The sequence below is a fragment of the Tetrahymena thermophila genome (genome assembly GCF_000189635.1).
Source record: "Tetrahymena thermophila SB210 genomic scaffold scf_8254395, whole genome shotgun sequence".
In the NCBI taxonomy this organism is placed as follows: domain Eukaryota; phylum Ciliophora; class Oligohymenophorea; order Hymenostomatida; family Tetrahymenidae; genus Tetrahymena; species Tetrahymena thermophila.
In genome coordinates this window covers 1-284691 of record NW_002476178.1, presented here as the reverse complement: position 1 = coordinate 284691, position 284691 = coordinate 1, and the positions used below count along the sequence as shown (strand labels likewise).

The 284691-nt window shown below is 22.9% G+C and overlaps 86 protein-coding genes across 86 annotated transcripts; 45 read left to right on the top strand and 41 right to left on the bottom strand. All coding sequences in view use genetic code 6, as the record gives it.

Moving 5' to 3' along the window:
• Positions 1 to 451: 451 nt before the first annotated feature.
• TTHERM_00456850 (CAMP-dependent kinase, regulatory protein) lies at positions 452 to 2345 on the top strand (the record flags this gene model as incomplete). The annotated part of the gene is made up of 5 exons (XM_001024192.3): positions 452 to 464; positions 682 to 949; positions 1262 to 1661; positions 2017 to 2169; positions 2235 to 2345. 5 exons carry the CDS (start codon positions 452 to 454, stop codon positions 2343 to 2345), a joined length of 945 nt encoding a protein of 314 aa, XP_001024192.2.
• Positions 2346 to 3324: 979 nt separating this feature from the next.
• On the top strand, positions 3325 to 7339 carry TTHERM_00456840 (serine/threonine phosphatase 2C). Its single transcript, XM_001024191.2, has 6 exons — positions 3325 to 3432; positions 3540 to 4733; positions 5059 to 5472; positions 5619 to 5769; positions 5831 to 6054; positions 6109 to 7339. The coding sequence occupies exons 1-6, from the start codon at positions 3396 to 3398 to the stop codon at positions 7053 to 7055; spliced, it is 2967 nt and encodes a 988-aa protein (XP_001024191.2). The 5' UTR covers positions 3325 to 3395; the 3' UTR covers positions 7056 to 7339.
• A 324-nt stretch (positions 7340 to 7663) lies between these two features.
• TTHERM_00456830 (tetratricopeptide repeat protein) lies at positions 7664 to 9854 on the top strand (the record flags this gene model as incomplete). The annotated part of the gene is made up of 6 exons (XM_001024190.3): positions 7664 to 7987; positions 8037 to 8245; positions 8518 to 8831; positions 8897 to 9015; positions 9075 to 9206; positions 9576 to 9854. 6 exons carry the CDS (start codon positions 7664 to 7666, stop codon positions 9852 to 9854), a joined length of 1377 nt encoding a protein of 458 aa, XP_001024190.2.
• Positions 9855 to 11431: 1577 nt separating this feature from the next.
• On the top strand, positions 11432 to 13960 carry TTHERM_00456820 (RNA recognition motif protein; the record flags this gene model as incomplete). The annotated part of the gene is made up of 1 exon (XM_001024189.3): positions 11432 to 13960. One exon carries the CDS (start codon positions 11432 to 11434, stop codon positions 13958 to 13960), a length of 2529 nt encoding a protein of 842 aa, XP_001024189.1.
• A 1013-nt stretch (positions 13961 to 14973) lies between these two features.
• On the bottom strand, positions 14974 to 17173 carry TTHERM_00456810 (hypothetical protein; the record flags this gene model as incomplete). Its single annotated transcript, XM_001024188.2, has 2 exons — positions 14974 to 15653; positions 15715 to 17173. The coding sequence occupies 2 exons, from the start codon at positions 17171 to 17173 to the stop codon at positions 14974 to 14976; spliced, it is 2139 nt and encodes a 712-aa protein (XP_001024188.2).
• Positions 17174 to 18929: 1756 nt separating this feature from the next.
• On the bottom strand, positions 18930 to 20756 carry TTHERM_000456809 (hypothetical protein; the record flags this gene model as incomplete). The annotated part of the gene is made up of 2 exons (XM_012800030.1): positions 18930 to 19655; positions 20589 to 20756. The coding sequence occupies 2 exons, from the start codon at positions 20754 to 20756 to the stop codon at positions 18930 to 18932; spliced, it is 894 nt and encodes a 297-aa protein (XP_012655484.1).
• A 1482-nt stretch (positions 20757 to 22238) lies between these two features.
• TTHERM_00456800 (VMA21-like domain protein) lies at positions 22239 to 23781 on the bottom strand (the record flags this gene model as incomplete). Its single annotated transcript, XM_001024187.4, has 2 exons — positions 23513 to 23781; positions 22239 to 23220 (listed from the first exon to the last, which is right to left on the bottom strand). Exons 1-2 carry the CDS (start codon positions 23701 to 23703, stop codon positions 22239 to 22241), a joined length of 1173 nt encoding a protein of 390 aa, XP_001024187.4. The 5' UTR covers positions 23704 to 23781.
• A 778-nt stretch (positions 23782 to 24559) lies between these two features.
• On the bottom strand, positions 24560 to 25396 carry TTHERM_00456790 (transmembrane protein, putative; the record flags this gene model as incomplete). The annotated part of the gene is made up of 4 exons (XM_001024186.3): positions 24560 to 24634; positions 24888 to 24955; positions 25015 to 25134; positions 25300 to 25396. The coding sequence occupies 4 exons, from the start codon at positions 25394 to 25396 to the stop codon at positions 24560 to 24562; spliced, it is 360 nt and encodes a 119-aa protein (XP_001024186.1).
• Positions 25397 to 26772: 1376 nt separating this feature from the next.
• TTHERM_00456780 (hypothetical protein) lies at positions 26773 to 28599 on the top strand (the record flags this gene model as incomplete). The annotated part of the gene is made up of 1 exon (XM_001024185.2): positions 26773 to 28599. One exon carries the CDS (start codon positions 26773 to 26775, stop codon positions 28597 to 28599), a length of 1827 nt encoding a protein of 608 aa, XP_001024185.2.
• A 372-nt stretch (positions 28600 to 28971) lies between these two features.
• TTHERM_00456779 (transmembrane protein, putative) lies at positions 28972 to 29685 on the top strand (the record flags this gene model as incomplete). Its single annotated transcript, XM_001470593.1, has 1 exon — positions 28972 to 29685. One exon carries the CDS (start codon positions 28972 to 28974, stop codon positions 29683 to 29685), a length of 714 nt encoding a protein of 237 aa, XP_001470643.1.
• Positions 29686 to 30308: 623 nt separating this feature from the next.
• TTHERM_000456778 (transmembrane protein, putative) lies at positions 30309 to 31124 on the top strand (the record flags this gene model as incomplete). Its single annotated transcript, XM_012800029.1, has 2 exons — positions 30309 to 30417; positions 30487 to 31124. The coding sequence occupies 2 exons, from the start codon at positions 30309 to 30311 to the stop codon at positions 31122 to 31124; spliced, it is 747 nt and encodes a 248-aa protein (XP_012655483.1).
• Positions 31125 to 31146: 22 nt separating this feature from the next.
• On the top strand, positions 31147 to 31788 carry TTHERM_000456777 (transmembrane protein, putative; the record flags this gene model as incomplete). Its single annotated transcript, XM_012800028.1, has 1 exon — positions 31147 to 31788. One exon carries the CDS (start codon positions 31147 to 31149, stop codon positions 31786 to 31788), a length of 642 nt encoding a protein of 213 aa, XP_012655482.1.
• Positions 31789 to 33036: 1248 nt separating this feature from the next.
• On the top strand, positions 33037 to 33966 carry TTHERM_00456759 (transmembrane protein, putative; the record flags this gene model as incomplete). The annotated part of the gene is made up of 1 exon (XM_001470592.1): positions 33037 to 33966. One exon carries the CDS (start codon positions 33037 to 33039, stop codon positions 33964 to 33966), a length of 930 nt encoding a protein of 309 aa, XP_001470642.1.
• A 1127-nt stretch (positions 33967 to 35093) lies between these two features.
• Positions 35094 to 40942, top strand: TTHERM_00456750 (DNA topoisomerase IV; the record flags this gene model as incomplete). Its single annotated transcript, XM_001024182.3, has 15 exons — positions 35094 to 35306; positions 35402 to 35673; positions 35735 to 35870; positions 35959 to 36114; positions 36179 to 36253; positions 36309 to 36623; positions 36677 to 36770; positions 36821 to 37574; positions 37635 to 37890; positions 37942 to 38101; positions 38153 to 38277; positions 38343 to 38597; positions 38655 to 39318; positions 39376 to 39870; positions 39924 to 40942. 15 exons carry the CDS (start codon positions 35094 to 35096, stop codon positions 40940 to 40942), a joined length of 4989 nt encoding a protein of 1662 aa, XP_001024182.3.
• A 441-nt stretch (positions 40943 to 41383) lies between these two features.
• On the top strand, positions 41384 to 45204 carry TTHERM_00456740 (kinase domain protein; the record flags this gene model as incomplete). Its single annotated transcript, XM_001024181.2, has 10 exons — positions 41384 to 41449; positions 41528 to 41651; positions 41717 to 41819; positions 41875 to 42049; positions 42112 to 42390; positions 42449 to 42784; positions 42840 to 43253; positions 43324 to 43524; positions 43594 to 44559; positions 44908 to 45204. The coding sequence occupies 10 exons, from the start codon at positions 41384 to 41386 to the stop codon at positions 45202 to 45204; spliced, it is 2961 nt and encodes a 986-aa protein (XP_001024181.2).
• A 1133-nt stretch (positions 45205 to 46337) lies between these two features.
• Positions 46338 to 47645, top strand: TTHERM_00456730 (ankyrin repeat protein; the record flags this gene model as incomplete). Its single annotated transcript, XM_001024180.2, has 1 exon — positions 46338 to 47645. One exon carries the CDS (start codon positions 46338 to 46340, stop codon positions 47643 to 47645), a length of 1308 nt encoding a protein of 435 aa, XP_001024180.2.
• A 937-nt stretch (positions 47646 to 48582) lies between these two features.
• On the bottom strand, positions 48583 to 51475 carry TTHERM_00456720 (hypothetical protein; the record flags this gene model as incomplete). Its single annotated transcript, XM_001024179.3, has 3 exons — positions 48583 to 49200; positions 49251 to 50205; positions 50307 to 51475. 3 exons carry the CDS (start codon positions 51473 to 51475, stop codon positions 48583 to 48585), a joined length of 2742 nt encoding a protein of 913 aa, XP_001024179.3.
• A 729-nt stretch (positions 51476 to 52204) lies between these two features.
• TTHERM_000456719 (transmembrane protein, putative) lies at positions 52205 to 55595 on the bottom strand (the record flags this gene model as incomplete). Its single annotated transcript, XM_012800027.1, has 9 exons — positions 52205 to 52924; positions 52984 to 53265; positions 53583 to 53850; positions 53909 to 53969; positions 54020 to 54188; positions 54244 to 54540; positions 54591 to 54759; positions 54876 to 55433; positions 55534 to 55595. 9 exons carry the CDS (start codon positions 55593 to 55595, stop codon positions 52205 to 52207), a joined length of 2586 nt encoding a protein of 861 aa, XP_012655481.1.
• A 531-nt stretch (positions 55596 to 56126) lies between these two features.
• TTHERM_00456710 (ribosomal RNA large subunit methyltransferase) lies at positions 56127 to 58821 on the top strand (the record flags this gene model as incomplete). The annotated part of the gene is made up of 8 exons (XM_001024178.3): positions 56127 to 56294; positions 56350 to 56634; positions 56824 to 57135; positions 57197 to 57308; positions 57706 to 57836; positions 58029 to 58440; positions 58508 to 58657; positions 58718 to 58821. The coding sequence occupies 8 exons, from the start codon at positions 56127 to 56129 to the stop codon at positions 58819 to 58821; spliced, it is 1674 nt and encodes a 557-aa protein (XP_001024178.3).
• Positions 58822 to 59404: 583 nt separating this feature from the next.
• Positions 59405 to 61189, top strand: TTHERM_000456709 (ankyrin repeat protein; the record flags this gene model as incomplete). The annotated part of the gene is made up of 3 exons (XM_012800026.1): positions 59405 to 60454; positions 60510 to 60881; positions 60938 to 61189. 3 exons carry the CDS (start codon positions 59405 to 59407, stop codon positions 61187 to 61189), a joined length of 1674 nt encoding a protein of 557 aa, XP_012655480.1.
• A 941-nt stretch (positions 61190 to 62130) lies between these two features.
• TTHERM_000456708 (AMP-binding enzyme family protein) lies at positions 62131 to 64387 on the top strand (the record flags this gene model as incomplete). The annotated part of the gene is made up of 3 exons (XM_012800025.1): positions 62131 to 63875; positions 63927 to 64156; positions 64215 to 64387. The coding sequence occupies 3 exons, from the start codon at positions 62131 to 62133 to the stop codon at positions 64385 to 64387; spliced, it is 2148 nt and encodes a 715-aa protein (XP_012655479.1).
• A 959-nt stretch (positions 64388 to 65346) lies between these two features.
• Positions 65347 to 70684, top strand: TTHERM_00456700 (transmembrane protein, putative; the record flags this gene model as incomplete). The annotated part of the gene is made up of 9 exons (XM_001024177.2): positions 65347 to 67091; positions 67144 to 67373; positions 67431 to 67491; positions 68333 to 68415; positions 68481 to 68696; positions 68829 to 69118; positions 69146 to 70173; positions 70226 to 70455; positions 70512 to 70684. The coding sequence occupies 9 exons, from the start codon at positions 65347 to 65349 to the stop codon at positions 70682 to 70684; spliced, it is 4056 nt and encodes a 1351-aa protein (XP_001024177.2).
• Positions 70685 to 73390: 2706 nt separating this feature from the next.
• Positions 73391 to 73795, bottom strand: TTHERM_000455691 (hypothetical protein; the record flags this gene model as incomplete). The annotated part of the gene is made up of 2 exons (XM_012800024.1): positions 73391 to 73645; positions 73709 to 73795. 2 exons carry the CDS (start codon positions 73793 to 73795, stop codon positions 73391 to 73393), a joined length of 342 nt encoding a protein of 113 aa, XP_012655478.1.
• Positions 73796 to 74689: 894 nt separating this feature from the next.
• On the top strand, positions 74690 to 82806 carry TTHERM_000455680 (transmembrane protein, putative; the record flags this gene model as incomplete). The annotated part of the gene is made up of 8 exons (XM_012800023.1): positions 74690 to 76419; positions 76472 to 76701; positions 76759 to 76824; positions 77651 to 78480; positions 78631 to 79342; positions 82204 to 82255; positions 82320 to 82433; positions 82491 to 82806. The coding sequence occupies 7 exons, from the start codon at positions 74690 to 74692 to the stop codon at positions 82390 to 82392; spliced, it is 3693 nt and encodes a 1230-aa protein (XP_012655477.1). The 3' UTR covers positions 82393 to 82433; positions 82491 to 82806.
• TTHERM_00455670 (plant dual-specificity MAP kinase kinase family domain protein) lies at positions 82762 to 85897 on the bottom strand (the record flags this gene model as incomplete). The annotated part of the gene is made up of 8 exons (XM_001024173.2): positions 82762 to 82832; positions 82889 to 83399; positions 83453 to 83797; positions 83880 to 84708; positions 84761 to 84867; positions 85127 to 85233; positions 85290 to 85635; positions 85715 to 85897. 8 exons carry the CDS (start codon positions 85895 to 85897, stop codon positions 82762 to 82764), a joined length of 2499 nt encoding a protein of 832 aa, XP_001024173.2.
• A 475-nt stretch (positions 85898 to 86372) lies between these two features.
• TTHERM_00455660 (hypothetical protein) lies at positions 86373 to 87902 on the top strand (the record flags this gene model as incomplete). Its single annotated transcript, XM_001024172.2, has 1 exon — positions 86373 to 87902. One exon carries the CDS (start codon positions 86373 to 86375, stop codon positions 87900 to 87902), a length of 1530 nt encoding a protein of 509 aa, XP_001024172.2.
• Positions 87903 to 89036: 1134 nt separating this feature from the next.
• On the top strand, positions 89037 to 90902 carry TTHERM_00455650 (elongation factor Tu GTP-binding domain protein; the record flags this gene model as incomplete). The annotated part of the gene is made up of 6 exons (XM_001024171.3): positions 89037 to 89187; positions 89370 to 89802; positions 89956 to 90246; positions 90302 to 90617; positions 90679 to 90771; positions 90834 to 90902. The coding sequence occupies 6 exons, from the start codon at positions 89037 to 89039 to the stop codon at positions 90900 to 90902; spliced, it is 1353 nt and encodes a 450-aa protein (XP_001024171.1).
• A 786-nt stretch (positions 90903 to 91688) lies between these two features.
• On the top strand, positions 91689 to 93102 carry TTHERM_00455640 (hypothetical protein; the record flags this gene model as incomplete). The annotated part of the gene is made up of 2 exons (XM_001024170.2): positions 91689 to 92399; positions 92452 to 93102. 2 exons carry the CDS (start codon positions 91689 to 91691, stop codon positions 93100 to 93102), a joined length of 1362 nt encoding a protein of 453 aa, XP_001024170.2.
• A 325-nt stretch (positions 93103 to 93427) lies between these two features.
• On the top strand, positions 93428 to 94882 carry TTHERM_000455639 (autophagy protein Apg6; the record flags this gene model as incomplete). Its single annotated transcript, XM_012800022.1, has 5 exons — positions 93428 to 93452; positions 93537 to 93587; positions 93641 to 93971; positions 94122 to 94332; positions 94400 to 94882. The coding sequence occupies 5 exons, from the start codon at positions 93428 to 93430 to the stop codon at positions 94880 to 94882; spliced, it is 1101 nt and encodes a 366-aa protein (XP_012655476.1).
• An 896-nt stretch (positions 94883 to 95778) lies between these two features.
• TTHERM_00455630 (endoplasmic reticulum-intermediate compartment protein) lies at positions 95779 to 96900 on the bottom strand (the record flags this gene model as incomplete). The annotated part of the gene is made up of 1 exon (XM_001024169.4): positions 95779 to 96900. Exon 1 carries the CDS (start codon positions 96823 to 96825, stop codon positions 95779 to 95781), a length of 1047 nt encoding a protein of 348 aa, XP_001024169.3. The 5' UTR covers positions 96826 to 96900.
• A 921-nt stretch (positions 96901 to 97821) lies between these two features.
• Positions 97822 to 98817, bottom strand: TTHERM_00455620 (GNAT family acetyltransferase; the record flags this gene model as incomplete). Its single annotated transcript, XM_001024168.2, has 1 exon — positions 97822 to 98817. The coding sequence occupies one exon, from the start codon at positions 98815 to 98817 to the stop codon at positions 97822 to 97824; it is 996 nt and encodes a 331-aa protein (XP_001024168.2).
• Positions 98818 to 99977: 1160 nt separating this feature from the next.
• TTHERM_00455610 (hypothetical protein) lies at positions 99978 to 102850 on the bottom strand (the record flags this gene model as incomplete). Its single annotated transcript, XM_001024167.1, has 2 exons — positions 99978 to 101688; positions 101790 to 102850. The coding sequence occupies 2 exons, from the start codon at positions 102848 to 102850 to the stop codon at positions 99978 to 99980; spliced, it is 2772 nt and encodes a 923-aa protein (XP_001024167.1).
• A 689-nt stretch (positions 102851 to 103539) lies between these two features.
• On the top strand, positions 103540 to 108620 carry TTHERM_00455600 (HMG box protein; the record flags this gene model as incomplete). Its single annotated transcript, XM_001024166.2, has 4 exons — positions 103540 to 106400; positions 106471 to 106524; positions 106606 to 106733; positions 106789 to 108620. Exons 1-4 carry the CDS (start codon positions 103648 to 103650, stop codon positions 108618 to 108620), a joined length of 4767 nt encoding a protein of 1588 aa, XP_001024166.2. The 5' UTR covers positions 103540 to 103647.
• Positions 108621 to 109455: 835 nt separating this feature from the next.
• On the top strand, positions 109456 to 109938 carry TTHERM_000455599 (high mobility group (HMG)-box protein; the record flags this gene model as incomplete). The annotated part of the gene is made up of 1 exon (XM_012800021.1): positions 109456 to 109938. The coding sequence occupies one exon, from the start codon at positions 109456 to 109458 to the stop codon at positions 109936 to 109938; it is 483 nt and encodes a 160-aa protein (XP_012655475.1).
• Positions 109939 to 111429: 1491 nt separating this feature from the next.
• TTHERM_000455598 (Mpv17/pmp22 family protein) lies at positions 111430 to 112233 on the top strand (the record flags this gene model as incomplete). The annotated part of the gene is made up of 3 exons (XM_012800020.1): positions 111430 to 111493; positions 111622 to 112067; positions 112174 to 112233. 3 exons carry the CDS (start codon positions 111430 to 111432, stop codon positions 112231 to 112233), a joined length of 570 nt encoding a protein of 189 aa, XP_012655474.1.
• A 1837-nt stretch (positions 112234 to 114070) lies between these two features.
• On the top strand, positions 114071 to 116184 carry TTHERM_00455580 (calpain family cysteine protease; the record flags this gene model as incomplete). Its single annotated transcript, XM_001024164.2, has 6 exons — positions 114071 to 114409; positions 114551 to 115055; positions 115117 to 115224; positions 115276 to 115642; positions 115693 to 115790; positions 115838 to 116184. 6 exons carry the CDS (start codon positions 114071 to 114073, stop codon positions 116182 to 116184), a joined length of 1764 nt encoding a protein of 587 aa, XP_001024164.2.
• A 469-nt stretch (positions 116185 to 116653) lies between these two features.
• TTHERM_00455570 (C2 domain protein) lies at positions 116654 to 118855 on the top strand (the record flags this gene model as incomplete). The annotated part of the gene is made up of 5 exons (XM_001024163.3): positions 116654 to 116728; positions 116807 to 117244; positions 117351 to 117674; positions 117727 to 118121; positions 118183 to 118855. The coding sequence occupies 5 exons, from the start codon at positions 116654 to 116656 to the stop codon at positions 118853 to 118855; spliced, it is 1905 nt and encodes a 634-aa protein (XP_001024163.2).
• A 1197-nt stretch (positions 118856 to 120052) lies between these two features.
• TTHERM_00455560 (transmembrane protein, putative) lies at positions 120053 to 120337 on the bottom strand (the record flags this gene model as incomplete). The annotated part of the gene is made up of 1 exon (XM_001024162.3): positions 120053 to 120337. One exon carries the CDS (start codon positions 120335 to 120337, stop codon positions 120053 to 120055), a length of 285 nt encoding a protein of 94 aa, XP_001024162.1.
• Positions 120338 to 120982: 645 nt separating this feature from the next.
• On the top strand, positions 120983 to 122667 carry TTHERM_00455550 (hypothetical protein; the record flags this gene model as incomplete). The annotated part of the gene is made up of 5 exons (XM_001024161.3): positions 120983 to 121121; positions 121248 to 121444; positions 121533 to 121716; positions 121802 to 122238; positions 122311 to 122667. 5 exons carry the CDS (start codon positions 120983 to 120985, stop codon positions 122665 to 122667), a joined length of 1314 nt encoding a protein of 437 aa, XP_001024161.2.
• Positions 122668 to 123051: 384 nt separating this feature from the next.
• Positions 123052 to 123859, top strand: TTHERM_000455549 (transmembrane protein, putative; the record flags this gene model as incomplete). The annotated part of the gene is made up of 3 exons (XM_012800019.1): positions 123052 to 123173; positions 123222 to 123308; positions 123370 to 123859. 3 exons carry the CDS (start codon positions 123052 to 123054, stop codon positions 123857 to 123859), a joined length of 699 nt encoding a protein of 232 aa, XP_012655473.1.
• Positions 123860 to 124159: 300 nt separating this feature from the next.
• Positions 124160 to 125799, top strand: TTHERM_00455540 (adenylate kinase; the record flags this gene model as incomplete). Its single annotated transcript, XM_001024160.1, has 3 exons — positions 124160 to 124824; positions 125066 to 125343; positions 125438 to 125799. The coding sequence occupies 3 exons, from the start codon at positions 124160 to 124162 to the stop codon at positions 125797 to 125799; spliced, it is 1305 nt and encodes a 434-aa protein (XP_001024160.1).
• Positions 125800 to 126484: 685 nt separating this feature from the next.
• TTHERM_000455539 (transmembrane protein, putative) lies at positions 126485 to 127021 on the bottom strand (the record flags this gene model as incomplete). The annotated part of the gene is made up of 1 exon (XM_012800018.1): positions 126485 to 127021. The coding sequence occupies one exon, from the start codon at positions 127019 to 127021 to the stop codon at positions 126485 to 126487; it is 537 nt and encodes a 178-aa protein (XP_012655472.1).
• Positions 127022 to 127143: 122 nt separating this feature from the next.
• On the bottom strand, positions 127144 to 127618 carry TTHERM_000455538 (hypothetical protein; the record flags this gene model as incomplete). The annotated part of the gene is made up of 2 exons (XM_012800017.1): positions 127144 to 127274; positions 127516 to 127618. 2 exons carry the CDS (start codon positions 127616 to 127618, stop codon positions 127144 to 127146), a joined length of 234 nt encoding a protein of 77 aa, XP_012655471.1.
• Positions 127619 to 127812: 194 nt separating this feature from the next.
• TTHERM_000455537 (hypothetical protein) lies at positions 127813 to 128399 on the bottom strand (the record flags this gene model as incomplete). Its single annotated transcript, XM_012800016.1, has 2 exons — positions 127813 to 127922; positions 127985 to 128399. The coding sequence occupies 2 exons, from the start codon at positions 128397 to 128399 to the stop codon at positions 127813 to 127815; spliced, it is 525 nt and encodes a 174-aa protein (XP_012655470.1).
• Positions 128400 to 130657: 2258 nt separating this feature from the next.
• On the top strand, positions 130658 to 131617 carry TTHERM_00455520 (Pex2/Pex12 amino terminal region family protein; the record flags this gene model as incomplete). The annotated part of the gene is made up of 1 exon (XM_001024158.1): positions 130658 to 131617. The coding sequence occupies one exon, from the start codon at positions 130658 to 130660 to the stop codon at positions 131615 to 131617; it is 960 nt and encodes a 319-aa protein (XP_001024158.1).
• Positions 131618 to 132640: 1023 nt separating this feature from the next.
• Positions 132641 to 137476, top strand: TTHERM_00455510 (ankyrin repeat protein; the record flags this gene model as incomplete). Its single annotated transcript, XM_001024157.2, has 1 exon — positions 132641 to 137476. One exon carries the CDS (start codon positions 132641 to 132643, stop codon positions 137474 to 137476), a length of 4836 nt encoding a protein of 1611 aa, XP_001024157.2.
• An 879-nt stretch (positions 137477 to 138355) lies between these two features.
• Positions 138356 to 141637, bottom strand: TTHERM_00455500 (JmjC domain protein; the record flags this gene model as incomplete). Its single annotated transcript, XM_001024156.2, has 5 exons — positions 138356 to 138412; positions 138507 to 138773; positions 138856 to 139276; positions 139937 to 140382; positions 140816 to 141637. 5 exons carry the CDS (start codon positions 141635 to 141637, stop codon positions 138356 to 138358), a joined length of 2013 nt encoding a protein of 670 aa, XP_001024156.2.
• Positions 141638 to 142886: 1249 nt separating this feature from the next.
• On the bottom strand, positions 142887 to 143112 carry TTHERM_000455499 (hypothetical protein; the record flags this gene model as incomplete). Its single annotated transcript, XM_012800015.1, has 2 exons — positions 142887 to 143002; positions 143079 to 143112. The coding sequence occupies 2 exons, from the start codon at positions 143110 to 143112 to the stop codon at positions 142887 to 142889; spliced, it is 150 nt and encodes a 49-aa protein (XP_012655469.1).
• A 340-nt stretch (positions 143113 to 143452) lies between these two features.
• On the top strand, positions 143453 to 144558 carry TTHERM_00455490 (haloacid dehalogenase-like hydrolase family protein; the record flags this gene model as incomplete). Its single annotated transcript, XM_001024155.3, has 3 exons — positions 143453 to 143542; positions 143624 to 143782; positions 143932 to 144558. The coding sequence occupies 3 exons, from the start codon at positions 143453 to 143455 to the stop codon at positions 144556 to 144558; spliced, it is 876 nt and encodes a 291-aa protein (XP_001024155.2).
• Positions 144559 to 145195: 637 nt separating this feature from the next.
• TTHERM_00455480 (phage head-tail family protein, putative) lies at positions 145196 to 150640 on the bottom strand (the record flags this gene model as incomplete). The annotated part of the gene is made up of 18 exons (XM_001024154.3): positions 145196 to 145786; positions 145848 to 146269; positions 146327 to 146416; positions 146463 to 146664; positions 146735 to 146909; positions 146987 to 147168; positions 147224 to 147562; positions 147613 to 147762; positions 147878 to 147942; positions 147998 to 148076; positions 148130 to 148204; positions 148258 to 148343; positions 148396 to 148687; positions 148751 to 149476; positions 149527 to 149684; positions 149745 to 149991; positions 150058 to 150399; positions 150500 to 150640. 18 exons carry the CDS (start codon positions 150638 to 150640, stop codon positions 145196 to 145198), a joined length of 4362 nt encoding a protein of 1453 aa, XP_001024154.2.
• A 1375-nt stretch (positions 150641 to 152015) lies between these two features.
• Positions 152016 to 153094, top strand: TTHERM_00455470 (hypothetical protein). Its single transcript, XM_001024153.3, has 2 exons — positions 152016 to 152731; positions 152778 to 153094. Exons 1-2 carry the CDS (start codon positions 152117 to 152119, stop codon positions 153090 to 153092), a joined length of 930 nt encoding a protein of 309 aa, XP_001024153.2. The 5' UTR covers positions 152016 to 152116; the 3' UTR covers positions 153093 to 153094.
• An 835-nt stretch (positions 153095 to 153929) lies between these two features.
• TTHERM_00455460 (zinc finger, C2H2 type family protein) lies at positions 153930 to 154432 on the bottom strand (the record flags this gene model as incomplete). The annotated part of the gene is made up of 3 exons (XM_001024152.1): positions 153930 to 154083; positions 154151 to 154290; positions 154346 to 154432. The coding sequence occupies 3 exons, from the start codon at positions 154430 to 154432 to the stop codon at positions 153930 to 153932; spliced, it is 381 nt and encodes a 126-aa protein (XP_001024152.1).
• A 1158-nt stretch (positions 154433 to 155590) lies between these two features.
• TTHERM_00455450 (transmembrane protein, putative) lies at positions 155591 to 157055 on the top strand (the record flags this gene model as incomplete). The annotated part of the gene is made up of 3 exons (XM_001024151.3): positions 155591 to 155648; positions 155770 to 155878; positions 156065 to 157055. The coding sequence occupies 3 exons, from the start codon at positions 155591 to 155593 to the stop codon at positions 157053 to 157055; spliced, it is 1158 nt and encodes a 385-aa protein (XP_001024151.2).
• A 1151-nt stretch (positions 157056 to 158206) lies between these two features.
• On the bottom strand, positions 158207 to 162279 carry TTHERM_00455440 (transmembrane protein, putative; the record flags this gene model as incomplete). The annotated part of the gene is made up of 5 exons (XM_001024150.3): positions 158207 to 160666; positions 160719 to 161078; positions 161136 to 161374; positions 161445 to 161621; positions 161742 to 162279. 5 exons carry the CDS (start codon positions 162277 to 162279, stop codon positions 158207 to 158209), a joined length of 3774 nt encoding a protein of 1257 aa, XP_001024150.1.
• A 1494-nt stretch (positions 162280 to 163773) lies between these two features.
• TTHERM_00455430 (Serine/Threonine kinase domain protein) lies at positions 163774 to 166295 on the bottom strand (the record flags this gene model as incomplete). Its single annotated transcript, XM_001024149.3, has 8 exons — positions 163774 to 163986; positions 164050 to 164367; positions 164693 to 164793; positions 165242 to 165445; positions 165573 to 165752; positions 165919 to 165973; positions 166041 to 166162; positions 166211 to 166295. 8 exons carry the CDS (start codon positions 166293 to 166295, stop codon positions 163774 to 163776), a joined length of 1278 nt encoding a protein of 425 aa, XP_001024149.3.
• A 2010-nt stretch (positions 166296 to 168305) lies between these two features.
• On the bottom strand, positions 168306 to 176164 carry TTHERM_00455400 (transmembrane protein, putative; the record flags this gene model as incomplete). Its single annotated transcript, XM_001024146.2, has 12 exons — positions 168306 to 169805; positions 169933 to 171390; positions 171441 to 171824; positions 171883 to 172091; positions 172154 to 172299; positions 172351 to 172513; positions 172564 to 173121; positions 173180 to 173512; positions 173663 to 174596; positions 175023 to 175053; positions 175112 to 175853; positions 176005 to 176164. 12 exons carry the CDS (start codon positions 176162 to 176164, stop codon positions 168306 to 168308), a joined length of 6618 nt encoding a protein of 2205 aa, XP_001024146.2.
• Positions 176165 to 177630: 1466 nt separating this feature from the next.
• On the top strand, positions 177631 to 178726 carry TTHERM_00455380 (transmembrane protein, putative; the record flags this gene model as incomplete). Its single annotated transcript, XM_001024144.3, has 2 exons — positions 177631 to 178114; positions 178293 to 178726. 2 exons carry the CDS (start codon positions 177631 to 177633, stop codon positions 178724 to 178726), a joined length of 918 nt encoding a protein of 305 aa, XP_001024144.3.
• A 354-nt stretch (positions 178727 to 179080) lies between these two features.
• On the bottom strand, positions 179081 to 180811 carry TTHERM_00455370 (Serine/Threonine kinase domain protein). The gene is made up of 8 exons (XM_001024143.3): positions 180580 to 180811; positions 180454 to 180508; positions 180271 to 180401; positions 180073 to 180217; positions 179962 to 180022; positions 179787 to 179906; positions 179520 to 179731; positions 179081 to 179472 (listed from the first exon to the last, which is right to left on the bottom strand). The coding sequence occupies exons 1-8, from the start codon at positions 180681 to 180683 to the stop codon at positions 179374 to 179376; spliced, it is 927 nt and encodes a 308-aa protein (XP_001024143.3). The 5' UTR covers positions 180684 to 180811; the 3' UTR covers positions 179081 to 179373.
• Positions 180812 to 181031: 220 nt separating this feature from the next.
• TTHERM_00455360 (DHHC zinc finger protein) lies at positions 181032 to 183170 on the bottom strand (the record flags this gene model as incomplete). The annotated part of the gene is made up of 9 exons (XM_001024142.3): positions 181032 to 181585; positions 181648 to 181748; positions 181803 to 181848; positions 181910 to 181994; positions 182056 to 182253; positions 182368 to 182631; positions 182693 to 182713; positions 182802 to 182893; positions 183059 to 183170. The coding sequence occupies 9 exons, from the start codon at positions 183168 to 183170 to the stop codon at positions 181032 to 181034; spliced, it is 1473 nt and encodes a 490-aa protein (XP_001024142.3).
• Positions 183171 to 183670: 500 nt separating this feature from the next.
• On the bottom strand, positions 183671 to 184629 carry TTHERM_00455350 (transmembrane protein, putative; the record flags this gene model as incomplete). Its single annotated transcript, XM_001024141.2, has 5 exons — positions 183671 to 183728; positions 183787 to 184103; positions 184169 to 184343; positions 184399 to 184510; positions 184575 to 184629. The coding sequence occupies 5 exons, from the start codon at positions 184627 to 184629 to the stop codon at positions 183671 to 183673; spliced, it is 717 nt and encodes a 238-aa protein (XP_001024141.2).
• A 466-nt stretch (positions 184630 to 185095) lies between these two features.
• On the bottom strand, positions 185096 to 186204 carry TTHERM_000455349 (transmembrane protein, putative; the record flags this gene model as incomplete). The annotated part of the gene is made up of 6 exons (XM_012800014.1): positions 185096 to 185211; positions 185333 to 185402; positions 185459 to 185675; positions 185752 to 185853; positions 185913 to 186139; positions 186196 to 186204. The coding sequence occupies 6 exons, from the start codon at positions 186202 to 186204 to the stop codon at positions 185096 to 185098; spliced, it is 741 nt and encodes a 246-aa protein (XP_012655468.1).
• A 784-nt stretch (positions 186205 to 186988) lies between these two features.
• Positions 186989 to 189100, bottom strand: TTHERM_00455340 (hypothetical protein; the record flags this gene model as incomplete). The annotated part of the gene is made up of 3 exons (XM_001024140.3): positions 187232 to 189100; positions 187124 to 187187; positions 186989 to 187071 (listed from the first exon to the last, which is right to left on the bottom strand). The coding sequence occupies exons 1-3, from the start codon at positions 188969 to 188971 to the stop codon at positions 186989 to 186991; spliced, it is 1887 nt and encodes a 628-aa protein (XP_001024140.3). The 5' UTR covers positions 188972 to 189100.
• A 1184-nt stretch (positions 189101 to 190284) lies between these two features.
• Positions 190285 to 192156, top strand: TTHERM_00455330 (Serine/Threonine kinase domain protein; the record flags this gene model as incomplete). The annotated part of the gene is made up of 1 exon (XM_001024139.2): positions 190285 to 192156. The coding sequence occupies one exon, from the start codon at positions 190285 to 190287 to the stop codon at positions 192154 to 192156; it is 1872 nt and encodes a 623-aa protein (XP_001024139.2).
• A 1016-nt stretch (positions 192157 to 193172) lies between these two features.
• Positions 193173 to 195974, top strand: TTHERM_00455320 (transmembrane protein, putative). Its single transcript, XM_001024138.2, has 6 exons — positions 193173 to 193335; positions 193488 to 193739; positions 193806 to 194103; positions 194193 to 194995; positions 195047 to 195592; positions 195657 to 195974. The coding sequence occupies exons 1-6, from the start codon at positions 193246 to 193248 to the stop codon at positions 195855 to 195857; spliced, it is 2190 nt and encodes a 729-aa protein (XP_001024138.2). The 5' UTR covers positions 193173 to 193245; the 3' UTR covers positions 195858 to 195974.
• Positions 195975 to 196644: 670 nt separating this feature from the next.
• On the bottom strand, positions 196645 to 198632 carry TTHERM_00455310 (CAF1 family ribonuclease; the record flags this gene model as incomplete). The annotated part of the gene is made up of 6 exons (XM_001024137.3): positions 196645 to 197040; positions 197140 to 197482; positions 197668 to 197804; positions 197990 to 198022; positions 198361 to 198472; positions 198589 to 198632. The coding sequence occupies 6 exons, from the start codon at positions 198630 to 198632 to the stop codon at positions 196645 to 196647; spliced, it is 1065 nt and encodes a 354-aa protein (XP_001024137.2).
• A 1080-nt stretch (positions 198633 to 199712) lies between these two features.
• Positions 199713 to 202670, bottom strand: TTHERM_00455309 (DNA polymerase kappa protein; the record flags this gene model as incomplete). The annotated part of the gene is made up of 3 exons (XM_001470588.1): positions 199713 to 201803; positions 201859 to 202240; positions 202291 to 202670. 3 exons carry the CDS (start codon positions 202668 to 202670, stop codon positions 199713 to 199715), a joined length of 2853 nt encoding a protein of 950 aa, XP_001470638.1.
• Positions 202671 to 203318: 648 nt separating this feature from the next.
• TTHERM_00455300 (clathrin adapter protein AP-1, mu subunit) lies at positions 203319 to 204902 on the bottom strand (the record flags this gene model as incomplete). The annotated part of the gene is made up of 3 exons (XM_001024136.3): positions 203319 to 203793; positions 203843 to 204251; positions 204467 to 204902. The coding sequence occupies 3 exons, from the start codon at positions 204900 to 204902 to the stop codon at positions 203319 to 203321; spliced, it is 1320 nt and encodes a 439-aa protein (XP_001024136.2).
• A 440-nt stretch (positions 204903 to 205342) lies between these two features.
• Positions 205343 to 207491, bottom strand: TTHERM_00455290 (tetratricopeptide repeat protein; the record flags this gene model as incomplete). The annotated part of the gene is made up of 3 exons (XM_001024135.3): positions 205343 to 205927; positions 205991 to 206446; positions 206502 to 207491. The coding sequence occupies 3 exons, from the start codon at positions 207489 to 207491 to the stop codon at positions 205343 to 205345; spliced, it is 2031 nt and encodes a 676-aa protein (XP_001024135.1).
• Positions 207492 to 207990: 499 nt separating this feature from the next.
• Positions 207991 to 210081, bottom strand: TTHERM_00455280 (outer dynein arm protein; the record flags this gene model as incomplete). Its single annotated transcript, XM_001024134.3, has 10 exons — positions 207991 to 208161; positions 208242 to 208369; positions 208428 to 208539; positions 208599 to 208833; positions 208894 to 209048; positions 209113 to 209259; positions 209327 to 209412; positions 209463 to 209646; positions 209709 to 209862; positions 209951 to 210081. 10 exons carry the CDS (start codon positions 210079 to 210081, stop codon positions 207991 to 207993), a joined length of 1503 nt encoding a protein of 500 aa, XP_001024134.2.
• Positions 210082 to 210612: 531 nt separating this feature from the next.
• Positions 210613 to 218894, bottom strand: TTHERM_00455270 (hypothetical protein; the record flags this gene model as incomplete). Its single annotated transcript, XM_001024133.2, has 13 exons — positions 218501 to 218894; positions 218021 to 218448; positions 217749 to 217964; positions 217561 to 217701; positions 217329 to 217506; positions 217078 to 217271; positions 215955 to 217025; positions 215087 to 215256; positions 212497 to 215026; positions 211902 to 212129; positions 211735 to 211847; positions 211321 to 211687; positions 210613 to 211260 (listed from the first exon to the last, which is right to left on the bottom strand). The coding sequence occupies exons 1-13, from the start codon at positions 218817 to 218819 to the stop codon at positions 210613 to 210615; spliced, it is 6603 nt and encodes a 2200-aa protein (XP_001024133.2). The 5' UTR covers positions 218820 to 218894.
• A 1312-nt stretch (positions 218895 to 220206) lies between these two features.
• Positions 220207 to 226146, top strand: TTHERM_00455260 (hypothetical protein; the record flags this gene model as incomplete). Its single annotated transcript, XM_001024132.3, has 9 exons — positions 220207 to 220726; positions 220922 to 221400; positions 221464 to 221701; positions 221754 to 222860; positions 222920 to 223436; positions 223492 to 223878; positions 223931 to 224220; positions 224319 to 225367; positions 225706 to 226146. The coding sequence occupies 9 exons, from the start codon at positions 220207 to 220209 to the stop codon at positions 226144 to 226146; spliced, it is 5028 nt and encodes a 1675-aa protein (XP_001024132.2).
• Positions 226147 to 227266: 1120 nt separating this feature from the next.
• TTHERM_00455250 (C3HC4 type (RING finger) zinc finger protein) lies at positions 227267 to 229351 on the top strand (the record flags this gene model as incomplete). The annotated part of the gene is made up of 1 exon (XM_001024131.3): positions 227267 to 229351. The coding sequence occupies one exon, from the start codon at positions 227267 to 227269 to the stop codon at positions 229349 to 229351; it is 2085 nt and encodes a 694-aa protein (XP_001024131.1).
• A 1311-nt stretch (positions 229352 to 230662) lies between these two features.
• On the top strand, positions 230663 to 233692 carry TTHERM_00455240 (serine esterase, putative; the record flags this gene model as incomplete). Its single annotated transcript, XM_001024130.3, has 8 exons — positions 230663 to 230797; positions 231027 to 231684; positions 231939 to 232151; positions 232205 to 232623; positions 232682 to 233200; positions 233263 to 233366; positions 233443 to 233538; positions 233590 to 233692. 8 exons carry the CDS (start codon positions 230663 to 230665, stop codon positions 233690 to 233692), a joined length of 2247 nt encoding a protein of 748 aa, XP_001024130.3.
• A 520-nt stretch (positions 233693 to 234212) lies between these two features.
• Positions 234213 to 240516, bottom strand: TTHERM_00455230 (hypothetical protein; the record flags this gene model as incomplete). The annotated part of the gene is made up of 15 exons (XM_001024129.2): positions 234213 to 234390; positions 234459 to 234662; positions 234726 to 234949; positions 235005 to 235685; positions 235742 to 235915; positions 235974 to 236718; positions 236779 to 237046; positions 237106 to 238164; positions 238450 to 238955; positions 239126 to 239343; positions 239404 to 239619; positions 239685 to 239824; positions 239884 to 240016; positions 240122 to 240302; positions 240368 to 240516. 15 exons carry the CDS (start codon positions 240514 to 240516, stop codon positions 234213 to 234215), a joined length of 5076 nt encoding a protein of 1691 aa, XP_001024129.2.
• An 894-nt stretch (positions 240517 to 241410) lies between these two features.
• On the bottom strand, positions 241411 to 248436 carry TTHERM_00455220 (transmembrane protein, putative; the record flags this gene model as incomplete). Its single annotated transcript, XM_001024128.2, has 4 exons — positions 241411 to 243998; positions 244797 to 245910; positions 246670 to 247506; positions 247960 to 248436. 4 exons carry the CDS (start codon positions 248434 to 248436, stop codon positions 241411 to 241413), a joined length of 5016 nt encoding a protein of 1671 aa, XP_001024128.2.
• A 2117-nt stretch (positions 248437 to 250553) lies between these two features.
• On the bottom strand, positions 250554 to 251141 carry TTHERM_00455200 (cytochrome C-type biogenesis protein CcmE; the record flags this gene model as incomplete). Its single annotated transcript, XM_001024126.1, has 1 exon — positions 250554 to 251141. One exon carries the CDS (start codon positions 251139 to 251141, stop codon positions 250554 to 250556), a length of 588 nt encoding a protein of 195 aa, XP_001024126.1.
• A 1426-nt stretch (positions 251142 to 252567) lies between these two features.
• Positions 252568 to 261885, top strand: TTHERM_00455190 (hypothetical protein; the record flags this gene model as incomplete). The annotated part of the gene is made up of 12 exons (XM_001024125.2): positions 252568 to 252738; positions 252849 to 252943; positions 253050 to 257585; positions 257653 to 258291; positions 258366 to 259015; positions 259063 to 259948; positions 260056 to 260188; positions 260253 to 260290; positions 260337 to 261183; positions 261339 to 261458; positions 261517 to 261666; positions 261739 to 261885. The coding sequence occupies 12 exons, from the start codon at positions 252568 to 252570 to the stop codon at positions 261883 to 261885; spliced, it is 8412 nt and encodes a 2803-aa protein (XP_001024125.2).
• Positions 261886 to 262916: 1031 nt separating this feature from the next.
• TTHERM_00455180 (hypothetical protein) lies at positions 262917 to 263945 on the top strand (the record flags this gene model as incomplete). Its single annotated transcript, XM_001024124.1, has 1 exon — positions 262917 to 263945. One exon carries the CDS (start codon positions 262917 to 262919, stop codon positions 263943 to 263945), a length of 1029 nt encoding a protein of 342 aa, XP_001024124.1.
• Positions 263946 to 266118: 2173 nt separating this feature from the next.
• Positions 266119 to 266484, bottom strand: TTHERM_00455170 (hypothetical protein; the record flags this gene model as incomplete). The annotated part of the gene is made up of 1 exon (XM_001024123.1): positions 266119 to 266484. The coding sequence occupies one exon, from the start codon at positions 266482 to 266484 to the stop codon at positions 266119 to 266121; it is 366 nt and encodes a 121-aa protein (XP_001024123.1).
• Positions 266485 to 267552: 1068 nt separating this feature from the next.
• Positions 267553 to 268062, bottom strand: TTHERM_00455160 (tyrosine phosphatase; the record flags this gene model as incomplete). Its single annotated transcript, XM_001024122.3, has 1 exon — positions 267553 to 268062. One exon carries the CDS (start codon positions 268060 to 268062, stop codon positions 267553 to 267555), a length of 510 nt encoding a protein of 169 aa, XP_001024122.1.
• A 1034-nt stretch (positions 268063 to 269096) lies between these two features.
• On the bottom strand, positions 269097 to 269966 carry TTHERM_00455150 (hypothetical protein; the record flags this gene model as incomplete). The annotated part of the gene is made up of 1 exon (XM_001024121.2): positions 269097 to 269966. The coding sequence occupies one exon, from the start codon at positions 269964 to 269966 to the stop codon at positions 269097 to 269099; it is 870 nt and encodes a 289-aa protein (XP_001024121.2).
• A 636-nt stretch (positions 269967 to 270602) lies between these two features.
• Positions 270603 to 273018, top strand: TTHERM_00455140 (DEAD-box ATP-dependent RNA helicase; the record flags this gene model as incomplete). Its single annotated transcript, XM_001024120.3, has 3 exons — positions 270603 to 271439; positions 271498 to 271958; positions 272013 to 273018. 3 exons carry the CDS (start codon positions 270603 to 270605, stop codon positions 273016 to 273018), a joined length of 2304 nt encoding a protein of 767 aa, XP_001024120.1.
• Positions 273019 to 274123: 1105 nt separating this feature from the next.
• Positions 274124 to 274915, top strand: TTHERM_00455130 (GNAT family acetyltransferase; the record flags this gene model as incomplete). The annotated part of the gene is made up of 1 exon (XM_001024119.3): positions 274124 to 274915. The coding sequence occupies one exon, from the start codon at positions 274124 to 274126 to the stop codon at positions 274913 to 274915; it is 792 nt and encodes a 263-aa protein (XP_001024119.2).
• A 2799-nt stretch (positions 274916 to 277714) lies between these two features.
• Positions 277715 to 279064, top strand: TTHERM_00455120 (hypothetical protein; the record flags this gene model as incomplete). The annotated part of the gene is made up of 5 exons (XM_001024118.1): positions 277715 to 277760; positions 277814 to 277902; positions 277965 to 278094; positions 278154 to 278875; positions 278933 to 279064. The coding sequence occupies 5 exons, from the start codon at positions 277715 to 277717 to the stop codon at positions 279062 to 279064; spliced, it is 1119 nt and encodes a 372-aa protein (XP_001024118.1).
• Positions 279065 to 280570: 1506 nt separating this feature from the next.
• On the bottom strand, positions 280571 to 281502 carry TTHERM_00455100 (hypothetical protein; the record flags this gene model as incomplete). The annotated part of the gene is made up of 5 exons (XM_001024116.1): positions 280571 to 280681; positions 280831 to 280929; positions 281041 to 281148; positions 281244 to 281357; positions 281458 to 281502. The coding sequence occupies 5 exons, from the start codon at positions 281500 to 281502 to the stop codon at positions 280571 to 280573; spliced, it is 477 nt and encodes a 158-aa protein (XP_001024116.1).
• A 1389-nt stretch (positions 281503 to 282891) lies between these two features.
• Positions 282892 to 283560, bottom strand: TTHERM_00455090 (hypothetical protein; the record flags this gene model as incomplete). The annotated part of the gene is made up of 1 exon (XM_001024115.3): positions 282892 to 283560. A coding segment is annotated over one exon (669 nt), but the record flags the coding sequence as incomplete, so codon positions are not given.
• Between the last annotated feature and the right edge of the window lie 1131 nt (positions 283561 to 284691).

The window sequence follows — 284691 nt, the reverse complement described above, 5'->3', positions numbered from 1 at the left end:
TTTTAAATTTATTACATTTTTATAAGATTTAAGTAATAAATTTAATATTTACTGGAGCATTAAATTTAAAGATGTCGATGTATGGTAACTCAATTGTAATAGTGGATAGAAATTAGTTAATTTAACTTGAATACAATTCCTATATCAAAATAACTATTAAGAATCGTGAACTATTTATGATATAATACTGAAAATTAATGTCTTGTTCATTAATAGTATTAAGAAAATAATAAGAAAAGCTTTAGAAGAAAGGTAAAGAACATGATAACTATTTAAGAGCTTGCTGATTAAATTGAATGATAATCTTAGTTTTTACTTTAGGAATTTATTTTTAAATAAAATAAAAAATTATATAAAATAAAAAAGTTAACAAAAAATATTAATAAATAAAATACAAAAGAAAATAAACTTTACATAATAAAAGGAGCAATTAACAAGAAGTCAAGTAAAAATGGACAAAAGAAGTATTCAATTTATTAAATATATAAAAAATTACAGCAAATAGCTTTCTTCTAACTTTAAGTTGAGCATAAACTAAAAAATGGCAGAATATAACTAGCTTAGATTGTTGCAGTTTTATTAGATTTAACATAGTTAGGAGGAAGCTTTTCTCCAATTTTTTTCCCTTTTTTTGATTTTAATCTAAGACAATATAAATACAATAATTATAATAATTAAAAGAAAATTCTTTCTCTTCAGACGAAAGTGATGACGAAGTATAAGAAATAGAAGTCCGTAAAGTTAATAAATAAATTCAAAGGGTTAGTGTTTCTGCTGAGGCTTATGGTTTGTTCAATAAAAGAGAAAATTTTCAGCCAAGAGTTATTGCAAAACCTCAAGAAACAGTTGAAAATATCAAAAAACGTCTCTAAGGAGTCTTCATGTTTAGTGCTTTAGAAGAAAACGAAAGAAATATTGTAGTGAATGCGATGGAAGAAGTTCGTTTTAAGTAAACAAATATGAAATACTTTTATTTCTCCAAATATTTTTTTATTATCTATATGATATTCTAATCTCACAAATTTAAATATTCTTCACGAAACCAATTAAAGTATTAAGCAAATAATTACTTATGAAAGAACTATAGCATAAAAATTAAGATTAATCAATGAATGGTTATTTTTACTACTAAAAAAATCAACAAATAGTAGCAATTAAGTACATTAAAGAAGGAACTGCCAAATTTACATTTTTTACATGATAAACGAATAAATCAAAGCTTGATCTGTAAAATAAATTAATGATAAAATTTTAAAAATAGGGCAGGTGATTAAGTTATAAATCAGGGAGAAGAAGGTAACTTGCTTTATGTTGTAGAATCAGGTGAATTAGATTGCTTTAAGAAGTACTTTGATAAACCTGAACCAACTTATCTTAAGACTTACTAACCTGGAGAGTATTTTGGTGAGCTTGCCCTTCTATATAATGCCCCTAGAGCTGCTTCTATTAAGGCTAAGACTGATGTAGTTTTATATGGTCTCGATAGAGAAACTTTTAATCATATAGTGAAGGATGCATCAATGAAAAGAAGAGCTCTTTATGAGGATTTCTTTAAAACTTTTGAATTATTGAAAACAATCGATGATCCTTATGAAAAAACTAAGCTAGCAGATGCAGTAGAAGTTCATGATTTCTAAAAGAATGAAGTTATTGTTTAACAAGTATTTAAATTAAAACACTTCTTTTAATTATAATAAACTTTTAAAAAAATCAAATCTCTAAATAAATCTAGTGTAAATTTAGAAAAAATAGTAGCAAATATTTTTTTTTAATTTGTATCAATCGATTAATCGAAGTGATTCTAAATTAAAATAGAAAGATTTAAGGAATTTTTGATAAAATAATAAAAATATTTTTCTTTATTCAACCATAATTATAATAAAAATATAGACATAATTTAGTAATTTTAGTTTAAAAATGAATGAATGAATTATAAATATATTAATTTGATGATAGTTTATAATTTAAAGACTTACATTTAAAATTAAAATAATTAATTTTTTTTTTTAATTTTAGGGTAGCAATAACACGAATATTTATATAGTTTATTAAGGTGAAGTTGTAGCAAAGTAAAATGATAAAGAATTATTTAAATATGAAAGTGGGCACTATTTTGGTGAAATTCCTGTGCTGACTTAAAAGCCATAACCCTTCTCATTTGTTTCAAATGTAAAATAATAATAGAATTTGTTTGCATCAAATTAAATAAATACATATTTATAATTAATTTAAAGGCTGAAAAAACTAGCGTACTTATTGTTGGAGAAAGAGATTATAGAAATACATTAGTTGTAGTTGAAGATAAGTTAAAAAAAGGACTTGAAAAATATAGTGCCTTCTAATGAAAACTTTACTAAACTTTTATTTGATTAATATTTTTGCATGTATTTGTAAGTAAGTAACTTGACAGAAATTTAAATAAATAATAATAAATAAATAAATTGTTCTAAAAAGATTAAAGCTCTCAATTATTACTTATGAGATTTAATTTAGTATTTAATTTTTATATATATTTATGTAAAACGTCTACTTTTTTCAAAACTTGCTAATAAAATAAATAGTCATCCAACTCCATCTCTTCTTAATTTATAGATATTTTTACAAGTAGAGCATTAACATTTATATTTTTTATTTGTGTTTTGAACATATTTTTGAAAAATTTTAACTTCTTTGCAAATTAGTTAATTAATTTTTTTGCTTATTTTTTGTTTAAAATTATATTTTATTATTCTAATTTCACATTTTTTTTATTAATGTATTAATTTTTATTTATATTAAAAAACATATTTTAATTAAATGTTAAAGAAACTATTCTTGATTAACTGAAATTATTACAACCCTTTTAACAAATAAAAAATTTCTAATACAAATTGAGTAGATTATTTGTTTTAATCATTCTTAGCAAATGTATAAATCCCAAATTAAATATTTCGAGAATTTATAAAACCAGAAAATAAAAATTAAAACAAGATCAGTTTTTCTATTTTTTTTTTTTTTTGAACCTTGTAAAGTTGATTATTAATAGAGGTAAAATGGTTAATGCTAGTAACATGCTAATTTGCTGATAAATTAAATAGAGTAGAATAAATAGCTTTGGTAGATTTCGTTGCAATAATTATTGATTTGAAGAAATAACGAGTTTATATGGCATTTTTTAATGAGAAAATTAATTAATGACTCAAAATCTTAAAAAAGGTGACATAAATAAAAAAGAAATTTAAACACTTTAGTAAATAACTCTATTTAATTATTAACATTCAACTGTAAATTCATATATATACATGCATAAAAATATATATTCATTAAATATACAATCCAAACAAAACAAAACAAAATAGAATCAATAAAAAATAAAATATACTGAATACAAAGTTTTTTGATAAAAAGTAAATAGAATGAGTAATTTTCTTCAATAAAGATAGATGAGCTCAGGTAAATATTTTTTTAACTAATACTTTTTAAAACAAGATGACTAAAATACATCAAACTAAATATTAAATTAAGATTTTATCTTTTACTAAAAATTATTTTATAATTAGGAATTAACTACTCATAACTATAGTCAAAAAAGAAGTTGTAACCAATAACTTAGTCATAATAGTAGCAGTAGCAGTAATAGTAGTTATAGTTGCAAACAAATTTATCAAGCTAATAAATATCTTAAAACTCTTAAGCATATGCTATCCAAACCTAAATTGGCAATTACACAACTGCAAATGGACAAGTTGGTATATTGAGCGCTTCTAATCAATCTACATAAGGAAATTCTCCAGCTTTTCATAACAATTACTACTTTGGAAATATTTTCAACAATAACCAATAAATGTAGCATTAACAGTAATAACAACTTCAAAATAGCAATAAACAGCTATCCAACTCCAGCTCACCAAAATCCTATCTAGGATAAAGTATGAACTCATTCACAAATTCAAGCGGATATATTGAGAGTTAACTAGGTTTGCAAAAGCAGAAATCATAAAATAATGGTCAAACTCATTCGACATAAATGTAGCATTAATATTAATAGCAATAATAATAACAACAATAATAGAACTAACAATCAATGCTTTCAGGCAGTACTCAAAATAATAATCAGTAGCCAAATTAACTGAGCTAGCCACCATTAATATAATAACAAAGTAATAATTAAGGAGATTAGCTCTTCTCTCCTAACTCAATGAAAAATAAAAAACTTTACATTGATACAAATAATAATTTCTACTTTTCATAATAGAATGCTGGATATTTATCAAATTTAAAGCAAGGAGGTGGAATGAATACTTAATCAAGCTAAACATAAAAAGGATTTACCACCATCAGAAAAAATTAGCCCAAACAATAATAGCGCTCACCAACACTTTAGGGTAGTCAATCACCTAATTTAATAAATTAAGGAGGCTATAACATTCTATCAACATCTTCTCCAGCATCTACAACCAATTAAAATACAATGAATTACTTAAACAGTAGTGGCTAATCGAACACTTAAGGATAAGCAGGAAATCACAGCTTAAATTTATCAAATAATTCAATCAATAGTAACAATAGTTAAAATGTTGGTATTCCTTATTCTGATGACACTAGATTCATAAAAAAAACACAACATTTTATAAAGAGTTTAACCTCATAAAACGGTACTTGGAATGGAAATAATCAAGAAGAAATAGAAGATTTAGATGAATCAGTATTAGAAATGATGAAAGAATGTAACTTATACGAACAAGCTCAAAAAGGTATGTGTATTTATTTGTTATCAATATTACAGATTTGGAATTTAAAATATTTTCTTTTTCTAAAATTTTATTTACAATTAAAATCAATCAAATTCAAATTGTTAGTTTAAAATTTTGCATTTAAATCTAAACATTTTTTAAAACGCTGATTAAAAATTAATAATTTAAAAAAGACAAATACTTCATTTAAAATAAATATTTAAATTTACTATCATTCATTCATTCATAATTTCTTCCAAAGAAGCTTAAAATAATTAATTAATTTATGAATCTTCAAATACTAACAATTTCATACATAAAAAATAATTTATATTCATATAATAAGGAATAATTCCTGATGCTGATCCTACGAAATTTTCAATAAAAAGAAATGGAATAGTCTGCTGCTATGCTGCTAAAACACATTAAGGACTAGTAAGAAATTATAATGAGGATAGAGTTTCAATAATTCTAAATATCATGAAACCTTAAAATAGATAAAGCGATGAGCAATGGCCAAAATGTTCCTTTTTCGGAGTTTATGATGGACACGGAGGAGTTAACTGTGCAGATTTCTTGAGAGATCACTTACATTAGTATGTCATCAAAGATTAGAATTTTCCATGGAATCCTAAAGAAGCTATTAAAAATGGTTTTGAATAAGCAGAAATTTAGTTTCTAAAACAAGCTTAATCGTAAATTAACAGAGGGGGATAACTAGATAGATCAGGTAGTTGTGCTTTGGTTGTCTTAATTGTGGGTAACGAATCTTCATTTCTTCACAATCATTAGAGTTTTGATATAATTTATGATTAAACTTTTATTTTAAATAACATTTCATATAAGAGTTATTATAATTTTTTTTCATTTTTTTGTTATTTAAAATAATTTTTATTTAAATAATAGGTGATACATGCTATATTGCAAATGTAGGAGACAGCAGAGCTGTTATGAGCTAAGATGGTGGTAAAAATATATATGCTCTAACTAGAGATCATAAGCCGATGGATGAAGTAGAAAATTTAAGAATACATGAAAATGGAGGAAAAGTTTACCAGTAAAAAAATATTTTCTAATGTGCAAATATTTTAAGAATTGTTAATAATTAATTATAAAAGAACTAAAATTCAATAGATCAGCACTACAGACAGAAAATTAGAAGATCCACAAACAATAGTGGGACCTTATCGTGTACTTCCTGGAAGACTCTCTGTTACTAGAACTTTTGGAGATATTGAAGCAAAGCTGCCACGTTATGGAGGAAATCCTAAAGTGGTTGTATCTACACCTGAAATTAAATCATTTAAAATTCAGCCTAACCATGATTTCATAGTTATGGGATGTAATATCTAAATAATAAATTTTTTTCAAGTTGATTTTAAATTAAAATAAACAGGTGATGGAATTTACGACAAATTAACAAGTCAAGAAATAGGACAAATAGTATGGGATACCACTAAAAATGAAGCTTTAGGAGAAAATATTCACGAGTTTGCTGGTAAATCAGTTGAGAATATAATGAAATTATCTATAGCTAGAAAAACTCTTGATAATATTACAGTAGTTATGATAGGCTTTGATAATATAGAAAAACTTCTCTTTGACAAACATGCTAGTTCTAATGAGGCTTAAATAACTTAGATTACTCAAAATGAATAATCTATTGTTCCCATCCCATCTAACTCTTTAACTGCTAACAATTAATTAGTAAATAAAAATCAGAAAATTTTATAAAATATTTCATCTTCTGTGAATTCAGCATAGAGTCACGGGTAAAATTTTGCATCTCACAACCTAATTTCAAAGAACGATGCAAAACCTTAAACAAGTATAATTGATAAAAAACAATCAAATTTGAGTCCACAGCTTCTTGTCCCATTAGAAAAATAAATAAAGAATGGAAATAGCTTAAATCAAAGCAGTAGCAGCACTGAGTAAACTCCTTTGAGTGAAAAAGATTCCAATTTAGAAAATATAGAATAAAAATCTACTTAACTGAGTTATTAAAGTTTGGTTTCGAGATTGCCATTGAGTAATTAATAAAAAAAGAGAACAGCTGAAAATAGCTAGGAAGAAGTTTAAACAACCAGCCTTAAACAATTAAATAGCATGAGCAAAACAGGGTACGCAACTCGCTCTTCCAAAGTCGGATTGGACAATTAAAATAATTCGTAAGCAGGTGTTTAATTATCTCCCCTTTATAACACTTAACAGTTATCAGTTAAAATAAAGCAACAAAATATTACAAACACATCTCAAGGTAAAATTCAGTAAATAAATGGAATTGTTACTGGCGAAACGAAATTTAGATAAAATTTGGTAAAAAATTTAATAACCAAATGAATGAAACAATATACTAAAATAAACTAAATAAAATGATGAATATAATTTTTTTTCCTATTATCATCTTTGAAAGAAAATTGACCAAAGATAGTCAAAATCAACAAACTAAAACATAAAGTACATATATTTATGCAAAAGCTCTTATTAAAAATATTAAAAAGAAAATCTAATTGTTGGCTATCTTGCTAACACTCCCTTCTAAACAATAATAAAATATACATTTAAAAAATCTATATTTTAAAATAAAAATAATTATATCTTATCATTTAAATAAATTATCACCTTATTTTATAGGTTAATAGAAAATATAAAAGTTTTTAAAATTCTTTTAAAATATGAAAAATTATTATTTTTCTATCTAGTATATAATTTTATATCAGTATTCCTATTCTTAAAATTTACAAATATTTGTTATTCTTTCTTTAAATGATCAAAAAAATATTTAAATTACATATTTTTTTTTATTTGATTTGTATTTTTTAATTAATTTTAAATATAAGATTTTACACTTTTTGTAATTGTTTCAAAATAATCTTTAGTAGAAATTTAATTTGTAGATTAAAAGTGATTTTTTATAGACATTTATTTGTATCTGATTTTAAGCCAATATGAAAAATATGAATGAAGATGAAATTGAGGATTAAAACTCTTTGGATGTTAGTGGATAAAATAGAGATTAACTTTAAAATGTCAATTAAATGCAATATTAAAATAACATGTAGAATATTTAGGATAATTATTAATCAGAGCAACAAAATGCAGATATTGATAAAAGGAAGATGTTTATTTAATAGCAAGTTCAAATGAGAAATAAACCAGCAATAAACCAAATAGAAATGGAGATTAATTAATTAACTGAATAAATTAAATAGAATTCTAGCGATAAAGAAAAAATTGTGGATTTCAGAATAAAGCAACTATCTTTAACAAAAGTAAAATGTTTGTATAAACAAGTGTATTTTATTAATTATTAATTAACAGATTTTAGTTATGATTTATGATAAACCTGAGGAATCTATAGTGAAGGCAAACTACAATTTAGGGGTTGCATATTTGGATTTTAAGTCCTACCAATCTGCTCTTTATCATTTGACTCTAGCTTAATGTCATTAAAATAAACTTGATATTACACTTGGTCAAACTGAAAAATCAAAAAAAATGATGGCAAACATTTTAACTTAATTAGCAAAGTAAATATTTTTTCTTTAATAAAATTCTTATTAAATAAATAATTAAGTTATTTTGTAAAATACCTAATTAAAATGATGCTATGATAAAATTTTTCATTAAGGGATTCTTAATTTTTAAATTTAAATGCTACAAATTTTTCAATATAAAAATTTTTATAAATTCTTTAAAATAATTAATATTTTTAATAACAAAAATATTGAATAAAATAATAAAATAAATATATTATCTTTTTGTGAGTTTATTAAATTTATTTTAATTTTATTGATTTTAGGTGCTTTTTAGAAATTGATAACTTCGAAGATTGCCTTGATTAAGTTGAGTAAGCTCTTTAATATTTTAATGTAGATAGCTTGGATAGTGTTCAAACCTTATACTGCAAATATAAGTGCTACTTGAAAAAGAAAAATTATACGGAAGCCTAGAAAATTATAGATGACATATATTAAATATAGATAAAAAACTAAACCAAATTAGATGAGAAAGCAGAATAGATTGCTATAGCTATGACTAATGTCGAAAAAGCTAAAATATGGTCTTTATAAGACGACTATCAAAATGCTATAGATGATTAGACAAGAGCTATTTGTATAACTTCTTTTAAATATTTTAAAAATTTAATATTAATTAATTTATTTAATTGATTATTATAGAGGCTCTTATTGATTAAGAATATGATGATCCAGATTATGTAGCTGGATTGCTTTTAACTCTGAGCAAATATTAGTAAAAAGCTAGCAAAATTGATGATCAAATAGATTCACTTTAGAAAGTATCTTGATAGATTATTTTTTAAATTGATATTGAATATTACCACTAAAAAAAAATTAGGTTAAATGCATATATATTTAAGTCTATGGATTCAAGGATAAACGACTCATCAAAGTAATGAGACAGCTTTCAATGATTTTACTTTAGAATAATTATTATGAAGAAACTATTAATGAACTCAAAGAAATTAAAGTAATTTCTATCATATATTACTGTATAAAAAAAAAAAGCGTTATTTGTCAACTTAAAGTGAAAAGCTTAGATCTAATTTAAAAAATAAAATTCTTTGAATTTTCAAATAGAAAAAAGTATTTCTCAATAAGAGAGAGAGACACATTGAAAGGATAAAAAGAAATTTATTCCAAGTTTGATCAATAATCTACATTTTTTTGTTTATTAATGAAATATTTTGAATTAGAGGACTAAATTAAATTAACACTTAATTATGAAAATTTATTAATTTAATTAAAAAACACAAAATGATCTTAAATTTATTTATTTTTTAAATGTTTATAAATCTAAAGATGATATATCTAACTTCATTTTTGATTATTTTATAAGAAAGCTGAGTGTGCAGCATTTGGTGAGAAGTCGACAGAAGTAGCCAAAACCTTAAGAATTATTGGAACTGTTTAAATATTATAAAATCGCCAGGAAAAAGAATTTAAAGACGAAATCAAAAGAAACTTCAAAGAAGCTAAAGAAATATTTGAAAACAATAGGCTAAAAGATTTGGCTTATGAAATGGAGCAAAAAATTAAAATGGTTGACGATGGTGAAACAATTAAGAAAAAATAATCATAAAATATTCTAAAATAAAATATAATTGAAAATCAATGATTTAATTGATTAAAAAATACAGTGTAATAAAGATGATGATTTTCAACTAAACCCCTATTTTCCCTTTCAAAACCCCAGAAATATTCTTTTGAAATCAAGTTAATTTTAATTTTTTTGTATAAACATGTAAAATTACAAATAACTGTCAAATAAATATGAAACTCAAATATTTTAAAATTATTGTTTTAATTATTCAATTATAAATTCTAAAATTAATGCAAATAAAAATTCTAGTATTTATATTTGTATAAAAATGAAATCTTAAAGGTTATGCTTGAGTGATAGAAATAAAAATTGATTGCATTAAATTTATGTCCAATTTTTATCTCTTTTGAAACCAACCAAAGCTAGAAAGATAGTCTATCAAATGAGTTTTTTAGTTTTTATGTTCAAGCATGTAAAATATTTGATATAAAGATACGAAAAATTAAATCTTGTTAAAATGGTAAATAAAAATTGAATATTCCTTAATTAATACTCTCTTTCTTTTATTAAAAAGTAAGTGAGTAAAAAATTTAAGAACTTCAATTGCTATTTAAACCAGATTTCATGTTAATTTTATACGCATAGAATAAATTTGTTTTAGGTTAGTAATATTGGCTTAGAAATTAATGGTAATTAAGACTATTTGTGCGAGTTATTTGAATATGAAAAAGTTTAAATTCTATCTCAATCAAGATATCTTATTCAAAATCAAAGATCGTATATGATAAATCAATAAATCATTAATAATAACCTTCACTCAAATAAAAATAATCAGCAAATGATTAATTAAAAAATCGTATATAAGAAATTCAACTCTTTGAAGCAATCAATGAATTAGTAATAATAGGCATTTATACTACTTTATTTTTACTTATCAAATATGAAGATATTAAGAAAAAGAGAGAGGAGAGATGATGAAAAATTGACCTCTTACTTAAGCCAAAAAAAGAAGAATAGAGATAGATGTACTTTATTTAAAAGTAGTAAAAGTGATTTATTAAATAATTTGAATAGAGTTGCTTGTAAAAGAATACAAGATAATTAGCATGCGAATAATATAAACCAATAATAATGATATTTAGATAGCAATTAGCAAAGCAAGCAAATAAACATAAAACAAAGAGGGGAAAATATAATAAAAAAAAAGAAAACTAAAATTTGGATTAGCAAGAAAGCGTATTTATTATTATTTTATTATCAATTATCACTAATTAAGCATAATAATTAATTAGAAAGATCGATTATCTATAGATTTTTTCGTAAAAAGAGCTTTTACTTTACTAATTGTATTTATTAATCATTAAGTAATTAATTTCCTACATCATATACTTCTTTTTAATTTGTTTACAAAGGAATCTAAATTTTGCATAACAAGTTAGAGTGAAAAAATAAGTAAAAACAAAGAAAAATAAAACAAAGCAAGAAGAAGTATTTATTTAGTAGCAAGCTTGTAAGTAAAGAGAAAAAACCCTTAAAATAAAAAATAAAGGAAAGTGTGAGAGAGCCTCTTCTGCTTAATAAAGCTAATATTTTTTGAAATTTGCAGTTTAATAAAAAAGTTTATCATTTTCTCAATAACTTTATTTTTATTAATGGCTAATAATTCCTCTTCTAAATTTGTTTATGTAGAAAGTGATATTGTAACTCCTGACTATAGTGGCAGAAGAAGCTAAAAGACTACAATATCCGATGTTTCAGTAAAAAAGAGAGTTTTACTCGTTTGCGTTTACAATAAAAAGGGCACTCTCATAACTCATGATATTATTTATAGGCTTTTCATGAAATACGGAGAGATATATAAAATCCTTATTTTTGATAAATGTAAAAATTGGAAAATTTTTGTAGAAATGGCCACCCTTGAATAAGCAGAGAAAGCTAGAGATGGTCTTAACAACTATTAATTATTTGACGATGGCTCAAAGATGACAGTTTATTATGCTAAAGTTGATCAAATTGTATTTTAAAATAATAATTCTGGCGGAGTTGACTATCGTGAGTTAAAACAAAGAAAAGTTAATTAAATAAGTAACTTTTAATCAAACGGAGTCATAAATTCTGCCTCTAATTTGTCAAAGTAAGTATTAGGAGGTAGTCCCAACTTTAATCCTCTCTCTGCAGATTAGTTAGCCAAAAAAGCCATTAATTTGAATGGTTCTTAGAGAAATTCTATTTTAAATGGTCTTGGTGATAACCATAATTCTATAGAAAAACACCGTAATAACTCGTTTGACTATAGTGAGCTATATAGAAAATTTGAAAGTGTACCAAATACAAGAGTATCACCTTAACATGGCAGCATTATAGGAGGAAAAAAGAATTCTCTATTTTAGAATATATAGCCAATATAGATTACCCAAGAAAACAAAAACGTTTAAGTAGAGGTTATGAACGACCCTAATATGCAAAACTCAAACAATGATCTTTCAAATTATGAGTTTGATGATGCAAACATGAATTAAATCTAGTAAAATATCTAAAAGATAGATATAAGCAATAGCTAGGATTAATTAGATATAGGTAGTTCAAGAATTGATAACAACAGTCCCTAAAGTGAAAAAGATGTTGATAAGTAAAACTAAAATGGTCCCTTAAATTTTAAGAGTAGCAATGACTACAAATCTGGCAGCAATACCGCAGTTGTAAGTAGCAATAATTTTAACAATGAATGTGGAAGTAATCATCTCATCCTACCTTTTGGAAATCAACCTAATTAAAATTATACAAACAATAACGAGATAGGCAGCTTTTCTTCTACAAGTAACAACAACCCTGAAAATCTAATTGGAAACACTTAACTTGGCTTATTCAACAAAGGTTATAAGTTGGAAGACGAAGATGATTACGAAGCCTAAGAGGATGATTAAAAATCAGATGGAGAATAAATCCATCCAGATAGGATCAAAAATGGCGAAGGGATCGAAAATGTTGGAGGAACGATCTCAAATGATATAGATCCTAGTAGATATATAAATCCTTTATATATACTAGAAAATAAAAAATCTAGAGTAATCTATGTCCGTGGTTTAGAGAAAAAGAATCTAACTACTAAAAAGATATATAATCTCTTCAGTAATTTTGGTAATATTGAATTAATTCTATATTTTACTGAAAAGAAGTATTGTTTGATTCAATTCGAAACCCAAGAAGATGCAACAATTGCAAAAGAGCATTTGGATAACTTGAAGGTGGAATCTAATTAAATGAGAATTTTTTACTCAAACTATGAGACTATCAAAGAAAATCAAGAGGGTGAAAAGTAATGCGAAGTATGGAAAGGTGAGAAAAGCAGCTTCCGCTTCCGTTATGGCAAACAAATATCAATTAATCCTGTTACCAACACACTCCATGTGTCCAACTTGAAGTAGGATACCTGTAAGCAAGAAGTTATCAATGAAAAGTTTTCTTTATATGGGTAAATAGAAGGCTTCCATCCAATTCAAAATTAAAATAAATATATGTGTCATGTTAAATTCTCCACCTCAGAAGAAGCTATAAATGCTCTTTGTAATCTTCATGAAGAAGAGATTCTTGGTCGTAAGATGCACATTTCTTTCACAAGAGCTAGAATTTCTCCTTAATAAACACCTGATGGACCTCTTGCATCTAATAATAGTAATAACAATAATATCAGCAACAATAACAATAATATCAATAACATCAATTATTCTAACTATAGAAGAAACTCTAACTAAAATAATATCAATATGAATAATCCTAATGGAAACTAAAATTTAAATTCTTCCCCTTAAATTTTGAAAAATGGTAATCTTCGAAAAAACTCTATTTAAATGAACAATCTTCAAAAGAACATTACTAACAATGATCCTATTAATGATGTAAAGCAAACTTTAAAAATCTTAAATGATGATGAGGACTATAAAAATAACCATTAGCAAGTAGTCTACCCCTACTAAGCCCATTCTGTTTTATTGCAATAACCACAATATTATTAATAACCGATCACATACATTCAAACTGCTCCTATTGTTTTCTAAGGTTTAAATCAAATGCATCCAAACTAATAAAATTAATTAGGTTATTACGCTTCATATCCTCATTAACAATAACATATGAACAATCCTATTAATATGCAAAGTAAAAACTTTACTTTATTTAAGTGAAAAAAAAATTTACAAACAATAATAAAAATAAACCAACAACAAACTAACAAAATACTTGCATATTATCAGGTTCAATATTCTGCTATTATTTGGCAATTTTTTTTAAATCTAACCTATTCCTAAAATTCTAATTCTTTATCATTTATTTTCTAATTTCTTTCTTGAATATTCACTTATGTAGCTCATGCAAAATAAGACATATATCAATCAGTACAATTCATTTTGAGCCAATTTAAACATATATATATAGAGATACATACACACAAATATATTTATTCTGGTTAACTAAAAATAAGTTAAAGTAAAACACTTACTAACAAAACAAATTAAAACTGCTAAGTAATTAACTATAAATAATTAACTAACAAAAAAAACTAATCTTATTACTTAATTCTTAAGAGTTAATTGCTGTTAAAAACTTTCCTGAATCATATAAAAAAATTAAATCTATTATATAATACTAATAATAATAATCATCATCTATATTTTCTTATTAACTCTCATCTTTGATCTACAATTCTCTTTATAATGTTATTAATAGCATACATAATTCAAGTTATTTTGAAAATTCAAAATTTTAACAAAATAACTCAAATATAAGAGCAAATATTTTAAAAATAGCATAATATATAACTATTAGCTCTAAGCTAATTTGTTAATTAGCCAGTAAATTAATCTTTTCATTGCTATATATCTTATTTTTACAAAATTAGTCTTTATTTTTTTATTCTTTAAAATTATTTTAATTTTTTTTAGTTTTCTTATTTTTTTTGTTAGTTTGCTTGTTTGATATAGCTTATTTTATTTGATAAGAAGGCAAATTAAGATTAATAAAATTCAATTATTTCATTATAATATCAGCAATAAACAAAATCCAACAGCAAAATACTACTATAACCATCTGCATAAAAAAATTTTGCAAATTATATGTAAAATTTATCTTTTTTTAAATATTAAATATATCAATTTATTGTCTGAATAAAGTGAGCTATTTATTTATTGTGCTTTAGCCCTCAATTTTTATACTGAATACTTAATTCTTAATTTGATTCTATTTTCTATAAATTAAAACTATTCTATTAGAGGAAGTTGCTTTGAATATATTTAGTTTTATTAGACTACTTTAAATCTTAATACTGATTCATTAACTTTTTGATTTCGTTTACTAAGCTATTTGTCTGAGTTTTTTTGAAGTTAAGATATTTCGTTAAAAACATTTTCATTTAACTACTTCTACATATTGAAAATAATAATTATTTTGTGGTTAAATTTTTAAATTATTGATATTCCATATTTTTTTAATTATCAAGCTAGTATTTTAATTCTTATGGTTGCAATTAATTCAATATATTTTAACCTTATTTACTTAAAATGTTTTTCACACCTCCTTAGTCATCATATTTATCTAAAATGTCTAAGAGATTCTCCATATCATTGTTTAATTCAAATCCATTCAATTACAAATTTTCTATTTTTTTCATCATATTCTTTTCAGAGCATTCTAAACATTCTTAAAAAAAATATTCTATCCTGTAAAACTATCTTGACTTTTCTAAATATTATTTATACTTTTATTTAATTTCTTCTTTTTATTGTTTAATTTAGCCATTTATAACGTTAATTTCTTGATAATACTACTGATTCAAATCTTCGTTTTCATTCAAAACAATCGTACTTTTGATATCACTTTAATCTTTTATGAATAAGTAATTAAATTTTTATATTTAAAAATGATAAAAATATTATTTTATTACCTATAAAAGAAACAGAATTATCATTTATTCTAAGGGCTTTTTCTTACGTGTTTTGATAAGTATTCATAGAACTTGTGCTCACTTTATTTAGTTTGTAAATTGAATCTTGATCGCATGTAGCTTATTTATAGTATCTACTATTCTTATTTTGCTAAATAAGTTCAGATTTACTCAATTCTTCAAACTTTGATTGGTTAATAAGAGAAGACAAAGATTGATTAATTTAAGATTTATTTTATAATAATCTTTATTTCATTTCCTTTCTTTTATCTCTCAAATATGATAAGTTATTGTATGAGCTTAGAGCGTATTCTCCATTTGGTTTTGGAATTTTAAATACTTTTTCTAAAGTTTCTAATTATTTTTTAGCACTCTTTACAATTGGAGATACATCCATTTCAGTTTTACAAATATTTTTATAGGTATCTACTGCTTGGTTTTATAATACACCATTATTTACTTATAAGAATTTCTTATCCATTTAGACATTTAAATATTTATTAAAATTATTCTCACTATTTATTTTACCATTTTAACTCAAAGTTAAGAAGGTCTTATCATTTTACAATTATTAAGGACTATTAGGTTATTTACTTTAGCTTCTTTACTTTTTTAAAGACCTGTCTAAAATAAATGAGCTTTTAATTTTATTATTTACAGCTTTTGGAGTAATACTAGGAAATATGCAGCCTCCTAGTATAGAATCATTTACACTTAATTTATTTTAAGAAGCATTCGTTGATGTAATAATACTTGAGAGATTCAAATTTTTCTTCTTGCTTGACAAAGAACGATGAAGAATAGATAAAGAATTTTCATTCCCATTTTAAGAATAATTACTCCTACCTCTTCTTAAACTTTTTTCTTATCCTTCATTCTTCAAAAAATATTTTTTAGAATTTAAAATTCTTTCTAAGTTAATTTTAGATATTAACAATTAACTAGCTTTCTTTTTTTTAGATTTTAAATTATCCTATAGCTCGTTTCTATATGTGAGATTATATTTTAATTTATCGTACCAAAGATCTGCTTGCTACTAGTATTTATTTAGCAAGTCCCCAAAATAATCTTAATCTTTTTTCAGATTTATATTCTCATTTAACAGTTTTGCAATTTCAGGATGATTATCATAGAAATCTTATACTATCTAAAGAAAACTCAGATATCTTTGAATCATATCGTTTGTGTTTTTCAAAAATTGATTTGCTTCAAAGGTTGTAAATTTCCAAGATTGCTGCTGTAACTTTATACATTCATTTATTTTAGTATTTATTGAATCTATTTTATTGTTAATTTTTTCTTTATCGTTGATCAATTCTGGAGACAATTCGCATTTATCTACAGGAATTCGCTACTCATCTGTATATTCTTGAGAATGCCAATGAACTTTCTTCTCTTTTAGAATCTCATTATGGCGACTACTCAGAGTAGAAACATTTTTATGCTCTTCTTGCTTCATTAAAATTAATTCTAATTTCTCTCAATTAAATTTGATTAAAGCAAATAATATCAGCATAGCAATCCAAAAAAATTATAATTGAAATATTATTAATTTTTATTCATTAATTTTTACCTACAAATTTACAAAAATTAAAATAAATATTCTCTCAGTGAATTACTTACTATAACTATATTTACTTACATCTAAAGTATTATTATTAGTAGTAATTTTGTTAATACCTTTTATACTCATTAATTAAAATAAATTAAGCTAGGGGGAAAATTTTACTCATTATACTTAAGATTAATGTATCAGTTAATATGAATAATTAACAAGAATATATTAGCAATAATAAAAATTATTAGAATATTGCATTATTTTTCTAATAAATATTACCAAAAATTTCAAATCTAATAGTGAAAATTTTTAAATAAATGAATAAAATAAATTTCTTTGTATTAAAAAATTAAGCAAGTACTTAAATATGTAATATATATTTGTTGGATTATTAAATATTTTAATATACTAATTTAAAAATTAAAGATTAATTTTATTTGTTATGAGTTCTATAGATTCACAAAAATATCAAAAATAAATTAAATTAGAATCAAAACGTTTTATATAATTTTGAAAAGCTTTTTTATTATTCTGCTTTAATTATTATATTTTAGGCATTTAGAAAATTAAAATCTATTTGATTAAATAACCTATTTGATAAAAGTATTAAATAAAATTCTATATAAAAAGAGAATACTGATTGTTACTAATTTGGCTTTAAAATAAACAAACGTAATTTTCTATATCATTTTTAAATTAAAAAAAAGAAGTTATTTGACAAGCGGTACTATTTATGATGTCATATTTTGGGTAAAAAGAGTTTATTTGATCGTAATCTTTGAAAGTTTGATTAAATTTTTATTTATAACTATTTAGATTTTATTTCAAACCCTTTAAATTATTCTCTTTGATTTATAAAATAAAAATAAATAAATAATTGAAAATAATAGAAATTGTGAGCTGACTTGGTATTTAGCTTTGAATTTTTATATCATAATTTCTTATGAATAAATAATAATTAATAATACGAGTTTTTATATATTATATTATTTATAATTTTATATAAAGTAAATATTTATTTTTATTGGATTGGCGAAGTGAGTTTATTAACTAGATACTCTTACTTTCTTAATTAGCTCTTTAAAAGAGAATGATGTTGTAAGTTTATTAGTTATTTATATAGGTCTTGAGTTTGAGTTTTAATTTTGATTGATAGTAAATCGAGCATTTATCAATTTTCTATCAAATTTAGTGAAATGTGTGTAATTGTTAATTTATATTTGATGCTCCATCTTGTATAGTCATCAAATCAAATCAAATCTCATCCAGCTGCTTGTGTATTTATTATTAAGTGAATTATCTTCCTTATTTCAGTTATTTTGCGCTTCTATGCTAAGTAAAATCAATATATTATGAGACTTGACTTCCTTATTTAGAGTAAATTGCATCTAGTTAGTCAAGTTACTTCAACATAAAAATGATGGATGACGAAAGATCAGGAAGAAGAGCTATTAAAGCTTCAAGTGCGTTTTATATAATTTATACACTCACTAAAATCCCTCTGATTAAGTAATTTAATATTCTAATAAGCAAAATATAAGTGAATAAGCTTGAATCAGTTATTTTGCTTAAACATATAAAAACTCTTTGCTTTTAAATCTAAGGTTATTAATTTAGACTTATTTGATAAGTATGATGATGAATTATTTTGAATAACTCAATCACAGCATTCCTACTCCTCTGGAATTCTTTCTAAGCCTCTAAGGCTAGTAATGTATTCAAAGTAATTCACGCAAGCCTTTCTATAGAGATAGTTGACGTTTATTATAAAGTGTTCCATAGAAGGCTTAAGAGTCTCTGGAGCAGCATAGATATTTTCTTGCTAAGAAGCTCTTCTTTTACTGTTGAGTCTTTGATTTGTTTTCTTTCCAGTTTTATGTTATTCATTTACTTAAGCCTAATTTTAGCAACAATTGACTTTTTTTGAACTGGTTGAAAAAGAGTCAGTATCGCATAGAGATAGAGTAATAGTATTTTCATCATCACTATTAATGATGTGGCTATGAGCTGATGAAGGGGTATCATTGTGAAAATGCATGCTAGAAGCTGAGTTTGCTTATTGCAGCTACTCTCTACGAGAAAGCTGAAGTTTTGAGGTACTTGAGTTTTGTTAGAGTTTATGAGTTAAAGAATCAGAAGGTAATATTGCGTAAGAAGGTAACAATCTTCCAGCCGTTTGCTCAGAAAACTGTTAAGAGTGTGAGTGCTTTTCTGCAATTCCTAGCTTTGTTAGAGCTTCTGCCCACTTGTTCATGTTGTCTTAATCATTTAATTTAAGCTAGAAGGACTTTTCGTTCTTATGAATAATCAATTAATTGCTCTCTGAATTAAGTTAGTATTAAACTTCAGGAGTTAGAGATATTTTGGCTTTGGGGTGGCTTGCCTAAAATTTAAGAAGAATAAATGTAAGACTAGTTAATATGAGATAAAGTAGAAGCAAGTATTTGTAATTGATAGTAGGTTAAATGTGGAAAAATTTGAGAGAATATTATTTATATTTTTAAAAATGAGAAATATCAGACACTATTAATGATTACTAGAAGTTAATGTTGTTTTCTTTGTTATTAATTTTCTTGATACCTTAATGATTCGTAAGTAAGTAAGAAAAGGGTGATTAAAAATTAACCTCTGTCCCTTAATAATCTTTAAAAATACGAATATATCAATCAATCAATATGTATGTTGTATATTTTAAAGGGAGTAGAAAAATTCAAAAATATTCATTGCAAAATGATGATAACAATAATAATACTAAAAGGAATATTTGAAGCTTAGATATTAAAAATATGTTTGTTATTAAAGAATGAAATCTCAACCGCTTTTCTTAAGAAACACAAATAAATAAATAAATTTATCGATGAAAGGCATATCAAAAGTTTTATAGAATAAATCAAAAAATTATAAAGTATTTATTTCTATTTCAATAGTTAATAATTTAATAATTTATTTATTTCCAAATCAATCTAAATTCCATCTATTGAATAATATTCTTACTCTATCTTAAATAGTTTCTTCTAAGCAATTTTTCATTTTGTTGTTAATGAATAAATCAAATAATCAGTCAATTATTATTATTATTATAATTACAATAATAATGCTGGGGGATTCATTCATTCATTTATTCTTAATTTAATTCATTTTAGAAGTAAACGTAAAAAGATGAGAGAAAGCAAATATTACTCTCTCAGAAAAATAGAAAGAAAAAAAAATAAATAAAGAAAATAAGAAAGAAAGAAATAAGCTTGCTTATGATTTGAAAATTAATAAAAAAGGAGAAGAAAGGAGCAAAGGAGAAAGGTATTAAAGTTTTGCTTACGCAAATGAAGAGAATAAGGGAGGCATAAAGATGGATTTGGATTGACGATTTTTGGGAAGACAGTGCATTTCTTTTGATTCGGAATTAGGATTTTACTATAGGCTACTCTGCTTAAGAAGCATAGTTAAGCTTATCTAAATCAGTAATCTTTTCCCAAAGAGACTCCATCACTTCCCTTTTATATTTTGCTTTTTGTATTATTAGTAAATTTTAATTATTATAAATTAACAACTGGGAGGATGCATTTATTTTATTAAGAAAAAAAAATTAATTACTAATGTAATTATTATAAATTAATCAATGATAGATGTAATCAATTATTTCTTTCTTTTCAAATTTATCATGTATTTGTTTTTTTGTTCTGCTTTCATATTTGGAAGTGCCTGGTTGCTATTTTATTGATCAAAAATAAGAATTATATTTATTTGTTATAATCAAAATATTAATAAAAATGTAAATTAATTAATGAATCATACAATATGATTTGTACTTTACATTCATTTTTTGAAAATATTAATATTATTTATTTTATGTTTGCACATTAGAATCTAATTAATTATTTTACTTTTTTTTTGTCTTACATTTACGCATAATACAGTCTTTTTACCAAAACTCTTCCTTTTTTAAAGGAGGGCAACACACTCATACCTATAAACAGACAAACAAAAATCAAATTTGATTATCAGACAAGTTAAGCTCGAATATGAGCAAAATTTTATTTCTGTTAAATATAAATTTCTATAAATAAATACAAACTTAGCAAGATGTTCTTAACAACTTTAAAATTAAGAAAAAGTAAATAATAAAATAATAAAATTATAAAGAAGATTTCTATCATTTAAGTGTTTTTTTGCTTTATTATTTTCCTTTAACTTAATAAAATATAATCTTTGTTCACCGATATTCCCCTAGAGCTATATAAAAGATTTATATATAATTTACAATCGTTGATTAAAAAAAATATAATTTAGCTAGATGATACTAAGATTCTAAATATGTGTCAGAAGTTGGGAATAAATTCCAGAAAATCTTCACATTAGATTTTTATATTTTATAATTTATCTTCTATTATTTAATTTCTTTTACACAACAAAAGTAAAAAAAAGCATTTTTAAAACTAATATTTCCTTCTATTTTCCTACTTTAAACTATTACATTTCTTATATATTGTGATATTTACTTACTTTTAAAGTATGCTCTAAAAATAATACATCGCTTAAACTTTTTATTTAATGCTTAATCCTTCATGCTGTTACAATTACTAAAATCTTCTTACTTTTCTTAGTTTTTTTCCTTAATATTTAAGTAAATTATCGGAATTTAAAGGTATAATTTTTGTGCTAAATATGTAGTTATCTGATGTAAAAGTAATTAGAAAGTAAAAAAAATTTAGTAGCAGATTAAAAAAAATTTTGAATTACAAAATAGACGCAAAAAAATATAGCATTACTCGTTTGAGGTTTTATTTTCAAATAAATCTACAATTTAAAATATTTTATCAAGTAATAATTTCAACAAAAAACATGTATTTAGTTTGCTTTAAAACAGCATTTTTTTGCTATTAAAATAAACTAAAACTTAAAATTAGAAAATTTAAAAAATATATCTAATAGTTTAAATAAATTTTATTTCACTGCTTCATAAGTTTATTCATTTTTTCTTCTTATTTGTTACAGGAATAAAAGCATCATCACTTTCAGCAGTTTATACTTTTTCTTTTTAAGTATTCTCTGAGGGTTATTCACTTTCTTCATTATTAACAGGCTTAGGATTTCTTCTGTCCTTAACAACATTCCATTCATCATTTGATGAATCATTAGCTACTTTAACAGCAGTTGCAGCCTTTGCTTAAGTTGAAGTAGGGGCTGCTTATTGAGTGCTTTCCTTCTTTAAGTCAGCCTTTCCTTTTGCTTCCTTTTTAGGTTCAGTTTTGCCTTGTTTTTCCTTACCTTTAGCAGTTTCAGTTGCAGAAGTTTGTTACTTTTCACTTCCCTTTTTAGGGTCTTCTTTCTTTTAAGTTTTATTTTCTTCTTTGCTTTAAGCAACTTTAGCATCTTCTTTCTTTACTGATTTAGGTTCTTCTTTCTTTACTGATTTAGATTCTTCTTCTTTCTTGGAAGCTTTGGGTTGTTCCTTCTTTTAGTTTTTGGTTTCCTCCTTTGCTTATTGCTTGGGTTCTTCTTTCTTTTGATTTTTGGTTTCTTCCTTTTTCACTTCTTGCTTTGGTGCTTCAGATTTTTTCTTAGAATCTTGATTCTCAACAGGTTTTTTTTACTTTCTTACAACTTCTTTGATACCATGCTCTAAAGCTGTCTCTTCGAAGGCTTCAGTAATTTTTTCTTTAGATATTTCTTTCTTTTCCTTTTCAGTAAGCTTTTCATATTCATTTTATTCGTACTTGAAGTTAGTTTCATCAGTGATAGCAATTACACAGTATCCAATCATAAATAAGACAACAACACCAACAGAGATAAAGCCAGAGTACATTTAAGCTTAATTTTTAGTTATTTCAGGAATATTTTCCAAGTAGTTAAAAGTGAAGAAATAGGTAGCAATTGGAGCAATAATCATACCAACAGCGAAGAATAAGAAAGTATTTAAAACCTTTGAGCTATGGAAATAGAGACCGAACCTAATAAAAATAACAAAAATAAATTTAAATCATTTTAAAAAGCTTAAAAAATATTTTGAATAAAAGCTAAATATTTTTTTAACACATTTGAAATATTTATTTTTCAGAATTGTTGAAAATTTCGGATGCAAGCTAGCTATTCTATATAAATATAATATAGAAAGCAGGTAGTTTGATTTTATTTGATTTAAAGTTATAATTAACATAAATATCTAGCTAATTTTATTAATAAGGCAATAAACTCTTAAAAACTCCATTAAATAAGTATGAATAAACTTAATTTGTATTTTACAATTAAACTTTTTGGTTCTATTCTTCATTGGTTTCTTATGTATTACCATTCTCCTTAGGTTGCTTGTTGATCTATTCTTTTTTCTCAACCTTTTGCTAAACTGGAGCTGGAGTAGATTCAACAGTTTTAGTTTTATTACTGTTTTCTTAGACAGTCTCTGCAACTTAATTTTACTTAGTTTTCTTTCCCATTTTTATAGATTGATTGAAATATATCTTTTTATATTAATTTTTTTTAATAAAGAAATTAGGATATTTTTGATAATATAAATTATTTGATTTTTTAATTGTAATTTGAAATAAAATTGTTTAAAAATTACGTATATATATGTTAATATTTAAAACTATTTATTAAGAAACACGTAGGCAGAATTCATACAAAACACTCAAAAATATAAAATATCTTCACATTTCTTTATTTATGGTGGAGGATACATATAGAATCTACTCAATATTAGAAAATAAATATTTTTATTAGAAAAGATATAAATAAAATTATATTTGAAAGTTTTTCATTTTAAACGTTTTTAATTTATTATTTTAATCTCTCTTTAAATTATTCCCTGGCTGAAAACCAAGAAAATTTACTAGATAGGATTTTGCATTAAAATTCAGCTTATCCAATAAAATACAAATATAAGATTTTTATTAATTAGAATTATTGATTTAAAAATATTTATTAGCAACTATTTGTTGAAGAATAAAATAATTAGCTTTATGATTAAATGTTTTAGCTTTAGTTAACTGTATTAATATTTAAACCAACTTTTAAGTTAATTAGTAAGCAACTTTTTTGTATTTGAAAAATAATTTTGAAGTGTAAAAAGTGAAATGAGAGATAATAAAATGAAATAAGAGGATTTAATTTTTGTTATGAAAAGATTTTTAATTTTGAAATGCTTTTTAACAAAATATACTCAAACAGAAATATTATGAATTGCATTTCTTAGAGACAATAAAAAGATATTTTTAAACAATCATATCCTTTATATTTTATATTTTGTTTAGCATTTTTGCTTTTGATAATATATAAATTTAATTTATTTGATCACTCGGATTCTTCTTATTCAGCTAACTTCTTTTTATGAGCTTTTTCCTTAGTCAAAGCAGTTTCTAAGCTTCTCTGTTTATATTTTAAAATAATAATTTAGTTAGTTAAATAATTTTTTATTTATTTAAAATTGATAATTGCTTTTCTGATGAAACAATTTGTGATAAATTTATTTTAATTTAAAATAAAAATTTTTTTATTTTCTATTTAAATCATTGATTGCTTATCATAATATGCTTATTGATTTGATTAAAATTGCCACTTATATAAAAAATTTTGCATTAACTCTTTTAACTAAATATTAAATAATTGCTAAATAGTTTACGTGAGCATTGTTAGCTTGATAGATAGCCAACCAAGGGTCATAGCAGACATGGAACCAAACGAAGGAAGCTGTTTTTATAATTAAAAATAGCTATAAAAAATGTTCTAATATTTTTGCAAATTTTTACTTCCCAAAATGAAGAATTGCCATAAGAAGGGGTAGTATTAAACATTTTCTCTTAAGAAAACCCAGAACTTCTTGACCTTGGGGTCAGCATTAATCTTACCAACAATTTGGGGTTGCTTTCCTTTATTTTATATGTTTAGAAAATAAGCATTATTATTATATTTTTTTGCTTTAATTCTAGAATAAGATGATATTAATCTGCTTAGATTATGAATGCATATGCAAGAAAAGTTATAAATTTTGCTATTGCTATTAGTATGTCATCTATTTATTATAAATTGTATACTCAAGATGGGCTTGGTAACTTGAGAGTAGGGAATAGTCTTGATCCAAGAAGGAGTGTATTCCTTAATGTTGTTGAAAATAAGTTTTCCGTAGACCATTTCTGCTTTCCTAAATTTTTTGAGATATTTGTATTTTTTTCTCTTCTTTTCTTTTTCTTTTAATTTTATTTTTTTCTTTCTTTCTTTTTAATTCAATACGCTATCTATCTTCTTTTTCTTTCAAATTGTTAATTCTTTTAAGTATTCTTTTTGGTATATTTTTAATTTACTTTCACATAAAAAAATGTTAGTATAAACAATGGATTTCATAATTGATTTATCTATCCTCTTATAAAGAAACTAAGGATTCAATCAATATTATTTTTCATTTATTTTTATTTATTTAACATTATCGCCATTTTATTTAGATATTCTTTTAACTCCAAGCCTTAAAGATTTATCTTCAAAACTAAAATTTATTTATTATCACAATTAAAATTTTAATTTTAACAAAGCATCACATTTAATGTAAAACATTATAAAAATATTTTTTTATAAAATTAAATTATTATTTCTTCTAAAATTATGCTAGTTTAACTTTAAATCTTAGCCATCCAATTTCTTTCTAATGATAATACTTGAAACATTTAAGTTAGTTTATAATATAATCAATCATATTTTATTAATTAAAATTGAGCATATTTACCTTAATTGGCCTTAATTAATATAATTATTTTTTAAATTACTTAATCAAAAATGAATTTTAAACTCTTTACCATAAAATCTTATTTCCATAATGTTGTTCAACATTTTATTGTTTTTTTCTAATCTTGAAATACAGCTAAAAAATTTTTATTTAAAACTCAGTAATTGTAAATTTATTATTTAAAAAAAATATAAAAAGCTCTCTTTAACATAAGTTATTTTATGGATATCTCGTAATAAATCGAAAAATATAATTATTTTTTTGTTTTTATTGTCTAATTACAAAATGTAAAATTTGATGTTTAATCTAAATCCATTAAGTTTATGATTAAAATCAACATAAAAATGTAAGCAAAACTTTTTTAGTACTTTCAAATACTCATTTAGCTAAAAAAAGTTAATTTTATTATATAAAAATATTTAAATTGTGTGCTTTGATTGATTTAAATTAAAAATTTTATTTTTAAATAGCTTTTTATACTATTTGTAAATTTTCTAGTTTATATTATTTATTAAAATAATAAATACTAGCTCAAATTAAACTTATAATTACAGAAATTAGTTTGCTACCACACAAATAATATTTTGAATATTTAAGTAAATGTATAAATATATAATATTTAAGAATAATACATTAATACATACATAAATTCATAAGAAATTAAAAAATACAGTTTTTACTTAGTAAATATATATAATAAGTATATAGAGAAAGATTAAGTAACATCAATTTACTATTTTTCTCTAGCAAAAGACATTTATTTATTGATTATATATCTTTTTGATTGCTTATGAGAAAAGATATGTTGAGTCAAATCATTTAGTTATATGATAATGGCCAAAGAAAGATATTTCCATAAACATTGTCATAGGAAAAAGAATAATTTAACCCTTTTTAAGATGATCACATATTAAAACAAGAAGATGATTGTACAAAATCATTTTACATGTATCCAAAACAATTTTAAAATGCTAGAAAAGAAATTTTAAAGACAATCTAACAACCAAGGATTAAATCCTATTCTCTTGATAAAACTGAGTAATAAATTTAATCTTAGAGAGCAATTTATTCTTAAAATAGATAAAATAGAAGGCCATAACTTAAATCTTAAATGTATTAAGTAAATTCTATTAACGATTAATAAAGTAATGATTTTTAAGCATTCAATGGGATTCTAGCCAAAAAAATATAAATTATTCATAATAATAATAATGATAAATCTATTAAAGTAGATTAATCTAATAAAAAAGACTCTCTCATCTCTAAAAGTGCTAAATTAGATGATAATTTTGAGGAGCTAGTTATTGAAGATTATTGCTTAGAAGGGGATTTATAAATTAACTCTGAGTCAAATAATTCTAATAGCAATATAATTGAATAAAAATTAAGTGAGGACCACTAATTAAATATTTTTGAAAACATATTATTGAAGTAAAAGCTGCAGGAAAATAAAATAAGTATTTAAAGTATTGATAACAGTCCTTTTAATAAGGATTACGGATCTATTGATAATTCTAATTAGAAAGAATAATTTTCTAGTTACAGTTAAGCTTATAAAAAAGATCGTATAGTACCTTAACAAGGAAATAGCAATTTTAAATAAATAAAAAGACTTAATTCAAAAAGTCCCTCTCAAAAATGTTTATCAAAAGAGAAAAAAGAATCTTAGTAATTAAAAGATTATGTGAAAAAAGATAATAAAATGGCACTAAATTAAAATGGAAAGTTTTTCAATAAAAACAAAAATGAAATATCTAATCAAAGTTAATGTTAAAAAATAATATAAGAAAGCTAAAAACCAATTAATTACATCGAATATGCTATAAATGAAATGCAAAAATAATAAATGGAAGTTAACTTAGAGCAAGCTACTTTTATTCCAGTTTAAATATTTGAAAAACCTCATCAAAGAAAACAAAAAACAAAATCAGTAAATAAAAATGTGATTAATAATGAAAAAGAGTTTTAAATTAAGCAAGATTAATTTTCAGAAGACTTGAATGAGTCTTTATCAAATGCAGGGAGTCGATTGCTACCAAAAAATAATGAAAATAATCTCTCAAAAGACCATTTCAGTTCAAATGAATTTCACACTATTAGCAAATCTTTACAAAGAAATTCAACTGAGTAGTCTATATTAAGTTTAAAAAATAAATAGGCATTGTTTAAAAAATATTTACCTAAATTGCAAAAGTAGTAATCTAAATATAAATTTGTTAAAATTGTATAGAAATCGTTTGGTGATGATTCACCTGATGTCCATTCAACGTCCATTAACTCTGAAAGGCGTACTCCTAATCACACTACATTTCGTGATTCTCCACCTTAACGTAAAAGATTACCTCAAGAAAAAGAAAACAGTTAAATTTTAAAAGCATCTTCATCGTTCTTTACTTTAAATGAACACGCAAAAAGTCTGAATAAATTAAGCACAATTTGCCTACAAAAAAATTTATTTTGTAAAACAGTAAATGATCAATTATAATAATTTGAAGAGGTCACAAACAGACTTCAAACTTAAAATACATTTCAAAAAGTATATCAATTTGTGCATAATAAAAGAATAGGAGTAAATCATTTAATAGAGTTAACTCATATTTTGTAAAAGCAAAAGTGAGTTAGCTTTTTATATAATTTATCATTTATAAAGAAATTATTTTAAATTAATTTTTTATTTTTATATTTTAAATTATTAATAAAATAACAAAGCTAAATTTAATAATCTATTAAAGCTTATTGATTTAATCTTATAAAATTTAATTTAATGTAAACAAAAATAAAATATGATTGAATACTTAAATAAATTTAAAAAGTTTTTATTAAATAAATAAGAAATTAAAAAGTTTTTTTTGAAAGAATAAAAGTTGAATTTAATAAAATGGAAAATAAAAAATAATTGAATTGAATAATTGAATTAAAAAGATTTAATTATGTAAAATTATTTATTAATTTTAAAATAGAATGAGTAGCAAACACAAACAAATTAAAAATGAAATAAATACTCATCAATTATTTTAATATTAATATTGTTATTGCTTCATTTTTTGAATTTCTTCTTCTATTTCCTATTCAATATCCTTTCTTAAATCTTCTCCAATTAGTTGGCTCATATTTTTAAATTAGTCTCTGTATGCTTCTATGGCAATATTCTGAGCTCTTTAGGCTAACATAACTTTAATAAGAGCCTTTTCTCTCATTTTTAACTCCTATATTTATTTATATTATTTTTTTAACTGTGTAATAAATGACTCTGTATTGCTTTTTTAATATTTCAAAGCTTCAATTTTATCTTCGTCTGAAAGATAACTTTCATATTAGTTATAGAAATTTGCAAATACTTTCTCAATTACTTCCTTTGGATTGCCATACTATGCTGTAGTGTAGTAATAAAATTCTAAGAATTTATATAGTAAATCTATCTGTTGAATAGCAATTAGTTGATTTGGCTGACGGTCTTTATCGATTATTTAGAAGACAAAATAAGTTAAGACATTATTTATAAATGTATTTTCATCTAATCTTGCTATTTTTTGATTAAAGCCAGAGCTACTTTAGTCATACAAATATCTCTCGTTTTGCTTTTATAGTAATTGGAGATATTAATTCATTGGATGGTTGCTGCTGTCTGCAAAGCACATTTCATAATACTACTTCAATTATTCGTTCTTTAGACAATTGTCCTAAAATAGAAATATTTCTATGATATCGTCACCATTTTTTAAAATATGAGCATCTGGAGAAAAATTTTATTATAAGCTATTTAAATAATTTTATAAGTCTATAAAAGGACCCTCTATATCAAGAAGTATACAAGCCAATAGGAAACGAGTTGCTTCTAAATTTTCTTCGAGTTCTATGTATGGATAGAAGCAATAGAAAATAGCATCTTCAGCGGCTTGATAACTATTAGTAATTTAGTAGATCATTGAAATATCTATTACTTTATTATTCAAACTTCCTAATTATGAGAACTCAGAAAAATCTATCTTTCTCATTGATAAGGAGCGCTCTTCACTTAATTTAAATTAAAAACATTAATTAATATTGTTTTAGCCACTGCTATTGACCAAGTTTTTGAATTCCTATCTTTTTTATTAATATTACTATTTCATATTTGGATTTTATGTAAAAATCCATTTTTTATTCGAATAAACCACTTTAAAACTTTACATTGTTCTAAATTACCCTTAATTTAAATTCATACTTTAACCGTTAAATAAATTCTAACCTGTATTGGGAAACATTCCTCCAGCCATTCCCATAGGAGGAGGAATCATACCGCTATTTGGAAAATTATTATTCATATTTCCAGCAATTGGAGGTTGCATGAAATTTTAAGTACCAGAGAAACCATTTACTCCAGGTGAGATATTGTTGGGGTTATTAAGACCAAAATTCATAGGTGGCATCATATTTGGCATCATGTTAGGATTAGGTGGCATCATATTTGGTTACATCATGTTAGGATTAGGTGGCATCATATTTGGCATCATGTTAGGATTAGGTGGCATCATATTTGGCATCATGTTAGGGTTAGGTGGCATCATATTTGGTTGCATCATATTAGGATTTGGTGGCATTATATTAGGTTTCATATTATTTTAATTAAGATTGCCCATATTATTAAAATTTGGATTCATATTATTATTATTATTAGCATTTAAAGGCATATTCATAAAATTTTGCATATTTTAAAAGCTGCTCTATGGGACTCCGTTTCCGTTCATTCTTATGCTCGTTTTGATTTTCTACTTTTTCTTATTTTACTTTTTTTAAGATACAAAAATTAGATTTTTTAATAATTTTCTAATTATTTTTATTAATATAAAAATATCAATAATGTTTTTGATTTCACATTATATCTCTTTCGTTAAATATTCTAATAGCTTCATAATAATTTAGTATAAAATTTTTTTATTTCAATAAAATATCAATATTCTTTTAGAAACATCTTACTTCCCTAATAGAAACTATAAAAAATATAAGAAAGGGAATTAATTTTCCATAAATACTTCTGAAAGCTTTTCCAAAATAATAAAACAAAATTTTTTATATAAAAATTAGAAAAAAAAATTGAATTTTAGTCAAACAAAGTAGCTAGATGGCAAATATTATAATATGAAAAAAAAAAATCCAAATTGATAAAGAATTTTTTCTTGTGTTTATGTAGATATATCATATGGAAAAGAGTTAAAAAAAATGTAAATAACTAAAAAATTTGAATAAATTGATGCTAATCATCATAAACTTTTATGTGATGCTAACTTAAATTAATATTTACAAAGTGTTACAAATATAAAATTTTTCAGGTATACCAAAAGTCTACTATGTTAATATTTAAGAGAATAAAATATCATGGTCATTGATTGGCTTGAATGCTCTTTAGAAGATTTATTAAATTTTTGGAATATAAAATTTATACTCAAAATATCATTAATCTGTCATTCATTCATAACAAAAAATTTATATCCAACAATGTCCTTCTATATAATTTCTTAATTGTTACATTTTAAATATTCATAAAGTGTATTTGATTAATTTTGGTTTTACAAAAATATACCTTTTGAAAGATGAACAACATAGAGACTATACAGAAGTAAAGTCTTAAACAATAACTGCAAGATATGCTTCTAAAAGTGCTTATTTAGGCAGAATAGGGAAGAAGACATAATTTATAAAGCTTGGGATATATGCTTATACATTTTATGACAGGTTCTCTACCTTTAGAAACTTGAAAACTACACATAAGAATGATAATTATAAGAAAATCAAAAAAAAAATCTTAAAATATATGTAAATTAATTGAGTTAAGGATTCCCAAAGAATTTTGTAACTTATCTAAACTATTCTAAATAACTAATCAAAATCCCTATTATGAGTAAATGAGAAAGCTCTTTAATGATTTATTTGAAAGATAAGGTTATGAATTAGATTGCTTGTGTGATTAAAAACGTATAGGAAAAAATTGTTAGAATAATAACTAATGATATATAATTTTGCAGAATTTACTCTAAAATAACCCTTACTTTTTAAGTAAAAGGAAATAAAGTTATATGAATATTTAAAGATTACAATAATGAAGATTGATTTACTATTTTATAGCTATCCTTTTATTTTTTATTAGTAGATATAGTTTAAGTTCATATGCAGGATGATGATGATGGATTGCAAAAGTCTAATTTGAATAATAAATCTAAATAAAATCTATCAGAGCTTTTATAAAATTTTTGTAAAGAAAAACTATTTGTAAGCTATTTTTTATTATGTAGAAATGTCTAACTTTTAGAAATTTATTAATTTCTAATTGATAATAATCAATCTAGATCGATAGAACAAATAAAATTGAACATTTATGAGTCGCTATTTAATTTTTAATTTATCTTTGTTATTTCTCGGTTTTTGGAATTATCTGAATTAATTTTTTCTACCTATCAATTAAATTTGAGCATATTCTAAAAATGAGAAATTATATATAATATTTTAGCTAAAGGAGCTTATCTGATTTTTATATTAAAAGAATTAGTAGCAAAAGTACAGAGAATTGAGAAAATGATAAATAATTATTTTATATTTAAAATAACTTTGGTATATTTCCTTTTATACAAAAAGTCAGACTAATTTAAGTTTTTTTGTTTATCAAAATAAATAAAAAAAATTTTTAATTTTTATTGAAAAAAAGCTGATTTCATAAAGTAGTGATTATTTATATCTATTATAATAAACTAAGAAATATTTTAATATAAAAGATAATTACAAAACAATTTTATTTGAGTATTTATTAAATTTATTTATTTATTTTTTTCACAAAATGTAAAAATGTTTGATTAAATTTTATCATTATTAATAAATACAAAAAGAACATTCAAAATTATTTATAAAATTCGATATGATTTTTTTCTGGAAAAAAATTTACATGAATTCAAGTTTGGCAGATATTAAAAGAATAAAATTTTTTGTCATATTTTTATGATTTAGAAAAGTTAAGAAAGATATTATTCATAAAAATAATTAACACTTAATAGGTAAAGCAAAATATTAAAAAGAATATCTAAAAATGAGTATGTTTGAAAAGGTTTGCATACTTGGATCTCTAGGAGCTGTAGGTTTATTTAGTGTTTACTCTATCTTTGCTCCTTCTAAAAATAAATTGAAAAAGGAAGAAATTTAATAAAAGCGTTAGAAATTAGTAAATGACGATAACATGAGAGTCCTGTATTCAACAATGACTTTCTTCTACTTACAAGGTTTTGAATAGGAAAAACTTTAAAGTTTTCATAATCTGTATGACATTTTACAAATCTCTAAACCTAAGCTAGTTGCCCTTTAACTCAGTGAAAAGGAGTATGAAGAAAAATACCAAGCAATTATCAATCATCCTTAATATCCTGAGTTGATGCGTAAAGTTGATTTCTACTTATAAACTAAGAGCGAAGAAATTAAGAATATGTAAGAATTAGATCTCAAGCATCTTGAAAAGCTATATATCTTTGATTACTGTAAAAAAAATAAATGTTAAGTTCTCTTTTGTGATAAATCACCTTCTGAACTAAGAGCTATGTATTAGGCAAAGCTCTAACTCAGTAAGTTGCACCTTGAAGAAAACAAAGATATTCCATCTTAATTGAAAGAGCTTTATTCAGAAGATTTAAAAAAGTTTGATTCCCAGGCTATTAAGAAGTAAAAATAATCAATTTAAGACATTGAAAAAGAAATTAAAAAAGAAATCTATGAAGACTTCCGTTATAACTTCTTTGTTGATAAAGTCATCTCTGAACTCTAACCCAAAACTTCTTTAATTCCTTCCAACCCATATAAAACTCTTGTTGGATTAGTAGAGCCTGAGGATTTAGAAGGTATAACTAAACTTTGGAAAAATAAATTTAAAACTACATATGGCCATGAAATCTTAGAAGACGAAGAAGCATTAAACAGACGTATGTAAAAATAAAATTAACAACCAAGTAACTTATAAGCCCAAGCATGATATATATATCTAAAAAGTGAGATATTATTTTTAATAGTTTAAGAAATTATAGTATAATTAGAAATAAAGAGTGATAGATATTTGTGCAATTAAATAATTAAAAGCTAAAAGAACAAACAATTATTTTAAAATTGTATTAAAAAGAAAGATATATAAAATTTTAAAAATATATTCATTAATATAATTTTTATCCTTTAGTTAATCTTTATTGTATTTTTATTTGTTGATTTTTAATTTAACTCAATCTTCAAACGAGAATTTTTAAAATTTGATAAAACCTTTTTCTCAACAATAATAACTAACTATTAAAATATGATATATTTAGATTTTATTTTAGACTATTTTCTTAATTTTTTGAATTGAAAAACCTTTAATGTTAAATAAAACATTTTCTTTAAAGATGAATTGACTCATAAAATTATTTTCTTAAAAATAGCAGAAATCCTATCAAAAAGAATAAAAAAAAAACTCAAAAAAATTTGATTATTATTTATTTTATTAATTAATTTATTCTTGGATATTTTTTTTTATTAAATTTAAAATAAAAATTTTCATCAATAGCAAATTTATCACCAAATACTCTTTCAAATTTATAAAATCCTATTTTTATTTGAAAATATTTAAAACTCCTTTTTTTATATTTAAATAAGTATATATACATATTGGATTTAAATATTTTGGAGTGTTTTTGAAATTTAATTTTAATTTATTTAATTTTATTTTAAATATTCAAAATTTGGAATAAAAATAAAATATATTTTATTAAGAAGTTCATTTTTTTTAAAAAGATTAGCTTTAAAATATTTTAGAATAACATCTACTAAATAAAAAAGTTATCAATATGTCATTTTATCTGTGATAACTTATTAGGATATTTGTTTTTTTAAATTCTATTTTTGATTTTTACTGATTTGCCACCAAAATTTTAATTCGAAAATAAATTTTAAAAAATATCAAATTTTTAAATATGCGCAAAAATCATAAAAAATCAAAATCAAATTATTAATAGGATTTAATTATCTTAAAAATAGGAAAAATAAAGCATAAGTATAAAGCTTATAAATAAAAGAAACAGCTCTTATATAAATCTAGCTTTAAATCTATTATAAATAAAAAAGTCAAACAGGATGTCAGTCGAAACAACTTATCAAAAAAAGACACAACTTGAACATATTTTATTGAGACCAGATACTTACGTAGGTTCCAATGAATACCAAGATGAATAAATGTGGGTTCTAGCAGATGACGGATCATCTTTTGAAAACAGACAAATAAAGTATGTCCCAGCTCTTTATAAAATCTTTGATGAAATTCTTGTCAACGCAGCTGATAACTATTAGGTAAATACCAGCTTAAAAAAACATTTTTTTATTTTTTTAAGTCTGATCTGATGATAGATAGAAAACAAACTAACACATTTTAATTTTATAAATAGAGAGATAAGAGAATGAAAAGATTAGATGTAATTATTGATCAAAAGAACAATTGTATTTCAATCCTAAACGACGGAAAAGGAATTCCTGTTTAGATTCATAAAGAATATAATATTTATGTTCCAGAACTTATTTTTGGACATCTTTTGACTTCTTCAAATTATAATGACGAAGAAAAAAAAGTTGTAGGAGGTAGAAATGGTTTTGGTGCAAAGCTTACCAATATATTTTCAACTAAGTTTATTGTAGAATCAGCAGACTCTAAAAACAAAAAGTAAAGTTATTTGTTATAAAAATAAATAGGAGGAGTTTAAATTCAAATTACTTTTAATTAGGAAATTTTAAATGACTTGGACAAAAAACATGTCTGAATAATCTGAACCACAAATATCAAGTTATACCGAAAGCGACTACACAAAAATCACTTTTTACCCTGACTTAAAGAAATTCCACATGAAAGAACTAGAAAAGGTAAAATGTGTTTTTTAATAAGAAATTATCCACTTTTAGCAAAATAAATTAACCTTTTGTTTTAAATAATCTTTCAAATAATTAATAGGATATTGTTGACTTGATGAAAAAAAGAGTATATGATATGGCTGGTGTCATTGGCGGCTCTGTTAAAGTATCATTAAATGGAGAAAGAATTTCAATAAGTTCATTCTCTGATTATTGCGATTTTTATTTAAAGAACCAAGGTGCAGAAGTAATTAAGGTAAATATTATTTATTATATAAGGTGAAGGCATTTAGATAAAATCTATTTCTAACAAACAAAAGGTATCAGATAATAAAGGTACCAATAATTAAAGATGGGAAGTTATAGCAAGTTTATCAGAGGGCTAATTCTAATAAGTAATTAAAAAATAAATGAAAAAAATATCTAATTTTATTTTATTTTTTTTAAAAGGTTTCATTTGTTAATTCAATTTGCACCTCAAAGGGAGGTACTCATGTTAACTACATAACTGACTAAATCACTGAAAAATTGATGGAAACTTTGAAAAAAAAGGAGAAAAGTCTTAACATTAAGTAATTTTAGGTTAAGAGTCATTTATGGATTTTCGTTAATTGCTTGATTGAGAATCCCTCTTTCGATACTTAAACTAAAGAAACACTAACTTTAAGATAATAAAGCTTCGGTTCAACCTGTGAAGTTTCTGAAAAGTTTATCAAAGAACTCTTAAAATCAAATATTATTAATCATATCCTCCTTTAAGCTAGAGTAAACATTTATTTTCAAATTTTTCTTGAATTAATTTACCAATTTATTTCTAGGCTAAAGAGTAAGCAAAGATGGCTAAAACTTTGTCTGCTAAAAAGCAAAGTAGATTATTAGGAGTTCCTAAGCTGGAAGATGCAAACGATGCAGGTAAATTATTAATTAATTCAAATTTATAACTTTTCTAAAAATAAATATAGGTACAAGAAACGCTGAAAGCTGTACACTAATTATAACAGAAGGTGATTCTGCCAAAGCTTTAGCTATGAGTGGTATTGAAGTTGTTGGAAGAGATAAATTTGGTGTCTTCCCATTAAAGGGTAAAATGTTAAATGTAAGAGATTCTACAAGCAAGCAAATTACAGAAAATTTAGAAATCTAAAATATCATCAAGGTAATGGGTATGAAGCTAAATACAAACTATGATAATGTTAAAAGTTTGAGATATGGATCAATTATGATTATGGCTGATTAAGATCACGATGGTTCCCATATCAAAGGTTTATTCATTAACTTTATATAGAATTTTTGGCCCAGCTTGTTCTAAATGGATGGTTTTCTTAAAGAATTTATTACACCAATCGTGAAAGTTAGAAAAGGTAATTAATCAATAAGCTTCTTTAGTATTCAAGACTTTAAAAGATGGAAAAGCACATGCCCAAACTAGCATTTATGGAAAATTAAGTATTACAAAGGTCTTGGTACTTCAACCGATTAAGAAGCCTAAGAATATTTTGGAAATATAAACAAGCATGTCATTAGTTTTAAATACAATGGTAAGGATGATGAAGATGCTATTGATTTGGCTTTTAATAAGAAGAGAGCTGAAGACCGTAAAAAATGGTTAGTTAAATATGACCCAGAAGAAAATGTTGACCACTCATAAAAACATTTGACATACAAAGATTTTGTTAATAAGGAGCTAATTAATTTTTCTAATTCTGATAATGCAAGGTAAATAAATTATTAAACAAATTATCATATTGACTTATAATTTTTTAATTTTAAAAATAGATCTATTCCCAGCCTTTGTGATGGTTTAAAGCCTGGTTAAAGAAAAATTCTTTTTGCATGCTTTAAGAGAAACTTGAAGAATGAAATTAAAGTAGCTTAGTTATCTGGTTATGTAGCTGAACACTCCGCTTATCACCATGGTGAATAATCTTTAGAATCTACCATTGTAGGTATGGCTTAGAGTTTCGTTGGTACAAATAACATCAATTACCTCATGCCTATAGGTCAATTCGGTTCTCGTAACATGGGAGGAAAGGTATTAATTTTATTTTCAAAAACTTTTTCTTAAAGTTATTATAAAATATAGGAAGCTGCATCTGCAAGATATATCCATACTTGCTTAAATAAAATTACTCGTTGTGTTTTCCCTGAGCCAGACGATCATATTCTCTACTACCTTGAAGATGAAGGATAATAGGTAGAACCTATTTATTACCTTCCTATCATCCCTACAGCTCTTTTAAATGGTATTAAAAAAAATAAAATTCAAATTAAATACTAACTCAATTTTATAAAAGGTGCTGATGGTATCGGTACAGGTTGGTCTACTAGTATTCCTTGCTATAACCCAAGAGAATTAGTTGATTCAATTGAAAAAAGAATGATGGGAGTTCCCTTTACTGATTTATTGCCATGGTACAAAGTAAGATAAAAATTTACTAATAAAATTTTCTAAAAAATTGAAAATTATTTATTTACACAAACAAGGGTTTCACTGGTGAAATTTCTAATAACGAAAAATCTTAAATTACTGTTAGTGGAAAGTACCATTTAGTAAATGAAACAACAATAGAAATTACTGAATTACCTATTAAGAAATGGATTAGAGATTATAAGAACTTTTTAGAAGAGAAATTAGAATCTACTAAAGATAAGGATCCCGAAATTGAAGATATTAAGGAATATCATGCTGGTAATAGAGTGCATTTTGTAGTTAAAATGAGCGAAAAGCAAATGGAAAAAGTAATTAATATATGATGAAAAACAAACAAACTAAAAATTAATTTTATTAAATTCAAGGTATAAAGGGAAGGTATTGACAAATACTTCAAATTATAATCAACTATTCCTACTACAAACATGGTTTTATTCAATCATGAAGGAAAACTTACTAGATATGCTAATATTTGCGAAATTATGGAAGAGTTTTATGAAGTTAGATTAAATGCATATAAAAGGAGAAAGGAATATTTGGTCTCTAAAATCGAACGTGATTTAGAAATTCTTTCTAATAAAAAAAGATTCATTTTAGCTGTCATAAATGAATCTATTAGAGTAAGAAACGCTAAGAGAAAAGACTTGATCAAAGAACTAAGCGTCTAAGGTTACGTCTAAATGAAAGATATGCCAAAAATTAAATCAAGTAAGCTTACAAGCTAACTTGAATAAGAATAAAATTAAGATAGTAATGAAGAAAATTTTGAAACTAATCCTAATGAGATTAATGCTAAAGAGTATAACTATCTCCTTAGTTTGCCTATGTGGAGCTTGACTTATGAAAAAGTTGAAGAGATAAAGTAAGAATAAAAAAATAAGTAGGACGAGTTAGACAAGCTTGTTGCTACTGAAGTTATTGATATTTGGAAAGAAGATCTTAAAAACTTCATTGAATGCCTTGATTAAATTGAGGAAGAAGAAGATGAAGAAATGCGTAAAAGAATGAAGAAACAAAGCAACTCTAAAGGTAATTTAAATTTTTAATTCAATATAAATAGTTTTAAAATGCTTTTTAATATGAAAGTTAAATAAGGCAGTACAGCTAGTTCTAAGTTAAAGAAAAAACCAACCAAGAAGAAATAAGATAGTGACGATGATGACGATGATGCCATGGATATAGAGGAAGATGGAGATGGATCAGATTTTGATACAGGCAAGAAAAAATAGAAGAAAAAACCTTCATCAGCTCCTTCTTCATAAGCAGGACCTAAGGGAAAGATCGGTGATTATAAACCTAATTTGTCTTAAGATACAGGAATAAGCAGTAAAACAAATAAAAATAATTAAAATACTCTCGGGTTTATCAAATAGTAAGCTCCAATTACTACTTAAGTTAAGACTCAACCAGAAGTCAAAAAACCAGTAGATCCTTTGCTTGAAACTTTAGAAAAATATACTTTCAAGAAAGAAAATACTTAAACATAAAAAGAAGAAAATAATACATAAAATTCAGTTATATCTTAAATACTTTCATAAAACTATTCTCTATCACTTGAAGAGAGACTTAAATTGAGGGCAGGTAAAAAATTACAAAAAATATTTTATTTTTACATTATTCATAATAAAAAATAGGGGAAAACTCATAAAATTTGACTCAATAAACAAATGGATTTTCCTAATAAGTAAATACATAATAAGACTATAATAACTTGGGCAATAAAGATGAAGAAGAAGAAGATGACCTTCTCTTTAACTTCAAAAAAGAAAAGAAAGAGAAATAATCAACTGATATTTTTGATGAATTAGATGATCTTGATGCACTTTTTAATGAAAAACGCTAAGGAGCAGACCTCGAAAATGAAGAAGAGTAGCTGACCAAAAAAAGAGTTCTGAATGAAGGAGAACCAAAAAGTATAGCTTAAAATAAAAAATAAACAAAAGAAATAAATGATGAAGATCTTGAATATAATTTGTTTAAGGATGAAAAGCCAAAGTAAAAAAAGCCTCCTGCTACTGCTGCTTCAAAATCAAAGAAAGTGATAAATAAAAATGAAGATGATGATGAAGACTTTAATGATGATTTATCAGAAGATGAAAAACCAAAGAAGAAAAGGTCCAATTAAACTTAATCAAAAACCAAAAAATAGAAAAATGAAAGTGAAGATGAAGATTTTAATAGCAAAGAATCTGATGAAAAACCTAAATAAAGAAAATCTAATTCTAACTCATAAAAAGCAAGGAAACCTAAGAAAATGAGTGATGATGAGGGAGAAGAAGATGATGATTTTATCATACCTGATGAGGATTCTGATGAAGAAAAACCTAAGAAGAGAAAGAGTAATGCAACAAAACCTAAAAATAATAAAGAAGATAAAGATAATCAAAAGTCTAAAAAAAATAGAACCGATTCACCAAAACTTAAAATAACAAATTCAGAAGATGAAGATGTTGCTGAATTAAAGCAAAATGAAGTTTTATAAACCAGAACAAGAGGTAAAAGAAACCCAATTCCTCGTAAAATGATCATTGATAATTCTGATGAAGATTTCAGTGAAGAGGAAGAATTTGGAAATAGCAAAAAGAAATCAGTAAATAGTAAAAGCCAAAAAAAATAAAAAGACGATGAATCATCGGATGAATGCTATTTCTGACAAAAAATATTATAATTTAAAAAACAGTTGTATCTTTATATTAAATTTTAAATATTTGTGTGTATCTAACTCTTTAAAATTTATTGTGTCATTTCAATATGTATTTAAAACTTATCATTTGAAGAATGTAACTTATTTATTTTTACATGCATTCATTCAATCAATCAATCACACTCAGCTTTAAATAATTTAAAAAGATATTCCGCAAATTTTAGAATTTAAAGTTGGTAAAAAAAGTTATCAAATTTGCAATATTTCTATTGATTTATATATTTATCAATCAGTCAATGCTGACGATGTAATTTAAAAGATGTGTTGTTTTTTCTAGATTATTTAACTAATTATTAATATTTAAGAAATTTTTAAAAATTTTGAAATTTATTAAAAGTTTAAAATTTGTTAAAAAATAATTAAAAAATTAAAGTAAAAGAAAAAATAAAAATGATAGACAATTAGAATATAGGAAGTGACGACGAATTAGATATTTATGAACCAGGAACTTCAGGCGTATGAAAATATTTTATATAGTTTGTATTGTAATAGGTTAAATAAGATATAGCTTAAATTCTTTCAATTCTAAAATAGGAAATCATTAGCTACTTGAAAAGAAACTTTAATACATTAAATGATTAGGTTTTAGGAGCTAGAAAAAAAGCTATCCTCAACATTTATGAAAAACTATCTGAAAGCTAATTTGCTATTTCTGGAAGTAAAAATTATCTCTTTAGAAACTCAAATCAAGCTAAATTATTTCATTTTTGCAAATATTTAAAGTGGTTTCTCAATAGATCATGGTTAAGTTCAATAAATAATTATTATAATGTTTTTCGGATAGAGCAGAGAAGATTAGAGAATACTCTATCAAAATTATTTCTGAGTAATTTTTATTAATTTTAATTGCTATGTTTTTTAAATAAATGTTTTGAATTCAGATTATTGTCCAAATGTGATGATATGTAACCTTTCTTACCTTATGTGATATCTATTGTTTGTGAGAGAGTTAATTGCCAAGACCTTGAAGGAATTCTCAATGTTCCAGAAGTTATGAGACCTCCCCCAGGTTAGAAGCCCAAAATGCTTATCAAGCTAGTCGAAGAATCTGAAGAGGTAAGAATAATTTTTGATTATTAACTTTTTTCAATATAATAAATAAATTAATTAATAAATAGTTGCGCTAAGAATTGTGTAAATTAATGCATGTGATAGTTACCTGTTCAAATTCAAATATGCTTTATAATCATGTGGATGATATTTGTAATATTTTGAGAGCTCTATCCATGGATCCATGCTCTGAAGTTTAGAAATTAGCATGTAAATGTGTTTCAGAATTCTGTATTAATAATAAGGAACTGCTTCTGCATTTTACAGAAATTTTGGCAAGAGGACTTCTTTTACCTTTGATTAGTAAGAAATCAAAAGTTAGAATTGCTGCTTTGGAAGCTCTTGGAGTAAGTTAAACAATATTAATAGGCAATTAAATAAATTTTATATAATAAAAATAAATAGTCTGTGTTACAGTGTGGAGTATGGAAATACAATGCAAATGTATTTGAAATTTTAGTTGGATTTAGAGATCCTAACTCCGTTCCAATTAAAGATTTTTATGAACCTTCACATAATATAAACTATTTAGCCACTTTTATTACTGATCCAAAAGTTAATGTTAGAGATATGTTTTTAAGGTGTGTTGGAGATTGGGTTTCTAGACTACCTGATAGATATGACCATTTGCCAAGACTGATACCTTATCTTATATCAGGCTTGTTTGATGATTTCGAAGAAATTAGAGAAACATGTTTTGAAGTCTTAGAAGAAGCAGGCTAAGAGGAAGAAAGAGAAAAGGTAAATATAAATTGAATAACGATTATTTATTAATAAATTAAAATGTTAAAATAAGGAAAAAGAATTAAGAGAAGCTAAATAATTCGGTATGGACTCTGATTGGACTTATGGAGGTAAGTTGAAAAACCTACCACTACCTGACCCAATAAAAAAGAGACCTTGTTTAGGTGCTAGAATGCTTGTTAGAGGACAGTATCGTAAGTTTTAGAAGGCATTATTTAATGAGTTAAAGGATAATAATCTTAGTGCACGTATTAGAGCTGCTAATTTAATGAGAATAAGTGTTATTTACTGTGAAGATTATATGACTTAATTTTTAGATGACGTAATAAGATCATTAGTTTGGTAATTAGTTTCTGATAAAGCTGAAGAGAAAGTTATTTGCCAGAAAATATAAGAGAGTTTCTTTTATATTGGAAGGTTCTGTGATTTTAATACCTATTTACCAATTATTAAGAGTGGATTGAGTGTAAAAGATTACTGAATATTTTATAGAATTTGTGTTTCAATTTTTTTAATTAATAAAAATAAACTAATAGGGAGAATTTTATTAAAATGAAGACTATGTAAGATGCAGTTTTGAAGGATTAGCTTAATTGGTAAAAGGTAGCTTAGAAGCAATTCCTAATGGATAAGGAATTGGTAAAAAGATGAAATTAGTAGAAGAAGTTCTTGATATTATAACCGAAAAGTCTATTATTAATTCAATATCAACATTTAATTATGTTCAAGCAGCAAATGTAAATCATTTTAATAAATAAATAAATAAATAAATAGAAATTTGAATTTTATTTTTTAAAATTAATAAGCTTATGGAGGGTTTGATTAGAGGAATATTGAAGTAGGGTAAAAAAGAAGAAGTAGAAATATTATTAAAATAGAGGTATTAAAAGTTAATGACTATTCTAGGAATAATAAGCTACATACAGCTTGTAGATAAAGCTTTTATAGTTACAACCCCTTTGAGCTATTAGATTCTAGATACTATAATTTAAGCAGCTTAAAACAGCGACGTTTTTAAATTACTAAATGATATTTTAGATTATTCTGAAAGCAAATTATAACTTTTTTCAGAAAAAGTAACTTAAGCAGCTGATAATTTAGATTCTTTAAATTTTGGTGATATTACATGGAAAAGTTTAGTAGGTTAGGTGATTTACCACATTTTGTATGAAAATAGCTTTGAAAATGTGGCTAAAATTTATGAGATAATAAATTACCTTGTTAAAAACTCTTAAATTCCTGATTTATGTGATTTTGTATCCAAATTAAATGCTTTATTTATTTAAAAAATTAAGATTTAACTTAAGAACCCTCAATTGAAAATGGAAGGAGGCAATTAACTTAGTTTATTTTATGGAGGTTTATTAGAATCATAAAGTTTAGTTACCAAGTGGATGTAAGATGAAACAGCAAAAATTAAAATTACTCAATAGTTTATTTAGAATTTCTATTTGCTCTACAAGTTCAATATAGAAGGATTATTTGAGTCTGATATTGATAAAATGCTTTAAGACTACTTAGAAAGAGGATCTCTTTAAAATTTAAGTTCTTTGATTGGATCTATCCCTATATTACACAAAAAGTTTTATAAAAAATAAGATATCGACATGACAAAATTGTTATAGTTTATAATAAAAAAAATTCATAATAAAATTCAACCATACCTGAAAGAGTTATATATTGGAGAAGGCGATTAGAAACTATTTGTCGTTCCTTTACTTATAGCCTACACTATCGAGAGACTAGAAAGATTAGGAGATCCTGCTGATTTAGTAATAATAAGCATTTTTTAATCAAAGAAATATTTTTACATTAATTAAAAATAAATTTATTAAATAAATAGCTTTTCAATTCTTATTGGCTAAAATATTATTTTATCTTAGATTTTAATTTAAATTTTCTTGCTGATTTAGTAATAATAAGCATTTTTTAATCAAAGAAATATTTTTACATTAATTAAAAATTAATTTATTAAATAAATAGCTTTTCAATTCTTATTGGCTAAAATATTATTTTATCTTCGATTTTAATTTAAATTTTCTTTAAAAATATATTTAAGAAAAAATTATTTTGTAGATTTTAAAATAAAAAATTAAAATTTTTATTAAAATAATTTTTAGAAACTGGCAGCTATTAATTTTGAAACTTTAGATCTTCTTTTAGAGTATATTCCAACTGTGGCGGACCAACCCTACTTAGGTGATAAGCACATATTTGAAAACTACACTGCTTTTATTTAAAAAATGATTAAATATGCTTTGGATGAAAAAGATGTTGAAATAAAAGCATATTATTTGGCAACATTAAAAAAATTAGTTAACAAGACTACTTTTAATTTTAGAATGGAATACGAATCAGCTATTTCTAACAAGCAGTTTGCAAGAATAGATCTTTTAAAGGTTCTTCAACCAAAATGAGTTCAATTAAAATGAAAAAATAAATTTTTAATTCGAAATAATAAAATTATTTATAAATGTTGTATAGAATAAGTATTTAATTCATTGTAAGTAAATCATAAAAATCAATTTAAATAACATAAATTCCCTAATAAAAATAAATAAGTTAGTAGAGATAAGCTGAATGCAAATAAAAATAGACTCAATAAAAAATTTATTTAAATAAATACAGTGCAAAAAGTAATAAAAAATATTATAAATAATTGGTTTGTTAATTAATTAAAATTTATATAAATTTTTTATAAATTTCTAAAATCTTAATAATCAATAGATATATATATATATTTTTATTCAAATAGAAAATTTTAAACTTTAGTAAATTAAAAAAATTCCATCCTAATTATTTAATAGCTTACTATTTATAATTAATTGAATAAATAAATCATAAGAATAGAAAAAATATATTTAATGTTTCTTGCCTTATTCTAAAAACTATTTTTAGACATTCTGTAAAGTATGATTTTTCTATATAGAGTCAACCTTTTTAAGCTTTTATCTTTTAAAGTGCTGTTTTAATAAATAAACATTAAAATTACTGTTTGATTAAATAGATTAGTTGAATTAGATTTATTAAGTAAAATTGTATGGCGATAATTGATTTTTCATAAGTGAACAATTTAACATAGATGTGATAAATTTTATTTGAAAAGTTTTGTCATAATTAGAATTAGAACTGAGATATTAGATTAATGTACTAAATGCCAATTAATTTAATTTACTTTTTATTAGTGAATTTGTAAAAATAATTAAGGAAATTAATTACTTTTCACTTTTTTATAAAATTAGTTTAATTAAATTAAATACTAACTAATATTTTTTAAAGTAAAAATCAAAAAATCACAATCAGAAAAGTTAGAACTAATAATAACAAACTAGAGTTTATTTATTATTTATAAGTTAAAAACAATTGCTTATAAATAAAATATTTTTATAAAAAATCTCTAATATTTTAAGGCTTTAAGTAATCTATTTGTATTGCAACAAACATTTTGAAATATTGAAGAAGCTCTTAATTGAAGACAAAACTTATTCTAAAAAGAAATATTTCTACTTAGTTTTTAAAAAATTAGCTATTAAGCTTAAAATTATTTATTATGTCTAGAAAATCATCATAAAATGGAACTATTAAAAATCATAGTAGCTATATAAATGATAATAGTAGTCAAACAAAAGAAATCGAAAAAGATACTCCCAAACTTTCTTAGAATTCAAATAAAAATGCTTCAGCCATTGAAAATAATGTTTAGTAAAATTGTAGAGAAGCAGCATCTTCGCTTTTGCAAAATAATTAGGTGTCATTTAATCCTTCTTCCTCGTTGATGATGGGAGATAAATCAAACAATACTAACTCTTTGGATGAAGAAAAAATGATTTTAGAAGTAATTTTATCTGGTTAGTTAAACGATTTAAAGCACTTCAATTGGAAAAATAAAACTTTAAATTATGTTAGACCGTTTGGCCCTACTTCATCAATAGATAAAAAGGTAACACCTCTAATTGTAGCAGTTTACTGTGGAAATATTGATAATGTGAGAGAGCTGTTTAATTAAAAAGCTCCAATAGATGTTAATTACCCATCAAAAAAGTAAAAACTATCTCCTTTAATGGTCGCATGCATTAAGGGACAATTTGAAATTATGCAATACCTAATATAAAAGGGAGCGGATGTTTGTTAAACTAGTGTAGATGGACTTCCTCCGCTTTACTATTGCTTTTCTAGGCTTGAGGAAGATAGCAATTATTTTGAAAATAAAAACCTTTGTATCAAAATGGCTCAATACTTATTAGAAAAAGGAGCAAATGTTAATTAAATTGTTAATGAAGAAAATAAACATACACTACTTATGCAATTTTGTAATATTTAAGATGATCTAGATTACAGAGAAAAGGATATAAACCTATCTATGATTAGATTTTTAGTTTAAAATGGTGCAGATATTTTTATGAAAAATGCTTAAGGCTAAGATTGTTATGACCTGCTTGATAAACATCCATACAAAGAAGAAGTAATTAAGATATTCGAATAATATGAAAATACCATGGTTTCTAATTTCAGAATATCTAATGAAAACGAAAGACCCTCCTAATCTCAATTATTAATATCTTAAGGTAGCCGCTATTAATAAAGCAAATCCAAGAAAAAAAATTCAACTCTAAACACTCCTTAGTCTTCTAGCAGACATCTAAATCTACCTAATATTAGTTAATCACCAAACGGATAATCGTTTAGTAACTAGTGTTAGCATAACTAGTAATAATAATAATAATAATAGGAATTATAAAAATAACTTAAACCTCAAATAGAGAATTAAACTTAATAATATAGATCTAAATATAATTAAAATACAGAAATTGAAGGAGAAGAGACAAAGCACAAAGCATGCTGCCTTCTCTTTTTTTGAAAAGTCTGAAATTCTTATGTAAAATTAAATAAATATCCCTCTACTAAAAAAAAAATATGATCTTTTAGCCAATTAATTTCAAGCTACTTTTAGCAACATTTATTCTTGAACCAAAAGAAACTTTTTTAGCACTTGCTAAAATTAGAATTAATTTAGTTAATAAAAATATTCAAAAATTTATATTATTATTAATTTAATCAATAAAACTAATTATTTTTATATTAAATAAACAATTTACAAATTAAAGAAATATAAAATATTTATATTATTCAAAAAAAGTTAATTCATTTTTTTTGTATAAATTTATTTCATTTTTTATAAATAGTTAAATCATCCAATAATTATTTTTCTGTTTTTATACATGTAATATGCTGTAAAAATTTATTTATTTTTTGATTCATTAAAATAAAAATATAATAATGTTCCGAGATAATTTGATTACTGAGTTTTCTCTACAATTAAAATTGGTTGTAATTATTAATCAATCTTTTTAAATAATTGAATTTGGTAGATATTTATATAATCTATGAACTACATCTAACAAATAAGCACAAAACACAATACTAAATAAAATAATTATAATTTTAAGCAAAAAAATTAAGATTAAAAACAAGGATAATAAAATTCGACAATAAAAATTATAATTCGCATTTCGAAATAAATAAAAAAAATAATGAAAATTAATTGAATAATTTTAAATGGTTTTCTACTCAATATTAAAATAATTTCATTTTTAAAACAAAATACATTTTAGTTTCTAAATAGATTTTTCATTTAAAATTTTATTTGAAATATCCTTTTTTATAATGAGGTTAAACATTTTATATTTTATTGAGTGAAAGAGCAGTAAGAGCATTTAATTTACATTATATAATATACAGTTTACCCATTATATTAAAATAATTTGTAGCATGTTCCAAATTTGTTATTATTTATTTCATTTTTTGGATTTCTTTTTACCTTTCTTTTTCTTTTTCTTTCCTACTTTAAAGAAAGGATTGCTAAATAGTCCTAAACCAGGGTCAGGCATTAAATCAGCATCTACACCTAAGTTACCTTCAGGTACTAATAATGCATTTTTCATGGCTTTGATGGGTACATTAACGTTATACTTTGCTAATCTTTTTTTAACTTCTTCTATTTCATCAACTTACTCTTTTCTTACTACATCAACATTAACCCTTGAAATCACAGCTGAGAATGGTCTATGAAGCTAGTTTCTTCTATCTTTAGAATAAACAGAAAGAGAAGCAGTCTTAATTTCTGGACGCTCATCTTCTAGATCTTTTGACTTTGGAACATTTATAGTTTATCCATAAAGCTTTCTTATTTAAGCAATTTTTTATTTTGAAGCATTATATTCAAGGTCATCAATTTCTTTATCAAATCTAAAATATTTGTCAGTTTTAGCTTTAACTGGATTCGTTTTGGATAAGTCAATAACATTTGTGCTTTTAGGAATATTGACCCTTGATCCCCTATATTCTCCCATCTTTGGGACTCCTGCTAAATTCTCTAAATCATCAAGATACTCCTCTTCCTCTTCTTGATCATCCTTTAAATTGAATCAATTAAACAAAATATCTATTAAATTATAAATTTTACTTCAATTTTTTAAATGGCATCTTCGTTATCCCTTTCTTCGTTTTCATCTTCTTCATCCTCTTCTTCTTCATTTTCATCTCTCTCTTCATCATAATATTCTTCGTGATCATCTCTACCATATTGTTACATTTCTTCTGGTTAAAAACCAAAATCATTTTCGAAATTTAATCCTCCCGGACTTATGTCATCAGCATTAATGTCTTTAAAGAAGTTGTTCTACTTTTTAGGTAAGGTGTTTTTATCAATATCTCTCAATTCCTTTGCAGTATATGGCCTCTTTTTATAGTCACATTTAATGTATTGAGATCCATAAATTGTTGAATCAATTTTTCTGTTAATTTCTTTTTCCAGCCTTCCTTTTGCTAATGACCATTCCTTGATGTAAGTTATTCTTTCTTCATCTTATCTCTTATCATTAACTTCTTTATTTCTATTTTATAACCATTTTTACTCCATTCTCATTTCTCTTACATCGTCACTAGGTTCATAGTAAACATAAGTTGATCTTTACTCAAACTTATTATTTAAATTTCTCACAAATTATTCCTTGCTATTTGTATCAATTGTATAGTTCTTTACATCAGGATTTATATTTACTTCCTTTTTTTCTTTTTCTTTATCTTTTTCTGCAATTACTTGGTCAAGTATTTACTGACCTATATCTTGCACTTTATCTTTTTACCCATCTATAGCAGGTGCCTCAGGTACTCCTTCTACTTATTATTTTGGAGACTGCTCAGACTATTGAGTATTGGCTTATTCTTCCTCTTATTACTTTTTTAGTTCAGCTTCCTCCATAGCTTATTGCTATGAAGGTAAAAATGTGTCTGGTTTAGGGAAAGTCCAGTTAACTTTTAAATATTCTTCATCTTTATTTTTATTATCATTCTCATTTTACACTATGTTTTCCACTAATTTATCTGGTATAAGTTTCTTACGAGTATAATTTTTTATTCTATTTTTAAATTATTTTTGTTAATTTTTATAAAAATAAAATTATTTTTTAAATGAAACTTAAGCTTTTGCTTTTAATTTATAAATAAACAAATAAATAACCTTTCAGCAGGAGGTTCAACATCAGGGATTTAGGTTCTTGCTTTTGTTTTATAATCTTCCAATAACTGTTCAATTTATTATGATGGTTAAAGTGTTGAAGCAGAAAAATCCATCTTGATCTTCTCTCTTTGCTTCTTTTTAAGTTCTTCTTTTTGTCTAAATTCTTCATAGAGTTTTTTGTTAATTTCTATTTCCAAATCATCTTATTCTTCTTACTATATAGTTTCATTGATTCCTTACATTTAGGAGTTTTCTTTTTGTGCTTAGCTAACGCGGTCTTCATCTTCTTCCTTATCTTCTTTAATGAAAGCAGATTCAGGTCTAATAACAGAGCTAATAGGACGAGGAATTTTAGTGTTAAAAGTTACAGCACTTCCTGGACGAATTTTTTTGAAGTTTACAGCACTTTCAGGACGTATAAGATCTATCTTGCTATAATAAGCAGCACTCTCAGGACGGAGACTGGAGTTAAAAGCACTCTCTGGTCTCATAGTACTTTATGTCGAATTAAGTTAAGGTAAAATGCTTTTATCTATACTTCTTAAGACTCCACTTTTTGGTCTTTGCTTATAAGATTAACCTGTTGCACTAAGAATTCTAGATCCTAAAAAGTTAGTTGTCATATTTGTAACAGATGTCATTGCTGAATCAGGACGAGTAAGAACTGCTTTAGCTTATAGCGATTCCATAGTTTAATTGTGTTAAGTTTCTGCTGCTACTTCAAGCTGCTCTAACTAATCTATTGCCCAACTACAAACTTTTTCACAAAATGTCTTTTAAATAATACGATCTCTAGTGAATACAATTTCACGTAGAAGAAGCTGCAATTAGTTATTAAATTTTTGCTTCCATGGTCCATTACGAATTTCTTCATTTGTTTCTTTTGACTGAACAACTTCCTCATTAAATTCTTTAATAATATTAATACAAATATTAAAATGAGGATTCGTTTCTAAAAAGACTGATCTAAATTGGTTAGTCGGTATGGTTATATAATTGAAGCTTTTTTGCCATTAAGTTAGTTTTATTTGTTCTAATAATTTATTTGACTGCTAAATCTTTTCTTCAATAGCTCTTTATCTGTCTCCTCCATAAACAGGAATAGGATTTGAGCCAGATTTAACAGAAAGTGGATTGCTCGAAGTTTAACTTTTTCTATGAATGTTCATAATGTTAAGTAATCTATATCTCTAATAAATTTATAATTGTTATCTTTCCCAAAAATCCTTTTATCAATCAATAAATCAGTAGTAAATGCTTTAAATTTAAGAATTTTAACTAATATTGCGAATTAGATTAGAATTCTCTAAATATTTAGTTTTTGAAAATAATAAATTAATGCCTATAACTATTTATGCTAGTGATTCAAAGAAGAGTGCAACTTATGAACTCTCTTCTTAGCTATATTTTAAAATAATTTTTTCTTATAAGCTAGAAATAGATAACAGAATTTTGCTTTTATCTATCTACCCTTAAGTAAAATAAAACAACTATCAATAATATTTGGTGTTTTTAATTATTTCTTTTGAAATTTAATAGAATTTAATATCATAATTAAAGTGAGTAAATTATAATGATTCAGAAAATTTAAACTTGATGTAATTGATTGTTTGCTTGCTTGTTTTTTTATTAATCAAAATCTGCATTTATATCTTTCATATTATTTTTTAATTATTAAGCAAAAAGGAAGTTTTAATTTTTAGGGTTGATTTCATTTGATTTATAATAAATATTTTTGAAAGTAGCTAAAAAGTATTAAATATCAAATTTAAATTAATTGCTTTAAATTGTATTTTTCTATCACAACTGAAAAAGAGAAAGAGATTCAAATAAAAAATACAAAATGATTAAAATAATATTTTAGTTTTTCAAAAAAAATAATTTTTTCAATTTATTTTTCAATAATTTTTTTGCATTGTTAGATTAATTGCAAAAATTCTCTCTTTAATTGAATTTCTACCAGATCCAGTAAACGATGAAACATTAGTCTGTCCATTAGTGGATTTGCTTTACTGTAATCCCTAAGATTGAGAAACAAGTACTGATTCTCTCTCTTTAATAATTAAAGAGTTAATATCTGATTTATATTATTTAATACAATAATCCATTAGACTTTATTTATAATCCATCTATGAAAAGGGAAAATCTTTTATATTATAGTTTTTTCTTTTACAGTAGCATGCTATTGCTTTATTGAGAAACTTTTCATTATTAATTTTAGCTTCAGGCTTTGATTCTTTGCATAGATAAGCGTTAAATAATATGGCTAAGAAATGAATATCGAAGATAAACTGTTTCATATTTTCTTTGTTAAAATAACTAATCTGAAGTGCATTTTAAGACAAATAAACATTTATTTAGTCCATATATGGTTCTAAATTGAGTCTTTAAATGTCTTTTTAGCTCATAAAAAACACATTTTATCCTTTTTGGATCCAATGGTACTCCCAATATATTATGTATTCAATCATATAATTTATAGCTTCCATAAGCTTACTAAAATAAAATATAATATCATTTTAGCTCATAATTAAAGATAAATTATCCTTGATATTTTCAAGGATGTAAGCAATTTTAATGAATAAAGGTGATGGAGATTTTCCTAATTCCTTATCAGACTTTTAAAAATAAAAACAATTAATATATATTTTAAAATTTAATTATAATATTTATTTACAGGAGCAATATAGACTTTCCTATATTCTGAGAATAGCCTAGGGATGTGCAATAAAATTTTAAATTTAAAGTATGAAAAAACTAAATCGAAGCAAGAGTTGTAAACTAAATTTATTTATTTCTTCCACTAATTTTCCCAAGCATCGTGGTCTAGCTTTATATGAGGTCTAAGCTTAATTGATTCGTATCTTTTAGCAAATTTAGAGAATTACAAGCAAGTATTTATATTTGCACAAGCTGCAAGTAATTAATTTTCTGTAAAATTCGCTACGTTAGAAAGCACCTAGTTAAAAAAAAATTTATAAAACTTTTGAATTTCATTGATAATTATTTTTTTATAAAATTCATTAATCTTTTAAAAATTTTTGGATAATTTTCAAAAACTAAATTTGAAGATAAATTAAAAAAAATAATCAGTTTTATGAAAATTATTTTTTTTTAAATCAATAATTTAAATTTAAAAAGGAATCTATTTAAAATAAAACATATTAAAAATTCAATGTAAATTGATAGAAATTAAATAGCAAAAATTTTCATTAAATGATTTTAATATAGTTATTTAATAAATAATAAATATTAAAATAAATTAAAATGTAATACCTCTTTGAACGAGTTAACATACTCACTTATGAATAATTGGATTTTACTCTCTATCAAGGCAATAAGTTAGGAAGAAAATATTCTTCTAGAGTCAATGTCTACATTTTAAACGACTTTATCGATTAATTGAAAGATTGTATTCCAAAATAAAATAGAATGCCTTGCTCCTTTTAAGTTTGTTTCTAATAAATATTTTTTATATCCACTATCTAAATTGTCTCTAGAAGGATCTTTTACAGGCTTTGCATTAGCTAGAATTTACCTTTTTCTGTTTATTTTTAATGAATAAGACGAAATTATTTATTTTGCAGGAATTTTTTATTTACACTTCGGGTATATCTATTTCAGAAATAAATTAAACTGGTTATAGATCAGGATTTCCGATTTCTTCTTCACAAAAATTTACATTAAGAACAGTAAACATTGAAAATATTTACCAATCATCAACATTTTGCATTCTAGTTAACCTTTATGCATATGCTACAAACATTTCATCCATTTTACATTCTAATTCATCAACGAAGAGCCTTTGAATAATAAAGTTTAAGCTAACGTTTTTATTTTCTTTTTAATAGAGGACATCTGAAATTAGCTTTACATTCTCCACTGAATTTTTTATTTTTAAACTTGGTTTAAAATTTTTTATTAATTATTTTTTTACATATTTCTTCTAACTCGGAGCCCCAAAATATATTTTATTGAATACAACAGAAAAAGACAGAGCAACTTTAATTAATCCAATTACAAATAAAGCTCTTAAAGTAGACATTTTCTTCACTTTTCTTTTAAAGATAAATAAATAAAGCTTAAAAATTAATAATTTTATTATAGTTACTAAAAAGAGAAGACTGAATTCACCATAAACTTACAGGATGAAATTTGCATACTCTTCAGTAATTTAAACTGTATTTTCAGCTTCTAATTTTCCTACCTAAGCAATTTTGCTATTAATCAATTGCTATTAATTTTATATTTTTTTAATATTTTATTTTTTCTAAATTAATTTACTGCTAAATTTCTTTTTTTTATTTCTAAATAGCCTTCCACTGCTCTCTAAGTTTGTTTTGTATCTTTCAAATATTATATTAAATCCTATAATTTTGTTAAAGGGTTTTCAGAAATCAGATCGTTTACTATCGAATCAACAAGAGTCTGATAATGAGTTTCTAAAGTTTTTCTTTATTTTAAAATGTTTTTAAATTAAAAAATTTTTTAACTCAAAAATAGAATGAATTTTGAATTATAAAAGACTAGGTTTTATCAAAAATGATGCTTTGTTTATTGATTAATTACCTTATGTCAAATTAATTTAGATAGAGTGAATATTTTTCTGATTTTTTCATGTTTTGTAAAACTTCTAATGCCTATATTGCTTAATTGTAATTCTTTTCAAAAGTGTTAATGCTAATATTGTCAAGAAATTCATTAATTTATTCAGCCATTTCTTCCTTTTCTTTTTTTAATTTCTACTGATTTTAGAATCTCGAATAATTATCTTCATTATCATCACTAGAGTCTTCGCTTTCTTCTGATTCACTATTTTTGCTTTATTTTTCATCTTTTTCATCTTCACTGTCATCTGAATCACTATATGAATGCTTTTATTCAATTTTTTTCTTCATTACCATTAACTTTCTTTACCTCACTTCATTTACATTCTCAAAAATGTATTTTAAGCTATTTTCGAACTAAGAAAAATTAGATTTAATTTCACCAAATTCTTTAAAAAACTCATCATATTCCCCTTGAAGTGCTATAAAATTTCTATAATTTTCGTAAATAAATTCCTAAAGCTCTTCCTTTTCTAGCTTAAGGAGATTCGATCCTTCAACAAATAAGCTCTGATATAATCTAATTTAATTTATAAAAGATCGTTTTTTATGACTGCTATTTTTAAGCTTTACTTCTTAGAATAATCTATAAAATATTCATAGTAAAGCTAGTTGATTACTTTTTATATGAAAATACCCTATTCTTAATTTAATCTTCAACAGAATTTGTATTGTCTTCCATTTTCAAAGATTATGCTTATTTACTTATTTACACTTCTTATAAAATAACAAATATAAAGATAATGGGATTTATGTTAGTTTTTATTTAAAAAGCAAATAAATATAATATTTTTTGGTAAATAAATACTCTAAAAAATTAAATACGCAGACTATAATTTAATTTATTTTAATATATTTTACATTTTTTGTAAAATTTATTTTTATTGAAAAAACAAATTAAAAAGAAAACATCTTATTCATTTTTAGAAAATAGTGTTTAAAATAGATTTATGAAATTTACAAATATTTTTTGTTTTTTTTAAATCAATTCCTCAAAAGGAATTAATTAAATAATTTAGTTTAAATTTCTACTGGCTACAGATTTACCTCAAATTTGATAAAAATTATAAATTAATAAATCAAAAATCTTGCTTGATCTTAAAATTATCAAAATTTTATAACAATAATAATTAATTATCTAAATCTTAATTAATATAAAATTAGATAGAACTTTTCAAAATTTGTTAAATTAAAGGTATTAAATTAATAGATTATGTTTTGCAGATACTCTGTCTTCTAAATGAAGGATATGATTCCTTCTTTAACATAAAAGACTGTATTCTTTAACTAAAAATAAATTTTTGGCTTCTCCAAGACTAAATCTTCTAAGATGTGGATGCAAGAGCATGTGACTGATGAGTATGTCAAAAAAGCACAAAAAGTATTTAAAGTTATTTATGTGAGAGAGTAATACAAAAATTTAATCATAAATTTAGGACAATTACAGAAGTAGAGCTTCTTATAAATTAATAGAAATTTAGGAAAGATATAAAATCTTTAAGCAAGGATAAAAAGTTCTTGAATTAGGATCAGCTCCAGGCGGTTGGACATAAGTAGCAGTTGAATTCACAAAAAGTAATGAAAAAAAACCTACTGTTTTAGCAATTGATAGAGATTTTATGGATCCAGTTCAAGGCGCAGTATTTTATTAAGGAGATATAAATGATAAAAAGACTCAGGTTTACATTCCTGAATTCTTCAAGCTTGAGCCTGTTGATATTGTATGAAAATTACTTTTGATAAATGAAATATTTTTTCCTTATTTAATAAGAAATGCTAACAGCTAACTAATACTTCTATTTTTGATAGATAAAATTAGTATTTTATATATTATGAGAAGATAAAGGAAATTTCTATTAATTTAATAAATCTTTCATTTCTACCTTTTAAATTATACAATTAATAATAAGGTAATATCTGATATGGCACCTAATTTTAGTGGAGATTTAGATTAGGATCATTTACTCATTTAAGATTTAAACAATATGACCATTGATGTATGTACAAAGAATTTAAAAATAGGAGGAACTGTTGTAATGAAAACCCTAAACGGAACTTTAGAAAAAGATGTTTTTAGGATGTATAAAATTTACTTCAAAGAATTTTTAAGAGTAAAACCAAGAGCTTCAAGGGCTAGGTCTAGTGAATTATATTACCTAGGAAAAGGGTATGGGTTATCAAAAGAGTATGAATAACTTAAGAAAATTGAAGAAAAAAGAGAGGTGATTACATAAAATAGGTTAAATTTAAAAGCTAACAAATATATTTAAATAAATTAAATAGAAAGGCATTCCTATAGATGATGACGATATTCCCGACCTAGGCTTTACTGATTAAGAACTTCTTGAGTAAACTCGTTCAGTGATATTGCAGATGTATGATCAAGGAAAGACTCGTAAGAAATTGAATGAATAAAAATTGAAGAATAAAGAAAATAAAAATGTGCAATAAGATTAATAATAATAAACTGAATAATCAGAATAAAACAAATAAGCTAGTTTTGAAGCAAATAAAAAAGAGATATAAAATGATTAAAGTTAGAATAATAACTTAAACGAAGAAAAAAAAAATGAAAAATAATAAGATATTAAAGACGAAATTATAAAAAAGGAATAAATAAATGAATGAATCAATTTATTATTACAATATAAAAAAGTATTTAAGAATCAATCAATCAAACAAACATCTTCAGCAATTTTTATTTTATATAAATTGTATTTAAAAAATAGATTTTTCCATTTTAAAATTAATTAATTTATTTATATTCATTCATTTTTGATTTAACTATTTAGTTACCGAAGAATAAATTAAGGAATTTAAGGAGATTCCTGGTTTAAATATTGATTGGAATAATTTAAAGCCAAAAACAGAAGAAGAAATTGAAAAACGTAAGGCAACTTATAATAAAGTTAAAAGATACAATGTAATTCATTCATTTTTTTACTTTAATTATTTTTAATCAATCGCATTTAATTGAAATTTAAATACTATCTTGCTTATTCAACTTATTTTTATTAATATCTAATAATTTAAATTTATTGATATTTCTAAAAATTAATTAAATAACTTTAAATCATTGAATTAATATTTAATATATAATTGTATGCTTTAATAGGACTATAGAAAATACTATGGAAGCAAATTGACATTTACAAAAAATAAACCAACTTCTATGGCAGAGTTGGCAACTTAATTGGCAGAAGCACCTACTATTGATATGAAAAAAGCTATGGATTAAGGAATGTTACTTGAAGATTTAAATAAAATTATTAAATAGCAAAATGCTGATCCTATAGAAGATGAAGGACTGTTCTTGAGTGATGAAGAAGAATATGATCCATATGCTGATGACGATGAGAGACTTAAAGTAACAGAGGAATTTAACAGATCTGTTGATTAATATGTTTAAGATTCCAAGGAAGCTGATCCTTACGATGCACAAAATCTTTATAGTCCAGATGATTAGCCAAGAACTTTATAAGATGTTAAAAAGAAATAATTAAATTTGCAAGAAATTTTAGAATACGGTATTTTATTTATTTATTTAACTTTGTATTTGTAAGTATTATTAATTATTTTATTAAAATTAAATAGAAAAACTTAAAGAAGGGAAAAAAGATTATTATGAAAAGTTAGAGAGTGGAGAGGCTGATTTAGAAGAATTAGATTAAGAAGAATTAGAAGAAGCTATTGAAGAATTAGAAGAAGATATTGATGATTAAGAAATGGAGAAAACAAACAGTGGTATTGAAAATTTTATTATTATTAAAAAAATAAATTAATATTTAAACCATATTTAAATAGACCAAGACTTTATTATTACCAGATCAAGAGACAATAAATACCAAGATGATCATCTCAAAGCAGATGATTTGGATGATATTATATTTAACAAAAAGAAGAAATGATTTATTTATATTTATAAATTTATGTTTATAGCTAATTAAATGTATGACGATAAATAAGTAAATAATCTTTAATTTAATTTAATAAGTTTTAATAAAGAATAATTTGAAACTCGTTCAATTTAAAGAGAGATTTAATTAATCAAATAAATGATTGCAATAATAATACAAATTATAAAATCAATACAGTAATTCTATTTTTTGTTGAAAATAATGAAGTCAGCTAATTTGAAATCTGATGATATAAATAACAGAAATAGTTCATTATGTAGAAAAGAAAGTTTTCGATTTATAAAAATGTGAAGCCTTCAATAAATAATTTATTATTGATTAATAATCACTACCTTAATCAAAATTTTAATTTATTAAAAAGTTAGTTAACTATTTATTATTTTAGATAATTAATTAAAATTTAGAAAAAAGCACATTTATCCTTAATTTTTATATAGTACAAGTCTATCTTAGTTATTTATAGATTGATTTATAAATAAATAAATAGTTAACCATTAATTAGCTTGTTTGTTTGCCTAAGTAATTTTACTATACTTGTCTTAAAATCTTTTATTTAGCTTCAATCTACTGAGTTATGATATAAGAAGAAAATTTGATTTAGTTGGATTAAAATATGATTATAAGTGATTTTAAATTAAACACAATGTTATGTTGTTCATAAGAATCAATTAGTTAATCGAAAACATAAAATAATGGAGATATAAGTTAATAGAAATAAAATGATTAAATATTATTTAATCAAACCAGCTTAGGCTAAAGCATTTTAATAAAGGAAGACACTTAGCATGAAAAAAACTAAATGAATAATTTAATTTCCTACAAAAATATGTTAGTAGAAGTAGAAGATGAATAAAATTAGTAAGGCCTATAAATTAACTTATAAAAGGTATTAAGCGAAAATGCAAAATCTACTGATAACGGAAGCGAAAATGATAATCAAAGAGAGTCTCTTATATAAGATGCTCATGATAATAAATAAATAGAGCAAACTAATAACAAAAAATAAGGAAAAAAAATACATTTCAATTTAGAAAATAATTAAATATGCAAATAAAACTATATGATTAAGTCAAACAGTTTAGAATTTAAGTATCAAACTCACAATTAAGAATTATTTATTTGCGACCATCATAATACTTTTGATAATTGCTATGAAATCAAGCAGCAATCTAACAGCGTGAATACTAGTATCTGCTAAAGTCCTCGAAATGGAGATGATTCCCAATAATTTAATAAAGAAGATTCCTCTTTTTCTGATAATGGAGATAACTCTTACTATTAAGCATAAAGCTCTTCAAAAAAAAGCAAATTTCACTCGGAATTTTTTAATTAAGAATTCAGTAATTCAGACAATCAGTTTTTTTCAGATAATAAAGATAATATTCATAACATCTAATAACCCTATTTAAAATAAATAAAATCTTAAGATAATAATTATTTGGGTCATAAATTTGATGATTAATTTGAAGACAAGAGTAAAATTTTAGAAATTTTGCTGTAAAAAAATGGATAAAATTAAGAACCTCTAAATAGAAAATAAATTCAAAAATTGAATAAAGTAAATAAAGCTATTGTTTCAATCTAAAGGCTAGCTAAAACCCACCCTAAAAAAATAAATTCTATTGTAAAAAATTTTTTTTTTTTTTAGAAATAAGTTAATTTCTTTATTTTTATTTTAGTTTCAATTAGAGGATGATTTAAAATCATACAGAAATAGGTCAATGTCTAAGCACTCTCAATCAAATTAATAAAAGAAAAAAGAAACTAATTAAGTCGAAGACAATGAATTAGAAAATGAAACACATAAAGAGCAAGATCATCATTCTTAGAAAAATTATAAGTAGGCATTTGATGAAATAAGAAGAAAAGAAAAAATGAGTTTTTTATGCGAAAGAGGATCAGAAGAAGACATAAAATGTATTAAATAGCTTTTAGAAACTGATCCAAGAAAGTATCTTAGAGACACAAAAGACCCTGAGCACTTTCTGAGTTCAAGAAATGTGAAAGGATTGACTCCTATTTATATAGCCTGCAAAAATGGAAATCTTGAAGTAATTAACTAATTTCAAGTAATACATTCTTTAAGTTATTTTTTTTTTAAAAAAAGGTAGTAAAATTTCTAATTAAATCAAATTGCAACTACATGGTCACAAGTAAAATATAAAAATAATTAGAAGAAACTCCTTTTGAGACCGCTCTTAGATGGAATCATGTAGAAATTTGTAAATTTATGCTAGAAAAATGTATATTTGAAGATAAGTATTTAATTTCGTGCCTTCCTTTATGCTAAAATTAATCAATGAAAACAATTATTGAAAGCAAGATTAAAAAAAAATCTACTGCTTGTAATATTTTCTGATAAATATATAAATAATTAATTATATATCATATTTATTTTATTAAATTTTATGGAAAAACTAACTATCTTTTTATTTCACACATTCATAAGTTTAAAAAATAAAATTAATAAAAAGCAATTTTATTTTTGGCTAAGTAATTATTAGATTATTTATTATTGCTTTAATTACCATAAGCTTATTTAACATAAACATAAATCTTAAGTAAACTCATTATTGAATAATTTATAAAATAAATAATCTTTAATTTTAAGAAATGTGGTGTAATTTAACATATACTGCAATTCCTTATTTAGAGTAGTGAAGTAAACAAGGAGGAATTACAAATTTATAAGATTTTAATTAAAATTGAATTCATACAAAAAATTGTTTTATTTGATAAAAAAAGTAATTAAAACAGTAAACTTATTTAATTACAATCTCTTTTTAATATTTAAATATATTTCTATTTATGTATCAATTATTATTATTAAAGCAATTAATATAATAAATTTATTTATATTGCAAAAATAAATTATGATTACTTTTTAAATAATATATCAAAGAATTTAAATTATTTTGATTCATAAATATTCTATTTTCATTCATTTTTTGAAAAAAGTTTTCAAATTATTAATATCCTTGAAACATATTTAAGCTTACATATTTTTTAATTACTTTATGTAAAACAAAAATGATATTAAAAGACTTAAAAATTTAGTTTAAATAGAAAAAGTACATTTAGTTTAATTAATATTAACAAGTTATGATTTTTATCTTTCATTTAAAATCTAAACATTTTTTTTTTGTCAAAAAGGCTTTTAAATACGCACTTTAAATGTGAATAAAAAAGTAAATTACATAAAATTAAGAGATTATTTTTCGACAAATAAATTCTAAAGTAGTACCTTAATAAATAAAAAGATTGTGAGTGATTAAGTCAATAAATAGGTAGAATAAGATTATGATTTTTAAAAAAATTGATATATTTTCAGAAACATTTCTATTCAACATAGATAAAGATTAAAGAAAGTAAAAGACCATATTAGGAGCATTTTTTTCAATTATAACTATTATAACTTGCATATCTTACTTAGTTTTCTTAATACATGAGTATATAAATAATCAAATTGATCCTAATTATAACTCTTAAGTTTTGATATCACCCACACCTGTTAGCTTAACTTTAACTGAAGATTTGTTTGCATTTAAGTATTAATACTAGAGCATGAGTATTGAGGAGTATTAAGTTTAATAAAATAAAACATATTTGGTTATTATGGTTTATTTTTAATCTGTGAATGGAACCTAAAATTAAGCTTTCCCACTTAATTATTATTAATGTTAAAATGTTAATCTTATAGGATACAACTGCATTGACTTTACTAGTCTATAAGATAAATTTACATTAACTATGGATAATATTAATAATATTTACACTTAAATTTATATAGGAGTATATGGTTGTAATGACATAGATTCATTAAAAACTACTATCCCTGATAACTGTGCAAACTAAGATGATATTGAAAATTTGGTTAATACTGGTAATTCTTATTTGGCGATAAAATATTTTACTTAATAGTACTAAATATAGCAAAAAAATAAATAAACTTACTACAATTCAGTTTTATTATATGCATTAGGAAATTAGGTAATATCTAATCAAATTTCAATTTAGAAATAAATGACTAATTTAAAAGAAGGATTAATATTTCAAACTAGTTCTACTTTTTCTTCTCCTATGTCATTCTCCCAGTAAACTTTAACAATTGATAGAGAGTATTCTATATAAAAGTTATAAATGAGTGGGTATTTGCAAATTGGATTATTAGCAGATATTGAAGTAAAATATATTAGTATCTAATATCCTTCAATAACTTCAATTTTAGCTGAAGTTAATAGCTTGTATTCATTATTTATGATTATTGGTTTACTTTTTAGGAAAAGAGCATAGAAAATATTAAATAAGAAATTATTTTTATTGTTTTTATAGAACTAGTATTAGGACACATATGAGAAAATCCTGCAATATAACAAGTTATTTTAATAAAATTAAGGAATATATTTTTAAAAAGAAGCAAATGATGAGCCTGGTGATGAAAAAGAAGATTTTAAAAATTCATAAAACTACAAAATCCCAATATTTTAGACAAACTTAAATGGCTTTTAATTTTTTAAAGGCTCTAATTAAATTAAATTTGAAGAGCATTTTAAATTAGAAAATAAAGATTAATTATTTTAAGCTCAGCAAGAACAAAATGATTTTTAGTAACAATAGATATCAACGGAATCGAGTTAAATAAAAAAAAAATAACTAAATCAATCTATTATAACAAAATCAAAACAAGATTTTTTTAAAGATTCCCCACTACAAATGCCAAAGATAAAACAAAATTTATAATCAATAAACTAATTAAATTAGCCTTAGCCTTCCTAAGATTAAAAATATCAAGGCTAATCTATTACAAACTCGAAATTAAACTATATAAAAGAATCCCCACTTTAAATTTAAAAGAGAAAAAAAAGTTAATTTACCATAGGATACTTAAATTAGCCTTAGTCTTAGGGTTTGTAATAAAATAAATAACCAAATTAAGATACCCAAATATAAAATAATTAATTAAGTTAATATTACTTTGATAAGCTAAAAGCATTGTAAAATCTAAAATTGTTAAGAAAAGTTAAAAAATTACTATTCAAAAAGGGGTATTTTTACTTTATTTCTTTATTTAATTTATATAATATAATTTTTTTTAGAAATAAAAATAAGTAAGATGATCTTAATTATCAAACTAGAAAAAATCTCGAAGACAAATTTAATTCTGAAATTGATATCTTTAATTTATATAAAGATATCATATTTTTAAAAAAAGCTATTATGATTTTGTTAAGCAAAGATTAACTTGCAGCTTTATAATTGGTTGGGTGCTAAATAGATTCTTATTATTAATAGCAGCAAGAAGTAAAATAAGAATAAAGGATTTAAAGTAATTCTTATATTAGTAAATAAACATATTTTTCTCATTTAATAATTTTAATATTTAGATAGAATTAGAAAGAAAAACTATTACGAGAAGTAACTCTCTATTTTATAATCTTAAGAATTGTAATGCAAACATATAAAAAGTTATTTAGAAAAATGCAATAATAGCATAAATTTAAGTGAAGTAGATTAAAGAATAATTTCTTCAATTATTAGAAATTAAAATTAAAGCTGATTTTTAAAGCTTAAATAGCTAAATATAAACAAATTTTTATAACTAAATATTGTTTAATTAATCATTTAAATTTTATTTTTTATTTTTTTAAAAGAATAATTAAATTATAATTATTGTTTAATTAATTTTTGTAAAATTATTTAATTAATAATAGTTATCTTCTAATAGTAAAATAAATAATTGAAAAATAATAGAAGAATTATGAAAAAAATAAAAAATTAGGAAGAAGAAAAAATTAGATACTTCATTTGATTAATTTAAAAATTCTTAATATATATTTTTTAAATATTAAAAATACCAATTTGACAATAAACTCCAATAAATTTTCAATTTTCATAGTCTAAAATATTATTTTTAGCGAAATTCACACCATGACGACACTACTTTAATGTCTGGTTACAAGAAAAGTTTATTGAAGTAAAAAATAAATTTAGTATATAAAATTAAGAATATGAAGATTTGTTGAAAATAATAAATTACATAGTTTTATCTAATAAATAAAAGAATAAAAAGATTAATTTTAATAAATTGCAAATTAAAATGAATTTAATTTAGAACAAATTAATATTAATAAATTAATTTGAAATTGAATAAGAATAATTAAAATAATAACATATTAATGCAAATATTTAATTAATAAATGATTATATTGTTTATAAATAATTAATTTATTTTTAATTAACAAAATGATAAAATTTTAAATAAATATTAAATGATTAAAAGCTAAGAATAAATAATAAATATAATAAACATTTTAAGATAATGAATTATTATGATAATAATAATAATATTTATAATTATATAATGGTATATATATGTCAATAAAAATAATTATATAAAATTTATTAAAATTAATAGATTATTGTTCCACAAATAAATTCTAAAGTAGAATCTGAATAAATAAAAAGATAACAAGTAACTGAGTAATAAATAAATAAATAAATAGGTAGAATAAAATTATGATTTTTAAAAAAATTGATATTTTTTCAGAAACATTTTTATTCAACATAGGTAATGGTTAAAGAAAATAAAAGACCATATTAGGATCATTTTTTTCAATTATAACTATTACAACTAGCATATCTTACTTAATTTTCTTGATACTTGAGTATTTAAATAATCGAATTGATCCTACTTTTAGTTCTTAAGATTTGGTATCGTCAGATCCTGTTAGCATAAATTTAACTGAAGATTTATTTGCATTTAGGTATGAATACTAGGGCATGAGTATTGAATAGTATTAAGCTTAATAAAATAAAACATATTTGGTTATTAAGGTTTATTTTTTATCTATCAATGGAGCCTAAAATTAAGTTATCCCTCTTAATTTATATTAATGCCAAAATGTTAATCTTGTAGGGTACAACTGCATCGACTTTACTAGTTTATAAGATTAATTTACATTATCTGTGGATAATATTAATAATATTTTCACTTAAATCTCTATAGGAGTATATGGTTGTTATGACATAGACTCATTAAAAACTGATATCCCTGATAACTGTGCAAGCTAAAATGATATTGAAAATTTGATCAATGTTCGTAATTCTTACTTAGCGATAAAATATTTTACTTAATAGTACTAAATATAGCATAAGAGTAAATAAACTAATTTCAAGTAAGTTTCCTTTGCTGCAGTGGGAAATTAAGTATTACTTTATCAAATTTTAATTTAGAAATAAATAACTTAATTTAAAGAAGGATTAGTATTTTAAACAAGTTCTACTTTTTCTGCTCCTTTATCATACACCCAATACAGTGTAGGAATTGATAGATAGTATTCTATATAAAATTTATCAACGAGTGGGTATTTGCAAATTCTATTATCTACAGATACTCAAGTAAAGTATATTAGTATCTAATATCCTTCTATAACTTCAATTTTAGCTCAAGTTAATAGCTTGTTTTCATTTTTTATGGTTTTAGGTATATTTGCTAAGAATATAGCTTAGAAAATATTGAATAAGAAATTATTTTTATTGTTTTTATAGAACTAGTATTAGGACACATATGAGAAAGTGATGCAATATAATAATTTATTTTAATAAAATTATGGAATATATTTTTAAAAAGAAGCAAGTGATGAACCTGGAGACGAAAAAGAAGATTTTAAAAATACATAAAATTATAACATCCCATTATTTTAGACAAAATTAAAAAGCTTTCCATTTTCTAAAAGTCCCAATTAAATCAAATTATAAGAAAATTTAAAATTAGAAAATCAAGACTAACCATTTTAAGCTTTATAAGAGCAAAATGATTTTTAGTAACTATAACTATCAATGGAATCGACTTAAATTAAAAAATCATAATTAAGTAAATCTATTGCAAACTTAAAGTAAGATCTTTGTAAAGATTCCCTACTTCAAACACCAAAGATTTAAAGAAATTCATCATTAATTGACTGCTTAAATTAGCCTTAGTCTCCTTAAGAATTGACCTTATATAAAGGCCAATCTACTATAAACTTGAAATTAAATTATACAAAAGACTGCTCTTTTTAAACATAAAAGAGAAAAAAAAGTTCATTTTTCATAGGATACTTAAATTAACTTTAGCCTAAGGGTTTGTAACAAAATAATTAACCAAATTAAAATAACTAGAGATAAAATAATTAGATTATTTAGTATTATGTTGATAAGCTAAAAGCATTGTAAAATCCAAATTCTTTAAGAATAGTTAAAAAATTACTATTCAAAAAGGGGTAATTTTATTATATTTCTTTATTTAATTTATCAAATATAATTTTTTTTAAGAAATAAAAGTTAGTAAGACGATCTTAATTATGAAACCAGAAAAAAGCTTGAAGACAAATTTAATTCTGAAATTGATATCTTTAAACTATATAAAGATATCATATTTTTAAAAAAAGCTATTATGATTTTACTAAGCAAAGATTAACTTGCAGCTTTATAACTGGTCGGATGCTAAATAGATTCTTGTGATCCATAATAGCAAGATGTAGAATAAGGATAAAGGATTAAAAGTAATTTGTATGTTTGCTAATAAACTTTTTTTATAATTTAATCATATTAATATTTAGATAATGTTAGAAAAAAAAACTATTATGAGGAGTAACTCTCTATTTTATAATCTTAGGAACTGTAATGCAAACATATAAAAAGTTATTTACAAAAATGCAATAATAGCATAAATTTAGGTAAAATCGATTATAGAATAATTTCTTCCGTCATTAGAAATTAAAACTTAAGCTGATTCTTTAGTATTATTAATTTATTATAAATAAATTTTATTTTATATATGATGAATTAACAAATTAAATTTTATTTTTTAAATGAGAATATTTAGATTAATAGTAAATTAATTAATAATAAAGTTCAAAGCTCATATATTTAATGTGATTTTTATGTAAAGGTAGTTGAATTGTCAAATGATTCTTCAATAATTTCTTTATTAATAAAACATTTCTTATTTTTTAAATATAAAGAAATTGATTAAATATACACGCTGAATCAAACTCATAGAGATTTTTCAGAAATTTTATAATAATTTTGATTATTATTTAAAAAATTTGATTACTTAAACTTCTCAAAAAGATTGTTATATTTGATAAAAAAAGTAGTTAAAACAGTATACTTATTTAATTACAATCTCTTTTTAATCTTTAAAAATATTTTAATTGGTATATATCAATTATTATTAAAGTAATTAAAATAATCTATTTATTCCACATTTAAAAAATATTTTCCAAAAATAAATATGCTTGAACAATATATAACTAAAATAACTCTTAAAAAACTTTATCTAAAACAGAAATTAAATTAAAAGAGTTAAAAATTTAGTTTAAATATAAAAAATTCATTGAATTTAATCAATTTTTGATTTTGATTTTTATCTTTCATTTAAAGCCTAAAAATTAAGTTTTTGTTTTATAAAAAAATGTGAATAAAAAAGTAATTATATAGAATTTATTAAAATTTACAGATTGTTTGTTTTCTACAAATAAATTTTAAAGTAGAATCTTAACAAATAAAAAGATAACTAGTAATTGAGTGATTAATAAATAGGTAGAATAAGATTATGATTTTTAAAAAAATTGATATATTTTCAGAAACATTTTTATTCAACATAGGTAATGGTTAAAGAAAATAAAAGACTATTATAGGATCATTTTTTTCAATTATAACTATTACAACTAGCATATCTTACTTAATTTTCTTGATATTTGAGTATTTAAATAATCGAATTGATCCTAATTATAACTCTTAAGTTTAGATATCCCCTGATCCTGTTAGCATAACTTTAACGGAAGATTTATTTGCGTTTAGGTATGAATACTTGAGTATGAGTATTGAATAGTATTAAGCTTAATAAAATAAAACATATTTAGTAATTATGGTTTATTTTAAATATCAGAATGGAACCTAAAGTTAAATAATCCCTCTTAACTTTTATTAATGTTAAAATGTTAATCTTATAGGGTATAACTGCATCGACTTTACTAGTTTATAAGATTAATTTACATTAACTGTGGATAATATTAATAATATTTTCACTTAAATCTCTATAGGAGTATATGGTTGTTATGACATAGACTCATTAAAAACTGATATCCCTGATAACTGTGCAAGCTAAAGTGATATTGAAAATTTGATTAATTTTAGTGACTCTTACTTGTCTATAAAATATTTTACTTAATAGTATGAAATATAGCATAAAAATAAATAAACTAACTACAATTAAATTGCCTTTTATGTAGTAGGAAATTAGGTAATATCATATCAAATTTAAATTTAGAAATAAATTACTCAATTAAAAGAAGGATTAATATTTCAAACAAGTTCTACTTTTTCTTCTCCTTTATCATTCACTCAATACAGTTTAGGAGTTGATAGATAGTATTCTATATAAAATGTATAGACGAGTGGGTATTTGCAAATTCAATTATATACAGATACTCAAATAAAGTATATTAGCATCTAATATCCTTCAATAACTTAAATTTTAGCTCAAGTTAATAGCTTGCTTTCATTTTTTATGATTTTAGGTCTATTGGCTAAGAGTTTAGCATAGAAAATATTGAAAAAGAAATTATTTTTATTGTTTTTATAAAATAAGTATTAAGACACATATGAGAAAATCATGTAATATAACAACTTATTTTAATAAAATCAAGTAGTATATTTTTAAAAAGAAGCAAATGAAGAACCTGGCGATGAAAAAGAAGATTTTTAAAATTAATAAAATAACAACATCCCAACATTTTAGACAAATTTAAAAAATTTTTAATTTTCTAAAAGTTCTAATTAAATCAAATAATCAGAAAATCATAAATTAGAAAATGAAAACTAAACATTTTAAGCTTTATAAGAGGGAAGGGATTTTTAGTAACTATAACTATTAATAGAACCCACTTAAATTAAAAAAAAATAATTAAATAAATCTATGGCAAGCTTAAACTAAGATTTTTTTAAAGATTCCCCACTACAAACGCCAATGATGTAAAGAAATTCATTATTAATTGACTAATTAAATTAGCCTTTGTCTTCTTAAGATTAGACTTTATATCAAGGTCAATCTATTACAAACTCGAAATTAAACTATACAAAAGACTGCTCGTCTTCAACATAAAAGAGAAAAAAAAGTTCATTTTCTATAGGATACTTAAATTAACTTTAGTCTTAGGGCTTGTAATAAAATAATTAACCAAATTAAAATAACCAAAGATAAAACATTTAGTTAACTCAATATTATGTTGATAAGCTAAAAGCATTGCAAAATCCAAATTTGTTAAGAATAGTTAAAAAATTACTATTCAAAAATGGGTAATTTTACTTCATTATTTTATTTAATTTATCAATAATAATTTTTTTTTAGAAAAACAAATTAGTAAGAAGATCTAAACTATTAAACTAGAAAAAAGCTTGAAGACAAATTTAATTCTGAAATTGATATCTTTAAATTATATAAAGATATTATATTTTTAAAAAAAGCTATTATGATTTTGTTAAGCAAAGATTAACTGGCAGCTTTATAATTGGTTGGGTGCTAAATAGATTCTTGTAATCAATAGTAGTAAGACATAGGATAAGAATAAAGGAAAAAAAGTAATTTTATATTTGTAAATAAACATAGTTTATAATTTAATAATATGAATATTTAGATAATGTTAGAAAGAAAAATTATTACGAAGAGTAACTCTCTATTTTATAATCTTAGGAACTTTAATGCAAGCACATTAAAAGCTATTTACAAAAATGCAACAATAGCATAAATTTAGGAGAAGTCGATTATAGAATAATTTCTTCCATCATTAGAAATTAAAATTTAAGTTGATTCTTGTAACTTAAATAGCTAAATATTAACAATTTATTATAACTAAATATTGTTTTTATTTTTGATGAATTAACGAATAAAATTTTATTTATTATTTTTTAAATGAAAATATTAAATTAAAGTAAATTTAATAATTAAATTCAAAGTTCAAATATTTATTGTTTTTTTTTGTAAAAGAAGTTAAATTTTCTCAAGATTCTTCAACAATTTCTTTATGAGTAAAATATTTCTTATTTTTTAAATATTTATTTTATTATTAAATTTTTTTTTAAATATTTTTCTAATTCAGTTAATTCTTCTTTTGTTATTTTATGAGGGCACAAATTTAATATACTTACACATTGATTTTATAAATATTATAATTAAATACATTGTCTAATATTTTATTGTGTGTAAATTATAACTAAATATGAAAGCTATTTGAAGTAATACTTATTATTATTTTTATATTAAAATAAAAGATAATCTAAATTTAAATATACACTAAAAATTATTCTTAGTATCATTTTTTTAATTTATTTTTAACTTCAATTTATTTATATTAACTGAAAATAATAATTTTTGTAATTATTTTTCATCCAAGCTTTTAGGTTACATGAGATTTAAATATTTTTATTTAGTAATTGTTCATAATAATATTGTTATTAATTATTTTTTGCTCCTTATATATTACCAAGGTTTAAAATTTTATCATAATCTTCTCTTGTTTATTCTTTCTTTATAATTATAATGATAATAATTATTTTCAACATGATATTTAAATATTTTTCTTTAGAACCTTCTTTTATATCAATAATATTTTTCACCATATTTTATTACAAAATTAATTTATTATTTAATAATCTTTTTTAGAAATTTCTTCAAAATTATAATGATAATAATTAATTTGTATCCAATATTTTAGATTTTATGATATTTAACAATTCTTCTTTAGAAACTACTTAATAAAGATAATGATAATAATTATTTTTCATCCCAAATTTTATTTTAAATGAAATTTAAATATTTTTTTAGTAATTGTTTTTATATAATTGATTTTTCAAGGAAATTCAAAGTTTCCATGAATTTTTATAATCTTCTTTCTTTAATTCTTAATAATCATAATGATAATAATTATTTTATAAGGCACATATAACGTTCCATAAAATTATCATATTCTTCTTTTTTTATTTTTTAACTTCATAGTTTATATATTTTAATGAATCATATTTTTTTTAATTTATTATTTATTATTTAGAATGAATTAAGAAGATAAATATGAAAAAATATAATAAAAACGTGAAAAGTAATATTAAAAAAATTATCATTAAAAATTGAATATTTTTTTATATTTATATATTAAGTTAAAAATTTACTAAGCTATTACAATAAAAAATAAAATAAGTTTTTTTTTTATTTTAAATTAATGATAAAAATAAATGTAATTATTTAACTCTTTTAAAATAAATATTCTATCAAATTATAAATTGTATAAATAAATTTCTATTGGTAAAGTAAATAATTTTTTATTTGTGAACAAATAATCTAATTATCCTTTATATTGATATGAGTTTAATTATTTATTTTTTAATATATTTATTTATATTCTCCTAATAAATCCTTTTTTTTACTGATTTAGAAGTTTAATTACAATTAGAATGATTGCATTTTTAGTAAATCTATTAATTATCTATCTTTATAAATAATTATTTTAAATATATAATATTATTTTATAATTAAATCTTTATTTATTATTCATGTTTTAATTTATTAACAAAATGTTACATTAAAGATTTTTTAGTTTAATAAAATTTAATTTTTTATTGATTAAAAATTTATAATTATTTCATTATAATTTTTAAATTTTTAAAAAAGTTATAAAGATTATTTAAATAGATAGAGATTGAATCAAGCAAATTATTAAAATTTAACCTGATCTCAACTTTCTATCATTATTTTATAATAATATAAATAAAATTTATAATATTTAATCAGAAAAAACAAAAAAGATGAAGAAATAACTACAAAATAATTTTAAGTTACTGTTAATCTCTCAAGTTTGATAAAATATAAACTTGCCAATTGTTTTATGAAATAAAAATAATTATGCATTAATTTAATTAACATCTATCAAATTTCGAATAATTAAAATATACAATCTAGAATCCATACGAAGATAGCTTTTAATAGAAATTATTGATTTATTTTTTAATGAGATTTATAAAGATTTAATTTAAGAATATTTTAATAAATGAATCTTTGTTATATACTGTAAATTCTTTAATCCACAATGATTTAAAAATTTTTAAAATTTGCAAAGTAGTTTTTATTTTTAATTAAGACTTACTTACTTTTAAAACTTTTTAGAAAATATAGTTTTAATCTAAAAATAACTTTTTTTAGAGTATCTTTTTTTAATTTTAGTTATAATATTTTTTGTTCTTTTTCTTAATTATTTCATCCAATTTCTCTTACAATAATTTAATCATTTATTTATATTTTTAAACTCTTTTCACATTTTAAATATCAATGTCTGTATCTTCAGACTTTTCATTAACTTCAATTCCATCTTATAATTCTTTAATCTTATAATTAATTTATATTTAATTCTATTATTTATTATATTAATTTTATTGAAAATGATCTAAATCAGTTAAGTTTTATTATTGATTTTATGAAGATTATAATTATTTTTTTTAGTTTAATTTACCTACTTTTAAAGCACATTCAATTATTTCTTAAACTATTTTTTATTACTTTTTATGATTAATATTTAAGATTTTTTTAATAACTTAATATTTTCATCATATTTTCTTATAATTATTATTTTCTATGTAAAATCATGATTTTGAGAGCTGAACCATTTTTAGTATTAAAATTAAATATCAGCCCATCTTTTCTATATTCTTCATCTATTATTTAGTATTTATTCTATTCTAAAAATTATCTTCTTTTGTTAATATCATTTAATATTTCATTTAACTAACCAATATAATATTTATTAAATAAAATTTTGTTTCTCTAAAAAATAATTTATATTTTTACTTGATAGTTAATGAATGCTATTTGGTTTTTCATATTACTATTATTTTTATTCTATTTCTTCATTTTTTTACATAATTTCTTCATCATTATTTTTTTCGAAATTAGTGTTTAACCTTTTCTTCAATAAATGAATACCTTCTTTTTTTTTAATTATTATATTATTTAATATTTTTAAATTAAATGTTACTCTTATTATTATATTTTTTATAATCTTTTCAAGGTCTAGTCCTTCTCTTTTTAGTTTTTTAGCTAGATCTAACATTATAAATATCATTTAAAGATAATCTTTTGTTTTTCATGATTTTTATTTCAATCTTAAATTTCTTTTGAGAAATGATTGAATTAAAAAAGTTCTATTTTTGTAAGAAAAACTTTCAAATAAAAAAAATATATATTTATTAAACATATATCAAAAAATTTGATTTCTTGATAAAAAAAGTAATTAAATCAGTATATTTCTTTAATTACAATATCTTTTTAATCATTAAAAAAATTTCTATTGATATATATCAATTATTATTAAAGTAATTAAAATAATCTACTTGTTTGTATTGCTAAGATAATGATTGTTTTTAAATATATCTTAGAGTTTTTAAAATATTTTGATTCATAAAAAAATTTTATTTTCATCCACTTTTTGAAAAATATTTTCCAAATATAAATACGCTTTAACTTTATTTAAGCTAAAATAATTCTTTAATACTTTATCGAATACAAAAATAAAATTAGAAGAGTTAAAAATTTAGTTTAAATACAAAAATTTTATTGATTTAATCAAATGTAAAATATTGTAATTTTTATCTTACATTTAGCATCTTAACAACATGTTTTTGTCTATATCTGTTTAAAAATACTCTAAAAATTTGAATAATTAAAATTAATAGATTGTTTTCCACAAATAAATCCTAAAGTAAAGTATTAATAAATAAAAAGATAGTGAGTCAGTGATTGAGTGAGAGAATAAATAAGTAGAATAAGATTATGATTTTAAAAAAGATTGATATATTTTCAAAACCATTCCTATTCAACATAGGTAATGGTTAACTAAAATAAAAGACCATATTAGGATCATTTTTTTCAATTATAACTATTGTTACTTGCATATCTTATTTAATTTTCTTACTACAATAGTATTTAAATAATGGAATTAATCCTAATTTTAACTCATAAGTTATAGTATCGCCTGAGCCTGTTAGCATAACTTTAACTGAGGATTTGTTAGCATTTAGATATGAACGCAAGAGTATAAATATTGAATAGTATTAAGCTTAATAAAATAAAACATATTTGGTTATTAAAGTTTATTTTTAATTTGTTAATGAAACCTAAAATTAAGTTATCCCTCTTAATTTTTATTAATGTTAAAATGCTAATCTTGTTGGCTACAACTGCATCGATTTTTCTAGTTTATAAGATTAATTAGTATTAACTGCTGATACTAATAATACTGTTTACACTTAACTCTTTTTCGGAGTATATGGTTGTTATGACATAGACACAATCAAAACTACAATCCCTGATAACTGTGCCAGCTAAAATGATATTGAAGACCTGATTAATTCAGATAACACTGCCTTTACTATAAAGTATTTTTCTTAATAGTTCTAAATATAGAACAAAAAAATATAATCTAACTATTACTAAGCAATCTTTAATGGAGTAGGAAATTCGGTAACAACTGAAGATATTTTACTTTAGAAATAAATTACTCAATTAAAAGATGGATTAATATTTCAAACAACTTCTACTTTTTCTTCACTTTTGCCATCAAGCTTAAACACTTCAGCAGTTGATAGAGAGTATTCTATATAAAAATTTTAATAGAGTGGGTATTTGCAAATTCAATTAAGTACAGATGTTCAAGTAAAGTATATTAGCATCTAATATCCTTCAATAACTTAAATTTTAGCTCAAGTTAATAGCTTGTATTCATTTTTTGTGATTTTAGGTCTACTTGCTAAGAATATAGCATAGAAATTATTGAAAAAGAAATTATTTTTATTATTTTTATAGAACTAGTATTAGGAAACATATGAAAAAATCATGCAATATAACAAATTATTTGAATAAAATTAAGGAGTATACTTTTAAAAATAAGCAAATGATGAGCCTGGTGATGAAAAAGAAGATTTTAAAAATTAATAAAATAACAACATCCCAACATTTTAGATAAAATAAAAAGAATTTTAATTTTCTAAAAGTTGCAATTAAATCGAATTATAAGAAAATTTTAAATTAGTAAATGAAGATTACTCATTTTAAACTTTAGAGCGAAGTGATTTTTAGTAACTATAACAATCAATTGAATCGTTATAAATAAAAAAATAATAACCCAATCAATCTATTGTAAACTTAAAGCAAGATTCCCCACTATAAATGCCAAAGATGGAAAAAAATTCTTTATCAATAAAAAAAATTAATTAGCCTTAGCCTTCTAAAGATTAGACTTCATATTAAGGCCAACTAATAACAAACAAGAAATTAAACTATAGAAAAGATTAACCATTTCAAATACATAAGAGAAAAAAAAGTTAATTGACCATAGGATACATAAATGAACCTAAGTCTTAGGGTTTGTAATAAAATAATTTACCAAATTAAAATACCAAAATATTAAATAATTAGTTAACTTAATATTATGTTGATAAGCTAAAAGCATTGTAAAATCCAAATTCTTTAAGAATTATTTAAAAATTGCTATTCAAAATGGGGTATTTTTACTTTAATACTTTATTTAATTTATCAAATATAATTTTCTATTAGAAAAAAAAGTTAGTAAGATGATCTTAACTATTAGACTAGAAAAAAGCTTGAAGACAAATTTAATTCTGAAATCGATATCTTTAATTTATATAAAGACATCATATTTTTAAAAAAAGCTATAATGATTTTGTTAAGCAAAGATTAACTTGCAGCTTTATAATTGGTTGGGTGCTAAATAGATTCTTAAGATCCATAGAAGCAAGATATTAAATAAGAATTAAAGATTCAAAGTAATTTTTATATTATCAAATAAAAATATTTTCTCAATTAATCATATTAATATTTAGGTAACGTTAGAAAGAAAAATTATTATGAGGAGTAACTCTCTATTTTATAATCTTAGGAACTTTAATGTAAACATATAAAAAAATATTTATAAAAATGCAATAATAGTATAGATTTAAGTGAAGTTGATTATAGAATAATTTCTTCAATTATTAGAAATTAAAAGTAAAGCTGATTTTTCTAACTTAAATTTCTAAATATAAACAATTTATTATAACTAAATATTATTTTATATATTATGGATTAACTAACAGTAAATTTATTATGTAATCGTGATATTATATGAAATTAAAAGGTTGAAGTTATTAAAACTATTACTAATTTCTTTATAATCGTTTTTTAATCATTAAATATATTTCTATTGATATATCAATTATTATTAAAGTAATTAAAATAATATATTTGTATTGTGAAGATAATGATTGCAAAAAAAATATATCTTTGAGTATTTAAAATATATTCATTGATAAAAAACATTTAATTTTCATCACATTTTGAAAAAAATTTCCAAATATTAATATGCTTGAATATTTAAATTAAAATAACTCTTAAATAACTTTATCTAAAACAAAAATGAAATTAAAAGAGTAAAAATTTAACTTAAATACAAAAAACTCATTGAATTTAATCAATTTTTATAGATTGTTATTTTTATCTTTCATTTAACATTTAAACATTATGTTTTTGTCTAAAAGGCATTTTTAAATGCTTATATAAATCTGAATAAAAATAAATTATATTGAATTTATTAAAATTAATTAATTGTTTTCCACAAATAAATTCTAAAGTAGAATCTTGATAAATAAAAAGATAGTGAATCAGCAAACAAGTAGAATAAGATTATGATTTTTAAAAAAATTGATATTTTTTCAGAAACATTTTTATTCAACATAGGTAATGGTTAAAAAAAATAAAGCACAATATTAGGATCTTTTTTTTCAATTATAACTATTACAACTTGCATATCTTACTTGGTTTTCTTAATACTAGAGTATATAAATAATCAAATTGATCCTAATTTTAACTCATAAGTTTTGGTATCATCAGAACCTGTTACCATAACTTTAACTGAAGATATGTTTGCATTTAAATATGAATACTAAAGTATGAGTATTGAATAGTATTAAGCTTAATAAAATAAAACATATTTGGTTATTTAGGCTTATTTTTAATTTCATAATGGAACCTAAAGTTAAATTATTCCTCTTAACTTTTATTAATGTTAAAATGTTAATCTTAAAGGGTACAACTGCATAGACTTTACTAGTTTATAAGATTAATTTACATTAACTTTGGATAATATTAATTAAATTTTCAATTAAATAGCTATAGGAGTTTATGGTTGTTATGACATAGACTTATTCAAAACTACTATCCCTGATAACTGTGCAAGCTAAAATGATATTGAAAATTTGATTAATTTTGGGGACTCTTACTTAATAATAAAATATTTTACTCAATAGTACTAAATATAGCAAAAAAATAAATAAACTAACTATTAATAAGCTTTCTTAAATGGAATAGGAAACTAGATATTATTTTGGCAAATTTTAATTTAGAAATAAATTACTCAATTAAAAGAAGGATTAATATTTTAAACAAGTTCTACTTTTTCTTCTCCTTCGTCATTAGCCCAATAATCTTAAGCAGTTGATAGATAGTATTCTATATAAAATTTTTAAATAAGTGGGTATTTGCAAATTCAATTATGTGCAGATGTTCAAGTAAAGTATACTAGCATCTAATATCCTTCAATAACTTAAATTTTAGCTCAAGTAAATAGTTTGTATTCATTTTTTTTGATTTTAGGTCTACTTGCTAAGAATATATCATAAAAAATATTGAAAAAAAAATTATTTTTATTGTTATTATAGAACTAGTATTAGGATACCTATGAGAAAATCATGCAATATAACAACTTATTTTAATAAAATTAAGGAGTATATTTTTAAAAAGAAACAAATGATGAACCTGATGATGAATAAGAAGATTTTAAAAATACATAAAATTACAATATCCCACAATTTTAGACAAAATTAAATAGCTTTTAATTTTGTAATAGTATCAATTAAATCAAATTTTAAGAAAATTTTAAATTAGAAAATGAAGAATAATCATTTTAAACTTTATAAGAGCGAAATGATTTTTAGTAACCATAACTATCAATGGAATCCACTTTAATTAAAAAAAAATAATTAAATCAATCTAACACAAACTCCAAACAAGATTTTTTTAAAGATTCCCCACTATAAATGACAAATATGAAAAAAAATTCATTATCAAAAAATTACTTAAACTAGACTTAGTCTCCTTAAGATTAGACTTCATTTCAAGACCAATTTATGAAAAACTAGAAATTAAATAATATAAAAGACTGCCCAATTCAAATATAAAAGAAAAAAAAAATTCACTTACCATAGGATACTTAAATTAACCTTAGTCTTAGGGTTAGTAATAAAATAATTAACAAAATTAAAATAACCAAAAATAAAATAATTAGTTAATTTAATATTACATTGATAAGCTAAAAGCTTTGTAAAATCCAAATTGGTTAAGAATAGTTAAAAAATTACTATTCAAAAAGGGGTATTTTTACTTTATTACTTTATTTTATTTATCAAATATATTTTTCTTTTAGAAAAAAAAGTTAGTAAGACAATCTTAATTATTAGACTAGAAAAAAGCTTGAAGACAAATTTAATTCTGAAATCAATATCTTTAATTTATATAAAGATATCATATTTTTAAAAAAAGCTATAATGATTTTGTTAAGCAAAGATTAACTTGCAGCTTTATAATTGGTTGGGTGCTAAATAGATTCTTATGATCCATAGAAGCAAGAAATTAAATAAGAATAAAAGATAAAAAGTAATTTTTATATTAGCAAATAAATATATTTTCTTAATTAATCATTATAATATTTAGGTAGCGTTAGAAAGAAAAATTATTATGAGGAGTAACTCTCTATTTTATAATCTTAGGAACTGTAATGCAAACATATAAAAAATTATTTACAAAAATGTAATAATAGCATAAATTTGAGTGAAATCGATTATAGAATAATTTCTTCCATCATTAGAAATTAAAAGTAATGCTGATTTTTCTAACTTAGGTAGCTAAATATTTACAATTTATTATAATTAAATATTGTTTTATATATGATGAGTTAAAGAATTAAATTTATTAATAATAATGTTCAAAGCTCATATTTTTATGATGATTTTTATGTAAATAGTGTACAAGTGATCTGAGAATCATAAAAAAATTTTATTTTCATCATCGTTTTCAAATATAAATATAATTTAACTATATTTAAAAAAAATAAATTTTAAATAACTTTATCTAAAAAAAAAAAATGAAATTAAAAAAAAGAGTTAAAAAGTTAGTTTAAATATACAAAATTCATTGAATTTAATAAATTTTAGTAGATTGTGATTATTATCTTTCATTTAGCATCTAACCAAAAATAATCAATTTTAATAGATTGTGATTATTATCTTTCATTTAACATCTAACCAAAAAGCCCTTAAAAAATGTTATATTAATGTGAATAAAATAAATTATATCTAATTTATTAAAATTAATAGATTGTTTTCCACAAAAAAATTTTAATTAAAGTAGAATCTTAATAATTAAAAGGATAGTGAGTGATTGAATTAGTAAATAGGTAGAATAAGATTATGATTTTTAAAAGAATTGATATATTTTCAGAAGCATTTCTATTCAACATAGATAATGGTTAAAGAAAATAAAATACCATATTAGGATCATTTTTTTCAATTATAACTTTTACAACTTGCATATCTTACTTAGTTTTCTTGATGTTAGAATATTTAAATAATCAAATTGATCCTAATTTTAACTCTTAAGTTTTGGTATCTTCTTAACCTGTTAGCATAACTTTAAGTGAATATTTTTTTGGATTTAGATATGATTACTAGGGTATGAGTATTGAATAGTATTAAGCTTAATAGAATAAAACATATTTGGTTATTAAGGTTTATTTTTTATTAGTGAATGGAACATAAACTTAAGTTATCCCTCTTAACATTTATTAATGTTAAAATGTTAATCTTATTGGGTACAACTGCATCGACTTTACTAGTTTATAACATCAATTTACATTATCTATGGATAATATTAATAATATTTTCACTTCAATCTCTATAGGAGTATATGGTTGTTATGACATAGATTCATTAAAAACTACTATTCCTGATAACTGCGCAAGCTAAAGTGATATTGAAAATTTAATTAATTTTGGCAACTCTAACTTGCATGTAAAATATTTTACTTAATAGTATTAAATATAGCAAAAAAAAATATAAATTGACTACCATAAATCTCTCTTTAGTGGAATAGGAAACCAGGTATTATCTTATCAAATTTTACTTTAGAAATCAATTACTCAATTAAAAGAAGGATTAATATTTCAAACAAGTTCTACTTTTTCTTCTCCTTTGTCATTAACCACATATATTTAAGCAGTTGATAGATATTATTCTATTTAAAATTTATCAAAAAGTGGGTACTTGCAAATTCAACTATTTGCAGATATTCAAGTAAAGTATATTAACATCTAATATCCTTCTATAACTTAAATTTTAGCTCAAGTAAATAGTTTGTATTCATTATTTTTGATTTTAGGTCTACTTGCTAAGAATATATCATAAAAAATATTGAAAAAGAAATTATTTTTATTGTTATTATAGAACTAGTATTAGGATACCTATGAGAAAATCATGCAATATAACAACTTATTTTAATAAAATTAAAGAGTATATTTTTAAAAAGAAGCAAATGATGAACCTGAAGATGAAAAAGAAGATTTTAAAAATACATAAAATTACAATATCCCACAATTTTAGACAAAATTAAATAGCTTTTAACTTTTTAATAATCCTAATTAAATCAAATTTTAAGAAAATTTTAAATTAGAAAATGAAGAATAATCATTTTAAACTTTATAAGAGCGAAATGATTTTTAGTAACTATAATTAACAATGGAATCCACTTTAATTTAAAAAAAATAATTCAATCAATCTGATTCCCCAATACAAACACCAAAGATGAAAAAAAATTAATTAGAAAAAAACTACTTAAATTAGCCTTAGTCTTCTTAAGATTAGACTTCATATCAAGGCAAACTTATGACAAACTCGAAATTAAGTTATACAAAAGATTGCCCACTTTAAATATAAAAGAAAAAAAAAAATTTATTTTCGATAGGATACTTAAATTAACCTTAGTCTTAGGGTTAGTAATAAATTAATTAACAAAATTAAAATAACCAAAGACAAAGTAATTAGTTAATTTAATATTATATTGATAAGCTAAAAGCTTTGTAAAATCCAAATTGGTTAAGAATAGTTAAAAAATTACTATTCAAAAAGGGGTATTTTTTCTTTATTACTTTATTTTATTTATCAAATATAATTTTCTTTTAGAAAAAAAAGTTAGTAAGACGATCTTAATTATTAGACTAGAAAAATGCTTGAAGTAAAATTTAATTCTGAAATAAATATCTTTAATTTATATAAAGATATCATATTTTTAAAAAAAGCTATAATGATTTTGTTAAGCAAAGATTAACTGGCAGCTTTATAATTGGTTGGGTGCTAAATAGATTCTTATGATCCATAGAAGCAAGAAATTAAATAAGAATAAAAGATAAAAAGTAATTTTTATATTAGCAATTAAAAATATTTTCTCAATTAATCAAAATAATATTTAGGTAGTGTTAGAAAGAAAAATTATTATGAGGAGTAACTCTCTATTTTATAATCTTAGGAACTGTAATGCAAACATATAAAAAATTATTTACAAAAATGTAATAATAGCATAAATTTGAGTGAAATCGATTATAGAATAATTTCTTCCATCATTAGAAATAAAAAATAATGCTGATTTTTCTAACTTAGACAGCTAAATATTTACAAATTATTATAATTGAATATTGTTTTATTTATGATGAATTAACGAATTAAATTTATTTATAATAATGTTCAAAGCTCATATATTTATGATGATTTTTATGTAAAGGCTGCAGAATTTTCTAAAGATTCTTCAATAATTTCTTTATTAATAAAATACTTCTTATTTTTTCAACATTAAAAAATTGATTAAGTTTACCTGTTAAGTCAAACTTGTAGAGACTTTCTGACATTTTGTCATCATTTTAATGATTATTTAATTAATCTTTGTAAATACTTAGAATATCATCTAATTAATCATAGTCATCTTCATATTTTTCTTCATCAGATTCGTATAGAAAATGGCAATCAAATTTTTAACTAGTTTTAGATTTATCTTAACCATTTTAATCATCTTCATCCTCTTAATACTCTTCAAAATCATCTTCATACTCTTCAAAATCGTCTTCATAGTACTCTTCAGTATCTTCTGATTTTTAACTATTATGTTTTAAGCTATTACTATTTTTTTCTAATTTAAACTAAAGGTTATTATTATATAAATCATCACATTTATCATTGCTTTTTTCTTAGCTAACTATAATGTTGTTTTTATTTAATTAAAATTTTTGGTCTTCATCTTTATCTGTTTTACTTGCTAAATTAACCAAGTTGTTTTACAAAAATGTCTTACCCGTTAATCCAAGCTTAGATTTTAAAAACACAGAATCCTAAATAAAACATTAAGAAAAATTAAAACAAATTATATTTAAAACTAGTTTACTTATGTCAAAGAAACATTTAAAGAAACACTAGTTTCAGTAAGATTATCATTATTTTAATTTTATCTGCTTCCAAAAATAACAGGATTTTCTGTTGAGTATTCTTAAATATCACAAAAAGCTTACTTCTGATTTTCAATTTACTAAATTGGTTTCTAATTTTCTTGTTAACTATCCAAAATTTTGTCACTCACCAAGAACTTAGAGAGTAATATCGATTCATTTTGAACTAAGTCTAGAGCCATTGAAGGAGTAAATTTTTCACTTTAGTTATCACTATCACTTTCCCTTTCACCTTCACTGCTTGTATAAAATGATGAATTAGTCTCTGAATTTTAGCTCTCATTCTAAAAGTTTCATATTTGAATAGGTTATACAAATAAAATCAAAGAATATTTATTAAAAAAAAAATGAATTAATTTAATTAACTTTTATTTCAGTTGAATAGTTTTATTCACGCTTAGATTTTCCTAAACTGCTTGAATGGTATTCCTATGAATCTTCTGCAATGAAAGACTTTACTGTACTTTCTAATTAGTCTTTTTTGTTTTACTAGCAGCTTACATTACTAATGTTAGATTATACAATTTGCTTTTTATTTGTGTTTTCAAATTAAGATACTGCTATTGACTAAATAGTATTTTCTCCATCCGAATAATTAGTTGCATCTTAGATTGCTTGCATTTATCTTCCTTTTTTATTTGAAGATGTTTGTATCATTTCACTTTTTATAGTGGCATCAGAATCTTTAAAACATTGTGAACTCTTATCTTTTTTAGAGGAATTTTAAGGAGTACTTAATCTTTAGTAACTTTTCATTACTTCAGATTATAAGTTTGATAGTTATTGTTATATTTCTCTCTCCTACTAAGTGATACTAAGTTAATCTCTCTTTTCACTTTCATCCTTAATATATTAAGACTATACATAAGATTACTTTGATTGATTACTAACAATTTTTGATTAGTTAGGTTATTGTTTTTTTGCAGATTCATTGCTCATAAGCTAACTTTAAGCCTAAATTTATGCCTTCACCTATTCTTATTATCTTTATATCTTTTCTTGTAGTTACTTTTCCATTAATGTAATTTCTCCCTAAGAAGCTCCTTTAGATATCAAAATTTGCTTCATATTTTAAATATCATTCACCATTTCTTATTTTTGTTGGACAAATTCTTTCATTAGTTTTTTTATATTCTGGTTATTTAAAATATCTTAAGCAGAAGGCCTTTTCTCAGGTATTTTTTATAGTAAAGACCTAATAATGTTTAATGAGTTACTTAATTTTGTAAATTGAATAATTATTTTACCTTATAAATCCATTTGTCATAAGTGAGTAGTTTTATGGAATTTTAGGTGCTTTTTCTGTTGCAATCTTCATAACTAAGCTCATCAAACTGTTGGATTAAAATGGATGCTTGTTAATATGGAAAAATAAAATCAATATAATAAAATATTATTTCTAGTATCAAAATAGTAATTAAAAAATTTAGAAAATAGGGATGATATTATTTAAATAATAAATAAAGTATTCTATTTTCTTATTTAAATTTGAAAATAGAATAAGCTTTATCTTATTCTTGCAGACGACATGCAGTAAATCAATCAACCAATCTAGATTTATATTAAACTTTTTTTTTAGATACTTTGGTTATATAAATAGTTAGGTTAGTTACCTTCAAAGAGCATAGCTCATAAATCACACAACCGAGTGACCACATATCTGATTTATAGGTATAAGGTTTATTTTAGCAAACTTCTGGTGATAAATAATAAGGAGTTCCTAAAGTTATATTTTACGACAATGAAAAATAAATATTTTGGTTTATCTTTAATTACCAACAAGTGTATTTGCCTTATCCATTGAGTTTTCTAATTACTTAGAAATGCCAAAATCACCAATTTTAACACAATTACTTTTTGTTAAGAAAATGTTGCTTGATTTAATATCCCTATGAATAACTTTTTTGCTATGGATGAAGCTTAAAGCAGAACATATTTATATAAACCATTATAGGATAATGCTTTCTTCAATTTACTCTCCTTTTGCACTTTTTTATTTGATTAATTACGATAAATCGCCATATTCACAATATTCCATAATAATGATAACTTTATTTTTTTCTTTGTAGCTTTCTATAAATTTAACTATATTTGGGTGCTTCATTTCTCTCAATAGTTTAAGCTATAAATATAATTTAGAGTTAGTAAAAAGAAATTAAAATAAATATTTTATTTTTTAAATTATAAATCATAATAAATACTTCTTAGATAGCATTGTTTTAATCTTTCTCACTTAGATTAGTTAATATAACCTTCTTTGATACATACCTTTTTTTATCTGAACGACACTCTACAAGCATTGCAGAACCCTAAGTGCCTCTACCTATTAATTCTATTTCTTTATACTTTTATTCATAATCTGATAATTTAGACTATTTACTCATTTGCTTATATAAATATTATCAGTAATTACTTACTCAACTAAGGTTTAATAATTTATATATAAACTAAATTATTGTATACTAAAGAAAGTCTGATCAATTTTTAAATCTATAAGATATAGATTGACATTGTAAATAAAATTATTTAACATATATTTTAAGAATAATATTTAATTACAAAATATTTACTTAATATAGATGATTAAAATTATTCTTTTTTTACTCTAAATTAATTTGATTTTTTTATCTTTTTTGGTTTTTGTTTAAAAAAATATATTAAAAATGAAAACATTTCAGTAAAATTTTAGTTTCAAGAATTATAAAAAGCATTAATTTAGTTAATTCATTTGGATTTTTCATAATCTAAGATATATTTTAGTATCAATAGAATTATCTCATAGGATTATTAATAATTAATAACTATTTAAGCGTAACTTGTTGAAAATTAATTTTAAATTTATAAAGAATTAATTAGTAAATGTAAAGAAATGGTGACCTACTCACTGCAGTTAAAAAAGAAGCTGGATTTGGTGGGTTTTTTGGTGCAACACCTTCAATTAGCGTTGAAATGCCGAATTAAATAAAATATGAATATTTAGAAATGAAGGACTTTATTGACAATATTGATGAAAAGGTTTCTTTTGCAAAAAATGTTAACTAGGAGAAGCTAAAAAATAAAGTCCTTGTTGATTTAAACAGACTCAATAGAGAAGAAAGAATGGTGCAAAAATTGGAAGAAAAATTAGCAAAATAAGGAATAGAGGTAAACGAGAGTTCTATGATCAAAATGGATTTAGATAATTTATATAGTCTCTAATTATTTTCTGATAGCTTAAAAAATACAAGTGATAGTATTTCATAAAAAATTGAAGCTTGCTAGTAAAGAATAAGCTAATTAAAAGATAAGATCTATGGATAAAAAAATTAATTGCGCTAACTCAATTCAACAATTATGGAAAAACATGCCAAAAAAGAATAGTTAGTGAAAATGATTAGGAAAATTAGAAAATAAAATCCTTAATTCTTTACGTCAATCAACTAAAACCATTTGTCAGGATCAATACCGTTTCACAGTGATTACTCAACAGACGATCATTACCTAACTTCAGTGCCAGAATAGATGATGAATGGGTTTAATGTCAACAATAATAGTATCTCTTCATAGCAGAATCCATCTATTTAGCTACCTTAATTATAAAATAGCAGTTTGGCTAATTCATATTCTTAAAATAATTTAAAATATAAAAAACTTATGTAGAGCTCAAATAGCGTAAGTAATATTAAATATTATAATATCAATATAGCAAATACTGAAGAGGAATTTTAAAAGCTAAATATTTTATAGAAAAGCACATCTACTTAAGCTCTTCCACCTCTTAAGTATGATCCAATCTAAAAGCTTCATAAAGACATAAAAAAAGTAAGAGATATAAATGAAGAAATAAAAAATTACTTTATGAAAAAGTCAAATGGATTTTTAGAAATGAAACGCCTTATAAATGAATGCTTTAATTCACAAAAAAAAAGAATCATGAAATAACACAAAATATCAAACTAAGCTGGGTTGGCAGACTCTATGCTTTTTGAGATTAATAACAATGATATTTTTGCAAAAAATAATGCAATTGCATTATAAAAACAGAACAACATCCTTTCATAAACTCGTCTCTAAGATAGAGAACTAAGAAATGTATTATATGAAACAATAAAACATATAAAAGCAGTAAAAGTTGTTCAAGAGGAAAATTAAAATAATTAAGAAGTAATCTCACAATATTAAGTAACATATTAGTAATTCAGAGAATTTACTCCAGATCAATTACTAATTTTAATGAGTATCAAGCCTGAAGTTTTACAATAATTCCTAACTGTTTTCGATCTGAAGGAAAAAGCCATGAACCTAATGGTTCTTAAAGCCAAGCTAATTTTTAAGAATAAGTTTAACAATATTGCAGATAAACAAACATTAGAACAATCTTAATATTAAATATAAGAATAATAAATTTGATTTTATTTATTTATTCAAGTATTTTTTAAATTATTTATTTTTTTGTTTAAATCAAATCTTTTATTTTTAAAATTACAATTTTAAATAACTTTTGTTTTTTTAAGATAATTATTTTAGAATGTTTTTGTAAATATATTATTTTCAATTTTGTCTTTAAAGTTAATTAATTAAATTTAGGCTAAATAATATTTTAATAATTTAAAAGAATTTCAGGTGAGTAAATTTAATTAAAATTCTAATAATATTTTTAAATATAATTTAATAAATATTTTATGAAATTTTTCTGATATTTTGAATTATTTTGTAAAAATATTATTTTTGTTTTATCTTTAAGGTTAATTGAAATTGGGCTATGAAATATTTTGATAATTAAAGTTAATTTAGGATAGTAAACCTATGATAGATTTTAATGTTCTTTAATAATTTTTAATTTTGGAATGTTTAAAAATAAAGTGTTATTTTTTAATACTTTTATAAATAATTTTATTTATGTAAAAACATTTTTAAATTCTAATATAAATTTAATAAATATTTTATGATAATTGTATTGATATTTTTTTAATTATTTTATCAAAATATACTTTTTATATTTAAAATTAATTTAATATGAATCGACATATTATTTTAATATGAATAATGAATTTTTAATGGTAAACTTATGATAGATTCAATAAATTTTTAATCATTAATAATTTTATAAATATTATTTTAAAATATTTATTTTTAATTTTAAATTAATTTTATTTGTTTAATAAACTTACAAATATTTCAAAAATAAATTAAGAAATAATTTTAAAAAAAGTGTTTTATATATTATAAAAATGCTTTTCAATTTATATTTGGTCTTCGTTTAGGAATGAAATGTTAGAAAGTAGATTAGCAAAAATTCTAATTATGATTAGTAGAGATAAGATTTCATCATAAATATTAGTAGCATTAACTGTGAGCAATATCAATAAAATTTGATAGAATCAAAATTAGAGCAGATTAAAAGCTATTTAACAATATATCTTAAATTTATCTTTGTGTAAATTATTCAAATATTATCCAACTACAAAAAAATTAAACTAAAATTTCTTATTATTAGGAGAAGCTAATTTATATAAATTCTATTTCACAAAACATTAAAAAGATATGGGTAAACACGCTAATAAGCCTAAGCACGGAAACTCTAAGAGACAAACATGTGCTCAAAAACATAAAATTGAAAAGAAAATTAAGGACCACAATAAAAAGATGAAAAAAGAAGCCAAGAAGCTCAAGGCTTTGGGTATCATTAAGAAGAGTAAAAAATTTATTGATATATTATTAATTAGCTCTTTATGGATGAAAATTTGTTAAAGATTTTCTTATCATGTTTATTATGAAGCAAAGCTCATTCTTATGCAAATAAATCATCCAAATTTATTATTAGCATGATGATTTCCATACTTTTCTTTATTTAAAGTTTCTTTAATTTAAATTTAGAGAGTACTCAAAATGTCGATCTTCCTAACTTGTTCCCTTACAAGAAGAATATTTTGGATCAATTAGAAAGAAAGAAAAAAGAAAAGGAATTAGAAAAGCTCTAAAACAAATAAAAAAATGAGGATATTGATATTGAAACTGTCCAAAATAAAGCTTTAATTTATGAAGAACAAGAGTTAAAGAACTTAGCAAAAGAAAACCAAAATGAATATGATGGAGTTCATCTTAATGAAGCTAATGTTATCGTAAAGGAAGGTAAAAAGTATTACAAGGAAATGAAAAAGGTTCTTGAAGCTTCTGATATCCTCCTCGAAGTATTAGATGCTAGAGATCCCGAATCTTGCAGATGTAGAAAAGTTGAAGCTGAAGCTCTTTCTATGAAGGGTAACAAAAAGATCATTCTTGTCTTAAATAAGATCGACTTAGTTCCTGCGTAATAAATGAATAAATTATTATAATCATAATTCTGAAACAATTTCAAATACTTTTGATAATATTTACTAAAATTAGCTTTTAGATTCCTTTATAAACATTTAAATTACTATTGTTAAAAACTAGTTTACTAATTTTTTGTTATTTAAAATAGAGGTAATGCTGAAGCATGGTTGAAAGTTCTCAGAAGAGAATATGCAACAGTCTTATTTAAGGGAAATACTTAAAATCAAAGCAGCAACTTATCTGGTAACAGTATCTTTAAAAAATCAATTACTGAAAGAGAAGATTTAACTAACGAATTGATGAGCAGTAGCAAGTCTGTTGGTGCTGATAAATTACTTGAATTGATTAAGAACTATTCCAAGAATGAAGGAACTAAAACTGCAGTTACTGTAGGTGTTATTGGTTATCCCAATGTTGGAAAATCATCTCTTATTAACTCGTAAGATTAATTTAATTATAAGGTTAGCAAACTCAAGCAAATTTTTTGAAAATAGATTAAAAAGATCCAAAGCTTGTGGTGTAAGCAGCACTGCTGGTTTCACAAAAACTTTATAAGAAGTTAGCATTGATAGCAAAGTTAAAATTATTGATTGTCCCGGTGTAATCTTTGATGACGAAAGCAGCAAAAACTCTACCTTACTTAGAAATATAGTTAAGCCCGATTAAATTGAAGATCCTATAGTCCCTGTTGAAGAAATTCTTAAAAAAGTAAGTAAAAACGATTTGCTTTTATTATACAAGATAGCTGATTTTAAAAATACAACTGAATTCCTCTGCAATTTAGCATTAGCCAAGGGTAAAATAAAAAAGGTAAAGTTTATTTATTGTGAATCAAAATTTATATTAAATTATATAAATATTAAATATATAGGGTGGTGCTCCTAATTTAGATATGGCAGCAAGAATGGTTATTTAAGATTGGAATGCTGGTAAAATAAAATATTTCACAGTTCCTCCAGTTTATGTAATTTATTTAATAGATTCAAAATTATTTATATTAAATTTATATTTATTAAATAAAAATAGAATGATGTTGAAAGTTCTGCTATCAATAATAATAATCTTCAAAGCATTAATGAAATGGATCAAGAATGATTAATAAATAAAAAACAAAAAAGTTATTTTAGGATAATAAGAATAATAATAACCAAACTTTTTAGATAATAAATATTGTTTTAAAAATATAGCAAATAATTGAATATCAAACTTCAGTCAGGTTGATAATTAAATTAGTTAGTTTAACCATTATTAATTTGTATTATATATTACCTTATTTATTTTTACTATTCTATTATAACTTTTTCCAAATATATTATGACAAAAATTAAATTATAAAACTATTTTGAACAACCTAGATAAATTCTTTAAGTCTCTTAAAAAAATTACAAAAAATAACAATTATATAAAAATATATCCTTAAAACCATGATAAAAATATTCTATAAAAGCTAAAACAAAGTAAAAAATTTTTATTTTTAATGAAACGAAAAGAATCAATAAATATTAGCATAATTATTATTTTTAAGTATGAGAAATATTATTACTTTCAATGAATTTATTATTAAAATTTAATAAAATAAAAAAATTAATTATTTTAGAGTTTTTAAAATATTCATTGAAATTGTATTGATAATGAATTATTTTTTAAAAGAATATTTTTTGAAATATTATTTTTTATAGATAGATTTGTTTCAATTAGCTTATTGGTTATTTGTTGATTAGATATTAATAAAATTTTTCACAATCATGCATTATTTCTATATAGGTTGATTACCTTAAATTGATACATAAGTTTTCTACTTAGTTACTTTAAATATAATTTGAGGATTATAATATTGATCAATATAATATAAATACTTTATCAAGTTTTTAATTATTTTAAATGGATAACAAAAAGAAGAAATAAAAGTAAAATAATATAAATTGTGGATTTTATTCTGAAACCTTCAGCATATAAATCTCACATTCATAAGAATAAGTCAAGGAAGCTGTGCTTATTGAGGGAAACCTTGTTAGTGGCCCTTCTATTTTTATTGTTTTCTTTGATAAAAAATTCTACCATATATCGCTTAAGTCGAAATAAATTTTAAGTATTGGAGAAATTGTTGCTGAAAACTCATTTTAAAACTTTAAGTCAGTTATATTAAATAATAAGTAATACATAGGTTTTACTACTCAATATGAACTTCATCTTTTAGATTTAGAATCAAAATAGCTTTTATAAAATAATTTTCGTATTAAAATTCCTGGAAGTAATAATGAACTAAATGATGAACAAAAGTAAAGCTTGATGCAGGATGGATTTATGTATGAAGCATTCAATAAATTAAATATTATAGCCACTTGTGAAGTAATGGGAGTAACAAATTTACCCTCTGATGATAAAAATGTATTTTATTGTTGCATATACAATTTTTATGAGAATGAAAAAACATATATGTTTCATATGGAAACAAAAAGTAAATAAGTTTTGTTTTGTAAATTAAACGATTCGGATACATTTGCAGTTTTTGAAAATCACAGATAATTTTCGAAATAAGAAAATGTTGAATTAGTTTTACACACTTATAATGTATCAAAAAGCAAGATATATGTAAAATATTTTATTTTTTATTAAAATAATTAATAAAATAATGTTTTTTTAGGGTTATAAGAAGATTAAGCTACCTATTAAAGAGGATAGTTGTATACTTTCTGCAAGATATATTGATAAAGAATATAGTTAAATAATAATTATTGGCAATGGTAAATGTGCTCCTTTCCTAAAGGTCTTCTCCCTCTCACAAGATTAGGAGCCAAAAGTGCAGTTATTAACTGATCTGATTCTGAATAGATCCTTTGATCAGCTTATAAGTAAAGTTTTGCTAATAAACGAAAAATACATTTTTTACGAAACAGTATAAGAAGGAGGAGTGTATTTTGAATTTTTAGAGTATAACACAAGAAAGATTAAATATAGAAAGTAAATTCAATATTAAAAAAATAAATACTTAGAAGACAAAGAAAAATAAATGACAAAAGATGAATTTAGCTAAATGTAAAAATATCCAAACGATTAAGTTTATATTTAGAATGTTCAGTGTTATAGTGAAAATATTTTGGTACTTTTGGATGATTAAGATTTTGAAAATTATTATGGATAATTGCCATATCAGCTTTTAATAAATTATCATAAGTATTGTTCATTATAAACTCTTTTGTTATATCTGATGAAAAAAAAGGATTTAATTTTAGATTATAGTGAATACGATATAAAAAATTGCATAGATATGCTTTTAAAAGATGATAATTAGTGATTAACTCAATTGAAATACAAATTAAAACAATAAGAAAATATTTTAATTTATTAGCTTGTTTTAATATTTTTTTATCTTTATTTTTCTTTAAATATTTTCTTTTAAGCTAAAAAAAATTTTTAAAAATTATTATTATATTTTTTAAGGAATATAATTAAGAGAATGTAAAGATATATATATATGTAATTATATCATCAGTTTTTGATAGATATTTGTAGTAATAAAATTTCACAAATTTTTGATAATTTAATTGCTTTGAAACTTAGCTTTAAATTTAGCATTTTAAGATAATTAAGAAATACATTGCAAATTAATAAAGATCAATATGTCTAATAAAATTATTTTAGAAGGTAAGAACATTTAATTTGATACTTTCTATATGAGTATTTGAAATCAAAGTTATGCTAGCTTTATGTATTTTATTTTCAAAATAGAAATAGATGAAAATAGATTTTGCGAAAAATGTAAAGTAGGAGAGAGAAAAGGTATTTTCATTAATGAGTTAATAATAGTAAATCAATAAAAATACAATAAATAGATCTTAATGTGAATCTTTATCTAGTAGATTTTTATCAGTTTCCATTTTATTTGTGCGAGCCTTGCTTGAAAATATAGTTAAAGAATGAATTTTAAGATATAGAAATTATAGGATAAGAAATCACTGAAACTTAAAAAAAGTTATAGCTAGTTGATGAAAATATGATTAGCATTAAAAATAAAATAGAAGAAAATGAGAAACTTATTAATCAAAGCTAGCAGTAGAAATAAAAATTAGAAATAGAAGAACTTAAAATGAAGGAGCAGCAACTGAATTAAGAATTTGAAAAATTGAAAAAAAATGTTCTAGACTTTGAAATAAGGGAATCTAAGTAAGCAAAATATTATGAATTTCAATCTGGTTGTTATAAGCATCAGATCATTTTTATTTTTAGTTTATTCTATCATTTTAGCTATAGTTTTTTTAAAAATTAAGCCTTCATTTTTATATTTATATTGTTATATCTATAAAACAAACATAGGTACTGGGTTGAAGTAAATTCATTTGAAAAGAGATTGTAAACTTTACTAAATAAGAAATAAATTGCTGATAACTTAGAATAATATTATAATGATAAATTAAACAATAAACTCAATAAATACAACACCATAAACTCAGTCTTTTTTATTGAAGTCAGTGAATAAGTTGGACTTATAAATAATTTAATGATAGGGAAAAAGTTGAATGAAGATGTAAGGAAAAATTTAACAATTCATTTTTGTTATATAAATTTAAGGTTTTTATCATTTAATTTAAAAGATAAACTGGGATGAAACTAATGCAGGATTAGGCTAAGTTATTTTACTGTTTCTGTATTTAATGAACAAATTTGGATATCAATCAAGTTACATTAAAGATATATAAGTGTGTGGTAATGAATCTTATATATGCGAAGCAAATAAATCTGAATAACTTTATTTGAGGGGGCCATTTAGCAATAAAGGTGATGAAGCAAAGTTTAACAGAGCTATGAAGATGATTTTAGATGAATTCTCTTTATTCGTTGATTATTTATAGTAAACATACTTGTAAAATATATAGCTACCTTTCAAAATAGATTAATCAAATTCCTCTATCGATGGACTTTTATTAACAACTTAAACTGCAGCTAATGCCTAATACAAGGGTCTTGATAACTGGACATAGGCTTTTAAAAAATTGTTAATAAATTTTAAATTTTTGATCAGCTTTAATGCTCAATATGATAGCAAAAAGGAAATAGAACTACTAGATAGAGAATGAACGATTAACAAAAAAAATATTTCTATGAAATAAATTAAGAAAAATAAAATTACAAAATGTAAAAAAGTATTAAAAAATATATTAATTGAGATATATAGAATAACGAATGATAGATAGATGGCTGCTTTAACAAAATAAATGTTTTAATTTTATATTTTATTTTTAACAGTATTTAATATTTTTTATTGAAATTTATTTTCAAAAAATAATCATTGTCTTTTCTTAAGGTAAGATTATTAAGTTTATATTCTATTTTTGAGTAAATTGCTAATGATAGATGATTTCTTTAACAAAATAAATGTTTTAATTTTATATTTTTTTTAATAGTATTTAATATTTTTTATTGAAATTTATTTTCAAAAAATAAACATTGTCTTTTCATAAAGTACGATTATTAAGTTTATAATCTATTTTTGAGTAAATTGCTAATGATAGATGATTTCTTTAACAAAATAAATGTTTTAATTTTATATTTTTTTTAATAGTATTTAATATTTTTTATTGAAATTTATTTTCAAAAAATAAACATTATCTTTTTAAAGTAAAAATTCATAACTTGATATTTTTGAGTAAATGACTCACTCATTTAGCAACTTATATTTCAATTAAGTAGGAAAAAGCTGTTTTAATGTTAACTAGTAAATTCGAAACCAATAAAAACAAAATATGCAAAGTGTATTTACATATAAAGAAATTTAACTAATCATAAATTAGTCTGTTTGACTTTAAAATGCATTTTTATAGTATTTATTTTGTCGTCTGCTTGTTTTGTATGCTACATTTCAATTGCTTTGTATTGAAAACTACATTAAGCACTTAAATTTCTGCTAAAATCCTAATTAAATCTATATTTTTTATTCTTTTAAATTGTATATTTATGAGTAAGACGGTTTTCTTCAAGAGAGCTTGCCCATTTCAGCCTTTTTAAGGATATGGACAACTGAACGGTGGACAATTGAGTCTATGATACCTGCAACAGTGAAAACACCTCCAATAATAGCACAAACTTGCACCAAGAAGTGGAGGAAGGATTCTCTAGTTTGAGAGAATTAAACTGTAACAGGAGAAAGGTCATAACGGAAGAAGACAGCTGGTAAGTGTTGGGTGGTCATTTCGTTGCTATTAGCGACGAATTAATAAACGTGATATTTACGATTGGACAAATCTTTGTAAGTTGTGGGAACAACATTAATGTAATATTAATGAGTAACACCTACAGTTCTAAGATTTTCAGGCTTAATCTTTTTTGTATGATCAAGAGGTTATAAAATACCTTGCTAGAAAGTTTTTTTGATACGGTTAAGGTCATTTTCTTCACCGAAGGATAAATGATTGATAACATGGGATAAATCAAGAGTGTTGATACGAGCATCTTAGAAGATACGTTGGAGATAATTTCCATAGGCGTGTGAAGAAATGTGGAAATTACCAGGGACCTTATTGACTAACATAAAACCAGAAATTTTGCAACCTTCTCTATCGTTAAAAGCCTTTTTAACACGTTCAAGATCAAGAGAAACGTCACCATGACCATGTCCATGACCGCCGTGTCCGTGATCACCTCCAGTATTTTATTTAATTTTTTCAAGATAAGTTCCGGTGCTAGAAAGACGAGTCTTGACAAGGTCACCTTCAACATTAACGGAGTGGGAACCCATAATATCTTAAACATCAAGAGAAAATATGTCGCATGGGAATTGAGGGAAATCAATATCTAAATTGACACGAATTTTTTGTCCACCTTATGCAACATCAACAAACATCTCACTATTTTCTTCGACAGAGAGATATCCATTGAATTCACTAATGAACAAAATAAGCATAATCAATGTGCTAACTATTGAAACAATAGCTCCAGACAAAGTTGGTTCAGTTAAGTCTGAAGGCAACTTTCTATACATATCAAAACTTTTAAGCTTTGATTGAACACCTCCACCAAACATTTCGCTAGAAGATTAATTATTTATTTTTGTATTTTTAAAAATATCTAAATATTGATAATAATTAAAATTTTAACAATTATTTTAGGATATAACACTATTTTTATTACTTTATTTTTGAAATTACTAATTCAATTAATTATCTTAATAATCAAGTCAAACTCATCGTTGTACATTCAATTGCATTAATCATGCAATATGATCTCTTTATTACTTTCTAAAGACATTCCCACTTAAAAATTTATAGATTTTATATTAAAATAAATTGTCAACATACATTTTATTTATTTTTATTTTAACTTCAGTTTCTTTCTTGCTCATTATTAATTAATTAAAAAATTAATCAATATAGTTATCAAAATATAATCCATCCCTTGTATTTTTCGTTTTATTACGTGGAATTTATTTATTGATTTATTATTTTTCTCCTTAACATGATTTTATTTTTGTTCAAATTAAGCGCATTTAGTGATATTTATTATCTGTCTAAAGTAAATAAATAAATAATTTATTTATTTGTTGCCTCTATGTAAATTTCATAAATAATAATCATTTTTAGCCAAGAATATTCTATCAATTTTAATTATAATTCTCACTAAAAATGGTTTTATAAATTCACTTTAAAATTCTTAAAATAAAAACTACTAAAAATAAATTGTCAACTTTTTTTACTTAAATTGATAAAACCATTTCAAAAAAAAAATAAAAAATTGACTAATTAAAATTGTTTTGTTAATTTTTACTTTAATTTAAAAATAAAAAAGATTAAACTTTTTTAGAATATTTGCATTTTTTTTCAAATAAAACCACAAATTAAATTTAAAAATTTACTTTGAAATTTTAAAATAAGTTAAAAATTTTTAATATAAAAACAAAAAATAAAGTTTAAAGTTTGATGCTTCTAAAAATATTTGTATTTATTTAACAATTATTTTAGTAATAAAATTACAAATATTTAATATTTATTTTAATTTTTAAAATACGAGTTTTAATATTTTATCAGTTAGAAAGTATGATGTAGTGTGAAAGTTGGAGCTTTGAGCTAACTAAAAGATCTATTGATTTTTAGTTATTTCTATCAACTATAAATCTAATACTTTATACTGAAGCTTCAAGTTCAACTTACTCATTTTTTAAATAACTAACTAGATTTTATATTACTTACTATGATTTAATTGAATCCTATAAAGTTTTTTGAGATAGTCTTACGTCTGTGATAATTAAATTATGCCCCTTTTTCCATTCACTATATTCGTATCCAAAAACTATTAAACCAATTATATCTTCTTGTTCTTAATTGTTGTTATTTTACTCTTTTATTAAGACTATTCCTCCTTACTTTATACTTTTGAGAATTGTAGAAATACCATCTGATTTATCAAGATTATCTTTATTGCTTATTGATATTAATTTATTGAAAGAATCAAAAATTTAATTGCATTCACTAGGCTTACCAATACTAAACTTATAAATATCCTAATTTCTTTCGAAGCTAATTTACTCTTTGCTAAAAAAGAAATCAATTTCCACAAAAATTTCATTTGTATCCTTTAGTCCTAACTTATCATAGCATTGCAAAGCACCTTAATTATTTTCGTCAGCATACAATTTGATTTTGTTTTGGCCAGCCCATTTTAATATAAACTCATGCATAACTGTGAAAAACCCTCTTCTCCTAAAAGATTTTTCAGTAAAAACAGAGTTATACCACCATATTTGTTAGTTTGTGTATAAATCTATTTCAGGACATAAGAGAGCAAAAGAAACACTTTACTATACAGGAGTTAATGTTCTTATAATAAAATGAATTCCATATTCAGGATTTTCAAGAATAAACTTAGTTGCAGTTCTTACATTCTCTTCATTCAACTGAACTCCTTCGCTGTCTATTGCTAAATGCTTTTAGAATTCTACAATAGTTTCTACATCTCCATTATGAATTTCTTCGATATAGAACTCTTCATCTTTATTTTTAAAAATAAACTTATCACTCATTTAGTTTTTACTTCTTTTCTATTTTTAAGATATTATCAAAAATCAATTTTGTTCTATTTTTAAAATTTTTAGCTAAAATCTTTCGGGTATTTAATTAGTAATTTCAGAGTCTAATTCTGGAATCTATAGTCGAAGTTACTAGATCTAAAAAGCTAATTTTACACAATATCAAACAACCACTATTAAATTTGTTTCTTATAAATGGATCAGCACTGTTAAGATAAATTATATATTTATTTTAAAAACAGTTAAAGTTTAGCTATTAAAGTTAAAAGCTATGTTTTAGAATAAATTTTAGGATAAAAAATAACATTCTTAATTTAAAAATATAAAATAAATTAAAATTTTATTTTTAGTTTACATTAAGTAATTTATATTTAAAAAATATTTTCTTCCATTAATTAACAATAAATTTTTCCTTAATTTAAAAATTTAAACTATTTCCTTTATTTTATAATTAATTATCTGCTTTTAATTTTTTGAAATAAAATAAAATATTCTTTTAAATCAAAATAATAAATTTAAAAAAAAAAAAAAAACATAATTTTACAATAAAATAACATTTCTTGATATCTTAAACGAACTTCAAATTATTCTTACTCATGAGATTATTATTTTTTTATTTTATTTAAGTAATAAAGTTTTAATTCTTTTAAATTAAAATAATAGATTCTACTATTCATATAGAAATAAAAAATTCTTTGTAAGAGAATAAAACAGTAAAAATTGCTAACAGGACACATACCTACAAGGCAAAAATATTTCCCAATTTAAAAATGTGTCCAGTTTAAGATAGAATTTATAATGATATAAGATAAGTTTGGTACAACAACTTTTTCCAATAATTAATAAGTCCTTGCTTTTACAGGTTTTATAGTACATATATTATTTATATTAAAATAGAATTTTATTTTTTTATATGGAATGAATTCTTTTTAAAATAAAATTACATACTTTGATTTATTTATCTATTTACTCTTTTTTTATTACGAAATAAATATATTTTAATAAAAATAATATTTTATATAATGCTAAGGCAAAACTATTTGAAATTCACATTAGAAATTGAAACTTGTCTTTAAAATAATAGTGTGTTATTATTAAAAATAAATAATATAAATTACAATTGATAAGATTGATAAAAAATTAAAAAATATAACTCAATTATCTTGAGGATTGGTTTAAATGATCTAATTATCAAGGATTTTCATGTGGTATTTTAGCTTATTTCTTGTTTCATTAATTTTTTATAAAGTGTTTTCATCAATTTGTAGGTTTGTATTGCTTTGAACACCTAATGAATTGAAGAACTCACTTCTAGTTTTGAAGTACTTTTAGTATTATTCTTCGATTTCTTTAAGTTTATTATAGTATGTCTTAATTTACTCATTATATTTTTCATTAAATGTGATATTTGCTTCTTTAACATTGTCTAATTCATTTGAAGCTTTAGGGTCTTTTAATTTTTAAGCAATTTCTTAAATTTTTTAATTGATTGACTTATTTTTTTCTTCAATTCTTTTTTTGCTTTCTAACAACTTCTTTTATTTGTTTTCTATGATTTCATAAAATTGGCTTTCTGTTTTTTCCTTTGTATTTTTCAACTCTTCTTTTTTCTTTAATACCTCTTGATATTTAATTTGTATTAACTAAATATTCTATTATAAAACTTCTTCATGCTTGCTTATGTAAGCTGTTACTTACTTTTAAAAGTTATCAAGATCTACTTTATTATCTTAATCAGCAATTTCCTGAAGCTTCACATCATTTTAAGCTAGTTTTTATCCTGATTGGTTATTTTCTTTTGCTTTTTCAGGCTCTACTTATTCTTTAATCATCTTGTGTAAAGTCTCAGATATAAGCTTAGCACTCTTTTAAATTTAAATATAGTTTGACAAGAAGTCTAAAGTTAAGCATTTTAACCTAAAAGGCTATTACTATTGTGAGTGGTGGGAAGGAATAACTGCTAGAAGCATTCTGTCTTTTTCAGATAAGCAATAAAAAGATAAATCTGTTAATTTACATGCATCTAATTTATCCTAGCTATCGATTTGCTGAGAATCAACTAAGACTCTAATTTCACTTCTAGACAATTCTTCATCATTAAATACTTTAGGGTCTGATAAGTTTGTTAAAATCAAATTCTAAATCCACTTAAAGTTAATACAATATATTCTATTCATAAGTTAGAAGCAAACACTGTCAAGTGTTGATGTTTCAATTGCCTTAGAACAGAGTCTAGCACATTAATTTTATTTATATTCATAGATATTCTTTTTAGATTAATTTCCTGTATAGTTGATTAAAGAGCTTAATGGGCATTCAAGATGTGCTTTTTCACCAGATAAAAGACAAAACTAGTAAAAGTCTTGAACAATATGAGTAGGCATGACTGGAAGAGGACTAAAACGTGAAGATACAGTAGAGTAAGTTTTATTACCGATTTGCTTTGTTAAAATAAAGACATGGAGTTAACCCTTTGTTTCCACTTTGTGGAATTTACTATATTTCCTATACATAATTTGATTCTTATTATCTCTAGTAAATCTGTCCATTAACGATTTTGAAAAAACTTAGATGTTAGATTTTGTTCCAAAGCCACTTGATTTAAACTGAGACTGTAAGTTACTGTTATTTTCTAAATTTTCTTAATCATCTTCGTTATTTTATTCTGTAGGAACATATCTTAATTGTATTTAGAAATCATCATTCAGCAAGTCTTGCATGCTGATGCTATTAAAAATAGGAACTTCAAATGAACTGGACTTATCTGTTTGAGTAACTATTTTAGATAATTTGGTAGGTTATTCGCATTCACTTATCAAATCTCTGCTGTCAATTTATTCTACTAAGTCTAAATAAGATTTTAACCTTTTAATTAAATAAAATATTTTTATTTTTTAAAACTCAAAACTCTAATAAACATATTTAAAACTTATATATTATAGAATGAAAGTAGTTTAATTGCTTACACCTATAATTTTTCTTATATTTATTCATGCTGTTCCACCAATTTTAATTCTTGAACAAGATAATCCTTAAGTTCTTCAATTAATTATCTGTTAATTCTCATATCTTTTACTAAAAATGGAGATTGGTAGTAAATTTAACCATCTTCAGTAAGAAAATATACTGACAGAAAATCGAAATCAGAAGGAATTTAGAAATTGGTTTTCGAATAGCTAGTGAAAAAGCTGTTGCCTCCAAATTCGAAATCAACAAACTAAACTTATCCTTTTTCTTAATAATTATACTCTTCGTTTCTACCAAAGCGTGGAAGTTATTAAAGATTAAATTACACCTCCTAGTAAGAAAGACTAGATTGCAGATTATAAACGCAAAAGTACTAATCATCTAAAAGAACAGCCAAATGATGAGGAGATAATTTGTGGAATTTAATGCTTAAAATGCTTGGAGAGTATTTTTATATAAATAATTATACACGGTACATTGTAAAGGCATTTTGATCATCTTTGCTTTGCTTAATAAAATAGGAATTTATAATGTTTTCAATATGGCCAACAAAAATTTATTTTTCAGAATAAATTGCTATTTAGTATTCATCTATATTACTATTTATTATTTAGAGAGATTACTCTCCGATTTTCTTAGACATGCAAAAGACGTTACCAAAGCTTTCGATTGTGTTTTTGGCAGACTATATTTATTAATCTTGTGCATTGAACATGTTGTAACTTTGTAAATTTACAGGTATTCTAGTAGCTAATTTATTTTCGTTATTTTCTAAGAATTGGCCTGCAGTCAAATTAAAAATCCATAAGTATAGTGCAAAGTATTAAACAGAATCGTCATCTTTTTCTATATGATCGTGCATTGAATTTTCTAAAAGCTCCTTCTTTTTACTCTGAATTACCTTTTCATCAAGTGATTCATATTCAAGAACTAAAAAGTAGTCCTTAATAAAAATGCCTGTTTCCTTATTGAGATGCTTCTCTATGCTTTTATTCAATTTGCTAAACTTTTTATCTGACAAGATTTTATTTAGTCTTGATTCTAAAAGGTTATTCTCCATTTAATTCTAGGCTTAAAATAGCAGGTTATGAAAATTCTAAATGTAATTTATTCAATTTGGTTATTTATTTATTTTATTAATGAATTTATTCTTTTTATTTATCTTATTTGCCTTAATAGCTTTCTTTAGAAGACACTAATTTGTATCTTTTTTAAGTAATTCAAAAAGTATGAATTATTAGAATACTAACATTTTTAGAGCTACTAACTAAGTCCTCTAAATTATTTTATGTCTCCTTTAAATAGTAAATTAGCTTAATTTTAAGTTTATAACCATATAAACGACTTAATATCTACTTACAAATTCAGCATGAAAGCAAATCAAACAAATAAACAAAGATAGGTATAGAGATATATATATATATTTTTGATTGATAATTTGATAGCCCATCTATAAATTTCAAAGACTTTAAATTGATTTTTAATTTAAAGTAAATAAAACCATTTTATATTAGAATTTCATTTAAAATTTTAACTTTATTTGAAATATTTTAAATAAATTAAATTATTTTTAAATGAGTAAACAAACAAATAATTAAAAAGACGGATTTATTAACGTTTTAGTTCAAAAAGATTGTGTTTATATCGACCTTTAATTTGAATTGCCAAGATAAATCAAATTCAAAAAAGTAAATAGGCTGAGTATTTATTGTTTTATTAATTGTATAAGCATATTTTACTTATCACTTTCTAATTGATTCTTTTTATAAACAGCATTAAATTTTAATATAAATTCAAATAAGTATCAATAAATAACAAACTACTAAAAAATATTAATTTAGGTTATCAAAAATCAAAATGAGCTAAAGCTCTCGAGGAAAATCTTCTGAAAGGGTTGCAAATACTTCATATCATAGCTCATAGGGTGTTACTAATATCATTGCCAATAACGCTCTTATCAATTATGGAAATGGCAACAGTAGTAGCAATACCTTAAAGGATGCTCGAGAAAGCCAATAAAAGGATTTGATTACAGAAATGAAGAGGCTTAAAAAGAATTTTTAAGAACTTAAAAGCCCTACAATTTAAAAGAAATACTTTGGTGTTACTGGAGGTGTAGGATAATAATAGTAGCATTATCAGTAGCAGTCTTCGTAAGTTTGTATTATAAATGAGAATATTGAATAGGGTAATAATAATAACTAATAGAATAACAACAGTTTTATCTAATAAGACTAATATAATTCTGACCATTTAAAAGTATTCTCTACTTAAAAAGGATATTTTAATGAACCTTAAAGATAAATTTCTTAAACTCGAGTAAAAGCGAATTAATATTAAAGCATAAATCAGTAAAATTCAAGCTTGATTCAACATTCAAAAGGTTAATTAAGTGATTCAAATAGAAATCATTATATCTCACAGGAAGTGGTGGACATTTCAGGTGATTAGGATAACAATTAGAATTATTTAAACTAGTTTGATAAAAGCATTAACTAATCATTCAATCACAATACATCTCTTTATACTAAAACTATAATTAATTAGTAGTAGTAAGGGAGCGAATCGAATAGATCATATAATGGAATTGGAAGCCTGAATAATAGCAGCTTGAATTAGCACGGATACAATGTTTAATAATAATAAAATATACCTAGAGGTTCTCAGAAAGATTATGCAAATTCTCTTTATCAACAACAATAATAGCTATAGTCAAGATAAAATAATTCCCTGAAGCGCATATCAGATAAAATTAACAATATCAAGGATAGGGCAGAAAAGATAGAATAAATTAAACATTTTGAAAAGAAAAATTTACTTTAAAATTAGCAACAGAATGGAGCATTAGTCAACAGCACTTATACATAAGAGTAAAGAGATTCTAAAGAAATTTAAACAGAAGATATCTCAAACATATTTATAGAGAAAAGCATAAATGATGAAAATATTAAGGAAATAGAAAGACTTAGAGGATTGCTTAAAATTTTGGAGCAAGAGCTAGACTCTAAGGAAAAATGCTTTAGAGAATAAGAAAAATAGCTACAATCTTAAATAGATGAGAAACAAAGCAAAATATAGGATTAAAGTGATCAGATTGAAAAGGTGCTTGATGATTTGAATCGCTTATAGAAGGAAAATATTAAAGTAAATAATGCATTAAAGTAAGCTTAAGAGAATTTAGCGTTAAATGGTAAGAATCAAAATAACACCTCTTCACAACACTTACTTCCTTCTGAATTCAAAACTAAATGGGAAAGTTTGGTAACTGATGGAGTGGCAAATACATTTATTAATTTTTTTGAAAACCCTCTAATCCTCACCAACTTGCTTTAAGATTTATTCATAATTATACACGAAATTTCTAAAAATCACATCAAAGAAACAAACTCAAAAGTGATGGATTTGCTTTAACTTGATAAAAAGCATGCAAAAGCATATGAACAAAATCTTTCTAAACTCTATTAAGATTATAATAATGATATTTTTAAAGTAGTTGCTGATATTGAGCATCCAAAAGTTGCTGCTATTGTCTAAAAATTTAAGCAACAAGCTGATAAAATTGTTACTCATTAGTACTTTTCAGAGTTTCAGAATATGAAATCTGATTATATTGATGAGGAAGAGGAAGAGTTAGACCAGGATAAATCCTCTGGTTCAGCTAAGAAAACTTATAAAAAAATAAGTATTTTTAGAGATACCATATTTTTTGAATAAAACTAAGAAGATTTCAAGCAATATTTATAAGAACTTTATGAGTCTAACGAGTTGTTAGAATTCATAGAATAATTTTATCGTTTGTCTATACACATGCATTTGCATGATCCTCCACTTAATTTGCCAATTCAAAACTTTAAAAACAGAGTTTTCGAATACATTCCATATAAAAAAAATAATTATTATTTAATAGACGGCTTTGTATAGCAAAATGCTCCAGCTTTAACAGTCATACCTTCAGTATTAAGGAATAATCAAATATACACGGGAATAAAACCATCTGTTATTTTGCTTACTGAAGATTTTATGAATGAAAGAATTCAATAAAAGATTGATATAATTATACAAAATGAATAAAATTAATATAACAGCAATAATGCTTGCACTTCAAAATCTAATTAATCTGGAGATAAAACTGAAAATTCTAAAACAGATTCGTAAACGAAAAGTAAAGATGATAATCTTGCTTTAAAGTAAGAGAGCCCAAAGTAAATATTAGCTATTGTTAAAGATGACAAAGATATTTAAAACAAAAATGTTGAAATGATTGAAAATAAGAATAAAGAAATTAATAATTCAACAGACAATAGCAAGAATAATTCTGAATTAATTTAAGAAAAATAGTAGCTTCAGAATTATTAAAGAAAAGAAAACTTTAACTCATCAAAATAAAACGAAGAAGAAAGTAGCACAGATAATTACTTAAAAGCTTCATTTGAGAAAAAGAAAACTGATCAACTTGTCAACAGCTACAGCTCTTCATCTAAAGATAATAAAGAAAACTAAGAATAATATATAAACTAGGCTTAAATAAAGATAAAATCTCCTAGTACATAATGTATGAACAATCTAAAAAATATTTCTCAAGTTTCATAAAAATTTGATTCAAGCTCAAAGTAAAATTTTGTTTTTATTTCTTTTTAAGCTATAAGTGCTTTTTATTAAAAATTTATTTATTAATTCTAGAAAATCTGGATATCTAAATTTCGGCTACATTTCAACATCTCCAAAATAAGACCTGTAAATTTAATTTTTAAAATATTGTTTTTTTACTCCTTTTATTTTAATTTGTATAAACATAAATTTATTTTATAATAATAGCCTAAACTTAATCAGTCCAAAAGGTTCTTCTTCCAAAAAAATAAAGATTGAAAACTTAGATTCAATTTAAAATATCCATAAGAATAGCTCAAAACTGCAAGAGGCTTTATCAAATTCTTCTAAAAAAAGTATAGTTTACTTGTTTTTAACTTTTATTTGATGAAAGATTATTTTATTAAATAGAATTAAATTTCGACTCTTTCCATTCTGATAAGAAATTGGGGTTAAATTCAAATAAATCTGGAATCGGCAGTCCTATCATAGAAAATTGCAAAGATGAAATTGTCAAAAACCTATTTTTGACTTCTCGTCACCACTATTCTAGCAACACAAAATAAAGAGATGACTCTTAAAATTCCAATATAAATTTTTCTATCAAAAGTGGATGGTAAATGCTTCAGCAAAGCCAAAATTAATAAGATACAGAGAAAAGATCTATTTTTGATGACCTAACTAATTAGACGATATTCTAAAACAACATATCAGGATAAATATCAAAGCAACAGCCTTAGAAATTTATAAATAGACTTGATAATAGTAACTTTTTGAAGAAAGGTTCTTTTACTAGTAAAAATAAAAGTTCTATAAGTTCTCATATGAATAATACCTATTTAAATAGTATGATTCATAAATAAACTTAAGATTCTGTATAATTGCTCCGTACGTTATAAGCTGATTGCAAAAAGAATCATATTGTAAGTAAGGAAGATTAGTAAGACAGTGAAGAAGTTGAAAATTAGTGTTAATAAAATGATGAAAAAAATACATATAATTCTAAGTCTAAAAACCTTTCGATTATCAAGAAATCGCACAGAGAATCGAATTCCCCAATTTCCAATAAAAATAATAAGAACTCAAATGATTCTAAGCTAAATTTCAGCAATGCAGCTATTAATAATGATTAGGAAAGAAGTAGAATACATTCAAATAATCAATCTTCTTAAAAAATACGTAAACACAATAAGTCAGAAGAGGAAAATAGAATTATTAACTAAAACACTATTTTCAACAAGCATTTCAAAAAAAATTCTGTTTAAAATGAACCTTCAAAGAATTAAAATTTATAATAATAACCATAATAAGCATCTTCTATGAGTTCCAAACCCTACACATTCAATACATTCCTTGAAAACCATAGAAAAAATTTGCAAAAGAATGAAAAAGAATAATCTGTAAATTATCAATAGGACAGCAGTCCAAGGGAGAGGATACAAAGTAAAGGATTAAATATTTCATTTAAAGAGTAGTAAAATAAATAAATGGTTAATTCATCAAGATTATACAAAAAAGATAGCTTTGAATTTAAATCTAACAACAGCAATTAACATTCATTCTCAAGATAAAATCAAGAGCCAAAGTAGAGCGAGAAAAATAAATTTAGTGGTAATGATTTTTATTCTAACTTAAGAAAGTAAATTAATAATCAACAACATTTAGGAGGTATATAAAATGAAAGCTACGAATAATAATCAAAAGAAAATAGCAAAATACCATTAAAGAGTTCAAGGGACATTTCTCCTTCTTAAATTTAATTAAATTGTAGTAAAACTGATAGATTACTAAAGTACTCAGATCAAAATTAAATACCTTATGATACTTCTTCCCACTAACAATTACAAAAGTCATCAAATAGCAGGACAGTAACTATGAAAAGAGCTCTATAAAATATTATCAATAGTTTCTCTAGTGATGATAACGAAGACTAAAATATATAAATGCAAGCCTAAAAGAAACTAAGAGATAGTGATGACACATAAGACGATTCTTTGATCGAAGAGCTTAACTTGTAAAAAAGTGATAATAATTTAAATAGATAAATAAGTGGCTTAAATAAAAACACTATAAAAGGAGAGAGTAATGAGAATAGACCTTTTTCTCATTAATCAGGTTTACATATTTAACCACAGCATAAAAAGAATAAGACATTTGAAAAATTATACAATGATTTAAAATAAAAAAAGCCTTTCTTGCAAAATGCTGTTAAGCCAAGCAAGGAATTATTATATAAAATATGACATAATTTCATCTATTAACATTTATTTATTTTAAATTGGAATTAATTTTTAACTAATTATTTTTGTTTCCTAATTATTTTAAATATTTCTATGTTAAAATAAAAAAAAGTATTCAAAATTCATTTTTTGAAAATAATTTATTTTTGATAGTTAAAGGATTTTAATCATTTTTTATTATGGAGAATTTTAATTTGAATCATTTCTTCAAATTATTAAAATTTTATTTTTACTTGTTTGATATTAATTTTGCAATATCTCATTTAAAATTATTTGCCAATTTGACTTTTATTTATTATTTTTACTTATTATTTTTTAATTTAATATCTGTTGATTTTATTTAAAAAAGTGATTTATGGCAAAATAAATTTATCAAAATTAAACTTTAAAAACAAATTTTAAAAATGTTGATATTAATTAGTGAGGAGAAAAATAAAAAAAATTCAAATTATTATTATTATCTTGTTGTTTTGAATAATAATTAAAAACAAGATATTTCAGAATATACTATTTTTGAAAACTGAGTAATAAAGAAATTTCTATTTTATATTTTTATATAAAAAACTTCTTACTTCTAAATTATTTTTAAAATTTTTAAATGATTATTGACGAAGAAATATTTATTCTAGCATATTTTTCAATTATTTTGTAAAATGTGAGATAAAAAATAATTATTATAAAATTGTTTAAATTTGAAAATGAAATTTGAAATTTTTTACCATTTATTTAGTTTATAAAAGATTATAAAAATTGGCTCTAAAATTTGGTTAATTCAAAAAATAAAAATTTTGAAATATCTTTGAATAAAAATTAATACATAAATAAATACAAATAAATTATGAGCAGAAAAGTAAAATAGAATACAGATACAGACATTTAGAAGCCTTAAGCTCCAAAATCTGCCTTCTTTCACTTCTTAGAAGAAGTAAGTGTGAAGATTAAGCAAAAAGATCCTAAAAGCAAATAGAGTACTATTGCAAAAAAAGCAAAAGAGATGTTTGAAAAACTGACTGATGAAGAAATGTAAAAATATTAGTTGCTAGAAGATAAGGAACTTGAGAAATATAAGAAAGATTATGCAGAGTATAAAAAGAAAAATAAAGAAGATGTTTAAGAGCTACCAAATAAAACCAGAAAAGCTAAAGAAAGCAAAAATGAAAAAAGTAAAAGTAAAAGCAAATCTGAAGATAATTCTACTTCTGATAAACAAGATAAAGAACCTGCTAAAAATGAAAAGGAGCCTGCTAAAAAGACTATCAAAAAATAACCTGCTAAATAGAGTAGCAATCTTACTTTTACAGTTAGATATTGCTAAGGGTGAGGTTTCAGAAAATCTTACAGCTTAGCTAGCAAGGCTATCTCAGATAGATTCCCAAGTGCCTAAGTTGTAGGAGTTCCTCTTAAAGACAAATAAGGTAGGCTAGAAGTAGTCTACTAGAAGTAAGGAGAAAAAGAAGAAATAGAAATATGGAATAACAAAAAAGACATGAAACTAAAGATCACAACCAAAACTATCGATTTATTTGAAAAGGTTCTGGATGAAATTAAAGAATGAAAAATCTTAAAAAAGATTTCAGTATAATTCTTGATTTTAATAAAAATGGTTAAAAAAGCTTGATTTAATGCTTATTAAAAGATAAATGATTAATATTTGAGTAAATTCTAACGAAGCTTAATATTATGAATAAAATAACTTTAATAAGCAATACTCTAACTTTTAAGCTGTTTTTATATTATAAAGCTTATTTTTTTTGTATTATATTAACAAATAAGTTAATTAATTTATTATTTTTATTTTTCAAAAAAATTGATTGGAATGAATAAATATTAAACAATAATATTATTCTTTCAATATTGATATAATTATTTTTTACCAAAATTAAATCTTTAAAAATATTTTTACTATTTATCAAAATTTTTAGTGTAAATATTAGTAGACCAATCAAATAAAATAAAATAGAATAAATTACTTGATATAAAAATTTATTGAGAAATATTTGTAGATTTACTTATATTTTTCTAAAAAAGTCTTTGTTTTAAATAAAAAATAAATGAAATGAAATACAAATAGATTATTATGATACAAGTATACAATAATATTGAAATAGCAGTAAGTTAAAAAGTTTGAAATTAAAAATGTTAAAAATAAAATTGAATAAATTAACCACATTATACTAGATTTCTTTAATTTTGAAATGAAAATATTTTAAAAATAAAAAATGAGGACATTTATCTATATTTATTTAAGTCTTAGTATATCTCTATTGAAATAGAATATTCTAGTAAAACTCCTATTAAGCATATATCTATATCAATACTTAGCCAAAGTGGTTAAAGAGAATTAAATTTAGTAGAAAATACAAGAAATCATCTAAATGAAGGCTGAAATTAAAGGAATATATAAAGTATTTTATCCTTGCGAAAATTAGAGTAAGCGAAAAACTAAAAAAATGACGTATTGAAAATATTTAGTCATACAATTACTGATTACAAAATAATTAAAAAGAGGTAGTTTGTTTGATTAGTAATTAAAAAGATAATTTCTCATAAAATGAACTACTAAGGCAATATTAATTAAATATTAATTTACTTTCAGAAAGTAATGAGCTTCAATATTTATCTATAATATGTGTCTTTTTTAAAGTTTCTATCTGAAATTGCAATTATTCCTGATAAACATTATTAAAACAAAAAAAAGTGAAAATATTGAATTTTAAAGAAAGGCAGCTTGATCTTAAAGTAGCAGCCTCTGATTTTGATAAAAAAACAGAATATATAAAAAACACGAACAATAATAAATATCCTTTTAAAAATGATAAACATATACAAAAACTGTCTTAATAAGTATCCTTACCTCACAAGGATGTTTACTTCAGGTAACTTTATTTTTTATAAAAAAAATTGATATTTTCATATTTTTTTAATACATAGTATTTCTTTTGTACTAATGAAATTGATAAATTTTATTTATTTCAAATAAAATAATCTTTTTGAAATATTTTAGGACTAATTTTGTCAGCTGCTGACTTTACCTACTAAACTTTCTTTGAAAAGAGAGAAACTTACGATTTCAAAAGAATTGGGATAAACTATACAGTTGGATTTATAGCAGCTCCTTGGCTTTTTGTGTGGTTTAATAAAATATAACCATAGACTTTGAAGTTCTTACTTGGTAAACCACTAAATACTCCTATATATGATAAAATGACTAAAAAGATAAGTTATGATAGACTATTTGCAAAAATGCTATTAGACTACTTTATTTGTTTCCCAGTCATGCAATTAATTTACCATGTTAATTTTAACATACTTTACAATAACAACTTAGAATCTATATATAATGCTTTCGAAACAAAAGTTACCTTCTCCTTATAAAATTACCACCAGGCATGGCCAGTAGCTTCTTGCCTAATTCATCTTTTCGTTCCAGCCTACCTCAAAGCAATATGCGTATAATTTTTTTAACACTTTAATTTAAAACCCTAAATCATTTCGCGATTGCGAGCTTTCATTTATTTTCGAAAAAACTTATAATTTTTAACTAAATAAATAAAAGGCAAATATTTCTGGAACAACTTGGAACAATTATGTTAACTATCTTTTTTCTTCTAAATGAAAATTCAATATTTAACTCCTTGATAATACTATTATAAATAATTACTTTCTCCTCTATATTAAATATTTATTTACCCAGTGTATTGCCATGTACATATATTTTAGTATATATATAATTCTTAATTCGAATAGAATAATCAATTAAATTCTCCAGTTTTCTATTTTATTTTTTTTTACTGTTTCACTCTTACTTTATTTATTTCTTAGCTGATATAGATAAGCATAAATTATATATTAGATTGGTATTAATTAAATTAATTCCTTAATTAAAAATACCATAAATTTTCTTCTTATTTCAGGAAATTAAATCTTATTTTAAACTATTTCAAATGTGTAATTGTTCAATTTTTTCACAATACTCTTCAACAAATAGTAATCTGTTTTAAATTATATAAAAAAAAATTTCAATATTATTATTCTTTATTTTAATCAATATTTTATTTCAATCTAATAAAAAATATTAAAGTTTGTTTTATTTTAGTTAAAATGCAATAATTTTAATTTAAAACAATTTTGTGATAATACTTTATGTCTCTTATTCTTTATTAAATGAAATTTATTTCTTTAAAACTACTTATTTATTATTAAGATTAAAAATGAATTTTTACTCTCGATGTCTCTAATAAAGAAGGTAATTCTACTAAAGGACAAAGAATTTCTTAAAATTATGGAAATAAACATAGCTAAAAATATAATCAAACGTTTTGCAAAACTACTAAAAGCAACCTTCAAAATATTTAACAACTAAAATTATTTAAATAGAGATAGATGCTGAGTAAGATGTATCAATAGAAATAGATAGAGATGGGTAAAAAATGATTTTTATATCTGATTATAATTATATTTTACTCTTAAATTTGTTTATTTATTTAATTTTTGTTTTTATTTGTGATTCGCAAAAGATTTTTTTATCTAAAAGGTTTTATTTATTTTATTTTATTTTTTTGACTTTAAGTAAAATGTTAAAAATTATTTTAAAACAAAATAAAACCTATAAAATATAAAATTAATTTTAAATACATCTTTAACGATAATATATTTTAAACATGTTTATAAATTTTAGTAGTCTGTTAATAAATTAAAGTAGAATCGTTATCTTAATTCATAAAAAGTAGATCAAATTATATTGGCGTTATCTATTTTTTAATTTCTAGCTCTTATCATAAATGGGTTCTGGAAATAACAAATTGAAAAATAAATCATAAGAAAAAACATTAACATCATAAAATAATTAAAAATCTAATGGATCAGGATCAATTGAAAATGTTTTCTTAGGGGTGAATCCAGGAAAGCATTACAATGACATAATAAAAAATTTAAGAGTTTAAAATTAAATTAATAGTAACTCGAATATTATGAACAATTTATAGGCTTAGAATTCTTTAAGCGATGCTGATCAAGGAGAATCTAATTTATTTAAGCAGTAGAGAAATATAGAAGAAATAATTTAAATATTGAACAGCGGTAAGCTAGAGTATTTTATTCATTTATTAGAAAATAAAGATCTGGATTTAAATGATTCATTAGATGACAATTAAAATAGTGTAATTCATTTGATTTGTAAATATAACAAGCATAGGCTGCTTAAATACTTGATATTTTATATATCTGAGGTTTCTTATAATTTATTAAGCTAGATTATTTTTCATTCTAAGAATAAAAATGAATAAACAGTATTAGATATTTGTATATAATGTAACTCAATAGATTGCTTAAAGATACTATTTAAAGTAGGAGGATTCTCACTAGATAATAAATATAAAAAATATATTTGCTTAGCTTTGTCATATGACTCTCAAAATTCACATTAGTATTTATTAGAAAAAACAAGAAATGGGATGATTCTAGATTTTAGCTAAATAAATTACTAATATATTAATAGATTTACGATAGATTATTTTAAAGAATTCCTTCTCTTCTAAAGCCATAATATTTCATATAAAGAAATAGATACTTCTTTATTTATTACTTACAAATTTATTGACCCTACTTTTTTACATATCCCATAAAATATTTATGGTGCTAATTTTAATTAAAATTAGCATAAAGAAAAATAAGTTGTATGGCTGCAGCCTGAAGATATTTCCAGATATAACTAAAGTGAAAGCTATTGTTCTTTTAATGACAAAAATAAATTTGTTCTTTTTGAATAAATATCACCATCTAACATTATATAAGTATGTTTTGTTTTTTTTTAAATAAACATTGTTTTTATTTAATGGAGTATTTTTAATATAATTATAAGAGTTATATTAAATTTAATACACCAAAATTTTATTATAAAAAAATGATATTTTATGATTTATTAAAAATATCAGGGTGAATCTATGAATTGTTATTTTTTGGCAGTGCTTTAATCTCTTTGTCTGAATCCACAGTTAATTAAGTCAATATTCGACTTGCAGTAATCAAAACCAGAGATCGGATTGTATTGTTGCAAATTTTATTCTAATGGATATGCTGAGAATGTTATAATTGACGAATATCTTCCTTGCCATAATCATAATAAGAAATTAATTTACTCCAAGTTCTATAAAAACTCTATATGGGTTGCTTTACTAGAAAAAGCATGGGCAAAAATGAATGGAAGCTACTTTGATGCTGAGCAGCTTCTCATAGAAGATGCCATGGAAAATATTTTTCCTTATCCAACGGAAGGATTTTGGATAAAAGACTTTACAAAATAAGATTTACTAAATATCTTGCAGAAGAGTATAAAGAATAATTATATAATAGTAGTTACAACAAAAGTAGATTTGAAAGATGAAAATATTAGCTTAATTTAAAATCATGCTTATTCTTTTCTCTCTCTTTATATCTATAGTAATTTTTTAAATTTGTAATGAATGGATTTATATATTTTCATTTTATTTTTATTTAAAAGAAGGACAAACTATTATAAAACTAAAGAATCCTTGGGGTAAAAATGAGTGGTAAGGAAAATTATAGAAATCAAATACTCAAAAGGTAAAAGAATTAAAATAGGCTTTAGGTAAAGAATAAATTATAATAAATAAAATTAATTATTTTTGTTAATAAAAAGGAAATTATTTTGATGATGAGAAAGATGGTATATTGAACATGACACTTAAGGAATTTCAATAATATTTTGCTTATGTCTGTATTCAATATTTTGAGGCTGGTTATTAATATTCTTCGATAAAAATATAGCTAATGAATAGAAAAGCAAAATATTATAAATTTAAATTGAATTTTAAAACGAAATTATGTTTAAGATTGATACAAACTACTAAAAAAGATTTATCTTGTTAAAAAATTGAATTTAGACTATTTAAAATATCTAATAATGAAGTATCCTAAGTATTTTATAATGGTTAAGACTGTTGGGAATCTAATAGGGTTACTTACGTTCAATCTAAATCTTCTTTTGTTGATTTAGATAAAGGAGAGTAAGCTTTTTACAAAATTTCTATTTAAAATAATTAAATAATTTTTCAAGGTATGTAATTAAAGTAAAAATATATAAAGACGAAAAAATTAAAGATGGGCTTGAAGAAGTAGTACTGTCAAGCTATTCTTCAGTAAACTTAAAGCTTGGTAATTATTATATTAAATTATTTTAATTTTAATTATTTTTTTTAAAGAGTTACTAAATAGAATTCAAGGTAAAGAAATCAATAATAATTTCCTGAAAGATTTTTTCAATAATATAAAACCTATTTAAGTTAGCAGCTATGGTGTTATTTAAGAAGGATGGGATAAATATTATAGATATTTATTAAAAATATAAAATAAAGGGAAGTAATCAATAACTTACTTGAGTAACATATTGTTAAAATCTAATTTAATGATTTCTAATCCAGAAATTTAAATAATAAACAAAACATCATTTAAAGTAGAGTTGCAGCCAAGCTAAATAAAATTGATTAAATTTAAAATAAAAAAACCTATCAAAAAAGCAAAAATTTTAATAAATCACTAATTTTAGTGAAAAATATAGAAAATTATCATATAAAGTTATTAAAAGATTTTATCAAAAATTAAAAAATTTGGTAAAAAAGTAGAAAGTTTTATAAAATTTCATTAAAAATTAAAATTAATATTTTTATTTAAAATGTTTGCTTGTTTAATTTGTATTTTGACTATTAAATCCTTTTTACTTTTTAAACTTATACAATTAAGCATATTCACAATGTTATTTTTTTGTTCTATATTTAATGTATTAAATGCTTAATAAAAATGTTTAATATATTATAAAAATACTAATTTTTAAATATAAATTGCTGATACCATTATAAATAAATAAATAACAGCTAGCAGATTTCTATTTAGTTGGTTATACTTTTTGATAATCAATATTTATTATTATTAATTAATTAATTCTTTATTAAAACGCAAAAAAAAATTTATATAATATTTATCCATCAAAATTATTATTCTAAAAGTAGTCTAACATTTATATGAGTAAAGGTACGTTTAAAATAACTGTTAAAACTGCGAATCTTACAAAACTCAAAGAAGAAGCTAACAAAATAGTAAGTCATATAATTTTCTTTAAGAATAATATCCAATAATTATATTTGAGCTTTAAAATATTTTAAACTTAACAATAGTAACCGTTTGCTTAAATAGTTTTTGGAGAATAAGTCTAAAATACAAAAGTATATGAAGGGGGAGGCTTAAACCCTACATGGAATGAAACTTTTGTTTTTAAAAAAAAAGATGAATATAGACTTGGTATTTACGTATTGAAAAGCGATACGGGAAGCAAAGATGATTTGATAGGTATGCAAGAAGTAGGAATCAATTCATTTATTAAAAAGAAAAGTGTAGTTGATCATCCAGTAGAATTGATGAGCGAAGGAGCTATAATTGGTGAAATATTACTAAATATTGAGTTTATCTAAGAAGCTGGACCTGCTCAGTCGTGGTTAAACACTAATAAGAAAAAAAAGCAATTTAATGTGCATAAAATTTTAATCACAAAAATAAAAGCAAATTTGGAATTTGAGAGTGGTAACTCACCTTCTCTTGCTGATATAAATAACTTGGTAATAAATTATAATTCAAATAAATAAAACCAACTTTCATAATATTCACATTAATGAAAAGATGATAATAATAATAATTTATTCATGTCTTTTAAATATTTATTAGAGCCCAATTTTAAAAATAACTATGGGAAAAAAAACTTGGAGAACAAATCCTTCTATATCATCTGGAAAGAATCTTAAGTGGCCAGAGACTTTTAATTTAGTGATAGAAACCGAATAAGAACTCTCTTTAGAAATAGTTGATGGTGAATAAATTGAAGAAAAAATTGGATCTGCTATCTTAAAATTTAAATAAATTCCCTAAGGATCTACATCTAATAAAATCCCACTCATTTTAGATGGGTAAACAGTTGGAAATCTATATTTTTAAAGCGAATATTAACTACCTGAGGCTCCTCCTACCATTAGCTTAGATGACTCTCTTGCAGTAAATTATAATTTAGATCCACTAAAAAGCTAAATGCTTATAATTTTTTTAGAGTATAGGAAGATTAGCCAGTCCATATATATTTAGACCAGCAAAACTTATTGTTTCTACTATTAGGGTTTATTTAGAAAAAAATCTATAAGTTTAAGATCCTTAAGTTCTGATTCTTTGGGGAAGTTAGATAGAAAAATCGTCTGTATTGACAGATTAAACAACCTCAAAGCCTGAATGGAAAGAGCTAATTGTGTTTAACTAAAGTTCTTTCGATAATAAGATTGAAGTTAAGCTTCTCGATAAAAACATTAAATCAGAAGATGATTTTATAGGGTATGGGTATCTAATACTCGAATCCTCTGTTTCAGAAGGTGGTAAGTTCAGGTCTTAAAAAATAGAGCTTTACAATTATAATGTCTTACAAGGCTAAATGTATATAGACTTTGAATTTAAGTAATTTATTTATTCTTTATTAAAATGTATTTACATTTTTTATTTACTTTTTAATAAAAAGATTAGAAAATTAAGGTAAAGATTCCTCTAAAAATGATCCATTGGATGTTAAAAAGAAGACTAAACCAACAGAGGAGGAAATAAAAAAAAGAGAAATACTTTAAAAAAGAAGAGATCTTATGAAGTAAAGTGTGATGTCTAATGAAAGAAACAAAAGCTTTTTACCTTAATTAGACGATAATAGCAATATATTTAGAATAAAAACTCCTGCAATTAGACACTCCCCTTCACCCCCAAAACCCCCTCAAGCAATAAAAGTTGCTCACTCAATATCTTTACCAAAAATAAACTATAAAATTAATGTTTATGAGTACAATAAACTCTATAAAGATTCTGTATTTGGTTTGGGAATGTCAAATGTTCACAGTGCTTAATCCTTAAGGCATAGTATTCCCTCTTTCTCTATAAGTTAGGCACCAAGGTTTCCAGAAAAGAAGTATGATGGGTTTGATTCATTCAGTTATAATGCTCCTTCTAACTTTAATGGGAAATATTTTGATAATGGTAAATTTACCAAACAAAAATTATTTACTCCAGATTCGAGATATCAAATTTTCCATAAGTCTCCTACTCAAAAACCAGGTGTCTCATTTGGTTTAGGATAAAGATTTTAAACTAAAGTAGATAACTCACCTGGTTATTATTAAGGTCCTTAGCTTCTTAATTATAATTGATTAATAAAATGTGAAAATAATAAATCACATTTTGATTAAAAAGCTTCTTAAATTATAAGTGTTGTTTTAAAAAGCAAAATAATATTAAAAACAAACTGCATTCACCCTAAGTATTTTTATCTTTCCTCTTTATAATTTTTTATAAAAGTAAAGTTGAATAAAAATATTTGTTGATTATGAATTAAACATAAATAAATTAATAAAAACAAACTTTGATTAAATTAATTTTATTTCAATTAATCTATTTTTGAAAATTAAACTATTATCAAATGCTTTTATTCAATTTAAAATTTTATATTAAATAAAATGAATTAAATTCTTATTACATTAGATAAACCATAAATAAATCCTTCTATCTAAAATATTAAATTCATTTTTTAGAGTACAAAAAATGGGTAATAATTTTATTAAATTAAATTTCTTTAACTTTTTATCTTTTTTATTGTGATTTTTTTATTAAGAAATTCAAATAAAATATAAACTTCAATGTTATTTTGTGATTTAAATTATTAATTTAAGAAAAGAAAAATTAAATAAAATATTTGAAATCATTTTTTATTTTGAACATTTAGTATTCTTTGAGTTTTCATTAATTTGAAAATATATTTATATATATAAGTTAGTGGGTTTAAAAGAAGATGATATAATAATTTAAAAATATAAAAATTATCTTACATTTTTCAAAAGTAATGAGAATAATTTTATAAAATTTTATTTTCAATTTAACAATTAGCTAGATTAAACTTTCTTAAATCTAGTTAAAATAAATAAGACTTTTTCATATTTTTATTTATCAAAATATATCTATCTATCTATCAAATAATATGTATATACTATTTTCATTATATATTATATACAAAAATGTTAACTTAAACTAAGTTAGTATTCAGATCAATTTTTTAAGAAAGAAAAACTTACTGCAATCAATATGAATTACATACATCAGGCATAATTAAGGCTTAATTTATTTGCATATTAAATTGTTTAGATTTTTAGTTTAAATTTGCAGGTTTTTCTTAATACTTGAAATCTGCTTTGTTTGGAAAGTTTATTTCTAATTTTATAGAATATTAATCATTTTTGATATATTTCATCAACATTGATTGATTGATAGCACAATAAGTTTTAGCTTTTTATCAAAATAACTCCCTCATATATATTTGAAACCTATAATTTAAACCTTTTTAATTAACATTTTCAATATCTGAGAAGAGGTCTAGTGTTGTTGTTGGTAGAAGTATTGTACCAAGGTTACCACTCAATAGCAGGCTTGAAGTAATGTCTTAACTTTTCATCTCTCTTTCTTGATAATCTTTCAAACTTGCTAGATCTGAAGTAGAATCTCTCAATACGATCTTTGGGATGATAAACAACATCGTAGATAACAGTAGAGAAACCCAAACCGAAAACAAAATAGACAACGAAAGCAGGGGTTGTCTTTAAAATAGTCTTCAAAGGAGTAGGATATGCAGTGTTAACCATTCTAATTAATTACAAATTTTATTTCTTTTTATTATATATTTGATTTTTTATGATTATTTGCAAAGCAACACTTATATATTTGATTCTTTTAATGATTCAGAGAAAATAAACAAATACTTTTTCTCTCTTTATCTCTTTTCCCACTCTTTATTGATTAGGAACAGCTACAAGCACAATCACTATGGGCATAAAATCTATATTTCCATTTAATCAAAAATTTCATAAATATAAAAAATGATTAAAAATTTAATGATAAAATTAAAATATTTTATAATTATAAATTTTTTGATATTTAAGTTAAAAATTGATTATTAGTTTTATTTAATTTTCAGTTTATTTTTGATTTCTATATTGATATTATTATAATCAGACAAATCTTATTTAATTATCTCTTTTTATAGTTGTAAAATTGATATGATTTTCTCATTAGATATTAAAATAATGATTTTATTTAATTGAAAATTACATTTAAATTTTATAAAATTTATGAATTCTGACAATAAATATTTATATAAATCATTTTTATTAAATATTATATATTGCTATTTAAATAATAAATAATTAAAAAATAAAACATTCTTTGCCTAATTGTAGAATTTATTAGCAAGATTGATAAATACCTTCAAAAAAATTAGCAAATAAACAATGCAATCAGTGAAGAATTTAAATTAATCAAATCCTTACATTTAAAAAGCGACTGGAAATAACAAGTCGTCTACTATTTTACCTGCTTTAGAGTAGTCTACTCGAATAACTAACTCTCATAGTATCAAAGGAATAGAGAGTAACTTGACATTAAAAAAATTCATTATTATGAGATATATTTATTTATTTATGAACTAGTCTTTATAATCGTTTTCAAATAAATTAAAAAGATAAATTAAAATATTTTTTTTTAAACTTTAAATAGAAAGAATTCCTAAAAGTGTGCTACATGAATTATAAAATACATAAAATATGACATCACTATCATATTAAGATAGTAATTTTTTCATCACATAGTTTGGTGATAATAGATAAAAAGGGTCTATGCGTAAAACAGTATCTTAAATAGAATCAATTAAAGTATAAAAACCTAAATAAAAAATTGAAGTGATTATGGGCGAAGTAATTTACTTAAAATATTTTTATAGAAGTATAGTATTCACAAAAGAAAAACATTTTTTAGTAACAATTTTTACTATTATTTAAAAAGCTTGGGCAAGCTATTAAAAGGTTAAAAAATTTAAAGTAAGTATAGCCACCAAAGAATAAAATAAAAAGCAGTGAAAGTTCTCTGGATGAGAAGGAAAAGGCAGATGATTTGTTTATGAGTTAAATTGAAAAGACTCTTTAAGATAGAAAAAACTAAAATTCAATAGATACTTATGATTTAAAGAGTAATAAATAAACAATCAAATAACTATCAATCTTTATATTATATCCTTCTATGCAAGTTATATTTTAATATTTTTATATAAATAGGTTAGAGTATGAGCAGGATTTTTTTCAAAAACAGGGCTTAATAAGTTGATGTCATGCAAGAAAATCTGACTGATGGGCTCAACAAATTTAATAAAGTCATGGAAAACGTTAAAGAAAGAGAGAAGAAACTCTTTGATTTGTAAACTCAGCTAAATAAAATTCTAAATGAAGAGGACAGAGTTAAATTCATGAAAGGTTAGGATTCTGGAAGTGCAGGATAGTTGTAGCAAGAAATAGATTATTTTTAAGATAAAATGAATGAGCTACAAATGGAGAGAAACATCCTTAAAAATATGAAGAGTGTAAGAAAGAAAGACTTAGAGGTTATTATGGTTCCATATTATAAAGACAGGGATGTTTTGGCTGACTTAAATTAATTCTTGGAGAAAGAAACTGAGAATTTGGTCAACGATGCTAAATAAATAGATTAAATTCGTGTATTTTATTGCTTATTAATTACATTTTTTAGCTCTTTAAAATGAATTAAATTCCAATTATCTCAAAAATAGACTTGCCTTATTGATCAAGAGCAGTTCAAAAAGCAATTAGAAGTAAAGTCTACCATTCTATTAAGGGATTAAGAGATTCACAAGAAAAATGAGGAAAATCTGGAGAAAGTTATTGAACAAGAAATAGAGTATTCTAAATTTTAGTAAGAATTGAAAATTTAAGAACGTAAAGAAAGGGAAAAGTAGTTGTAAGAACAAAGAAAAAAAGTATACCTAGAGCAGTAAGAGTATAGAGCAAAGCTGGATAATTTGAAGATTCAATTTCAACAAATAGCTTCAAATCTACCTGCTCTAGAGAATCCTAAAGATGTAATACTTAACTTCGAAGAAATAAAGTAAATAATAATTATAATTTGATTAATTGATTGGCAGATAAAAAAATATATGAATAACAAATAAATTAAACTTTTCATACTTTAACTTCTCAAACTTCTCATATTCCTTATTTTATTAATAGAAAATTATATTTTTTAATTTTCAAGAGTTTTAAATTAAGGCTTGAAATTTTCCATTTCTCCTTTAATATGAAAAGTTAGAGTATGTTTGTTTGGATTATATCAAATCTATTAAAAAAATAATTTAAGTTGAACTAAAAATATTTTTAAACAAAACTTTACTTAAAATTAAATAAAAGAGAAACAAACTTTTTTTTGAAGAGGAAGTAAGAATCTTAAATTTAAATAATGAAAGACACTAGAATAGAAATATAAAATATGCAAGAATTATTAAAATAATTAAAAAATGAAAAATGTACTGTTCAAAAAGATGACACACTTTAAGTGGAAATGGATGAAACTACATAAGACAAGTTGGAAAAGTAGATAAACGAATAAATATTCTAGTAAATAAAGGCAAAACAAGATGTAAATATGTTTACATGTATATTTAATTTAGTTTTATTTTTTTAAAAGTAATAAAGGTCAGTTAGATTACTCACAGATATTAAAAAAGGACTATCAGGAATTGTTGAGTAATTTTAGTACAGCCAACTTCAAAAAGTAAATAAAATTGTTTATAGATGATTCAGAGACTTTAAATTTTAAACGATTAACATATTAGATAAATAAGACTAATTTATAATCATTGTCAATTGAAGAGATGTCAACCTAAGTTCAATATATGTTCGAAATACTATTTGATTAATTTTCTAATCTAGATGTAAACGAATAGGAAATATAGACAAAACTTCAATAAAAACGAACATAGATAGCAAAAAGATAAACAACAGCAATAAGTGAAAAAAATCAAAATAATTTTTCTGAAAAGGAATTACTTGATGACGAACAATCTGATTCTTTAAATTGAAATATCATACTATAATCTAATTATATTTGATTAAAATAACAAAAAAAACTAATTTTCAAATCTAAATAGAGTTAATTATTGTATAAAAGTGTGTTTGAGTTTATTAGTCAAATAATTTATTCTAAAATTTATTTATTTATATTTCTTTTTTAATTTAAATTTTATTTATTAGTTAGTCTTTTTTGAATTAAAAGCAATATTTTCTTTCATTTAATAAATGATTTTTATGAAAATATTTTGTTGAAAATATTTAAGTATGTATTCTCAAAATTATTTATGAAAAATAAATTGTATTGTTCATAATCATTTTCTTTGGTTGGAGTTGAGTTTTAACAAAGTTATCATGAATTAATTATTTAGATTATTAATTAATGTTAGAAATTTAATTTAATAAAAATATAGTTTACGTTTCAAAAACATAAATTGAATTTTGTAAAATTTTAGATTTGCTTATTAAAAGTTCGAAACATATATCAAATCAACAGTTGGAATAGCTTTTATAGCAATTATTATTACAATTTAAGCATCTAGTATAACAGCATAAATGGATTAAAATGAAAAAGTGAGCTATGAAAAGCTTATTTAGTAGTATATTGAGGACTAAAAGTTGCCAGATTTGTTTGAATCATATACAAAGTAGTTAATTTTAAACCAACCAGCAGATCCAATCCAATTTTTAATTGATCACATATCTTCTAAACGTAGCTAAAGATTAATATTTTTTACAGGTTCCACTAAAGAAAAAAGAAAAGAAGTAGTTGATTAAATAGCAAATGCATTCAACTATGAAGTCATCAATCTAGAAGATGATGAATAATTGAAATCTAAGAAAAGTGAAATAGTAAATTAAAATGTTAAAACCTTAATCTCTAAGGTTGAAAAACATTTTAGAGGAGTGATTGTAAATGGATACCCTTATGATTTTGAGACAGCAATATTTGCTCAGTAAAATGGAATAATACCAGATAGAATTTTTGTTTTTAACAGCTCGTAAGATGATTTAAAAGCTCACTATAGCTAAGTTTATAAGGATAATCTCGAATTAGTAGAAAGAGCTATCACAAGAGATAGTCTTAATTAAAAGGAAATCAGATAAATGTATAATGGATTCCATGACTACTTCAACGTATCTAATATAACTAAATAAGAATTAACTGAAAACATCAAGTCTATTCTCAAACTAAAAGATAAAAGGATAGTTCCATTAAGGTAAAATTACTAATTTAATGCATTAAATTTATTAAAATAATAATGCAAAGTATTTAAATTTACATTCAAAGATAAAAAAAAGTAGAGATATAAATAAATAAACAAATGTATAAAGATAATAATTAAACATTTAAATAAAAAATGGCTATTTTTAGGTTTAATGTGAAGAATAAAAAAATAAAAAAACTAATTTTAGTAAAATTAATATATATTTTTTTTAATTATCACTATAATTTAATAGATCTCCTAGAGTTTTAATTATAAGACCTCCTCACCTTCGTCAAAGAGCCCATTAATTATATTAATAAATAGCTCAAAAATATGGATTTAATGCTGTTTCTATTTATGAATTACTTGACAAGCACATCTAATAAAAAACTCATATTGGAAAATTTGTCTATCAAGCAATGAAAAATCATTCTAAAATACCTGATGAAATTATTATCGGATTGTTAAGGGCTTAGATATTAAACACATCTTCAAAGCAAAGAGGTTATGTTGTTGAGGGATTCCCAAAATGTAACTTTTATTTATTCAAATTGATTTACTTAAATTTTTAATAAATAAAATCATAGCAAAAATTTAAAATAATTTATATTATTTTTAACAAAAGGTTAAAGTTAACTAAAGTCCATTCAAAATTATGCTATAAACCCCCACTTTATAATTATATTAGACGATGAAGATGAAAATTTACTGAACTAATATAAATTATTAAAGGTGGATCCTGAAACTGGCCGCTATTATGAAGCAAACGACTCTTCATTAACAAATTAAGTTAGTCACAGGTTAAAAGCATAATAAAAATAAGACTAATAGTGGATAGATGAAATTGTGAGTTATAAAGAACTAATCGGTGAAGCAGAGAAGTAATTTGGAGAAATAGCATAAAGATATAAATTAAATGTCGATTCTAATGAGAAAATTATTAAATCTGTGGATGTTTTCTTAAATAACCCTAAAATATATTCTTGATAGAAAATAATTTGACTTATTCTATATTAATAGTTTTAATATTAAGTTTTTATTGTACTTATATCTATTACATTTGAATATAACCTTGCTTGCATATTTATTTGATTAGATTACTATTTCATTAAGCTAAAAATTTACTTCATTCCAGTTAATTAACTCTTTCTTTTTCACACAAAAACTCTTATACTAATTTTTATTTTTTAATTGAATTATTTACCAATTATGTCCCTATGATATTTAAACTAATATAACATTGTATTTATCTCATATTAAAGCTAGTAATGGAGCTTATTCTTGAACTTCCAATTAATATTTTTTAAATTTAATAATCTATCTTAAGCAATTTTAAGTATAGAAACTTAATATCAATAATTAAGTTAACTTTTTTAATATTCTAAGTAAATTAAATGAAAATAATCAAAAATATTGTAGAGAATCTAGTATAAATTAAATTAACTAAAAACATATTTTATATTTTATTGTTAGACTAAATCATTTAAAGCTATATAATAAATAAATTTTATTTAAAATTAAAATATTTTTGTTTTATCGTCTAAATAAAGATAAATCTAGAAAGTATTTTAATCAACTTGAATTTATTTTTTTATTATAAAAAAACTATTAGATTATATATAAAGTATGAATATACGTAAATTAAAATAGCTTTATATTCTTCTATTATTGCTCATCTTTGTTCTCCAAATTTAAATTTATAATTTTTGAAATTCTAAATTAAATTTTCCTCAAATATTACAGAAGTATTTTTTTTTAGAGAAAATGATAATCTGCTTGTTGATGTCGAGAGGTAAATAAATACTTTGCTTATTTGTCGAATTTTTAGGGAAAAGGAAAAAAACAAAACAGAAATTTCACGAAAAATAGAAACATAAATTTTATTGGATCTGTAGTTGATTATTGTAATTAGTTTGAAGATAGCAAGCAAATATAATTCAAAACTAAATAAATGAAGATAGAATGGAAAAAAAGAAAATGTATAGAAAAAATTAAGATAAATTAAAAGAAATTTCAAGATTGTTGAATAAAATAATTGTTTTAATTGTAATATAAAAATTAAAAGCATGTAGCAGGATTTAAAAAAATATGATTATGATATCATAAAAGGCCATTAATTATTATAAAATTTATAAATAGCTAGATTGTCTCTATTGAAGATAGAAAAATATGAGAGATAGATAGATAGAATGACACTGACTTTATGCATTTTCTGATAAGCTTTTTGAAAGGAAAAAATTACAATTTTATTGTTCTTCTTATAAAAGTAATTGAGACTATCTATCTATTAATTTTTTATTAAATAAATTAGAGAGCAGATGAGTTTTATAGTCAAAGTGAATTTTTTACTCTTTATTAAGAGTTATAAATTAGTTCGTCATTGAAGGAAACTTCTATGTCTATTCTGTTTGCTATTTATAAACATCTGCTTGTTTGCCTACTATGTATAGTTAAAGGTTTCTCTAAATAATCAAAACAATTAAATATAAATAGATTGATTAAAAGCAAAAAAATTAAATAACAAAAAAAAACTATTCAAACAAAGCTGAAGAAAAAAAAGACATAAAATCTAACAACCTCAGAAAAAAACAAAAATTAATTAATTACTTTACCAAATTTGATCATTTGATATTTTAAAAGACTTAAAGAAAAAAACATTGTGATAAAAAAAAAATGAACTTTTAAGAAACTTTTATATCTTACGTTAATGAAGCTAAAATGATGTGGGATTAAAGCTAATTGAGATAGAACTACCTCTAAAAGAAGGCTGATTTATTTAGAAGCAGCATTATGATTAACAATTCATTTATTTTAAATATTGCGCAATAATATTCTCACACTTAATTTGTTAAAAACAACTTCATGCTTATTTAAAAAAAATAGCGCAAGAATGCTGAAAATGAATAAGAAGAAGAACAATAAGAATAACAAAACTGAGGAATTAATCTTTGAAATATTTTAATAAATGAATTATTATTCCTAACTAGTTTCAATTTCTGCTCAGTGAACCTAAGAGTTAACAAACCAATCATTTTCATACCTGTCTACCTACCTATCTATCTATACTAAATAAATATGCATTTGGTAGTCTACGAATGCTAGCTAAAATACTATATATTCAAATAAAAAATAAAAATCTTTATATACACATATATATTATACTCTAATTTACTTTTTATAAGAATAATTCTTTCCTATTTGTATATATAATCATTGTTTGTTGCATGTATATTTTATTTGTAATCTTTATTTATATAAGCCCAATAATGGCAAATTTTACTACAAAAAGGTTTTTGATATCTCTAAATCCATATTTTTATTGAATTTTTAATTGTTGAAAAAATGTTGCTGGCTATTCCATTTTATAATTCCCTCAAATTAGCACATCTTTTTAACTATTTCTGACTGATTAAGATTTTCTAAAAATAACTCTTCTGTATTTTAATTTAAGAAATATGTAATTGTTTTTGTATTAGATAGTTTACGTCAACTTCAAACCCATAAAAATTATCATAAAAAATAAACATTTAAAAATTGAGTTAGTGAAAATTTGTACAAAATTTTAAATAAATTTAATTTGCTTGCATTCAAAAATGAATGATTGTGAAAGTCAAAGTGTCTTTTTTTTCTAATTCAAATATTTTATATACTAAAAATAACACTGAAGTTTTTCCTAAAGTTTATTTTAAATTAAAAAAATATAAATACTCTTGTAAAATCATTAAAAAATTATTAAAATTTTTTTTAAATTTAGACTAGAACTAAACGAAAAACAAACCATTAGCATTTTATATCATTATCTAACTGAATTCAATAAAAATGTTATCTTTAGGTAGGATAAAAACTTTTAAAATTTATTTACTTAAATCTTGCTTCAAATAAAAAAGGATTTAAATGCTTGAAATTTAAATAAACAATTACTCAATAATCAATGAAAGAAATTTATTAATTTAGCATTAATAAAATTTTTATAAAAATAAAATAAATTTTAATATGATCTAGAATAGATTTTTAGATGAAAAAATAATCATTTTTAGTTCTTAAAATAAATGAAATAATTATGTTAATATGGATTTAAATTCTATGATTCAGTTCTATTTGGACTTAAATTACAGGAAAATATTTTTAATTATTTAATAAGAATATTAATTAATTGTTTTATTAGTAGTTTAATTGTTTTTAAAATATTATAGTTTAAAATCAATAAATTAAAAGTTTAATGTAAATCCTCACTAAAAACACCTAAGTTTCTAAAATAAATAAAAAATTTATTAGCAATAAACATAGCTAGCTACTAATATATAAATCTATGATATATTAATTATTAATAATATTTTTTTTATAGAAATAGTTTTTAATAATTTTTTTTCTTACCAAGATCACATTTCCAATCTCCAATAAATTATTTTTTATGAAATACTGTTTTGACATAAATTACCAAAAATTTAAGAAATTTCAAAAATTTTGAGTATAACTATCATTAAATGTTTAATGGAGCTTTTGAGAAGGGTTAGTTATAATTAATGTAAATTTATGGTAATTATTACTAATTATTTAAAAATATAACTGGTATGTATTTAAATTATTTTTAAAGAGGTGATAATTAAGAAAAATAAATGTTATATTCAAAAAATATCTTTTTTATTGGATTTTAAGCTTTTTTAAGTTTTTTTAATGACTAATTATTTATTTTTTAAGTAACAATTATTTATCAATAATATTTTATTATAGTTAAAGGAAATCTAAATTAAATTTGAATTTAAACTCTAATAATACTAGTACTAATTTAATAAAATTAATTTTACCTCAGGTATTAAATAGTTAACATATTTAAAGAATAAAGCTTTCTGATTCAAATTTGACAATTTTACAAATTTACTGGTTTGTATTTATATTTTTTTTGTAAGTTTTAACTATATATAATTTATATTGCTATCACTGATTTTATTAAAATAATATTAACAATAAGTATTTTATGAAAAATGAAAGTAACTTACTAATGATTATGTTAATTACTGTAAAAAGTTTGTTTGAGTATTGCACCAATCGTTATTTACTAAATTATAAGCATACTTTTATATGCTTATTGAATTTATTATTTTTAATTATTTGTATTAAGGTTTGATGTTACCTGAATGTTGATACATATTTATATTTAAATTTAAGTACATATTTTGATATAACTTTATAATTATTTATGGTTCTGTACTGCAAGTCAATAAAATTTTTTTGAAATGTTAACAAATTCTGAATTTAAAATATCTTACATATATAAATAATATTTAATAAATTATTTTAAAAGATATTTTAATTTATTATCTATTTTAATAAAGAAAAGTTGATAGAAATTACATTTTTCAATTTTAATTTTACTAAAATTAGATTTAATATGAGTCATTTGTATAAAATGAAGATGAAAGATAGACTAAATTTTTTATAAAACACTACATTTCAATGTTCATTTTTGCTGATATAGGAATCGAAATTTTTAAATCTTATAATGTATTCGATATATTAAATAAAATATGTTTGAATTCATTTATTTTGGTGATAAAGAATCTTTTGTTTCCAAAGTTAATTAAGTTTTTACCATATAAATGGAGTGAATTAAAGTTTTATTAACCAGAAAATGTGGGACTAATTAATGATTAATCTATATTATATCATTTTAATAGATTTCATCATATCTACTTCCTCATAAAAGCTTAAAAGCGAACTATTTAATTTGACATAAAATAAATACTTGAAATATTATATCTTAAAATTTAATTATTTTAAATTACTCATTATTAGAATTTTTAGAAATTAATAGAACAATAGAAGTTTTCAATATACATATAATTAAATGTCTGATAGATTGATTTTCTCAACATAACCAGAGCTTTTGCGTTTGAATTAAAAAGATGAAGAATATGGCTTTGGATTATTTTAGAAATTGATTGATGCTTTAGAAATATTTACCCCTAAAATATTAAGCTACAGATTTATTTCAACCAATTAAGATACTCTTAAAATACTATCATTTTGCGCTTATTATATTTTAACAACTATTTCGAATAGGAAAACTTTAGGAGAAGAATTTTGTAATTTGCATCAATTTAATAAATAGGATTTTGATTTTAAAGGCATACCAACAAGTTTAAAAAGAAGAGTTTTGTTTGTGATTCTAACAACCCTCTCTCCATTTATTTTCAAAAAACTAGTGAAAAAATAATATGATCAATCGAGAGAAATGATGATGGCAGAAAGAAAAGAATATAGAGGAATATTAGCTAGTTTTATAAGGAACTTGCCTAGCTACGATGGAATTTATGAAAAAATTATTAAATTTCATCTTTGCATGTTCTTTTTAGATGGATTATTCGTATAGATATCCAAAAGAATAAGCGGCATATATTATGTTTTTTAAAAACAGCCTTAAAATCACAATATTACATACAAAAAAGTTGGAGTACTTGTGGCCTTACAATTAGCAATAGAGTTTGCAAGATATGGATACAGAGTATATTAAGATTATTAGTAATCTAAACAAATTTAAAATTAAATTAATTCTGAATATAAATATAAATCTGGGGAAGATAAAAATGAAAATTAACATGAAGAAGAAGAAGAGGAAATAGATATTCCATAAGAATTGCTTTGTGCTTTGTGCTACGATAAAAGGAAGATAACATCAGCAACTCCATGTGGTCATTTATTTTGTTGGGACTGTATTATAAAGAGTACTTAAATTAAACCTGAGTGTCCAAATTGCCGTTAAGCTTGCTTGCCTTAAAAAATAGTTTAAATAGCTAATTTTAAGTGATTTTACAAGTACAAATAAAATAAAAATAAACATTAAAACGATTTATAATAAAATTAATTTGTATAAAGTTATTTTAAATCTACATTTTTAAGATAATTATTTTTTAGATTATAAAAATTAAATAAATAAATAAATTATGGATTCATAGATTTTTTTAAATTATTTTTAAAATATTACAATAATTAAAATAAATATTTCTTCATAAAATGTTAATTAATTCATAGTTTATTGATTGTATTTTAAAAAAGCATATTAATGGTATAGCTTAATAATAATCCAAAATTTCAATATTTAATTATATCCATTAAAAATTAAACTGAATGAAATCGTTTAAATTTTAATATTAATTCATTAAATAAAAAAACATTTACTTTAATATTATCAATATTCATTTAAAAAAATATTTGAGAAAAAAAAAAATTTTTTTAACTTAATAAATAGTTATTTTAAATTAAATTTTTTTAAAATAATATCATAATTCATTATTCATTTTGGGATTTTTACATTTTAATTATTTTTTCAAACAATTATGTAAAATAATTAGTGTCTGTTTTGAAGAATGTATCGACTGATTAAGTTTTTAACCTCAAAATAAATATTAAATATTTATTTTTTATAAATGTATTTATGAATATAGATTTATATATATTAATAGATTAAAAATAGTCTGAAAAAGTAATTTACTTTAGAAATAAAATCGCAAAAATTAAAAAAAAGTTGTTTATATTCACACTTTACTTATAAGAATTAACAATAATAATTATTAATTTAATTAAATATTTTTTTGTTTTCAAAGACAATATTTAAATTTATAGCACTCCATTTTGGAAAATACACAACAAAGCATCAAACTTATATAAAATCTAACTAATATTGCAAATATTATCATAGAAGGATTTTAAATATCAAATATCTTAATAAATTTTCAAAAGCCTTTGAATTAATAGTGTATACTTAGTTACTTACTTATTAGCTGATTCAAATTAAAGGTCATTTATTGATAGCTCCCAATTAAATTAAGAAATGATAAGGGAGAAATTAACAGGAAGAAGTCCTAAGGGCAATCTCAAGTAGCTAATGATATCATCAGAAAATTTAAATGCCTTATAAAAAATGTAGCAAAGCAACAAAATTACAACACCAAGTTAATAAAGTAAGAATGAACAAAATAATGGTAATGTTAGAATTGAAAAAAGCTTAAAAAAAATAGACTCTAGCTAGAAAATGAGCTTATTTCCTCCTTCAATCTCTTTAGAAAAATCGAAAAGTACCGAAAATCCAATCGATAGATAAATTAAAGATAAATAAATTAGTTTTTAATGTAAAAGCTTAACTACTTCCCTAAGAACCAATTAAGATGATAGCGATCCGTTTGGTTTTGGTCAAATAAAAAAGTAGCATTAAACAGATTTTATGGCTCAATAGCTCAAAAATATAAATCTAACTTCTATTTCTATAAAGAATAATTTCAATTAATAAAATTATCCATAGATAGAAGTGTTCACCTCTTCATTTATTGAAGGAGAGTCCAATAAAAATTAGATACAAAACCAAACAGAAAAAAGCAATCCAAATAAATAATCTCCAAACTTAGTTGGCTTCTCTTTAGCAATTACCAAAAAGGAATACACTCATTTGAGTAATTTTGTAAATGCAAAAGATTGGAAAAAAATTACGAAGCTGGAGCTTAGCTAGAATAAGCTGTAGGATATTCCTTATGAAATATTCGAGTTAAGCGAATTGCGATCCTTGAAGCTTGATAATAACTATATTAAATCTATTCCTGATTTAGTGTTTGATAAATTTACAGAACTAAGGGAGTTTTCAATTTCGAATAATCTTGTAAAGTATATACCGGTTAGTATATAAAAATCTTAATATTTAACAACTGTTGATTTTGGTTTGAATCATATAGAAGTAATCCCCGAAGAAATCTTCAATTTACCTTAACTCTCTGTCTTGAACCTTACATCAAATGATTTCGAATACATTCCATCATCAATAATTAAAGTAGAAAGTACTTTAAAAGAATTTTCAATTGATTGGTTTCGATATGCAAATCCTCCCATGAATATAACCCAAAATGAATCAGCCATTTAAATTTTAATAGCTGCTGTTAAAAAAGATTTATACAACTCTAATTCATAAAAAAACTTGGATAATATTCGAATAGATAACCTAAAAATGCCATGCAGTACTTCTGTTTTCAGATACAATTCTTAAACTGCTTCTTAAAAGAATCTCTCGAATGGAGATTCGAATAGTATTTAAAACAACAATAATTAAGATAAAAACATGGAATCATTTTTGTAGAACATCGATTTTACAAACTAAACTTTTAGCTTTTTGAAATTTTTAAGAGCTTATTCGAAAGTATTTGACCTCTATAGAGTTGTTTCTCCTGAGTCAGGTGGTACTCTTGTTCATTAGGCAGTTTACAATGAAGATGTAGGAGCTTTACAAAGCTTACTCAATTATGATTTTTAATAATTTATAAATCCTCTTGACAAACAGTGTCACTCACCACTTTCTCTTGCTATAAAAGAGGAATAATATTATTGTGCTAAAATTCTTATTTATAGAGGAGCCGATGTAAATATCGGTTCTGGGTTTAGCGGATCTTCATGTTTACTTTTAGCTGTGGGTAAATTATAATACTACTTGGTCAAAGATTTAATAGATAGAGGAGCAAATATAAATCATTTAGACAAAGAAAAGAATAGCTGCATGCATATATTATTTAAGGTGTTTGAAAACAATCCTAAGGAAGCTGCGAGAATAGGAGATTTGTTGCTCGAAAATTTTGCTGATCCTAATATTTTAAATTAGAATAAATGGAGTCCTCTTCATATTGCTGCTAAAAAGGGCTATTTATTAGCAATCCAATATGCATTTAATTATAATAAAATGTAGGCCTTACTCAATAAGTAAGATAATAAAAGCAATCCAGATTTTCTTTAAAAGACAGACCACAATTATGAATCCAAATTAAATTAAGAAAAAATTAAAATTCTATTTAAAATCTATTAGAAGGGAGGAGAAGAAAAAATGAATATTCTTCATATTTCGTGTCTAAATTGTTTTACTGATATAGTTGAGTATCTTATTTTAAAAGAAAACTACAATTTTACCATCAGAAATAGATTTGATAGAACTCCTTACAGTTTTTCTTAGAGACACTCAACTATTAGCAAGCTTCTAAAAAGATGGGAAGTGAGGTTAACAGACTTCTTCATAAATTAAGACACTATTAAAGTTATAGAAAATAAGATGTATGACTGCTAGGACGATGATTAAATACAAATAAATCCTTTCCAAAAAAGTAAGGCATATAATTTTTATGACCAAATTAACTAAAATTCACGTCTCTCAGTTCTCAATAATTCGCAGCAGAACTAAAACCAGATGGCTGAGAGATCCTTGATTTATATAAACAATTAAGAGTATTAAGAAAACAATAATAAGAAAATTGAGCACAGTAATCCTTAACTTCAAATATTAAATCAATTCAAACATAATAACAATAGCATAGCATATTTCAATTCATATTATTCACCTTACCAAAATGATAAAATTTTAGATATCAATGAATTTAAAACGATTAACTCTGAAAATCACTTAAATAAAAAATAAACAAATAATAAATAATCTTCTAAAACTGCATCAAACATTGAGAAAAATTATGAAACCGAATTTAAAAATTAGTAATAAAATTATTTAGATGATTAATTTAATTCAACACATATTAAGAAAACTGAAAGTTTAAATTAATTGAAAGAACAAACTTCCCTGCATTAATCTTGCTTCAACAGTTTTTAAGAGAAAGATAATCAACATTATTTAGGTTCATTTATTATTTAAAGCTCTCTACAAGCCTTTAGAAAATCAAGGGAAGATTTCCAAAAATATTAGAATAAAATGTATCCAATTCGTACCTTGCCCTAGCATTAATAAAACAAAGTATAAAATTTGCTGGAAAGCTTTTCTAACGATAACTTAAATAGTGAGTCTGCTTTGAATGCATCAGATGAACTCGCTACTATAAATAATTATGCTACGAACAATTAACAAAACTAATCTTAACAATTGACATAATATACAGACTTATAAAATAATTATCTCAATTAAAATCAAATTCAAAAAAGCTAAATTTCAACTAACCTAACTCACTTAATAAATTAAAAGAATAAACATTAAACAAACTAAGCATTTAATAGTAATAATAATAAATTTGATTTAGCTGAAATAGATTTTTCTTAAGAATTGGTAAGTGAAGAATAAGGGGTGAAAGCAAGCTAGATATTTTCATGGACGAAGTTATAGCCGAAGCTGATATAGGATAAATTGCAAGAAGAAAAAAATAATAATAAATGTGATATTAAAACAGAGGATTTAGATAGTTTGGAAGAGAGCAGTATCAAACAGCTAAATGGAAATAGTAACCCAAAAATCTTTTAAAAATCTAAAAACTAGAATTTGTATTTTAAGACTAATTGTGCCAAACCTTCTAAATTATGTGATGTAATATAAGATACAGAAAAGTTAAAAGAATTACTAGAAGAAAGTTTTGAGGAAAGTCTTTCATCTTGTGGAGAAGGAGAACAGAATATAGATGAGCTTTAAGAAAATTTTGAGGAATCTCTAAATGAAAGTTTTTCCCTTCGCACAATGCCATATTCACCAAATAATTTAAAACACATTTAACCAATTTTAGGATAACTTACTCCAAATGATGATGTTTAAAATGAACAAAATAATAAATATAAAAAAGTAATTAATTCAGCTCCTTAACCTATAAAGATAAAAAAGAACTACACAGAAAATATAAAAAATGTATTTAAAAGCAATTTATCTACCCTTTACAATTAAAAGATGATTGAACCTACTGAATAAGCTAAAGGATAAAACTATATTGCCAACTAGGATATGAATAACAATGAAAAAATTTGGAATTATAATTGCTTTTAGTTGAAAACGTAAAAAAAAATAGATCAATTACTTCAGTCACTAAAAAATTTAGACTTTAAAATTAAAAATCAAGAAATAGTTTTAAACAAAAAATTAGAAAGTCTAAGTAGTATTAAGGATATTGAATCTTAGCTCAAAGGAATGCTAAAAGAATTACTTACAAACAATAATTTTAAGGATTCGTTTTAAATTGAAGTTTAAAACTTACAACAATCAATTACAAGTGCAATTACTCAGTTTAATCTAACAATTAATCAAATATACTTATTCTTATATAATAAAAACTAGCAATTATCATCTTAAATATATAATCTAAAAATGATAACTAATTCTTAAATAAAAGAAATCAAACTTGAAAAAGATTGGGTCAATATGCAGAGAAGTTACTTGCTTTAGAAAATACAAGATTTTAGAGTTTTATAAATCTTTTTCTAACAACTATTCCCATAAAACAATGTATTAGCACTATATCAATAATTAGACTCTTTTAATTAATCAAACTCCCTAACTTAAATAACTTAATCTGAAAGACACTTTTCAAATGCATCTTTTTCTTCATAGAAGAGAGATTCATTTTAATCCTCTTTCTAAATTATGAATACCTAATATTAGCCTACTTAACTTAATCAAAATTATGATGAATGCTTAATGCTAACAAACCCACTTTACTACTATGAAACGGTATAAAGAGTGTAACAATAATTTTTAAATCCTTCATCAAAAAATTAAATTTTGAATGAAACCTAATTGATGCAAACATTACCAACAGAAGAAGAATACGATTCGTGTTAAATTGAACAGCCATCTATTAGATTTACATAATATAATTTGCAAAAACCTAAAGTATCTTCATTGTAAAAAAGATTCTCATTTTCGCAATAAATTTAATGATTTCAATTTTGTATAGAAATAATTTAATACTAAAAACCTATAATAATTATTTTTAAAAAATTTCATAAATAACCTATTTAAATTTTGCTACTTCCGAAATATTATATGTAATCAACATATAAAATTTCATCATATGTAACTTTATATCTTAAAATATTATTTTATTTTGAATTAATTTACACTTCTTTTTTTTATTTGTTAATAATTTTAATATTTCAATTAAAATACCGTCAATTATTATTAATTCAGGCCTACACCTCACCATATTTAAACTTCGGTAAGGGCCATGTTTTATTTTGAGAATTTTCCCTCCTTATTCGAAAATCATCCTTTTTGATGAGTACCTAGGGTAAATTATTTTTATGATTATTATTAGAATTAAGATAAAAATGTTAGTTAGGTTTTAAAAATAAAGTATAAAAAGAATGTAACAAAAAAAATAAGGAATAAGTAATTAATTAAAAAATAAACTTAAAAAATATACTATATGTTGTATTTACAGAAATAAGACACAGTTTAATAATTTTAAAAGCAGTAATAAGGAGTGTTTATTATATATATATATATGTTAATGAGAAATAATCATCTAAATTCATTTTCATTCAGTCTTTTTTCCTGCAAAAAAACTAATAACAATTATTTCTTTAAAACAAAATATTGTTTTTTATATATTTAGATTATTATATATTTTAAAAGAATTAATGTTTTTTGAATATTAATTTTATCTATGAGAAGCAAATTGAGTATTTGTGTGTTTGATTATTTTTGATTTATGTTAAAAAGCATACTTTTTTATTATTTTTTAAAATATTTTTGGAAATTGTTAATATCAGTATTTGAAATGTTCTTTTATTAGACATGCATCAAAAATATTGATTTTCATTAGGAGCATTCTTTCATTTTTTAATTTATTATTTCTTCCTACTCTGCAAAGTCCTTTTTTTGTAAAAAAATATATTATATTTTATTCATTTATTTTTTAAATGTTTCTAAAGTAAAGAAAGCTAATTTATTTATAAATTATAATTACCTCATCTGTAAAGCGAATGAAAAGTTAAGGAGTTTTATTGCACTTACAAGGAGTATCATGGCTGGTGCAACTCTTTTTAATACAACTATTACAAAATAAGTAGCTGTAAAAACTATAATATCCACAAAGCCAGCAGATATGTCTGTCATATCTTTCCTTTTTGTTTGAAAACTCGCATATTTTTACATTTTCTTCTCCATATTTGGCTAAAACTTTTTTTCTTTTTTACTACTCTGCTTAAACAATTTTGCTCCATTCCTCTTTTATCTAAGTTTAATAACAAATATAAATTTTATTTAAAATGTTTAAAAAAATTAAATTAATGCTTGCTAATTTTCAAGAAAATTACTTTAACTAAAGTTGAAAGATCGAATTTTGATTATTCCATGTTCATAATAACTTAAGAAATTAACCATTCAACAGCAAAAGAGGCACTCTTAAAATAATTTTTAGTCGGGTGTTTTATTGTTTAATAGTACTATACAGCCTCTTAATAATTTTAGAACCAATCAAAAGTAATTACATTCACAGCCTCTCCACAATTAAATCCATGAGAGAATCCAGCATGGTATGTTTTAGGGAATGTAAATATAAACTCGCCTGGTTTTTATTCAGTTCTGTAAACTGGTATCCCATTTTCTAAAGCAACAGCAGGAGATAGCATCAAATTAATGTGAAATAAAACATCAGGCTTCTTTTTGAAAATTTGAGGATATGTTTTCTTATAGACTTCTTCAAACTTGTATTTGTATTCTGGAGGAATGCCATACCTTTTAAAAAAAATAAATTTGAAATGAGACTTGCAGTTAATTTAAACGACTTAAATTTCTTAATGATTATTTAAATATAACTTTAATCTTTATCAAATGCATTAATTTTTTTCAATTTTGGAAGAAAAAAGTATTAAAAAAGTGCAAAATTTAAGTTGGAATTTTTTAAATTTTATCTAAAAATACTAATGTGATATGACGTAATTTAATAATTCCTTAGATAAAAATTAATAAAACCTCCATCTGTTAGATTTCCATAATATGAATATTTACAAAATGTGCAGATAGTAAAGAATCTTGATTTAATACATTTATTTAATAGTCTTTGTATTGTAAATGAATACATATGAATAAAGGGGGGAATTTGCTTGTATTTAAAAAAACTTGAATGCGATCTATCTAGCCAATGCATAATTAATAGATTGATATGTAAAAATATGATTGAATTAATTAGGATTAGTAGAATGAATGGCTTTCCTTAAAATAATAAATGTAATTTAAAATAATGAAGGAAGCCATTTAATCTTTTTAGATTGTGATTTTTTTAAATTATCACACAAAAAATAATTCGAAATAGAAAAATAAGCTAAAAGTTTTAATGAAGGAAATAGAAAAAAAAATTTATTCATTAAATTGAGGATAAAATAATAAAATAATTACCAAGTTTTAGCTTCTCCTATGTGTAAATAATTTAAGGCGCACATATATAAATCTTCTACGTGCCAGCAAAAAGAAGCAAACATCATTCCTAAATATACCCAAGGATTACTGATCCCACTTATGCCACTGTGGTCTTTAGAAAAGTGCTAAAATAGAGAATTTTTTATAGAGTTGATGTTATTCAAATTGAAGGTAGAGTTGTGCATGTTATCCATAACAGAGAATGCTGATCCATATTTTTTTGAGGGTAAGTCGGCAGCATATTCAACTTCTAGCTCGTCCTTGAATAGTTCGGGGTGCTCTACATGCTCCCAAAACTCATATTCAATTTAACGATATTCGTTCTAAAAGTTTGTTTTGGTCTAAAATTTATACGTTTTTTTAAAATCATCTGCCATCTTTTTAAATTCTTTGTAAGTGTATTAGTCATTATTTTAAGAGAAAGGCTATTAATAAATATATTTTAAAAATAAAATATTAATATTTTATCAAGTTCATACAAAATTATTTTGTAAAATTATTGAACCGCTGATTAATTTTTTAAGTAAAGAAGGAGAAATTAATTTGTTTGTTTTTAATAAGAGCTATAAAAGTAGGATTAGAGTAAAATAAATTTGGTGCAATAAAATCCACTCATTTAGATTCATTCTGCTATGTCTATAAATTTAGAAGCTGAATTTTTATAATCAATATTAAGAGACAGCTGAATCAGAAATTATATTTGTATTAGCTTAATCAAAGCTATTTTTTAATGTCAAAAAAAGTAAAAATAGATTTATTTTAAGATTTTTATACTCCCTTTAATATCACTCCTACTTTAAGAAACATACTAAAAATTCTCCATCATTTTATATTTATTTAAATATTCTAAATATTTACCTAGGCTTGCGAGAGCTCAGCCAAGATTTGAGTTCTTGTTGTAACTTTTTCTGTAATTTTATCAAAATTATATTAGGGTTTCCAAGACTTAGGAGGGATAATTTTAACTATTCCATGTTTGTGATAACCCTATTGATGTAACATAGCAAATAATTTATAGGGGTCTTTGAATTCCTCTTCAGTAGGAAATACTGTAGGTACTTCGATAAAAGAAGAATACTCGGAAGGTAAGCGCATTTTAGGGTTTTAAAGTGGATTAAGACTTAATAGATCTTCACCCTAAAAATTGATTGATTGATGTGATTTAATGTTCTCAATAGAAGTCTTGCTACCATTTCTAGACTACTACTATACATTGCCACCGCATCTCATTGAGTAGAATATTGAGTTCTAGTTCGGGTGCAAATGCTAGTTATGAGAGCAATAGTCTTAATTATTATAGTCTTAAGAAGGGCTATTAGCTGGTGACTAGCTTACTACACAATTCATTCTCGGACTTGCGTATGATTCAAAATTCGTGGAATGGGATTCATCTTCAATAAGTATAAGCGATGGATTTTTAACATTTCTTTCTACTTTCTAATCTTCAGTGGAAATCATTTTATTGGAAGGTATGCGTTTTTAAGATACCTTTCTAGCCTTTACCTTTATAGCTGTTGAGTTACTTAGTATAGCATGGGTGTTTACATTTATGGTGCACGTATTCCCGTGAGAGTTTTAAATTTTTTTTGATATTTATTTTGTATGTGCCTTTTGTTTAGATTTTTCAGCCGTTTTTGGGCATTTTTTAGTTCTAACACTGCACCTATCACCTCTACCCATTAGTTACTTAGAAAATTATTTAAATATTTTAGTTTGAGATTTTTCTTAAATTTGTAAATAAAAGCAATTGTTTTATCAAAACAATTTTTTTAAAATTTGTGCTGTTGTCTTTTTATTTTAAATAAATAAATTAGAATGAAAATTGATGCAATTGATTTAATTTAATAATCAACAAACTGAAACAAAAAGATCAACTTTATCTTTAATATTATTTATTATTCTTGCTCCTTTATTTTTAAATGTATTACTTAGCGATAAAGTCAATCTAGCAAGTCTGGTGGGAGAATTAAATGTCAAGCGTCCTTTCTTTTGATTTTTATTTTTTGTTAATTATAATTTATTAAAATGAGTATCTAAAATTTAAATATATAAAAAATCTATATTTAATAAGCAAAATCAAAACTAGTTAATATTAAACAATCCATAATTAATTAATCTCATTTTAGCCAATCTATTTTTTTTAAAGCCAGCCACTTTTAATTCCTACTTTACTTTAAAATTTTTATACCCACCTACTCTCCCTAATTTAATTTATAGTCCTTTTAAAATAAATTTTTAGTAGAATCGATCAGCCTAATAATCCCCTTAAGATTTAAAGAGAAAAATAAATTCCTAAGTAGCCACCCAGATTACAGAAAATAAAATTATAACACCTTAAAATAACTCTTAAAGATTTAAATTTTTTTATAATTTCTTAGACATCGTCTCAGAAAACTGAATAAAATATACGAATACATAAAAATATTTCTATGAAATGATAATAAACAAAACTATTTACCAAATAAATTTTGTTAAAAAGCTTTAGAATTTATCATGTGAAAAAGTCACATTTTATAAATACATTTTGTTTGATACTGGCTCGTTTTTAATAATTTCTTCTTTTACAATAAGAAGAGTTGATTTCCTTTGTTTCTATTGCAGTTTTTTTTTTAATACAGATTAATTTCAATCCAATAATTACGCATACAACCAAGAATAATTAGCTGGCTCTTTTTAAATTTTCTCAATATAAGCACAATAGTAGATCACTTTCTCAAAGTATTTACTTTTATTACCAATTAATACTTATAAAATTTATTTAGCTTGTTGATTCAGAGTGACCAATAAGCTGATCAACTACTCTCATTTTTATTTCAGCAAACTTTTCCACCAAAAAATATTGGAAATAGTAAGGTTTATAACATTTTTTTAAGCACAAATAAAGCATAAATTAATATGATTAAATTAGAAAAAACAAAAGAACTAAAAATCAATATTTATACAATATCATAAGCGAATGCAAATTTTTGACAGAATTGGCCAGTTTTTAATATTTTTTAAGTTAACTGAGATCATTTCTGTTGAATTATTTTATTGATTCTAATGCTTTTTTAGGAAAAAAAAGTGCTTAAAAAAACAAGTAAAATAATAAAAACTCAATTAAATAAAAGAAAAAAATTACTTATTCCCATTTAAAATAGAAATCTAAATTTCATAATATTTTGAAAGAGATAATTTTTACTAAAAATGCAACTAAAACAAACGGATTTTCATAAGATGCGCATAAATTTATTGCAGTTAAATTAAAACTTGGTTTTTTGCTTTATTGTTAATCAGAGTTGCTGAAATGTTGATTAATTAATTTTTCGTTTTCTTATTTAAAAAAAAATATTATCTAATGTAAAGTATTTAATATACGTCAAATACTTCTTCTTTAAATATCTTCTTCTATATATAGTCCTTCTATAAACATATCTATTGAAACATAAATAATTATATATTTATTTGCTAATTAAAAGATATTTAGAAAAATCCTTAGAATAAGAATTAAAAAAAATGGCATCTAAATTTCCTTAAAAAGTAAAAAATCTTTTAGAATTGAAGGACAAATATAAAGCATTCTTTTTCGATATGGATGGCGTTTATGTAAAAATTTATTTTTAACATTTGATAATTAGCTTTTTATAATATTTTTAATATAATCTATTCAACTTTTTGATATAATAGTGGAATGGCTCTCATAAAATATAAAATGCTATTGACACTTACTAGCAGTTAAAAAAAGAAGGAAAGTAATGCTTCTTCATTACTAACAATAGCAGTAGATCAAGAAAGACTTATGTTGAAAAATTGAGAGCTTTAGGAGTCGAAACAGAGGAAGAAAGGGTAATAAAAATACATATTTGTTTGTTTTGATGTAATTATATAGCATGAAAAAAAACTAGAAAAATATGAAATAGCTTATTTAGTCATAATTTAAAAATAATATTTTATATAAAAATATGCTTAAATTTTTAAAAATAAAAATGATTTAGGTTTTTGCAGCTTCAAGTATTGCAGCATATTATATAAAGAACAATCTACCAAATGTAAAGAAGTGCTATGTTGTAGGTATGAAGGGAATTTGTGAAGAATTAGCTAACTATGGTATTGATTATATATGGAGTAATGAGCATCACAACTAAAGCAAAGAAATGACTGCTGATGAGTTTGAAAATCTTAAGCTTGACAGCGAAGTTGGTGCTGTTGTAGTAGGCATAAATTATGAATTTAATTATGCAATGATGGCCTATGCTAGCAGCTACATTCAAAATGGTGCTAAGTTTATCGCCACTAACGAAGATAAATATATTATGGCTGGAGGTAAGAAAATGCCTGGTGGTGGTACTATAGTTAATGCAATTGCTTTTGGGTGTGACACAAGACCATTAATAACAGGAAAACCCAATAGCTTTGTGGTAGACTTATTATGTAACCAATACAATATCAATAAATCAGAAGCTATCATGATCGGTGATAATTTAGATACTGATATTGCTTTAGGCTAAAATGCTGGATTAGACACACTTCTAGTCATGACAGGTGTAACTGATGAAAATCTATTAAAAAAAACAGTAGAAGAAGGCTTGTTTGTTCCTACTTATTATGCTGATAGTGCTTGAAATATATATTTTTTCATATCTAATTTAAAAAATAACAACGATATTTCAAAAAATATAAAAAACTTGAAGATATTTCTTATAAATGAATAGTTTTTATAAAAAATATTTTATATTTTGTAAACTCTTAATTAAAAAATAAATGAATTATTCTAAAATGATTAAATAAATACCATTTAAGTTTAGATTGTAATTAATTTATTTGTTGTAAGTATATGCTCAAAAAAAAAAAAATTGAAATTTTATAAAAACCAAAAGATTTTGAATAAATTTCTTGAAATAAAACGCTTGCTTATTAAATATATGATAAAATGATTTAATTAGTCAAATATATTTTTCTTTTGCATAAATTAAAACATATAATTTTATATTTTAGTGATTAATTTTTTAAGCTTATAATTTATTTTTAAAGTAAGTATTTCCTTAACTGCATCAAATTTTAGCTTCTTCATTAACCATGCCTAAACCATCATCATCATCAACTTCGTAATCGTTTTCATCACCATCAATATCATCATTTTATTCGTCTTCATATTCATCTTAATCATATTCAGGTTTATCTCCCTAAAGCTAATTATTTTATTTCGCATTTTTATTCAAATCAAAATCTCCTTTGATGGAATCTTATTCAGTTAAAGTTTCATTTCCATTTGTATACATGTTATTAGTAGGAGATTACTAACTACTTTAGCTTTTGTAAACAATATTCGATTAGTTCATCTGAGTATTTTTGTAAAAAGATGAAGAAAATGATTTCCCACTGTCTGATAATCCCTTAGCTGATTTAAAAAGAAAAACACTTATAAAATATAAAATATTTCTAATTGGATTTACAGTTGCTCATGATCTTAGGTAGCTTCTCTTTACTTGAGTTCTTTCCTTAGAATGCATTAATTTTAGTATCTTTCATCTTTAAGAATTTTCTTTTATATTTATTCTAGATGAACCCTAACTTAGCATAGAATCTCTTTAAATGAGGACAATTCTCTCCGCATTTTGAGTGCACTTATTTATATTTCTCCATATACTCTTTAAACTATTCTAAAGTTATTTCCTAATCGCCATTTAAACCTAACTAGTTTCTAATATTTCTTAATAATTCTCCCATCATCGATTTTTGATTTTTTAATTTTTTAAACAAAGCTTCTGCCTGCTCATCCTCATTCATTTTATCATCTATAACATCCAAATCTTCGTCGTTCTCTTCTTCCTACTTTCTCTTACGAGCATCCTTTTTATTATACATTTGCATTAGTTTCAAATTAGACTTAAGACTATTTAAAATAATTTACTTTTTAGGCTTGAATCTCTTTTAATTTAGCAACTCTTTCTTCTTCACGCTTTTTGCGAATTTCTTCCATTTCTCTTTTTCTCTATTCTTTTAAATCTTTAAGATTATCATTATGTTTGTTTTGAGCATTCTTAAGCTTAGCATAGTCATCCATATTTTCACCTAATATAAATGGAGTACCTTTGTGAATGTAGTTCATAATAGCATCTACAATCATCTTAGCATCTTCCTCGGTACAGCCAAGATTTACTAGTATTCTTTATAAATCTTAAGTGCTTACAACAGAGTTTGCTCCAAAAATGCTGTTAACTTAAATTTCTTTATCTTCAGTTCCTTATTTTCTTTTAGTCTTTGTAATATTTCCTTTTGAGTCAATTATAGTCTCCTCTATAGTACCATCTTTATTGATTATCTTATGAATAACTTTTAAAAAAAATAAAAATTAATAAACACTTTTTTTTTTAAATTAATTCTAAAAACCTGTTTTATTTCCATTAGCATCTATTCTTATTTCTTCAACTATTTCTCTGCCATCTTTATCTTTCTTCCTTCTCACAATAACTCTATTACCTAATTATATTATTTAGTTAAATATAAACTAATATTTATTTATTACCAAATTCGTCTATTCTTTCCTCTTCAATAATTTCATTTCCATCTGCATCTTTGTAAACTTTAGTTCTAATTTTGTATTTTTTACCATCAGCATCAGTAATCTCTTCCTCAATTACGTCTCTGCCATCTTTATCTTTAAATACCCTCTTTTTAACAGTTTTAACTCTTCCATTTTCATCAATAATTGTTTCTTCTACTACATCCTGTTCAAAAAAACGTATTGTATGTTAAAATAAACTTTATCAATAATGAATGAATGAAGTAATTAAATACATTTCCATTTTTATCTTTAGTTACTTTTTTTCTAACAGTAACTCTTTATCCAGTTTCTGGATCAATATAAGATTCTTCAATAATCTTATTGCCAAATTTATCAGTACTTATGACCTTAGTAGTAGTAACTGACTTTCCGTTTTTGTCAATTCTCGTTTCTTCAATAATTTCTCGACTAAATAAATAAATAATTTAAATTATTTAAGTAAATATAAATATTTAAGAATAATAAATGAATGAATGTATGTGTACCCATTAGCATCTATTCTTTTCTTAACAATAATCCTCTCTCCTGTTTCTGGATTGTACCTTTCTTCTTCTACTGAACCATCTTTGTTCTTTTTTGTCCTAATAATTATACGATTTCCATTTGCATCTATAATTTCTTCTTCTATAATTTCATTTCCATCTTTGTCAAACATTCTTTTTATTTTCTATAAATAAATATTTTACACAATAATTAATTATTGATGTTTGTTTTTATCTTACTTTAGTGATTTTATTTCCGTATTCATCTACAGTTTCTTCAACTGTAATTATATTTCCATCTTTGTCTACTATTTGCTTTGTATACTTAGTGATTTTGTTTCCATTAGCATCTATTATTTCTTCAACTTTAACTTAATTTCCATCTTTATCTATGATCATTTTTGTCTTTTTGATTATTTTATTACCGTTTTCATCTACAGCCTCTTCAGTTGTGATGACATTACCAAATGCATCGACATCTTACTTGATAGTTTTAACAATCCTATTTCCTTTTTCATCAATAATTGTCTCTTCAATAATCGGCTTTCCATCTTTACCAATAGTTATCTTTTTCTCAGTCTTTAATATTTTTTTTAACAATAAATAAAGAAAAAAATAAAAATTATTACAATTGTCTTTTTTCCATTTTTATCTATCTTTTCCTCAATGATTATTCTTTCTCCATTTTTTCCTATTTTTTCAGTGACAATAGTTTTGCTGCCATCAGCATTGATAGTCTCAGTCACCCAAATATCATTTCCATTTGCATCTTTCATTTTCTTTTTTAAGTAAAATCATATTGTGAATAAAATTTATTTACCAAATAATAATTAAAAATGGAATTTATTATTCATAGCATTTTAATTGATGAAAGTTTTTCTTGATAAAAATTACCTTTTTCCTCACAATTATTTTATTACCGAATTCATCAATGATTTCTTCCTCTATGATTTCATTTCCTATTTTATATTAAATTTTATTTAATTATTGCTTCACAAATTTAATAATTTTTACCATCTTTATCTCTTAAGACTTTTGTTCTTTTTGTAATTTTATTGCCATTTGCATCAGTTGTTATTTCCTCAATGACTTCCTATTAATAAATCCAAATATAAATAAATTTATAAGAGTGATTATAAATTATACATTTCCATCTTTGTCTCTGAATACTTTTTTCTAAACTGTAATCTTTTTACCAGTTTTAGGATCTATGTATTCTTCCTAATATAAAAAATTTTTAGATTAAGTTTTATTGTTTAAGACATAAAAATTACAGTTATAATTTCATTTCCGTCTTTATCTTTTGAAATAATCATTTTCTTATTTCTTATTTACTTGTTACCAAACTCATCAATATATTCTTTTATAATTTATTAAAACATTAGCTAAAATAATATTTATTAATTCTCTACCTTCTTGAATTTCATATTCCTCTTCTCCTTTGGCATTCCTTGTCATTTTTACTCTATTGCCATTTTAATCTACAAACCACTCTCCTTCTTTGATTGGCTACCCATTTTTTGCTAATGGTTTATTTGGTTTTTATGGTAAATTAAATTTAGCTCCTCCAATAGCTAATCCACCATGCTTATTAATAAAATTTTGCATAGAGGGATCCATAGAGAAGCCTTCTTTAGGTTTTTCTCTACTTCTGATAATATTTCCGTTTTTATCAACAACACATTCTTCTTCAACTTCTATTTCCTAAAATCAATAAATATTTTTATTATTTTATTGACTTAACAACTTTAAAAATTTATATTTTACCTCTTCAACCCATTAACCTTTTGAATTTAATCTTCTAATTTTCTTTTTGACTTTTCTTGTTATGATTCTTTAACCATCTTCAAGGAGGTTTGGATCAAAATCAGGATCATAATTAGGACTAGCTCTTAATTTTTACTTATCCTTTTCATCTTGTTTTATCTTTTTGACCATTGCCACGGGATCACCAATGATAGCTCTTATAAGTGGATCTTTCAGCATATCATTATCTATTTTACTTAAATGTTCAAGTTCTCTTATATTTAATCTCTTTGAAAGATCAAGAGTAAATAATTCTTCTACTTTTCCAATTAGCATACGCTTTTATTCATCTGTCAAATTACTGTTCATAATAAATTATTTGAATTTTTCTAAAGCTCCCTTGTTTTCTTTTTCTAAAAGTTTAATTTCTTCAACTAGCTCCTTTAGCTTTAGCTTTAATCTGTAGTTCTCTTCAACGATACTCCTAAATCTCTCTTTACCTTTTTCATCCATCACAATAAGCTTTTCTCTTTCCTTTTTTTCTTTTTTCTAATCTTCCTCTTTCTTCTTAGCCAGACCATTCAATTCACTTATCTTATCGTTCAATTTTTTGCATTGCTCTTTATAAATATCTGCATCTTTTTATATTTCTTTCACTTTTTTTTCTAATTCAGTAAATTTTGCTTATTTTGTTTACATTTCTTAAGTCATTTTAGCTATTTTTTCTAAATTTGGATCTTTGTCAGTCTTTATTATTTTGATAAAATAAAATCTAAGTATATATATTTAAAGATTACTTATATTTCTTATGAAGTAATAGCTATCAGCTTTCCATCTCTTAAAATATGGCCTGGTGGAGTACCAAAAATTAAAGCAGCATTAGCATTTTATTTTGCTTTATTTTGCATTTACTAATAAGGGTCAAATTGTAAAAGGGATTATCCTTCTCTTTCAACTAAATATAAAAAAAAATTTATTTTCTTTAAATCTATTGCTTATTACAAATAGAAATTACTTTGCTCAGCTTTTCTCTTTTTTTATGAAAGGTCTTTAAGCATGTGCTTTAATGATGATTCGGCTTTTGATCTTTCATCATTAAAATTAATTAAATTTTTATTTTTCAAAAAATTTTCGATTTCCTTTGAAGATTCATCAAATTCTTTTCTTATTTCATCAAGCTCTTCATTTTTTTTCAATACATTATTGAGATTTTTTGCGTCCTCTCTATCTAATGCAGTATCAGTTCCTTTATCAGCGAAAACCTAGTTAATTAAAATTATAATATTTATAAATAAAATGAATATTTAAAGTAAATAAATAAAACCTACCTTTGGAATTTCGAAATCTGTTGTTTATTTAAAGCGATCTTTAACCTTTTTCTTACTTTGTAGTACTGTTTCATTAGCTTATTGAATAAACTATTCATCTTTTTTAGCCTCTGCCACTTAGGTAGAAGAGTTTCTTCTTCTTGCTCTATTTCCAAGTTAATCCAAATCTTCTATCATTTTCTTTGGATTGTATTCCAAGTTAGTTTTGACTTTAAGTAAACTATTCAAAAGTGTATTTTCTCCTAAAAAAATCTTCTATATGATACTTCCAAAGGATTCTAGTTTCATTTCAGTAAGCTAAAAATGTAATTCGCCTAAAATTAGAGAATAGATATCATGGGTCTATGAATTTAAAATGAAAAATAATTTTAAAATCACATCAAAAAAATCACATTTTTGATAATTTATTGAAATATTATCTAAAATTAACAATAAATTTCACCTTTTTTAGAGTTTCCACTATCTTAGTCTTATCATTATCTAATTACATTTTATGAATATCTGTATCTACTCTAATTATCATTTTTTCAAGCTTAGCAAGCTTATCTAAATCGACATCATAGTCATCAACTGGCGACTTCATTCAATCAAAAATAAATCCTCCTTATTAACCTGTAATTAATTATAAGCTTTTCTCAGCTTACTTATTAGAATGGCTTATGAGATGTTTAAATCTTATGATTGATTTCTTTAAATATTATAAAATAACTTATTAATTAATTTTATTTATAATCAAAAAAATAATACTCCCTTGCAAAAAAATAAATACTGACTAATCACTTAGCTTTTATATATTTATTTATTTAAAATTTATGCAAAATTAATTTAAAAAATCAATGTAAAATTAAATTGTAAATTCTAAAGAAATAACATAAACAAACTATGCACTCTTTAAAACATATTCTAATCATTTGAATATTCTACAATTTTTAAAGTTCTACTTCTAATAAGTATAGTGAAATTTCATTAGTGGCAAATTTTCTGAAATATTTCCCATAATATTTTTTTAAGACTGTTGTACTTCAGTTTAATAATATACTAGCTGAGCTAGATGTAGAATTTAGGAATAATTATTTGATAACTAAGGATTCTTATTTTGTTTTTTCAAATCTTTTTTCGTTTATATTTTATCAACTTTTTAAAAATACAAATACAAAAATTTTCTATTTATTTTTATATTTTAAAATAATCTAATTCAATTAATTTGATATTTTTTTCAAATCCTATTATTAAATATATGTTCTTTAAATCCAATTTTTTGCTTACCTTTTGTTAAATGTATTTTAATATTTATTTATTTGTTAATGATTTATGATATATTGAAGCTAAATTGAATTTCCTTAAAAGGTTATAATACCTTCTGGATGTGAGAGTTCTGTCCGAAGAAAAATAAAAAAAATTTTTATATAACATTTTTATGAAACTAAACTGAATTTATTTTTTATTTAGTTTTTTTTAAAGACTCATTCAGCATGCTAAGACAGCCTTTGAATTAATATTTAAAAATTTCAAAGTATATTTTTCGATTTTAATTTGATTAAGGGAAACTATTTTTTAAATCTAAACTTTATGATATTTATTTTTTTTAATATATTAAATATTAAAATATAATACTGAAAATAGACATATCAATAAATTAAAATTAATTATTCAACAGGAATTCATTTTGGAATTTTATATCCTTTGATTTTGTTTTTTCAACTTATTTTCATATACTAAATTTAAATTATTTGTCTGTAGATAGTTAAAAATATTGAGAAGATGAGTAAATAAAATTAGATCATTTCATATGAAAATTACTTAAAATAATTTTAGCTAGATATGAAAAAGATAGTAAAATAATTTTTTTATAACATTCAATAAATTTAATTTATTTTTTATATTAAGTTGAAAAAAATCAGCCAAAAAACTGATTAACAATAAAGAATTAACTAATTAATTAAGTATTTGTTTGTTATTTAGAAATTTCAAATTTTAATATTATTGTAATTTTTAAGAGCATTTTAAACCAATAGTAAAGTATTAGTAATTTTTTTATGCTTATACAAATTAAGTTAAAATGAATAATGATAACATAAGATCCCCAAGAACTCCAACTCTAAACAACAATTAAAGTCCAAAGGTTGCTAAGAAAAATGAAACAAAACAAGATTTTAAAATAAAGAAGTTTAAAAGATTATTCTTTAGGAATTATTAAGAGTCAAATGAACCAGGTATTGTTGTCTTTTTGCTCAAACCAATGAAGTAAGAGAAGCTAGAAAGTTTGATCTTTGAAATATATTAAAATGTCTTTAAAGGAATATAGAAACCCTCATTTCTTTACTTCGATTCTTAAAAAAGGGTTATTAAATCCAAAGAAATTAAACCTGATAGTTTGGTTTACTTTTATATCGTTGAATCTGAAATCGACTAAAATAATAATTTAGACATAAGGTAATCTGATTTATATCTTCAAATGAATAGTACAATAGAAGAGTAAGAATCTAATTTAGACATATTTGTAATGAAAGAAACAGAGTATACGGATCTACTCAACGGAAAGTAATCATTAGACACAGCTACTTTAGGGTACACCTCTTTATAATTTTAGTTAGAAAAAAGTTTCTAAAATGTTTGGGATTATTTAGAAGATTTTTCATAGGTTTCACACTAACGAAGAATAAAATTGGTTGAAGTAAGTTTTTTTTCTTTTTTCTTGTGTTTAAGCTATTTTTAAATAGACAGTTGATGTTTTAGAAAATAAAAGAGAAGAAGTGAATAGAGTTTCTTAAGAATTGCAGGATTTATTAGAATAATATAAAGAGAGCGAAGCTTAAGTAATATAGTGTTTTGAATAAATGGGATTTGATTGTGAGTTTATTTTACAAGCCAAGACAATCCAATCAAGGTCTAGATATTAAAATAATAACAAATCAATATTATCTTCTTAACAGTATGAAGCATCAATTAATTAAGACAGCTATATATAAGATACTGAGTCAATATATGATGATAATCTTTTGCCAAGTTACCCACGAAAAGCTGATGAAGTTTGATATTTAGCTATGATAATCATTAAAAATGATTATAATAAAATGATAGTTAAAATAAATAAACCTTTTTAAAGTTTTAACCTAATTTTTAAAAAGTGATAGATTTGTTTGATATATTTTACTTTTTTTATAGAATATTAGAACCATTCAAATCTCACTATATTTTTTTCAAAAATAGTTAGAAAGATTTCATGAAAAAATTTTTAGAAAATAAATTCTAATTTAAAAAGAAAACAAATAGTAAGTAAAATATTTTAAGTATTGTTATTAAAGATCAATTAAACTATTGAAAAAATTAATTAATTAAACTTAAATTAAATTATTATTATTAAATAACTTGAAAGAAAAATGTAAATGAATAAAACTATTACTTACAATACTTAAAAATTAAAATTATCATTGTAACTTTTCAAACTTTAAAAATAAAACATTTCTAAAATTTATGATGCAAATTTTATAAATTAAAATTTCACTTTTAATAGAATAAATAATTTTTTTTAACTGGGTTGTTATTTTATAATTTTATGATATTTTATAAATTCAAATATTAATTTATTTTAATTTCATAATTGGCTTGAGAAACAAATAATATTTACATTTTATTAAAGTGAATTTTCAATTTAAAATTAGATTTTTATTTATATATAAAGAGATTGGTTATTTTTATATATTTGAGTTTTATAATAACTAACACAATATTGATATAAATAGGGTTACTATCACTTCAACCATATTGTTAAAAGTGAATTTATAGCGTTTATTAAAATTAATTATCAAATTCAGATTATTTTATATTTATTAATGTTAGACAAATTCATATATACAAAACTAACTAGTTTATCACATACTTTATCTATCTGAGGGTTAATGGAATTTCATGTGGTATTCATATTTTTCTTGGTTTTCAAAATACTTATAGCAATTTTCATTATCGCAACTATAGAAAGATTCTCCATCTTCCATTCTTTTACTTTCTTTTATAAGTATGTCACATCTATTTATAAGAGTTAAGAATTTTATGCATATAAATAAAATTAATAGATATTTTTAAATAAAATTACAATCTGCATTAAAAGGTATCAACTACATAGCAAGAATAACAATAATAGTGGCAGCATGGGAATGCTACAATTCTCACATTTATTGGAAAATCGCAAACTGGACAGAATTTAGCTTTTTAATCAATCCCTTTAGGGTTCATCTTTTTATAATTTTAAATGTTTCATAATTTAAAAATAAATGTTGATTGGTATTACTTTTAAAATTGCCAAATTTGGTTCATATTTTAAAATTTAGTCGTCTGGTGGATTTAAAGGATATTGTTTTCTATCTTCTCCTTCCATTATGAATATTAGTGCGGTTAATTTATTGTAAAAATTATAGTTTTAATCTAGTTAAAAGGATAATGAAATAATTAATTATGTCTAGATTATAAGCAGAATACAAATTTAATATTTATTCTATTAAATGAAAAAGATATTTTTCATTCAATTAATTCTTACTTGATAAATATAAAGTAGGACTAAATAAATAATTAATTGATTATTAAAATTTTTATAATAAAATATTTTTCAGTAAAATTTTACAAAATATTTTTTTAAACATAAAATATACTTTATTGTTATCTATTTATTTTAATAAAACAGAAATAGATTCATTCATTAAAAGTAATAAAATTGTTTTTAATTCTAATTATTTATTTTATTTATCACATATTTTATTCAAAGGTAAAAGTTAATTATGAAATAGTTTTTAATTTTATTGTTGTTTTTCAGTATTGATATTTTTAATTATAGCTTTTAGCTTTTTATTATAAGCTCTTGATTTTATTAGATCGAACGAGTAAATGTCTATGTTTTAAACAACTTTTATAGGTTAGATCCTTTTTGAAAAACATTTAATTTGTTTGAATATTTATGGTAAAAATAAAATTATAAATTCAACATAAAAATTAATCTATTTGTTTTGTTCAAACGTATATTATAATTTTATATCAACAGATAAATTTCTAAAGTAAATCGTTTTGTAAAGTAACTTAAGCTTTTTCATAAGAATTACTTAGATTATTTATTTTTGCATTATCAGTTTTGTTTTGTGAAATAACTTGGATATTTTTCAAGTGTAATTATTTATTTGATTTGGTGCGTTTTATTGTAATTATTTATAATTTGTAAAGCGGTTGGTTTTATTTTAGAGAAAATACGTAAGTTTTGATGAGCAATAGAAAAAAATAGGAATTGAAAAAAATAATTACTATAATTCAAGTGATGATTTTGATTATTAAAAATTAGATTTTGATTTTGGCAGATAATCTATATCTTATTTAATAACTTTTTTGGAGAGAAAAGAAGTGATTTAATTTATAATCAGTCGTTTATCTAAAAAATTAAACAGAAGTAAAATTTACAAAAAAAAAAATAAAATATAAATCCTTCAATTAACAAACGTAGATCTCTTAAAAGAAATCTATTCTAAAACTGTAACTACATAAGCAACGATCAATGAAGTAATTAAGTTTTAAGCTAATTTTAGTTGTTGGTATCCTTAATTTTGCATAAGGTAACATACAAATAATTTAGTTTTTTTCTCTTTATATATATACTTATAAAAATTTTGCAATTACTTTTGTTGTTTTAGATTAATGTTGTTAATAACTCTTTTATATTAAAACTATTTATAGGCTGCCAAATACAGAATTGTTAATAATGCTCGAATGATGAAAATTAATGTATAACTTGTAACAATGGATATTCTTTAAGCCAAAGCTAAGACCAATGCAACTCGTCAAGGTAATTTTTTATTCTAATCGTTTTATCTAGCTATCTTCATTTTACTATTTTTTACTTTAATGCTCATTAAACTTATGTTGTACTATAAATATTTATCTAAATAGCTTTATTAATTTTTAAAGCATTTAGAACTGATTGAATAAAGTTAATTAAAATAATATACTTAACAAAATTTCATTAAAAAAGTAGTTCGAGTTCACCCAATATTGGATTAATCATAGGTATCGTAGTTGCTATTGTTTTTGGTGTCATTATTTGCTACTATTGTTTTAAGAAATGCTATAATTGTACAAAAGAAGGAGCTACTGATGCAGGAGATACTTAAGCATTCAGCTATGGACCAGGATTTGGATGTATGGGTATGGTAGACCCTATGAATTGTATTGTAAATTAATACGGAACTAATAACAATAACATATATTGTGATAAAGAAGATTACTACTATAATGTTTAAATTTACAATAAATTCAAAAATTTAAATGGAAAATGTTTAGATTCTAGAAATGATTGTGATAGATGTGCATTCAAGCTCGACCGTAAAGAAAATTTATTCCCAGACTGGTCTTCTTAAAATTTTGAGAAATATAAACCTGAAAAACCATCTAAGAAGTCATTTAATAAAGCTCAATTTGCTAGCTTTTTGACTTTGATTCCACTCAATGTACTCGAATTAAATTCAGAAGAATTGAAATTAGCTGTAGAGTAACCAGTATTAGAGCCTATTAAAAAACATAGTATCGATGACAAACTAAAAATTCAAAAATAAGAATCAAATTCTAATTCCGAGCAATCGAATGATAAAGATGAAACTGCTTCTACATCTTGCGCATTTAAAGTAAGGTCTATATCCCTTAATTCTGAATGTATTTCAAGCAGAGGAGACGAAATAAACACAGAAGAAATTTTATCACATCAAAGCGAGCGTGAAAATGATAATGATTAAAAATAAAATTCATTATCTAGTGATGAGGTGATTATTTGTATGGACACTATTCCATCTCTGCCAATAAGCTAAAAATGTTTGGGGCTCACCTCTAAGAGTGCTGCTAATTCTGATGCCTTTATTATTTAAATGAATGAAAATAATAATTGCTAAATCGGAGAAAATCAATCAAAAGAAAATAATAATAAAACAAATGTTAGCTTTGATGAAGAAGCATAAACTCTTTAATAATGATAAGATACTGATTAAAAACTTTGAATATCAATATATTAATTTATCTGGTGGAGCTGAAGCAAGAAATATCACAAAAAAATATTACTTCGATTGCTATTTGATTAAATTCTTTATTAATAAGCAGAACTATAATTGAAATTTCTGCAATCTAATATTTTCCACAAATTACTTGCTTATGTAATCAAAAATGAGAAAAGCTTATAAATTAATTGAAAACTCAAGAAAACAAACAAAATAAACAAATTTTCAAAAAAAAATAAAAAATATTTGCTTTATCTTATCAACAAAATATAAATTCTTACTACTAAATTCCTTGAAAAAAATCCCCAACCCAATATATCACTGACTTTTTAAAAGAAGTCGGATCTATTCCACTTATATTAAAAATTTTAGTTATTTGTCCATATCAAAATTAATTATTTTAGTTATTGATTTATTTCATTTATTTTGTACTTTACTTATTATTACTTTACATTATTAAATACCTCATATTTTTTAGAAATTTTCTAAATATTCGTAAAATATTTTTTTAATTGAAGAAAAATAGAAAGACAATCAAATCTTTTGTTTAATATTTGACTTATTTATTATCATTTATTTTAGTGTACCTATACTTATTTTTTTCTATTGATAATTTCATTTTAACTAAATTTGTTAATTTAAAAGTAATCAATTGAAGTCAATTCTAAAACACTTATTTATTAATAACATAAAAGGTAGTCTAATGTTTTTTATATTGCGAGTTTACAAAATTAATAATTATGTAATATTTTTTGATTTGTATTTATAAAATTATTAAAAAAACCATAAAAAAACTATTTATTTTGACATTTTAGTTGATTATAAAATGTGAGATTAAATAGCTTATAAGCTTTTTTTATTTTGTGGTGATTTGGCAATTTTTATTCAAAAATAACATAAATACGATATTAAAAGTGAGAAAATAAAATTTACTTTTAATAAAAAAAAATAGCATAAATTAATTTGTATAAAATTAAAGGAAGTAATGGCTAACAAACAAATTTTAAATATTAAATTAAAAGAGTAAACTTGGTTTGGTATTTATACTTAAATTACAGATTATTTGTAAATTACAAATTTATTATTTTCAATCTTAAAATTATTGTTTAGCAAAATAATCAACCATCTGTTCACTCATTTTTAATAAAAAGTAAGGATTGTGCTCTGCTTTACTTATTAACCCTTAGTTATTCTTTACGAGTATTTTTCCAAAAATTTAAATCATCTTCATCACCTTCTTCATTAGAAGAGGATGAGGAAGATTTCTCTGAAATTTATTTATTTGGAGAATCGCTTTTTATAAGCATTTTTTAATTTGAATTTTCAATTTTGCTGCCATAATTAAAAATTTATTTTTTATCGTCTTCAAGGATCATAGTTTTAGATTTTTTCTTATCAAATTTGTTTTATTTTATGATAGGCTATCTTTCTTCCTTTACTTGTATTTTTTCATCTTTTTTTGAATCAAGTTTAATGTCATCTCCAAAGTGGAATACATTAGTTTACATATGTTAAATTCTCTTTAAACTTGGTGGTGTTTATGGGATTTATTAGAGCACTTGGCTTTATCTTTTTCTTCTTTCTCCTCTATTTCCATTTTTTTAACTAAGTTCTTCCTCTTCTTCTATGGTTTCTATCGATTAATTTTAGCTCCTTTTCTTTATCCTCGGCTCTTCTTCATCACTTTTGACATCTTAATCTAAAGATTAAAAGCTATTCTATAAGCTGTGCTTAGCTGAAGAATAATTCATTTTTTTTATTAATTATTATTATTTTTTTTCTATTTGAGCTAGTTTTTGCTCCATTTTTTTGTTTTCTCTTACTAATTTTTGTATATCTTCTAGTTCTATAACTTGTATTGAGCTTGGGTTTGTAGAGAACTAATCATTAAATGAAGACTAAGATGCTGTTTAACTATTAAAATCGCTTTATTTTAAGACCTGAAGACTCTTCCTAGGTGCTACAAAAATTTACTTTTATTAAGTACTTTGCTCATAGGTTTGCATTTGACTTAGTGTGCTCTGCCTCCTAAGTTGATTTGTTTAATCTTTCTTAATTTCTAGAAAAGATGTCTTCCTTGAAATATTTTCTTTTATAGGAACTTTTGGTATGTCTTGCTTAGGGGACTTGAGTTGATTTTTTTCATCAATATTTTCAAAAGTCATGATTGCATTTTTAGTTGGAGATGTTATTGGAATAGGATGAACAACTGCAACATTATCAACAGAAAACCCATTTTTAAAGTATTAATATGTGTTATTTGCTTAAAATAAACTTGATATTAAAGTAAATAGCAATATTGTTGAAGATAAAAATATAGCTACATATTGAATTGAATTAAAATAATCTGTTTTTGTTGAGATAATAGAACTATTTTCTATTTAATTGTATAGATTTCTCATTATTAATTATCCTACCAATATAATTAAAATGAAAAAATTGCTAATGAAGTGAATTAAGTTTGCTTTAAAGCTAGTAAATGGAGAATACATATTAACAACAATTAATAACATAATTGTTGATATTAGAATATATAAAAGTATATCTGCAATATCCTAAAGCCATGTAATTAGCAGAGTTATTATTGAATAAGAAAAAACTTAGAGTATTGGATAAATTAATTTTAATTAATCCATTTTATTCTTTCTTTAAACAGCACTTCTGATGTTCAATTCAGACACTTAGTAGGTGTATTCTTTTTGATCTTATTTTCTTTCATACATATTTTAAGCATATTTTTTTATGTCTCTGTACATTAGAACGCCAAATGTATAGGCAATTAACAATAGAGTTAGCATAGCACAAAAAAATGAAAATTAATTAATCTGATCAGCTGAAGAGTAATTTTTCAACTATAGCCCTGCAGCAAACGAGAGAGGAACATAAGATATTTTAATAGTATTTAGTGAAATTTATAAAAGATAGAAATTGACCTTTTCATATTTATTTACATCAAATAGTTTATCATTTTCTTTTTAACCATTTTATTTTAGCTAAAATGAATCTGAGTTTAGAAAATTATTTTCTTTAGGACTTTTTAAGTTTAATTCTAATGGTTTAAGCTAACTCTTATCTTCTACATTGCTTTTATCTTTTTAAAGTTAAATGCTTTTTTTATTTGAGTCTTCTTTATTATTCTGAGCCAGTGGATAATCATACGGAGCTAAAAATGTATTAGTGAGGAACAAGTAAATCCCATAAAAAAGTATAATCAAAAACAGATATGTAAGTCCATTATAAAAGAAGGAGCAAACTTAAAACCCTCTTTAGAAAAATCTTCCAGATAGAACCTGATCCTTTATAGAGTATTGAAAAATTAAGTCATCCCTTTTTAAGTCTAAGCCATCAAATCCGCTCATGATATAGTTCAATATTCTAAAGTTGAATATATCTATTGCTTAAAATAAGCTTTGAAGGTGGAAAGGAATATACAAATCAACAAAATAAAGACAAAAAACTACTTAAATCGCTTCTATTGTTATAGTTGATGAAATTTTTATTCCAAAAAAACTACAAAAAAGAATAAAAGCACCTAGAATATAAATTGTAATCTTCATTCCCTTGTTAAAAGTGCTCGGAGAGCTAAGAAACTTTTAAATAATTTTTAAAAATTTAATCATAATTTTGTTTGAAATTATTTACATTCTCTTCTGGAGATAAAATAATAGAATCTGGATTCAGATTAATTTGATAATCTATCAGCTTGCCGTCTGAAGTTTAGAAGCAATTTTAAAAAATACTTTGTATAACAACTTTAGTCTCTGTATAAAATTAGTTTTGCTAAAAGCTTACTCTGAAAGTTTAGCCATCCAACTAAGTAAATGATACTTACAATTAGGCTAAATTTTCATGTTGATTAATAAGCTAGATATTAAAACAACTATCAACTTATTAAATATTTTAAGCCAAATTAACTGTTTCAGAAAACAGTATTAATGCTTATGACTATTCATTGTATTTTAAACTAGCTAAAACCAAATTAGAACATTACTGGTTTGAGCTCTTTTTTAATTAAAAAAATTTTTTTAATTATATTTTATTTTGAAAAATTTTTTTTACTTTTGAACTGCATATTGTGCATTCTCCGAGATATTAGTTATTATAATAGCCTTTAGGACAAGAGGTGACACATTAGTTTCCAATTTTATACTACCCTAATTTACAACTAATACAATCATTTGATGCTAAATCAGTAATTTAATTGCTTGGACATTCACAATTTTTATCAAGTGTTCTATTTGCAGAGCAAGATGTACATACATCATATTCAAAACAAGAAGCGCATTTATAGGAGCATGCTTTAAGATATTTGAATTTATATTAATTATTTTAATAGCATTTAATTAAAATAGAAAATATAATTAATACCTTAACAAGTAAAAAGAGAATTTTAAGCTGTAAAATCTTATTATTTGTAAAAACCTTGGTTACAGACACAAACTCCGTTAGAAAGAGTATAAGCATTGTTGATACATTAAGAACAAGTTCCATCAGCGTTACATACAGAACAATAAGGCACTGAGCATTATTGACAACTTTTCTAAGCTGTTGTTTTTAAATAATATTAAATTAGAAAATTTGAAAAACACAAAAATTGAAAATTAAAATAACAGAAACTTATTCCTTTTTAAAAAACTCAATAATAACTTAATTAAAATATTCTACTTGTGAGATAAAAGGAAGAATCACACAATCCACATGTATATTTATCATTGTTGCTGACCTAAAAGCAATTTTTTACTGGAGCTAGATAGCAAGCAGAGAAGTCTGAAGCGAGACTATAACCTGAATTGCATTATTTACATATGGAACTACTTGAGTAGAGCTAACAATTTGGTATAGTGTTATAGCAAGTAGTTCCTGTTGTATTCATAGAATAACCTTAATCAGTGTGGCACTATTAGCACTTAGATAAGCTGAGATAAAATGCACAAAAAGGAATATTATTAACGCATATTTAGTTAAATACACCATAATCCGCTTGGCATTAAATACAATTACTTCCAGAGTAAAGCACACATTGAGAAATTGTATTACTACATCCTGTTTAGTCTTATTATGGAAAGAATCCATTAAGACATACATCGCACTTAGTTTAATCAACTGTATTTAATGTCAAACAATTTTGAGGTGAAGCTAGCACTATAAATTTATGAAGTTCAACGAGAACATATATTATAAGCATTAAATTATTAGCAATCATTTATTTGTTTTCTGTTTAATCTTTAACTTTTAAAAGAATTAATTGTGTTAAAATTAGATTATGCTTGATTTAAAAATCAGGTAATATTAAAATTTGAAAAGTTAATACATAATGTTTATTTGATTAGATTTTATTATATAAACTCTAAAATAATACATAACAAATCTAGAATAATTTTTAATGAAAATCAGTTAATTCAAAGGAGTTTGGAAAATAAAATAAAAACAAACAGGTAATTGAATAGATTTTAAAGGAAAATAGTATAAAAAAACATAAAAATATAATTTCAGTGAATAGATAATCATTTAGCCAGTGATATTTTTATATAATTATAAATACGATTTTTTGAATAAAAAATCAGTTAAATATTCAGTTAAAAGTTAGTCAAACCTTATTGAAAAACTAAAGGCTAATTAAATTTTAACAAATTTATTTGCTTATTAATATTCTACACAAACCTCATTTTAATAAGTGTCATCATATTTTTCTATTATAGAGTTTTGTAAAAAGAAAATAAATCAATACAGGTAAATAAAATAATTTGTATTTATTAAACTAAAGCTATAAACACCTTTTTTTTGTTTTTAATCTGAAAAATAAATTTATAGAGCATAAAGAAAATAAATAGTGATTAAATCTTAAGAAATGTATTTATTTTCTATTCAAAATTTATTTATGATTGTTGAAATTAATTAAAATATTAAAATTATTCAAAATGTATTATGTAAAATAAAATAATTTTTGCTTTTTTAAAAACATTTATGTAAATTTTTTAATTAGCTTTTAACTTAAATTTTAGGTAAAGAAATAAATTTTCTATAAAAAATCTATTCAAAAAATTCATATTAGTTTAAATAAAAAAATTTAAAGAGCAGAAAATTATTTTTTATAAAAGAAGAAAATTTCTTTTTTTAAATAATTATTATTGGTTTAAATTTTTGTTACCAATTTTAATTATTTCAATTTAAGTATAAAAATAATATTTTTAATAAGGAGTTAATTCACATTTTAATAGATTTAAAAAGATGATGACGTTATAGGTTTAAATAAATAATAATAGAAGAATTTTATTTAGAAAGGTTTAAGGTAGAAAATTTACAATAAGTATATAATGTTATACGCAAATGTATTGATTTATTTATTGTTTTTATAAGTATAAAATATATTTTTGTTAAAGGATTTATATGAAGTAGTTTTTAAGTTTTTTAAGTGAGTCAAAACTCAAAACTTTATACAGTTTTTATTTATTATAATTATTATTGTTTGTCCTAAAAAGCTTTTTTTAGATTTTCTTGTTAATAATTTTGTTAAAGATACTCAAGATTTTTTTCAATTTTTTTAATTGAATTATATAAATAACTATGATTAAATCAAGAGTTTTTCTTATTATAAAATAAATTATGTATCAAGTTTAATTATTAAACGATTGTCATCAATCATTACTGAAATTTAGCATTTCAGTAAATATTTTTATCTATTATATAATAAACTTGTTCAATTATTTCTTTCAGCTGAAGAATTTCTTTAAGGTACATCTGTGTTTAAATGATCACTATTAAAATTTTATATTAAAGTTAAATATAATTAAAGGAAATTTAAATACTCTTTAACAAAAGTGAATCCTCTGAACTATGATTCGATTTCTTCTTTGAGATGAGGTTTATTATCTTTTACTCCTAAATCTGTCATTGTATTTTTGACTAATCTCTAATTAATTTTATTTTTTTATTTATTTATTTTAAAAATATTAGATTTGCATTAAGTATTTACTGGGTTGAAATTTTGCAAATCGACTTGAGATCTGAGAGGAGGTTTGAATTGTGGTTCAATTTCTTATCTTTCTAACTTATCCCAGTCAAAATCAGCAAAGAATGCATGCTTTTTGAGTTCATGGAATCCATTGTAACCTAATCTTTTTTTGACATCTTTTTGGAGGAGACCTCTAATGAAATTTTTGGCATCGTCTTTGAAGTATTAAGGGAATGTGTACTTGCCTTGAATAATGTCGTTGAATATTTCATCTTTGTTAGGTCTGAATTCATTAAAGAAAGGAGTTGTTCCGTAAAGCATTTCATATGTAAGCACACCCTTTATATTCATTGAAACAATAATGTTTAGTTACATATTATGAAGAGTATATTTAAAAAGCTATAAATTCAAAATTGTGATAGTGTGTGTAAATAATCAGTATGTATCAAGTATTATTTATCTATGTATGACTGATTTATCTTTCAAGTCTAAGTTAAAGATGCTTAGCTGCATTAGGTTGGTTGTTCAAAAAATAGTACAAGTATAAAAAATATTGTAATAATAAAAGTTTGATTATGTCTTTAATATTAAAGTATAATTTTAGATTCTAATCTAATTTATTTTTTGATTTCTATAGATTTTTAAATTTTTTAAATAAATTTACAATTTGCCAGAAATCAGCCATCTTATTGTGTCCTTCATTCATAATTTATTCTGGTGCCATATACTCTGCTGTGCCACATAATGTATTTGTTAAATCTTTGTCTATTTGATATTAAAATATTTATTTTTTATAAGATGGATAATAGTATATTTTAATATATTTATTATAAAATAGAATAAATTTAATCAAATTTTATTGAAATTAATTAGGCAGTTAGTTTTTTTATTTATTTTAAATTTCTTATAAAAAGATTATTTTCTCATAAAAATGATGCTTCAGATTATGCTGAGATTACAGCTTTAAATAATATTCGATATTTTGGTATTTCCTGTTAGAATCAATTAAATTGTAATCGTACTATTAATAATAAACAAATAATATCTGACGGTAATCAAAATCATTCGTCTAAATTACTTTTAACTACTAACTTTAATTTAAGACCTCTTTTTTTAATATTGATTATTCTTTTATAAATTCTTCTTGTAAACAATCTATTTTGTATCAAAGACCATTTTTAAAAACTCCTTAACTAAAAATTGATTCTATTACCTTTAATTCCTTCTTTTGAAAGACCAAAATCAGTGAGCTTAATATATCCGTCTTATCCGAGAAGGATATTTTCTAATTTCAAATCTCTATACATTATATTATTTTAGTGCAAGCATTCGATGGCCAAAATAACTTAAGCAATATAAAATTTGGTTCTTTCTTCGTCAAATTTTTTTGCCTTTTTCAAATGGTAATACAATTCTCCTATAATTATTTTAAAATAAAAAAAAACCATATATAAAAAAAAATAATAATATAATTCTAACAGCTTGTAAATTATAGCTATTGAAAACTAAATATTTAACTAAAAACAATTTAGTTATTTTGTTACCTCCAACCATAAAATCCATCATAAGATAGAGATTTTATGCAGCTTAAAATGCGTAATGAAGCTTAACGATGAAATTTGAATTCATGTTCTTTAATATATTTCTTTCTCCAATTGTGCTCAAAATTACATTCTTTTCGTATAATGTCATTTTATCATAAACTTTCATTGCATACACTTCTTCTATTAAATATTTATAAATAAAGAATGGTTAATAAACAAATATCAAAGTCCCTTTCAAATATAGAGTTAACAAAAACATCTTAGCACTTTAATCTTTTAGTGCTGATGGATTAACTTATAAAGAGTTTTTTAAAGATTTGTTTTATATATTTTTTGAATTTATTACCTGTCCCCTTCTTGTTTACCAAGTACACTTTACCAAAAGCTCCTGATCCAATGACCTTTAGTAAGTAAGTAAAAATAAACAAAATCAATAACGTATTGAAACAAAAATAAAGGTTTAAATACTCTTATAATTCTGAATGAGGAGAGAGTAATTTTTTCTTCTTCTCCAAGTGAATGATTTCCTGCCTATGACTAGAAAAGCTTTTTTTCCTTGGGGTCTGCTGGTAACTTATATTCATTTAGATCTATAATCGAGTTAAGCCTCTCATTTTTCCTTTAATTTTTATTATTACCATTGTTTGATGATTGCAAGCCTGATTTTTTTGTCTTCTATTGATTCTTTTCAACTTTTTGTTCCATACAAAGGCTATTTCCCATTTTGAAATTTGATTAAAATCGTATTTCTATGTATATTTTAAACTAGTAATAAATTTTTGAATTCTAAATGTTTTAATAATATTGAAATTATAGGTTTTTATAGTTTTATATTTATTTTTTTTTTAATAGATTTCTTTTCTTTTTGATTTTCTTCTATTATCGTCAGTGTCGATGTAATTAATATTAAATACAATCAATCGCTGATCTAAATATTAATATTTATTAACAAGTTTTACACATTTTTTGTTTGAAATTATATTCACGTGATCAATTATTTCATGTTTGTTTCAAGTTTGTAAAGCAAATCATAATTTGTCTATGCTTTGATTCCTAAAAGATTCAGAAATTTAATACTAAAAATACATTTTCTTATTTTATTATCATCGCCTTAATCACCAACTTAAAGATTTATTTTGTACCAAAACCTCTACAAAAATACTAACTTACTTACTTTAGCACCAATAAATGTTAATTCTTCAATTTTAATTATTCTATGTATGTAAAAAATTTATTGATATTTTTATCTCTCTTAATATCTTAACCAAATTAGTAATTCATTGTATTATTTAATTGTTAAAATATCATTTTTATCACTTATTGAGTAAAGGGTATTTTAATAATATCTTATCTAGATATTTTGTATAAATATTCTATACTAAATAAAAATCATAAATAAACTAGTTTTATGAATTCTATTTTTATTTTTAAAAATGTTTCTAACTTAGCTGAGAAATTGCAAAAATTAATCTACTTTATAAGCATGTATGTCATTAAATTTAAAGACTTATTTCATATTTACTCATTGGCTAATAAATAAGCAGTGAAAAAAAAATCTAAATAGTATAATTAAAGAAGATAAATATATTTAGCTCGTGTCTATATTATTTTTAAATTAATTTTGAAATAATTATAATTGTGGATCAAAAATTTAGTCATTTTTGACCGTAAGGAGACAAATAGTTGTAAAATTGGTTTATTTAGAAATAACAATAACTTTAAATAAGCTAAAAATTTAAATAAAAATGCTTGCAAGGATTTCAAAAAGATATCTCTTTTATATTCTCGTTTAATTAGAATGAGTGGTAAATATTAAATGAATTCCTAGTGAGAATTCCAATTTCTTTTATAAAAATAAATAAAAAAATACAAATAAGGGAAGCAAATTTCATCTTTTAAAAAGATAATTGTTAATCCTTAATAAAAATTGTATTTTGAATATTAGCTCTTATTACTTTCGATAACAATTATTTCTAATAAATTTAATAAATCATGATCTTTTATTATATTTTTATTTAAGATATCTATTATCAGAGTGTGCAATTCTAAATTCTTTTATTTATTTTAAAAAATTATTTAATCGAGAAGATTGGTGGATGGATTTAATTATGTAATTTAATAATTATTTTGCTAAAACATAAAATTAGTTATTTGTAAAAGTAAACTCTCTTAAAAATAAAATTATAATGATATTTTATGAGTTAAATTTTATTTCTTCTAAGCAATTTAAAAGTAGAGTTTTAAAAACTTTATTGCTGAAAAATATTTCTACTTTTCATTTAAAAAGTAAAGATGAATAAAATATTTAAATATAAAAATTAATTATTAAGATTTGCTAAAATAAAAAATTAAGGTTATTTCGAAAATTCTTAACTTTTTTGAAAAAAAATCAACTTATTCTTTTACCTTTTTTATCAAATAAATTCGAAATATAATTTAGTGTATTTACAAAATTGTGTTTATTATTTTAGTTGTAAAGTTTAGATTCGTTTAAAGTTTAAACAAAATTATTTAATAATTTTAAGTAAAAGAAATAAAATAGTTAAATTATTTTTTGTTTTATTATAAAAAAAATATTTTATTATTTGGAATTAGGAATTAATTTAATAATTATTTTTGAAGATTGAAATGTAGTTCCACAAAATATAAATAATTTTTTTTACAATATTAAATAAATAAGATAAATATATTTTGTGAGTTTTGAGAGTTAGAAAGATAGAGATAGATATTCATTCATAAATTATATCTCTTTAAAAATGTTTTAAATTAATTAAATAACTTATGTTACATAAATAAAGTCTATTAAGGAAGTAAGAAAATTATTAACTTGTTATTGTTATATACTTAAAGCAGATGGTTTTTACCTCTCATAAATAGCAAAAAATTAATTAAGCCAAGCACAACCATAGAGATGCATATAATTATTGTAAGGATATTATTTACACTATCCTTCTTTTAATTTGCATTATTAATTATCTTGTTACTCAGCATAGATATTTGTTGAGAAATCAGAGTTATTGCTAGGGAATCATCAAGAATTTAATTTGGATTATTATAAAGTGTTCTTTATTGAAAGTGATTTTCCTTAAATTCTGAATTAAATTTATTTCTTATATTGTTTAAAGAAGTTATCAAACCTTGATTTAAAGTTCCCTGTTGAATGTAATGACATGCTTAATCATAAACATTCCTGTCTCTTTTATAGAAAGTAGAATTATATTGCATGCTTAGGCATATGTCTTGTTTAAATAAATTTTAAACCTAACTTACTATACTTACATCAACAATTTAAAACTAAAGCTAGCCAATATTGTTGATGAAATTTCCTAATTAGTCAATATCACTCTTAAACATAGATGATACATCCTAGTATTCAAGCATAAGAACTTGAGGGAATTCTTATTAAAGAGAAGTTGAAAAGCTTGCATAACAGAGCTCTCTTTCAGACATTAGATTACTTGTCTTGTATGAAATTCTGCTAAAGTCTTATAAGTTATTTATAAAGTCTTAGTAGTTGGAAATAAATATTTTTAAATAGGTAAAGCTTCCTGCTATGAATATAATATAGCTTATAAAAACAAAAAAGAATAGAATAAATATTCTTGATTATTAAAGATTAATATCAGGTAGTCTAGCTTTGTAATTTTTCATTTCTGTTACTAGCTTTTCGTGAAATTCATCTTCTGCTTCTAAAAAAGCATCGTGATTATTTATAGAAAATTTGTATTAATATATTTAATCTTCTCCCTGATTTATGATAGACTTGAGAATTTTATACCTTTGTATGTCACGGGATAAGCTAATCTTATCTGTGTGATAAAAAAATTTCATCATATTTTCCTAAAGTTCTTTATATTTGAGCAAATAGTAAAATGATATTATAAAAATAAATATTGACGAAAAAATCATTGGCAAACTTATCTCAGTCAGTAGAGTTTATGTATCAGTAGTTATTTGGTTATTTTATGAAGCAGCTTATTCTGAAAATCCATCAAAGTAATCAATAATTGGATGATAGTTTATTTACTAAAAGAAAGAGTCATATCTAATGTCGCTTTCTTAGGGTACAGACTTTAATTAAAATTCTTATGCCAGTTAACTCATATTATTTTAAAGCAATTAGATGATTTATAAAAGCGGAAGAGTTTAATCGGAGTAGTTTAAAGAATTTTTCATTAATACTTATAAAGTCTGATCAATCCATTTATTCATCGTAGTTTCATCACCTAATCTCTTTAAATAAAATAATTTAGATTTAATTTAATTGAAGAAATAATCATGAGTGATTTCATTAAAAAGTTTATTTTTAATTAAATTTAAGAAATTGTTATCAAGTTGATTTCATAAAAAGTAAATTTACAAATTATAATGATGTCTAGAAATAAGATAAGTAATATGAAACTCCTTCAAGTAGAATTGACTGAATTAAAGAAACATTTTAATCTGATGGATTGTAACCATTTAGCATGCTTTGTTTATTGAGAAGGGAAAGGGTTTACAGGTTGTTTACTGGTAAAATTATCTCATTTTAAACATTTAAAAGATTCAAAGTATTATCAAAATTATTAAATTTTGATCTAATCGAAAAAAGAAGCGTTAAGCAAAATGCTAAAAATATAAGCAATCCTAAAATCCAGAAAAATAACCCAAACTGTATGCTTTAAGGGATTTTGCTACTTTTTTGGAATGAATTCAGTTATTCATAGACAAAATATTGCTTTGAAGTTCTGACATTATCTTGTTACAATTTTAGATTAGCATCTAAATTCTATCCATTTTATTTTTTATCATCATTCTCAGTTGAACTGTTTTAACTGAAACATTTAAATATTGTTTGAACAAAGTTTTCATCTATTTTATAAATATGCGATTCTTTAGCAATTTGCTCTTCTTTAGCATTTACTTCAATCTAGCTTCCCACCATTTTTATTGTTTAAGAGGCTATATCACTTTCTCCTCCACCAAATTCATTATTATAAAATTTTTATTGGTAATCTTTATAAGAATTAATATCTTCTTCTATGTCACTTTACTTATTTCCAAGCTTTAATAAGTAGTCTTCCCTAATTGTATCTTTTTAATTATTACTTATAATAGGACTAAAATTTTTAGATAGAAGTGGAATTCCTCTATAATTTGTTGAAGGTATATTATCTAACTCTTACCCACTTATAATACTAAGTGGAATTTGATTATTGCTTACACTAGTACTTATTTACTTTTATGATAATGTATCAATATTTAAAGAGTTATTTAGATGCTTTATAGAATTTTATCCTTATTTTATCAAAGATAATTTTTTTTCTCCATTTTACTCCTCATGATTTTTATTATAAGATATGTTTGAGCGGTCAAGAGTAAACAGTAAATTACTATTTTCTATATGGCCACTCACCTAATCTTTCATAGCCTGTCTATTTGATTCATCCAGGATATTATCATCAAAATAATTTTTATGATTTAAATCAATACCATTTAATTTATTCACTTATTTTTCTTCCTAAACAACAGAATTTATATTTGATCCTGGCTCTTTTTTGCTATCACTGTGAACAAACAAATCTACATTTATAAAACTTATTTTATTTTTAGAATCTATTCTCTAATTCAAATTGAGTTTATTAATATCTCTCTCAGACTCTATCCGTTTTTATGATGATAGTTATTACTCTTCTTCTTCTTTCAATTTGTTTGTTTAGTTATGAATAAACCCAAGAAAGCTCTTATTTTCGTTTAATTAATCCAAGTTATGTATAACACCGAGATTATTATCATGCGACATCAAAGTTTATCCCTTTGTAAACGAAGCAGTATCTTCCTATAAAAAAAATAAAATTAAGAAATAAACCACAGTAAAAATGATTTTACATTTTATGCAGTTGTTCCTTTTTTCAACCCTTACTGATTGCTACTTTATAAGCTTTATCTTGAATTAGCTTTCTTTGATGATTTAACAGATTTTTTAGAAGACTTAGAAGATCTCTCTGATTTCGCCCCTGAAGTTCTTGACATCGAAGTTTAATTATTACTTGCAGTATATCCATCCTCATTATCTTCGTCATCTTCTTGCCCTTAATTATCACTCTCCAAGTCTTCTTAACTTTCATTATTAGAATTTTTTTCTAAAGGAGTTTATTATCTGTTCTATAGTTTTTTTTCTGTTTTAATTCTTTAAATATTTTTATCTTCACTCTATTCAGTGTTTACTTGAGTAATAAATTAATTTTAGTCTCTTTCTTATTATTCTTAAATCTGAATATTTATTTCAAAAAATTATACAATATATAGTTTGTTTTAATAATTAATTTACTTTTTGTTTTCTCATATTAACTATCCTTGTTACCCATCCAAGCTACTTTTTTCCACTAAAAATAGAGGCTTAGTTAGTTTAGAATTAATTTTAACTGCTTGATCTTTTTTGGTTCAAATCATTTTATTCCTCTTCTATAGGCTATAATATCGTATTATATTTACTTAATTTGTATTATGTTTATTCACCATTGTAATCTAAATTGTCATCTTTAATATTAAATATCATATTAAAATAGTAACAATTAGTTATGAATTATATATTTTAATACCTTCACCATCTATATTTAAATTTCTCTCTTTTTCTTCTTCTAATGAGTGGTTGCTCATTTGAAAACTTCCAGAAGCAAGAGTATTTATTGATTTTCCAGTTTTCATAGTCATGAAACTTCTCTATGGAGTAGTGTTAGAAGCATAACTATTTTAAAAATTAAATAAGTCAAGATTAAAAAAAATAGCAAATAAATACCTATCAGAGTTAGAACCAAGCCAATCGTTTGCTTGTGGTTTTTTGAGATCTTCTAATTCTACAATATAATATTTAAAAGCCACACTAGCATCATCAGTTACAAAATTTCTTGTCCTAATAATTAAATTAGTTTGAAATTTTGCCATTTTACTTTTTTTCCAACCTATTTAAAATTATTTTTGAGTATTTTGATTAATTTTAAAATAAAAAAACCTAAAGTCTTTCTGCTAACAAAGGATTTTGCACTTCTCAAAGTTTTTCTAGAATTTAATGTGTGATGAGAATGAAGAGATCTATCACTGATATCAGATAAAGGATTCAATGGAGTTGAATTAGGAGTAAAATAAGATAATGAATTTTATGTTATATTATTGTTTGAGGATTCATTATTAAAGAAAGAGCTTTTCTTTATATAAGCCATAGCTAACTAGCTTTGCTAGTTTGGTGAATTTACTTAACCATCCTTTGGACTCTTTTTTATTTTCTTCTTTTTATTATTAACACTAGCTTTTAAATTTAATTCTTAAGCCTAATTCTTTTTTAACAAATCCGTATTTCTAGTAACAAATTTATCCAAATCTTTGATGAATTTTAATGAGACATCAAAATGTTTTGCCTCAGTTACTTCTTATTCTTGCATCTAATTCATCAAATCCCAAAATGTAGGAATCAAATTATTAATATTAAGGCTTTATGATAGTTTTATTAAAACATCTCTATGAAGATCTGGTGGTGCTCCAATCTATTTAAAAAAATTCTCTGTTATTCCGCCTATTTTACAAAATAATTTGTAAAGATAATTAATTAAATATTTAAATTAAAAGTTTACCTATTCTCCCATGCTCATCTATGATAAGAAAAACATTTTTTGACATTAACTATCTCAAAAATACAACAAAAGTAAACTCATCTTAAACAAGAAAATTTATATCAAATAAAATCTCTATTGGTAAAAGAAAACCTGATTCTAGCTTTGCAAGACTAGTTCCTAAGTTTCTAAAAAATCCACTGGAACCAGTTTAGAAAAAATTGTTTACAAAAGCATCATGGACAGCAGAAATACCTGGTGGAATTAGATCTTCTATTGATCTAACAAAATCAAATCTTTCTTTCTCGTATCCGAAAAACGAAGCAGCCTTTTGTGAGTAATTTTTAATTCTTCCTAATTATGAAAAAAAATAAAATTAAAGGTAAATTGATTTTTTTTTATTAATTTTATTTGAAGATTTTTTTAAAAATTATTTGTTTTTTTATTAATTTTTTAGATGGATATTTTTCATTAATTTAAAAAAAAATCAATTTTGTTTTTTACCTTTTTCTTTACCATATGCTACAATAAGATATATCATTTCGCTAGAAAAGAAATTAATTGGTGATTTTTAATATAGCTAAGATACTTTATTATCAACAACTAAATGCTGGTATGAAAATGCCTTGTAAAAGTTATTTAATATTTCAGCTTAATAGAATGACATCAAGCTCTTCTACTTATTTGAAGGGTAGGCAAAGTATAGATCTTCAAGATTTTTTTCAGTTTTAGTCATAATTTATGTGATTAAATCGCTTTGTTAATACATTTCTTAAGCTTTTTCGAATTTTCCCATTAAAATACTATCAAAAAATTTTATTTTCAAGTCTAAAACATCTGCTATATCTTTCTTTACCTCTTTTGAATTTTGTTCAGAGCAAAGAAAGCTCTCTACAACTTAAGTAAATATGGAAACTTTTTCGTTTTTGTTAATCATATTATTTTAAGTCATCCTTTATTTGATATGTTGATTTAAGATTGAAAGTATGGTCATTTAGTATAATCCAAATTTATTTGAGTTTCTATTTTAAAACATCATTTAGTTTAATTGAGCTAAAGCTAAAGTAGACTAATCAAATTCATTGAGTAAATATATATAATGAACGAAATAAATTATATCTCTAGAGTTGAATTTACAAAGTTTAAAATAATCTCCCATTCTATGTACAAGCATTAAAATATATCTTTTCATAAAGTCTTAATTAATAGTCATTCTGGTTCCTTAAATACTTTTTAAAATAACTCTTCTCTTACAAAAGCAAAACTTATCAATACACTTCATTTTATGCTGCTGCAATAAGCTAAAAAGAATAAAAGATTCATTCTTATCATACAATAATTCCTCTTACTGATATATCAGCAACCCTATTCTGTAATGTAAATCTCTCATCATATGATTATTTAGGTTCACATTTCCCAGAATTTCCTTATTGTAAACCTTTTTATTTTTTTAATAGTTTTTTTTAATGTTTTTTGAAAATAAAATTGTTTTCAAAAGTATTTTTTTTATGGTCTATTTATTGTGTTATTATGATACCAAAAAATTTAAATCAATAATAAAAATTAAGATATTATTTTGTTTTAAATTTATTCTTAGCGTTGCTATTTTTAGATGACTTAATATTTAAATATATTGTGATGGTTATAGCTAGATAAATGGAAAATTTTAATATAAAATTTAATTATGCAGATGTTACTCGGCGTAATAAGAAATTTTTGTATTTTTCCTATTTATTATCTGAATTTTTCAAATAATAAATTATGGGAAAAATTAATAAACTTATTAATTCTGAGATTAACACAATAATCTATGATCTGATAGATATTTTTTAGTTTAAATAATTTATTCAAATAATGAATTTACTCCAAAATTCCAAGCTGAATTCAAGAGGATTCTATTAATATTATTAAAAATAATTTTATATCTCTGCTTTTATTTTGAATTAAACTTACGAAAGCAATGGAAAGGAAATTAGAGTGCATACTTCGAAGTAATCATTAGATATTAAGTTGAAAAAAGTAATCGTAAATGTCAGTACTATCGAATAAAGAATCCCCTTTACCAAAATTTGTTTTGTGTAAGGTCTTAAATAAAATAGCTCAAACAGAGCTATTAATAGGTATAAAAAAACTAAAGCAGCCTATAATCCTTTAAAAAAATTCCCATTTGCTTGAAAAATGTTAATAATATTCATTATACATTTTAAAAGTGTTTAAAAAGCATATGAATTAGTAACTATATTCCTACTTAATGATTTTTCTACTGCTGAGTAACTTAATTCTGCAAAATAAGAGAAGAAAAACGCCTTAAATAGAATTATAAGTGTTAAGATAATAGAAATAATAATAATGTATAGGTTAGAATTTGCTGTTCCATCATAAACTATCTACGAGATTGGCATCAAAGCAAGAGATAAAAGAATATTAAAAAGGTAATAATTGTAAGTAACAGAATAGTAGCTAAATATTGTCACAAACAAACGATACTCTTCTTTTTACTCTAACTTATTCATAATATATCCTGAATCTTTTAAGCAAATTAATGTTAAAATTAGGTATATAAATATAATGCAGCCAGGAACTATTAAAAATAAGCATTTAACTTTCATGCTTAGTTCATATAACAATATAGTAGGCATTCCTATAATTCCCATAACCTTTCCTAAATCTCTATATGAATAATCGAAATTGTTTCCTAAAATAATTAAAATTGATTTTAATAAGGTCATTTAATATGTAATGAATAACAAGAACATTTATTTATAAATAGCAAAGAATATTGTGTAAAGTAATTTCTTGTTTAAAATTTAATATTGCCATGCACTGAATTAATATTAATGATTTACTATCTCCATCTGTTGAAAATAAATAATAAGATAATATCTGAAAGTATGAGAGAACAATAATAACTATATCTAATCTATAATGATAGTCTAATGAATTGTTAGTTAATACCACAAAATTCTTAACAATCTTCTCAACTGCTAAAACTAATCTGTTTTTCATTTCTTTTTACAATGCTTATTTGTTTATTGTTAAAAAGAAAAATAAAGAAATATGTAATAACTATGATTTATTAAATTTAATTATTATTTTTTTATGTAATAATAATTTATTGAATAGTGGTATATATTCAATCACTATTATTATTCCAAATTAACAAATTCAATATTTCTATTAAGTCTTTTCTAAAAACATCTTTTTGATGGGAATTATACTTTGCTGAATAAATATTTCACTTTAATTGTTATTCATTAATTAAGTAGTATTAGTTTTTAAAATCCTTTAAGTTACTATAGTTTAAATTAAAAAAACCATTATCACGACTTCGATCTTACAATATGATATATTTACTCAACTAAAAAGATGATAATATATTAAAATTCATGATACATTCTAGCGAATTGTTTATTTAAGCAAAATTAACTCTGTAACTTTTTTTATAAATTTAACTTTTGTCTTTATCTTTAAAAAATACTATTTTCTAATCAATATTTATGTTGGCAATAAAGGTTTAATATTGATAGATAAAAATTAAATAAAAAAAGATATGCTTTTACATTAAATATCATAATAAAAATTAAATTTTTAATCGCCTTTGAAAATTCGTAATTGTAACTAAAAAATTAATAGCCATAAAAAAATAAGAAAATAATTCATGCAAAGAAAAAAGAAATCTATCTATCGAGCTAGCTAGCTAACTAGATATATAGAAAATATTTTGTTACAAAAAAAAGTTTAACAAAAGAATAAATAGATAATTAGATGTATTATTGTATTAATCAATCAGATTTAAATGGATTCTAAAAATTTCTATAATTTGCGTCATCAAAAATCTAAAATATTTGTAAATGCTGTTTCTAACACTTATTTAAATCAATCATATTCATTTTAATTTAAAATTCAGTTTGTATGTATTCCACATTGATTTATTTATATATTTTTGATAAAATTTATTTATTATTTTTTCTTTGATTTTTATTTTTAGGAATTAACTTCAATATATTTTTTTAATTTTATGTTTTATTTGATTAAATAAATCATTTTTTTAAAAACCTAGAAAATTTGAGCTTTTTATTAACCTTTAGTTCTAAAAATAAAGAAAAATAATTTTTAAAAAATATTTAATTTGAATTTATTTAAGTTAATGTTTTTTAAATAACTTTATAATAAAAAAAAATTTAAAATAAAAGAAAATCTATATTTTAGGTGAAAATAAATTATTTTAAATCTAAATTATTAAACTATTTATATTTAGACTTTAAGAGCTAGATTATTGATTAAATAGTATTTATTTGTTTATTAATATATTTATTTAGATTTGCGATCTTTCAATTTATTAAATAATTGTGTTCATCAAAAACAAAAGTTCAAATTTTTTAAGAGCGTTAAAAAGCATACAAACAAATAAGGTTTTTAAAAGATAAGATATTTAAAATCTAACTTAAAACGGAATTCAAAATAAAAGGAAAATGTTTAGCAAGCCTACATTCAATGCTTTAAAGCAATCTCCATAATTACTTAGAAAAAATTTGAGTACTTAGAGCTACAATTGCAATAATGCATTCAATATGAATAACTATTTAACTAATAGAAATCTTAGATTATTTAATTAAATTCAGTACAGCATTTTCAATAGAAACAAAAATGAATTAGAAGAAATCCAAAAGGCTAAGAAAAATGCTTTAGAAGAAATGGGAGATAAGTATGTTTACGATCGTCCTTCATTTTAAGTTGTAAATAATGACAAGTTTTTACAAAAAATAAAAAAATTAGAAGAAGCAAACAAAGAACAAAAGGCTAAATTGGATGGATATAAATTCCCCTTATTGCTAATATTCTTCACTTTATTCATTTATTACCAATGGGAAACTATTCCTTACAACGTGGTCTTCAAGCATGCTACCATATCTGAATATATTCCTAAAGAATAATATTACCATGCTATATTCACATGTAAAAATACTCTTCTTTCAAATTCTACCTTTAAAAATAATTATTAAATAATACTTAAATCTTTTTTCTTTAGTAAGTAACTTTCTAGAAATATACTAAATTATAATGTTAATTGCTAATAACAAACTAAATTAAAATATTCATTTTTGATTTATTTTTTTTTGCTTTAAACAAAAAGCTGCTCTTTCAATCATGAATTAAGGAAGCTTACTTGTTTATGGACCTGCTTTACTTTACTCACTTTACTTATGTGGACTATATATGAGATAAAGACATATGTTTTACTTATTTGCTTCTAACGCTTTAGTGACTTGTGGAATTACTTTCTTATATGAAAGAAACAAAGATTAACCCGTTGCAATGCTCACCCCTAAAACACATGGTGCCGTTACACCTCTTGCATTTATGTCTGCTTTTGCAGCAATAAAACCAGATTACTGTATGTTCAGAAACAAGGCTTTTCCCTTCTTCCTCATTCCAGCTATTTATTTAATGTATGAATGCTATGAATATAAAAACTATTACGTAAACGAGGTTTGTAGACCTGCACATATTGGTGCTATGGTTTATGGTGCAATGTTCGGTCTAGTCTTTAAAAGATTAATGTTGTGAGATACTTGTGTAGCTATAAAAATTAAAAGGAAAAATTAAATTTTAAGTATTTGAAGTAAAAAGTTATTAAAATAAATTCCTAAAAAATATTAAATTTTACAAAAGCATTTGTTATTTTTCATAGATTTGTATTACAAGTTTAGATAATATTAAAATTATGTATAAGAGCCAAACTTTTTTTATTCAACATAAAACTTTTAATTTTTTTAGTAAATAGTATCCTTTATTTACAAATAATTTTTTTCAATTTAAACAAAAATGAACTTCAACAAATATTTTGGGAAATAATTCGATAAATAATTAATTATTATAATTAAATTTGTAAATTAAACTAACAATAAAAATATGGTTTTTGCAAATAATTATTTTTTTGATAAATCTAATAGTTTGATCTAAAAATGCTGATATTTATATTGTAATAAATATACATATTGTAAAATAAAATATACTTATTTATTTATTAATTAATTATTATTTTTAATTGAAATTGTTATATTTTATAATTAATTTATTATTTATTTATTTAGGGAGTATTTTTTATATTTATGTTCAAAAAAAAGAATTAATTATCCAATAAGTTTTTTTTATTTTATAGCAATGCTTATTGTTATTTTGTAGTATTTTTTATTATAAATAAATAGTATTTTTCAAATTATTTAAACTGAAGGATCATAATACTTTTTAATGTATTCTGACTCTATAATTTAATGCGGTTTAAATCTTTTCTCCTTATCTGGATTTAAAAGCTTAATTTTAAATAATAAGTTTAAGTAATAGCTAAAATTTAATATACCTAAAGGAGAAGGTTTTTTGCTTGGTTTGAAATTTGTCTTTAATTGTCTAAAAATGACCATTTTTAGTCGTATATATTATTCATTTTTTATAATTTATCCTCTCCTTAAAAAGGTGGAGCTTAATATAGCAATTCATAAAAAACAACTCCTAAAGCCCAAACATCTGCTTCGACTCCTTGTTACTTTATGGAAAGGATTTCAGGACTTAAATCTAATTTTTAATCAATTTTATAATTAAATAGTTTAGATTTTTTATTTTAATTTACAATCAACAGTTCCACAAAATGTAGATCTTCCTTTTTAATAAAAATCAATAACAGAACATCCAAAATCACCAAGTTTAACATCTCCATTATAGTCTATAAGTATGTTTTCTAATTTTATATCTAAAGTAGTGGATATAATTTATAAATTTGTATTTCTAATAATAAGCAAGCATACCTCTATGTAATACTTTTCTCTCTCTCAAGTAGCTGAGTGCAGTAGCTAATTAATATATAATCTAAAATTTTTTTTTATTTTTTATTTTTCATTTTTCATTATAAAATTTACTTTAGCAATCTGCTATTCTGATAAAAAATTGAGCTACTTTAGTTTTATAAGATCACTTAGACTTCCCTTTTAGGCGTATTCAAGAATAATGAATACTTTAAGATCAGTTGTGTAATACCCATAGCATTCAATAATGTGCTTATGCCTTTTTATTTTAATTTGGAATTAAAGTATCAATTAGAAATATCTTTAACATACATTAAATGAGATTAAATTTCTATTTCTCTTTTTAGATTTGTGTACATATTTTGTTTTATCACATCTTCTTTGTTAATCTACTTAACTGCTACTATTTTCTCACTTTTTAGTTCTTTCATTTTCCACACCATCTAATTATTAAAGTAAAAATTATAACTTTTATTTAATTCAATTCATCTTTACTCCGAACTATCCTTTAGAAATGTAATTCAGTCTTTAGAAATCATCATGCGACCATCTATTATTTAATAAATAGCAAACATTTAATTTAAATAAAATCCTTTCACTACTCAAAAGTAAACTTCATACTACTTTTTTTATTGTTATTAAAGCTAGTTTTCGCCTTAAGTTTCTTAATGAAAATTAGCTCTTTCTTTTAATAATGTTGATTAATCATTAGAAACTTTTGACATTTTTTAATTTTTTTAATTTTCAAAAATTTTAATTTGTTTTGAAATCACTGAATTTATTTAATCGTTGGTTGAATATTTATTTAGATAGTAAAATTTAAATTAAAAATTAAAATAGATTTGATAATTTGGCGGAAAGTATCTTTTTGATTAGTAAATAAATAAAGAAATTAATAAAATTTTTATAAAGGTAGAATCAATCTAAGTAAGTAGCTAAGCTAAAGTTTGAAAAATTTACAATAATATAAAAGTTCTATCAAAATACTGATTATTATTATTTTATTTTATATACAAAAAATTCCTTTTTAAGTAAAATAATTATAAAGATTTAAAACTGATTTTTACTATCAATCAATGCATAGTAAGTATTTTTTTTTCATAAAGCAACAAGCAGGAAGCAAGAAGGTAGGTTTAGGAAAAAAATCTAAGTAAAAGTATATTTAATTATATTCTGAAAATTTAGGGCAGGAGAAAAGCTTGAAATCTCAGTATTTACTTAGCTGGTAATCTAAAATTCAAAATAAAATTATCAAGTTGAATATTGATTGATTGAATTAACTTACTTTAAGGAAGCCTTGATTCGTATGAGCCGGTTATTGGCTACTATTAGTTATTATAAATAGCGGAGTTGTTTATATAAAAATTTTAATTGCCTCTTTAAGGTTATTGTTAATAGGCACTTTGGAAATGCATATTATTTTAAGTGCTTTTAAAAGATGTATTTGCGGTACTTTAATTTATTCCAGTGTTATATGATAACTCTGGTTTGAATTATTGCTATTAAAATCCTCCCTGTTAAGCACCATTACTATTTACTAAAGCATGACTTGACTGATTAAACTAGTTATCCTAAATTTTTGATGAAGAAAATGTCGATTGCTAATTCAGGTCTTACTTCTGATTACCTAATAAAATAAAATGTTTAAAAATGAATGAGTGCTCTTTATTTATCTATTTGTTAATTTACTTTTAATCTAAGATTAAATTTAAGGATTGGCTGGAACCCTACTATTTTAGGCAGCTATGCTTGCTCCCTAAGTATTATTCTTGCTCTCACTAATATAATGCCTTATTTTATTTATATCATAAATTTAAAATAAAAAATCAATATAATCAGTTTACTCATATCTAGAAGGCCATAAAATTCCATCTCCAGCTGGACCATAATCTTTTTATTTGATTATATAATTTTAATTTAGAGGTTTTGGCTGAAAAAAAAAATAAATAACTCTTTAAAAAAATTGGGAATGGCCACAACCAATAATCAGAACCAAATACTTGTATCCAGTTGTAATACTCTCCCATGTCATAGATCTATAAATAAATATAAACCAAATTTTAATTAATTTTTTTGGTAAAAATATTAATTAATTACGTTCAATTAAGGAGTCTAATTTGGATCATTTTTAGACTACCTCTTCCTATCTAAGTTCTCTAAAGTAGTTGAGTTAACTAAGATGAGGTCTATGTGGACCTTAGTGAAATTACCTATAACGATTAGGACAGTAATTGCAAAGCAGAAAGTAAAGACAATAAGCAAGTCAGTGAACCAGTAAAGTTTATCATGTTAATACTAATAAATAATTTAGAAGAAAAATTTAATTCATTTTAGAAAGAAAAATAAATTATAATTTATAAATTAAGTAATTAATTTATTAATTCTGAAAAAGAGAATTCTAAGATTTACTATTATAATCTTTATTATATCAATGATTTTTGGTATCATTCCAATTATTGTAAAAAAAGTTGTGATGTTGATATAGAAAAGCATGAGCATGAAAAATTTCCTATTTGCAAATCCCACACAATTATTGATCCACTAGCAATGGTGATCCATATTTAATACACATCTCTTGCATGTAGAGCAGTGATGAGTACGCACTGGCTTAAATATATGACAATTGAGACAATAAATTTTTTTTTTATTATCTTGCTCTGTTAAAAAATATCCCTAAAATAAATAATATTAATTTTCTTAAATTTTTGAACGTTCTTATAAAGCAGATTCTTACCCATAATTGTGGGACTCTACCCTATTTTTATTTATATAAATAATAATTAGGACAAATTACCAAGGACATTTTTAATTTTATATGATAAATTCTCATAACATAAATTTACTGGATCAGAAAACATTGTTGCTAAAAGAGACCAAGCAAGCATAAAAGCAAATATATTGTAAATCACTAAATATGTAATTCTTAGCCATCCATCTTTTTTATATATTTATAATTATAATTAATCAGTTAGTGAAAAAGCTAGTTTATGAATTTGTTAAATTTTCTTATAAATTAATAATCTAAAATAAATTGGCGCAAAAAGTGATTAATGCTATCTTAAAATTTTGAATCTTCTTTAAAAAAAGAAATATTTCATACACTCTTCTTATTGAAGCTGGACCAGTAACATATTTACTAAATATATAGAAACTATAATGAAAACTACTATGACTGAAAAGAGCCATTGACAGTGTTTTCGAACCAAATACATGTCTTCTTTTTATCAATGCTCTTGCTTTGCTTTGTGTAATAAATTGTTTATTCTTATTATTTGCTTATTTATTAATACAAATTTTGAAATATTAAATAACTTTTATTTATTTAAATTATATTCAAAAATAAAAAGGTATACAACTCTCTTTAAGAAACTGTCTTTTGTTTGATATTGGTTTTTCATTTCATTTAATAAAATAATCAGTCAGTCAGTCAATCAATCAATCTCGATAACCTACAAAAAAAATTAACACATCTAAATATCAAATATGAATTGGATTAAGTTGTTAGCTATTATTATTAATATTATTAATCAATTATTGATTTATTATAGATAACTCTTGAGAATTTTATAATTATTTTAATATAAAATTAATATGATTTTAGATAGTTGGAATATTTTGTTAATACAATTTTAAAAAGCCAGCTACTTAGTGTTCTATATAACTATATACATACGATTGATATTAAAAATATAAATAATTTAACTAAAAAATATCATTGTAAGCCTAACAAAATCTTGAGAACTCCTACCAACTTACTGCTAATATTAAATCTAATTTTACAAATTTAAATTTTATAATATTTTAAATGCATTCTTAAATATTATTTACTTTTTTTAGATATATATAAGAAAAAGGGCCAAAAAGCATAATGTTGCTATCTTCATATATTTTTAATTGTTTTTTTTGTTTTAGCTTTGCTACATTAAATTCTGACGGCTAACTTTCTAAATTAAATGGCTTTAGTCACTCTATAATAAATCTTTATCACTTATATTTTAGTTGTTTTATTACAATTAGCTTTATTGAAGTTAGCTGAGCTAACTTTATTGCATGACTTTTTACGAATTACTATTTTCTTTGCTACCGATTTAATTTTTTCTTCCACTCACCATTTGTTCATGGATTTTTAGCTTTTAGATTATCTCCTATTAAAAAAATAAAACATTTATGCAATTAAAAATGAGTTTTAATCAAATTTATAATTCCTTACTTGCTGTATTTATTTGTTGGAAATTTATTTTGCCATTTTTTGACTGTAATCATAACCTTTAAGAGGTAAAACTGTCTTAAGTATATATGATTCGTACTGCTGCTAAGTTAATTCAGTAGTTTCCTTAATACAATCTAAAAATTCTATGCTCTATACAGCTTAGGCTTTACTGAATCTTTAGAGATAAAATAAAAATTAAATCATTTTATAATATCTGCTTAAAAATGTACATTTAGTCAATTAAGTTGCTTTCCTTAATAACTTGAATATTTTAATTATATAATTCTATTGCATTTTTTATTTTTCCTATTTCTAGTAATCCTAAAATCTATTGATCAACACCTTTTATAAATGATGTAAATAAATGATCTATCCTATATCATAATATAAAAACTAAAAGTTTTACATTGATGGGGATTCTAACTGATATTTTAAAACTTTTTTTTCAATATTTTATTCATTTTTTCTTATCAAATTGTTGCTCAAAAATAATTTTTTGCTAGTTACTAAAGGTAAATTTGATTTATATTTTTTTCTTGCAAATTGTTTAACAAGATATAATAGAATACATCACTTTTACTAATTAAGATAATTGTTTTAGATTACAAGAAAGTAGTATTAATAAATATAGATTGACGTAATAATATGCAATTTCAAAATTTGATTAGTGATGAATTATATGCATATGCAATATTATTTTTAAAATCTTATGCGATAAAGGATGTTTATTTTGCAAATCTAGAATGTTAAATCTATCAATAAACACACACAAAAAAGAATACATAAAAATGAAGCTTCTATTTAATTATAAATAAAATAGATTAAAAATAAATATATAATACAGATAATTAATTCGTTTATAAAAAATAAATCTTTTAAAATACTAATTTTATCTACAAATTATTTATTATTTACATTATATCAATATCAATTTATGCTAGCATTTCTTGAAACAAGAGACTAACCTATTGTAGTTCTTTTAGTTGAATTGCTTATTATTCTTAATTGAATCACTTAATTTTATCTCTAAATATTTTTTTTAGCTATTATTTTAAAATGAATGTATGTTTAAAATTAAAACATTTTGTATTTTTTAGCAAATATTTAAAATAAATAATGTTATTTCTCCCAAAAAATATTGAAAAATTTATTGAGATTAATTACCTTTAAAGCAAAGGTAAAATCCTATGCAGTTTATGATGTTTAAGCTAATACCTATGGAATCTAGATAAATCTATGAAATATTTAAAAATTTAAAAACCTTTTTAATTTATATAAATTAAATCTTACTTATGAGTAGTCTTCCAATATAAAAATAACAATAAGTAAATGTGCCAAAGCAAATAGGTAATGCACTAGCAAACTCAAAATAAATATTACAATATCTAGATATACATTATTAGACTAATCCCCTGTTACTAAGAAATTTGGATTAAATTATACTTGAATTATATCAATTATGGATGACTAAGGTCTTTTGATAGTCCATTTAGTACCAATTAACTTGCTAAATAGATTTAAAAAAATAAATATACTTGATTTATATTGATAGAAATAAATTAATAATTAATTAATATTTTTACAATTATGAATATGTGTTGAAAAATACGAAATCAACCACAAGTATCAGAGAAAGCAAAATCTGCCAAGGTAGTTTAAACTTAAAAAAATTAATAAAGAAGTACCTAATTATTATTAAAATAGAAATAATAAAAGATTTGTTTTAATGAATGAGATATCTCACATAAATAATATGATAGCTTTAAGGAATAATGTTTAAACACAGACAAAAGGGTTTTCGAGAGTAAGAGATGATGAACTCTTTCTTCTTAATGGTATTTAAATAGATTCTATATTTGATTCTACCTTTTACTCTTCTTCATCTACAAAACTTTCTTCTTAAATAATATCCATATGGTGAGAAACTACTCTCTCCATCCTATCATCATCATTAGATTCAAGCAAAGTTTACTAAATATTTTATACAAATTGTTTAATTTCATAAGCAAATCTGCTAAAAAGATTACTTCAGACATATATAATTTAGGAAATTCTATATTTTTTATAGTTCTTTGATAAAAAATTATTTGATAAATATGTTGTTTACTTTTTCAATATTTATTTTTTTTATAAGATACAATAATTAGTATTGCATGATTAAAGTAAATTAGAAGCCAAATCATTTTTTTCAAATTTTAGTAAATTCATTAAATTTATATCAAGATAACAATCAAATTAAACATCATAAATTTACTTTATAGATTCAAATTAAATATTTTCTAGCAGTCTAAGATAAGTTAAATTTAATTTGATACTACTTTTGAGTCATTAAACATTTATTTTTGTTAATGGATTATATTTTTTAAATTTATTTCTAGTAAAAACAATATTAAAATAAGTAATATATAAAAAAAACAAAAATAATACCATAGGTACACTTGAATAAGAAGGGAGTAAAAATGTTTAATTTTCATTATTTTCTTCTTATCTACTAATTATCAGAAAATCATCTTTATACTACAATTATTTTTATTATAGAGTAGATATGGTATCTTGTTTTTGAAATATTACTTTATAGATAGAAGAGTAGGGAAAAACTAAAAAAGAAAGACAATATTTAAACTAATGAATTAAATTAATCAAAAAATATGAGAGACAGTATAGACTTAAAAATTAAAATAATAAATTTTTGATATTTTTACTAACATAAATATAGAAAATAAATATATGATTATTATTATTTTTATTTCTTTTCTATTAATACAAATGATATTTTGAAGTAAAATAAAATAATAATAAATTTATAAATAGTTATTTATATCATTTTTATAAAATTAAAAATTTTTTTTAATTATTTTAATGTTATGGAAATTCAATAGACTTTTTATTAATATCTTTTGTTTCTATTTTAATAAGAAAAATTCATTAAATGACTATCATTAAAATCTAAATTACGTTTAGTTCTTAGTCCCTTGTCGAATTCTTGAATGCCATAACTGTGAATTCCTATCAAATTAATCTAAAAAATGTTTAAATAATGTAAATCATCATAATAAATATTACTTATAGACTAGTTTTTTTGAAATTTTTCTATTCGATAGGTTCTAAATTTAATTTTAATGTTTCTTAGCCTTTTTTAGTTTTAATTTATTTAAATTCTTTTATGCTTTTTTTATATAATTAATGAGTTTCATGTGATTTAATTACTGGTTCTTAAAGTAATTGTAAACTTAGTCTCTAATTGCTAATTTTTTGGTTTGATTTACTAAAGTCTTTAAGTAGAGTTTAGGAATTTTTTCTAATTTTTGATTGTGAAAGCTCTGTTTCTTATGTAGATATCTAGCTTGATTTAATCCGTGAATGAGTAGGCTTAGTTGTTTTTAGCTAAGATGAATTATTAGAAATTGAATTTTAAGATTAACGATTAATTATTTTCTTATTTATTTACTCAAGTTCGTTTTCAAGTTAAATAATTTTGGTCTCATCATAATAGTTATTATCACTTTAAAAGTGAACTACTTATTTCTAATTTATTTACATTTCTTCGCTTTAGATATTATTGACGTTTAGTTGATGGAAATTTTATTAATCAATAAAATAATTATTTGAATACAGAGGAGAAAGAATTTGTTACATGTCTTCATTTTGGTTATTCATTAAACTTTCGCAATCAAAAATAGGATTTTATACATCAATAGGATAGCTAAGTTACTGTTGTAATTTTGATGTAACATCTTCTTCAAAAAAATTTTGCAAAAGTTTTGAATTTTAAACTTCGAAAACAGAAGAGCTCATCTCTGCTTTTTCATCATAAAATGAAACTAAACTTTCATCGCTATTTTAGTCGTCTAATGAGTTAATGTCTATAAGATAAGGTTAAGTTTAGTGGCTTTATAAGTAACTACTACTTGGAATCATTACTTGTTACTTGTTTGTCATATGTGTGGTTTCAGAATTTATTGTTTGCTATTTTTGAAATTGTTGGTTGGTCTATATATCTGATGTATTAAGAGAAATTCCATCAAATTCTTCTTCAAATTAACTTTCTGAAGCAGTGGATTAATATTTCTTAGTCTGCTATATTTATAATACAGTTTTATTTCTTTCACTTTCATTTAAGCTTTTATTATCATTAAGTTTTAATTTTTCTTCTACATTTAGCAATTCTAGTGTAGTATTAATTTCACAAGAAAACTCATTTTAATTTAATTCTTGAATATATTTTTATGAGTGAATAGAAGAGGGTGGTTTATTTGTTTATTAATTATCTGATGTTAAAGAGTTATTTTAACCTGAAATCTGACAAAAGTAATAAAGATATTAATTATTTGGCGTTGCTTATCTATTAGACTCTTCTTCTTCCTCTTTTTCAAGCGCTTCAGATATACTAGAAATAGGTATTTTTGTTTTGATATTGAATTTCTATACTTCTTAGCAATAATTAAAAGCTTGATTTTAATTATAAGTGTTTTTTTAAAAATATTTATTTAGAATTTGCTCCAATTGAACAGAATTTTTAGATTTTTCTCTATTATCAATTGAATTAATCTAGATACTGTTAAAGTTATTTGTTTTTTCAGTATCTAATCCATCAGGTTATTATGGATTACTGCTGTAAAACTCCATCTAAGATTATTTACTCTTAAGATTGTCTTCGATTATTTGGAATTATTGCAATTTCAATTCAATATCTCTGAAAATGAATTCGAATTATGGAGTTTTCATTTTCTCTATTACAGTTTTACTAAAATTTAAAGAAGTATTTATTTCTTCTATAAGTTTATTGTAATCTTCATCCTTCATTTTATCAAGTTAAAGTAAGTAAAAGTAGAATAAATTTACAAAAATAAATAAAAAAGTAAATAAATGAATTTTTTACTTTATAATTTGTAATTTTTTTTTTTTTTCAGATTATTTTTATTATATTAAAATGTTAAAAGACTTCTACTATTCTATTGATTTTTTTTCAATTTTTTAAAGTTTTTAGGCATTTTGACTGAACATAGTAAATTAAAATCTACTTAATACCACTCTTTATTTTTATTAAAGTGTTGATTTTAAGCATTCCTCTAAGTTACAGTAGCTTTAAAAATTATGTTAAAAGGAAGTAAATCGCTATTAATTATTTTTAGTTTACATGTTTTGAATATAAATAAATAAATACTAAAAGAAATTTAATTCAGTTGACAAAAAATTATAAATCTAAATTTTACCTAAATATTTTATTTATATATTTAAAAAATTAGATCGCTAACTTATTTATTAGGAATGCAAAATTATGTTTTAACTACTTTAGTTTAATGCGTATTTATATATCATTCATTAAAAAATAATTCAGATCAACAACAAATCAATTAGCATGATCAATAATGTTTTTAATATAATAAATATGTAAAAAAAGTTTATTTCATTTTATATATAAAAATCAGAATTCGCACTGAAACAATTTGCGCACTTGAATGGGCTTTTGATGGATTTATTACTTAATTTATTTGAAGGATTTGGTACCATTCAAAATAAAATTAATGCAGTGTAAGATAAATCTTTATTAACGCTGCTTAAATTTTATATTTTCACTCAAAAAAAAAAAAACATTATAAAAAATTTAAGCAATTAAAAATAAGCTTTTCGATTAATAAATTACTCTAAAAAATATAAAAATAAATTATGTTTATTTTTTAACTAATATGTTTATTTATTTTATTAAAATCGGAATTTTTTGGCATACTAAACAAAATAAAATAAATATAAGTGATAAAAAATAGATTTCAAAAAAATTAATAAGAATTTATAACTTAACTTATTTTGTAATTATTAATTTATTCTAATCTTAAAAGGGCTACTAAAACAACTTGGTTGCTTGCTTCATAGAAAATATGCAGTAGAATAAAATATGCCATTAGGATCTATTTCTTTACTTATCACATAAAAGACTAATAACTCAAAAAAATTATTAAATAAAATATTAAGAAATGCTATTGGATATTGTTCTAGCATTTATTTAATAAAAATCTTATAAATTAATTATTTGGTTTATTATTAATTTTTTGCGTACAAAATAAAAACAGAAGTATAAATAAAATAACCATAGTTATTAGCAAAGCAAGCTGTTTGGGATGGCTAAGATGGTTTAAAACTATATTCTACTTGAAGTAGCAGGTAGAGGATAGTTCGGAGAAGTTTACTAAGCGCGTCACAAAGAGACAAGCGAGCTTTTTGCAATTAAAATGTTTGATAGCACGAAATTGCTAAAATCTCCTGTCTATTAGGAAATGCTTATTGATGAAATATAATGTTTAAGAAAAATCAGCCACTAAAGAATAGTTAGGTTCCATGAATGGTTCAAAACAAGCAACCATATCTATTTAGCGTATGAATATTGCTTTGGAGGAAATTTAGATGAAGTCATTAAGCATTATAAGTTTCTTTAAGAAGACGTTGTTTTGAGCCATGTTTTTAAATAAATTATAGAAGGATTCCTTATCATAAAAAAAAGCCATATTATCCACAATGATATAAAACCCAGTAATATTCTATTCAAAAAAACAAATATGAGCACAGAGTCATAAAGTTAATTGCTGAAGAACGATATTTGTATTGCTGATTTTGGTTTTTGCAAATATGTAGGAGAATTTGATAAGGATGAATCTAAAATAATATCACAGGAGCTTACTACAGCAATAAGAGGTTCACCTATTTATATGGCACCAGAAATCATTTAAGGTAGTACTATAGATTATAGCTCTGATGTTTATTCTCTAGGAGTTGTTTTTTATGAAATGTTGCAAGGAGTTTGTCCGTTTGAAGATACTGTTATTGAAAGTTTGCTAATAAAAAAAAAAGAATGCAAATTAGCTTTTCCCCATCCAATATCTGATTTCGCATAGCAGCTTTGTCGAAGCATGCTGGAAGTTGATCCTAAAAAGCGAATTACTATTGAAGAAGTAGCAAATCTTATTGGTGTAGATATTTTAAAAATAAATTAGGAATATTTAAATAGCTAAATTTAATCGAATTCAATTTCAAATACAAATGCATCAGTTTCAGGAAATAATTAACTAGATAACTAGAATTAGTAATAAAAAATGAATAGCTCTAAGGTGGATTATTCTACAATATAATAAGTAGCTAGTAATTAATAGGCAGATAATCAAAAAATAAAAAATTATTAGGAGAGAAGGAAGATAAAGCATGAATTAGGTCTTGGAGAAAAGCAAGCCACTATAGGATAGAACGATGCATAATATGAGAACTTGCAAAGAGTGATGAGTTAATCTAAAACATCTAAGGAAAGCATATTAGAAGTGAACAAGAAAATTCTCAAAGAGAGAAATAAGATGATTTATGTCAACAATATGATTAGTGCAGTTATTGATTTGAATTTATACGAAAATTCAGTATTAGTAGTTCTGATACTGATGAAATAAATGTAGAATCTTTGTAATAAACTAATAACACAGATACGAAGTACTGAACTCACTGACTTTAAGATATCACCTTCTCATTGGAGTAAATATAAAATGAGTTCTGACTATGAAACTGTTTTAAATTATTTGCTAATAGAGCAAAAGGAAATCTAAAAAAATTTTGTTGCCTTCACTGAGCAACTTTCTCCAGAAGAGTAGAGCTCTTTTGAAAAAATAGATTCCTCTCTCTCTAGCAGCACAACAAGTTTTACAAGTAGATTGAATTAAACTACAAATCTGTAGGAAAATGAAAATTACATTAAAGTACTTAAAGAATATTGCACCAAAGTTAAAGAAAAGGCAATTGAGTTTGAGAAGCAAGATAAAAAATAAATATCTTATAGAATGTTAATGCATTTGAATAATGTTTTAGATGGGTTTGATATTGATACATTTTTTTCTAAGTTTATGATTGACGGAATAAAGAGGCTTTCATACTAAACATACTTTCGAGTAATAGAATCATTCTCATATGAAGATTTTGTATAACTTATAAATTTTAAGCTTTAAAAGTACATATGAATATGAATGACATTGAATCAACTATTTAATAACCAAACGAATCAACAATAAATAAAATTTTTAATTCTCTTTCAATTTATAAATAAATTACTATCTTTAATATCTTATTCTCTTTTATTTTCCTAATATTTTATACTGAACATATATTTTTGACATTCAAATGTAAATTCCAAACAAAAATTTTATTTTCAATTCATAATTTAATATCTTAGAATTGTTATAATAAATCAATAATTATCTAATTCACTTAATCAAAAATCAATTATTTATTTAATTTGATTTAAAAAAATATTTTTAAATATTATTAAGTAATTAAAATATTGCAGTTGTTCATTTCTAATTTAAAAAAGTACTAAAATAATTTTACCAAAATAATTTATAAATTTGTTAGAAAGATTAAATTAATTCATAAAAAACATTTTTAATAGAAAATTATGATATTTTTGAACAGATTAATTTATTTAGATCAAAATTTAATTCTTAATTAATACTTATAGATCTGTTTACTAGGAAAATGACGATATTTTTATATTTTTGTTTGAATTATTTGCAAAAAAATTAATTAAAAAATTATATTCCAATTTAGTAGAAAGTTATGATTCATATTGGTGAAGTTACTAGTTAAATTTATAAAAATTGTATTTTTATTTGTGGTAATAATATATAATTCAAATATTGTTTAAAAAATCGACTAAATTTTAATATAGAACCATCATTTACTCAATTAAGAAGAAAGCTAAATTAATAATATATTTAACTTATGCAGTTTGCTTAAAATATTGGAACATGAAAATTTATTTTGCTACGTTACTACAAACTTATATTTTTAATCATTACTCATGGCTTATTTTGTATAATATATAAATTTTTACTAAGTATTATTAGTGATAGTTCATACTCAAATTAAATTTCATTCAAAAATAACTAATAAAAAAGCTTAAAATTTTTACCTAAATTTTTAAAGTATTTGCACTAAGATTTACATCAAAAATTGTTAGTATAAGATTAAGAGGATTAAAAAACATTTAATCTATAAAGAAAAGAATAAAAACAATATATCAAATAATATAAAAATTAGATTTCTTAAATATGAATAGCCTTCAATAACTCAATAAATTTACTTTGACTTTCAACAACAAACACTTAGAAGGCGAATTTGGCAAAGTTGATCATAAGCTAGTAAATTTTTATTACTTACTTCTAAAATAATATTCATCACAACATGACTAAACTCTACTTTTATTTGCTATTAAAAAATAATAAATAGTGGAATTAAGCATACCAAATGGGAATATATTTAAATAATTAACACATTTTTCATCTAAAATTAGAAAAGCTATTTAATTATCACAACTGCCTTCCTTTATTTTTGCTAGCTTGTAATATATTTAAGTATTAATGGAATTAATATTTCTCTTATAGTTTTTTCATGCTTAGTCATTCTACTAGGTATTTTGGGTAAATTCCATTAAAAACTGCTTCCTTTATACAATTTAGTAATGTAGTCGTTTTGCTGCTACTTTCTATCAACTTATGTTGTTTATTCTGACATGCCTATATGGAGAGCTTTTATGAATGGATAAGTAAATATTTTTAATTTATTATGAAATTATAATGTAATTAATAATTTTTCATTATTAATTACATAGACAGTAGGATCAATTTTTCTTTTAGGGAGTAAGTCTTTTATTTTCGATACAATAAGTGTCTTAGTGAGCTAAGGAATTATCATGTATATTTGCAAACCTCCTGTTTAAAACTACCTTGATTTCTTTCAAGTTGCTTTTATTAATATACTTACTAAATACATTTATTATTTGTTTGCACGATAAACCTTTATTAATCAAAGAAGTATTGATTCGTGGTATAGTGCAATAGACAAGCTATTTTAAAATAACATTATAATCACAAAATTTGAACCTAGAACTTGTAATATCAGTCTTCATGGTAAATATTTGCTTTAATAATCTTTATATCAGCAAAAATTATATTTGTATCCGATGCCAATTCATATTTTAATTAAATTATTTCCATAGAGTGTAATGAATATGCAAGAAGATTTAATATTCACCAAAGTGATGATTTATTCAGATAATTCTTGATGAATGTGAAACTTTAATCTGAAAAGAGAAATAGTAGGCTTAATTCAACTCGAACAACTGCGAATTCTGTGGATTTCATCTCATTGAAAGAATATTTAATTTAAAAATATTATAAAATTACTAACAATAAACAATAATCGATGAAATAAATTGGAGAAGAACTGATTGGTTTCTATGAAAAATAAAAATAAGTCATAAGAATAAAAATGAAAATCGGACTTCTTTTCCAGGATGAACCTTATTTAATTATAACATTCAATGATAGGATTGATGAAGATAATATAAAATGTTTAAAAAAGGAAATAAATATACTAAAATCTCTCTTTATGATCTCAACTATTAGTAATAAAATAAAAAGCATGGAGATTAGTAACTATTTATAGATAAACAACTTTTGGTCAGCTAAATAAAAAATAATATAGTAATACATCTCCCTAACAAGTATAGAAGAATATATCAAATAAATAATTTAAAAAGACACTATTTAGTAAATTACCTACAATAAAATTAGTATGAAGAATTTAGTTGATCTTATCAAAAATATTTATCCGACTCTTAAAATTGAAATAGACTCTTAAACTTTATAGACAATTATTACTAATGATCTACAAAAAATTAAAACGACAATTTTTTACCTTTTAAGCTTGATAAATGAATAAAATCAGCACCAATGTGCTCATAATTAAGAATAATGGAATCAGAAATTTAATATCCAAAGAATAAATTCCTTTTAAAATGTAATTTTTGTTAAATTGGTAAAAATTTTTAATAATCTTTTATAAAAATAGTGTAATACTGATAGTAGTACTATTTCGTTAGTGATTTAAAATAAATAAAGTTTTCTTTATGATTCAATAAGCTTTTAATTCAAAGGAATTGATAGCAGCAAAAGAGATAATCAAGATGAAATTTCATCTGAAAAAGTAATAAATTAGAGTGGATTTAGAGAAGAATAAATTGTGAAAGAAATTTAAAAAGAATGCATCAGGTATTATATTTCACAAATAGGACCTAATAATAGTCTGCCAGAAAAGAAGCTTATTTAAAGCGAAAATTAATTTGTTTATGAATTCGAAATTTTCAAAGACATCAAAAACTTGTCTAATAAAAAAGCTAAAAGATTTAGTGAAAAATTTAAATTACAAAAATCAAGCTCTAATTTAAAACCTGAAAATTTTATAAAATAAAAAAATTTCTCTTTTCACACACCAGAATATTTAATTTTCAATCAAAATATACGCTATAATACTAAAATTATATCTAATAACTCTTTGCTTCTTGAGTACTGCCAAAGATTAAATAGAATAGAAAAAAAATAAAAAAATAACTCACCGGTAACTTTAATTTTTCATCAACACTTTATTTAATATTAATTATTTATTATCTTAAAAATTGAAGCATTTCAGCCTAACAAACCCAGATTTTATTCAATCTAATGAGATATATCTAAGCGAAATTACAGATGAAAAAGAAAAAGAGGAAACATCTTCATTTAACATCTAGCCTTAATTTACTACCGAGACCAATCGAAACATTCCTTAAACCTTTCTTTCAATAAACAATAATGATCTAGCTTTAAAAACATAAGAAAATGCATGAATATAAAAATCTACTTTTAATAAACAAATATTAATTAATACTAAAAAACAAATATGTAAACATCAAAATTTTAATCAATTTAAACATAATTATATTTAAATGTATTTAAAATTATTCAAATAAATTTTACTGTAAATTTAGTTTTATTGCATGTTAATAAAGTATTTAACATTTTTTGTTTTTAATATTAGATTAAATTTTTATTTTTAATCATAAAAAATATGATTTATCTAAAAATTATTAATTGTTTAATATAGTATATTAAGATGACTTAAATCAATAGTGAAAAATATTTTTGAGAATAAGTTTGAAATTTTAAATATTTTTTTTACAAATAAAATTAATGAATTTATCAAATTATAAAAAAAATATATTTTAATTTAAATATTAGATTAGTAATTAAATATCAAAAAATATAAAAATTCAGTAAGTAACTGAGTAAATAAATCAATATTAAATAAAAATCTAATTAATTAATTATAGTAGTAAATAAATACGTTGAATTGGAATTGAAAAAACCTATTTTAAAGAGAGGTTTACTTTATATATATATAGAGGCGTACAATATATTTTCTTGCTCAGTGTATTTATATTTAATAGTTTAGCTATACATAGAATCAAGCCATTTGAGTAGTATTTGATATATTGATGAAATTCATTTTGCTTTTGCTTGTAATCAAATAAAAATGTTTATTAATTTTAAAATACAAGCAATTTTTTGAGTAAGATTTGAATGGTTAATTTTTTGAAATTTAGAATTTTTAATTTCCAATTTCTCATTCATTTTTCATCTTTGAGAAGGAGTTCTTCTAGGTTAGCCTCCTCTCTATTCATTGTTAGGGAATGTATTGTTTGAATAATTTCTTACAAACATTGATCCTTAAACTCCCATTTATGAGTATTCATTTGCAAATAATTCATTCATAACTGGGCCTTATAGGTTCTAGTAATAGTATTATCCTGCCATATAGTCTTAATTGAAAATACTTTAATATTATTACTACTCGTAGTATTATTATGATTGGCTGTTTAATTGTCTTTCATCTTCATATTCGCTCAATCCAAAAATTTGATTTTTAATGCTATCAAAGTTTATTTTTTCTCTTTCTTTTAATTTGAAATAAACTTTCATTGTCATCAAACTATCACTACCTGCCTAGTGCTAAGGTCCAATTCTTTCAAGCTGATATAAAATTATTTTTATTTATTTTCTTAAGAAATAAATTTACAGGATTATAATTTCAAATTCAATTTATAATATAGAAAAATAAAATAAATATACATCTAAGCTCTTTGAGAGTTTCTCTAAACCAAGGTATTTGAATCCATCAATTTCTTATATAATGAGTTTGACATCTATTGAAAGAGGGAAGTAATGGTGCTATTATTCATAGAATTCCTTGCATGTATTAGGTAACTTTTAATCAATTAAAGTCTTCAAGAAATAGCAGTAATCAAAACCACCATGGAAAGTAACCCAACAAATATCTTCATTAAACAACAAACCACTGCTATACATTAATTCTGCAAAATCGGCTGGTTGTATACCCCTTCTAGCATGGTCTTTGAACTGAATTCCAGATTCCTCTAAAAACTTAATTGCTTCCTTATTGCATGAATCCTTGCTTTTATGAACAAAAGTAATATTAATTAGTTGGCAAAAAAGGTTCATTTGAAATTTAGGTTTTAAGTATTTAAAATGTAAATAAATTCAACACAAAATATATATAATATTGAGTTGTGATTGTTCCAAAATTAAAATTCATTTTATTTTTGATTTCTTAGTATAAATAAATTATTGATTGATTACTCTTTATTGAATGCAAAGTTAAATTGAAAAGTACATGCTGAAGGATAAGTACCATCACTTTTAGCAAAAGTTAAGCCGATTTAAATTGTATTCAAATTATCTGCATTCTGTTTGATTTTAAGGTATTCTGTCTAAGCCTTAATTTATTATAAATTATAATTATTTAATTATTTATTAATTATTTTAAATTTTATTCTAAAAAATTCTATTATTTTTTAGTTGTTTATATGTTTTTTTATGACTTCTTTAAATTATTTTTAATATATATTTTACTAAAATCATTTTCAATTAAATACAATTAAAAAAAATTATAATTTATTACTGTTTGATAAAGAACACCTGGAAATTCTGTATCCTAATTTTAAAAAATAATAAATGTGAATTATAATAAAAAGATAGTTTGTTTTCATTTTTATTTTTAATCTGATTCATCAGTAAAGCATTGTAATATCTTAGCTAATATTTCACAAATTAAGATATCATTTTTACTTAAAATAAGCAAAATAAAATGTTTTTTAGCTAGTTTAACCTGAAATAAATATTGAAATCGCTTCTTAAATGGTCTATCAAAATAAATTTGTATATATGCTTCAATTTAATTTAAACAGATGAATAGCAACATCGTATTTTTATGATGAAAGATTAGCATAAAATATGAAAACAATGTGATAGAAGACAAGGAAAATTAATTACTAAAGCGACAAATTGACATTCTTCAGCGAGATCTTAAATCAACAAGAATTCTTTCTCTAGATTATCTTACCAAACCTCCCTAATTATCTCGCCTTCTTTTGAAGATTTATCCCTTATTTCATTTTATTAATGAAAATGATGATTTCAATATTTTGAATACATAATATCATACAAAAATAAGCTGCAAGCATAAAAAATGCTGCATCATTTTCATAAAAATTTAGCTACCCTAATAAGCTCTACTTACTAGTTGTAGGAGGTTGATTATTCATTTGACACAGATCAACAAAAACCACAAAAATAAAAATGCTTCAATTCTTCTTGTTTTGCTTGGCAATAAATAGCTGCTATACTTGCTTGCTTGCTTGATTTATTTTACTTGTTTATTTCAAAAAAATTATATTTTCTCCTTCTGCTTTTATTAATTTTCTAAATCTTGTCAATATTTTGTTTAATTAAATTAATAGAAAATATTACTTTCAATATTATATCAGAATATACATCATCATCATATATATAAGAATCGATATTATAATGCACTATTATTCCATCTAATTTCAATATTACTTAGCACATATTTGCATGATCTTCTCCTTCATTCCTACATTATGAAAATATGTTTTAGCTTGTAAAAACATAAGCTTTTAGAAAATTTTATCCTTCTACCTAGCAATAACAACTAATATATTTTATCTGAGCTAGTCCTAACATCTGTTGCAAAACAATTATCTGAAATAAAATGATTTGATGTGATTAAAAACTATTTTAATTAAAATTTTATTAAACATATTTAAAATTACAGCAGTAATTATATCTAAAAAAGAATATCTCTAAAAAAATATGAAATAATTTAAAGCATCTATTTAACAACAAAACATACAAAATTAAATAAAAGAAAGATACTGAGTTTATTAAAATATAAAATAACTAAAAATACATTTAATGATAATTTCAAATAATTTTATTTTGTTATTTTTAAGAGATATTTAAAAAACTTTTTTAATTATATTTTTGATTACAATTTTTGTTAATTTATCATTTTATATTTTATGAAATAATAAACATTTTACCAAAAATAAAAATAAATTTAATGATATTTAGAATTAATTATTTTATTTTTTTTAATGAATGAATTAATTCTATTTTTGACTTAATTAATTACTTAAGATATATTAAATATTCCCATATAGTATATTTTTCATTTTAAATCTAATTGATTTTGAGAATTTTGGAAATTAGGATTCAACATTTAACATTTTATTAGAAAAACATTTAAATTAATTTTAATATTTACTTTTAAATATTTGTTGTATTATTTACATTAATTATCAGTTGAAGTTGGTTGAGTTGATTCAATTTTTTTATTTTATTACAAATGAATCTAATGTAAAACTGTTTTTTTACTATTTTTTTTAATCAGACTTTCTATTTTTTTTATCACTTTACTTTGTCTTTGTATCTTATTTTGTGGTATAATTATTTAATATAGAAACTGGTTTTTTTTCTTCTTTCTATGTATTTTATTAAGAATTATTTTATTCAAGCTTATTAAATTTCTCCTCTTAGGCTTTCATACAGTTTGTTATATGATTATTAACAAATGTAGCATTACCATAAGAATCGAGTTATAAAAAGCATATTGGACATTCAAATAGCCTAGGAATAAATTTTTTTTTCAATTTTAACTGCTCTTCAACCTATTGTGGAGTAAGTGCATCAGCAGGAACTCTCTTTTTATTATTCATTTATGATCCTGAATTATGCTCAATATATTGTTAGGACATATATTCAGCATTTTCATCATATACATACATGGAATTGCTATTTTCTTTTTCATTTTACACTTTATTAGGAAATATATTTCTATTTATTCTAATATCTAACTTAGAGGACTCTTCAGAACCCATCATCAGATGCATATATTCTTGTGATTATATTGATTATTACTAGAAGCTAATTTCACTTTTTTCTGATTTTCTTTAATAGTATTGAGTCTAATTTATTTACTAAGATTAAAATTGTTTATTTTAGTGAGCCGTTTCAGGTATCATTTATGTTTCTTTTTGTTAAATAGAGCCATTCCTTTAATTTTAACTTCCTCCACTCTATTGTATAAATTAAGGTGTCATAGAATTATTTTTATCTGATAATGACTATCTTTTTTCCTCTTAACTTTTTTTTTCAGATATCTAAGAAAGTCTTTCTGAAACATTTTTATTTAAAATTTTTTTTAGGTAAATTAAATCATCATCGTCGTCTTCGTCTCCATCTTCATCGTCATCATCATCATTTTCATATTCTTCTTATTTTTATCTGTTGTCTATTTCGCTTTCATTTTTACTTTCACAATCACTTTCATTTATATATTACTTATTATCTTTACTTATTTAGAATTACTATTAATTGTTACTATAACTCATTTCATTCAACATACTCTCTTAATGTTTTGTTTATTTTTATAACTTATTACATGAGTTATTTTCTTAAAAAGAATCTTCGTTTTCATCCTCTTGATCCTCACTTTCATATTTATCTATTAAGCTTAGGAATGAGGGCTAAATTAAATTATTTGAATGTGACTTTTATAAATTATTTGGATTTATACTGAAATTAGATGCTTCTTAATGATTAGAAACGTCTCCTAAATTTTTATCATTAAGAAGTCCTTTTATTTTTTAATTTTAATAGACATTTAAGCTTGAATTATTCTTTTCTTAATTACTGAAATAAGTTGTCAAGGAATTTTGGTTTTTATTGTCAAATGATTTTTTAGAACTCTTACTTGAAGATTAAATTCTTGAATTGTTTAAACTTTTATCATTTTTAGCAAAATATTTGCTCAATCCTTGGTTTTTTAGCTCATTTTCATCAGCTAATTGACTTAATCTAATTCCAATTAACCTCAAAGGCTCAGTAGGTAATAATTCTTTAACTAATTCCTTAGCTACTTTCTCAATTTACTCACTATCTTAAATATATTTATCAAGCATTCTGTTTTTAGATCTCATTTAAAATTTTACATTTTTAAAAGAAACAGCCAAATGCTTTCCAATTTTTTATTCTGCTTTAGCATCTTCAGCTAAAAGCTGAGAAATTTAATGTATTTTTTCGTTTATTTCCTCTATAGTTGATATTGCTTAAAAAGTTCTACTTACTGAAAGACTTTTTTTCTCCGTCTCTTCTTCATGCCATGAACGACCTATACCTAAAGCACTAGAAACTAAGTGATCAAAAGAAAGATCTTTAAAACATATTTTTATATCAATAACTCTTTCTAGGATTTAGCTACATTTTTCTATTCCAATACCTTTCAAGATTTATTCTGTCACATTCCCAATCCCAGGGATTTTTCTAATAGGCAAATCTTTCATAAAATCCTTAATTTTTTCTTCATCATTTATCAACTAAAACTAACCATTGGGCTTATTCATATCTGAGCAGATCTAATAAATTTATAAAACAAACAATAAATAATTTTTTCCTTAAATTATAACATACTTTAGCTAGCATTTTGTTTGGTCCAATACCACAAGAACAAGTTAGACCTCCAGTGGATTCAAAAACCTGATTTCTAATAGAATGACATAAATCGTATATTTGTGCATCTGAGTTAATATTATTTTATTGTAAATAATCTGTTATATCCAGATTAGCCTCATCTAGCCCCATGCTTTCTAAATTAGGATCATATTAGTATAAGACTTTTTTGAATTAATCACTTGCTTTTCTATATTTTTCAAAATTACAAGGAATTAAAATTAATTAAGGACATAGCTTTTTAGCAATGAAACCAGGCATAGCAGATCTTACACCAAATTTTCTAGCAACATAATTAGCTGTACTAATCATTGACATACCACCAACAGCCACTGGCAAATCTCTATTAATATAAAATAAAAATGTAAATACTATTTTATAAGCTAAAAATACTTTAATTGAGGTCTATCCTTAAGTTCGCAAGCAACATAAAACATATCCATATCAAAATGAACCCAAATCCTATCAAGCTGAACTAATTATTTAATTTAATCTAATTTATCTTCACATTCTTTCTTGACTTTCAAAAGCTTAATATGATCTTATTTGGTTTGTTCTATTATTAATTTCATTTCTTTAATCCTTTCATCATATTAATCCCTTTTCACTTACTATCTTTTATAAAATTCACTTGATTAAGTGGTTTCATTAATAATTTTATTTATTTTTTCTTTATCTACATTATCTAAACCAGCTTTATTTCCCACAAAAAGGTATTGCACCTCTCCTTTTTGCTATTGATTTTCTTCTAAATTATGTTAGCTTTAAGACATTTCAAATTCGAAATTTAATTAGAAAGCTAGTGATTTTAATTTTTTAAATCAAAATAATTAATAATTTGCGCTAAACAAAAATTCTTTATAAATAAAGTTGTTAATTAACTTTGAATATTAATATTTTAAATTATAAAAATTACGGCGCAAATTGTTTCAACGTAAAAATTAATTCTAAATGTTAATTTTTTGTGAATCATACCATACATATATTTTTTTAGTTTCAAAACAATAATTATTTTCATTTAAACTAAACTAAAAATTATTTTTAAATTTTTAATGAATAAATCATATAAAATACACTATATTTTTCTTATTTATCAAAATTAATAAAATTTATTAAATTTGAAGAAATTATATACATATATTATATTTTAAGAAAGTAGGGAGGGTTCAATTAGAGAATATAAGAAAGAAAATTTAAGGTAAGATTGAATATATTTTTGAGAAAATATTTAAGCTTACTGATAAAATGAAATTGTTTTTACTAATTTCCTAACCCATATTTTTCAAATATAAGTTTTTCTAATATAATTTGAATTAAAAATGTTTACCATCTATAAAAAAAATTTAATATTTAAAGGAATTTATATCTACAGTATTAATTTTATATAACTACAAATTTTATTATATTATTTATTTTTACTTTCAAAACATTCTTATTTAGTAATCGCCATTTTTAGTTACATAACGAACCCATGGAAGTGCATTATAGCCACTTCTCTCTTCAACTTTAAGATATCTAACTTAGAAGCCGCTAACAGTGTAATATGGAATTTCGAAATTAATAGAAATAGGTACTTATTTATATTTTTCTCTACCAGGAGAAGCAACTGTGGGTAAATTGAAAGTGCATTACATGATATATTCTTTTTGACCAACAAATTACTTGAAGCTCCATTTGATAGCTTCGCGTCCTTAATCCCAGATTGATTTACCAAAAGCACACTTAAATTCTGGTTTCTATACATCTTCAGGAACAGGTATATATATGTCGACATCATTTGCTGTTGATTTCTCTTTAAAATTAGACTTGGCTTTTACCATTATTTCAATTTTAGTTGGTTTAGGTTGGGTAATAATTACATCCACTTAGAAGAGAGGCTTAATTTGAACAGGAATTCTTTATATTTTTAAAATAAGATAATTTAAATGACATTTAATGATTTTACCTATATGAAATCAGTTCGAATTCACCATCAGGAGGAATAAAAGTAATGAGCCTTTCATTTTCAAATTTAGATAAACGAACACATTAATGGAATTTCATATCTTCAAAGTTAATTGTTCTTGCATTTGTGGATCTACCTATAGCTTCAAAATATGCTTTATCATTTAAGCCGAGCTTACAGTCAGGCATACCTGAAAGCATAGAATTTGCAACTACATTACCTATGATTTCAGCTTCAATAACGTTACCAGTTTTACCAATTAGCATATTTAGCTTTTCATAAACATCTAAGAAGATTTCATTCTTTTTATATTTAATTCCTTCAGGTCTCCATGAAATAGCTGCTGTTGACATAGTTGCATACTTTGATAAATTTTCTTCTTTTTTTTCTTTTCCTCCAAAGAAAGAATCTATTTTTGTAAATGAAAAATGATTTAATTAGTTTACATCATTAATAATATCTCATATAAATAAATAATTAGCTTAGAAGATTTAAGCCATTTTATGAGTGACAATAAATCAAAATTTGCACAATCATGATTTTCAAATTAAATTCTATTTTTGAAATATTGATTTTAATATTTCTGTAAAATAAGCTTGAGGCTATTTGAGATAAATTAATTACCTTTAACTAGCTCATGACTTTCTGTTTTAATAAATTCAGATAAGTTTTTGCAGTCAGTAATTTGAGGATATCCATTATCTAAAACTTCATCTAATAATTCATAAATTACTACAAAATTATCTCTGACAGATTCTTCTTCCAGCTCTTTAAAATAATGAACTAAAACTTCGATAAACTAATACAAGAAGGCAAAAACCATCATAACATTAGTATTTCTTCTTGTAATGATCAAAAAAGTTAAATTGTTGTGATTTCTATAAATGTAAGTATTTCCAAACTCATCTTAGACAATAGGCTTTTGATTGAATTCATCAAATTCAACTAATTTTTTATTAAATGTTTCAATTACATGCACTTGTAAATCAGCACGATAAACTCTTTGAATAATAACTCTTCCTTTATTATTAAGGATAAATATTCCTGAAATTCCAGACATTTTTTAATTGTTAGCTAATGATCTTTTACCTTTTTTTTATGAAACCTAATAACTTGTTTTGTATGTTGGATTAAATAATTAATATCTTTTTATTTTTGATATTAAGCTTATTAAATCTTAATCTGATTTATTTTAAAATTTTTTGTTTATTTTAACAATTGCAAATTTAATTAAATGATAATTAATAAGAAAAGAATATCAAATATATCAAATTCAATCAACACATATTTAAACACACGCATGCAAATCTTTCAATCTTTTGAAATAAATTTTTTAGAGCATTCACCAGAAATCGAATTTTGATTAGCTTTAATTAAAAATTAATTTAAAATTAGATTAAGAATAATCCGTAATTTATTTATTTATTTATACCAACCAGATACGATACATATTTCTAACATAAATTTAGGTAGATAGATATATACTTTAAAAATATTTTCTCAAATTCTTTTTTAAGGAGTAATAAAAAACATGTTTGAATTTATAATTTTAACTTTATCTTTAATTATCTTAGATTCTTTGTATCTTCTTTGTCTGTGATATATTTCTGCTAAGTTTAACATATTTTATTATACTACTTCGTGCCTTTCTCCCATAAACCTTTTATTTATTTCCATACTTTTATATTGATAATCTGTTGCTAATCCCATGTATCCTAGCTATGTATATATTTTACTTAAAAGCTCATAAGGATCTGCTAAATTAATATCGTCTTCTCCATATTCATTAGCTAAAAGCTTAATCCCTTAAAGTATTAATTCCAGAGATTTCTCAGGTTTATTCATTTCCAAGTAGTAGGCAGACAAATTGACTAATCCAGATGCATAAAGTGGGTGTTAGTTTGAAAATAAAGATTCAATCATTTCTAATGACTTATTTTAAGTTTCAATAGCTTGCAAATACTCTCCTAATTCACTTTAAACCTCTGCTAAATTATCAAGCAATCTTGCCCACTCAGGGTGTGCTCCTCTCTCTTCACAAAGTACAGAATAAATATTTATTGCTTCTTCTAAGCATTCTTCAGACTTTTTAATATAAAAAATTTATAAAATAAATGCTTTTAAAAAATATCAAAAATTATTCCTTACTTTCAAAAAATCGTTTGCCTTTTGGAAGATCATAGAAAGCACTTCGTATGTTGATGCTACATTAGTAGTATTTTTCCCAAAGATGTTAATTCTTAACTATAGAGCTTCAAATCCATATTAAATAGCTTCCTCAATTTTGTTATGATGACAGAGGAGATGAGCTAAGTTATGAACCAAAGTTGATACTTTAATATCATTTTCGGGTGAAATTTGCTTTAAATAAAAAAGTGCTTCCTTAATTGCTTCAATTTACTAGTCGTATAATTCTAACTTTTCAATAGTGCTAGCATACTTACAAAGCATCTATACAACATCTGAAATTTGATTGTGGTTTTTGAATATTTAAATAATGATTTGCTACTTCTAAGATGCTTCAACAAAATAATTGCCTGCAAAGTAGATTTCAGTTAAATCTCTCATGCCATAAGCATAATCAAGTGAATTTTCACCAGTTACCTAGTTGTTTAAAAAATAAGTTTACTTTTATCATTTACCATATATCATTTATTACATTTTTTAACATATGCACTGAAGCCTCTGCGTATTTCATTGCTTCATCATGATTTTATAAGTGGGATAAAGACTTAGCAATACCAATTAGAGAATTAGCAACAGGAATGTTTTCTTATCCATGAAGTTTTCTATTCATAGAAAGTGATTTTTCTTATAACTCGAATGCCTTTTCATACTCCTCAGTGATCTCATATAGCTCTGCTAACCTTATTAAAGCATCGGCAATATCAGAATGTGCTTTATTCCTGTGATATTTCTCAAAAATTTCTAAAGCTCTTCTTTCTTCTTAAACAGCTTCATTATAATTTTCTCTCAATCTTTAAATTTTTGCAAGATTTGAAACACATAAAGCTGTTTCTCTATTATCATTTCCTGCAGTTTTTTTCATCATTTTATAGCTTTTATCAGCATATGTATGGGCTGTTTCCAAATCCATCAACTCAATATAATATTTACTAATTTAAAATAAAGACTATGCAATAATTTGATGTTCTTCCCCATATTTCTTTTAAAAGTGAAAAATAGCAGTTTCGATGCTTTCTATAGCCTTCTGATAGTCATTTTCAATTTATATGTATAATTTAGCTATCTAAGTATAAGTACTAGCTATTATAGCCTCATCTATATATTCTTTATCTGATCTTTTATCTTTCATTTCCTTATTTCTTTCTTAGTAGACTACTACTATTTTGTTTTTATAATAGAGAATTTGCTTCAATTAATTAGGCATTTAAGGCTATAACTCTATGAGTTCCAAGATTTATTCATAGTAAGGCAGCAGTCTTGGATCTTTATCCGGATACTAACTGCCATAATATTCTAGTAATCTCAAAACTTGTTCATATTATTTTGGATAATCCTTGCACTCTCCATATAATTTGCTTAATTGCTTTACTAATTGAATAACCTTTTCCTTAGAATATTCTTTGGGTGGTTTCTTCTCTTATTCCTACAACTCCCCTAAAACCTTTTCTAATTCTTTATTCATTTAAGTGCGATTACAAAATGTTTTTTAACTTTAAATATTTAGTAATTAAATTTGTTTTCTTTATGATTTATTAATATCAATTTAATAATTTAATTAAGTACAGCCACTCTTTTTAACATAAGAATATTAATTAGAACTTTTTATTTGAGCTATTTTAATTGCATTTAAATACTTAAACTTTTAAATAGAATTAAATTTTATTAATATATCCAAGCCAACTAAAAAAGGTTACATGAATTCTTATCCAATTAATTCTAAATACAGAATCCAAACCAAAATGTATTTATTTACTAATTATTTATTCTTTAATCTTAACAAAAAAAATTAGCAAAAATTAAAAATGAAAACAAATGATTCAAATGATTCGATTGAGCAATTATAATTATAGTTAAATTCAATATAGGCAGATAAATGGAAGATATATACAACAGTTCTACTAATTATTTATTATAATTATTTTATTTTTCAATTAAATTTAATTCTATTTTTTCAATAGATCTCATTGCTTTTTTTATGATCTTTAATTTTAGCTAGGAATATGGTGATTCTACTTTTTTTTATCTAAAAAGTCTTCTGCTATTTTAGTGAATTTATTCTTATTCATCAAAGTAGAATGAACTTCCTATTCGTCCAAAGTTTAATCTTTGTTAGGGTTGTAGTTAACACTTTGCTGTTTATTAAATTAAAATTAAAATTTTTTTAGAAAAATTTCCTATAATAAATAAAATAATTTAATAAATATTTTTTTACTGTTATTTTTTGTTTGAATTCTTTAACTGGTATTTCATCAGTTTGCAGTGTACTGGTCAATATGACTGGTAGGTCATTTTTCTTAGCTAAGTATAAAAGCTATTCAGTGATAAACGATTCAAGATCAGCTTAATAAATAAATAAAACATATTACAAAAATAATCCTTGAATATTTTAAATAATTACATAGATAATAGTCAAGGGTGCTCTCATTTAAAATTAATCCATTTTAAAATTCAAATTCCTTCTTTGAATCGATTACATTGAATTTGCTACCAGCAAATCTTACTAGCAGTTTCTTTCAAAGAAAAAAATAAATTTTATATTAATTAAAAATTGTTTTGTTAAGAAGTTTACTTCTAATTATGGACATATCTTATCTAAAAAAGATTAAAATTCATTTGCACTGTTTTACTTAACTTTTAACATACTTTCAACTTTTTTTCTAAATTTTTCATCATCAGGTGTTGAAAGCAAAACTCTCTTCTTGTCTACATTTTCTTTTTCTTACTCTTCTATCTTTTAACTAATTTCATTATTTTAGTCTTTCATATGGTCGATTTATTGATTTAAGACATCTACATAAGTTAGTCTGTTGATATGAATAAATTATTACTTACTTATTTATTGAAAAAATAAATTTATTTGTTACAATGAATAGTTTTGCTCTTCAGATTTGATAAATGTATTTTAAATTTCGACTATATCTGTTATACCAGTAGTTTCTTTGATTTAATTAAAAGCATCATCTATTATTGTCATATTTCTAATATATTAGTCAATAAGCCTAACTTTTTCTTTATTTTTCTTTTTTTGGTAAATAAGTAAATTTAACTGCTTTTAATAACCATTCAAATAAAAAAAGATTTACATAAATTATTTTCTAAAGTCTTCTTTTGAGGACTCCAGAGGTATCGAAAGTATCTATTAATACATCTCCTGACCTTTCGATTCTATTATGAGTATTCATACTTTTATTTAGTCTCTCTCTCCTTACTTTCTCTTCCTTCATTCTATACTGATAAAATTGTTAAAAAGTATATTTAAGTTCCAATTTTTTGCCATTTTTTGTATTTCAATAATACCTGAAGTGAATCTAATTCTTTTTAATAAGTTTCTTTATCCATATCATTCTTTTATCTAAGGTCATACATTTATTACTAATTCATTACTTTTAATATTTTATCAAGATAATTTTTTTGTTTTCAAAATTTAATTTACCTGATTTTTAAGCTTTTCTATCATTTTCTTCAGCTAACTATTCAGTTTGATTGTATGATTTTTCAATCTCTTTTTATAAGTTATCAATTTACTCTATACAGAGCATTCTTTATTTTCTTAAATTATCTATTTCAAGCTTTACTTTTTCAACACTGTCTAATGCATGGTCTTTTCTCTTCTCGTACTTTAAATTTCAAATTTTACAAACTTTAAATTGATTTTTTTCTATTTACCAATTTTATTTACTTAATCGATGGCTTTTTTAAGTGTTACCATATGGCTTGTTGCTTATTTGTTTTTAGAGTTTTCTTATATTTTTTTCATTTCTTTTATTCTTTCTTTTCTTTCTTCGCTTTCCTTATTAACTTAATTGATCATATGACTTATACTATATAAACGCCTTTCATATTAAATTAAAATAAATTTTTAGTTTAAAATGTTATCAATAGCTCAAATTAGCAATCTTAAAATAACATGAAAAAACTTACTTTTTTTCCAGCTCTAATTTACGTGTATAGGTATCAATTTCTCTCTACATAGTTACAACATCACTTTCCATATTCATACTCTTATTATTTCTGTCAGAGTATGAGAATGACCTATTGCTTGACCTTGACATTTTTATTGTTTGTGCTTGATTTATTATTTATTTATTAGATGATCAATTTAATTAATTTATCTAAATATTAAACTTCGTTATCTTTTGCTTTTTTTTGATTGTTTGTTTATCTGTTTGTTAAAATATATATATGAAAATAACTTTTCGTTGAAATCAAATAAATACTTTGGCTCCATACATAACACTAAGGGAGTAAATAAATATATTATAATTACTATTAAAATAAATTTGTGGTTTGGATTGTTTGTGTATATTTAATCAATATTTGCTGCTTATAATCCAAAGAAAATTAGAATTTTGAATTATCTACTTGTAATAAATTAATTTACATTAACAAGTTAAAATTTTGGTTTAATTGATACAAAAGTAGAATAAAATATTCAAAAATGTTAAATGAAGCTATTCAATAATTAATTAATCAAAATATTATGATGAAAATTTTAATTTTTATAAGTATTGAATTTTTAATACTGCATTAATTCAAATATCTACCACAGTTTGAAACATTTAAATAAATGAATAATTATCTGATCAACTAAATAAAAATTTATTATCAGAGCATAAGAGATAGTTATAATTATATGGGTTTATAGCAGGAACTATATTAACTTAATCTAATATCTATCCAGGGACCTTTGATTGAATGCAAGCAAATGCATATCTGTTAAGTAAAATGGATAATATTCTTTTCCATTTTTCAGATTCAGGAATTTTTGTCAGTACATCATTTATTTACTTCTGCATACCCTCTTGAGTCGATTCAGTGCTCATTAAGACAAGAGTTACTTCAATCGAGCTTAAAATAATACTTTTTTTCTACTTAACTAACTCCTAAATTATTCCTTTCAAATTTTGTTGAATTTCACTACTTGTTTTTGATCTTTAGTAGTTAGGCAGCTGTTCAGAAAAACCTTGGAGCTCCATTGCTCTAATCAAGTCATCTAATCTTGATGAGTTCTTTACTTTCAAAAACTCTTAACGAGAAGAAGTGGATTCTGCATAGACTGTAAAACTTGAGTCACTTGTATTATTTTTACTTTCTAAAGTGATTAAAACTCTTGAAAATTGTTAAATAAATTCATCTATTGCTTTTGTTTATAGATTAATTTTGTCAGCTTATCCTCCTCTAACTTTCTTCCATCTATCTAATCCATATTATTGGTTAAGATTATTTAATTCCTTGATATTATTTTAAATAAAAAATGTAATATATAACCATTAGTGAATAATATTTTATACTTTAATAATAATTAATAGATGCTTTCTTAACTGAGCTCTGTTTGATTCGCTATTCTTTGATTATAAATTAACTAAATCTTGAGATAATTTTTATGCTATTATATTCTTTATCTTTGATAAACTTGATAAAATTTGATTCTCATCTTCAGGTGTAAATGTAACAAACTGAGAAGAGTTAGCTATTTCTCCTCCCACAGAGGCACTTTATTTTAAATTAGCTTCATTATTTTATTAATCACCTTGTTATATGAGTGATAAAATTTCATTAGCTAAATCTGCAAGCATTATGTTGTCATCTTCTGCATCCTTTTAAGTAAAAGAGTGATTTATCTAACTCAAATTTAGTTCTCCCATATTGCTTCCTTATCTGTTAAATTTTACATTTAGCTAGTTTAAGATAATAAATATACTTACTTCTAAATATTATTTAAAGTTGGTAAAGATTCTTGCTGTAAAGCCTTAGATAAATTGGCTGACCTTAAATCTGCCTAAACAGTAGATTGCATTTCCCCTTGCAGCAAATGTTTCTATTTGATTTTTATAAAAACACTTGAAAATAGTAAAAATTAATTAAATTTTACATATTAAGATGCTTCATATTTTCTTGCATATGCCATTTACTCTATTTATTGATTTGCTCTTATGAGTTGTGTCCTTAAACTTTCTATTTCTTAGTTCATATTTAGGATAACCTTTTCCATTTCTGATATTTTTTATTCTAAGCTCTCTTCATTTTTTCTACTTTAAGCATAAAGTTATTTTAAATCCCTCAAAGCTTTCTCTTTATCAACTACAACAGATTCTCTTTCCTATTTAAATATTAAAATTTAATATTAAACTCATTGAAAATGGCCATCTTTTTTATAAAAAGAAGTTAAAAATTAATTTAAAAAATAATTTATTTTTTGTAGAAATTTATTTTTATAAAAATTTTTTTATATTATAATTAAAAATATTATTTTTCAACTGAATTTTAATTTATCTGAATTGAAATTTTGATAACCTATTTTAATTTTCTTAAGCATTATTTATCAAAATATTTGTTAGATTGGTTAAATTTATTGTCAAATTGCACTGAATAAATAATGAAAAATTTAATTTGGAAATTTTAAAGTGATTCTAATTTCTCAAAATTTAATGAGCCAAAAATTTTAATAAAATATTTTTGATTTTGACCTTCATAAATGACTTTTTCATGTCAATATTGCTTTGCTTCTCTTCGATCAGTTATTATATTTATGCATTTAAGCTGTTTATTTTTATTTTATATTCAGCTTCTTATTAATCCCATTTTTATTTTTGGTTATCTAATTAGTATTTATTCATTTCAGCTTAGGAGGTGAGGAAACTAACTGATTTTCTTGTTTCTCTTTATTGGTCGTCTTCTTAATACTGTTTGTTTTTAAGTTACTGCTTTAAAAGATTTGCTTATTATTCAGATGTTTTTAGCTTTTCTTGTAATACTTATATCATTTCAGCATTGCTTTTTATCTTTTCTTCTTAGTTTTAAATTTTAACATGATATGACTCAGCTTTCATTTTTTCTTCAAGTAACTAGGAATTTAGCTAGTTTAATTTTTCCAGTTCATTTTATAATGTAATTATTTGTGATCTTTGGCCATCAATAATATCTTGAAGCTTTAATAGTTCAGTTTTAGTAGTATCTAATTCATCAAAAGCATTCTCACTTTCTTAAATTTTTTCTTTGAGTTTTGCATTAATTGTTTCTACCTAACTCTTAATTTATAGTTTGAGCTGATCTATTGTTGAATTTAATTGTTAAATCTTTTTTTCCTAAAATTCCTTTTCTTCATTCATTTACTCACTTTGCTCTCTTATCTTCATTTACAAAGTTTTAATATCTATTTCAAATTATGAATTTTATTCATTTAGCTTAGAAATAGTTTAATCTTTCTTAGTTAGTTCTGCAGAAATAGTTTCATTTTGCTCACTGAAAACTTAAATCTGTATATTCAAGCTATTAATTTAGCTTAAATTTTCTTCATTAGATTTGCTTAATTCGTCAATCTATTATTTTGAGCTTTTGCCTTCTTCTTTAAACTTTTCAATTTCAGAGGATAAATTTTTTAATTCATTTTATTTTTCCTTTAAAGTTTATTAAAGCGTTTGCAGATCTTCCTTGATGCTATTCTAGTCCTTCTCTAATTAACTATTCTTTTATTTCTCAGAGCTAATTGTTTATTCGTTTTAAGATTTTGCTTATTCAAGTTCTGCTATTTTAGATTTTAATTATTCGATAGTGGAAGATTGTTGGCCTGATGTATTTTCGTATTTGTTTTATTCTTTTTATAAATCCTATTTAGTTTGCTCGAGTTGTTTATTTATAGATTAAATTTCAAGGTTGTTTTATTCTAGAGAAGCCTTCAGTTATTTAATCTTTTCTTTTTATGAAGATATTTTCTTAATTTATTGTTCATTTTGTGATTCTAATGTGCCAAGCTTTTAATTCAACTAAGCTGTTTATGAATCTTTAGAATTAAGATTATCCATAAGCTTATCTCTTTAAGACTCAGTTTATTATAACATATTTTTAATTTCTTTGCTATTTTCTTGCTAAGCTGTTAATTATATTTTGAGTTCATCAGCAGTTTTCTTTTATGAATTAAGATCTTCGTTTAAAGTTTCAATTTTTCCTTTAAGCTATTAAATTTCTTCATTTTTATCTGATATTTAGTTTGATTTCTAGCTCGACTCTGAGTTTAATTAATCAATTTGTTTTTAATTTTCTGAAATATTTTATTTAAATTAGTTAATTTATTAGTTCAATGAATCAATCTATTCTTGATGAGATTTATTAGTATTCTCAATAAAAGATTTATGCTCCTGTTTCAAACTCTCAAGATCTTCATTTAATTTACTTATCTCCTTTTCCAAATTAGTAATTTATTCAGCTTTTTTTTATACTAATTCGTGTTCTTCATCATATAATTTTTATTTTTAACTTAAAGATTCTTGAGATTGCTCTAATTCTTTTTAAGAGTTTTAGAGATTTTCCTTAGCAGATGCTAATAATTCTTCTGTATCTTTGAGTTTTTCTTAGAGTTATTTAATTTCAGCTTCACTCTAAGTTTATTACTCTGATAATTTATTTATAGCATTTTAATTCTCCTCCAATTATTCATTTGCTTATTTTAATTTTTGTTCATTTTCTTTAATAATTTCTTCTTTTTCTTCAATAATTTTCTATTTTTCATCGATTTTATTTTATTTTTCTTACAGTTCTTTTTCTTTTTACTGTTTATTCTCTATGATTTATTCTATTTCTTAGGCTCTTTATCCAAGGGTTTAGTTTGTTTCATTAAATTATTCGTGTAATTTTTCAATTACTTCTATTTTTTTTTTAAGTTCTTCCTTAGTCTCTTCTATTGTTTTTTCTTTTGATTAAAGGGAATCTTCTTGCTAATCTATTTTCTCTTAATGATTTTTTATTAAATCGTTGAGCTAATTTATTTCGCTTGTTTTATCAGATACATCTTTTTCCAATTCTTCAATCTTTTATTTAAGATTTACACATTATTGTTAAATTTCTTTTAGTTCATCATCTTTTTATGAAATAGATTTATTCAACTCTTCGATAACCTTCTTATCTTCTTCAATACTTTGAGTTAGTTTTTCTTTTTCATCTTTTAAATTTTGTATTTCTGTATTAATTTCTTCTTATCTCTTCTCTATTTCTTTTAGCTTTCTAATTTTATTAAATAATTTTATTTTAAGATTTTAATTTAATTAAAATGAATCTATTTACTCCTCTTTTTAATTTATTTACTCATGCAATTCTTTGATATTCTATTCTTATTATTTAATTTAATCTTCTTAATTCTTCTTAGACTCTTCTAAATCTTAAGACTTTAGTTCTTCTTTTTTCAAGTTTTCTTTTAAAGTCTCAATTTCTTGAGTGTAAGTATTAATTTCTTCCTAAAATATTAAATTGAACTTTTAATTTCTAGTTTTATAAAACCATCTTTTCAATCTTGAAATTTTTGATACATATTTTAAATTAACTTAACTTACTATCTATAAGGTAAATTAAGTTAATTATACGCCTACAGTTTGTATAAACGATAAATTAGTCTCTTAGGAACCATCTTCAAAATTTATTCATTTTAGTTGTTTGATAAACAGAACTCATTTAATATACTTATTTAACACTAAACTTAATAGACCCTTTTCTAAGCTTAAGATAAAACCAATAATTTCATTTAAAATAATTCAGTTAAATTTTTAAAAACAAATTTCAAACCAAACTTCTTAAAAAAATATTTTTTAAAGTTATTTCTACAGAATATAGACTTGTTTATTTAAAAAAGTTGATTTGACTTTACCTTCATATTTATTAAATTGAATATTTTACTATTAATTTTTCTCTTTTTTTTGTTGCATTTTTTAGTTTATTAAAAAATAGGTAAAAAGAGTTTTAATTAATTAAAGTATCTCACTTTAATGCAAATATTTTCAAAAGAAAAAGTCATCTAAAAATAAATAATAATTGTTTATAGTGCAATTTAACATTTTCAAAGATAAAAATAAACTCAAAAGTTATCTAGATCAAAAAGATGGTAAATTTATATGTATGTAGTTCAATTATTAAATTTAACAAAAATAAATAAAATTACCAGTTAAGATTTTTAAATATTTGATAGCCTACTAATGTCATTGTTTAGATCTTCAATTATCTAATTCTTTTTGGTAATTTCTTCTTAATGAGTATTCATCTAGATAACTAGGTTATTTATCTGCTCTGCCTAGCCTTGTATTTCGAAGTCTTTCATCTCTATTTTTTTGATGTATTCACCCATAGCAGATTTCAATTACTGCTACAATAACTCAGTATCTTTATCAAATTCATGCTTTATACTCATCCTTTCCACTTAAGTATGAGCAAGCACTTATTAGAATCGTTCGTTTTCTAATTCGAGGAATCCTATTTATTCTGTTAATTTCTCAATTTCTAAAGTTTTAGAAGTTATTTGCTCTTTATTTTATTTTAAATCAGCTTCATATTAATCTATTTTTTCTTTATAAGTTCTAATAATTTTATCTTTATCGAGGATTGTGTTATTTAAATCAGCAATTTCATCAAGCTTTTCATCAAGTTCATTTGACTACTCTTAGATCTTATTTGTAAGATTTTCCAATTGGCTAAGTGTATCAGACTTTTAATTCATATACATATCTGTATTTTGTTATAAGACCTTCTCAAATCCCTTTTTAACATTATCTAGATCTATTTCTAGTTGGAGTATTTTTTTATCTTTTTCTAGAATCTGCTCGTCAAGTTCTTCAATTTTATCTGTGTTGCTTTTCATTAATTCTTCATTTTCTGCAATTAGTATGTCATTCATTTATATAACTTTATTTTTCTCTTCTATAAGATTACTCTTAGCCTATATAATTTCATTTTTATCTTTGATTGTTTCAACATAGTCCTTTATTTATTCCTCTAATATCTTAATCTTTTTAATATATTCTGTTGTCTTGAGATCACTATCTCTCACACTTAAAGACTCTGTAGAAACTATACTAGTGCTCATAATATCAAACTTTTCATTCTTTTCATTTAATTTATTTTTCAGCTATTTTATTTCTTCGTTTTACTTATTCTTGCTCTTTTCAAGATCTTTAATCTATCCTTCAAGATTTGAAATTTTATTTTCTTGTTCAGAGTTAAGTTTTTGATTAGCTTCCTTTATTAAAAGAGATTTTTTATTAAAAACAATTATAAATTAATTTATTTACTTAAATTGCTTTTATTTCGTCCTACAGTCTATCTAAATGCTTTTCATATTTTTATCTTATTGACTTTTCATTTTCTTATTGCTCAGCTTTCATAGCTTCAATTGTCTTGATATGCTATTACTTTAAACTTTCGATGCTTAGTAAATGAACTTCTTCAATTTATTAGTATCTTTTGTTTGAGTCTAAAGTGAGTTCTGTTGTAAAAGTAAAATAAATGATATTAAGAGAATACAAAATTATGAATTAATTACTTTTTATACTACTCTCTATTTCTGATATTTCCTTTTTATGCTTGGTTGTTATTTATTCTATTTATATTAGATGATTTTCCTCTGCTAATTTGAATTTCTACAATTCCTATTCCCTAATATTATTTAATTTTTCCTCAAACTACTCATTAAGATTCAAATTCTCCTGATTGGCACTTTACTATTGAAATATGATTAAAATGAAAATATAAATATTTGAATCAATATTATATACTTTCAATGTTTAAATTTGGAGTTAAAGTTAGGATGTGGTCTCTTCTGCTTGCTTTTGCTACAGCTAAATTTCTTTCTCCTTTTATTCTAAATTCTAAGTATATTCGTTATTTTTACTTTCAAGTTCTTTGTTAAGATCTTACTATTTTAAAAGTATTTAAATAAAATCTAGAATATAATATAACTTACAAGTTTTGTAGTGAGATCTTAGTTTTCTTCCTTTGAGTGATCAACCTCTTCTTTTAAATCATCAATTGTATATGTTAGAGTTTCGATTTCTTTCAACTTTAACTTATTCTCTTCAGTTAATCTCTATACCTCTACTGTTAACTAGGCAAGTTTATCGTCAATTTAAGTATTGCTCATTACTTTACTTGATTTATTTTCTTATTATTATTGCTGTTCCTATGATATTATGCAATATTAATTAGCCTTATAAAGCCAAAGCAAATAAAATATACTTCATCAGAGTCTTCTAATATTGGTTTATTTAAATCAACTTCTTAATCAGCTCCTTTTCTGATCATCGCACTTATTTTTAAACCTTATGATGTCCTTTCATTTTCAACCTTAAGATGTGTTTACTCTTTTTTATCCTTCTTATTTTTCTATTTCTCTTTTTTTTATTATTCTTTTTTTTCATCACCACTTTCATCTGAGGAGCCAAGTAAATTATCATCGTTCTTTGTTTAAAAATATTTTTAAATAATATTCTTAATTGATCTAAATATACTAATTTATAATTATTCAAACAACCAAAAACATTAAAACATGTAAACAAATTTATTAAAAGTAAAATTTATTTTTTTAATCATTTTTACATCACTTTATTTATCTGAATGTTAATCATCTGATTCTTTTTACTTTTTAGCCATTACAGATTATCTTTCTAATTTTTTTAGAAAAGTTTTAATATCTCAATTTGTAATATATTGTAATACCTTGCTTGTTATTTTATTCTTCATCTGATTCAGATTCAGAATCTTTGTTTTTCTTATCACTAAATATTTAAAAGTTAACCGATTTTTTGCCTTATTGTTCTCCTTATTCGCTATTATTATCATGTTCATCACTATCTTCACTACACAATTTGTCATCTCCATCTTCACCATCACTATCTTTTTTATCCTTTTTTGATTTATTTTATTTCATAAAAGGATTAGCAACTGACTATCTTCCCTCATTTTCATTGTTATCAACACTATTATTATCTGCTTCATCGCTAGAATCATTGTTAAAAAATGGATTTTAAACAGACATTTTATAAAAATTTGAAATTCTTTGTTTTATAAATTAAGTGTATTTCTAAATTTTAATAATTTTTATAGGTTTTTTTATAAAATTAAATGTATTCAGAAAGCTTTTTAAGTATTAAAAAGGTATCTTTATGCGAAGCTTTTAATTCTAAAAACGATTACAATTCAAAGTAATGCATATCTAATTCAAATGTATTTTATTAAACTCTTAATAAATAAATAAAAGATAGAACTTAATAAATAATTTTTTTTATTAAAAACACATTTTTAGTATTTCTTCTTTTTAGATAAGTACGTTATGGTAAATCATATTTTTAAAATAGATGGTTAAACTTAATAAATTCTAGATAAAATTGTTAAATAAAATATGGTATTTATAATTTCTTATTTGAAAATAAAGTTTTTTATTTTAGATAAAAAAAATAATTTTCTAAATAAACAAAAACTATAACTTTTAATTGTTTAATTTAAAATAAATCGTAATATTAAATAAATATTTTCATAGATTATGTAATAAAATTATTACATTTTAATTAAAATGTTAAAATTAAAGATTCAGCTTTTGATTATAAGCAATAATTAGGCTTTATACAATTTATTTCTTAAATTTTTGTTGATAAAAGTATAATATGAATAATTTGATAAGGATACAAACACATAAATAAATTATTTTAAAAAGAATTAAAAAAAGAAGTCAATTTGGATGTTATTTTTATAAATTTATTTTGACTGAGTAAAAAAGAATAAATTTACTAACTAAAGAACCCATAAAATTAAATATCTGTTAATGATAAGTTTTATATTATTGTTTGGATATTTATATTAAGTTAACTAATACATATTTTTTAACTTTTAAACTCAATAAAAATAAAGCAAATCAAGCAATTCAGCCTACTTTTATTAGTTTGTAATGTAACATTTGCTGAAAAAGAAGGAATATCTTTCTTTCTAAGATTTGAAATTAAATATTAAAATCAAATAGGAGGGTATTCTACATTTTTTAATTTTCAAGAAAGTTGTTTTTATACATTAAAACTAGAATAACATTTTACATCATAATTATTTTATTTAATTAAATGAGTCGTTTAAAAAGGAAACAATAAATTGGGAAAAAATATCTTGGTATTTCTAGATTAAAAGTATCTGATTTTTTATGAAAACCATCAAATTTCAAAGTTTTTATTTAAACAAATCATAAAAATATATATTAATTATTATCAGTAAAGATTAACATTAACTCTAATCAAGATAACTTAGGAGATTTTATTTAAATATAAAAAAATAGCTGATAATTTACAATAGAATTAAGTTATTATTTTAAAGATTGTGATTTAAGATCTAAAAGATTAGCTCTATATATAATTGCTGGATTAAAATATCTAAGAATTAAGATGAATAGCCTATACTTGAAAAGCGAAAACGCAATAACATTTTGCATGCATACTGAAAAGATGCATATCTTCTACTTAAAGGAATGCGAGCAATCAAAGCATTTAATAGTTATTGAGGAAGATTTACTTTCAAATGGATTAGTTAACAGTTTTGTTGTTCCTAAAGGAAGAAATATCGAGGCAGCAGGTTACATTTTATAGTTTAATAAAAAGAGTGGATATCTTATGCTAAGTTATCCTCCTTGCAGATTTGTTATTTGGAATGTCAACACTTAAGAGACAATACTTTTCACTGAAACAAGAGGCAAAAATCCTTACTTTATAAACAATTTTACCTTTAATGATTCCTCTCGTGTTCTTTTCTTTTCTGCTGTTGGATAAAGAAATGTATACTGTAGTGCGCTTGTAGAAGATAATAATACTTTTTCTTTTTAAAAGAATACTAAACTGCAGCTTCCTAAAAAAATAGTTGTACTAGATTTAAAATGCTAACCAAATGATAAGAGGTTATTAGCTGCATGTAATTAATTTATTAATTAATTAGTTAAAAATGTGAGCTTTATTTTTCAAAGTCTTAGAATAAATTTTATGAGAAAATTCATACAAATAATAGATAGATTAAAACACATTTAAGAATATTTATTTATATGAATTATTCTTATATTTTATATTAGTAAATCTTCAATTTAAATAAATTTATTTTTGTTCAAAATAGGCAGTGATGGCATAATAAGAATTTGGAATTCGGAGAGTCTTTCACCACTTAGAGGATTAAGTGATCCTTAAAGTTAATCAAATGAAGTACTAACAGAGACTCAAGCTTACAGCAAACATTACTTTACATGCTTAGAATTCTCTAGTGATGGCCAAAGGCTACTAGCAGGTACAAATTACGGTTAGGTATACTGTTTCGACTCTAGATCGTTGGGTAATAAGCATCTTACTTTAGCATCAATTAATGTAGGAAGCACAGCAATTCTAAGTTGTAAATGGCTTTAATATAATGGGCTCTCTTCTTCAAAAAATTAAAATTTTATAGTTTATACTTCTTAAATTTCATTAAAGCTTTTTAAGTATTCATTCTAAGGAAATCTTCCTAGCTTGATGGCATCAAAAGCTCCAAATGTTCAATAAAAAGCTAGTGCTTAGATTGTCAAAGTGCAAGATCTTTACAATCATAGATAAGAAATAAAGGTAATAAAATAACATTTATTTGATATTTTAATAAATGAAAACAATATTATTTAAAACAAACAGCTCTAGGACTTTTATGGAATCAATTTGCAATTTGAAAAATTCCTCTACATTCATGAATTTGCTAATTTCTTTGCATTTAACACATTCAAGACGAAAGCTCAGTTCTCATAATAAAATAAAAACTCCTTTAAGCATACTATATAGATTTATACTATTTATGATAAGCTTTACGATAAAATAGACTTCCCTATTGTTTCTCCTTAGTTTAATCATAGTTTCGAGTAGCTGCTTCCAAATGGTAAAATAGAAAATCAGGTTTTTTAAAACGTTAAAAAATTAAATAAATATAGATTAAAAGTAAGTTTTATTCTAGAGATCTTCATATACAATCGAGCAAATGGATATTAAAATGCTTTAATTAGGTCATGGTACTATAAGGACTGTTGCAAGTTTAAAATAAATTTTAATGTCAGAAGATGTTAAATTCTATGGGTTAGATACTAGACCACTTAAAATGGATTATTCTACTAATCAGAAATATTTATTGTTTTATAAAATGGATGATCACTATTACACAACAACATTCAGCGTTAATATAGAAAGAAGTGAAGAAGAAGCAAAAAAAGAGGACTCCATAAATAATTATCTTGCAACTTAGAGCTAGCAGGCTATATTTTTAGGTGAATCCCACTACAGTAATCCTCCTATTTATTATCTTGATGAAAATATGTAAAGTTTTGCAGTAGATTGCCATACTGATAAAATTGAAGAGTAAATAAGTAAGCTTTTACAGGAATAAGGTTACTAAATTAAAGATGATGAAATATCAGTTAAGGGAGATCTTAGTTAGAAGATAGAAAGAATTTTTTCAACACCATTTTAAAAAGGATTTGTCATTCTTTATTTACTTGCAGATAATAATAGGCTGTGTTTTTCTAGAAATCGCCTTCCTGGGTATAGATTATTGGACTTCGAGTTAGGACTCCCTTTAGCTATTTCAAGCCAAAGTAACGCTTCAAACAATAACTATGTTTTCATTGCTGATGAAGATGATACTGTTATTGATGTAGTTTGGTAAAATATGAATACTGATAATCCTGCAGTACAAATAGGGGCTATAATTTGTATTAATAAAATACATTTTGTAAATGGTAACTTGTAAAAAATAAAAACAATAAAAGTTTGTCCATCTACTTCAGCTAATTTGATAAGCTCTGCTAAATGGTTTGGCTCTGCTCTTATTTTCATCACAAGAACTCATGTATAGTACGCTTGTATAGATGGCACAACCAACTGTATTTTAAGTTTAGACAGCTATGAAAGCAAATAGTGGCTAGTGGAAATCATGATTGATAGAATTATAATTGCATCAAAATCTAACATTAAAAAAAAGTAAGCCTAAGCTCAAGTTGACTACAAAATAAAAGTATTTTCTCCTGTAGAACCTCTGATTTGTGGTAAATAGAAAAGATTTATTACAAAATTATTTATTTAATTTTAAAAAATAAATATTTAGGGTATATTGCCAATTGTAAATATTTAAAAAGAGAAATTAGAGAAAAGGATATTTGTTAAATAATAGAAACATATTAAACTAGTTTTATTTCTTCTACACTACTTTAGAGCTTACAAAAAGAAAAACTTCATCATTTGTGTTATTTTTACATTTATAATTCTGAAAATAAATAACTACCTTGCGGATAAAAGGTAGAAATACTTGAATAAATGCTAAAAACAGAAGGAATTTTAGACTTATTGTTCCCAAGTAAAAATTTAAAAGTAGAAACTGATATTATTGAAATATTAAAAAGAATGTAGTAAGATCCAAGAGCTGTAGGTGAAGCTCAAACATTATAATACCTATGCTAATATTATTTACTTATTGGAGAGTTTGAAAGGGCTTTAATTGTATGTCATCTTCTTTAGGATTTTCGTAAAATGTTTATCATCTCAAAATCAACTAACATTTAACCCCTTATGAATGCATTTGCGGCAAATTATTTAAATTCTAAAATTGGATTAAATATACACAAGTAATTCTTTCTTATTTTTTACATAAAACAATTATTAAATTATTTTTTTAAATAGAAATGAGAGATACATATTATAGTAAGCAGTATCTGAAGATAGTTAAGGTTAGATCAACTAAACAGATGATAGTATAGAATCTTTCTACACTACAGATAACTTTTCTTATAATATTATAAACAGTATAGAAAGTGGTGGAAAATCTATTAGAAATAGTGAGGTTTTATAGGAGATAGCTCAACTCGATGAGGAGTTGGCTTAATATTTGAAAAGAGTTATTAATAGAAAAGATATTTAGTAATCCTCATTAGGCTTCGGACAGTAGTTATTTAGTTAAGTTTTCATTGATAAATTAGATGAAGATGATGATGATTAGAATTAGAATTTGTAAGTAATAGAACATCACAACTTTGAGAATATTACAGACTATTTGGGAATCTATTCATCGTAAAAAATTGTTTATTATTTTATAAAATATATAAATAAACTTAAAAATTAGGTTTATAGAAGCATCTAAGATGCACTAAGGAGGTTAAAGTGCTCATGCTGGAGGAGGTTTTGGTCAGCAGGGAATGAATGAAGACATGGCCGGGGAAGCTGCTGGAGAGGAAGAAGAAGATTAAGATGAAAATAAAGATATATTAATTCTTTGGCGCTTTGACGAAGGCAAAGGAAACCAAATTGGAGATTTGAGTAACTATGAAATCGAAGGGCAAATAATTTCAGAGAATGGATAATAAGATAAGGTTTGGAATTTGTTACAAGAAAGTGATCCATTAGAAATAGAAGGTTTGAATTTATTTCTTTTCTAAATTTTATTTTTGACAAATTAAAAATTTTGAATTAACTCAACTTTGTAAACAAACTATTTTTTTTTTGAAAAAAAGATATTTGGGGTAAAAAAGTACCACATTAATACAGTATAGTTTTTAGTGGAGAACAAACATTTAATGGTATTAAAACTTTGAGTGAGAAATGGTGCAACAAGTAGAAAAAAATAAAAGAATTTACTCTAGAAATGTGGATCAAGGCGAAAGGTGGTGATGGTCCTGTTTTTAGAGTTATGAACTAGAACGAAACTAGCTTTGAAGTTCGCATTAAATAATAGGATATTTAAGTATTTGTTAAAAATAATCCTATCAAATTTGTAGCGTTCAAAGAAGAAGAAGATGAAAATAATTAAAAGGATAACTCAAAGTCAAATGCTCAACAAGGAAATGGAAATAACTCTATTCAAATACCTCAAAATGTTTGGACTCATTTGTCAATTTAATACGAAGATTCTGCTAAACTATCCCTTTTCTTAAACTGCAAGGAACTCTATTAGAGCGAAGAAGATTTAGATATAGTTACATACGAAACCTTTAAAAGTAAAGCACTCTATATAGGTTCTAATACTTTTATTGGAGAGATTACTGAATTCCGTTTAAGAAAAGAGAAACTGACTGTGAATCAAATACGTGATTAGTATAAAACTCCTCTACCAATTGTATATGAAAAAAAGAAACAGATAAAATTCAAAGTTAAGAAGGGAGATAACAAAGATGACAATAAACCTAAAAATTAATTTAACTTTTCTATGCCCCCAATTATAGATGATAATATGAATTAGTTTAATACTAATGCCTTTAATTCAACTAATTAAGATGAAAATAAATAATCAAGTAAGCCAGCAAATCCTTTCGCATTTAGTATGCCTCCAATTATATAAGATGATGTTCCAAGCTAATAAGTGGATGCTGGAGCAGGTATCTAAAAAGAAAATACTGAATCTCAATAATAAAAAAATCCTTTTGTATTTTAAATGCCCACTATCATCAAAGATGATGAATATGAAATAAAAAATAATCAAGACGAAGAAGAATAAAAGTAATCCTAAAATTAGCAGATTCCAGCATAAAAGAACTCTGATTAGAAATAAAATGTCAGTATAGACGTAATAAAATATATTTTGATTTAAATTGTTTATTTAACTTAAAAATACTATTTTTATAAATCTACTCTTACCAACATAAATTTCTGTAATCTTTAAAACTCGAAAATACAAGTAGAAGACCTTTTTTATGTTTTTGATTACAGTCAGTTATCATACATAAGGAAAACAAATAAGTAATACTGCCTAAATTAAAAAATTCTGATAAAAACAAAGGAGATATCTAATTAAATGCATTTTAAAATTAATATTTGAATTTACTGAAGCTATAAAACAGATCATTAAAAATTTAATTACTTATTAATTTTTCAATGTATTTATAATTTTTGTTAAAAATTTAGAAACCTACCTCTAACTTTGATGATTTTGGTGCATTTGGAACATTTACTCAAACGCCTTAGGTGAACAAAAATAGATCAGATAGCAATGCTTTTAGCTAGTTTTAATCTTATTCTGGTGCATAAGCATCTACTTAGCAATAAAAAGATTTTGGAGATCCATTTTCATAGTTTAGCACTCAAAGTAAGCCAAACTAAGGAAAAAATGATTCATTTAGTAACTTTGGTAATGATGCAACTTCGGCATTTGGAAATTTTGGTACAACCAGTAACGCACCAAAAATTGGAAGCAATTCCCACTTCGATGCTTTTAAATAGAGTCCAGCAAAAGAAGGAGGTGATTTCAATAATAACAATTTCTTCGGTGGATTTGGTAGTAGCAACTAGGTTTAGGAATAAAACAATTCATTCTCCAATTTTGGAGAGCCATAAACTAAAAAGTGATTATTAAATTTATCTAAATGTTTTACATATAATTAAATGTAAATAATTTATCAGATTAGCGAAGTATTTCTTAAATAATATTTATGTATTTATGTTTATATAGAAGATCTGTGAGGCTGGCTTATATTTCAAAATTATAAACACTCTTTATATTTATAAGCTTAATTAAATTAGTTAGTAAACCTTTTCAAAAAAATCTAAACAAATAAATAAATTTGTTAAATTAAAAATTTGCTCTATTCCAAAACTTTAAAATAGAGAAAATATCAATTTCAAAATTAAATCCTTCAATAATTTAAATATCTTCATTATTGTAATTTAAAATGGAAAGAGATTTTATAAATAAAAGATTACTAATCACTATTTAAGAAATCAAGAAATTGAAGAAATATTAAAGTTAATTTCTGTTTTGTAAAAATTTAAAAATTGGTTTAAATTATAATTAGAATGAATGAATGAAGGATAGATATATTTGAATAGAAATAATCCTCCAAAAAATTAATTAATAAATAAATTTATAATAATATTCTCTCAAATAAAAAATTTCTTAATTTCTTTTCTAAATACTTTTTTTTGGTAATACTAGATGTAGAATAATAATGCCGAATAAAGGATAAAGAAATTAAAATTAAATGTAGATAAAATAATTAGCTTTTAGCGTTATTGAAAGCTGGCTTGATCTTTAGAAATCTTACATTTTCTTATGTGATTAATGGTGCGTTAACAAAAACTATTAAATATAATATCAAAAAAGATTATCTTTTTAATGAATATAATAATTTAATTAGATGTACATTAGTTTAGAAATAAGCAAGTACAGCTAGAGCTAATCATTATTTTTTTATTTACTTACACTTCTTTGCAAAAGCTAAAAGAGTTGCTATTATTATTATTATCATCATTATTCTTTTTTTTTCATATAGTTATTAAAAAAAATTAATTTATAGACTCATTTATAACTAAGAAAGGTGATTAATAACTTCACAATAAGCATTAAATTTAAACAGATAAATATTAATAAAAAAAAACAATCAAAGAAGAAAAAAAAAATAATCAAACAAATAAAAGAATAAGAAACCTAACAAACAATTTATAAATATACTCACTCCATAATTATTAAATGAAAAGCAATATTTTACTAAACAAACTTATTTTAATTTCCATATTTTTATCAATTCATGTATGCCAAGAGCATGGAAACCTTAATATAGATATCAAAACAAAATAGTCTCCTTAAATTTATCCTCTAAAAGAAAATGAGCTTGGTGGAAATACCTCTACCTGGAATAAAACATATGTTTTTTAAGGCATGATGATCAATAAGAATGCTGATAAGGAAGTAATACTTGAGTTAGAAATCGAAACTCCTATCAGCTCACATAACTCTATAGTTTTTGGACTAAAAAAGGACAGTGCTCTTTACTATAATAATGAGACTGACACTTATAATGCCTTATAAATCGATGTTAGAGGTTATTATATGAGAAAATAATTCTATCGCATCGAATATTAATTCAAAGAAGATATTGGTGAGAGTGATTTAATTTATGTTACTATATATCAAAATACTTTAAATCCTTAAGATCTTAAATATTCGTTGAAAATGATATCAACAGACTAAGAAGCTTAGAAAAGATGCCCTTTTAACTGCTTAAATAGAGGAAGATGTGACTATTAATAAGGGCGCTGTCTATGCTTTAGTGGATACGTAGACTATGATTGCTCTAAGCCTTCTAATTTTGTTATGATGCAAAATTAGCAATATTCTGAAAATATTCAAGAAACAATGCTTATAAACTTAGAATTTGATTCTAATTCATTAAGAAATGGGAAATTTTATCACATTTATAATAATTAATTAGATGGGTTTTTTTATATTTAATTAAGCTTAACTTAAGAATCTAAGTAAAAGTTAATGAACGAAAATAATTAATAAAAATCATTAGAATTTTACTATACTTTAGATAAGTAAAATCTACAAGGTATTGGAGTAGCTGATAAAAAATTTGCTTAATTATCTAAAAAGATTATGTTAGAAGAATTTTTAAATTCAGATGATGCTATAGAAATTTTCTTAGAAGAATTCCATGCCTAACAAAAGTAAATAATAAGTGAGTTTGGTAATTAAGATTAACAAATGCTTCTATTCGGGTTTCGTTTAAATGAGAGCGGTTTAATTAATAATTAGGAACCTATAAAATTCCACATAAAATTTGTTTTGAAAGAAAATATAAATATCGCAAACTAGTCTATTAACTTTTTGAATTTCTTTAAAGAAAATTAAGTTGTGAGTATTCTGTTAATTTTACTCATAATTCTCATCTTGATTCTTTTTAGTCTTATAATTTTCATCAAAAGAAACTCTTTAATAATATAGCAATCATAATAATAATATTAAGCAGCTCAACTTGAAAAGAAACTTAAAAAAGAAGAAGAATTTCAAAAAGTATTTGATCTGATCTACCATTTTATATTTAATGAAGAAAGCAAAAAGAAGCATTGGCCACATCTATTTAATTAATCACAAGAATCAATTTAAAATACTAATTCAGAACAACCTTCATGCTCAATTTGTCTTTGTGAATTTGAGTTAGAAGATGAAGTACGTCTAACTTATTGCACTCATTTTTTCCATTCAGATTGCTTAAAACAATGGCTTAAAAAATAGAAAAACTGTCCAAATTGCAGAAATGACCTAACTGAACCATGTCTCTAAGAGAAAAAAAAATCACCAGCCACTTTCTTAAGATAAATCTTTAGAAATAGATTGGGATCCATTGACAAAAAAAATAAGAAAGGTTATTAGTAATAAATTGACGAATTTGGATTGAATTTGTAACCTACTTCTTCAATACCTACTCATCAAGTAGAAAAGATGGAAACAAATAATAATAAAATAATTTAAACTATCAATTTGAATTAGTTTACAAATTTTAAGTATAAAAGTAGCGAAAATTTCTACAAACAGAGTCAACAAAATCAAAAAAAGAGATTATATTTAAAGTAAAATAGCATCAAACACAATTCTATGACAGAGATTGATGAAATTGAAAATAAAGATAAATTTAATGATAGTATTAAATATCCATCTAGAAAATATTTAAGGTAAAGCAGCATTGAATCTCCTTAACCTGTAGCTCTTTCTAAATTTAAATTGAGTGTTAATCTAGAAATGTAAAAATCAAAAATGAATTAATAAAACTGATTAATATTTAAAAGCTAAAATATTTATTTATAACTTATTGCACTTAAGTAATCAATTGCATTTTATTTTATTTATTTATTGTTTATATTTGTAAAAATAAATTATTTTGTAATATTTAAAAATGTAAATATTACTTTACAGATCAAATCAAGATTTTTAAAAAAATTTTTAAAAATAATCCTCCTTAATGTTTTTTATCTCTATATATCATAAAGTCTATAATTTTTCTTATGATGAACAATTTCATATGACATCACCTAAAGATAAAAAGTAAATTAAAATAAATTACTCATAAATTTAAAAAATTAAAATTCATTTAAAACAAAATAAATGAATAAACAAACAATAAAAATGTAAATTGATTTCCAATATTAAAAAATTTAGATTCTAGAAAGACTGATCTTTTTTTTGGAAAAAGTTAATTATTCTCAGAATTTATAATTCATATTTAGAGTTTTCTAATGATAGCTGTGTATAATAAATAAATTACTAACTTTCATTCGAATTACTTTGTTAATTAAAATGTTATTAAATTTTGCTAAAAATTCATTCTACATTGTTGAAATGCTTCTTAACATTTTAATTAGATTGGTTCCAAAATTTTTTTTCTAATAAAAATTGCATCCGCATACTGTATCCAAATATAATTTAATTTAATTTCATATAAAAAAGAGAGATTTTAGAGATACTATTAATTAATTCAAATCAAATTAATATAAAAAAAACGCATTAAAATATCTTTTTTAAATTATGAAAGAAAGTGGTTTCGATAAAGATAATTACATGTTTTAGAATTTTAACTTGGATTACAATTTTAATTGAAATAAATATCAGATATTACTGAATTTATTTAATATCTTTTTCTGAGGTAATCTGATTGTAATAATTAGTTTGATAAATACTTCAATCATATTTTTTCAAAAGCTTAAAACTTTTTATTCTTTTCTGCTGCTCATAAGTTCAAAATGATAAAAAACAAACCAAAAAATAATTAAATAAGAATTCTCAAGAATTGAGTAAAAAATGGAAAATTATATTGATTTATTTTGAATGATATAAAATTTTTAAAACGAGTTATATTTATTTTTACTACTATATTGATAAAAAATCAGTTCATTTATATTTTTAATATAAGAAAATATAATAGGTCTATTATTCGAGTTAGATATTATAATTAATTAATTAATTGATTTGCAAAATTAATTTCTAAGATTATATATACATTTTTGTTATACAAATTTTAATTATAATTTGCATTTTTACTTATCAAGGAGAGAGAGATAGATAAGATAATATTAACAATCAATTTAAATGATGAAAGTCAAATCGAAAATTGAATTCATCGTTCACGTAGATAACTATAAAAATGTAGATATTCTCACTTTCTAAGAAGGTTTCTACCACTTGAGATTTATCATATATGTTGTTTTTAACAATACAAAGCAAGTAAGTTACTTTCTACACAAATATATCTTTCTTTCTAACAATATTAATAAATTGCTAAAATATGAAAAAATAAAAGCTATTCAACGCTTTCAGATATTATTAAATTTAACTTACTAATTGAAACAGAAAATTAAGCATTTATTATAAAATAATTTAATATTTTAGCTTAAGTTGTGTTTCTAACATTTATTTTATATATGCTGACATAATATTTATCATATTCATAAAGGTAATTCTAGCGTAACCAACTAATATTGTTGACTTGGATAAATCAAGATAAAAATATATTTTAAAAAATAAACTTAATACAAATAATAATGGAGAACAATAAGATACGTAGAAACGTAAAAACAAAGCTAAAAGCATAATAGTTCCTCATATTTTTAATGAATATCACGCTTACTGTACAAAGACGTTTTTAATAAGATCATTTTTTGATGATGAAATAGTTGGAATAAATGAAATATGCACATTTGAATTGGATCTCGAAGATTACCCTCTGCCTCCAGATGCTTAGATTATGATCGATTGTGAGCTAATGTATGCATAACTTCCTGATGATAATTAAGAAATATAAACATCCCTTAAAACCAATCAAATTTAATTTAATTGCGTCTCATTATACAAAGCAGAAATCAACAAAGAAAATATAAAATCTGGTATAAGTGAATATGTGCCAATTATTTTTGATGAAGATCACTTCAACCTAGCAGGATTAACTTTACATTCATGCATCACTGATTTTTGTCAAGCAAGTGGCAACCACGATTAAATGAATTCTCTTAGCAATCAAAAATTAATTAAATAAAACAGACTTCAACAATAAACAAAGCATTACATGTAGCCATTTGATTCTTAAATTGATCAATTTCACACACTTAAACAAAGTATTTTCAAATAAAAATTTATTTTTTTTACTGATTTATATTAATCGTCTAATCTGCAATCAATTGCTTTTACCTAGTAGATTTTTTTTTAGATAAATGTATTTTTAAATCGAATTAAAATAATAAATTAATTCTAAAAAAATCTAAGCATTTTTTTTTGATATTAAAATCCAAATAAATATTCTTTATATATTAGCTAGATCTGAAACATATTTTATTTAATATAAAATGTAATATTAATGTATTATAAGTAGATAGTAATGATGAGTTGATGAAGTTTTATGAAACATATATTTCTCTACTACGTGATTAATATTTAGTGACATGCTCAAACATAAAGGCAATTAAGAAATATTTTGATGAGACAGTGACTTGCAAGGATATAGTTTACCAATCATTGTTTGAGAAATATTTACCTGATGATTTGCCTGCAAGTTGTGTAAGATATAAATCTATGTACACTGCATGTAATTTAAGCAAAAATAAATTAAAATTGAACATACAAATTAAAAATTTTTAGTTTCTGGAAGTACAGTTGCAGAAAAAGAATTTATTTACTAAGGAGAGAAACTTATAGAAAATATAGTTAAGGAATTAAATCAGTTGAACAAACTAAATATAGCAGTGTGGTACAAGTTCTAATAAATGTTTCTAGTTAATAGCTCCTAGATAACAAAGATATTGAGAAAAAGATATAATAGATTTAATAAGCAACTATGGGAAGATTTTATATGCTCAAGATCAGTAATAGTTGACAATCACTCAATTTTTACTAATACCCTTTAAATTCAACAAAATGAAGCAGAATCAAAATTAGTAAGGTAAAAAGCTTTAACTAAAGAAAATGCTTACTATAATGCTGTTAAAGACATTCGTATTCTTTCTGATAAAATGCAAAATCCAGTCATATTTAATGATATTTTCTAGTTAAAGTCAAAAGTAAATAAATACAAAGAATTATTTTAACTTTTTTTGATGCAACATATTTTAAATTTAGGACTATGATGACATAAGAATCTTTAAAAAAACAGCTTTTCACCTTTTTGTTTTTGTACACGGATTTCAAGGAAATGCTTTTGACATGAGACTTATAAAAAACCATATGATGCTTCTCTATCCAGAATGTCTCTTTTTATTATCAATATAGAATGAAGGTAGGACAGAAGGAAATATTGAAGATATGGGTAAAAACTTAGCTAAAGAAATTATAGATTTTGTTAAAAAGTGGTGTCCAGGAAAATAATTGGGTAAAATTAGTTTTGTTGCTCATTCCTTAGGTGGTGTTATTGTTAGAGCATGTCTTCCCCTATTGAAAGAAGATTTCTAAGATAAAATGTTTACTTTCTTGAGTTTTGGTGTGCCTCATCTTGGATATATGCATTCCAAGCACAGTTTAATTAATATAGGTTTATGGTTCCTAAAAACTTGGAGAGGATCTGTGTGCTTAAATTAATTAGAAATGAAGGATCACAAAGATTTAAGACAAACTTATCTCTATAATTTATCCAAATAAGAAGTGAGCTTGATTTATTAAAAATGTAATTTGAAATATTATTAATATAAATTTAAATATAATAGGGATTAGAATGGTTTAGAAATGTTGTATTTTGTTCTAGTACCCAAGATCACTATGTACCTGTTGAATCTGCAAGAGTGGAAAAATTACAGGAATAAGGAGGACAGTAAATAAAATAAATAAATAACTAAATAAATTTTTTAGATTAACAATTAATTAAAAATTAAATTAATAATATTAAGGTCAATACAAGTTTATAATGAAATGGTTGATAATTTACTTTCTAATCTCAAAAACGATATTTAAAGACTGGATATAAACTTCGAAATTAGTGAAAAGTAACTTTTAAAAGCTTCAATAAATATACTAAAATATTTATATTTTTTTAGGGGATTAGATACATTTATTGGAAGGAAAGCTCATATATTATTTTTGGAATTGCAATCTTTAATGAGAATGATAATTCATAATTTTGATCATCTTTTTATTTGAAATAAATGGCATGATTAGACAGACTCAAACATAATAATATCAAAAAATAAATACAAACAAGCACATAAATTAATTAAAAGCTATTAAAATAAAAATAAAAATGTAAATTATTCATGAAAAAAGTATTTAAAATCAATAATTATCATTATAAATAATTATATTTATTTTGGTTGTTAGAGTTATTTTTCACAAGAAATAATTTTAGAAAGTAGAAGGATAAAGTAGCTACAAAGATAAGAAATATTTAATGAAATTATTATAAAAATTAATAAAAATTTTTAATTTTTAAAGTATTATTTTTTAGTGTTTTTTATATAGTACGGAAGTTAATTAATCAATTTGATAAGCCATTTTATAATTTATTTTATTTTATTTATTTTTTAATTTATGATTGATTGGTTCAATCAATGATGAATGAAGCTATTTTTATATTATAATTTTAAACTGTGTACATTTTTATTTATGATATCTTCACACTTTTTTTTTTTTTGAGAACGAGGTTTCATTCTTGAAAGAAAAATCAAGCATAGTTTTTGATAGTATGATCTTCATCTTCTAAACCTACTATGTATTCTGGCTACTCTACTTGAAGCAAGAAATAACTCTCGTTTTCCTTCAATCCAAAAGGATTGTTATCAATATTTACTTATTTTGGAATTATATTCTTTATATTTGCAATCATAATCAATGAGCACTCACTAAATATTTTTAATTATTTATTCATTTTTAAAATAAGCTTTGATTTTTTGGTATTAGAAATATTTACGTTAAAAGCTCCTTGACTTTTTTGTCAAGGGTATCGAAATCTAAGAAGTAGTTATTTTTATAAGTTGAGATTGAAAGTGAAGCGCTAGAAGCAGATGTATTCTAGTCATTGAATATAGCTCCATCATTTAATTACTTGAGAATTAATGGAACATATATATCGTTACTAGAGGGAATAAAAAGCATTTTAGTACCTTCTTCTAGTCTAATTGATTAATTTATAAAAATTTTAAAAATGTCTTTTTATTTTAATATTTTTTTGTTGTACTTTGTGAAATTAATTGATTCTTAAATGATGCTTGTCTTCTTTAAAGCTTAAGTTATGTCAATATGCTCAATATTCTTCTGTGACATTATGGGAATCTTTTTATTATGGTCTATACTTTTAAGGAGTTTTCTGAATTTTTAAGCTTCATAGGTAGAAAGAGAAATCATCTTCTCATCTTATTCTTCTTCCCATTAACATTCACTGTCTTTCTTTTCAACATTTAACTATTTTTTTATTTAATTTTAGAAAATGTGATAAAATTTGAAAAAAGTCATTTACTTTTGAGCTTAACTCAGAAATAGTTTTTAAGTAATTTTCTTAAATTATTTTATGACCATCAAGCTATTTCTTTTAACTTTAAATTGTTGTTTCTGCTGTAATAAGCTGTTAAGCAAATTATTCTAACTATTCTTATTATTTTTCGATTTCTAGTTTTTACTAGTCATTCTTAATTTCTAGTTTATCGAGAGCTTATGTATGAGCATCTATGCAAATTGTGCTATTTTTTAATTTCTCGTACTCTTTTTCCTATTCATCCTAGCAGCGGATAGCAATTTCTTTTTCTTCCTTTTCCTTTTAAAGACTCTCCTATAAGAGCTGGTTATTTTACTCAATCAGCTCTTTTTCAACTCTCAATTGCTACAAGCTTGATTGTAAGTCAATTACATTCTGTAAAAGATTGTTTGTTTTACTTTGTAACTCTTGGTTTTTATCTTCCATACTGTTTAAGTTATTCTTTAATTTGTTAATTTATGAATTCAAATTTTCTATTTCTTATTAGTTTTGCAGGTCCTACCTTTATAAATCTTCAAGTTACTATGTTAAATTTTTTACTTCATCTTGTAAATTTGAAACATAGTCATCTCTTTCTTTCAAATCTAAATTAAGTTGTTTCAAGCTCATTTCATTAGAGTTTATATGATTTTTGTTTAAGTTCATTTCTTCAACAATTTGATTCAACTAAAAATTAATTATAAAAATAAGTAAAAATTTCTAAAATGAGTAAACAAACATACCTCTTGCTCCTTTTAATTGAGATTATGGTTAGCCTCTTCAATTTGTTAAATTAATTCTACATTCTTGTTGTTAGTTTCCCTTTCTCTCTCTTTGCATGTAGCAAGGTTTCTTCCTAGCTCATTTATCTCATTCTAAAGTCTTTCTAATTCATGCTTATACTCTTCTTGCTTTTCCTATTATAAAAATTCAATTTCTTTCTTAACTCCAAATTTACCAAAAAATTAATTTTACTTCTAATTCTACTTTTTTACTATTAGCATTCTTTTATTATATCTCACATTCTATCAGAGCTTACTCGATAGCAGCGTTAAGATTTGTAATCAGTTAATTTTTTTATTCATTTTCAGCTATTACTTTAGATTACTCAGAGACCAAAGATTCTATTTTTTTATCATTCTCATCTATTGTTATTTTTTACGTTTCAATATTTTTATTAAGGATTTTAATTTTTTCATCTCTTGCTTGAATATCAGCTTCTAAAATTTGCATTTTTGTTTTAAACTGATCAATTTCAATTTTATAGATTTAGACCTATTCGTTAAGAGCAGATATCTTAAGTTTTTCATTCATTTAACTCTCCATAAGCTTTTCTAACTGCTATGCTCTCTCATTTGACTATTCATAAACTTACTTATTTAAATTGTCAATTTCTATTTTTTTCTTGTCTAGATCCAGTTTTTAACTTTCAATCTGGCTTAATAATCTGGATCTCTCGCTTTCTAAAGATTTAACTGAATCCAAAATTTAAGTTAGCCTCTTTTAAAGATCTTAAACTTGCTGCTTATCTTTTTGAATATCCTCACTAATTGATTGTTTTTCATTATTTAATGCTTAGTTTTATTTATTTAGTTATTAAATTTCTAAGCGATTCTTTTCAACAGTTTGGTCAAGATTCTCTATTCTGTTCTTCAAATTCATGACATCTTTTTTGAGTCTATCTCTCTCATTTTGAACTTATTATAGCTCATATTACACTCTAAATAAATTTTATCATTTAATATATGAATTAAAAATTTATTTATTTAAAAAATATTACTTTTCATATTCCTCATGCTTGAGATCTAAATCTCTTTTTACATTATTAAAATCTTTTGTTTAGTTCTGTAAAACACTTTGTTTATTTGCTAAATCAGTTTCTAGCTAAGCCAGTCTCTTTTTGTATTTTTCTGAGTCTTTCTATAATTAACTTTACAGCTCAGTAACTTATTTTGCATTATCAGTTTTTAGCCTGTTCTCGACCTATTAAGACTTCTTATTTAACTCTTCATATTCTTTTTACTTCTAGCTGATCTAAGAATTTAAGCCTATGTTGAAAAAAATTATTAATAAATTATTGAAATTTTAATTTTATTTGTAAAATTACGTGCTATTTGCTCTTGTGCATTTTTTAGCTACTTCGTTTTTTCAATCATATCACACTCTTAAGATTTTATTTTTTAGTTGAGAAGGTTAATTTCATCTTTGTGTTGCTCTTTTGTTTAATCTAGCAAGCTTAAAACCTTTTTGTTTTCTGAATAATATCTTTACTCTATTTATTTTATTTTTTCTTCATGGAATGAAATATATTTATTCTTTTCTTTCTAAGATTCTTCTTGGCTTGCTATCAGCTTCTATTCTTGTTAAAATATTTTGTCTTAGAGTTTTTACTACTTGTCATTTTATTTCCTTAAAATTTAATTAAATGATATTTTAGCTGATTATTGAAGTAATACTGTCAAATTAGCAACACGAGTATTAAGTTTTTCTATTATTTTAGCTTCCTCAGTTTTATTGACAGCATTATTGGCATCATTTTGGTTTGCTGCAGAAATATAGTTTTCTTTATTATCTTTTTGATAATACAAGTGAAGATTTTGATAAGCTTTATCTCTTTCATCTAGTTGTTTTTGTAACGAGGAAATAGCTTTGACGTACTCATTCGAATTGTTAACTTAGTTTAATTATTATTCCAATTTGTTGATTTAATCCTATAGCAAGGTATTCTTTTTAGTTAATAAGTCAATCTAAATATTCGAATTATCGTCTTTCCTTTTCAAATTCAACATTTCAATTTCGTTCTTTAATTTCATAATCTGATTTCTAAGCTCACTATTTTAATATTCTAATTCAATTTGATGGGGATCTTTCTTATGTTTATTATTCAACAAATTCATTTGTAACTCTTTTTTAAGATCAGCAATCATTTCTTCTTGTTTTAAACCGTATTCTGGAAGCTCTAATTACTTAAATAAATCAAAGTATTTATCTTTTTCATCATGCTCATTTTCTATTTTAGGTAGTTTTTCATAATTTTAAGGATAAGGTTTCACATTCATATTTAATTCTGGTATAAAGTCCTTAGGCATACATTTTCCATAATTTGCTATAAAAGACACTCTCTTCTGTTATTCAATTTTGATTATGCTGTTAATTATCTTTATTTCTATTATTTTAAAATTTAATATTATTTTTTTATTTTTTCGTTTAAAATGAAAAAAATCATCGTGTTTTTAATTAAATTTCTCCATTCATTTAAATCGTATTTTGTTATGTATTTTTTTTTGGCAATATTCAGTTAAATATTCTATTATAGCTATAGACAATTATTCAATATTCTCTTTTCGGTTATTAATTAGATTAGTAAAAAAAATAGGTGATCAAAAATAAACACTAAAATTTTTATTAACTCTTTAAAAAATCTAATCAGTAAGAGAAATAAATAAATTACGATTATCTAAAAGTGAGTTGAACTCATTGCGACGACTGACTTCTTTTAAGATTACTTTGAAATTAGTAAAAAATGTGTAAGGTTTTGTTAGATCACTTATATCTTTTTCAAGCCTACTTATATCAGGCTCAAGAGACTTAAGCTTGTCGTAAGTAATTGTATTAAGTCCATTCAAAATTTGTGTAAATTTCTACTAGTATTACTGCATTCTTTAGAATTATTTGAATTTTGATTCCCATATTGAAGTGATATAATTGCCTAAAGCATCTATGTATTAAGTTATTTGCTTTTCTATTTTTTCTTAGTCTTTAAGCTTATCTTAACATTATAGCATACAGTTGTCTAATGATGTTTTGAGAGTATATTCATCTTGTTAATTATCTATTATGTATTGAATACATTTTCTTAAATTTTTATACTCTTCATAAACTCCATTAAAAGATGTTAAAGTATAATTCTTTCCTTCTAAGCATTAATCATCAAATTTTTTTATTGTCTCTATATTTCTAATAAAATATTAATTAATTAATTTTTGAGTCCACCAGAAACTCGCTTTATTTAGCTTTATGTATTTTTTGCGTTTATGATTTTTGATTATCGTAAAAAATTAACTTTGATCAGAAATTAATTAGTTTAAATTCAAAATTAATATATCAAATTTTGTTTAAAAATTTACTCATTTGAGAGCTATTAAATAGTCGCTTGTTAGTCTTTGATCTATCTTTTCAAAGAGGAAATTTCTTCTTATTCTTTGGAATGAGTTTTCTTAATTTTTTCATAATGATTAATACAGTGAGATTTCCACTGATCCATTTTGGAAACGTCATAGTAAATATCGTACAGATACTTTTTATTATCCTTTTTGAGGACATCAGGTAATTCTACATTTTTTCCCTAGTATATAGATTATATGAATGAATATTTTTTGTTAATCACCATAAAATAGAATATTACAATCTTTAAGCTCTCTTCGTATTTTTAAACTGACTTTGAAACCACTTCATTTAAGTTTTTAATTTTTTAATGCATCTCTGTGGATAGATTTTTTGAAACCTAGTATTCGTTTATGACCCTCATGAGAAGGCATTCAATAGATTTATATTAAATTTCATATTCTTTGCTAGCTCTCTCTACCTTCTACCATTTCTAAATGAACTCATAAGCCTTTCTCTATTTTTAAAAAATAAAAAATTCGAATAAAAATAAAACAAAGCAAAAGATAAAATGAAAGATACCTTAATAGAACTATAAAATTTGTAAAACTTTTGCTCTAACTCTAAAATATTTTAGTTTTTTAATTGCACTAGTTGCTTTTAGCCATCATTTAGCTCTACAGGATATTAATAATCAGTATCAGCATATTTTGAATCTAGTTCTAATTTTTGTAAATTGTTTATTGAATTGATGCATTAAAGAAAATCAAAATTATTTTACTTATTTAAGGTTTTTTGGCATCAAGAGATATCTTATTAAATTACTTTAGCTAATTCTCTTGCTCTTACTAAAAGAAATTCACCGCAGCTTCAGTGTTATCCATTAAAAGCTTAACATTGAAGACAAATATATTCTTTTTAAATTAATTATAATATATTAAATAACATATCATTAAATAGCTAATTAATGCTCATAAAAGTGTTTTTGTTAAATGTATTTCAAACTTTTATAATTTTACATGGAACATTTTATATTTGGTAGAGTCAATAAGCCTTTGAGTTTATGCTAGAGCATTATCTCGCTCTATTTCTGCTAGCACATCATCAGGTTAGATCAAGTAACCTGTCTTTGTTGTTAAAAACTAGTTTGGTATTTCAATTTTAATATCCTTTAAAATGTTTTCCTAAATAAATGAAATCCTAATTTTGAATATGGAAAAAATTGGATATTTATTTTATCATTTAATGTCAAAAATTTTTATTACTTTTTATCAGCACTAACATTTGAATATGAGTATAGATATCCTAACTCACCATGATATACTATGATATCAAGCTAGTTGTTTAAGATAGGAAGTGCTTACGCTGCTCTGTCTTTTTCTTTACCCTAAACCTACTACTAAGATTAAGACATTTGCTAAGATTTTTTAGTATTTTTGTCAATTAATTATCTTTCCCTTTGTCCTTTTTGTTAATATTGATAATACTTTGTATGCTTTTTGGTGTGTTATTGTCAATATTACAATTTTTTAAATAATTAAGTTTTTTGTAATTAATTCTTTGCTAATTATTAATTTAATAACTCTTTTCTTTATTTTCTCTTCTATTTAACAAGTAAATTTACAAGAAGGATATAAATCAATTAATTAATTAAACAATCAATACATCAATATTAATAATATTTACAAAAAATTTAAACTGAAATTTTAAAAATTCACAAGTAAATTTTGATTTTCTTTTAAATTGCGTATTTTACTTTTTGCAACAAATCAAAAATGAATTATCTTAATTTAAAAGAAGATTTATTCGCTTCGCGGTCTTTAAAATTTGAGGTAAACAATAGCCATAATCTTAGTTTAAATAAAATTATAATTTGAATGCAACATCAAAATAATACACAAATTCAATTTTTCATAAATATAAAAAATACAAATGAGTTCTAAATTAAAAAAGAAAAAAGAGATTTAAGTATTGACAAAAAAGTCGTTCTTTTGTTATTGATTAATCTATTCCAAATTCATGAAACTGTAAATTTATTGATTTAATTAAATTTAATTTATGAGTATATACATACATTTGAGATAAAATTTATAGTAAGTATTTTAATTATTTTGATTAAGGTAATTAGTATTATTTAGATATTTATTTACATTCATTTCATATTGCCTCCTTGCTTTGTTTTAAGACTAAATTTTTAATTCTCTCTTTTCAATTTTGGATTTAAATTTATTTTTTTTGATTAAAAGTCAATGAAAGACTTAAGAGAGTTATGTAGCAGAGCCTTTTGTATAAAATTATATGCTTAATTTCAATAAAAAATTTCATTTTAGGCTTTAATTAGAGGAATCGGAGAAAAACTTTAAGATAATGTTGTATTTTATTAAATTTTTTTTTGCAGAATAATTTTTTTTTCTTCTAATTCCTTTAATGTGATTGGTTTCTTTAAAGATGAAGTAATCCCGAATCTTATAAAGCAAGATGAATCAAAGTACTAATTAGAGCATATAAAAATTAAGCTTTCAAATTGAATTTTATTTTATTAAAATATTTATTTGATCGAGTCAATCAAGTGATTATTTCCTTCATTTAGCATTTTGTTGTCAATAAAAATATATTGATATTAATATTTATTTTAATAATATTAATTTTCTATTAATGAAATGCATTCCTCTACTGTATAAGCAGATTGGAATGATTCATCCTCTTGTTCTTTCGCATATTGAGAAAGAACTTGTTAAAACATAGTATGATATAACTAGTGCTTATCTACAAATAAAATTTATTTTTTTTCTAAATTTAAAGGCTAGTTATACTTGACCGATTGAGCTATCTCCAATTTTGGAAGAATCTTAGAATGTTGGGTTGCTGAAAACAAAGGAGTAGGCTAATTTAAATACATTAATGCACTTTAATCTCCGTTTCCTTGATTTCCACCACTAACTATTAAATTCTTAATTTGATTATGATCGTTATTATTATTCAAAACAAATCCTCTATTTATTTTTTAAAAATCCTAATCTATTTTTTTATTTAAACTTATATGGCTCTGCTAGCCTGTAAACTAATCTCCTACTGTATTCAGCAAAACCTATTTATTTTATGGGTTTTAAATTACTTGTTTTTCAGAAGCAATATTGATTTCTAGTTATTTTTCATTTTTTTGATTCTGTAAAAATATTATTGAATCCTGCCCACTTGCATTTTAATTTTGTTTGCTGTTAATAATAACCTCATCTTAATACTGAAGTTTTAAGTTTTAGTTATTTGGATATAAACTTAGAGAAGAAGGTAAATCTTTATAAGAATTATAATCCACGCCGCCTTCTACAGTTTTCTTTTTAAGACGCGGAGAATTTGTAGAAGTTGATGATTAAAGAGAATATTTATTAAATGTCATTTACTTATTTTGAAAAAATAATTCTTTATTTGCTTTACTGCTTTATTAAAATATATTTTTTTATTACGGAGAAGTTTAAGAGTTTAATATATCTGCTTATTTTCTCCCATCTTTATCTAAGTATTTCATTGCCTATTTATTTTTTTTTTCATTTTTCTTTTGATCACTAATATTTTCATCGTTATCATTTTGAGTTACAGTTACTTCCTTAGATATCTCTAAGACCTACACTTCAGGTATATTTTCCAGTTTTAGAGTTTACCTGTTATTATTCTTTAACCCAATTTAATTAGTGTCATCTAAATCATCTTAATTGTGAGTGCTAAAAACTGTTGTAGCTACATTAAAATCAAATGGTAGTCCAGATAAAGATTTAGGATTTTGAGTTATCTTCTTGCATATATTCCTTTGTTAGTTTAGATTATTATTTGTAACATCAAGCAATCCTTGCTCTTCAGCTTTATAGATTTCATTCAAGCTATTAATATTTGATATCATACTCTGCTTTCTGGATTCGTGCTGAGTGATATGTAAAATACTTTTTGTTTGAGGGAAGTTATGTAAACTAGTTGGTTAAACCTTTTAAGGTATTAAATCGATCTAAATTAAGCCTTCTTGGCAGTCATCTTCTCTTTCATTGACTTCTAATTTATGTCGAGGTGGTTATCTGTAGCTGTAATAAATAGGAGAATAAGTATCAGTCGTTTGTCTCAAGAAAATATTTTAGCTATTATCTGCTGGATGAGCTGTAAACTTTGAGGAAATATCTTTTTCATAAGAATGAATGACCACTTAGCTTTCGATCAAAAAAGATAAGCAAGGAAAACCTTTTTCGTTTTTTTCAAATTAAAGACCATTGTTTAGCTTTGTGCTACTCTTTAAATTTATTTAATTAAATAATGGTCCAACTAATTTTTGAGCAATTATATCGCAGACTTAAATATTGTTAATTTATTCAAATATCTCATCAATTTATTGCTGCATTGAGGCCTTCTTTTTGTAAAATGAGCTTTTTCTGCTAATATTGATATGTTAGTAAGGACTATTTTGATTTGGATAATTTTAGTTGAAACCACAATATGGACTTCCAAACATAAAAGATTTATTTTGATCTGCTTGCTCTTATGAATTTTTCAAACTTTAAGTAAATATTTATTATATTCTTTATTATTCTTCTCCACCTTAAAGAGGTGAGGAGAAACTAAGGTACACATTAAATTGTAATAAAAATGCATTTAATTTAGTTTAGTTTAAATTCTAATTATCTTCTCCATAAGAAAAATCATGGTCACCGCTTTACAATGACTAATTTTTAATACTTATAATTATACTCTAATTTTCTTAAATAAAGTTCATGTAATTTTAAATTATTATCGTTAAAATAATTTTAAGCTTTTCAAAGTCTGTGCTAACTTAACTTGGTACATCGTTGTCTGTTTCAATTTTTAATAGAATCTTTTTACTCTTAGCCTCTAAGTTAAAAATGTCAATGATTTCATCTAATTTATTAAGTTAAAAAGATAAAGCAAATTTTAAAAATAAATAATGTGATAACTAAAAAATCATTAAAATTAAAATAACTCCACTAAATAACTAATTTTTTAAATTATATTTGAAAGATAAATACATAATTCCTAAAAAGAGCTTAACTATTTCTGAATAATATCTTAATAAATTTGTTCATATAAATTGTGGGATCAAATAAAACTTAACTTAAATAAGTTAATTATGAAACAAAGAATGTTAAAATTAAATAAAAAATAAATTAAAATTATGTGGTTATTTTATCTAAAAAATCCAACTGATTTATCAACCAATATCTTTGAATTTTGATATTTTCAAATAAGTGATTTTATTAAATTTGTTAACCTATTAAGCATTATCACCTTTAATATTTTAAAATAAGTGATTTACAAAATTTGGTAACTTATTAAGTTATATCATCTTATTATTTTGATATTTTCAAATAAATGATTTTATTAAACTTGTTAATTAATATGACTGTATTTCTAATCATATATTTTAAATAAAATGAGCATTTTAAAACTATTTCAGTTTTATTTATAATAAATTAAGATATCTAATAGAATATTTATTTGTTAAAAATATATTTTTATTTTTAAATTAAATAAGAACATAAACTAATTCATGATGATAAATTTTTGGTTTATAATTTCATCAGCTTTAAAAAATTATGCCTTTAATTTCTAAACAAGTATTAAAATAAAATAATTAAAATTAATAAGTGAGAATTGCCAATTTATTAAAGTAATGATTGAAAGAATAAAAGAATTTACACTGCAAAAATTCGATGAGATTTTCAACTTACAGGTTAAGCTAAAAAGGCTTCTTTTTATTGCTTATTTCAAATAAAATTTGTAAAGTATTTTGTAAAATATGAGCTTATGATAAAAGAGGGTCTATATGAAACTTAGAAAAATCAGTTTAGCAAAATTGTTTAGATTCTTAGAGTTTTTGAATAAGATAGTGAATGGAATAATATGTTTCTTCTGTGAATCCTCTAATTATGGATTATTATCTATTATACAGGGCTTCAAGATTGCAGTAGGATTGAAAAAGAGTTTTGTTTGTAGCGTCAATCAAAAAAAATATTTTACTATCTTTAACAATTGGTGTTACTCGCAAGAATAAATATATTGATTGTTAGTTATTGCTTACAGATGTGAATTTGACATAAAAATTTTTTTGATGGCTATATAAAATTTCTGCTTAACCTTGGCCTTTTTTGGAAGAATTTAATGGTGATTTTTTTTAAGCTTTAAGTTAAGATGTAATAGCATTTATCTCTTTCAAAATTATTGTTTCGTTACTTATTCCATTAAGTTAATTCAAATATTATCTTTATGAAGTGGCATTTATTTTTAAATCTTTCTACTTTTGTTTTGGTGTTATTTATTCATAATATTTTGATTGAAATGATTAGTCTATAAATTCATTAATTTAATTTTAATTGGGATTTCCTTCTAATGAATTATTGTTAAAATGATGATATATCTTAAAGAATTGGCCAGCGTTCAAGCGATTATATTTTTCATGAAAATTTGTCATAGGAGAAGTATCCATATCCATGATTTCTATAATCGTTCCTCTTCTCTATTGACTGTCTTTCCTCACAGTGTCATAATTATTAATTTAGTTAAAGTTAAACACCTGTGATTGAGGATGTTCTTAGCTTAATTATTTGCTTTTGTCTTAATATTGTGTCTGACCTTCTCCTTCTCCGTTAGTGCTGATAAGACCAGAATAAAATATTATATTCAGACATTCTTAGAATGAATCAGCTTCAAAAAATTTCAGCATATCATTATTCATTTTTAGAAGATTAAGATTTTCATCAATAATACAGTAACCCTCGCTAATTGACTCTATGAGATCTATCAGAAAACTTTCCTTAAGATATTTTAAAAAAGTGTAAACGTAAATCTAAATTCAAGGATATTTTTGTTTTTTTTCCCCAACTTTCCTCATTCATAAATTTGTAATAATTAATAAAATAAACTTTTTCAGTTAATTTTTAATGCTTAGAAGAATTAATAAACAATCTAAAATTTTACAATAAATCATTCGAAAAGTAAATTTTTAGTTTATATGTTGGTTAGAATTCTTTTAATTTAATATTTTGGCAACAGAAATAGTAATTGTTAATTAATGAGTCAATATTATTTCTTATTTATATTTCTATGATAATTTATGTTATTTAAATGCCATTAAAACACAAAAATAATTTTAACCGTGCTTGATTTAAATATAATCTTCTTTATGAAATTTTAAAAATGCATAGATTATTTAATTGTGTATTTATTAAGACCCGCCAGTTTTATTTGATTTAATAGGAATATTTTAATTAATTTTTTATGCGAAATTTGCTACTTACAAAAATTTGTTAGAGCAAAATATGTTATTAAATATAATTTATTTATTTACTGCTTCAAAACACTATAAATTATTGTCTTTTTAATTAAAATCAAGCTTTTTCTATGAAGTTTCATCATTTAATTGTACAAAATTTTAAAGATTTTTTTTTCAATTTTCAATTAAGATATGAAAACTTTTTTCTGTAATTAAAAATGAGAAATGCATTTTGAATGAAAAATAACTAAAAAAATAATGATAGTACAGCTTTATATTTAACAAATTTATTGAAGTTACCTTTAAATCAAAGAGCTCACTGCAAAGCTATTTAGAATTCTGGATATTTTAATTGGTGCTTTTTTATGCCTCATTTAAAATTTTACGCTTTTTTGGCTTAAATATTTCTGATTATGGCTTTTTAGTTACGGGCATAGGTATTTTCTCATTATTTTCTGATACAATGTCTGCAAGATTAGAGTTTTAGGTTTGGTTTTATGGTTATTTTAATCTTAGACATAGATCACTTATTATGTCTTTGTATGCAAAAATAGTACTTTTATATGCTTCATCTACACTATCTTTAAACTAGAAGCGAATAGTATAAACTATCATCATTAAGCATAAGCTTGAGAAAATAATTTAGATATTTGAAGTAAAATATCTATACCATTCTAAAGACTAGCGAATTGGAATATAAACAATAAAGGTTAAAAAAATTAGAAAGAAATATTTCTTTTTCTATAGAATGAAAGCATAAGAACAGCTAATTATAGCTGCTCTTAGTATTAATTCGATTAGCATATACTTGTAATTAGCCTAATAAATAGAATCTTTTAAGAGAATAAACTCTGAAAGAAATAAAAATTCAATATAATAAAAGATCAAAAACAGCAAATCGCATTTTTAATTAATTTTTAAACATCTCTTCTTGTCACTTTGTGGAGACTCAAATCTCCAATAAATATTAGCCAGCATTCCTATAACAAAGAATGCAACTTAAATGCCTATCATCCCACTTAAGACAAGCCAAAATTCTTACCATTCTTACTTTAAATCATCTATAAAGTAAGATCCAATAAATAATATACATAGATTTAAAACTGACTAAATCAACCTGTATGAAGAGACTGCCGACTTTTACAAAATAGTTAAAAAATAAATTGAAATTTTTAAAAATCAAACTGAAAAAATTTATTTTAAATTAATGTAATTGAAGATTAATTCTCTAATTATTTTTATATGCTTTACAATTTTTTCATATGATTTACAATTTTTTCAGATATTTTACAATTTTTTCATATACTTTACAATTTGTTCATATGCTTTACAATTTGTTCATATGCTTGGAATTAATTTGCAATTTTTTTATTAAACAAAAGCAATTCGTATAAAAAAAAGTGGTTAATCGTTTGATAATTTTCTAATTTAAATAAGTTGTTCTATGTTAATTTGTTTGTAGAGTACTTGGATATTATTTATTAACTTATTTATATATATGCATTTATTTATTTATTTATATTTAGTCTAAAAATCTTCTAAAATGGTAAATAATTAGGAATTGGAAATTGCTTAAAACTAATCATTTACATATGTTTTTGATAAAGCCTAAACATTTTGAGTTTTTCTTAACTCATTCATTTGATTGGGTTATAGATACATCTCCAAATCATTAAAATTCTTACACAAGTATTTTGCAAGGTTTTCATTTAAACCTTTTTCATATCCTTCTTCATACATTTTTCGAGACTCTAAAATGGAACTCTAGTTGGCATTACTATTTACTTTTGATCTGCTTTACTTATATGATTTAAGCTGGACATTCAAGTCTTGTTAGGATTTGATATTTGTCTGTGACAATAAAGCAGAATTAATGCGATTCCTACTATTATAATTCTTTTATGTAGAATTTTATTTATTGAGTAAATTAATGACCCTATCATCCTTATTCAAATCTATTGGTGAAGGACTTTCATCAATCTGTCCCAATTTATTTAGCGTATTATTTTTATTTTGGTTACATATGTTTTATGATTCCAAAGTTTTGAGCTTAGCTTCTGAATTCATCTAACTTATGATTAAGTTATTTATAATTTTATGCACTGATTTTTAATACAAAAAATTACTAAATCAAATAATCAATTAATATCTCTTTTCACCGAAATAATTTTTCCTTAATTCTTTGTAATCTATTTTTTGACTTTACAATCTTTCTTGAATTAAAGTGATTCCAAAAATCTTAACCAATTAATTTCATTATTCACAGATAATTGGGGTTTTTTGGACACTTATGGTCAATTTTAGTTGACACATTTTTCTCATTCACTACTATCAAAAACTAGAAAACAACTCGATTGTAAAACAAATATTGATATTAAAATAATCCTTTATTAACTACTTATATAAATAACTAACTCCTTATTTTATTGAACTGCTCATATCATCATTTAGTAATTTATCAAAATACTTAAATTATAGTGCCATTCTTTATTTTAAATATTACTAATTACAAACTTGGACAGGATACCACCCTTAAATTTGGAGTTAGGATAAGTAAAAATCCAATTATTATGAAAATATTTGTTTAGAAGTTCAATATATTTTTCAAAATTTTTTTATATCCAGTAATAATATTCAAAAATACATTACTTATGTTCTAAGCTTATTTTAATTAATTTTTCATATATTTGTAAATATTATATAAAATTTAAATGATTTATCTAAAATAGCATTTATGGGAAATGTCACAAAAAGTACGCTTCAACAATAATTGTCTGAAAATTAGTTTTTAAATTAATTTAAATATTTTTCAAATTAGTATTCTTAATAGTAAGTAAATTAACAGCTATCTTTTTAAAATGAAAGCTTAAAGTATAAATAAAAGTAAAATACATATAATACATTTTGTAACTATCTAAAAAATTAAAATATTATTCTGGTTTTTTTAAGATCCTAAAAATTCTTATAAATTTAAAAGTTTCCAATATTTTATTTAAAAAGTAAATATACTTGAGAGCTTAAAAAATGGCAATTATTTAGATATCATAGATAAATATTTTATATATTAAAATAGAGCTCAATATAAAAATTGAGTACTATTGTTTTTATTTGAATATAAAATTAATACCAATAAAATAAAAGAAGACATTTTAAATTATCCTTAATTGAGATAGGTTATATTTTAGTAGATTGAAAGATAAGTCTTATTGAATAAAAAGACATAATTACTAAATAAATTTACTCTTTATTTGTAGATATATTTTAAAGCTAATTATTAATATTACAACTTAAATACCAGAAAAAATAATAAACAGAGAGAAGATGATATTAATTAACATAAAAAATTAAAATTTTCTTAAATCAATCAAACATAATATTAAAATGAGTTTTTTAACATTATATTTATTATTAACAATCGAATTAATTTACTTTGATATTTGTAAACTTAAAATTAATTTTAGTTTTTCAAAAATAAAGATTAGAATTATTTTTTTTTTAATAAAAAGTATATTTTTATATAAAAAAACACATTTTTTAAACTAGATAAATGCAAGAGTTTTTTGAACTGTTAAAATTAATTCAAAAGTTAATACTATTTTATTTTAATGATTAAAATAATAGCCTAAAGATGAAATAAGAAGAAATTTTCAAATAAGTTTTTAGAAAATAATTTTTCTGAATTAGTAAGTATAAATAATATAAACAAATACATTCTGAATATATTCTTTTAATAAATAAAAGATATTTGTATTTTATTTGGTGTTAAATTTAATTTTTTAATTTCTATATAAACTTAATATAATTTATGATCCTTTGTTTATATACTTAATTATAAATTATAATTAATATGAAAATATTAATTTGTTTTTGTGTTAAAACATTAAATTAAAATGGAAACATTTTAGTCTAAAATTTATTGAGATGTTTTTTATTATTACAACTTTAAATAGAAATGTGAGGTTGTTTTCTTGTTTGCTAAATTTAATTAAAAATTGTAATTACTTAATTATAATGTATTATGAATTGCAATATCCTCGCTTAAAGTAGAAATTCTTTTACATTGCATAAATTACAAAAAAGAATATAAATATAAATTATTTTAAAGGCGAGACAACAGAAATTACTTTTTTAAATTATATTAAGATACTACAAAATTTATTAATTAGGATTTATAAACATTTAATTCAAATAACATTTCCTTATTATTTATATAATCCATAGTTTTCTCTTGATTTTCCTGATTTACTTTACCAATCTTAAACTTCCATTGAATGCTTTGTTAAGTAATCAATGGCAATAACTTTCTTTCTTTCTTTTAAATCAGGACAATATGCTGTTAATACAATAGTTTCTCCCTCTTTAAATTCAAATTTAGTAATACCCTTATAGAAAACTTCAATTTCTTCTTTAAAATCTGTAATTACGAATCTTGTTTCTAAAGACCCTCTCTACATTTTGGTACTGCCAACTTTTAATACTCCGAATATTTAAAATTTAGATTCTGGTTTGATATAATCACTTAGCATATAATCTTAAACGCTCATAGTGACTTGTTTATCTTAGAACATGCTACCTCCATATGTGGCAGCAATATGTGCTCCACCTATAACAAGAAGTGCTCTAAAAATACCTGCTCTTGACTATATTGATCTACCTGCAGTACCTAATTGTATAGCTTAAGCAGTAGCTGTAGAAAACATTGCTCTATTTTAAACTAAAAATGATCCTAATTTGTTACTTCTTTATGAGAATTTCTAAAATATTTTGAACATTCCTTAATATTAAAATCTATTTAAATCTTAACTATGGCTTTTTATTCTTCACCTTGTTTGGTTTAGTAGCAATTATTAAATTTATTAGAGTTCTAATTGTTTTATTATTTTATATCTAAAAGAATTTAACTACCAGTAAATGAATGAAAATTTTTGATTGTTAGTTTTCTAGAATTTGTTATTTTACAAATGTATAATTTGATTCTTAAAATTTGAACATATATAAATATAATAAATACAACCTATGAAATTAAAAAAATATTAACATACAACAAAAAGACTAAAATTTATTTTAATTAATTATGAAAGTAATGGATTGGCGTAAAAAATGTTTTAAATTATTTTAATAAAAATACAAATAAAGGATTTTTTAATTATTCTACAATTTTTTTAATTTTTATTCAATTTTTAAAATTTAGTAAATTCATGAAATTTCTTTCGTTATCAAGTAATAAAATTAAATAAAAATCCTATCTGCTTTTCATTATTTTTAGATACCCATTCTCTCTAATTGGTGTTTCTTAGTGATAAATATACTCTCAAATATTTACTTTTTTAGGTTTTTTCAAAATTAATTCTAAAGTATTTTTTAGTTTTATTTTTAAAAAAATATCTTCAGTTTTAACTCATAATAATCATGAAAAATATTAAAGTCAAGTATTTAGTATGTGGTAAATATTATTGTTTCTAATTTTTATCTACAGTGTTTATTTATTTAATATAGTTACTAAAAATAATAAATGAAAAAAATTAGGATTTATTTAGAAATTTTTAAGATCTTTAATTATGGTTTTGCACAGTATATATATGAAGAACACTTTAATTTATAAATAAAAGTAGCTGTAAATTCATTTATTTATTTAAATTAACTTAAATATATATTTTTTTAATTATTTTTTAAAACTGAAAAAAGGCTAATTGAAATTCACGTTATTTATTTTTCATTTTCTATTTTATCTTTTTAGTTGTACTTTAGATAGGTCAATTTACAATCTGATACTAAGCATTTATGATATAAAATAAAATAATAATATTTAGATTAAGGAATTATTTATCTATTATATTTGAGAAGGTATATAAGTACTACCAATTTATATTTATTCAAAAGTTTTGTGTTAAAGATAATTTATATATAGAAATTACAGCTTTGAATACAAAAACTGACTGAAAGAAAGGGATTTAGCAAAAGACTATAATTTATTACATCTGAAAATTAAAGGAGATTTTGATTTTTTATGTTTTAATTTAATTAATTAAATAGGTTGCTTTTTTTATCAATATATTAAGTAATAAATTCTTCATTGATTAATCAAAAAAAAAATATCAATTTTTTCTTGTAATTGAATATTAACTTTTCAAAGTTTACTTTTAAAAACAAATTTCTAAGTGTTTATTTGCTTAGATTCAATTATTAATAAAAAATATTATGGATGCGGAGGTGTCAGAAACCTCACAGTAAAAATAAGCTTTTTGCAAGCCATAGTAAATTTTTTAGCTGAATTAAGGAGTGGATATAGCAACGCAGCTGGTTGTTACTGAAGTATAAGGTCATAGTGATATGGAAAGTTAAATCTTGACAAAAAGAAATAGCACTTAAGTAATTAAAGTTAAAGATATAAATCAAATAAATTGGATGTTTCAATTCATAAACCAGAAATTTGGGTATGAAATAAGTAAATTTTTACATATATATTTAAATAAAATTAGGAAGAGCAGCAAGAAGATGAAAATTAAGCCATATTAAGTAATAATAAGCTTGATGAAAGTAATGAAGAAAATCAAACAGAATAACATCTGCAAAAGTATCTTAATTAATTAGGAAAAGATGCAAAACTTTTTATGCAATAAAAAATTTTATCTATAGTTTATTTGTGAAAGGAAACTAATTTGATTTTATTTAAATTAAAGTAGTCATTTAGGTGTTTTAAAGTAGAATTATGAAGAAACCATTTAGCTTAAAAATAAAAATATAGAATAATCAGATAAAGATTTGAGTTTGAAATATGGATCAAATAGTTATCAAGAAAATTATAATCTTTTTTAGACATATGACACTAATTTTAATTTGAAGAGGAATTTATTATTTACACCGAAAGATTTAAAAAGCTAAGCAATGTACTCATACGATATGCCACCTAATTTAGATGCTATTTAGGATTCAAGCAATTATACATAAAATTAATTTATCTCTTAAAGTCCTACTGACCTTACATTATCACAATTAACATCAAAAAGTTACTTCATAAATTCTATTATGAAAAAAAACTCAAAAGAATTGATAAAATAGTAAAAAGAATTAGAGGACATTGTGCTTTAATAAAATTAACAAAAAAGAAATGGATTTACAAAGAACGAGAAAATACAATAAAAGATGATAAAAAATTTTCAAAATCATTAAACAAATATGAAAGATAATTATTTCTAAATTTATGAATAAAATCAACCAAAAAAACAAAAAAAATTTAATTTATAGAGCTTTGATAACAGTAAATTTCAAGTTTGGATGAATTAAAATCAAACAAGCAACAGTTCTAGGGAAGATCTAAGTGAATAAAAAAGTAAAAAGCTCGCAATATATAAAGATAAAGCTAAAAACAAGAGCTAATTAATTTAGCTTACTCCTATTTTAGAAAAAAGCAATAAATAAGCTTAATCTTAGAAAATTTTTAATATATTCTCAAACAAGTAAGATATACTCAAACACAAGTAAAATATATCCTCAAATGAAATATCTAAAGGTTAGATTGAATACGCAAAATAGTAAAAATAATAAGAAAGAAATTAATTGCCGCTTGTAACTCAATCCTTTTCAAATTAAAATAATTTTTCATTAGATCACCAGAAATAAATAAACTTTTTCTAATAAACAAGTAAATAGCCCATAAAGCAGATTTAAAGCAGCAAAATAAATTCAACAATTAATTAACAACTTAAAAATAACTCATTTTAAGAAATTTAAAATACAAAAACAAAAACTTCATCAAAAAATTAAGAAAAGTTAAATAACATCTTGAAAGTAAATGTAACAAATAATCCTTAATATAAATAAAAAAAATTAATCTACTTTTCTAAAACTGAAAATTCTGACAGATCAAATGATGGTGATGACTAATTTTCAATTTTTGAAAATTAAAATAATGTAGACTCAGCGTATTCTTAGTCTAAAGAAGTAAATAGCCTAAGATAAATTAAAAAAAATGATTTAATCTTTGAACAAATTTAAATTGATTAACGAGAGAATAAAGAAATATAATTTAGAATAAAAAAAGAATAAAAAAATAATAATCATCAATAGAAGTAAATTGAAACATTTTAAAATAACCAAGTTAACAAGCCAATAATTTTTGAGATCAATAAATAACTAAATTTAATTAATGCTTCAGAAAATAAATTAAATTAATAGAACGAATAAAATTAATTATTTTAGAAAGAACAGAGTTATGAAATAAATGAAAAAATTAATTTAGACACTCCAAAAAATAATCATTTAAAAATAAGCTAGAGTGAAGATGGAAAATGGAAGATAGAAAATTCTGACAATATGGATATGGAAGCAAGTAGGTCTTCTTCTATGAATTAAAATAAAATTAATTTTAGAAAGCAGTCTTCATAGCTTTCTCCTAGCGTATTCAGTATAAATACACATAATACTCTTTTAAATTAAAATGTGATTGATAACTCTAATAACAATAATGAAATTAATAAATAATTTTCTATTACAAAAAAAAGAAGCCTTTCAGATAATTCATTAGATGATATAAAACTACAATATTCTGTTGAAATTCACCACATAAAAAGCAGTGAAAACTTAAAAAATTAATAAACAAATAATCAAGATTAGAACTACAAATAATAGAGGTAAGTGTCAATTTAACAAAATGATAGAAGTCTGAATGATATTCCTTTAAATTAAAATACTTCAACTTCTATTATTTCTTAGAAAAATATTGAAATAAATTCTAATAACATTCAACAAAGTCATTTTTAAAATAAATCTTCTGATATTTTCAACGAGCTACCAACTAATAGGATTTCATCTTTAAAATATATTGATAATTAATATGAAAAATATAGTCAAAATGAACAGATTTAACTATAAAAATAACAGTCATAACAATAATAATAAAGAGATTATTAAATAATATCTATAAATTCATAATCTGTAAATAATCAAACCAATCCAAATTAAGGAAGCTTAGAAAAAAATGTTAAAAATAACAATTAAGAGTAAAATAATTTCAATAAAGAAAATGAGAACGTCAAAATTGTACTGAAAATTATTGAGAGTAGTGCAAATTCAGATTCTACAAATGTAGAGTAATAAGTATAAAATAAATTGTCACAAAATTTAGAAAATGTAAACAAAAATAGTCATACTACTGAATATTGTTAAGACTAAGACATTTTATAGTAGTAAGATTAAATGAAAAATGAAAAAATAGATTTTAGCATGACCACAGTTTAAGAAAAATCAGAAGCTACATCTAATAAATCAATACACATTAATTAAAATGAATTTTCAACTCTGTAAAGAAGAAAGAGCAATCCCACTTTAAAAAATTACCAAATTCCAGATTCTTCTAATGCTATGCAAAATTAAAATATAAAAGAAGATTAATCTGTTTAATCCACGAAAAAACTCTCTATTTCTTAATCAGCTTTAAATGAAGTCAAAGATGAAGAAGAAATAACATCAAAAAGTAGTATTGATGGTAATTTAAAGTTTGATGAAAATAAAAAATTGAATAAAGAAGAATAAATAATTTTATATGATAGCATGTAAAATATTTTTCCTCAATAATTAAGTAATATTTCATTAAATATTGATCAGGACTAAATTTGCAATTAGCAAAGCGATAAGACGATAAAAATTAATTCATCAGCTTAGCTGCTGGATAAAGAAAAATAATAGTTTAGAATGAGAAGCGAAACCTTTAAGGGAAAACAGTAAGCTGAATTGTATATCAATGTAATGCCTCCAGATAATAATACTCCGTAATCGATACAAAATATATAGGAAGTTCAAAACTTTTCATAATTAAATAGAAATTTTGAAAATGGAACTGATAAATCTAATGAAATAAAGCTATTCAGTAGTTAAAATTTACAGGATGATAAAAGTGAATAAGAATATAAATAATTATAAATTTAAATTGATAAATGTAAATAATAAAGTTAAACTTTTTCCTCAAAGAATTTAGATGAGATTAGTTAAGGAGGAAGTAAAAAAAATATTCCTTTAATTAATAATCTACAAATTTAGTCAATCAATAACAAAGATAACTAAATTGATTTTAATCTTAAGTTATAATAAAAATTAAATATTGAGAAAAATACTAATTACTAAAAGCTTAATAGATTTGTTCAGTCAAGTGATGATTAATTAGATAATCACTCCTATTGGGATGAGAATGATAAAAATTAAAGGACTGAGTAACAATCAAACACCACAAAGCACAGTTAAAGAAAAAATACAAATTAGAATGACAGTCCACATTCTAGCTTTAATCAAGAATAAGACAGTCCTGCTTTAAGTTTGAAAAAATAGCTTTAATCAAGAAAAATTACATAAATTTAATCAAATAACTCATTATAACACGAGGAATATTAAAAAATATCATAGAAAACATCCATAGATAATAATAATAGCCGCAGATCATCACTATTAACTCCATAGTAGATTAAATAGGCAAAAAAAGAGAGTCGTTTTTAAACTCGCCTGAGTAATTTTAATTAGTAGTTCTTTGAAGCTGAAGACTCTCTAATTTTAAATATATACGGCTAAGAAACAGATAAATAAATTTAACTGAATGGGTTGTGCAACTTTAATGAGAATTAAAGTATTAATTAAGGATTCAAAACTGATTTAGAAGTTAGTTAAAATAATGCAGTCACATCAGAGAATGATTAAATTAATTAATCTATAAATGCAAATGCACACTAAAAAGATAGTTCTATGAAGAAATTAATCAATTAAATAGAATGTTTCCAACAGAATCCTTACCTGGAATCTTTTGATTCAAACAAAGGCAATAACATGTTTTAAAAGAATGTTAAAACATTATTTAGAAAAATCAATTAATACTTTAAAACAAAATATCACTAAGAAAATTTTGGATTTGATGGGTCAAAATCAACTGACACTAAAAATGGTTAATAAGAGGGGAATTAAAATAAAATTTAATAAAACATTCCCAGAATTTCTCTTCAAAATGGATTTGCTGTTGCATCAGAAAAGTTAATTTGGAAGGGTAAAAATAGTATTCAAAGCGATTTAGGGTAATCTGAGGATTTAGAGTAGGAGGAAAAGTAAATCAATTAAAACATAGAACTTAAAAAGAGTGATATTGAAAAACTAAATTAGAGACTTCAACGAAACAGCAAAGTTCCTGACAAATTCAACAACTAAAAAGCAGAAGATACTCCTTCTTAAAGAGAAATAATGTAAAAATAGAAAGCAACTAAAAAATAATTGTATTTTAACATTTTAATTTTAAATAATAATATTTAGAGTAGGACTTGATAAACAATCAACGTTAGATAGAGTAAATGGTTTTGTTAGAAACAGTAAAAAAAAGTAAAGCTAAAAGCTTGTAATTTAAATAAATCCACCAGCAGACGAACCCACTTAAATTTAGATTCCTCATATCAAGCTAGATTTTTCTGCAATAAAAAAGAAGAATGGAAATACTGAGTTTGTCCTTAATCAAAACAACAACAAAGAAGCTGAATCATTAGAGAGTAGTAATGAAGACGAGGATGAAATGGATGATTTAAAGAATGATAGCTAAGTTCCAAACAACTTCGGTTATAATAATGAATATATAGAAAAACATAGCAGCTAAGTATTAGATTTTTTAAACTAAAGTGGGAGTTCGTGGGATGAATAAGAGTTTAATTCATAATTTATTCCTTCAGAATAAAATTAAGCAAAACTGCTCAATAAAATGCACAAAATATCAATCAGAAAAATTGATAGCTACATAAAAGATAGACATAATAAGTTAAGCCTTGTTAGTGAGCAATCTTAAGAATAAAAATTGAGCACTCTAAAATTTCTTGATTAAAATTCTTGGAGATTTGTTAAAAATTATTAAATTACTTATTTGGAAAAACAGATTGACAAAGACTTTTTTTTCAAAGTTTCAAGGTAAAATTTATAATTTAAATATTATTTTTTTATTAAAAAATAATTTATTTATTTATTTATTTATTTATTCATAGATTAAGGAATGTGTTGAAAAACATAAAAAGTAAAGTAGATCCATCTGATAGATTCAAACTAGATTCTATAATTGCTTTAAATTAGACAAACATTAATGCTGGAGAAATATTCTTACAAAAAGATAGAGCTGTTGAGAGTAAAGCAAGCAAGGTTATGCAGTAGTCTATCTGTTTGAGTGATTCTAGAGAAAACGAAAGTTATGATTTTTATAATAAAGATCCTTACGAACATTAATTTTAGGAGGATTTGGTAAGTGAATAGTTCTTAGATGATAAAAAGAGAAAGAAGGATGAATGTAGCCAAGAAAGTAGCAGCGACGAAAGTTTTACTTCTGAAAGCAGTGACGAAGTAGAAGAAGTAGAAATGGAAGAATATTATCCCATTAGTGATTAAGATAAAGATTTAAACGATAGAACTTAGTTTTTGTATGACGAAGAAGATTACGAAGGAGGCAGATCAAGCTATTAGTTAAACGAAGGATACTTAGAGCCTGTAATGACGAATGAATCTTCTAACATGTTCACACAGCTATATGAAGAAATTTAACCTGTGCTAAGTGGCATTGAAAATGATTAGATAAATGATATCCTAAAAACTCGTAAAAACGATAAAAAAGCACATTAAGAAATCATTTAGCAAAGTTAAATTGGTAAATTTACTTTGATTTATTTTCAATTAATTTATTTTTTTTTTTAGAAAAAAAGTTTAAAACTATCAACAAAATGGTTGCCTAGCTGGATATTAAGAGCTCTTAAACAGATATGAGAAATATTTAAAGTGAATATAACGAATTGTTAGAAGGAGATTTTTAAGACAATTAAAGAATAGACCATGACTTCTTTAGAAAAGATTTTTTGAAGCAATAACAAAACTAATTTAACAAATTTGTAAATAATTATAAGTATTTTAAAGGCAAGCTAATTTAGAATTAATAGAAAAAATCTAATTTGGATAGTTCTGTAATTGGAATAGGCTCTTCTACCTTAGGTCTTCCACTTAATAGATAAAACTTGAAAGAAAAATCGCCAAAATCAATTGCAGACAATAACCTTGAAATAGTTTCTTTGAATAAATACAAAAGACAAGACTCTAAAAACTCTTAGCATTAAAATTTTTAGCAATCTTTCAATTTATATAATTAATAATAGCAATAGCATTCTACTTTATCAACCTAACCGGGAAGCTTACAATAACAATAAATGTAAATATAACCAACCTATGCATAGCAATACTATTAATAATCTCATTTATTATAACATTAATTTAATACATTACAGTAAAATGCTTCACCTTAATAAAATAATTTTATTTAAAATAATACTCTACCAACTCACCATGTTCACTATAACACTGTTTCTCCTTCCAATTAAAACGCAAATTAGTAATAGAAATAGTCATTTTCTAGTGGCGTAGATACAAATTTATACACAGGATCTTTTATGAAGAATATTTAAAATAGAGGATTTACTCAAAGTTTGAAAAATTTCTCTAGTATACCAAATAGAGGAGAAGGAACATCAAAGAACTAGATTACAATAAAAGCCGAAGATGATCCTAAAGCTTTTAAAAATATATAAAAAATGTAAAAAATTAACTAACTTCTTTAACCATCAAATAATTTTTATAAAATTGAAAATTATTTTTTTTAATAATCAATCAATTTAAATTAATTCAAATTCATATAAAAAGAAATATACATCAATAGCAAATATCTGAAATCTACCCTTCATATTCAAGTATTTAAGGTGGCAGCTACAATAAAACTTCTACTTTGCAATCACAACAATCAGCATTTAATCAATCTGATTCACTTCACAATAAAGTATTTATTTATTTTACATTTATTTATTAAATTATTTTTAAAAAATATATTTATTTTTTAATAGGAAATTTTAAATCAAGAAAATAGTAAGCAGCCTATTAAGTAAATTAATATTTTTTTTAACAAAATTTTAATTTAAAATTTTAAGAAACCAAGAAAATTAAGTATTCAGTCTCTAAAAGGTTAGCACGAACTAATCAGCAGACGAAAACTAGCTTACAGCTCCTTCTCCGACTCAGATAAGTATTAAAAAAGATTTAAGATCTACAGGAAGGAAGAGATCAATATTTAATACAGAAAACTCTTAAAGTCAACCGAATATTGCTATAGATTTAAATAAAAATCATCATACTCCACCATAACTCCATTCACCTATCTTTGCCAATAATCAAAATTAAGGAAACTCTTAATTTGGATAAAGGGTTTCGAATTAATTCAAAAATAATTACTTTTTTTAATAACCTTAGCCAGTTAATAATCTCACGCCACAACTTTAAATATCTCATTAAGCTTCTCTAATATAAAGGCAAAGTATTGGCTCTAATTAAACATAAAATCCTACTTATTACACTAACTTATAGTAACAGCAACAACAGTAATATCAAAGTTAATAAATAAATACTGCTATTTAGCTTACATCACCTAGTGATATTATTTAATCACCTTATAGATAACCAGCTCGCACTGGAACTCTTAATTCATATGGTTCTTTGAATAGTTAGAATAATCAAAATGGAATGAGTAATTAATTAACTTTGTAGACTTAAATGCAAAATTAAATAAATACTCCTACTAATAACTAAATTTCATAAATAATTGGAAGCGGAAAAGTGTAAACGAACGCTCTTGGGGCATAATTAAACTTCAATTAACAAGGGTTAGTAAACTAGTATTAAATTAACAACTCTAGGCTACAGATAAATACGGAGGCCTAGACTCCTCATAAGCTAGCTCTATTTTCTTCATTTTCAGTCAAAAAGGACATTGAAAAAGCAGTAAGAATATTAAATTTTCTATTTTAAATTAATTAATTAATTAATTTTTACACAAAATAAATTTGAATTTTGTTACATGTTAAAAACTTTTTATCAAATTAAAAAAATTCTTTTATAATTTTTTTTACCAATCAAATTTTTCAATTTACAAAAAGACCTCTATGGACAGATAGAACTTAGTAATGAGGACTAAGCTTTAGCAAAGTATAAGAAAGAGCTAATTAAGTTAGAAGGATTAAGTATTTGCAGCTATCAAAGAAAATAATATCCATGAGGTATTTTTTTAAATTTTAAAAACAAATTTTTAAATACTCAAATTTTAATGATGAAAAGATTGAAGATTTGTTAAATCAATATCACACACTTTCACTAGAATCAAAAGACGATGAGGGAAACACGTTTATAATAATAGCAGCATAGGTAGGGAGTAAAGAAATAGTAGAATATCTATTCTAGAAAGGAGCTGATATTAATGCTTCTAATGTAATAATATTCATAATACTTATATTACTAAGTTATTACATATTATTATCTAACTAATAATTTTTTAATTAGAATGAAGGTGATACAGCACTTCACAAAGCTAACTTTTACAAATATCACAATGTGGCTGACTTCTTAATTTAAAAAGGCGCATTATAAAACAAAGCGAACAACATAGGTCTAAATCCGTGGGCAAGCTATAATTAACCAAAGAGATGAAAATTAAGTACAAAAAAATGAAAGCAAGAAATTAGAAATAAAGAAAGAATATAAATTAATAAATAAAATAGCAAAATCATCTTTTAAAAGCAAAGTCTCCTTTGAAAATATTAGTCAATTTAATTTATTTAAAATATGCAAGTAAAGTAATATTATCACCCAAAATTTATAACAATAATTAAAAAATATTAGCGAAATAATTATTAAATAAAGAAATATTTATTATACTTTTAAATTCTCAATTAATATCTATATTATTTATCTTAAAATTTATAAAAACATGTATGAATTTCATTAAAAATTTTGTTAATTTACTTCAAAAAAAGTAAATTTTATTCAAAATTCTCCTGCAATTTTTTTAGCAGATTCTTCTTCATTTTTCATTTACAAACAATATTATTCATGGCTTCTTTTGTTTTTTTATAAATTCCTGTTGTCTAAAGAGTTCCTATAGTTTTTTTACTTATATCAGAGATATCTGTTACATCTTTTACCTTTTACTCAAAACCCAAACTAATTTTATTTGCTTTTTTATCATCTTTATTTGTTAGAAAAAGTTAATAAAAATAAATAAATTTTTCTTCGAATTTTTAAAAATTAAAAATAATACAAATTTTAAAAAAGTTTTTTTGAATGCAATTTTGATTTCATTCGAAAGAAAATGAGCTTGCATTCGGTGATTGCAATCTTGAGAGATTTTACATGAATATATATAATAAATATTCTTTGTTAAAAAAAAAATGATAAATTGTCAAACTTTATGACTCCAATTGTCCTATGTTACAAAAGACGTAAAGAAAAGAATAGAAAAGGCTATTCTTTAAAGTGGTTGAGGTTTTTATATATTTGCTTGATTGTAAATATAAATAATAGTTTTGTGAATATTAAATTGATAATAAATAACAATCAAAAAAATTGCTTATATATTGCTTTATAATAGTAACAAATATCAATCAAAAAGCTTATTAAAATTTAATCCTACCTTAACCAATCAATTCATTTGTGTATTTAAAACTTAGCTTCTTTTATATATGGGTGCATAGTGTTGCGTTAATCGAAAAGAAGGAAAAACTTTTTCTCCTCAAGTTTTAAGTTTTGACCCAAGGAAGAATGGACTCGCTATTGCATTTGTTTCTCTGCTTGAAGAAACTTGCATAGGATTAAAGGAGAAATTAGATTTACTATATGAAATTTCATAACGCTATGCTTATAATCACGAATGCTGCTTCCTTGATCCTGATTACCTTCAAGACAAATTTAGCCTTATTGAATTTTAGAGCACAGGAAGGAAATTCTAAGCTGGAATGGGCATGGCTAATGCTTTTGATAAAGAGATATAGTATCTTTTAGACGAGTACCTAATTTTAGATGAAGATAATTACTCAGTTATAATTCTCCTAATGTTTGGGTCTAGTTTGCATCCATTCTCACTCAAAAAGCGAACAACTGTAGAAGGAAATTGCAGCTATATAGTACATGATATTTTTCCAGCAATAAAACAATAGCCTTCTTCACCTAAAAAAAATTCATTTGAAGAGGATTAAAGTTTTAAAGGAGTGATTTGTAAAGAAATTGTCTTCTCTTCTTTACAGAAATTGCATCAATACCTTAATACTGTGAGTATGTATTACTACACATAAAACCCTTAGTAATTTACTTAAAAGGTTTAGCTTCTAACTTTCTAAGTCTCTGATGAAAAATCCTTTACATGTTCCGAGTCTGATCTTTCTTTTCTTCATGGACAAGAGTTTATTGAAAGTGTTGAAAAGGACATAAATCGCCTTAGCAGAGGTAACATTAACAAATCTATAAAAAAATCATTTGGACTACCTCATAAAAGTAGCTTTGGGCACAAAAGCGGTAATAAAAAATCTTTTGGAGATAAAGGCAAGAAATTATCTGAAGGATATTTAAATGATCAAATGAACTAGCAGCAGTAGCGCTCACATGCAGCTTTGCTTAAAGAATAAAAAATTACAACAACAATGAATAGCTCTACTGAAACTGAAAGTATTCAAAGAACAACCTAAGACACAATCAACAGCAAGGCTATTGCATGAGTAGCAACAGAAACAGGGCGCATAAATTTACTATACTTCCTACTTGTTACTTTATATTAAAATTAGCTTAATAATGTACAAATAAAATAGATCTAATACAAATAAGCATATGAATTTTCTATTCTTATCAAATCTATAAATATTTCTACTAATTAAATTTATAAAATTTTTAATCGCTTTACCTTTCGTTTCTCAAATATGCAATAATCATATACGATAGGTCTAGGTGATTTACAAATATTTTAGATTTGAATGAATATATTCGATTATTAGCTTTACAAATTATAATAAAAATCAGACTTCTTCTTCTTTATAAAAAACAGGTTCAAAGAATGAGCAAAAATAAATGTGTTATTTAATTAACAATATGTAAAATAAATCAAATAATATTAATCAAAAATCTAATACTTTATATTAAAAATATAATTAATATCTATCTATATCACTTTATATTAAATAATTAAATTTTATATATGAATAAATAAATGTCTTGCTTATATTTCATGTGTCTAATCTGCTTACTTTAATATATTATTACTTTTTTTCTTTAAGAATATTTAAATGCAATGAAAAGCTTAAGCAGCTTTAGCTAAGTTAAATTTGCTAAAATTTAATTATTAAAATTTTCACATCTATTTTTATTATATATGACAGATATACTGATAGATAATTAAATCAATAATATGCAATTTCTGTCCTAAAATTTGATTAATTTTTTTATTTTTGTAAATTATAATTAGTCCCCAGCGTTAATTATTGCGAGGATGAAGAAAAATAATATTCGAATTAGCTAGAATAATATAAAAAAGGATAATACTTTTTTATTATTAAATTTTTTTGAATTCATTTTAATAATTTTAGAAAGAATTTTTCTCATAATTTTTTGTTCTTTTATTTAAAATATAAAATTTAAAAAAATATTTTTTGTTTAAAAAAGACTAATATTTACAGTTCTAAATGAAATGTAATAGCTCACAAAAGTATTTATTTAAAAATAAATTTTTTATTTAAATTGAAAATATTGATCAATAAATTAAATGGAAAAAATAAAATTCAAAATTGTGTTTGTTTGCCAAAATATTATGAAGCGATCAGCTTACACCAATTTTTTAAATATCATTAATTTTTAATAAATATTTTTTTTATGGATTTTACTTGATCTGGGAATAAGAATAACGATATTGATTAGGAATAATACTAATTATTGTGGAATTTTATAAGAAAAGTAATAAATTAAAAAAAAGTAATAACAACCATAAAATTTTTTTTTGAAAAACTTATAAAAAACTAAATGACGATTTTGATCTTGAATTGGTAAGTAATCAAAACATTTTCAAAATTAAAAAAGTGTTATTGCAAAACAAAATTTATTCTTTTGCAGGTTAAGCTTATCATTTATATTTTGATACAGCTCTTGAATTAGCTAAAAATTTTAAGTACAAAAATTTGGTTCTATTAAAAATGTTAAGTTATTGCTAATTTTATTTACTGGAAATTAAAAATATAATTAGCAGTTTGGCAGTAAATATTTATGTTCACTAAAATATTTACATGTGTTACTCAATTATCTTTATTTATCATCTCGATTGTATTTAATGTAAATAATTTGAAACAAACAAAATAAAAGAACGAATAATTCATTTATTCATGTTTATTTGTAAAAAAAAATCAACTAAAATAAGTTTTTGTTTTTCTTTTGTAAAAAATAAAATTACAAAAAAGATTCTTTAAAGGAGTTAATTCAAATTAAATTTAATTGATAATCTACTTACATTATATAATTATGTGAATTAGTAAATAATACATATTAAAATTAGAAATAATCAGATATTTATAATTTAGTAAAATTTTTTGTTATTAAAATAAATTAGACATAAGCAAGCATATCAATGATATGATGGATGGATACAGAGATGAGATATTAATTGAAAAGAGTATTTTTAATATAATTAGTTTTTTATTATTATAAATGGTGAGTTAATTAATTAGTTAATTATTTGTTATTATATTTTCTATTGTTTCTTAACACTAATTAGACAGACTTTAATTTTATTCAAACTAAAAGCTTCTTTTTTGTTTTGTTTTTATTGGTTAGACTGTATGTCTACAAAAAATAAACCCTCAGAAATATTATATTTATCATTCAAAACTTATTTCATTTGCAACTAACTCTTCACTAGCTGTTATTAGTTTATATGATCTTTTCAATCTAAGGAGTACTGAGGAGTTATGATGTTAAGATACTTGTTCTTTTGCCATTGACTGTGGTGGTAGCTACTTTGCTAGGAGTAGGATAACCTTCTTCTAACTCAATAACATTTTGGGAGTTGTAGTTACTTAAAGTTTTCTAAGCAGTCTTCTTTTATATGTGCTTAGTAATGAGTCCTCTAGGATTCTCAGCATCATATAACTTTAAACTGTCTTGCTTTTTAAGTCCAAAATCGTAAACTTTTTCATTTTTTTAGGTAAAATTCTAGTTATTATTTTCATTTATTGATTAGACTTAAGTGAGTTTCTTCTTGGTTTAAATGCAGCCCATTTATTTTTTTAAGAATGTATTTATTTTATGAAATTTGTTTTTATTCTTTGATACTTTTTTTGTTTTTTTAATTAATTATAAATTATTCACAAAGTCATATAGCTGGTCTTAAATACATGAATTACATTTCCTTGAAAAAAGAATAAGTAAATAAAAGTAATTAATCATCAATTATTATTAATTTGTTCGACTCAATCAGGATATTTTTATAATTTAGTAAAGCAATTTTAGCAAGGGTGAATAAAAATTTTAAGTATACAAAAAACTGATGGATATATATAAATTTGATTGGTTATTTAACAAAAATCAAGCAATCAAAGAAAGAAGGCTTTCTTTTTTTCTAGTGATAACAAGTAAAGTACCTAAATATTTATAATCCATCTCTCAAATTACAAATTAAAGTATTTTGTTGAAAATAATAAATTATTTAGTAGCGTATTTTGAATATTTTAAGATAAGATAACATAAATATTTTGATTTGTGTGCTATTTAATGTTATTAAATTTGGCATTAAATAAAAAAGATAATTTACTCAATAATATCTTTAATAGTTTGATCAGAGCAAACTATATATTATATTTAATAGCATGAATGTAATAACATGATAAATTTCTTATGAATGCATGTATTACTGCGTTTTTATTAACATAGTAATAGCTAGCTAAATTAATTCAAAAAAATTATAATAAATAGAAATCATCAAAATAATAAAAATAGACAAATCAAATTAAGCTGGCTAAAAAATTTATCAAAGTACAAAGTAAATTTAACAAGCAATAATTAGGTCTTAAATTAAATTTTTTGATGTTTGCTTCAGTAATTTATCTTAAAATTTTAATGGAATAAATGATACTGACAACTAATATAATTTTATAGTTATTACATTTATAATTTGTATCTGATATTTTTTACTCTTTAGCTTAACCCAAAAAAAATATGTAAAATTTTCTTCTTGTTATTTATAAATTTTAAAATTAATCAGATAAATAGAATACGAATAGAAAAAATAGATTATTTAAAGACTATTTGCTGATTAATAAATTATTTATTTATTTGTTTATTTATTTTTCAATCATTAAGTTTTAAGTCGTACTCAAAATCTCTTAACTATTTCAGAAATCCATAGTTAGGACTTACTTGCTTTCTTTTAGAGTGAGCATGTTTGTAAGCCTTTTCCATATTCCATCTATTTATTTTCATTAAAAACGCTATGACAATCGATGCACTTCTAGAAACGCCTGCCATGCAATGTACCAAAACACTTCCATAGTTAATATTTCTTTCAATAAACTCAATGCATTCATCGAAATGCTATTTTATATCATATGATTCTACATCTTAAGCGTTTATAACGAGATGTTCAGGAATTAGAGTTTCAGGGTATTTTAATTTAGTGCCTTCCGCAATTGTTATCACAGCTTTTATATTTTATTCTTGTAATTACTCAATTTTTTGAGCCGCTATCAAGCTTCCCAACCATAAATTACCTTTATCCTAAACTTACCAAATCATATCCATTGAGTTTTATTCATACCAATTCATCCATATTTATCCCTCTTCAAAAACACTAATGTTCATTGCAAAATATTTTATTTTTAAATTTCCAAAATAGTTAGTTTAATCAACAACAAAAATTGATGTATTCAAATTTTATAGTCTATCAAATAATTTAATCACTTTAATCAAAGCAAAAAGAATTGTAAGCAAATCAAATTTTTGAAAATAAATAAAATCAATAGAAAATTAAAATTTGTAATTCGAAAATTTCTTTAAAAAAAATATTCCAAAAAGATTCATTCCATTTAAAATTCTAATATTTAATTCATTGTCTATGCTATGACTATCTATTTTAAAATTTACAAAGTTAATGAAAAAAATATATTTTTATTATAAATAGTATTTAATAATGCATGTAAGCTATTAGTCACAAGTATTAATTAGATGAAATGTGAAAAATGAATCTAGAAAGCGTTATTAAATACATAAATTCAAGCAGATATTTATCAATAATATTATTTAATATCTAACGAATATAAATATTAAAGTTTTAAAGCAAAATTTAATAGTATTTTTTAGTTTAATTTACATTAAGAAAATCGCAAAACTGAAGAACAATCAAAGTAACTTTGATTTTCTTCATTTATCATGCAAAATATCACATTAATTGTTCTATCTATCTATTCTTTATTCCTATTTAACAAATATTCTCCTTACATTATTTTTTTAAAACTATAAATAACATTTACTGAAGCAAATAAAAATAAATGATGGTTTTGGAGTTATGTTACTAATTACTGTAAAATCTTCTCACAAATATACATATAATTAATACTGAATATAAATTTTTATTCAAACAAATTAAAAATAAATTTTAAGATAAATAATAGTTTTTGATAATGAAAGATAATAAGATAGATTTTATGAAGATGTAAAACATAACAATTAAAATGAATGAAGGAAAGAATTAATTAAAAATTTTAATAAAATACAATCAGTAGTAACAATATAATAAATTTTTAGACGTAAATTAATTAAATTATTTTTATGGCTATTATAAGATAAGTAAGTAAGTAAATATTTTAATTATAAGAGCAAAAACTTCAGGCAAACTGTCATTTCCTACAATCTACAAAATTAGCTCTCAGAGATGGTATTATTACTTCTTGATTATTAATATTGCCAATTAAATACTAAAAATCTATACAAGTAATTGGTTTATTTTATTCTTTGCATTTTTTCTTTGTTTTTCTTTCTTTTCCAATATACCCAATAAGATGGTTATCAAATTCATTGAAATAGCCTTCATCTAATATTTAATCTGAAACATCTTCTAAGTCTTCAGAATTTAGTGAAAAATTACTTTCTTTATCAGATTTATTGCTATCATCTTCTTCTTCTTCATCACTTTCATTATTATCTTAATTTTTTTTTCTTTTGCTTTAATTTTTGATATTTCTACCACTAAGTTTTATACATTAAGTAAAGTCTATCTCTTCTTCTTCTTTAATATTATTATTATTACTGCTTTTTTAACTTTACTTAATAAGTTCTTTTTAATCAGAGTTATCCACATTTTCAGTCTTTATCTTTTAATTTTTGTTGCTTTGGTATTAACTTGCCTCTTTTTTTGGAGTTTCTTAGCTACTTAAGCACTAGGTTTGAGGAGAAGAAAGGATATTTTCCTTTTGGTTAGGAACTATTTAAATTTATTAATCAGATTGTTCATCATTTAATTATTCTTTTTTTAAAATTTTTCTAGGATTGCTACCAAAATTCTTAGCATTCTAATCATCTTGTTTTTTGTTTATCTGTACTAATTTTTCATCATATTAGTTTTTAAATTCGCCTTTCAATTAGATCTAATTTTACAAAACAAATTGCTATTTCAATTTTTGTTGCCAGAGTTATTTAAATTAATCTAATTGATCTTATGAATTAAATATGCTTCCTCCACAGTAGTACTCATCTTCTATCTTTCGCATGATTTTGCTCTAAACCCTTTCCAAAAATGCTTGATTTTATACATTTTGAATATTCATATTGTTAATTTTAATGGACTTATATTTGAATATGCTTGATTGAATGGTTGATACTCTTATATGTAGTATATATCTATTATGATATTCAAAGAAATTTAATTAATTAGTTAATATCTTATCTTTAGAGTTGGATATATATATATAATTTTAATAGTATTTCTATTAATATAAAATATTATATTTAAAAATAATTACCAAGCTATTTTTAAGAACTGAAATCTGATAAGAATAAATATCTCGTTTAAATTAATTTTATTATAGTTTATTAGAATTTTGTAAATTATTTTTTTATTATGTCTACATTTTGAGCATTTCTTCTACTTATAAAAATATATCACGATTATAAATAAATTTGATATAATTCGATACTAATAGACTAAAAGTATTTAATTTTTCATTAATATTAAAAGATTAATTTATTCAAATTAAAAAAAAAATTATTAAGTTTATTTTTCACAAACTAAAAACTTCAACAAATTTATACTGGTCAACAACAGCTAGTTTAAGTCACTTAAGAAATATTTATATACATAGCAAAAGTAAATTATAGAAAAAACAAGATAGAAACTCTTTCAAAAAATGGATGACGATATTATGATTAACTTTGGTGATTTTGCACCTAAAAAAGTAGCTGATCCTAGCAAAAACGAAACATAGGCACGTAGAGAAAAGTATAAGCAAAAGGCATTTGAACAAAAAACAAATTATAAAAATTTCCTCAAGAGATAAAGAGAAAAAACTTAACAAAATAGCGACGACATAGAATAAGGCAATGTTTTAAAAGTTAAAAAGCCTATCTCTAAGAACCAAGATTTTAAAAAAAGTACAAACAGGACGATTCCAAAGTTAGCAGAAGTCACTTGCTGCGAAGAAAATAATCCTGAATAGCAAGCTGACAACAAACAAGAAAACCAATAAGATTCTACAAAGCAAAATAAGTTTAAGAAAGACTTCAAGTAATACTTGGAATAATCTTAAAAGGGAGGAGATTATGATAACGAAATATAAAAGATTATGCATTAGGAATAAAATAATGTTGAGCGTACTAAATAAAAGTAAAATATGAGACGTGAAAACAAATAAAAAAGTGAAGAATAAGAGCAAATAAAGGAGTAAAAGTAATAGGAAATGATGCAAAAAGTTGTTTATCCTTTCACTGAAAAAGATTAAGAATAGTAAAAGCTCTCCGTCTTCACAGCTGAGAAATTCGGAGAAATAGAGTAAATTCATCCTAAAGTTGTCTAAGCCTTACAAGAAAGCAACTACGAAACAATGACTAAAATTTAAAAAGAAGGTATTCCTTAGATTTTAAAAAAAGAAAATATCGCTTTGAAGAGTGAAACAGGTTCTGGTAAAACTTTAACTTATTTGGTTCCTATTATTTCGAATCTTGTCCACATGGGTACTGATCAAAAGGTAAACTTTATTTTATTTATTTATCTTTGAATTATATTTGAATTAAAATGTTATAAAGATTACTAGAGAAGATGGTAGCTATGTTTTTGTAATTTGCCCTACTAGAGAATTGTGCATTTAGTGCGAAGAAGTTGCGCAATTAGTTACTAAAAAATCAAAATATTTGATTACAGGTTGCTTGATGGGAGGTGAAAATCCTAAAAAAGAAAAAGCTAGATTAAGAAAAGGAGTAACCATCCTATTTGCCACACCTGGTAGATTGCTATATCACCTCAAAAATACTAATTCCTTCTTGTTTAGCAAGCTCAAGTACATTGTTTTCGAAGAATCTGATAGAACATTAGATATGGGTTTCAAGAAAGATTTAGAAGAAATCGTAGAATAGCTTACATAGAAAGTCTCCTTCGAGGAAGTATAAAAAATTCTTATTTCAGCTAACTTCAATGACAGTGTAGAAAGTCTTTACTTGAAGATGTCTACCTAGACTATCAAATACGTTGGATTTGCTAAGCAAAAGAGGTATGCATTTCTTTATCTTTTATACAAAATAATTTTTTTTAAAATTCATTTTAGAAATAAAGCAGATGGACCAATAAACTATGAAGAAGAAAAGAAACATATAAAGGGAGATGACATGTTCAAAGTCCCAGATACATTGATTTAGTATTATTCTTTGATAAATGAAGAGCACAGAGTACCATTTTTAGTATCTTACCTTAGCATGCTTTAGGATACTAAATCTATTATTTTCGTATCAACTTGTGACGAAGTTGATTATTTTGCTTTCCTTTTCGATGCAATGAGGTATAAGGATGCTAACGGTGAAGTATAGTAGGATGATTAGGTTTTAAAATAAAAGATATTTAAGCTACATGGTAATATAGAGCAAAGGACTCGTAGTGAAACTTACTTTTCTTTCAAGAGATACTAGGGAGGAGCTATCCTCATTTCAACAGATGTAGCCAGTAGAGGTTTAGATTTTTACGAAGTAACTCACACTATTTTATTCGATGTACCCACTAGCATCAGTGAGTATTGTAATAGAATTGGTAGAACTGCACGTATAGATTAAAAGGGTATTTCTTTACTCATTTTGAATAATGTAGAAAGACCCTATGTTGATAAAATGAAAAAATATGGAATTAAATTGAACAAATTCGATGACGAGCCTGTTCTTGACAAAGTATAAAGAGAAATCAAATAAAAGTATGATGTCGGTATGGATACTATGCACTATGTAGAAAGTTTAATTAGGTAATCTATAAGAGACGATAAAACTAAATATATATTAGCTCGTAGAGCTTATGTAAGTAGCTTAAGAGCTTATGCCAGACTCAAAGACAAAGATATATTCCGTGTCAAAAAACTTAATTTACATTTAATAGCCAAGGGATTCGGTTTAAGTGGAGTCAAGGCTGGCAATGAAACTACCTCCAAGCAATATCAACATGAACTTGTTGAAGCTAATAAGAATAGATATGATAAGATGGAGAAATTCTTTATGGAAAGATTAGAAAAAACAGCTCCTAAGAGAAAAGCAATGAACTCTAAAAAATTATTTAATATGGAATTCATGTGATTGTTTAATTATAATAAAATATTGTTCAAAAATTTAATACAAATATATATCGTAAACAACAAGTATTAATTAATATTACAAAAGTTAATTGTTCTAGAATACTTTTCAATTTTTTAAATATTAAGAATTTAATCAACCTACTTTTCATTTCAGCAAGCAAACTACTTGAATTCATTTTTTCTACAAGCTATTGTTTTTAGAATGAATTTACATTTTTATATTAATTAATTTATTTACTTAATCTCTCATAATTGTAAGTAACCCTCACCAAAAAAGATAGCTTGTATACTATAGTTTATTAAAACGCAAAAAATTAACTGCATGAAGGAAGGAAGGAATTATTTAAAAAAGTTAAGTAAAAATATTCTATCACTTATCTAACATATGGCTAAGAAAATTAAATTAGTTTTAAAAATATTTTTGATACTAATTAAATTTAGACAGTAAATGTGCTCAGATATATTTAAATGTAAAAGTTAACCTAAAATTTAAAAAAAAAAAAAAGAAGCTTGGCTATAAAATAATGTTGAAGTTTTAATAAAAGAATGAAATAGTAAAAATTCTAAATGGCTGAAAGATTAATTGAATAAGTTTTTCTTAGTTAGTCTAAATGTTTACGAGCTAATAATAAAATAGATAGTCTATCTTACAAGAATTACTTCAAATTTGACAAAATTCGTCAATAAAAAAAAATTAATGAAATAATGAAAGAAATATAGAAGGAGAATTTAGATAATATACTCATATGCTATATTCACCTTTAAAAATATTGCATCTAAAAATGACGCTACATTAATAATATTAGATTTCTTTTATTTACTTAGCAAATAAGCCTTCTAAATTAGATAGAATCAATCAGTCTACTTGCTCACTTGATTGCTAACCCTAAGGAATAAAAATATCTTTCAGAATTGTATGTACTAATTTTTAGATTTTAGTTATTTTTAAGATTTAGTAAAGAATGTTTTTCAATTTTAAAAACATTACTTTTTTCAAAGAAAGCAATTTAATAATTTGCAAAAATTAAAACCAAAAAATACAAAAGCCAGACAAATAAACAAAAAAACAAACAAAAAATCAATCTATAAACACAAGTAAAATAGATATGACTACTGAAGCTCAACAACCTACTCAAACTGAATAATCTTCACCTTAACAAAAAAATATTAGACTCAGCGAGTCATATCCTCCAAATAGCACAAATAACAGCTAGTATTTGGCTGAAGTGCATGAGGTAATTAAGAACATAGATCTGTCAACTCTTGATTTCAATGAAAAAATAACCATTCGTGAAATTAATCCACTTGGAAAGGACATAGACTAATTGAAAGTTTTATATAAGGAATGGTTCCCCTTAAATTATGATGATACTTTTTGGAACAAGGTCAGTAAATAACAAGTAGAAGGTTATGTAGCTGAATTAGACCTTACTTCAGAAAGTCTTGATAAGTACATTGTTGGAGCAGTTGTGTTCTATGAAAAAGAAGCTAACAGACAAGACCTTGGATTTTGTCTTGAATACTTCTTCAACAAGCTACAAACTATTTATATATAAACTATTGGAGTCATTAATGAGCTCAGATAATACAAGATTGGTACAAAGCTTTTAGACAAAGTAAAAGATATTGCCTAAAGAAGAAAAAACATAAAATATATTTCACTTCACATGGTAGAATATAATTAATCTGGTGAAACTTTTTATTTAAAGAATGGGTTTTATAAAGTTAGAACTATCTTTAACTTATTCAAGCTGGAAGAGAGATTCTATAACTTCTTCTATTTTTGTTTCTATGTGAATGGAGGCAGTAACCCTCATCAAAACTTTTGGATGAAGGTTCTCCAAAAAATCAGAGAACTTTTCAGAAAATTAGCTGCTTTCATAAAAAGCTTATATTGAAAAAATAAATAAATGAATGGCCTAGAAGAAAGGAGAAATAAATGTTATATCTAAATTTAAAGTTTTAATAAAATTATATTAATTATATTGTATTTATTTATAGTCAAAATTATTTATATAAAGTCACTGTATTCTATTATTTTATTTATTTTCAACCAATAAATCTAATTTAATCCATCATGTCTATTTAATATCAATTTCATCTTCAATCAAAGATGATGTACTTAACTTTTATAGCGTAATCTTTTTAACATATTATTTCATAATTGAGTAATTTAAATTAAAATTTGATTATATTCTTAGATCATAGCATCTATAAATAGTCATTATTCAAAGTATTATTCTACAACAAACCATTCTGCATATATTTATTTGAATCTTTATTAAACTAAGACTTTTAAAAATATTTATATTTTTTCTCATTTTTCAAAATTCAATTTTATTTATCCAATTTTTTTAAGTCAGTAATTATAATTTTAATAAGCTTATTCTACTAAAATTTGTCAAAAATATATAAAATTTTAAAGAAGAGATGCATGAATAATGATAAAGGATAGATATTTTATAAAATTTTTGTATTTTATTTGGTGAGTAACATACAAATTTGTATAATTTTAGTTATAGAATTATTTAGCACTTTTTTATTAATTATACAACCATAAATATATAACTAAATGATAACTAATTCAAGTACATAATAAAACGAAAAAAAATTAATTATTTCATTTAGATTACCTTAAAATGCTTTTTAAAATATATGTTAAATATTCTAATAAATAATAAAACATGATTAAATATTTAAAAAAATATGCTCATATGCTATAATATCATTAAATTAAAATTAATCCACAATAATATAATAGATTTAAAAAACATTAAGATATAAAAATTTTTTTTAATAAAATATATTTATTATTTATGAATATACCCCTTTTAATTCCTTTATTACTTTCATGTCCAGATTAAATTTTCAAATTTTCTAATTAATTTAAAAAATTTACCATTCAAATAAATTAGGTTACCCTGATTATATATGTGTTTTAAAAATTTCCACTTATATATTAAATGTTACTTATTTTAATAAAATGTACTAAATATATAGAAGCACTGCTTAATTGCAATCTTTACTAAGCAAATAAACTAATATTTTAAATTTTCATATTAAAAAAAACTCTAAATCTTCATATTTTTGAATGCGAAAGAAATTTATAAATTAACAACCATAGTTAATTATATTAATCAAAAACTTAATTTTATTTTTTTAAAAAAGACATACTAACTAACTTTTAAAACAGTTTATTAAAAAAATATTTTTTCTTTTGTTTATGAATGAATAATTTTACTTTTTTGAGAATTTTATATAATTAAAGAATACTTTACATAATATTTTTATTCTATATTTCTATCAGTTTTATTTTTTACTATTACCTAAATGAAAGTTAATTTACATAAGAATTGACAGTATGCGTTTTTATGTAGGAGTTTTATTACAATAAAACTATTATATTTCATTTATTTTAAATGATTAATTATATTTAAGAATGAACTTTTATTATTTATTTCATTTTTTTAGTTCCTTAATTTAAAATATAAACATATTAAATTTAAATATTATATTTCAAACTGATAAACGTTAAACGATATATTTTAACATTTTAAGGATAATTTTTTTAGACTTATCGATTTTATCATATAAAAATTTTTAAATTATGACTAATTAGTAAAAATATTTTTGAATGAAGGTTTACAAAATTTGTTTTTTATTGTTTTTTTTATGAAAAAATACTTGTTGATTATTTAATATAACACTAAAATAATATAACATATATAAACATACAAATTTATATTTTAAATAATTATTTAACTCATTTATGTAAACAAAAGGTTTCATGCAAATTAAAAAACATACCTTAAATTTTCACAAATTCACTTTTTATCATTTAGCATATAGCAACGAGTTTTGAAATATGCAAAAAAAATTGTTATTTTCAAGTACTATTTTGTTTCTTGCCAGGGAAGTTTTGGTAATTAAGCTAGATGAGTAAAATTATTTTTTTTTTAATATTCTCTTAAATTTTAAAATTAAATTAATTTATTAAATTTTTAGATCATTTTAAATTAATAAATTCTAATAAAGCAAAATTTTGGTTAATTTAAAAGCTAATAGATATTCATTAATACATATTAAGAAAATATTTTATTTAGTGATTTATTTTTTTTTAAACAAGTTGAACCCTTAAAACAGCTGCTTTTTTATAATAATAAGATTAAAATAGATGATTTTGTTTGAATTAATTAGCATTTTTATTTACTTTTTAACCAGCAAAATATTTTAAATTATGGCAATCAGAAAATAGTAATTTAATTTAAATAGTTAATATGCATGCTATTATATTATTTTAAATTGATAAAAATAAAATTAAGCATTTAAGGGAAAAGGGAGAAGTTTAAAAAATAATTTTGTTTCCAAATTAGTAAAAAAAATTAATTGACATAAAAATAGAAAACTTAGTATATTTATTTATTATCTAGAATATTTATTTTATATGTTTAACGAAAAACAATAGCTTTTTGTCAAAATTAGAAGTTTAGAAAATTTCTAAGATTCTTTAATTATAAAAATAATTAATTATAAATAAATTAGGGAAGATTCTCGTCTAATAGAAAAGATAAAATATTCCTTTTTTTGATTTAAATCAATGATTAAAAAACTTTATTTAGTAGTGAAATTAAATTTACAAAATTAAATTAAAAAATAAACAAGTAGATATATAAAAATAGCAGATTCTCAAATTAAAAATGCTCGACTGGAAAGGTTTACTAAAATGGAGTGTTACCCATTCAGGTATATTTTATTAAAATTACATTTTTTATTTTTAAATTCTCTCTTCTAAAAAGATGGTACTCAAAAGAAGGATCTCAAGCCTATGGATGAAGAAACCAAAAATTGGTTAATGGAAGCTTTAGCTGAACATGCTCTCCAAGATGTAACTAAAATATAAGCATTTAAAATATCAATTAATAAAATTATATGAAAAATAATAAACAGGTGAAAAGAATGTAAGAAATATTATCTAAAGTGCATGAAGACGATAAGGGAACTTAAGAAGATGAAAATGAAAAAATAGCTCTTCTTGAAGAATTAGAAGATATAGTTGATAATCTTGACATGGCAGATTGTAATTTGAATATATTTTTTATTATTTTTATAACTAATTATTTTTAAATCAATTTAAAGCATTATATCACATTGGAGGTTTAGTAGAACTTATTAGATAAGCTAAGTAAAGTAAATATCCAAGAGTTTAGCATATATCCTTAAGCATCTTTATCACTTGCAACTAAAATAATCCTCACATTTAGCAATGGTCAATAGTAGAAGGTGCATTTTAGTTTTTAAATCTTATCTTGAATTCAGATAATATGAAAACAAAGGAATGGGCTTTAGCAGCTATAAGCAGTTTAATCAGAGGTGAAAACTTACAATCTAAGAGAGATTTTATTGAGATTGAGGGTGTCTAATTCAATTTAGAGATCTTAAAGGATAAAACAGGTAAGTACTCTGATAAAATGAAAGCCAAAGCTTTGACTATGTTAAAAGATTTAGTATTCTATGACCATAGACTTCACTTTACTTACAATAATTTAGATAAATTTTCAAATACTAATGCAAAAGTAGTGAACGGAAAACCAAGCTAACTAATTAAGACTAATAATAGTGAAAAGAATAACAAAGTATCTTATGATTAAAATGAAGAACTCAAATAAGAAAACGAAAAACCTGAAAATGCTAAATATAAAGATAGTGTAAAGAAATATTTGATAGAATAAAATTTCATAAATGACTTTTTCTTCTATCTTGACACCCTTGAAAACAACTTGTTGGACTCAAGAGTTTGCTATCTTGATATTCTCAAGCACATCTTAGAGTTCTCACCTGAATTACAAACTCAATTCAAGGTAAATTAAACTATTATTAAATTAATGTATTTTAACTAATTTTTATTCTTATTTTAGAACGAAAAGCTTTAAATTTTGAAATAGAAGATGTTATCAGTAATGAAACACAACTCTAAAAATGAAAATCTTAATGAATTTGAAATAAGCTAATATAAAGATGTCTTAGTATAATTAGAAAAGAAATAATGAAACCAATCAAAAACCACAAAATTAAACAAAAATAATTCTAATAAAATAATAATAATAAATAAATAAAACGCAATTAATTTTTAACTTATTAATTATTTAATCTAAAATATTATTTATTAACTAAATAAATAAATACATTTTAAAATAGTTTTTGTAAATATATAAATTTGTAAATGTCTTCATAAATTGAAATTTAATTTTGCTCATTTCTATATTTTTTGATAAAATTAAACAAAACTTTTAACTTATTTATATTGAAAAGCATGGAAATTTCTTTTGATTTATTTTCTCTCTGTAAAATTAATTTATTCTATCATTTCAAAAATATTTTTTAAAACTTGTTTAAAATTAACTTAAAATATTCTAATATATTTTTTCTAGCCAATGTCAAGTAATTTATGTATTTAGTAGATAAAATAAGAATTTTAAATTGATAAACAAAATGTAATTTTGATCATAAATATATAATTAACCTGAATACAAAAATGCTTTTAAATTTATTTTATCTGAAAAAACTTTTCATTCTTTTTATGATTATATTTCATTTTTAAATTTATTTATTTATTTAACCATTTTAAATAAATATTTTCTTGAAATATATATCTTAAAATGTGTTGTTAATTAACTTAAAGTATTCTTAATTATATTTGATTTGCTAATATTAAGCATTTTATTTATTTAAAAATAATTAAAAAGTTAAATTTATCAAGAAATAAATTAACTTTATAATTTAATTCAAAATAATTTTATTTTTCAGTTTATCTTTGAAAGAGTTTTAATTGTAACTTTTTATAAATTTATCTGTTGAATAAATAATATCTTTTTAAAGATATGAATAATTTTTTTATTTTTTAAAGTGTCTAATAAATAAATTATTCTTTTTTTTATTTTACTTTTTTAAAAATAAAACAATAAAATTTGAATTGAATTGGAGTTAAATTATTCAGAATATTATAAAAATAGAAATATTTTTTATCAGCAATTAACCTTCGCATTAATATCATTATTGGAAGGAGCATTCAAAAGAGTTTTTATTATCCAATCAGTGCAGACATTAGATTATCGTAAAAGATAAAAGAATGCAATTGGTATATAAATAGTCTTTTGAAAGATCTCCAACCATTTAACATCGGCCTTTTGTATTGTCATCATTAAATATTTCTATTTCTAAATATTTGAATCAGCTTATTTTATTAAAACTTACTATATAATTTAGCTTAATTATTTACATTTTTTTTCATTTTTTTTGAAATTTGTAATTATTTTGTGATTAAATAATTACCAATTTAGAGAATGAATAGTTGAATTTAAATAAAAAAAATACATAAATAAATATATAAATAATATAGATTCTATTAGAAGATTCATTATGAAGTTTAAAAAATGATAGATAACATTTAAAAATAATTTATAAACTACTAAAAATAATACAAAAATAAATATGAGTCTACAAGATATTATTTTAAATAATTTTAGATACTAGCTTATTTTATATATTTTATTCCTTCAATCGTCGTCTTCTTCGCCTTCTTCTTCTCCTTCTGCCTTTTCTTCTTCTTGTTCGTCCTTGGTAGAAGTGAAGAGATCCTTTTCTTGTCTAGCAGGTAAAACGAAGTCCTTTTTTATTAGATTTTGTTAAGAAAATAATTTTATTTTGAATAATAATAGAAAAAAATTAATTGTTTTTGTGCTATTTTAAGAAATTTCTTATTTAATTTAAATAGATTCTAAAAGAAGTTAAAAGAAATAGTTTAAAAAGTAATTACTAAGGATAAAGACTTTGCAAGCTTAGTGTAATTTTATTCGTAAATACCAAATCTTCTAATTTGATTAATGAGTCTCTTCATGTCACGATTATGAGGTTTCTTTTTGTGTTAAAATTTAAATTTTTAGAAGCAAATCCTCATATTTTCGTATGCAGTAAATAATTTTTCTTTTCTTTTTTTTAAAGTTTTTGCATTCAATCAATAATTTACCAATAAATCTTCATCAGCCATGTAAACTTCGGCAACTTGCTCAAAACGGAGTTGAGGGAGAAGTAAATGACTCAACCAAATAGGATAAGTATTGATGGGATTTAATTCCTATTTTATATATATTGCTTTAATTAATGCTATTAATAAATTGATAAAATCTGTTATAATTTATTTGCTGTGAAGCTATTTTAATTCATAATTACGGGATCAGTTCTATCTTTCCAAATATTGATGACATCTTCAGATGTAATTTCGGCAGGACCACCTGCACCACCCTTCTTCTTCTTAGGTCCTCTAATTACTGCTTCTAAAGCACTCTATTATATAATATAATTTTTAATTCATCCTGCTATTATAATTATTGGATGAGATTATAAATCTCGCTATTATGATTTGAAAATTTGTATTGATTTTTACAGAGTTTGCTATACGGTTGTTTCTAACTAAACGAGCAAAATTCATTTTTTAATGACCTCAATTAAAATTAATATAAATTAATTAAATATATGAATCTTGAGGTATTCTATACTAAACTAATAATCAATACATAATAAAAATTTATTATCAAAAAAGTATATCTAAATTTTCTTTGCTTTATTTATATTTTTTGCCTTATTATTTTTCATCTTAAAATTCATTTTTTTTTTTGCCATTTGCTCTAACAAATATATCCTTATCCAGCTAAGTTTTAATTTACAAATTAATTTATTTTATTTGCATACTGGTCAAGGTAATTGTAAAAATGATTAAATTAAAATTATTTTTGATTCTACTGATTGTTTTAAAAATTAAATTTAGTTGAATTTTAATTAAAAATAAAAACTGCTTTAACACATTTTTAATTGAGTTTGTATCTTTTATTTATTGAATAAAAAAATAATGATTGATTAAAACTATTCATTTAGCTCAGTGAAATGCTAAAATTAAATAAATTATGATACTTAGTTCTCTTACAAGTTGCATTTTATCTGTGAAAATTTGATTAGATGAAAATATTTTGTTAAAAATTGCACCTAGACATTTAAAACTTATGCTTTTGACAAAAAATTTTAAATTTAAAAGAATGATATTGCAAATTTCCCCAATACGATAAGATCCAAACAATTTAAATAGATAGTTATTCTCAGTCAAAAACTATTGGCTTTGCTAGAGCTTCTTTTATATTTAGTTTTAAAAGAGTTTAATTTACATCTATTATTAGAATATTAAAAAAATGATTGTGTCAAATTTAGATATAAAAGCGTAAATAAGATTTTATTTATTCATTTTTGAAAAAAAAAAGTGATTGAGTGAGTGAGTGAGCAGGCAAGTAAGTGAGAAAATAAGAAAAAGATAATAAGAAGTAAGATATCAAACAAAAAGTTTGTTGAATTTTCTTAATTCTTACCTTATCTTTTTCCAATTAACTCATAATGTATCATTTGGATTTTTCGTTATGAAATGAGAAAAATCTCACTCGGTATGCATTCATTTTTTATGTCAAAATGATAATATTTTATTAATTTATTTATTTATTTATTAATAAAGTCCAAATTTTGATGAAATCTTGAAAAGATATTAAGAGGCATTACAAAGGTTAAGTGAAGCAACAAAACAAACAGACAAATAGGAACGTAGTTCTCCTTTAAAATCTCTTAATAATCGATATAATTTTAATACATACACTTATAATAGTACTCTACAGAGAGAGCTACTTACTCAATGCATTTAAAATATCGATGAAACGCATGCTAACTAAAAGTACTAACTACATTCCCTTTTTGTATTATCCTGATTTGCTATACTTTTAAGATGATTATTTTTAATACTTTTGTTGTTTATTTGTTTTATTTGTAAAATATCTCAAACTGCTCATTGAGGAGTATCTCTGAAAATAGTAGGAACAATGATATTATGTTTGGGAACATTCAATTCTTGAGGATAGAAAGTGTACAAAGGATCTTCAAGGATCTTTTGATTGAGACGATTGACGTGAACTGTCCAAAGGTGTTCCATATGAGTGTAGTATTTTTGATTCAAAGCATACTCTGTATAAAGCAAAGGTAAAACTAAAGTGTGAAGATATTGACGGAAGAGTCTGTGAGTACCGAAATAGCGACCATATTCTCTCAAAACTGGTAAAACTGCACCTTTTCTAGCGAATTGGTAGATGGAAAACCATGAAACAGCAGTGAAGAGTAAAGAATTGGTAAGATAACTTTTTCTATCTTCTTATAATTCAGCTTAAGTTGCTCTAATAGTCTTTTGATAAGTGTAAAATTTGCTTAAGGTATCTAACTTGGCATCAATGTTAAATTGGTTTAAGAAGCGTCCAAAGAATGTCTTTGGGGTTTCATATTTAAGACCTTCATAATATTTTCTATTGATGTCATTTTCGGGTAAGCTATCGAAATATTAACGAGCTAATTATCTATTGTTGTGAGGCAATATCATCTCTTTTATTTACTTTCCTTCTTCTCTAATATTGTTATTATTATTTGATTAATTTTTCCCTTTTTATTTTTTTTAATTTCCTTTTATTTGATTTCTTTCCTCAAGTCTTTTATTTTCTTTGATTTTTTGTCATTAAGATGGATACATACATACACATTCATAGAATCAATCAAACAAACAAACAAAACATACATATATAATAAATAAATAATAAATACCCTTATAACAATTTTAATAATTAAAAAGCTAATGCAAATTCTGAAGTAATTAGGAAATAATTATAAAAATACATGCATTTATTCTGCACAAAATAATAAATATTTATTTTTAACAAATCCTTCTTTTTTGTTTGATATTTATTATTTTTTTGAATCTTTTACCATATCAAAGAAGATTTTTTTGCAAATTATTTTTTATTTCACTATTCATTTTCTTCAATAAATAGGTATTTTGAAGAGTTTTGTTTTTTAATTGTTAAAAATTATTATTTTAAAATTAATTTTAATTTCTTATTTGAAAATACAACTAAAAATATTTTATTTTTCAAATTGACAAGCTCGGCAAAGTAAGAAGTTTTTAACTGATTTTTAGAGTTTAAAACTGCGAATAAGACAATATTCTAACTTATGAATTTGTTTAAAAACTATAGAAAAGATTTTTTTTTAATTTAGATAAAATAAACCTTTCAATTTGTTAAAATGACTAAAAATTTAATTTTAATTTTAAGTTAACATTAAAGACCTGTTAAATAATATAATTTAAAATACAATCCAGCAAAAATATTAAATAGCTTATAAATATATTAATAATTCTAACATTCTTAACTTTTTATTATTGTATAAAAAATCATATTTTTTTTTAATTGGGGTTGGGGTTGGGGTTGGGGTTGGGGTTGGGGTTGGGGTTGGGGTTGGGGTTGGGGTTGGGGTTGGGGTTGGGGTTGGGGTTGGGGTTGGGGTTGGGGTTGGGGTTGGGGTTGGGGTTGGGGTTGGGGTTGGGGTTGGGGTTGGGGTTGGGGGTTGGGGTTGGGGTTGGGGTTGGGGTTGGGGGTTGGGGTTGGGGTTGGGGTTGGGGTTGGGGTTGGGGGTTGGGGTTGGGGTTGGGGTTGGGGTTGGGGTTGGGGTTGGGGTTGGGGTTGGGGTTGGGGTTGGGGTTGGGGTTGGGGTTGGGGTTGGGGTTGGGGTTGGGGTTGGGGTTGGGGTTGGGGTTGGGGTTGGG